The sequence below is a fragment of the Bipolaris sorokiniana genome (assembly GCF_000338995.1).
Source record: "Bipolaris sorokiniana ND90Pr unplaced genomic scaffold COCSAscaffold_6, whole genome shotgun sequence".
NCBI lineage: Eukaryota > Fungi > Ascomycota > Dothideomycetes > Pleosporales > Pleosporaceae > Bipolaris > Bipolaris sorokiniana.
The window spans coordinates 274,657-521,342 of NW_006911900.1; the positions used below are offsets into that span (position 1 = coordinate 274,657).

The 246,686-nt window shown below is 50.6% G+C and overlaps 101 protein-coding genes and 2 non-coding genes across 103 annotated transcripts in view; 57 read left to right on the forward strand and 46 right to left on the reverse strand.

The window, feature by feature from the left end:
- The first annotated feature begins 8,527 nt into the window (after positions 1-8,527).
- On the forward strand, positions 8,528-9,070 carry COCSADRAFT_189750 (uncharacterized protein). Its single transcript, XM_007701097.1, has 2 exons — positions 8,528-8,850; positions 8,907-9,070. Exons 1-2 carry the CDS (start codon positions 8,594-8,596, stop codon positions 9,010-9,012), a joined length of 363 nt encoding a protein of 120 aa, XP_007699287.1. The 5' UTR covers positions 8,528-8,593; the 3' UTR covers positions 9,013-9,070.
- Positions 9,071-9,375: 305 nt separating this feature from the next.
- On the forward strand, positions 9,376-10,523 carry COCSADRAFT_313478 (uncharacterized protein). The gene is made up of 2 exons (XM_007701098.1): positions 9,376-9,608; positions 9,665-10,523. The coding sequence occupies exon 2, from the start codon at positions 9,806-9,808 to the stop codon at positions 10,391-10,393; it is 588 nt and encodes a 195-aa protein (XP_007699288.1). The 5' UTR covers positions 9,376-9,608; positions 9,665-9,805; the 3' UTR covers positions 10,394-10,523.
- An 824-nt stretch (positions 10,524-11,347) lies between these two features.
- On the forward strand, positions 11,348-11,970 carry COCSADRAFT_355845 (uncharacterized protein; the record flags this gene model as incomplete). The annotated part of the gene is made up of 1 exon (XM_007701099.1): positions 11,348-11,970. One exon carries the CDS (start codon positions 11,348-11,350, stop codon positions 11,756-11,758), a length of 411 nt encoding a protein of 136 aa, XP_007699289.1. The 3' UTR covers positions 11,759-11,970.
- A 911-nt stretch (positions 11,971-12,881) lies between these two features.
- Positions 12,882-15,331, reverse strand: COCSADRAFT_36064 (uncharacterized protein). The gene is made up of 3 exons (XM_007700899.1): positions 15,144-15,331; positions 13,189-15,081; positions 12,882-13,118 (listed from the first exon to the last, which is right to left on the reverse strand). The coding sequence occupies exons 1-3, from the start codon at positions 15,289-15,291 to the stop codon at positions 12,931-12,933; spliced, it is 2,229 nt and encodes a 742-aa protein (XP_007699089.1). The 5' UTR covers positions 15,292-15,331; the 3' UTR covers positions 12,882-12,930.
- Positions 15,332-16,489: 1,158 nt separating this feature from the next.
- On the reverse strand, positions 16,490-21,136 carry COCSADRAFT_170534 (uncharacterized protein; the record flags this gene model as incomplete). The annotated part of the gene is made up of 8 exons (XM_007701100.1): positions 16,490-16,900; positions 16,961-18,030; positions 18,773-19,420; positions 19,469-19,581; positions 19,629-19,893; positions 19,944-20,016; positions 20,066-20,863; positions 20,924-21,136. The coding sequence occupies 8 exons, from the start codon at positions 21,134-21,136 to the stop codon at positions 16,490-16,492; spliced, it is 3,591 nt and encodes a 1,196-aa protein (XP_007699290.1).
- Positions 21,137-21,512: 376 nt separating this feature from the next.
- Positions 21,513-26,181, reverse strand: COCSADRAFT_87739 (uncharacterized protein; the record flags this gene model as incomplete). The annotated part of the gene is made up of 5 exons (XM_007701101.1): positions 21,513-22,637; positions 22,693-25,127; positions 25,179-25,689; positions 25,743-25,993; positions 26,097-26,181. 5 exons carry the CDS (start codon positions 26,179-26,181, stop codon positions 21,513-21,515), a joined length of 4,407 nt encoding a protein of 1,468 aa, XP_007699291.1.
- A 2,072-nt stretch (positions 26,182-28,253) lies between these two features.
- Positions 28,254-29,027, forward strand: COCSADRAFT_59999 (uncharacterized protein; the record flags this gene model as incomplete). The annotated part of the gene is made up of 1 exon (XM_007701021.1): positions 28,254-29,027. A coding segment is annotated over one exon (774 nt), but the record flags the coding sequence as incomplete, so codon positions are not given.
- Positions 29,028-29,150: 123 nt separating this feature from the next.
- On the reverse strand, positions 29,151-30,709 carry COCSADRAFT_140764 (uncharacterized protein). Its single transcript, XM_007701102.1, has 3 exons — positions 30,559-30,709; positions 30,231-30,492; positions 29,151-30,175 (listed from the first exon to the last, which is right to left on the reverse strand). Exons 1-3 carry the CDS (start codon positions 30,569-30,571, stop codon positions 29,374-29,376), a joined length of 1,077 nt encoding a protein of 358 aa, XP_007699292.1. The 5' UTR covers positions 30,572-30,709; the 3' UTR covers positions 29,151-29,373.
- Positions 30,710-30,904: 195 nt separating this feature from the next.
- COCSADRAFT_36070 (uncharacterized protein) lies at positions 30,905-32,705 on the forward strand. The gene is made up of 3 exons (XM_007700900.1): positions 30,905-31,322; positions 31,371-31,579; positions 31,628-32,705. The coding sequence occupies exons 1-3, from the start codon at positions 31,176-31,178 to the stop codon at positions 32,625-32,627; spliced, it is 1,356 nt and encodes a 451-aa protein (XP_007699090.1). The 5' UTR covers positions 30,905-31,175; the 3' UTR covers positions 32,628-32,705.
- Positions 32,706-32,846: 141 nt separating this feature from the next.
- On the reverse strand, positions 32,847-36,105 carry COCSADRAFT_180729 (uncharacterized protein). Its single transcript, XM_007701103.1, has 4 exons — positions 35,688-36,105; positions 35,273-35,609; positions 33,799-35,223; positions 32,847-33,743 (listed from the first exon to the last, which is right to left on the reverse strand). The coding sequence occupies exons 1-4, from the start codon at positions 35,847-35,849 to the stop codon at positions 32,956-32,958; spliced, it is 2,712 nt and encodes a 903-aa protein (XP_007699293.1). The 5' UTR covers positions 35,850-36,105; the 3' UTR covers positions 32,847-32,955.
- Positions 36,106-38,864: 2,759 nt separating this feature from the next.
- COCSADRAFT_36075 (uncharacterized protein) lies at positions 38,865-40,140 on the forward strand. Its single transcript, XM_007700901.1, has 3 exons — positions 38,865-39,168; positions 39,259-39,284; positions 39,349-40,140. The coding sequence occupies exons 1-3, from the start codon at positions 38,902-38,904 to the stop codon at positions 39,827-39,829; spliced, it is 774 nt and encodes a 257-aa protein (XP_007699091.1). The 5' UTR covers positions 38,865-38,901; the 3' UTR covers positions 39,830-40,140.
- A 169-nt stretch (positions 40,141-40,309) lies between these two features.
- Positions 40,310-40,818, reverse strand: COCSADRAFT_313577 (uncharacterized protein). The gene has a single exon (XM_007701104.1). It carries the CDS (start codon positions 40,800-40,802, stop codon positions 40,416-40,418), a length of 387 nt encoding a protein of 128 aa, XP_007699294.1. The 5' UTR covers positions 40,803-40,818; the 3' UTR covers positions 40,310-40,415.
- A 302-nt stretch (positions 40,819-41,120) lies between these two features.
- On the forward strand, positions 41,121-41,632 carry COCSADRAFT_313698 (uncharacterized protein). Its single transcript, XM_007701105.1, has one exon. The coding sequence runs from the start codon at positions 41,166-41,168 to the stop codon at positions 41,466-41,468; it is 303 nt and encodes a 100-aa protein (XP_007699295.1). The 5' UTR covers positions 41,121-41,165; the 3' UTR covers positions 41,469-41,632.
- A 355-nt stretch (positions 41,633-41,987) lies between these two features.
- COCSADRAFT_170543 (carbohydrate esterase family 16 protein) lies at positions 41,988-43,107 on the forward strand (the record flags this gene model as incomplete). The annotated part of the gene is made up of 2 exons (XM_007701106.1): positions 41,988-42,179; positions 42,232-43,107. 2 exons carry the CDS (start codon positions 41,988-41,990, stop codon positions 43,105-43,107), a joined length of 1,068 nt encoding a protein of 355 aa, XP_007699296.1.
- Positions 43,108-43,338: 231 nt separating this feature from the next.
- Positions 43,339-45,831, reverse strand: COCSADRAFT_170544 (uncharacterized protein; the record flags this gene model as incomplete). The annotated part of the gene is made up of 2 exons (XM_007701107.1): positions 43,339-43,887; positions 43,945-45,831. 2 exons carry the CDS (start codon positions 45,829-45,831, stop codon positions 43,339-43,341), a joined length of 2,436 nt encoding a protein of 811 aa, XP_007699297.1.
- Positions 45,832-46,075: 244 nt separating this feature from the next.
- COCSADRAFT_189760 (uncharacterized protein) lies at positions 46,076-47,829 on the forward strand. Its single transcript, XM_007701108.1, has 2 exons — positions 46,076-46,487; positions 46,550-47,829. Exons 1-2 carry the CDS (start codon positions 46,182-46,184, stop codon positions 47,594-47,596), a joined length of 1,353 nt encoding a protein of 450 aa, XP_007699298.1. The 5' UTR covers positions 46,076-46,181; the 3' UTR covers positions 47,597-47,829.
- Positions 47,830-48,587: 758 nt separating this feature from the next.
- Positions 48,588-49,996, forward strand: COCSADRAFT_170546 (uncharacterized protein; the record flags this gene model as incomplete). The annotated part of the gene is made up of 2 exons (XM_007701109.1): positions 48,588-48,633; positions 48,687-49,996. The coding sequence occupies 2 exons, from the start codon at positions 48,588-48,590 to the stop codon at positions 49,994-49,996; spliced, it is 1,356 nt and encodes a 451-aa protein (XP_007699299.1).
- A 376-nt stretch (positions 49,997-50,372) lies between these two features.
- COCSADRAFT_140784 (uncharacterized protein) lies at positions 50,373-53,404 on the reverse strand. Its single transcript, XM_007701110.1, has 4 exons — positions 52,905-53,404; positions 52,113-52,849; positions 51,180-52,054; positions 50,373-51,125 (listed from the first exon to the last, which is right to left on the reverse strand). Exons 1-4 carry the CDS (start codon positions 52,989-52,991, stop codon positions 50,869-50,871), a joined length of 1,956 nt encoding a protein of 651 aa, XP_007699300.1. The 5' UTR covers positions 52,992-53,404; the 3' UTR covers positions 50,373-50,868.
- A 117-nt stretch (positions 53,405-53,521) lies between these two features.
- Positions 53,522-55,148, forward strand: COCSADRAFT_36084 (uncharacterized protein). Its single transcript, XM_007700902.1, has one exon. The coding sequence runs from the start codon at positions 53,934-53,936 to the stop codon at positions 54,699-54,701; it is 768 nt and encodes a 255-aa protein (XP_007699092.1). The 5' UTR covers positions 53,522-53,933; the 3' UTR covers positions 54,702-55,148.
- A 1,745-nt stretch (positions 55,149-56,893) lies between these two features.
- COCSADRAFT_89084 (uncharacterized protein) lies at positions 56,894-58,154 on the forward strand (the record flags this gene model as incomplete). Its single annotated transcript, XM_007701111.1, has 6 exons — positions 56,894-57,056; positions 57,106-57,292; positions 57,350-57,494; positions 57,544-57,712; positions 57,764-58,036; positions 58,090-58,154. 6 exons carry the CDS (start codon positions 56,894-56,896, stop codon positions 58,152-58,154), a joined length of 1,002 nt encoding a protein of 333 aa, XP_007699301.1.
- Positions 58,155-58,877: 723 nt separating this feature from the next.
- Positions 58,878-59,900, forward strand: COCSADRAFT_36088 (uncharacterized protein). Its single transcript, XM_007700903.1, has one exon. It carries the CDS (start codon positions 59,109-59,111, stop codon positions 59,817-59,819), a length of 711 nt encoding a protein of 236 aa, XP_007699093.1. The 5' UTR covers positions 58,878-59,108; the 3' UTR covers positions 59,820-59,900.
- A 934-nt stretch (positions 59,901-60,834) lies between these two features.
- COCSADRAFT_36089 (glycoside hydrolase family 47 protein) lies at positions 60,835-63,419 on the reverse strand. The gene has a single exon (XM_007700904.1). The coding sequence runs from the start codon at positions 63,020-63,022 to the stop codon at positions 61,094-61,096; it is 1,929 nt and encodes a 642-aa protein (XP_007699094.1). The 5' UTR covers positions 63,023-63,419; the 3' UTR covers positions 60,835-61,093.
- Positions 63,420-63,615: 196 nt separating this feature from the next.
- COCSADRAFT_36090 (uncharacterized protein) lies at positions 63,616-64,909 on the reverse strand. The gene is made up of 3 exons (XM_007700905.1): positions 64,722-64,909; positions 64,033-64,657; positions 63,616-63,983 (listed from the first exon to the last, which is right to left on the reverse strand). The coding sequence occupies exons 1-3, from the start codon at positions 64,727-64,729 to the stop codon at positions 63,939-63,941; spliced, it is 678 nt and encodes a 225-aa protein (XP_007699095.1). The 5' UTR covers positions 64,730-64,909; the 3' UTR covers positions 63,616-63,938.
- A 109-nt stretch (positions 64,910-65,018) lies between these two features.
- On the forward strand, positions 65,019-66,043 carry COCSADRAFT_313750 (uncharacterized protein). The gene has a single exon (XM_007701112.1). The coding sequence runs from the start codon at positions 65,084-65,086 to the stop codon at positions 65,783-65,785; it is 702 nt and encodes a 233-aa protein (XP_007699302.1). The 5' UTR covers positions 65,019-65,083; the 3' UTR covers positions 65,786-66,043.
- A 258-nt stretch (positions 66,044-66,301) lies between these two features.
- On the reverse strand, positions 66,302-67,330 carry COCSADRAFT_25710 (uncharacterized protein; the record flags this gene model as incomplete). The annotated part of the gene is made up of 3 exons (XM_007700855.1): positions 66,302-66,351; positions 66,402-67,183; positions 67,314-67,330. The coding sequence occupies 3 exons, from the start codon at positions 67,328-67,330 to the stop codon at positions 66,302-66,304; spliced, it is 849 nt and encodes a 282-aa protein (XP_007699045.1).
- A 936-nt stretch (positions 67,331-68,266) lies between these two features.
- COCSADRAFT_140806 (uncharacterized protein) lies at positions 68,267-69,312 on the reverse strand (the record flags this gene model as incomplete). The annotated part of the gene is made up of 3 exons (XM_007701113.1): positions 68,267-68,671; positions 68,745-69,117; positions 69,165-69,312. The coding sequence occupies 3 exons, from the start codon at positions 69,310-69,312 to the stop codon at positions 68,353-68,355; spliced, it is 840 nt and encodes a 279-aa protein (XP_007699303.1). The 3' UTR covers positions 68,267-68,352.
- A 1,778-nt stretch (positions 69,313-71,090) lies between these two features.
- COCSADRAFT_88273 (uncharacterized protein) lies at positions 71,091-74,194 on the reverse strand (the record flags this gene model as incomplete). The annotated part of the gene is made up of 5 exons (XM_007701114.1): positions 71,091-73,417; positions 73,467-73,557; positions 73,656-73,934; positions 73,982-74,074; positions 74,126-74,194. The coding sequence occupies 5 exons, from the start codon at positions 74,192-74,194 to the stop codon at positions 71,091-71,093; spliced, it is 2,859 nt and encodes a 952-aa protein (XP_007699304.1).
- Positions 74,195-75,049: 855 nt separating this feature from the next.
- COCSADRAFT_313785 (uncharacterized protein) lies at positions 75,050-76,215 on the reverse strand. The gene is made up of 2 exons (XM_007701115.1): positions 75,912-76,215; positions 75,050-75,863 (listed from the first exon to the last, which is right to left on the reverse strand). Exons 1-2 carry the CDS (start codon positions 76,003-76,005, stop codon positions 75,211-75,213), a joined length of 747 nt encoding a protein of 248 aa, XP_007699305.1. The 5' UTR covers positions 76,006-76,215; the 3' UTR covers positions 75,050-75,210.
- A 168-nt stretch (positions 76,216-76,383) lies between these two features.
- Positions 76,384-77,828, forward strand: COCSADRAFT_115658 (uncharacterized protein). The gene is made up of 4 exons (XM_007701117.1): positions 76,384-76,608; positions 76,665-76,779; positions 76,837-77,015; positions 77,090-77,828. The coding sequence occupies exons 1-4, from the start codon at positions 76,477-76,479 to the stop codon at positions 77,390-77,392; spliced, it is 729 nt and encodes a 242-aa protein (XP_007699307.1). The 5' UTR covers positions 76,384-76,476; the 3' UTR covers positions 77,393-77,828.
- Positions 77,829-78,131: 303 nt separating this feature from the next.
- On the forward strand, positions 78,132-78,534 carry COCSADRAFT_313827 (uncharacterized protein). Its single transcript, XM_007701118.1, has one exon. It carries the CDS (start codon positions 78,211-78,213, stop codon positions 78,424-78,426), a length of 216 nt encoding a protein of 71 aa, XP_007699308.1. The 5' UTR covers positions 78,132-78,210; the 3' UTR covers positions 78,427-78,534.
- Positions 78,535-78,986: 452 nt separating this feature from the next.
- Positions 78,987-82,883, reverse strand: COCSADRAFT_170559 (uncharacterized protein; the record flags this gene model as incomplete). The annotated part of the gene is made up of 4 exons (XM_007701119.1): positions 78,987-80,325; positions 80,372-81,108; positions 81,224-81,603; positions 81,830-82,883. 4 exons carry the CDS (start codon positions 82,881-82,883, stop codon positions 78,987-78,989), a joined length of 3,510 nt encoding a protein of 1,169 aa, XP_007699309.1.
- A 1,350-nt stretch (positions 82,884-84,233) lies between these two features.
- Positions 84,234-84,844, reverse strand: COCSADRAFT_313868 (uncharacterized protein). The gene has a single exon (XM_007701120.1). The coding sequence runs from the start codon at positions 84,749-84,751 to the stop codon at positions 84,248-84,250; it is 504 nt and encodes a 167-aa protein (XP_007699310.1). The 5' UTR covers positions 84,752-84,844; the 3' UTR covers positions 84,234-84,247.
- Positions 84,845-86,642: 1,798 nt separating this feature from the next.
- On the forward strand, positions 86,643-87,403 carry COCSADRAFT_313875 (uncharacterized protein). The gene has a single exon (XM_007701121.1). The coding sequence runs from the start codon at positions 86,753-86,755 to the stop codon at positions 87,227-87,229; it is 477 nt and encodes a 158-aa protein (XP_007699311.1). The 5' UTR covers positions 86,643-86,752; the 3' UTR covers positions 87,230-87,403.
- Positions 87,404-88,990: 1,587 nt separating this feature from the next.
- Positions 88,991-90,693, forward strand: COCSADRAFT_115665 (uncharacterized protein). Its single transcript, XM_007701122.1, has 2 exons — positions 88,991-89,707; positions 89,773-90,693. The coding sequence occupies exons 1-2, from the start codon at positions 89,090-89,092 to the stop codon at positions 90,436-90,438; spliced, it is 1,284 nt and encodes a 427-aa protein (XP_007699312.1). The 5' UTR covers positions 88,991-89,089; the 3' UTR covers positions 90,439-90,693.
- On the reverse strand, positions 90,668-93,530 carry COCSADRAFT_36104 (uncharacterized protein). Its single transcript, XM_007700906.1, has 4 exons — positions 93,244-93,530; positions 93,162-93,193; positions 93,031-93,105; positions 90,668-92,984 (listed from the first exon to the last, which is right to left on the reverse strand). The coding sequence occupies exons 1-4, from the start codon at positions 93,341-93,343 to the stop codon at positions 90,864-90,866; spliced, it is 2,328 nt and encodes a 775-aa protein (XP_007699096.1). The 5' UTR covers positions 93,344-93,530; the 3' UTR covers positions 90,668-90,863.
- A 402-nt stretch (positions 93,531-93,932) lies between these two features.
- COCSADRAFT_36105 (uncharacterized protein) lies at positions 93,933-95,914 on the reverse strand. The gene is made up of 3 exons (XM_007700907.1): positions 95,363-95,914; positions 94,919-95,313; positions 93,933-94,865 (listed from the first exon to the last, which is right to left on the reverse strand). The coding sequence occupies exons 1-3, from the start codon at positions 95,593-95,595 to the stop codon at positions 94,117-94,119; spliced, it is 1,377 nt and encodes a 458-aa protein (XP_007699097.1). The 5' UTR covers positions 95,596-95,914; the 3' UTR covers positions 93,933-94,116.
- Positions 95,915-96,022: 108 nt separating this feature from the next.
- On the forward strand, positions 96,023-97,683 carry COCSADRAFT_170563 (uncharacterized protein; the record flags this gene model as incomplete). The annotated part of the gene is made up of 3 exons (XM_007701123.1): positions 96,023-96,577; positions 96,668-97,520; positions 97,574-97,683. 3 exons carry the CDS (start codon positions 96,023-96,025, stop codon positions 97,681-97,683), a joined length of 1,518 nt encoding a protein of 505 aa, XP_007699313.1.
- A 666-nt stretch (positions 97,684-98,349) lies between these two features.
- On the forward strand, positions 98,350-98,435 carry COCSADRAFT_t39. The gene has a single exon. It is a non-coding gene; the product is annotated as a tRNA-Tyr (tRNA).
- Positions 98,436-98,751: 316 nt separating this feature from the next.
- On the forward strand, positions 98,752-98,840 carry COCSADRAFT_t40. The gene has a single exon. It is a non-coding gene; the product is annotated as a tRNA-Trp (tRNA).
- Positions 98,807-100,203, reverse strand: COCSADRAFT_115678 (uncharacterized protein). The gene is made up of 3 exons (XM_007701124.1): positions 100,078-100,203; positions 99,199-100,027; positions 98,807-99,144 (listed from the first exon to the last, which is right to left on the reverse strand). The coding sequence occupies exons 1-3, from the start codon at positions 100,111-100,113 to the stop codon at positions 99,041-99,043; spliced, it is 969 nt and encodes a 322-aa protein (XP_007699314.1). The 5' UTR covers positions 100,114-100,203; the 3' UTR covers positions 98,807-99,040.
- Positions 100,204-100,296: 93 nt separating this feature from the next.
- Positions 100,297-102,209, forward strand: COCSADRAFT_140838 (uncharacterized protein). The gene has a single exon (XM_007701125.1). The coding sequence runs from the start codon at positions 100,414-100,416 to the stop codon at positions 102,025-102,027; it is 1,614 nt and encodes a 537-aa protein (XP_007699315.1). The 5' UTR covers positions 100,297-100,413; the 3' UTR covers positions 102,028-102,209.
- Positions 102,210-102,907: 698 nt separating this feature from the next.
- COCSADRAFT_355879 (uncharacterized protein) lies at positions 102,908-103,890 on the forward strand. The gene is made up of 2 exons (XM_007701126.1): positions 102,908-103,495; positions 103,602-103,890. The coding sequence occupies exons 1-2, from the start codon at positions 102,948-102,950 to the stop codon at positions 103,801-103,803; spliced, it is 750 nt and encodes a 249-aa protein (XP_007699316.1). The 5' UTR covers positions 102,908-102,947; the 3' UTR covers positions 103,804-103,890.
- Positions 103,891-103,942: 52 nt separating this feature from the next.
- On the reverse strand, positions 103,943-104,357 carry COCSADRAFT_189780 (uncharacterized protein; the record flags this gene model as incomplete). The annotated part of the gene is made up of 2 exons (XM_007701127.1): positions 103,943-104,174; positions 104,243-104,357. The coding sequence occupies 2 exons, from the start codon at positions 104,355-104,357 to the stop codon at positions 103,978-103,980; spliced, it is 312 nt and encodes a 103-aa protein (XP_007699317.1). The 3' UTR covers positions 103,943-103,977.
- Positions 104,358-106,302: 1,945 nt separating this feature from the next.
- COCSADRAFT_140845 (uncharacterized protein) lies at positions 106,303-108,692 on the forward strand. The gene is made up of 5 exons (XM_007701128.1): positions 106,303-106,741; positions 106,807-107,362; positions 107,416-107,778; positions 107,829-108,031; positions 108,084-108,692. The coding sequence occupies exons 1-5, from the start codon at positions 106,423-106,425 to the stop codon at positions 108,233-108,235; spliced, it is 1,593 nt and encodes a 530-aa protein (XP_007699318.1). The 5' UTR covers positions 106,303-106,422; the 3' UTR covers positions 108,236-108,692.
- A 329-nt stretch (positions 108,693-109,021) lies between these two features.
- Positions 109,022-110,657, forward strand: COCSADRAFT_36111 (uncharacterized protein). Its single transcript, XM_007700908.1, has one exon. It carries the CDS (start codon positions 109,261-109,263, stop codon positions 110,431-110,433), a length of 1,173 nt encoding a protein of 390 aa, XP_007699098.1. The 5' UTR covers positions 109,022-109,260; the 3' UTR covers positions 110,434-110,657.
- Positions 110,658-112,523: 1,866 nt separating this feature from the next.
- On the forward strand, positions 112,524-114,391 carry COCSADRAFT_140849 (uncharacterized protein). Its single transcript, XM_007701129.1, has 3 exons — positions 112,524-112,891; positions 112,961-113,517; positions 113,569-114,391. The coding sequence occupies exons 1-3, from the start codon at positions 112,811-112,813 to the stop codon at positions 114,149-114,151; spliced, it is 1,221 nt and encodes a 406-aa protein (XP_007699319.1). The 5' UTR covers positions 112,524-112,810; the 3' UTR covers positions 114,152-114,391.
- A 512-nt stretch (positions 114,392-114,903) lies between these two features.
- On the forward strand, positions 114,904-116,663 carry COCSADRAFT_189784 (uncharacterized protein; the record flags this gene model as incomplete). The annotated part of the gene is given in 5 exon segments (XM_007701130.1): positions 114,904-115,082; positions 115,261-115,452; positions 115,528-115,978; positions 116,098-116,167; positions 116,187-116,663. 5 exon segments carry the CDS (start codon positions 114,904-114,906, stop codon positions 116,201-116,203), a joined length of 909 nt encoding a protein of 302 aa, XP_007699320.1. The 3' UTR covers positions 116,204-116,663.
- Positions 116,664-116,955: 292 nt separating this feature from the next.
- COCSADRAFT_36113 (uncharacterized protein) lies at positions 116,956-117,508 on the reverse strand. The gene has a single exon (XM_007700909.1). The coding sequence runs from the start codon at positions 117,253-117,255 to the stop codon at positions 117,061-117,063; it is 195 nt and encodes a 64-aa protein (XP_007699099.1). The 5' UTR covers positions 117,256-117,508; the 3' UTR covers positions 116,956-117,060.
- A 2,163-nt stretch (positions 117,509-119,671) lies between these two features.
- COCSADRAFT_159746 (uncharacterized protein) lies at positions 119,672-120,559 on the forward strand (the record flags this gene model as incomplete). The annotated part of the gene is made up of 1 exon (XM_007701131.1): positions 119,672-120,559. One exon carries the CDS (start codon positions 119,672-119,674, stop codon positions 120,557-120,559), a length of 888 nt encoding a protein of 295 aa, XP_007699321.1.
- Positions 120,560-121,353: 794 nt separating this feature from the next.
- On the forward strand, positions 121,354-122,354 carry COCSADRAFT_159747 (uncharacterized protein; the record flags this gene model as incomplete). The annotated part of the gene is made up of 4 exons (XM_007701132.1): positions 121,354-121,572; positions 121,628-121,734; positions 121,799-122,207; positions 122,292-122,354. The coding sequence occupies 4 exons, from the start codon at positions 121,354-121,356 to the stop codon at positions 122,352-122,354; spliced, it is 798 nt and encodes a 265-aa protein (XP_007699322.1).
- An 836-nt stretch (positions 122,355-123,190) lies between these two features.
- COCSADRAFT_36116 (uncharacterized protein) lies at positions 123,191-125,047 on the forward strand. Its single transcript, XM_007700910.1, has 3 exons — positions 123,191-123,600; positions 123,659-124,782; positions 124,832-125,047. The coding sequence occupies exons 1-3, from the start codon at positions 123,425-123,427 to the stop codon at positions 124,921-124,923; spliced, it is 1,392 nt and encodes a 463-aa protein (XP_007699100.1). The 5' UTR covers positions 123,191-123,424; the 3' UTR covers positions 124,924-125,047.
- A 428-nt stretch (positions 125,048-125,475) lies between these two features.
- COCSADRAFT_180762 (glycoside hydrolase family 26 protein) lies at positions 125,476-127,116 on the forward strand (the record flags this gene model as incomplete). Its single annotated transcript, XM_007701133.1, has 2 exons — positions 125,476-125,602; positions 125,666-127,116. 2 exons carry the CDS (start codon positions 125,476-125,478, stop codon positions 126,922-126,924), a joined length of 1,386 nt encoding a protein of 461 aa, XP_007699323.1. The 3' UTR covers positions 126,925-127,116.
- Positions 127,117-127,129: 13 nt separating this feature from the next.
- On the forward strand, positions 127,130-128,146 carry COCSADRAFT_36117 (uncharacterized protein). Its single transcript, XM_007700911.1, has 3 exons — positions 127,130-127,358; positions 127,422-127,624; positions 127,738-128,146. Exons 1-3 carry the CDS (start codon positions 127,259-127,261, stop codon positions 127,921-127,923), a joined length of 489 nt encoding a protein of 162 aa, XP_007699101.1. The 5' UTR covers positions 127,130-127,258; the 3' UTR covers positions 127,924-128,146.
- An 85-nt stretch (positions 128,147-128,231) lies between these two features.
- COCSADRAFT_140865 (uncharacterized protein) lies at positions 128,232-132,014 on the reverse strand. The gene is made up of 4 exons (XM_007701134.1): positions 131,237-132,014; positions 130,707-131,136; positions 129,515-130,657; positions 128,232-129,466 (listed from the first exon to the last, which is right to left on the reverse strand). The coding sequence occupies exons 1-4, from the start codon at positions 131,515-131,517 to the stop codon at positions 128,342-128,344; spliced, it is 2,979 nt and encodes a 992-aa protein (XP_007699324.1). The 5' UTR covers positions 131,518-132,014; the 3' UTR covers positions 128,232-128,341.
- Positions 132,015-132,339: 325 nt separating this feature from the next.
- Positions 132,340-134,280, reverse strand: COCSADRAFT_180765 (uncharacterized protein). Its single transcript, XM_007701135.1, has 2 exons — positions 134,033-134,280; positions 132,340-133,976 (listed from the first exon to the last, which is right to left on the reverse strand). Exons 1-2 carry the CDS (start codon positions 134,204-134,206, stop codon positions 132,570-132,572), a joined length of 1,581 nt encoding a protein of 526 aa, XP_007699325.1. The 5' UTR covers positions 134,207-134,280; the 3' UTR covers positions 132,340-132,569.
- A 175-nt stretch (positions 134,281-134,455) lies between these two features.
- COCSADRAFT_115712 (uncharacterized protein) lies at positions 134,456-135,541 on the reverse strand (the record flags this gene model as incomplete). The annotated part of the gene is made up of 3 exons (XM_007701136.1): positions 134,456-134,943; positions 134,999-135,266; positions 135,341-135,541. The coding sequence occupies 3 exons, from the start codon at positions 135,539-135,541 to the stop codon at positions 134,903-134,905; spliced, it is 510 nt and encodes a 169-aa protein (XP_007699326.1). The 3' UTR covers positions 134,456-134,902.
- Positions 135,542-137,063: 1,522 nt separating this feature from the next.
- On the forward strand, positions 137,064-138,779 carry COCSADRAFT_140871 (uncharacterized protein; the record flags this gene model as incomplete). The annotated part of the gene is made up of 3 exons (XM_007701137.1): positions 137,064-137,479; positions 137,536-138,361; positions 138,409-138,779. 3 exons carry the CDS (start codon positions 137,064-137,066, stop codon positions 138,532-138,534), a joined length of 1,368 nt encoding a protein of 455 aa, XP_007699327.1. The 3' UTR covers positions 138,535-138,779.
- A 1,094-nt stretch (positions 138,780-139,873) lies between these two features.
- On the forward strand, positions 139,874-140,990 carry COCSADRAFT_140875 (glycoside hydrolase family 61 protein; the record flags this gene model as incomplete). The annotated part of the gene is made up of 5 exons (XM_007701138.1): positions 139,874-139,974; positions 140,027-140,114; positions 140,165-140,348; positions 140,405-140,575; positions 140,641-140,990. 5 exons carry the CDS (start codon positions 139,874-139,876, stop codon positions 140,934-140,936), a joined length of 840 nt encoding a protein of 279 aa, XP_007699328.1. The 3' UTR covers positions 140,937-140,990.
- Positions 140,991-141,197: 207 nt separating this feature from the next.
- COCSADRAFT_36122 (uncharacterized protein) lies at positions 141,198-141,664 on the reverse strand. Its single transcript, XM_007700912.1, has 3 exons — positions 141,622-141,664; positions 141,310-141,563; positions 141,198-141,255 (listed from the first exon to the last, which is right to left on the reverse strand). The coding sequence occupies exons 1-2, from the start codon at positions 141,633-141,635 to the stop codon at positions 141,374-141,376; spliced, it is 204 nt and encodes a 67-aa protein (XP_007699102.1). The 5' UTR covers positions 141,636-141,664; the 3' UTR covers positions 141,198-141,255; positions 141,310-141,373.
- A 107-nt stretch (positions 141,665-141,771) lies between these two features.
- On the forward strand, positions 141,772-143,803 carry COCSADRAFT_36123 (glycoside hydrolase family 47 protein). The gene has a single exon (XM_007700913.1). The coding sequence runs from the start codon at positions 141,979-141,981 to the stop codon at positions 143,686-143,688; it is 1,710 nt and encodes a 569-aa protein (XP_007699103.1). The 5' UTR covers positions 141,772-141,978; the 3' UTR covers positions 143,689-143,803.
- Positions 143,804-144,593: 790 nt separating this feature from the next.
- On the reverse strand, positions 144,594-146,662 carry COCSADRAFT_89102 (uncharacterized protein; the record flags this gene model as incomplete). Its single annotated transcript, XM_007701139.1, has 3 exons — positions 144,594-145,240; positions 145,293-146,410; positions 146,463-146,662. The coding sequence occupies 3 exons, from the start codon at positions 146,660-146,662 to the stop codon at positions 144,594-144,596; spliced, it is 1,965 nt and encodes a 654-aa protein (XP_007699329.1).
- Positions 146,663-147,083: 421 nt separating this feature from the next.
- Positions 147,084-148,137, forward strand: COCSADRAFT_115726 (uncharacterized protein). Its single transcript, XM_007701140.1, has 2 exons — positions 147,084-147,686; positions 147,745-148,137. Exons 1-2 carry the CDS (start codon positions 147,168-147,170, stop codon positions 147,874-147,876), a joined length of 651 nt encoding a protein of 216 aa, XP_007699330.1. The 5' UTR covers positions 147,084-147,167; the 3' UTR covers positions 147,877-148,137.
- Positions 148,138-148,479: 342 nt separating this feature from the next.
- COCSADRAFT_36126 (uncharacterized protein) lies at positions 148,480-149,896 on the reverse strand. Its single transcript, XM_007700914.1, has 2 exons — positions 149,355-149,896; positions 148,480-149,248 (listed from the first exon to the last, which is right to left on the reverse strand). Exons 1-2 carry the CDS (start codon positions 149,767-149,769, stop codon positions 148,914-148,916), a joined length of 750 nt encoding a protein of 249 aa, XP_007699104.1. The 5' UTR covers positions 149,770-149,896; the 3' UTR covers positions 148,480-148,913.
- Positions 149,897-150,316: 420 nt separating this feature from the next.
- Positions 150,317-151,283, forward strand: COCSADRAFT_88816 (uncharacterized protein; the record flags this gene model as incomplete). Its single annotated transcript, XM_007701141.1, has 3 exons — positions 150,317-150,557; positions 150,605-150,840; positions 150,888-151,283. 3 exons carry the CDS (start codon positions 150,317-150,319, stop codon positions 151,281-151,283), a joined length of 873 nt encoding a protein of 290 aa, XP_007699331.1.
- Positions 151,284-151,548: 265 nt separating this feature from the next.
- Positions 151,549-152,488, forward strand: COCSADRAFT_36128 (uncharacterized protein). The gene is made up of 3 exons (XM_007700915.1): positions 151,549-151,765; positions 151,916-152,318; positions 152,369-152,488. The coding sequence occupies exon 2, from the start codon at positions 151,960-151,962 to the stop codon at positions 152,275-152,277; it is 318 nt and encodes a 105-aa protein (XP_007699105.1). The 5' UTR covers positions 151,549-151,765; positions 151,916-151,959; the 3' UTR covers positions 152,278-152,318; positions 152,369-152,488.
- A 976-nt stretch (positions 152,489-153,464) lies between these two features.
- Positions 153,465-154,986, forward strand: COCSADRAFT_25742 (uncharacterized protein; the record flags this gene model as incomplete). The annotated part of the gene is made up of 5 exons (XM_007700856.1): positions 153,465-153,665; positions 153,736-153,876; positions 153,897-154,040; positions 154,181-154,323; positions 154,377-154,986. 5 exons carry the CDS (start codon positions 153,465-153,467, stop codon positions 154,984-154,986), a joined length of 1,239 nt encoding a protein of 412 aa, XP_007699046.1.
- Positions 154,987-157,144: 2,158 nt separating this feature from the next.
- Positions 157,145-159,569, forward strand: COCSADRAFT_355889 (uncharacterized protein). Its single transcript, XM_007701142.1, has 7 exons — positions 157,145-157,484; positions 157,535-157,605; positions 157,667-157,690; positions 157,753-157,925; positions 157,974-158,380; positions 158,439-158,774; positions 158,829-159,569. The coding sequence occupies exons 1-7, from the start codon at positions 157,338-157,340 to the stop codon at positions 159,339-159,341; spliced, it is 1,671 nt and encodes a 556-aa protein (XP_007699332.1). The 5' UTR covers positions 157,145-157,337; the 3' UTR covers positions 159,342-159,569.
- Positions 159,570-160,106: 537 nt separating this feature from the next.
- COCSADRAFT_88563 (uncharacterized protein) lies at positions 160,107-161,787 on the reverse strand (the record flags this gene model as incomplete). Its single annotated transcript, XM_007701143.1, has 3 exons — positions 160,107-160,684; positions 160,731-160,812; positions 160,858-161,787. The coding sequence occupies 3 exons, from the start codon at positions 161,785-161,787 to the stop codon at positions 160,107-160,109; spliced, it is 1,590 nt and encodes a 529-aa protein (XP_007699333.1).
- A 652-nt stretch (positions 161,788-162,439) lies between these two features.
- On the reverse strand, positions 162,440-163,529 carry COCSADRAFT_36131 (uncharacterized protein). The gene has a single exon (XM_007700916.1). It carries the CDS (start codon positions 163,432-163,434, stop codon positions 162,886-162,888), a length of 549 nt encoding a protein of 182 aa, XP_007699106.1. The 5' UTR covers positions 163,435-163,529; the 3' UTR covers positions 162,440-162,885.
- A 115-nt stretch (positions 163,530-163,644) lies between these two features.
- COCSADRAFT_314195 (uncharacterized protein) lies at positions 163,645-168,370 on the forward strand. The gene is made up of 4 exons (XM_007701144.1): positions 163,645-164,104; positions 164,161-166,596; positions 166,650-167,398; positions 167,446-168,370. Exons 1-4 carry the CDS (start codon positions 163,855-163,857, stop codon positions 168,103-168,105), a joined length of 4,095 nt encoding a protein of 1,364 aa, XP_007699334.1. The 5' UTR covers positions 163,645-163,854; the 3' UTR covers positions 168,106-168,370.
- A 101-nt stretch (positions 168,371-168,471) lies between these two features.
- On the forward strand, positions 168,472-170,120 carry COCSADRAFT_36133 (uncharacterized protein). The gene is made up of 2 exons (XM_007700917.1): positions 168,472-168,878; positions 168,988-170,120. The coding sequence occupies exons 1-2, from the start codon at positions 168,636-168,638 to the stop codon at positions 169,660-169,662; spliced, it is 918 nt and encodes a 305-aa protein (XP_007699107.1). The 5' UTR covers positions 168,472-168,635; the 3' UTR covers positions 169,663-170,120.
- A 98-nt stretch (positions 170,121-170,218) lies between these two features.
- COCSADRAFT_159769 (uncharacterized protein) lies at positions 170,219-170,618 on the reverse strand (the record flags this gene model as incomplete). The annotated part of the gene is made up of 2 exons (XM_007701145.1): positions 170,219-170,543; positions 170,608-170,618. 2 exons carry the CDS (start codon positions 170,616-170,618, stop codon positions 170,219-170,221), a joined length of 336 nt encoding a protein of 111 aa, XP_007699335.1.
- A 2,536-nt stretch (positions 170,619-173,154) lies between these two features.
- COCSADRAFT_88632 (uncharacterized protein) lies at positions 173,155-174,406 on the forward strand (the record flags this gene model as incomplete). Its single annotated transcript, XM_007701146.1, has 3 exons — positions 173,155-173,400; positions 173,455-173,523; positions 173,573-174,406. 3 exons carry the CDS (start codon positions 173,155-173,157, stop codon positions 174,404-174,406), a joined length of 1,149 nt encoding a protein of 382 aa, XP_007699336.1.
- A 113-nt stretch (positions 174,407-174,519) lies between these two features.
- COCSADRAFT_36140 (uncharacterized protein) lies at positions 174,520-176,136 on the reverse strand. Its single transcript, XM_007700918.1, has 4 exons — positions 176,032-176,136; positions 175,816-175,946; positions 175,119-175,469; positions 174,520-175,062 (listed from the first exon to the last, which is right to left on the reverse strand). The coding sequence occupies exons 2-4, from the start codon at positions 175,892-175,894 to the stop codon at positions 174,968-174,970; spliced, it is 525 nt and encodes a 174-aa protein (XP_007699108.1). The 5' UTR covers positions 175,895-175,946; positions 176,032-176,136; the 3' UTR covers positions 174,520-174,967.
- An 849-nt stretch (positions 176,137-176,985) lies between these two features.
- Positions 176,986-179,333, forward strand: COCSADRAFT_140916 (uncharacterized protein). Its single transcript, XM_007701147.1, has 7 exons — positions 176,986-177,230; positions 177,281-177,503; positions 177,557-177,619; positions 177,670-178,177; positions 178,239-178,341; positions 178,395-178,622; positions 178,680-179,333. The coding sequence occupies exons 1-7, from the start codon at positions 177,026-177,028 to the stop codon at positions 179,045-179,047; spliced, it is 1,698 nt and encodes a 565-aa protein (XP_007699337.1). The 5' UTR covers positions 176,986-177,025; the 3' UTR covers positions 179,048-179,333.
- A 1,022-nt stretch (positions 179,334-180,355) lies between these two features.
- On the reverse strand, positions 180,356-181,490 carry COCSADRAFT_355903 (uncharacterized protein; the record flags this gene model as incomplete). The annotated part of the gene is made up of 3 exons (XM_007701148.1): positions 180,356-181,067; positions 181,112-181,426; positions 181,452-181,490. 3 exons carry the CDS (start codon positions 181,488-181,490, stop codon positions 180,360-180,362), a joined length of 1,062 nt encoding a protein of 353 aa, XP_007699338.1. The 3' UTR covers positions 180,356-180,359.
- Positions 181,491-182,237: 747 nt separating this feature from the next.
- Positions 182,238-183,904, reverse strand: COCSADRAFT_115762 (uncharacterized protein). The gene is made up of 3 exons (XM_007701149.1): positions 183,825-183,904; positions 183,322-183,649; positions 182,238-183,272 (listed from the first exon to the last, which is right to left on the reverse strand). Exons 2-3 carry the CDS (start codon positions 183,569-183,571, stop codon positions 182,314-182,316), a joined length of 1,209 nt encoding a protein of 402 aa, XP_007699339.1. The 5' UTR covers positions 183,572-183,649; positions 183,825-183,904; the 3' UTR covers positions 182,238-182,313.
- A 157-nt stretch (positions 183,905-184,061) lies between these two features.
- Positions 184,062-185,913, forward strand: COCSADRAFT_36143 (uncharacterized protein). The gene is made up of 2 exons (XM_007700919.1): positions 184,062-184,336; positions 184,389-185,913. The coding sequence occupies exons 1-2, from the start codon at positions 184,145-184,147 to the stop codon at positions 185,727-185,729; spliced, it is 1,533 nt and encodes a 510-aa protein (XP_007699109.1). The 5' UTR covers positions 184,062-184,144; the 3' UTR covers positions 185,730-185,913.
- A 2,079-nt stretch (positions 185,914-187,992) lies between these two features.
- On the forward strand, positions 187,993-191,595 carry COCSADRAFT_314350 (uncharacterized protein). Its single transcript, XM_007701150.1, has 2 exons — positions 187,993-188,456; positions 188,569-191,595. The coding sequence occupies exons 1-2, from the start codon at positions 188,129-188,131 to the stop codon at positions 191,460-191,462; spliced, it is 3,222 nt and encodes a 1,073-aa protein (XP_007699340.1). The 5' UTR covers positions 187,993-188,128; the 3' UTR covers positions 191,463-191,595.
- A 576-nt stretch (positions 191,596-192,171) lies between these two features.
- On the forward strand, positions 192,172-197,126 carry COCSADRAFT_25756 (uncharacterized protein; the record flags this gene model as incomplete). The annotated part of the gene is made up of 6 exons (XM_007700857.1): positions 192,172-195,631; positions 195,837-196,048; positions 196,091-196,218; positions 196,556-196,716; positions 196,787-197,023; positions 197,098-197,126. 6 exons carry the CDS (start codon positions 192,172-192,174, stop codon positions 197,124-197,126), a joined length of 4,227 nt encoding a protein of 1,408 aa, XP_007699047.1.
- A 1,813-nt stretch (positions 197,127-198,939) lies between these two features.
- Positions 198,940-199,895, reverse strand: COCSADRAFT_314370 (uncharacterized protein). Its single transcript, XM_007701151.1, has one exon. It carries the CDS (start codon positions 199,593-199,595, stop codon positions 199,038-199,040), a length of 558 nt encoding a protein of 185 aa, XP_007699341.1. The 5' UTR covers positions 199,596-199,895; the 3' UTR covers positions 198,940-199,037.
- A 1,010-nt stretch (positions 199,896-200,905) lies between these two features.
- On the forward strand, positions 200,906-201,812 carry COCSADRAFT_36151 (uncharacterized protein). The gene is made up of 2 exons (XM_007700920.1): positions 200,906-201,048; positions 201,148-201,812. The coding sequence occupies exons 1-2, from the start codon at positions 200,995-200,997 to the stop codon at positions 201,643-201,645; spliced, it is 552 nt and encodes a 183-aa protein (XP_007699110.1). The 5' UTR covers positions 200,906-200,994; the 3' UTR covers positions 201,646-201,812.
- COCSADRAFT_314387 (uncharacterized protein) lies at positions 201,798-203,241 on the forward strand. The gene is made up of 2 exons (XM_007701152.1): positions 201,798-202,375; positions 202,426-203,241. Exons 1-2 carry the CDS (start codon positions 201,949-201,951, stop codon positions 203,118-203,120), a joined length of 1,122 nt encoding a protein of 373 aa, XP_007699342.1. The 5' UTR covers positions 201,798-201,948; the 3' UTR covers positions 203,121-203,241.
- Positions 203,242-203,527: 286 nt separating this feature from the next.
- On the forward strand, positions 203,528-204,883 carry COCSADRAFT_314408 (uncharacterized protein). Its single transcript, XM_007701153.1, has 2 exons — positions 203,528-203,977; positions 204,099-204,883. Exons 1-2 carry the CDS (start codon positions 203,638-203,640, stop codon positions 204,743-204,745), a joined length of 987 nt encoding a protein of 328 aa, XP_007699343.1. The 5' UTR covers positions 203,528-203,637; the 3' UTR covers positions 204,746-204,883.
- Positions 204,884-205,020: 137 nt separating this feature from the next.
- COCSADRAFT_159782 (uncharacterized protein) lies at positions 205,021-206,243 on the reverse strand (the record flags this gene model as incomplete). Its single annotated transcript, XM_007701154.1, has 2 exons — positions 205,021-205,995; positions 206,049-206,243. 2 exons carry the CDS (start codon positions 206,241-206,243, stop codon positions 205,021-205,023), a joined length of 1,170 nt encoding a protein of 389 aa, XP_007699344.1.
- Positions 206,244-206,780: 537 nt separating this feature from the next.
- Positions 206,781-208,278, forward strand: COCSADRAFT_140946 (uncharacterized protein). The gene is made up of 3 exons (XM_007701155.1): positions 206,781-207,005; positions 207,067-207,328; positions 207,386-208,278. Exons 1-3 carry the CDS (start codon positions 206,982-206,984, stop codon positions 207,913-207,915), a joined length of 816 nt encoding a protein of 271 aa, XP_007699345.1. The 5' UTR covers positions 206,781-206,981; the 3' UTR covers positions 207,916-208,278.
- A 1,027-nt stretch (positions 208,279-209,305) lies between these two features.
- Positions 209,306-211,610, forward strand: COCSADRAFT_189818 (uncharacterized protein). The gene is made up of 2 exons (XM_007701156.1): positions 209,306-210,275; positions 210,329-211,610. Exons 1-2 carry the CDS (start codon positions 209,320-209,322, stop codon positions 211,476-211,478), a joined length of 2,106 nt encoding a protein of 701 aa, XP_007699346.1. The 5' UTR covers positions 209,306-209,319; the 3' UTR covers positions 211,479-211,610.
- A 165-nt stretch (positions 211,611-211,775) lies between these two features.
- On the forward strand, positions 211,776-212,384 carry COCSADRAFT_87679 (uncharacterized protein; the record flags this gene model as incomplete). The annotated part of the gene is made up of 2 exons (XM_007701157.1): positions 211,776-211,899; positions 212,005-212,384. The coding sequence occupies 2 exons, from the start codon at positions 211,776-211,778 to the stop codon at positions 212,382-212,384; spliced, it is 504 nt and encodes a 167-aa protein (XP_007699347.1).
- A 411-nt stretch (positions 212,385-212,795) lies between these two features.
- On the reverse strand, positions 212,796-214,259 carry COCSADRAFT_88200 (uncharacterized protein; the record flags this gene model as incomplete). The annotated part of the gene is made up of 1 exon (XM_007701158.1): positions 212,796-214,259. One exon carries the CDS (start codon positions 214,257-214,259, stop codon positions 212,796-212,798), a length of 1,464 nt encoding a protein of 487 aa, XP_007699348.1.
- A 614-nt stretch (positions 214,260-214,873) lies between these two features.
- Positions 214,874-216,284, reverse strand: COCSADRAFT_115799 (uncharacterized protein). Its single transcript, XM_007701159.1, has 5 exons — positions 216,094-216,284; positions 215,936-216,040; positions 215,698-215,875; positions 215,445-215,646; positions 214,874-215,392 (listed from the first exon to the last, which is right to left on the reverse strand). The coding sequence occupies exons 1-5, from the start codon at positions 216,247-216,249 to the stop codon at positions 214,966-214,968; spliced, it is 1,068 nt and encodes a 355-aa protein (XP_007699349.1). The 5' UTR covers positions 216,250-216,284; the 3' UTR covers positions 214,874-214,965.
- Positions 216,285-217,330: 1,046 nt separating this feature from the next.
- On the forward strand, positions 217,331-218,384 carry COCSADRAFT_36156 (uncharacterized protein). Its single transcript, XM_007700921.1, has 3 exons — positions 217,331-217,424; positions 217,484-217,906; positions 217,966-218,384. The coding sequence occupies exons 1-3, from the start codon at positions 217,358-217,360 to the stop codon at positions 218,322-218,324; spliced, it is 849 nt and encodes a 282-aa protein (XP_007699111.1). The 5' UTR covers positions 217,331-217,357; the 3' UTR covers positions 218,325-218,384.
- A 279-nt stretch (positions 218,385-218,663) lies between these two features.
- Positions 218,664-219,889, reverse strand: COCSADRAFT_88470 (uncharacterized protein; the record flags this gene model as incomplete). Its single annotated transcript, XM_007701160.1, has 2 exons — positions 218,664-219,009; positions 219,066-219,889. The coding sequence occupies 2 exons, from the start codon at positions 219,887-219,889 to the stop codon at positions 218,664-218,666; spliced, it is 1,170 nt and encodes a 389-aa protein (XP_007699350.1).
- Positions 219,890-221,429: 1,540 nt separating this feature from the next.
- COCSADRAFT_355913 (uncharacterized protein) lies at positions 221,430-223,597 on the reverse strand (the record flags this gene model as incomplete). The annotated part of the gene is made up of 1 exon (XM_007701161.1): positions 221,430-223,597. One exon carries the CDS (start codon positions 223,595-223,597, stop codon positions 221,573-221,575), a length of 2,025 nt encoding a protein of 674 aa, XP_007699351.1. The 3' UTR covers positions 221,430-221,572.
- Positions 223,598-223,796: 199 nt separating this feature from the next.
- Positions 223,797-227,128, reverse strand: COCSADRAFT_115807 (uncharacterized protein; the record flags this gene model as incomplete). The annotated part of the gene is made up of 4 exons (XM_007701162.1): positions 223,797-224,325; positions 224,825-225,253; positions 225,725-225,828; positions 225,908-227,128. The coding sequence occupies 4 exons, from the start codon at positions 227,126-227,128 to the stop codon at positions 224,025-224,027; spliced, it is 2,055 nt and encodes a 684-aa protein (XP_007699352.1). The 3' UTR covers positions 223,797-224,024.
- Positions 227,129-227,579: 451 nt separating this feature from the next.
- Positions 227,580-229,530, reverse strand: COCSADRAFT_115812 (uncharacterized protein). Its single transcript, XM_007701163.1, has 4 exons — positions 229,340-229,530; positions 229,021-229,291; positions 228,489-228,974; positions 227,580-228,442 (listed from the first exon to the last, which is right to left on the reverse strand). The coding sequence occupies exons 1-4, from the start codon at positions 229,513-229,515 to the stop codon at positions 227,822-227,824; spliced, it is 1,554 nt and encodes a 517-aa protein (XP_007699353.1). The 5' UTR covers positions 229,516-229,530; the 3' UTR covers positions 227,580-227,821.
- Positions 229,531-229,601: 71 nt separating this feature from the next.
- Positions 229,602-230,884, forward strand: COCSADRAFT_314531 (uncharacterized protein). Its single transcript, XM_007701164.1, has one exon. It carries the CDS (start codon positions 229,721-229,723, stop codon positions 230,726-230,728), a length of 1,008 nt encoding a protein of 335 aa, XP_007699354.1. The 5' UTR covers positions 229,602-229,720; the 3' UTR covers positions 230,729-230,884.
- On the reverse strand, positions 230,885-232,744 carry COCSADRAFT_314541 (uncharacterized protein). The gene is made up of 3 exons (XM_007701165.1): positions 232,536-232,744; positions 232,339-232,476; positions 230,885-232,282 (listed from the first exon to the last, which is right to left on the reverse strand). Exons 1-3 carry the CDS (start codon positions 232,603-232,605, stop codon positions 231,042-231,044), a joined length of 1,449 nt encoding a protein of 482 aa, XP_007699355.1. The 5' UTR covers positions 232,606-232,744; the 3' UTR covers positions 230,885-231,041.
- A 625-nt stretch (positions 232,745-233,369) lies between these two features.
- COCSADRAFT_36167 (uncharacterized protein) lies at positions 233,370-235,845 on the reverse strand. Its single transcript, XM_007700922.1, has 3 exons — positions 235,614-235,845; positions 233,655-235,494; positions 233,370-233,602 (listed from the first exon to the last, which is right to left on the reverse strand). The coding sequence occupies exons 1-3, from the start codon at positions 235,694-235,696 to the stop codon at positions 233,561-233,563; spliced, it is 1,965 nt and encodes a 654-aa protein (XP_007699112.1). The 5' UTR covers positions 235,697-235,845; the 3' UTR covers positions 233,370-233,560.
- Positions 235,846-236,054: 209 nt separating this feature from the next.
- On the reverse strand, positions 236,055-236,812 carry COCSADRAFT_36168 (uncharacterized protein). Its single transcript, XM_007700923.1, has one exon. It carries the CDS (start codon positions 236,607-236,609, stop codon positions 236,073-236,075), a length of 537 nt encoding a protein of 178 aa, XP_007699113.1. The 5' UTR covers positions 236,610-236,812; the 3' UTR covers positions 236,055-236,072.
- A 403-nt stretch (positions 236,813-237,215) lies between these two features.
- On the forward strand, positions 237,216-238,854 carry COCSADRAFT_159797 (uncharacterized protein; the record flags this gene model as incomplete). The annotated part of the gene is made up of 5 exons (XM_007701166.1): positions 237,216-237,287; positions 237,339-237,474; positions 237,538-237,721; positions 237,773-238,578; positions 238,637-238,854. 5 exons carry the CDS (start codon positions 237,216-237,218, stop codon positions 238,852-238,854), a joined length of 1,416 nt encoding a protein of 471 aa, XP_007699356.1.
- Positions 238,855-239,070: 216 nt separating this feature from the next.
- On the reverse strand, positions 239,071-241,444 carry COCSADRAFT_314575 (uncharacterized protein). Its single transcript, XM_007701167.1, has 2 exons — positions 241,368-241,444; positions 239,071-241,304 (listed from the first exon to the last, which is right to left on the reverse strand). Exon 2 carries the CDS (start codon positions 241,135-241,137, stop codon positions 239,287-239,289), a length of 1,851 nt encoding a protein of 616 aa, XP_007699357.1. The 5' UTR covers positions 241,138-241,304; positions 241,368-241,444; the 3' UTR covers positions 239,071-239,286.
- An 895-nt stretch (positions 241,445-242,339) lies between these two features.
- On the forward strand, positions 242,340-243,468 carry COCSADRAFT_180807 (uncharacterized protein). The gene is made up of 2 exons (XM_007701168.1): positions 242,340-242,864; positions 242,920-243,468. The coding sequence occupies exons 1-2, from the start codon at positions 242,428-242,430 to the stop codon at positions 243,410-243,412; spliced, it is 930 nt and encodes a 309-aa protein (XP_007699358.1). The 5' UTR covers positions 242,340-242,427; the 3' UTR covers positions 243,413-243,468.
- Positions 243,469-244,823: 1,355 nt separating this feature from the next.
- The window catches only part of COCSADRAFT_36171 (glycoside hydrolase family 3 protein), a 2,698-nt gene continuing 835 nt past the window's right edge, over positions 244,824-246,686 (reverse strand). Inside the window, exon 2 of the mRNA XM_007700924.1 lies at positions 244,824-246,686. This exon is cut by the window's right edge and continues 497 nt beyond it. Within this exon, the coding sequence (XP_007699114.1) occupies positions 244,902-246,686 (1,785 nt within the window). The 3' untranslated portion in view covers positions 244,824-244,901.

The window sequence follows — 246,686 nt, forward strand, 5'->3', positions numbered from 1 at the left end:
ACTATATAAGTTCTGAGAATATAGACACGTAGGAATTAAAAAAATAGTTAAATAACTAGCTAAGGTGTTTGCGATACCACGCTTACAAGCGAAAGTATAGGAAATACTAGGTAACTATTTAGTATATTACTAGAATAAGCTTAAGAGATATAAGCTCTATATCCAATTATAACCTCTATAGCTACTTTCTAGACTATAGATAAGTATAATAATAGGCTTTATAGTAAAGCTCCTAAGATTATTAGATCTAGAATTAGCTTAATTTTATAATATAATCTTAGTAATTCTAGACTAATTAACTAAGATAGCAAAATTTATATCTATAAAAAGAACTATTATAGTAGAGGAATACGAATATAAAGGAACTAGAGTACTAGTATTAGAGTATAGAATACCTAAAAAGTTTATTACTAATAATAATAAACTATTTAAGTCTAAATACTAGAGTATAACTCTAGTAAAGTTAAGTATTAAGAAGAAGCTTTTAATAAGCTTTTACCTAGAAATAGATAGCTAGATAGAATAAAAAAACGAGATATTAGAATAGTACTTGCAAATGTACGCTAATAAAATATAGAATAACTAAGTAGAACTACTACTAATAGCGTAGTTAGCTTACAATAGTATAAAATAAGTAATAACGAAGTATTCGCTATACTACGCTAACTATAAATATAAACTAACTACTTTCTAAGATCTAAAGAATATTAAAAGTATTATAGTAAGAGTAGATAATAACGTAAAGCTTATACGGGAACTATATAAAAAATTAAGTAAGAATATAGCTTAATAGAACCTTATAATATCTAAAGTAGCGAATAAACTAAGAATTAAGAGTCTAACCTTTAAGAAGGTAGATAAAGTTTTTCTATCAAGATAAAACCTAAAAACTAAATAACTATACAAAAAATTAGATAACCTTTAAATATAACTATTTAAAATTCTAAAGAAAATATAGAAAGTAAACTATAAGTTAAAACTCTTATAAGGTATATAAATCTACCTTATCTTTTATAAGAAACTTCTAGAACTAGTACCTCTAAATACTAAGCTAGTAATAGAAATAGAGCTTAAAAATAATAAATACGAGATTAAGGAAATTAAGGACCTATAAAAATTAGTAGTTAGTAGAAGTACTTAGTTAAGTAATAAGAATGGCTTAAAAGCTATGATACTTAGAAATCTAAAGAAAACCTAATAACCTTTAAGCTACTAGTACGTAAGTACTACTAGAAACGTCTAAGGAAACGAGAACTAGATTCTTAAGGAAAAGGTAATAATTAAAAGAAAAGAGGTTAAAAGAATAATTATCCTATAACTAGTCTAAGTTAGTTAAGAATGTAAATAGTAATAGTCTAGTTAATAGAAGGTCTATACTAGGAGTAGAACCCCTTTTAATTTTCTCTTTCGCCGGATCTTAAAATTTAAGAATAGTAAGATCGCGACGAGCGAAGGAACGCTTATAAGATTTTACCTTTAGCAGTTTATAATAAAGTCGCGTAGTAGCTTCTTTAGTACGAGTAACCTTAAGTTCCTTTTACTTACGCTCTTCTTAAACCTTCTCTTACTCTTTCTTAGAAATAAATAAACTATACTTAGCTTTTATAGAAATATAACTAGCGTAACAGCTAGTTATAGTATCTATAAAATAATAAAGGTTCTTCTTCTCGTAGTGAGTATAGTGGTAAGAGGTTATTTTATTTCTCTACTCTATTATATAATTAGTATAAGAATAACGCTTTTTATTTAACTTTTAAACGCGAATACAGGTATAGGAAGACAGGACCTTAGGCATAGTTAGGAAGGCTAGAGCTAGGAAGAAATAGTTATAATAGCCCAGTGTCTACTAACCTTATATATAGCTAGCGTCTTAACACGCAGTATAGAAAAATAATATTCTAGAGTATTAGAATAATAGCTCCAAGAGGGGAGGTAATATTATAAGTAACATAAAGGATTCTCTTGTTAATAAATAATATGATAGCTAAAGGCCTATAGACGTCTACGTTGAAAGGAAATAGGGAATTACAGAGCTTAAGGTTACGTAATATACTATCCCGCTAAGGCTAGCTATCTAGAATATTAGTATAGGAAGGGATAGTAGTACTATTATAACTATCCCGCCTAGATAGAATAGATAAGATAGTAGAATAGAAAGTAATAAGGATATAAGGATCGATAGATTTTATTATTACTCTTATTATAGTTAACTTGAATTATACTTTCTTACTAGTATCTTTACTTAATAAGATTATTATAAGTTAGTCTATTTAATAGATTAGTCTTGTTAAACTCTCCTTAAGTACGCTAACTCTACTATATCGCTAGATAAGCCTTACGGAATACTAACGCAATACTTACCTGCCTTAGTGCGGACTAGAATAGAGAAGTATAGACTCCTACCCCGTGTAATAGTACTCTAATAAAATATTTTGTTTTTTAGCTTTAACTAGCTTTTAGTTAATAATAGAGCTTAGCTTTCTAGATTAAAGTTATAGCCTTAGTTAAGAGCTTTAAATTAAGCTACTACCTATCTTTCTAGGATAGATAATAGTAAAGATATCTTAGTACCTAACTTCATGACCCGTTTGCTAGCCTAAATCTACTCTGCTTTCTATCTACTAGCTATTCTACTACTATATATATTAGCTATACTAGATTCTAGAAGAATCCATCTAGTAGTAGATTACGTATCTATAGACGTTATAGATAGATAAATTATTTCGAGATTAGTAGACTAAAGAATCTAAGTATTATACTGAGTACCTAGATTATATTAGAGATTAGCTAACTAGCTTACATCTCTAACAAAACTAATTCTAAATAATTCTTTTTCTATTTTATTTCATAGGTAGTAATATATTCCACTATCTATTTAAATTAGTTACTCTATAATTATTAAAATATAATATTAGAAACGCGTAGACTAATAGTAATCTTTTCCTAGAGATAGCGAATCTACTTTAAGTAAGATATAAATTCTTTAATAGTACTACTAATGGAATGAGTTTTAAATACTAAGAATAATTCTTCTTTATCTATAAGTAATTAGTACAAAGCTATATAGCTTTCTACTTATCTATTACTTAATATAAAGTATATTTTAAGCAGTATAATTATTTTCCTTATATTTTAAAACAGATTCTCTTCTAAATTATATAGATATTAGAGTTTTAAATATTGTTTAGCGATACTAGTAGTATAGCTCTATACTAGTACTATTTACGCTTACTTACTCTAGTAGTAATCTAAGTTAATTTTAAGCTAATCCACTATTAAAGTGTACTGTTATTAGAAGATAGAATCTACGCTATTACTCACGTTCTTAATAGTAGGCATACGCTCGCTAAGTTTAATACGTAGAGGTTTAAGAGTAGCGGAAATATACCTTAGTAATTAACTAGAAAGTAGTTTAGCTGTTATTAGTAGAGATTTTGTAGTAAGTGTTGGAATAAGGAGGGTGCTACTTATTCTATAGATAGCTTAGAGGTAGAGTCGTCTACTTGTCTAGCGATAGACTCAGAGGTAGCGAATCGACAGGTTCTAGGGTGAAAAGAAAGAAATAATGTTAGGGGAGAGAGATTAAAGAATTAGATTGATCCGATCTTATCTTGTTATTCTGTACTAGTAGTCTGCTCTGTGTAATCTGCTCTTCTTTCTATCTAGTATTCCTATTACTAGTATTTATACTTAGCTAGTAGTAATAGAGTACGTTGTATACACGTAATCTTTATTTATCTCTTATGCTACTAATACACTCGTGATACACTAGTAGTATAATAGTATAGATCGCTAGGGTATAGTAATCTAGTTAATTAATAGATCGATCTTATTAGAGATTAGCTGAGTAGCTTATATCTCTAACACGCCCCTTTAAGCTAGGCAGCTAAGATCTAAGATATATCTATTAGATTTGATTGTGATAGAAAATCTCGAATGTTTTAAAACCTTTTTAAGCTTGTTTTTCTAATAAAGCTAAAGGGTTGGTGTAATAGATATATCTTATTATTCTAATTAATAGATTTCGCTTAATTAAGCTGTTCTGATGGATCTGATTGTTCGGATAGATTCAATATATTAGATGGTTAATTCAGCTAGTCTGATTAATTGATTAGTTGTACTAAGTTATTGATCTCTGTATGGATCTGATTAGTTTAATAGATATCGCTGATTATAGTAAAGATCGCGATCTTTTAAGCGTATTGTCCCTTAGCTAGTATCTTACTAGAATGAGTAATTAGACTATAGTTCTTAGTAAATTAGAATTCTGCTCCTTTTTGAACTGCTTAATAGAGACTTAATAGATTAACTCGAAAGTCTAGTACAAGGAGAACATCTTTCAGCACTACTAATCTACTAGTGCTAGTGAACGTGATTAGTACTTCTGCTTTAGCTATTGCTAGTAGTAGTATTCCTATATTGCCTTATTTGATATAGGTGTTAGATACACTAGTAAGATTCCGGAATAGAGTTCGATCGCAGCAGATATGCGCACTAGCTCTACTATCTAGTATCTACTTGATGGATTTGGTAGATTGGATGGATCTAGTTTTGATGGATTTGTTGGTATTAATATTAGCGATATTTTGGTCTACTGATACAATCGTAGATAGCGCTTCTTCTGATCTGAATGAGCTCTGGTTGGTGCGCTTGGATGGATCTTTTTGCTAATATTGATTAACTAGATGCCTATTTCTTCTGCAGTAGCTGCAGTGCTTCGAGCTTCTGTTAGATTTCTAAGTTGATAAGGACATTTCTATATTCTTGGATTAATGAGATCGATGAGATTAATCGAATCTATGATCGGATCGATGGGATGGATCTGATTGATGGAATGGATTGGATCGATAAGATTCGATATAGCTCCTTTGGATCGAGCTGTTTAAGCTGCTAGAGCTATTCTTAATAGATCTAAGACGTCTAGATTCGTTAATAATCTGGCTGCACATTATTTTAAGATTAATTTCTTTATTTGATCTAAAGTCTTGCGTGATCGCGGTAATAAGATAATTAAATTCTAAACTTAAATTGTTAAGTATCAGCGCAGTAATGAATCGATCGGGCAGTTCGATTTTGCGAGCTTTTAAGCTTAGAGTAAGCCTTAGTAGCTTTTAAAGATAGGTTTCAACGTTATTTTGGCAGCTAGCGAGTGTAGTGTTAATTAGATCTTTGTAGATTAAGAAATCAGAGCTAAACCCTTTCTAAGAGTATAGAGTTTCGAGATTACTCTATAGCTCTACTAGGCTAGTGTACTCCTTCGTCTGAAGTAGTAGTCTATCTTCGAGACTTAGTCTAATCGTAGCTAGCGCCTTCGATTCCTTTTCTTTCAATTTGTTAAACGTATCTGGATATTAATCTAATGTAAGATTAGATAGATCTATATTCATCACATTAGCATAATCTTGCTGAATAAGAATAGATCGAATCCGCAGTGCCCATATGTCAAAATTTGAGCTCCCTTTAAGCTTTGGTACTTTAAAGATACTATTAGCCATTTTAATCTATTATTCTAGATCGGCTAATAAGCTCGTGTGTATGCTAATGCTATCGCAGTTACTATTCTTTCTATAAAGAACTCTAGCTGCTCATTAATATAGATCGATATATTGCAATCAGCTGATCTAGCTTTAGATAAACCTAGTATCTTGAGTTTTTCAGCTTCTTTAGCCGTAGTTATCTCTTAACCCTTATTATTACCCTAGCTCTTGCTAAGAATCTAGCCTAAATAGTACTAGTTCTTATATGAACGCTAAGTCTTTTATAGTAGACTTTGCTAGAACCTTCGAATAAACGCGTAATCTGGGCTTATAATCTATTAGAATAAGAAGGGTGCTACTTATTCTATAGATAGCTTAGAGGTAGAGTCGTCTACTTATCTAGCGATAGACTTAGAGGTAGCGAATTAATAGGTTCTAGAGTGAAAAGAAAAAAATAATGCTAGGGGAGAGAGATTGAAGAATTAGATTAATCTGATCTTATCTTGTTATTCTGCACTAGTAGTCTGCTCTGTGCAATCTACTCTTCTTTCTATCTAGTATTCCTATCACTAGTATTTATACTTAGCTAGTAGCGATAGATTACGTTGTATACACGTAATCTTTATTTATCTCTTACGCTACTAATACACTTATGATACACTAGTAGTATGATAGTATAGATCGCTAGAGTATAGCGATCTAGTTGATTAATAGATCGATCTTATTAGAGATTAGCTGAGTAGCTTATATCTCTAATAGTAAGAACTTCGTTACTCTACAGCTTAGCGTTTTTCTAGGTTAGTTTATATACTTAATTAACTAAGCTAGCTATCTACCTATAAAGATCTCTTATAGTTGTTACTAATATTAAATTCTACTTATCTTTATCTTTATCTTCTTTATATACATAGTAATAAAGGCTCTAGAAATTTGTAAGTTAGTAGCTCACTAGCTTTCTTCTCCAAGATAGTTTAGTTCTATAATTAGACTAATTTCTAGAGTAGTTTTATAGAACTACAAGGTTTTAGCAGGTTAACTGTTAGTAATTACCTCTAAGATTTATAGATTATTTATAGACTCTAAGTCTCTATTATAGTGCACTCTTTATAACTTTTACTAAAGTAATCTATCTTATAAGAACTATAGAAGTTCTAAATCTAAAGTCTTTAGCTAATAGAAGATTAGTAGATTTCTACTTAGATATATATAGGATGTAATAGTAAAAGTCTAGATTAACTCTAGATTTTAGAGAATTAACGTAGTCTTTAACAGATAGCTATAATATTTTTTAATGGTTTTACTTGTAGTAGTAAGAATTCTTATGTAATATAATAGCGTAGATAAGACTATTTAGATTAGTAGTAGTAGTAGTAGTAGTAGTATTACTTAGTAGTATATAAGAGTGGGTATGATATTAAATAAGTCTTAATTTAATTGGACACCGATAGTCCTTATATAAAAGGATACTAAAAGTTTATAGAGCTAGCTATAGAGAGTATCTTCTTATATACTTATCTTAGTTAAATCTAAATCAGATCCGACCTTATAACGAGTAGTTAGTAAAGAGAGCGGCGAATACTACCTCTAATTCAGCTCTAGGATTAGTCTAATACTTTGCAAAGTTGTAACATCGTTACAATTACCCTTGATAGCTACTTTGGAACAACCTTATAATATAGCTAGTTTTCGCTTCTATACCTTTTAGAATCACTACTATGTTATATATTCTATTATTCTATTTTCATAGATTGCGGGGCTGATAAGAAAGTCATAGATAGTAATATTAACAAACTTACGACGTTACTAGACAACCTGCCTCTCGCATTCGCACAAACAGCCACATAGATCTAGTATCTTGCCACGTAATACTTAGTGCAGCAATAGATTAAAAAGCTTCGTTAGAGCGATAGTACAACGACAAGTCCACTGAAACCAGACAACTAGTCCTATATGGAAACATAAGGCAGCCGGCAATGCTATCTATATAACGTAACAAATTTAATTCGATTATATGTATTTAATGCACCAGACAGTTAGAGACAGACCTATGATCACCTATGCGTCTCTTTGACCAGTAGGGCATACAGTCGAGCTTGTACAGAATTTTAGAGACCATTTATCACTTTTGTCTACTGATTTACTTTACCCAGCTTGACTACTCCTCCATGGAAATGTTATACCGTGTTTCTACGACGAAGGTTCCGTCTCAGTTGGCCACAAGCAGCAATATCTGTTTTATAAGAGTATTTTCTTAGACTTGAATCTTTACAGCCTGAGAAGCAATGTTCTTCCAAGTACGGGCTATACTGTACTACGATCAAGGCAACTACAGTAAAGACCGCATAAACGCTGACTCGAAACTATACCAATATCCTGACTCTCCTAGTCGCCCGCGACGATATAAGAAGTGATCATAGGGTGCCAAATGCGCATTCTAGTTCACTGGGCTGGGTTGGAGTAATACACGCTATCAGGATTTTGAGTCTCGTCAGGGGTTTTACTATGGGCTGAATAACCCAGTATGTCGATTGCTTGCATATCCTATCAAGGTGGGATTGAGTTCATTGTTACAACGGAATACGATAGCGATGCATGAATCTCGGGTATTACTTCGTGTTTTGCCAGGTGTTGCTCAATGCATCCATGGGCAAACAAACGGTGTGACTGTTCTTGGTTAGCCTGCTACTGGTTTGGCATTAGTCCCGGTCCCACTACGTATTGATCTGCAATTTGGTGAGCTTAATAGGCTTTGAGTGGAGAGGACATTCGTAAAACTTATTAGTGGGTTTAGAATATGTAACGCTGCAGTGGCAATGCGCTGACATCACTCGAATTCTCCCTAACAAACAGGCCTGGTCATCTCATGTGCACATGGGCCGCCAGCAGCCGGATGTTTCAATGATCGAGTCATTGGTCACGAAGAGCACAGGTCCTCTATCCACCTGTCACTAAAAATATACTATTAGGGCCGACTTGTTATTACCGCAAAGAGTATGTGCACGTCCATACATTTGCGTATATAACCATTGGTGGTGACCTCCAAGCTCATCACCGTACAACAGCTTGTCAAATCTAATCATAACCCTAATTCAATCTACACTCGCTCAAATTACACGATGAAGTTTCTTGCCGCCGCCACGCTCTTCGGCTTTGCTGCCGCTGCCGTTGAGACCGTCACCATCTCCCACTTCCTCTACGTTGGCGTCAATGGCTACCCCCAAATCTCCTTTAAACTCTCTGTTGATGGAGTGAGCTGCGCAGCTGATCACTACACCGTCGATTCACTGGGCAACCCATGCGATAAGCCTGAGTGGACTTTCGACATCCTTGAGGAACAAGGTCGCAAGATTCGCTTGCATCACACTGTTGACGGGTATGTCAAAACACAAGTGTTCAAAATTTGATTAGTAGTTACTAACAGGATATCAGGGTCACTCACACTGGTGATTTCGCTATTGGCCTGAACGGTCCTATCCCTACCGTACTCGAACAGATTGGTACTTCCACCGCCGACCTGGACAGGATCACATCCTAGAAAGTTATGAACTCTCCATATAGTATTATAATGACAATTCATTATCCTTATACCACGCATTTTTTCACAATGTTTTTTGAAGTGAAGCCTTGCCAATGGTAGCTGCCAAAGCGTTCAAAGCCTACAGCTGTTTCTCTGTGTCCTTACGCCCCGTTGGCGGACTATATTGAAGACCTTGCTTCTGCTATTCTAATCGCCGTTCAGATCATGCTAAAGCGCGTTGAGTGTTAGTGACATTGCGAATCCGCGGATTCTATCTAGACTGGCGCTGATTGGTCGGAAGTTTCGTCCGTTGCCGCCAAGCCTAGCAACAGAAGCAAGACTAACAGCTTCTCGGTTTTTTTCGCACGTTGGCTAGACTATTGATCCTGTACTCCCTGATCCACTTCTTAATGAAACCAGAAGCTAATTACTAACCCCGGTAGTTTTCTGGTGATTTCTATTAGCTGTACACAGTTGAGACAGGCGCAATGCCCCCTTTACGGCCACTTCTGCCAGCAGCCAATGGGTATCAGAGGAGCTCACCCATAGCCACGCCTTCAACAAAGCAGAAAGCATCGACAGCATGTCAGAGTTTCCGTAAATTCAAAACAAAGGTCGACCACCCGTCATTAGCTTGCAAGCTATCCGCTTAGAGCTAACAGTATTCTAGTGCGGAGGCAGGACGCCTACCTGCAGTGCTTGTATACGGCGTTCAACAATCTGCCAGTACACTCAGACAGAGACACGTCAGATCAGGCAAAGATATGCTCAACTGCAAAAGCAGGAATAGTCGCACGAGGAGCTTATCGGAATGATTAGTGGTATGCCAGAGCAAGATGTTGCCGAGATTGTCCGTCGTCTAAAAGCGGGTATGGATGCCGCATCAATAGTGAGCTTCGTGAGAGATGGAAATCTGCTCATGCAACTCTTATTGACACCAGAGACTACTCGTCGATATGAGTTCCCCTTGGTGGCTGAGATGCCATACCACCTCTACATTGGAGGCAGCCCGTATCTGGACTCCTTGTACCATAGATCCTTGTTTCCTCGTTCAACTAGTGGTAGCGAGGACTCGAGTCTGGAAACCGAAGTTCATGGTGTCAACAAAATTAACCGGCGTGCAGTAGACGATGACATCCATTATACCGCGTACGAGCTGCCGTACCACACTGCGCAAATGGTTGAGCCGTTGATGGAAAAGGTTACCGCGGCACCGTCGATCAAGGTCATCTCCGATGATCACTTGTTCAAAAGACTCATCTCCTCCTACTTTTGTTACCCTTATCTTTGCTGTCCTTTCGTGCACAAGGATCTATTCTTGGAGGATATGGCTGCGGGCTGGACTACCTTTTGCTCATCATTACTGGTCAATGCTATGCTTGCAAATGCTTGTGTATGAACCACGTACCATACTGAATACAGTACAAAGTTGACTTGAGGTAGCAAAGGTGCTCACTATTCCCGGAAGTTCCAAGGTATGGCTACCGGAGTCTCTAACATATAGATTCGTGGCCGAAGCAAGACAATTGTGGGGTTTGGAATCGTTGCCGAGCAGGAGCAAAGTCCCGACCATATAGGTGGCGCTCATACTTAGCTACAATACGACAAACAACGGCTTAGACGAAATCGGCACGGTATATGCGAGACGGGCTTGTGGAATGAGCCATGATCTGGGACTATTTGGACCCGAAGAGTGGGGAACTGGCACAAAGATGGAGAAAGCTCGTCTTTTTATATCTCGGGCGCTCTATTCTTGGCAGGCCATTTTCGACTATTACTTCTTTCGTCCACCATATCTCATCCAACCCCCGCAAACACCGTTGCCGAACCCGAGACTGCATCCTTACTGGTATGGAGAAGTGTATTTCCAGTATCCTCGAGACCCACGGCCGATTTCATTGTCGATTAGATACAGATTTTATTACGAGACAGCTCTACACAAGATCACAAATGATATAGGGCTACTTACATCTGGAAAGCCCTTAGCGCAGATGCTTACTCTCGATGAGCTTGCTGTGATCAAAGGAAAGCTTGACCAATGGAAGGATTTATTTCCCGAGGCATTCCAGCCAGAGAAAGTTGTCTTGCAATCTCACCTGATGTGATATTACGTGGCTTCGCATTGTTTTCCTTGATCTGATACTGCCCCAGTGCGATGTGGTCATTACCAAGAATCCCACTTACAACCATATAATGGCTATAGCGTTAAATCTGTGTGCAGTGTCCAATATTGGCAGATTGTGAAAGCTGAGTGTGGCAAGATCCAAGGCGGCGGCCCTGTGGCCAGCAAGGAGCCCCCAGTCATTCCTCCACAAAGCCCGCGTCATGCTTGAGACAGCCTCTTGCATATACTATGCACGGCACTGTTTTGAGTCTTACGAACCTTTGGATTGCTTTCGCATTGACAATAATTGGCAACACTTTCATTGACGATCTCAAGGCAGGATCAAACATAGATCCTCGTACTCTAGCAGACTGCCGTTCGCTCCTGATTCTCTCAGCACAAGCTGTAGCCAACCAAAGTCACCACTACCATAATGGTACTCTCCTGGCAGCTCAGCTCCAGAGTGCCATGAGTCCTGAGGACTTGCAGTTGATTTGCACACATGTCAAAGTAGCGGGCATGAGCAGATCGTACCAGTCGCTGGTGGCAGAGCACTGTCAAAGCCATTGGCCCCTACCTGGCAAGGTGGCGATTGATGAAGATCTGGAAAATGTGAAACTGAATACGTTGCTGGACGGTCTTGAAGAAATTCAGCTTTAGCGGTGTGATGAGCGAGAAACTTGATGTGCCAGATGGCGAAGGTATGAAGAGCTTGACCATTGCGTGTGGACATTGAGAGTGAGTGTCTTTAGCTCATGCACTTGATGTTATCTCTTAAAAACGGTTGCGGGAACGCTTTTAGATTTGGAACGGTAAACGTTGTGTACACTGCTGGAGAGGTTGCGTGTAGCTAACGAATACGTGTCTTTGACCCTTTTCGAATATCATTGAATCATTGTGAAACTCAGATCTTATCGCCCTTGTTCGATGTTAGGATAGGGGTGGGGAAATGTCGTATGGGCTTAGTCACATGGTGTCCTTGATAGAAGACTCCGCAGGTCAAAAGAAGAACAAATACGTCATCGCTCAACAAACTGGGGACAAAGCCCTGTTAGGCATGCCATACCAATTGGAGAATGAGAAGCGTAGTACTAACTGGCATAGTAGCTCTTTGATCTATAGGGGTAAACAGGTACATTCCTGATGAAGGTGTTTCGCCTTCTCCATAGGTTGAGCTTAGTAACACTAACCGTAATAACTAGGGATTTCACATTTTGTATGAAATGTATCCTAGTCGCAATACAGGTTAGTAAACAGCGCTAACAGCTTCCTTACCTTGGCTCTGGAACTGGGTTTTCTAGCTCTAGCTACGATTACACGATTGCCATCGTGCATGATATTCAGACCGATTCCGTATCTATTGCATTACAAGTCAATATACCCTTGGCTCCTATGTCCTCCTGAACGCCCTTGATCCGTCTTCGTACGTCTTACGTTGGAGATTTATGTTACTATCAGCATACCATATCAAACATAGCTTTGTGTGGCAAATTGAAGACATAGCTCAACTTAGTTGTACCACTCTCATGCGTAACGCATCAAGTTATTTTTTTTTCGGAATATAATGGTAGCCTACGCCCTAAGTAACCTGCTAGAAACAGAAAAGATGCTAGTTGAAGGGACTACCATAGGAAATGTTCCTACTGATCTTACATCAGGCAATGGTTGTGTCGATTCAACGTAGTTCGACAAGGATCGTATGATAACCAACGGCTTCATCTAGCATTATTTTTCGACCAGTCACAAGAAACCACAATAGAGCTATGAAGATTGGTAAAAAGAGACTTGACGTCGTGAAATCTATTAATGCTATTATGGTGTCCCAAGTTCTTCTAGAACTTTTCCATCAAATTCTTTCTCACAGTCCACATTCTTGCTCGCTTGCCGTATATGTACATGGGAATCGAAAAGAGCATACAGCCAAGTTGAATACCTCCAATGGCCAAGAAGGTGTTCTTGCTCCCGCTAGACTCAAGCCAGTGTGGGAAAAAGAGTGAGAAGATGAAACCGTGCAGAACGTCTGAGCAATACGTTAGTGTCTGTCGAAGATCATGCTGTGTAGAACAGTAGAGTGAATGGCCACAACTTACTCTTTGAAAAGTTGAGGGTGACGAGTGCCTCACCCGCATACATGCGATAACTGTCAACAACAAAAGTAATAGCAGTGGTACTAGCCAGCGAGCATCCGAAGCTGATGACGCCGAAGAAAACGGTTGGTACAATCCACTTGTCCCTCTCTTCGGCGCTCCAGCCAAAGCCCATGAGACCAATGACAGTACTGAGGGCAATGGGAACGGCCATGAGAAGACGGAATTCCGGCTCGTACACACCATCATTCTTGCGGGCCATGAACCGCACAACCAGATCAGAAACCCGACCTGCTACTGCTGTTCCGAGGACGCCGCCAACAAACGGCGAAATGTAGACAAGGCCAACTTGAAGCGGAGTAAAGTGGTACGAAGTATCATGATAGATGTGCGCAACTGATTCGGACAAGACAATCAGCCAGCCGACTGCGAGCGCGTACACGAGCGAGGACCAGAGAACCGCGGGGTAGGCAAAGAGAATGAATGGTCGAATAGCTACACGAAGCCATTTGTCTTTGGCAAGACGGCCGTTCCATGGCTTGAGGGAATCGCGATATGATTTTGGCGGCGCGTCACGATAGTAGTCGGTGTAGTGGATAGAATATTGTTCCGAAATCTGATCGCTATCAGGAGCGGAGTCCGAGGTCACATGTCCATCTTGAGCCCGAAAGTCCTGTTTCTCTGGATCTGCGTGAACAGCTGGAGGAACGTGGCCAAAATAGTCGTGACCTTGTGTCTCTTTGGGAGTAGAATGGATGCTGATTTGGGAATGGGGTGTTGGCGGAGCGCTGGCTTGGCGTATGCTTTCGTCGACTACACTCACATTGTGTGTCTTCTCAGCGGGTTCCGGGTCGGCGAATCCGACATGGACATTCTTGTTTCGCTTGACCGGGTGCTCAGTAGGCGACGCTAGTGGTGATGCCATAGGGGAATGGACCTGCGGTGTCGCCGCCACCGAAGCTGTCTGCGGTCCTTGCGGGGCTTCTGCGGCCTTCTTGTGGTGCAAGTTGGGCAGGTGAAAGTGGCTATGGTGTTTACTAGGGCTCTGGCTACGGGCACGAGTGTGCCTTTTGGGTGGTCTCGGTGCTCTGTCCCAGAAAGTCTCGGGCACAAAGAAAAAGATAAGGAAGAAGCAGAAACCGACAATGATGGACGTAATCCAGAAGACCCACCTCCACCCTAGCGATTGTACAATGACGGCGCTGACGAGTGGAATCAAGTTCTTTCCACCGAGTAGCAGCAAAGTGTATATGCCAAGGCGATAGGCTCGCTCATGGAGGAAGAAGATCTCGGCGATGGTGGCACTAGGCAGACATTCGACAGGAGAGACAGCAAAGCCCTGGACAATACGAGCAACGACTAGCGAGGCATAATTGGGCGACAGGGCACACCAGATGGAAGACAGGGTGAAGAGGATGATGGCGCCCAGATAGACGGGTCTCTTTCCGTACAAGATGGCGGTGGGTGAGGCAACAACGCTGCCCAGACCGAGGCCCAACATGTACAGGCCGGTGGTCAGAGCGACCTGTGGTATCGTCACGTCGTACGTCTCTGCCACATCGTTGAAGCCGGCGGCGAGCAAGGGCGTCATGCCCCCTCCGACCATGCAGTAAAAGCCGAGGGAGAGCAGGGCAAGGTCACGTCGTACTTGGTTCCAGTTGAGAGGGTCGTTTGCCGAGTCCTCGGGCTGGGGCTCAAGGATAAAGCGGCCATCCTTTGTGCGCTTCTTCTCTGGGTGGCGTGAGCGCGAGGAGTGGCGGGAGCCGTGTGAGACTGTGCGGAGGGGTTGCGGCCGTTGTGTGGTAGGCAGTGACGAGGTCGAGGTGCGGGCGTGGGCGTGCTGGAGACCCAGTGGCTCATTACGATTGTGGGCGCGCGAAAGGAGGATGACAGAGCCTATAAAATGAATCGTGTCAGATGGATTCAGGCGGACCGAGAATTGCATAGCAGAGGCATACCAGGCACTTCGTCAGTCTCGGGGTCGCTCAATATGCCCAGATTCCATCTACGCCGCGGAGCATCACTTTCATGTGTGGCCACGGCTGTGGAAGTGGCGCCGTTTTCCTCTACCAGCTGCGTCTTGCGCCAGGGCGTAAAGTTGACCATGGCAGGCCAGGATGCACAGGGAGGAGCAAAGGGAGTCTACAGAGCAAGAAGAAGAAGAAGGACCAAAAAAAAGTAACTGGGCAGGCGGACTATATGCTACGGCCCAAGGTTAGTTTACAGAGCACGCGTCTCACGCGGACCTTTTTCCCCACACGCGCACACACATACACATGGATGCAATTCGATGTCGACCCACGGACGGGCATTGGGCTCCAGGATGGTGGGGAGGCGCGATAAGAACAGGTGACGGGCGTGTGGGGAGTCCATGTCCATGTCAGGGAGGGCAGAACAGGCATGTGATCGGATTGCTGAGAGGAAAAGGCGGGTTGGAGAAGGCTAAGAAGGCTAAGGAATGGGGGTATCGCGGCTGGCGTTGCTGGAGGCGGCACAATGACGCACTACCCAGCCTCATGTGATGCCGGATCCGCTTCCCTCGCGCCTCCTATTGGCTGTGGCTACGCTCACCGTCTACATAGTCAGCAGTCAGCCTCCAGCCTCCCTGGTCTGAGGGTCTGAGGGTCTGAGGGTCCAACCACAACCCTCACGGCTTGCTCGACACGCCTAATAACACGGGCGCGCACCGCCACAGCTTGGGAGCATGACTGCCCTACACTACACTACACTACACTACACAAACCCTCCCTCTGCCATTACTTGCCCGGCTCGCCGGAGCCGCGTTTGATTGTCATCACGTGCTCTTCACCCTTCAAGAGCCTGCGCTGCATCCACCACACGGCTCTACACTACACGTCGTCGTTTTACGCTCCACCTCCCAAGCACAACATATCGTCATATCGCATGCCCAAGCATCAGGCCTCATGTCGGTCTTTTGCAGCGGCACTGCACATGCCCTGCTATTACCGCCAATCTTGGCCTCACCGCGCATCTATCAACCTATGTCCATGACTCGCTCGTGATCGTCCCTCCCCATATTTCCCGTCGTTATGGCAGAGTGCGGGCCACCATCTGGTTCTTGCCAACACACTCCACACATACCTACATGTCCAACTATGTCCTTACATATGCATGTTGATACTACTTACATCCATACATACATAGTACACACACACACACACACACACACATACTACACATACATACACTCAACGGCGACTCATGCATACCCACCACCAACCAAGAAACAAGGCCTCGGCGCATATCTCAACGTCTTGGAATACGACATGGTTCGACTGGCGCTCTACATGCTGTCTTCCCTCCACCGAGACCTCACCTTCTGCCATCCCTCCATCTCTTGCTTGCCGCCCCGCTTCTCCAGCCCCAGCCCTCTGTCCACCCACTCCTGACTACCCATCTCGCTTAACCTAGACAGAGCCCGAGCAAATGCAAACCTCTCCTCGTCCCCGCTGAATATGGACGAGTTCTTGAGCATGTCCATGTTCATGCCCAGGTCGTCCATGAGATTGCGCATTACATCTGAAATTGCTCCTTCATCATCCTTGCCACCTGCACGTGACTTTTGCGATGACGGTGAAGACGAAGATCCAGCTAGCTCTCCCGCCTTCTTGGTTGTTGCTACTGCATCGCTGAGCTCGGCTTCATCAAGGAAGAGGGCTGTCAAGGGCACTGCCGTCGTCATCACCAACTTGGCCTAGCACCTTTTTGTTAGCAACACCTTCTGCCTTCTTCCCACATGGTCGCCCTCACTCACCCTGGACTCGTAGACTGCATCGATGAATGTGATGAATCTTCTAGCCAAATCTCGGCTCCGGTAGTTCATTCCTGGCACCCCCGTAACAATAAACGCTTCATATTGCCGAGTGAGCTCAAGGTAGTCGGCAGCCCCTGTAGCACGCCCGATAATGTCGTCGAAGCTAAACACAGCGCACTTGCCACTGGCCTTGGGTACATAAACCTCCCTGCCCCAAACTTCATGCACAGCAGGGTGTGGCGGGTCATTCTCGAAATCGCCGAGAAATCGGAACCACCGCTCGACGTGGGTTTGTGCCGATGCGTCCAAAGGATGGTGATATACCCCAGACGGCGGACGCGGAATCTTGCGATAATCCGTTGTCGAGTCAAGATTCAGCACGGTAAGCCGGCTCTTGAGGAGATTGATACATGGAATGAACGACTCGCGTTGGATTCCGTTCTTGTACAAGTCGTCGGGGTGCCTATTAGACGTAGTCACAATAACAGTGCCATGTGCCATCAAGCCCTCCATCAGCCGTCGGAGAATCATGGCGTCCGCAACGTCTGTACATTGAAATTCATCAAAGCAAAGCACCGACGACCGCTCGGCTATCCCAGCTGCCACAAACGGTATACCATCAATCTCATTGCCGTGCCTCATCTTCATCTTGTGCAGGTCCCGGTGCACACTTTGCATAAAGTCATGAAAATGGATCCTCGTCTTCCTAGTAATGTTGGGAGGCAGTGTGTCGTAGAACAGATCCATCATCATCGTCTTTCCGCTGCCTACATCCCCAAACATATAAATGCCCTTGGGCAGCGAGTTGGGAATTGGCGGCAGCGACGACGATCCGGCGGGCTTGGACATGGAGAGAAAAGAGAATAGTCCTCCCTTCCTGGGTGGCTGGAGAGAATCAACGGTAGGTTGCTGAACTGGAGGTTGTCTGTAGTTTATCAACATGTTGTGTAAGTCTTGCAGGTTTTTGATAATATTTCGCTGATGTTCATCGTCTCGCAACCGGCCGTACTCGACGCGCGCATCATACTCTGCCAAGGGGCCGTGGTCACTCTCCATGTCTTCGGGTGAGACTGTTAGAATTAGCCCTCGTTCCAAAGCTTGGGACGTTTGCTGCCAATACATTCTTGTGCCGCTGCCGCTGCCGCTGCCGCCTGCGCATGCCATCTACGGCCCGCCGGTGCAAGTAGTGATCCTGGCGGCATGTTCCTTATGTGCGCACCCCTCAAGCATCGTGTACATATCGCCCTACTCGTCCCACCGCCAACATTACCACTACCGCCTGCGAGTCGTCGTCCGACCACAACCCGTCTCGACATCGGACCAGCGCATCGCGAAAGTGTCTTCAGCCCGCGCAGGGCCTCATATGATGTCATTTTGCACATTGGGTACACGCAGAGCCTGATTGCCTGCAGGCAAAGAAAGAAGAGTCCAGAAAAAGAGCGGCCAGTGCGAGTATGCAGTGTCTACACCATGGCACGAAGAAGAGACTGCGCAGAGTGGCATCAACAAGAGCGCAAAGCTGTGGAGCGTTGCACATGTGCGCGCCAACGCCGTTTTGACACGCGCAGGGAGCTTGCTCGGTGCGTCCTCGGCTTTTGGCATTCCGGTGTGTGGCTGAAATGGCCATGTCGGCAGCACTTTAGTAGCCGAGGCCAAGGAACCTACGTAAGAACAAGCCGGTGTAAGGACTACTAGTAGTAAACATGCGCTAGACGGTTGCATCTCTCGCTCTCTCTCTCTCTTCTATGTGGAGTCATTAATATCACAGCTTCATCAAACATACATATCATGCTTCTTCGTCTCCAGCCACACTCTCGTACCTGCCCGCGTTTCCTCCACCACTCCGTTGATACTTCATCTTGGGCACTTCATATAGCCTTGTGTAATCCACCCTCTCGCCACCCAACCTCGCGTACCCGCTCTCTTTGGAACCAAACAATGGGCTCGCATCGCACCAGAAATCCTTGCAATTTGTAGCAATGCCCCTTGAAAAAGGATTGCCTTGTCGTCGCCGGCGTGTTTGCGCCCCCTGACTCCCGTGGAGCGCAATGGTGACAAAAGTGTCAATGCCAAGGAGACGCTTCCATTGATCCAGAATAGACGCTTTAGGCTCGGGACGGCGCGGTACATCGCCAGTATCTTGGCCAGAGCCAAAGCCGTTTGTTGGTGCGTTGCCGCCGCCAGATACCTCTTGACTAGTATCGCCAGTCGTCACAAACGAGTTGATAGCATCGGCAGTCGTGTGGCTATGGAGGTGTCCACGCATGCTTTCGTACGTGGTAAGATTGCGGGCAATCTGCAGAAGCTGGACACACAGTAACATGGTGACCCATGTCAACTGGAAAGCCGCCCATATCGAGAGCACAATTGTGAATGGATCCTTGTTCAAAACCTTGCATAATTCTGGCGAGATGATGACGCACTCTGCAAAGGCTTTGGGTGCTTCGCGAATCTCCAAGTCTGCATACATTAGCGACGTCCCCAACTGCGTAGACAGGGTCCACCTACAAGCAAGCACTAATCTGATGAAAGAAACAATACCCGCTTCCAATGACAGAATATATAGCACAAAGTGCCGATGGTTGTTGTTCGCGACACAATTGTTCACCCATGGACAGTGGCTATGACCATTAGCTCCATCTTACACATGCACAGCACCAGCACTCACTGATCACTCTTTGCAACACAGCGCTCGCATCGCTTGCAATGCTTACTACGCAAAGGTTTTCGCACCATGCAGTTCACGCAGAAATGGCGCTCATCAAATTGTCGAAGCTCCATAAGCTCATCGATAACGGCCTTGGAAGCACTCCTGCTCGCCGACTTGGGCACAAAGCCAGGATCACTAGTCATGGTGAAAAAGTAAAAATACGCAGTCAGGCTGTAAAAGGTCGCGAATAATACGTTTAGGAAGAAGTTGGTTCGTATTGTCCCTTTAACCATTAGCCGGATGAATACTACTTGCGATAACGAGCCAACTTACATGGGAGAACTGTCGTAATCCAACGAAACCCAACCCAGAATAACGTGGCAGCAAAGATACCGGCCAAAAAGGGCTTCCCATTTGTAAGCAACTAATCAAACATGATTTCATATGTGACTTACAGTATGATGTATGCTTCTCATATTCGAGGGTCCCCATTTCAAAAGCTTCTGCGCGCCCCATTGCATACCGTATGAACCAATCAATGCTAGGGGTATGCCAATGAAGGCAGGGTAGTGGCTGACCAAGAACAACGCAACAAAGAGTATGACAGATGGCCAGAAGAAGATGAAGCGATTTAAAAACCACCTTGAATCCTTTACACCGGGCACAGGAAATTGCCTGGGATTCCCATTGCGGTCGAAGCCAGCCTCTGAAAGGGCGCGGTGCCATTGACGAGTTGTGCTCATTTCCTGTGCCGTGACCTCTGGCGTCTTCCCATCATTGTTCTTAGCAAACCGGTCCGCTCCGTACTCGAGCAATTTCTGGATCGATCCTTGGCTGCCCTTTACGAGAGCCCAGTGCAATGCTGTGAAGCCCTGGTCATCTGTCGCATATACGTTTGCGCCCCATCGGAGAAACAGATCGACGCAAGACGGATAGCCTTTGTATGCAGCCCACATCAGAGGTGTATGACTCTGTGAGTCTGGTATATCAACGGGTATGTCTTGGTGGAGAAGCAGGACAATCTGATAGACGTTGCCGTCGAGGGTCGCACTGTGCAAGAGATTGAAGCCTTGGTCGTCGGTGAGAAGCGGGTCGGCGCCGTGGTCGAGAAGGAGGTTGACGACGTAGTAGTTGCAGCGCTTGGCCGCCCATAGGACAGGCGTTGCGACGGCATCGCCGCCCTTTGCGTTGATGGGTGCGCCGGCTTGGATGAGGTAGTGGCAGAGGGCGTAGTGGTTGTTGATGGCGGCCCACTATCAAGCTGTCAGCTCCGACTCTTTTATTTCACCTGCTCTTTAATGTATTATACGCACATGAAGCGGTGTTATGCCCTGCTCGTCCTTGTATGTCGCATCATACTTGCCGCTGTCGAAAAGCTTCTGGATGGCCCCGATTTCGCCCAGGCGCGCCAACTGCATCAGGTCCTCCTCCACTGGCAGCGTCGGCTTCTTGTCCGCTATGTTTTCCAGTTCATGGTCGCCCGTTGTGGTCTGGCCTTTGCCTTCTGATGTCGTTGCTGCAGCCATGGCGGGAATGATGATGGTGGGTTGCGGAGCTCGCGACACCTCCGATGCAACTACAGCGGCGCAAGACAAGGTGGGTGTTGGATTCAAATGGACAGCAGACGAGAGATGGGTACGGCAAAAGTCATCGCATGCTGAAAATAAACAGTATAAGGGCAGAGTCTAAGTTGTGGCACTTTGTAGACGCGGAATATGCGGCACTTTGCGATTCCCGTCTACCGCTTACCAGGCCATCGCATGGGCCACGGCACGCATCCCTGCGCCTGGCAACGCAATTTGTGGCGGTGCCACGCAAGCCTCACCCGGAAGCCGGATGCTGGTCAACTCCAAGCGCTTACCGTGTACTCACCACCACACCACACCTCCTTGTCGCAGCCTACTATGCAAGCATCGCCTGGAACTCACTTCCTTCCCTCAGCATGTCCTCGGCCCTGCCCGCCTTCACCAGTCGCCCATTTCCAAGCACCACGCAGTAGTCTGCCGCCTTGACCGCTTCCAGACGATGCGCAATTGTGATCACCGTACTGCTCCTCATCTCCTCTCTCAACACGCTCTGGATGCGCTGTGCAGTCTCAAAGTCGATGCTCGCCGTCGCCTCATCCATGATCAGAATTGGTGATCTCCTGAGCATCGCCCTGGCCAGCCCCACGAGCTGCCGTTGTCCTTGCGATAGTCCTTTGCCCCCTCCCTCTATGCTTGTGCTCAGCGTCCATGAGTACTGTTCTCCGCCAATCTTCTCCAGTACTGAAACACATGATGCATCAGAATATTCCGACAAGGGATCCAGGTTCTTGCGCATAGTTCCAGAAAAGAGTACAGGCTCCTGCGCTAGAAATGTGACGCGACTGCGGAGTGCCTGCTTTTTTACTGTCGAGATGTCCATACCATCGATGAGGATCCTGCCATTCTCTGCCGCGATAGTAGCCAACAGACTAAGAGCCAGAGTCGATTTGCCAGAGCCAGTGCGTCCAATGACTGCCGTGTTGGATCCTGCGGGAATCTTGAGTGTGATGTTCTGGAGTGCTGGTTCGAGGTTCTCTGCATAACGAATCGTCACGTCCTCGAACTCAATATCACCGCTATATGTCGGCCAGTGTGCAGGCGGCTCGACAACACCAGGTGCTTCCCTCTCAATGTCGAGAAGCTCGACCACACGTTCGACACTAGTGAAGTCCATTTCCAGGTTTCCGTAGATTCTGCACATCCATTCGGTATGAAGCACAAACTTGCCCGCTGTGATCAGCACAAAAGCAGTGAGTCCGGGACTGATGCCAGTGTACACAGCAATGAGCGTCATAATCAGTGTGGAGCTAGCCGACATGACACTGAAGCGTAGAGCTAGCCATGCTTGTAAAGACCAGTAGAAATGGTCATTCTTTTGGAAGTTGTCGACGACTTCAATGACACGAGCTTGGAAGCGATGTTGTGCCTTGAAGGCTCGCACGGTAGTTAGTCCTTCGACAAGGGCGCCAAAGTTGCTCATCAAAGGAGAAAGCGATACCATCTACCTCAGGTTAGCATGTCGAATCTGACTAGTGCTGCTCTACAGTTAGACTTACCTCGAGCCGCCTCAAGCTCTGCGATGTGGGCAAGAAGCGGAAAAAATAATACACAAATCCACAGCAGAGTAGGACACCGAAGGCTAAGAACGCTGGCGTAGAGGACAAAATGATGACAATGCAGCTCATCCAGCCGATAATCTGCCATGCAAATGTTATGAATGCACCGCTCAGATCGCCATCGATGGTATTCATATCGCTTGTTAATCTGTTCATCAATCTTCCTACTGGAGTAACATCATAGAATCGGAAGGTCGCGTGAGCCACACGCTCCAAAGTTTCCCTGAAGATGGTTTTTGCAGCGTGGTATCCAACTCCAAACATGATGAGGTTTGTCCACCAAAAGAGTATAGCAGTTCCAGACACGAACAAGAAGAACGTCCAGAGCCAAGGGTCGACATTCTCAGTTGCGGGTGGCAGAAAATCAAAGATTCCGTGGTGCTCTACATCGTCGTAACTTTCACCCCAGGACTTCATGAACCATGTTTGAGCGACATCGAGAACGCGAAAAGCTGCCATGACGAAAATTGCCACAGACCACCATCGGAGTGTGCCTGCTTTGACGTAGCGCCAGTATACGCTCCACTTGACGCCACCTTTTGCACGATGCTCGTCTTCGATGAACTTGTCTGGAACGGCTGCCGATTGTTCTTCTTCACGCTTCTTTGCGTCCTCCTCGGATTCCGTTTCGGTCGTCTGCGTCCGCTTCAGGGCGTCGATATCTTCAGCCTGGGTAGGTTCGTGAATTGTTGCGCGACCATGTTCCAGTTGAACCCATTGCTTCGCGATACCATGGCAGAGCTCAGTCCGATGTGTAGCCAGAATAGTCGTTCTTCCATTGAGCAATGGCCCGGCCAGCAACTTGGCAACAATGAACTCAGCCGTTTGATGGTCAAGAGCCGACAATGGGTCATCCAGTAACAAAACTTTTGCGTTGCTGTATACTGCCCTGGCCAGTGCTACGCGAGCCTTTTGTCCACCAGATAGCCCAATGCCATTCTCACCAATGTTCGACAGATCGCCGTGCTTCAGCTCCGCCATATCAGGTAAGAGGGCACAAGCTTCCAACGTTTGCTTGTAACGCCCCTCTTCAAATGGATATGAAAAAAGAATGTTGTCACGAATGCTCATGCTCTGAAGCCACGGGGTTTGAGCACAATACGCAACCATCTGGTCAGGGCGTATGAGTTCGCCGTCCGTAGTGTCCAGCTCACCAAGTAATGCTTGCAGTAGCGCAGTTTTCCCTGCGGCTACTTCTCCGTAGATGACAGTCAGTCCAGGAGGAAAGGATAGGGTAATCTCGGAGAGCACATTGTGGTCCACGCCTGGCCAGGAAAATGATGCTTGATGCGTACTGAGCTCAGCGGAGCCCTCAGCTGTCACATGGGTCTCCTCCTTGTTGGGTTCTGCCATAAATTCTTCGATGCGGCCCATCGCAACGTACGCATTGAGAAGGGTCGTTATCAACTGGGGCAAGGCTCGGAGATAGCTTTCCAACTGATTGAACAGCTCAATGGCAGGGAAAATGAGGTCGATGCGCAAATCTTGTCCCGCCAACTTGGTGAAGGCGTAAAAGGCCACAGCAGGGAATAGTCCGGAACCAAACCGTAGGATGAAGGCAAGTGAGGTTACAAAGAAGATGTTAGCGACACGTAAATGCAGCTCCTTTTGACGTGACTCAAGAACACCATCGAGCCATGCATCCTGCCATCCGTACCAACGAAGGTGTCGAATCGACTCGATAAACTGGCTTGTTCGTTGGATCTTCTCGTCTGTTGCTGATCGACGCTTCTTCTCAAAGTGAACTTGTAGGCGAGCAATAACAATGTTTAACAGTTGCGACACACCCAAAGCCAGTACGCCCAGCAGGCATGCCCAGCCCAGCATGCGCCATATGAGTATAATTGCAAAAATCGCGCCAGTGGGTTTGGTGACAATGTCTGAAAACTCCCAGAAGCGCTGCGCTATCTCGTAAGCATCGCTTCGCATCAAATTCAGTATCTTTCCCATCGATGCAGGGTCGTTATTTTCTTTTGGGGCATTTTTGGTGTTTTTCCTGAAAGCCGATCGAATCAAAGCAAGTACGGTGTCCTTCCAATGTTTGAAAGCAGGTTTAGATTGTTCATGGTTTGTGCGAGTTTCACCATTGATCTCTTCGCGTACTTCGCCAATGCTGTCGCCGTTAGTCTGTCCAACTTTCACCTCTTGTTTGGCGCCCAAGATCTTGCGATTCAGGGTCTTCTCATAAAGCATTGTAATGAGTTCGCCTCTGCATCTCTCATATGCGCGCCTTTGGTACCACAAGTTGAAGACGTTAAGTTGCGCAGAGGTCAAGCGCAATGCTAAAATTATGCAAGCATACGTAATTGTTGCGCGATTGTGATGATGTGCCATGGAGGCAAGGAGGCGCTGAAGGAAGACGGGCGTGAGGAGAGCTTCTATTGTTAGGTTGAGGTTACAAAGCCAAGACGAGGTCCAAGACTTACTCGCACATAAGCGCACTACGTTCAAGAATGTGGTGCGCAGCAGGTCCATGCCATTTGCAACAAAGACCTTCCTCGTTACTGACCCTTCGAGCGCCCCGAATGCATCATGCAATCGTGCGTGTTTAAATTCCCAGCCGAGGTCCCATATATCACTGTCTTCCATTTGTCGAGTTTTACCCTTTTTTATCAACGGCTCCATCCATGATACAGTCATATATTGCCAAGGGGTCAAATTATCTTCCGGAGTGCGTAATTTGATAGTTGGTGTGTCATGGACGGCACTAATATCATATCTAGGCAACATTGGGTCGCGCAACGGCATGTTGAGGATAATGATGATTGCCAAGAACGCTGCTGCAGGTGGAACGGCCAACGGAAGATCGCTTGCCAGAAAAGTTTGCCTATGAGATAACATGATAATTTGCTCCAACATGAGTCCTGTAAAGAGCATTAACAATGATAAAGACGCAGTCCTCGGCTGCTTGACTAGAATTATGGCGATTGCGACGGCCTAGGCAACTTGTTAGCCATGGATGCATCAAGAAAATTTGGACTTGTGCGTACCCAAGCGATTGCTGGATACATGGCCACCGGCTGGTGCCAAGGAAAAAATATGTAAACAGTTTGAAATGTAAGACCGATTAATGCTATGACGAGAAGCCAGATGGTCGCGCTCAAAGGCCGCTGAGGCGACGCGGCTTCAAACTCGTCTTCTTTCTCCTGGGTCTCTTGTATCAGGGGTTTCGTCCATCTTGGCCAGTACGGACTTGCCACCCTTAGAGAATATCTCAACAAGACCAAGGCCGCAAGTATGGCTGGTATGGTTGCAACATAAGGCAACGCGCATGGTGTAAACCTAGCAGTTTTTAGGTCCTGATCAGGTCAGTATATGTCGACAAAGTGGTAGCTTCTGGGTACTAACCCAGAGGCGATGGCAATGTGAAATTGGCGGTATGTCTGAAAAGAATGATTGGTGGGATATTGGAGTCTGGGACGACGCCATGTTGTTTGTTGCCACCTCAAACAAGCATCCAACAGCAACTATTTAGACAAGACTTCCTTCCACCTGATGCCCAAGCTGCAATCGATTAGTTGGACAATTGCGGGCATGTAGATGAAGATGAAGATTCAGACGGGTTTGCTAGGCGTCAGGGAAAAGAGCTTGCATGAGTGAGAAGGGTGTCGGTGAGGACGTTGAACAGTAGTCCCGAAAGGTACGCGGGCCGGACTGGGGGCTGGCTAGCGTACCCCACAAGCCTAACACCGTAGTCTCTTACACTACACCTTTCAAGCAGGAACCTTTGCTTTTCTATACATCGCACACCGTGATATTGCATTGCAACTGCTCTGTCTACTAGTATCGTGCTTTGCTTTTCATATACCGCTACGTGCTGCGCAGCCGTGTCTATCTCGGCAGCCCAACGAAGTATACAATTAGGACCTTGGAAGGACTACTACTACGTCATCTATTTCCTCAATTATTCCCGTACTACCAGCCTATCACAAGATTTTTTCTGCCAATGGACGGAATTAAAACCGAAGAGATATGCTCAGGGAGACCAACTCTTGAACCTAATATCTTATCGCACCGGCTTCGTATCGGCTGAGTGTTATTATCAACATCATTATCATCATCATCGTTATTAGTATTTCCCTATTATCGGCGTTTCTCTAAACAACGAGTGCAGGAGGAATTACACCCATGGCCACCCGCAATCTGAGCCGGCAACAGCTTGCCGTTCTCATGGCAGTCTAGCTCGTCAATCTGTCAAGCATAGGTACATATTTAGCCAAGAAGCGAAATCTCTTGGATCCGTCAAACTTCACCGGATACCCAGACTCATGTCCCCGCCGCCAGCCTTGCATCATTTTCTCCCCAGGCCGACGGCCGGTCTTCTATCGTCCGATATTCTTGCCTACTTTATGCAAGTTGAATGCTATGTGATACTTGAACTGTCGCGAAAGCAATCTGCCTGCCTATATAGGCAGTAAGTACTACTAGTCTCTCTACGTTACCGGGACTCCCAGCCACAGCCACATCATCTTCCATATGGAATCAAACATATTCAAGAAGCGCGAGTGCTGCACAACTAAGGGGCGATCTGCAGGCGCGCGAGTGTTCCCCCGCTACCATCCAATCATCTCAGTGTCAGTACTCGAAGCCTTTCCCACCTGGGCCACAGCGCTAATCCTGGGGGCTGAAGCCATGAGCCTTGCATTTACGGAATCCTTCAGCCGAATCCAACCAGCGGGTTCAGCCGCTGCATCTCTACTTCTTTGACTATCACGTTTGAGTGCGAAAACATCGTTCGCCCTGGGTGTGGGTAAAAGCTGCAATGAGCATACGCAGCGGATATGTCATCAACTCGTCTACCTCTCACCATAGCTTCGGTCTGCCTACATTTGCTCTTCTGGTATTACTAACATGATAACTTACTCTCTCGTGCCCAGCTTCATTGGTGTCCAATGGCATTCGTGAAAATCTGACAAGGGTTTTCTCTAAAGGATGCACAGTCAGACCTACGAAACAAGCCCCAGCACTGCCACATGTCTGCCAATGTGTTCCATGTGTCTGGAAGGAAGCGCTCCTTCAATCCTTCGCAGTCGCTAAAATTAGGCTGACAGCATTACTTAAACTAGGAATTCAGGTGCAGCAGATCCAGCAGAAACATAGAGTTCAATTGCTGTTCTTCAATCAATATTCACACATCCTCTACCACCATGGTCTTCGGCGAACTTTCACCATCCCCTTCGTGTGCTGTGCGAAAGTCAGGCCAACCATCAGCCGCAGAAATTCAACGCAGGGTGTCTACAACTCGTACCTCGAAGCGCCGCACATCTGCAAACTCAGAGAACGGACCACAGATAGCACCAGATCAATCGCCCACTCGTCCATCTAGATCTGTCAATTCATATCAGACCCCATCAACTGCAGCCTTGAAACGACCTCAAGATGCATTACCTGACGTCTTCGACGCCACCATACCACAGAAACGTACTTGCACTTCAAATACAAAGACTGCACATCCTTCTGGACGGCGAGCTGATAGTGAAGAAATTTATTCCCAATCCAAGACACCGGAGACTGCAAGAATCACACACGATAAACTATGCAGTCGTATTAGGACCAAGCTGAGCGAACACGATCGAAAAAAAGGCTTCATATACGTTTTCCGGGATGAAAATCGTAAAGAGGATGTCTGGAAAATCGGCGTCACCGAGCGCGTGTACAATGAACGAATGGAAGAACACATTAACTGTTGCAAGCTTAAACCAGTCGTCGCCCACGTGTCGGCCCAAGTGATTCAAAACTGCAATCTCTTGGAAAGGCTCATACATCGCGATTTGTGTTATGAGGTGAGGTATCGCTCCTGTCCCAACAAAACAAAGGGACATAACGAGTGGTTTGCAGTCTCAAAAGATATGGCGGTCGAGACTGCGAAGAAGTGGGAGCGTTTTATACACGAGGGAAAGCCGTATGATTCGCAAGGGAATCTCAACGTCGTGTGGAGTTATGTGCTGGAGCAACGGTCCCCAGCGGCTCTTGACGTACACAACATGTCTCATGATGCTCGACACGAGCAATGGGCTGCTATCCTTGCACCCCCAACGTACAGCGACTACTTCCATGCCTACTTAGCATATGCACGTTCTGAGCTTAAAGCCACCTACGATTGGGTGTACATGTTCTTCTGGCAATTGTCGACAATACTGTATAGCTTGCATACGCTCGCGTTGTGTAAGAATCGCCCAGCGTTTTATGCGCTTGTCTTTGTGCTTGGATGCGCTGTGTTGCCGAACTTTCGGCTTCAGTCCACTGAGAAACAAAAGGTTAGCTCGCCCAAGAAAAAGGCGTGAGGAATTTATATCGTTGTTTTCTTTTCAGATGTATAGTATTTGGTTCATCACTTTACTCGGCAATTCAAAATAGACATTTCGTTTCACCATATACGAATCTTGCATGAGAAATAAGCAATCATCTTCTTAATCATATATTCTCTCTTCCTTCGTGACCTCTATAGCCTTGCAGGGTGACATCATAATTGTGAGACAATACTACAACCCGAAAAACAGTGCAAAAATTGCTCAATATCTCAACAAAATACTGATTCTCGAGTGTACAATCAGGTATCCAGTATTCATGCTAGAACAAAAAACAACAAGATCAGATATGAATGCAGACAAAAATCAACGCTTAAAGCTTAGGCTTGGATACAATCAACGAGTTTCCGTCCTGGAGCGCCTTGACGGCATCAGTGACAAGCTCGTCAACAATCTCCTTGGCGGTCTTCTTCTCATTGACAACGGCAGCAACCTTGCCCATGAGGAAGGGTCGGGCATTATCCATAGTCTCATCATCGACATCGTCGCCCATCTTCTCGAGGTCGTGCTCGACGGGTATTATGCCCTTGCTGGTGAGCTCCTTGATTTCTTGTTGCCTGTTCTCTTCCCAGTTGTTGACGTATGGGTTGTTGCGGATACGGAGGGGTCGTCCGGTGAAGATGATTGTGCGGATGTTGTCGTCCCAGCCAGCGGTGCGGACGGCTTCCTGGTGAACCTTTGGCGCACCAGCCTCCTCGCAGAGGATGAAGCGTGTTCCAACCCACACACCGGTCGCACCAAAGGCGAGCATGGCAGCAAGTGATTGACCGCTGTAGATACCACCAGCAGCTACGACTTGGACCTGCTCGCCGGTCAAAGGCGACTTGTGGCCCTCAACCATCTTGACTGCGGCTGGGATGAAGACAGATGTGGGGACATCACCAGTGTGGCCTCCACCCTCGCCTCCCTGCGCGCAAATGATGTCAACACCGATATCCAGGCACTTTTGAATGTGCTTGGGGTGTCCGATCATGTTCATGTATAGAACGCCCGCCTTGTGCAGCTTGTCGACGACGGCCTTGGGTGGCACGCCAACGGCGGAGACGAAGAGTTTGGCGCCGGACTCGATGATGACATCGATGAGCTCGCCCAACTTGCCCTTTGTGTAGTCGTAGCTATCCCTGGTCAGTTTATTGTGTCTCAAAGGTGGGCCCTGTGGCTAGGACATACTTGGTCTTGCGGGCGTTGCCTCCCACCTGGGGAAGAAGCAGGTCAATACCGAAGGGAGCATTCTTGTCGGTCAGGTATCCCTTGAGCTCAGCGATCTGCTCACGGAGCATATCTGGTGTGTATCCGAGACCACCGATAACACCAAGACCTCCGGCATTGGTGACGGCAGCAGCAAGCCTGGGTCCAGCAGCCACGTTCATTCCGGCAAGAATGACAGGATGCTGGATCTTCAGCAGGTCGGTGAGTTTAGTGCGGATTTGCTCTGTCCTGTGTTAGCCATGGGCGCATGTGAAATAGGACTGTGCCATTGGGGGCGATAGCGACATACGTGGTGCGGCCATGGTTGCGGTGAAGTAAGGAAGTATCTATAGCTGGAAGAAGGGCGAGACAGAACAGGATATTTTAGCAGATGGCGACGCAGATGAAAGCGACGAGGAGTTAGCTGGGATCTTATGGGGTGATGAGAAGAGGAGTTGAATCCTTCCCAGCTCGTCTCTCACAAGACCGAGCCGTGAGCCGAGGCACAGCGCAAGTGTCACGCGGAGAAGGCTAGCCACATCCGGAGCTAGCGCTGTCTGGGGAAGGCCGGGACTAGCAGCGCCCGCATGGTGTCGTCACGCTGATTTGTGATCGACTCCGTCTTGGATAACCATGTTGTCTAACACTCTGCGCATACCGGCGCCGAGGGTCATATCCGAAGGCTTCATTCACCGTATATTACAGCCATGTCCAGCCTACAGCCGACATGTATCGGGTCAGGCCGTGGAAAATTTTCCGCCATGGCAGAGTAAACGCCAGGCCCTCGTATCTGCATGCCATGCGCCCAGCCGGGGCCTTTGGCATCAGTTTCGAGAGTCGCAGAAATTTGCTCGACAAAACATATCGAGTTTGCAAAATGACCAACATGCTAAGAAGCGACATGCCTTCATCGCTCTGGGGAGCAACATGGGCGATAGAATAGCCATGATTGAGCAGGCATGCAAAGAGATGGAGTCGGGCGAAAAAATACGCATCATACGGACGAGCAACCTATGGGAAAGCAAAGCCATGTACGTTCTGGATCAAGACAATTTCGTCAACAGCGCCTGCGAGGTATGCCCTCCGTATTTTTGTACCGTAACATTGCACTAAACCAGGTAGATAGAGACCTCACTTTCGCCTATCGAGCTGCTAGATGAACTGCAAGCTGTTGAGAATAGAATGGGCCGTGTCAAGGTCATTGACAAGGGTCCTCGGAACATTGACCTGGACATTTTATTATACGGCGAGACTGAATTCTCTAACGAGAGGCTTCAGATTCCCCATGCCCTAATGTTCGAGAGGGAATTTGTCTTGCGGCCGTTGAGCGAGTAGGCTATCTGTCACTTGTGCTGATGACCTCAGCTAACTATTATTAGGCTCATACCAGAAAATAGCCAAGTCAATTTCCCATATCGGGAATCCATTCAGCAGCGTCTAGCGAAACTGCCAAAGTCCGAAGTGCCACTGGTGCCAATAGTGCCGCTCGCATCAGATTTCTCTCCAATATCGTCCGCCAAAACCGAGCAAAAAACACGCATAATGTCCATTCTCAACGTCACACCAGATTCTTTCTCCGACGGTGGTCTGAACTACAACAACAGCCAAGAAACATTGACCAAAACAATCAAATCACAAATTGCAAGCGGAGCAACCATCATCGACGTAGGCGGCCAATCCACCCGACCAGGCGCAATTCAAGTCTCCGCAGAAGAAGAACTATCGCGAGTCCTCCCTGCCATAAAACTCATTCGCTCAATCCCAGAAGCCAAAGACGTAGCCATCAGCATCGACACATACCGTGCACGCGTCGCTGAAGAAGCCATCAAAGCCGGCGCCAACATGATCAACGACGTCAGCGCAGGCACAATGGACACAGAAATGCTAGCTACAATGGGTAAACTGGGCTGTACCGTCTGCCTAATGCACATGCGCGGAACACCAGAAACCATGAACTCTCGCGAGATGACAAGCTACCCCGACGGCATTGTCGAAACCGTTGGCCGCGAATTGCTGCAACGCGTTCGGGCAGCCGAAGAAGCGGGCGTCAGACGATGGCGCATGATCCTCGATCCAGGTATTGGATTCGCAAAGACGCAAGAACAGAATCTTGAATTGCTGCGTAAGCAGCATCAACTGAGCAAGTATCCTGGTTTGGAGGGTATGCCCTGGCTAGTGGGAACAAGCCGAAAGGCTTTCATTGGACGTATCACGGGTGTCGAGGACGCTCGACAACGTGTGTGGGGCACGGCTGTGGCTGTCTCGGCGGCCGTACAAGGAGGTGCTGAGATCCTTAGAGTACACGATGTGAAGGAGATGGCGCAAGTTGCTAAGATGGCGGATGCGTTGTGGAGAAGAGGAGATTTTTCTTCAGACTAATCTGTTTTGTAAACTTGAACATGATTTGATATAAGTAAAAGTGTAAATTTATCTGCAATACGAGTTCCAATACTTCCCAACTCAATCTTATGACTGAAAAACGACCATGGGGAATCGACTTGAGCATCCATTGAACTTACCGCAATCTTTTGAAAGTATAGCAGATATCATCACATAACGTAAAAATTAGACTGAAAAACCACCGAGCACTTGTTAAGTAAGGACTAACAAACTTGATTGAAAACGTTAAATGCTATAAAACTACATATTCAAACATGGGCTACTTTGAGCAGAAATTAAAGTCTTCGTCAACCCGCAATTTCTTTTTTTACAACTTGCTCGCTCCACCCATCAGCTCGGCACCAGCACCGCTGATGGCCAGCTTGCCAGTCTCCTTGACCTTGGTCTGGAACAAGACGGTGTTGCCAACCTTCCACATCTCGGTAATGAGGGTCTGACCAGGCAGCACAACACCGGCAAAGCGTACCTTGATGTTCTTGAAAGGTCCGTACGTTTGCAGAATGTGCTTACCCGAGACACCAAAGCTGCACAGGCCGTGCAGAATGGGTGTGGGGAAACCGCCGGCTTTGCTGAACACAGGGTCAATGTGGAGAGGGTTCAAGTCGCCAGAGAGACGGTAGATAGCAGCCTGTTCGTCGGTCGTGCGCTCTTCAACAACGGCATCAGGGGCACGCTTGGGAGGCTGATGAACCTTGGTTGCGGCGCCGCGATCAGTACCCTTCTTAGGGCCACCGAAGTTACCGGAGCCACGGATGAAGACAGTGCTCTCGTTGTAGAAGATCTCCTCTCCGGTCTTTGCGTCCTTGGTCACGCTGCCATATACAACTAGTCCAGCGGCACCCTTGTCAACAACCTCGACCAGCTTGGGGATAGCAATGAGGTTGGCTTCCGTTGGGATGGGGAACTTGCGGATCTCGAGGTACTGCTCTCCGTGGAGAAGCATGCGGGGATCGAAGTTGGGAACGATCTCATCGAATGTGAAGGGAGCTTCTGCGTTGAAAGGAGGAACGACACCAAAGGTAGGGATAACCTGGAAGTTCTCGTCGCCCTCGTACACGAATGGAAGATCGGTACGCTTGGCACCAACGCCGAGGTCTGTTGTCACTGGTCAGATTGTATATTTCATAGCATTCAAGTGCAAGAAACTTACTGTAAAGAATCACGTCGCGCTCAGTGTAGTTGAAGGGGGTACCCTCAGACTTGGCAGCCAAAGCCTTCTTCTGAGCCTCGAGGATCTCCTCGTTGCTCTTGGCAGACTTCTTCTCCTTCTTGCCCTTGGAAGTGTTCTCGATGTTTGCCATGATGGACTTGAGTCCACTGGCGTTGTCGAAGGGGTGGTCAGCGCGACCGTCATCAAAGTTGGTGATGCGCGACCATTGAGCGAGGACAGCCTCGGGAGTGAGCTTAACATCAACTGGGAAGCCATGGCCACCGCTGCGTTGCCATCTAGTAGCCGCGAACCAGCCAGAGCCCATCTCGTACAAGCCACCGGTTGGCTCAGGAGCCTTGTCAGAGACGAGGAGAACGACCAGAGGAGCGTTGTAGTCGGGCTTGAGGGCCTGAACAACTTCCTCTGGCATAATGGTTCGGGTCATCTGGGTTCCCGCGTTGGGGGCAACGGTGTTGACAAAGATGTTGTTCTTCTTGCCCTCAAGAGCAAGAGACTTGGAGAAACCAAGAATACCGCACTTGGCCGAGGCGTAGTTTGCCTGGCCAAAGTTGCCGTAGATACCGCTGGTGGAGGTAGTGTTGAGGATGCGGCCATATTTTTGCTTGAGCATGTAAGGCCAGGCAGCCTTGGTGCATGCATAGGTGCCGAACAGATGCACCTTGTGAATGACGTCCCACTGCTCATCAGTCATGTTTGCGAAAGCCTTGTCCCGAAGGATTCCTGCATTGTTGATCAGAATGTCAATGCGACCGTACTTCTCAATGGCAGTCTTAATGACAGCCTCGCCATCCTGAACATCGGCCTTGTTGCCGACAGCCTCTCCACCAAGCTTCTGGATCTCTTGAACAGTGGTGTCGGGGTTAACAAGATCATTGACCACAACCTTAGCGCCACGCTTGGCGAGTTGCAGACAGTAGATGCGGCCGAGACCAGCACCTCCACCAGTGACCAAAGCGACCTTGCCCTTGAAGTCAAGCGGCTCGCCTTTGGGGTTGGGGGGAAGTTGGTTCGCCTTCTCCAGCAGCTCAAGAGCATCTGCGGGGCCCTGAGGGTGCTCAGGCTTGGAAAAGTCCACAACGTCCTTCCACTTGGTAGCGAGAGCCTCGGGTGTGAGCGTGTCGTCAGCCTTGAGCAGAGCGCCGGTTGCCCGCTCCCAACGAAGCTTAGCAACGTGTCCAGCTCCAGCCTCAAAGATGGAGCCTGTCTCGGTGGACGACTTGTGTGTAAGGACTGCGACAATGGGGACAACCCACTCGGGCTTCATCTTCTCGAGAACATCCGGGGGCATGACAGTCTCGGTCATTCGGCTGGCGGCAATTGGGGCAACAACATTGCAGAGAATATTGTATTTCAGGCCCTCCTTTGCGAGTGTCTCGGTGAAGCCAACAAGGGCGAGTTTGGCAGCTGCGCGAGTTAGCACTCCATCTTGGTCTTGGCTTGAATTCCAGCTTACCAGAGTAGTTCGTCTGTCCAAAGGATCCAAACAAACCAGCAGCCGACGCGGTGCTGATGAGTCGTCCGTACTTTTGTTTCCTGAAGTAGGGCCATGCGGCACGTGCGCACTTGTATGCTCCGTAGACGTGGACTTTGTAGATGAGATCCCAGTCGGCCTGCTTCATGTTCTTGAAGCTGATATCGCGGAGAATGCCAGCATTGTTGATGAGAACATCGATACGACCAAAGGCATCAATGGCCGTCTTGATAATCGCCTCTCCGTTCTCTACTGAGTCGTAGTTGGCAACAGCTTTGCCGCCTGCGCTGCGGATTTGCTCGACGACCTTGTCTGCGGCCTATCGTGTTCGCGTCAGCCACGGATACATTATATCTTCATGTGTCTGAAGCTGTTTCCGGTTAAAGAAAAAACATACCGCTGAGCCCTGGCCCTCGCCCTTGAAGCTGCTGCCGAGGTCGTTGACCACGACATTGGCGCCGCGGCTGCCATAGAAGATGGCATACTCACGACCCAATCCACCACCAGCACCTGTTACAACGACCGTCTGGCCGTCGTATCGCAGCTCTTGTGCAGTCATGATGTGTGTATATATGCGAGTCTTGTGAAAGAGATGGCTCTTTGCTCGCGTCTGAAGCTGTGTCGCGACTGTGCAAAGCTCAGATAGATGCAGCAAGCAAGGAAGGAAGGTGCCACAAGTCAAGTGGGAATCAGCAAAGATCCCAGGATATCAAATGGGAAAACAGGAAAGCTGAAGATGAGAGGAAAGGATGTCAGAAGTTATGGTGGCTGTCAATGTGAAGTCGTTCGTACGGCCATGTCTCATGAAAGCAGCCGAGCTGCTGGCGATGACGAGTTACCTCGGTCCCGACGGCAGTTGGTCATGTGTGGAGAATTGCGAACCGTGCGCCCTCGCACTTTCACATGTCCTTGCACCGCATTATCTGATGTTATGCTACTGCTGATGAACTCCGGGGTATCATATGACAGTCGCCAAAGCCACATTCCATCTTGTCCGGGGTCTCCATACATGGCTCCTCCCAACCATGCATAGCCCCGGATCTCGGAGCCCCTGGCCAGAACGGCACGTGATGGCGCGCAAGTTGATTACATACTATCTTGTCACGTCAAATGCCCTTGGGAAAGTAGCATGGGAATGGGATATGACCGATCGAAACACGCAAAAGCTGCATCTATGCATTCTGGATGTAATAATTCCAAGCTCTTCATCGTACCATTACTAAGATATACCTCCTTCAAAGTCGAACCCAAAAGATTATCAAAGCCTAATACTACTGTTGCGGTCGGGAATTTGTTGAGAAGTTTCCGCGTATATGAAAAGTCTATATGTAGTCGTACAGTATCGTAAAGGCTGTGGCATATATACTTATACCTCCCCTGGAACCTGTTGGGCAGGTGGAAGCGTCATCTGCTTAGCGCCCATCTCCATTCTGGACGAAAGTCACATCGTACAGCCTCTTCATCTACCCATCAAGACTCCGGGGGATACAAACACTAATCAATTGTGAAGTAGCATCAACTCTAAGCAGCCAAGTGCATGGAGTGATACTCGAGCAGAATCCCTTTAGTCTGCTTCACATCCAAATAGTGCCGAACAAGATACCGAGCCGTACGTACTCTTACCGACACCGCTTCTCACTCCTGGAACGCAAATTTTTATTCTATCGCCAATATAGCCCGGCCGTCTTGTGGCATCCATCACCCAACTCGGTTGAGCTTGGCCTCCCCTTCTAGAACCCTCCTCTTAAGCTTCGAGTATTTTCATGTTCCCTGCTCTCTAAATCGCAATGTATACGCACTCTAGCGTAGACAGGACAAGGCGCAGTGGATGGTATCCATGTACCTGCAACACTAGTGAAGCTTGTGAGGAGTCGTGCTGAGCGCGGTTATCATCGTCTCGGACCGAGAATCGCGCATAGAGCACATTCACGATAGGGCTGTGTGCACGGCAGATGCAGGACGCAGAGTGCAAGGACCTGTTCAATGTAGGGCTTCCGCGTGGCTGGAGTGGAACTAGGATTGAGCACGGACAACACGGCTAGTTCGCAAGTCCAGCGAGTCGTTAAAAGCCTCTTCTGTTACCGTCCTTTGACCTGTAACCGTATTCGTATTCCTTTCTGTTCGCTTCGTGACTACTGCATACACGTGGTATCCCCAGAAAAATGCCTCATGCTCTGTACTACAGTGTGCCTGTTTAGCGGGACAGAAGCTATACATATACATGTGAACAGTGACTCCCATTGACCAATGTAAAGGTTTGGCATCCGGAACGCAACATTGCTCATCAGATCCAGTCGGTTCACTTCATGCGCACAAGAAAAGTTCCGTGACTAGCTAGCCATTTAGAATTACTTGCTTTGCCTTACAGGGTCCGGAGAGAATGCGCCCTAAACTTTCCAGTGGTATGTGCATCAGCCTGTCATCAGGCTAAAAAGGACTGTCCATCCAAGGGTCAGCTGAGTGCATGTCCGGAGTTGATACAGGAAGGGATTTGCGCAGCATCGTGCGTGCCACCCTGGACAAATCATTCAAATGAGCATTGTACTTACTGAAAGACTGTTGGAAGTAATTGCCGTTGGGTTCTTAGTGACATACTAATGTGACGATGTTGGTTTGGGAGGCCTGTCCCGAGGCCATGTCAACGGTGTCATTGTCGACAAGACTGTCAGCGGGCGGGGCTATCCGCCCGCCTGATGCATGCACCACGTGCTAGTCATTGACCAAAGAACATGCGTTAGCGTGGGGGTTCTCTTTGTTCTCATACAAAGAATGGTGAAAAGGAGGTGTGATGGCTACCGGCTTCCAGCCTTGTCATGAGTCGATGCCATGATGATCTGATGTTACAGAGCCTCGCAAGCAGGGTGATCTTTAAAGGCCGTAGCGGCTCTGCCCCCTTCTCAGGCCGTTTCTGCACACGAGCGCCAAACACCCGTCTGTCCGGCAATGCAGCTTGCCGAAGACAGGGATGGCTCCCAACGATGGTGTAATGTCATCATGCAACTGTTGATTAGGTCTAACTCACGTCGATTCCTTGAAAGCGCAGCCTGTGCTCTTGCGGGACTCGGCCTCATTTTTCATCATCCACCGACGGCATGTTGTAGGGAATTACATGCGGCAGAATAGGGAATGAGCCTGTGAACCGAGTCCTTATTCTCATGCCATGCTAGCCGTTATTGCTGCTAATATGGCGGTCCTTGAGAGGTCTGTACTTCGCCAGAGCTTGGCGATCCTTGTCCTGTACGATGATGAACTAGCTTCTTGGGAGTAGGTACAGCGCCTAGGTCCTCGATGTCGGGGGTGCTCAGGTTCCCGTGTCCGTAACCTACAGCTTATGGCCACCTGGTCAGCATCCCCTAGTGACGTTGGCAGTCGCCACGATAGCGGGTAATTTTGCGCCTGTGCCGAGTCTATTGCCAACTCATAGCATTGTGCAGATCAAAGAGGTGGAGTGTCCATCTGGTCGGTTCATCATCGACACAAGCATTAGGTTCCTTCTGTCGCTTACTTGCATCTTGTTCAACATTGCCTTGTCGCCTCGGTAGAGTGTACTGCAGTCGACTTTGGAGCACACGAGCTGTTCGAGCCATAAAATCCGTCCAACGAACATACCAATGAGTGACGATACAGAAAGAGTAAGCGTCCACGGCCGGATTTTTCAGAAGATATCGCTAGACGAGAAAATCTATTTCGCCCCGGTGGCCATCGACGACCGCGAGGAGAGCAGACTGACTGCCCAACATGATCTCATGTCCAGGCTCTTGGGGAACAGGTTGTTTTCCAACCGGATACCAGTAACAGAACCTCAGTCGATACTGGAATGCGGTTATGGGGGAGGTGATTGGGCCGTCCAGTGTGCGGATGAATTTGAGGACTGCGAGGTGTGTGCTCCGACATGCTGACCATGTTGACGAAGATGGGTTGATTCAAGTAATGCCCGTCACCTGGCCAGCAGGTATTGACTACTACAGGTTACCGCTATTGATATATTTCCCATGTGAGTGAATCGGACGTAGGGGATGTTGGCCATGACAAGTCTAAGCTAATTTTCCTTTCTCCAGGCAGGTTTCAGACCAACCCGAGAATTTAGAACTGATCGGCCACAATCTTAACGATCCACTCCGCGACCCCGACATTTTCAAAGCAAATCAATATGACTTGATCCACTCCCGATTTGTATTTCCGGGGATAAAAACGGAGAGATGGCCTAGGTACATCAGAGACGTGAAGCTGCTGCTACGACCAGGAGGATGGGTCCAAGTCATGGAGTATCTCCCCATCATCCAGTCTCATAACGGGCGTCTCACAGAGGATTCTGCAGTCAGGAGGTGGTGGCAGTCGTACCAGGCTGCAATGACGAGGATGGATAGAGATCCAAGGATAGGTCGTCGCTTGTCTCAACTGCTTGTTGAAAACAGATACCGCGACGTAGCAGTCGATATCTTGCAGCTCCACATCGGTGGCTGGCCGGCAGGTAGGATCGTCTCTTTTAATCTGCCACGGTCTCGTGGATGCCACCGCCATGGGCGAGCCATGGTGTAGAAGCAGTGTTGTACCAGCGTGAGGAGATGTTGACATTTTGAACAGACCCAGCCAAGGCCAATATGGGAGAAGAGGCTATCGATGTAGGTTATGGCGCTTGATAACAGTAAGAAGGTCCAAGGTACTGACTATGGCCATCTGGGTGCAGGTAATTGGCGATCTCCTTGAGTCGATTGGACTTTGGCCATTCACTGCAGAGCTTGGTTGGACGGCTGCACAGTTTGACCATCTCATGGGAGAAGTTCGCGAAGAGCTTGAGAATGTTGAGTTGAAGCTATACATGGAAATGTATGTAGCGGCGCAAGATTGAGAGACACAAAGCAGCTGACTGTATTCTAGATTTGTCGGACGAGGACGGAAGAGTACTGGTTAATGGAGTGTAGGACTCTTATACAGCGAAGACTGTTCTGTTGCAAAGCGCGTCTTGTGTCAGCAGTGATGTTGGAGCCTGAGTCTTGTGTGGGGACGGAATCGTGTGGTCGCGATAGGATTACGCGCAGGGTTGTAGCATTCATTATAGCTGTCGTCAAACTAGTTTGGGTTGTTTGCTCGTTGTAGTTTGTACGTGACAAGTCAATATACCCGTCTATATGTAAGCGTGGAAAGAGCCGGCAAGGGTTGGAGCAACGCGTGTTGTTTTATGAAGTATCGATACATGAGAGGTGAGGCTACTGCTGGCAACGGTGCCATAATGGCGGCTTTGTAGATAGACAATGGACCGATAGGTGGTCTTGGGTTGCAGCAAAGACGCACAAGGAAAACGATGGAGAAAGGCGAAAGACAAAGGGGCGAAGGAAGTAGAGGAGAGGATAGGAAAGGACGAACATTGTGAGTCGAGGACAAGGAAGGAATGGTGAGCAGTAGAGGCAACAGCACTAACTCTCTTCCTGCCACCACTGCCACCACTAGTCCTACGGCCACCACCTACGTCAAGCAAGCAAGCAAGCAAGACGCGTCTTCCCCTTGACAGCATGGGCGCAATCGGTCACGCCTCTGTTCATCTTCGGGGTCCGGGGGCTGATTGGCATTGCTGGCATTTCACAAGCCTCTGGCCCCGACAGCTTGGTAGCGAAAAACCGTCCGATGGGGCCCTCTCCTGGTTGATCCTTCACGCTCTCGCTTTTGCACTCACCCGCCCGGGTGTCATGGCTACCGCTAATTTTTTTAATATTTATTTTTTACTTGGAGGCAGCGCTGACCCTGATTGCCTTGTTACACGCATGGCCTTTTGCTGCCGACGACGTGCTCGCGCCTTGGGAGCAAGCAGTGTGGCGCCTATCATCCATTACACCCCCATCGCCTATCGACGTTGAACTCTCTCCATGGCCGTGCGCACATGCACTGCATCGGGGAAGCGGGTGCGATAGACAAACCCTCGTCGAACAAAACCAAGACCGTTGTCGTGCCATGGATTCGGCCCGCCATGACCATCCAGGCGCCATCTACACAGTATTGTCGGCAGAGGCGCTCTGTGTATGTATGTATGTATGTATGTATGTATGTATGTATGTATGTATGTATGTGTACATTATGCGCTGGATTATTATGTACACATGTACTCTGTATATACACATGTTACTTACATACGACCATGTGCAGTCCCGCAGCACTCGACGCCCATATCCTCGGCTGGCAGTAGCTTGACGACAGGTCTCCAAGCGTCATTCAGGACTGTTACTGTATGGTTATGACCGTTATGGCCGTGCTCCATTGTCGCCAATGTTAATGACGACATCATTCCAATCACCCACACGACCTTGACGCCAAAGACGCACCGCCTCCATCCCACTACGGCAATACACACTCGCCTTGAATTCTTCCGAGCGCCGGCCTCAATTTCCTCAGGCCACCACCATCTTTTGATCAGCAAGCCCACGGAGAGCACACTATTTAGCCGGCTGCCACCTTAATTACATCTACAAAGCGTATAGCGCCCTCGACCCGCCTTCTTGCTGCCGAACTCGGTATGCGCAGATTCAATTCCCCGCACTCCATCTTGCTTCTCCAATATTGTCGATGAAGCCCGTGTATCGACAGGGAAAATGCCTTAGTGCTCCGCATATGTACATGGACGATGCCGTCTCCGGATGCTTGACGGTATAAGTACCCGTCAACATGCCCGTGGGGCCGTTACCAACTCCACAAAACTCCCGTCGTCATGTTAACTGAGTGGCTTGTTCGCGCTCTCTTCGTAAACTTGGCTGTTGCCAGCAAAACTAAACCTGCCCCCTCCAATGCAAGGTTCACCACGCTGGTTACCTTTGGCGACAGTTATACAGATGAAAATCGCTTAGGTTACTTCATCAACAACAATGGCTCCGCTCCGCCAGTGGGTTGGCAGCAGCCAGTGGTATGTTGGCCCACCTATAGACATTGTCATCCATCCTAAACATACAATGCAGGGCTTGAAAACAGCATCTGGAGGACGGTCCTGGGCTCGATTGGCCAGTGACTACTCTGGCGCGAAGCTCTACAACTATGCTGTCTCTGGGGCTGTATGCTCCAACCAAGTATCTCCAAGGCCCCTCGCCGCCATCAATGCGCCTTTCCCTGACATTGATGGCTATGAATTACCCGCTTTCATCGCTGACTCCAAATACGTTAATCCGAACGGCACCAAATTCTTCACTGGCAAAGCCTCGGACACTGCCTATGCCATCTGGATTGGGACCAATGATCTCGGCAATGGCGCCTTTTTAACCGATAAACAATTGCCCGGCAAGACTGTCATTGACTACGTGGACTGCATTTACGACCAGATTACTCGTCTTTACAATAACGGCGCCCGCTACATTGTTCTCTTGAACCTGGCGCCCCTTGAATTGCTGCCACAATACCAGCTCCCCGAGAAAGGTGGCTTGCAATCGACGCAATTCTTCAACGATGCCCCCGGAAAGAATCTGACTGCGCTCCATGGCCGTATGAAAAACACGGTTGCCGCGTTGAATAGGCTGTTCAAGTACCGTACGCCCTACCAGTTCGATCACACGGAGCTGTGGGACGGCGCCACGGTAGTGAATTTCGACGTCAACGCTCTGATGCAGGAAATTTACTATCACCCAAGCGAATATCTCAATGGCACTGCGCCTCCCAACGTAGAGGGTGCGGCGCATCTGTGCAACGACCAGGGAAGCAACTGCACCACAGCTAGTAGTCTGGATAGCTTCATGTGGTATGATCCGCTGCATCCAGGTGAGCAGACCAGCCGCGTCATAGCCAGAGAATTTCTCAATGTACTCGGCGGCGAGAGCAAGTATGCTACTTATTGGGGGGAGTGACGAGTGATGGGCTGGATAACCGGCAAACAGGGATTGATTTAGAAGAATGAATATTTGCAAATGTCTACAACGCCATCCAACAATGCTAAGGCTAATGCTATTGCCAAATGATGTACGCTATACGCCAAAAAACGATGCAATCTGCGTTAAAGAAAAGAAGAAAAAAAACTGCCCTGCCTAAAAGCAGAAGTTGAATCCTCAAACACGTCCATGACAACACAACATCCACGCTCAAATACTGCGACACCACCTCTCCAGCCCCTTATCTCCACCCCTAATCCCCTTGAGCACCTCGCCCACCTCCTCAAGCGCAACATCGCATCTCACCATACCAAAAGAGCCCACCTGACCCTGAACAACCGGCATACACAAGCCCAGCTCCACCAGGCCCTCCCACTCGCGCCTCGCTACATCTTTACCCCATACTTTGCTCGCCCCGCTACTGCTACTAAGTCCGCCCGCTGCTGATTGAATACGCGCTCGCGAAGCCAGAGTAACATATTCATCGTACGCCATGTTGAAATTGCACGTGTCCGAGTCATGAATAATGTCTAGTCGGGCCGCAGCGATAAGCAGAGAGAGTGCGAGTGTTGACAGGGAGGGCACGAGAGATAGCTTTGAGTCTGGAGCGCTGAGTAGATAGCCGGGCTGGAAGGGGGTTTCCGGGTTGAGTGTTGCGGTGGGTAGAAGGAAGGACGTTAGGACTTGAGGGACTGATTTTGTAAGGTAAAAGGAAGGTGCGAGATGTTGGGTTAGGAAGGAGGGGGTTGAGAAGAGTTTCTGTGGGGTGGGTGTTAGTGACGTGAGATAGAGATGGTTGCGAAAGGAAGGACTTACGGAGATGTTGGCATTCCATTCGCTGACCATGTCTTGCTTTGCATCGCCTTTTTGTCCTTTACTTGGTGTGCCCTTGGCTCCGCCTCCCAGAATTCCTCGCTCCTTGACGCTCAATTGTTCGGGCTCCAATGTCAAGCAAGCTTTGCACATGGTCTGGAAAGCAGTAAATGACGTCGCTAGCTTGAGATGCACATATCGATGGCTGAATCGACTCTTGACGCGCTTCTCCAGTGTATTAGTTACGTCGATGCGCGTTGTCAGCCCCAAAACGGCGATGGGAGCTTTCCGCGATTGTGCGATGTCAAAGAGATTGTACAGCAGTGTCTGACGAGGGTGATGGGCAAAGAGGTCAAACTCGTCCATGATGAAGATGACTGCTTTGGCTACTTGATCTGAATCTTCACCTGTCTGTTCCGACGGATGTGAGAGCAGAGCGAGCAGGGTGGCTAGTGTGTCAGCGTAGTTCTTACCAGGCCCACTGCCATCTTCTTCGATATCCATCTCCTTGCCCAGCTGGCGCCATATTTCTCGGAGCGCAATCTTGTCATCGGTGTGTACAAATCCGTTTAGTCGAACAACATGATAGTGTCCGCCATTGTCTTTGGAAACTTCGGACAGCACCTTGTTTACCAGCGCCGTCTTCCCACTACCCCGAGCGCCAATGATGAGCATAGAGTTACCCTCGCCAGCAGTGACTGTGTGTTCGACAACTTGGTGTACCGATTTGTATTCTTCGTCCAAGCCAATCAAAGGTGAGGGGCGCTTGCCTGTGATTCGTTCCATAACAATGGTCTTGATCAAATCTAACTCGTGACCTGGCGCGAGGTTACTGTATATGAGAGGTAGAGCAGAACCTGTCTTTTGCGCCGAAGTTGGCTTATTGAACGGACTGGGTTCGGTAGGGTCCAAAACACTACCCAAGGCACTGTTGCCATCCACATCCAAATCGTCGTCATCATTGTGTGCATCAGCCTGCCCTTCGACATCTGACCATCGCTCTTCGCCATTGTTTGCGATGTGATCGGTGTGGTTCAGGCGCCGTGTTGTGCTCGCAGGTAGTCGTTTGTTTCTTGTCAGGGAGGTGCCTACAAAATCTCCCTCGCTCGCTTCTGTACTGGTCGCTTTAGTTGTAAGTTTGCGCCGTCTAGGAGCTGTTGCTGGAGCAGTGATTTCGTCTACACCAGACGTCTTTGGTACCGCCTTCTTTCGTGTACTCGTCGCCGCCTTTCGAGCAAGAGGCGGCTTCGGAGGCGTGATAGCCTTGTTGAAGTCCTGCAGCTCGTCCTCTTCACCCTCTTCTTCTTCTTCTTCGGGAATAGGGCTTGGTTCCTTCTTCTTCCTGGGGGCTTTTGCTCGAGGGACTGCTGGCTTGCGCGCAGTCTTTGCGCTAGGTTTTGCAGCCGCCGGGCGTGTCGCCAAAGGAACAACATTGATTGTATCTCCATTCGCAGCGTTCCGGGCTGCCACCTCTGCGTTGGTAGGTCGACCCCTCCTACGTTTGGGTGCAGTGGCTGGCTGTGATTTGTCTGGAACATGCGCAGCGCTTGCCACATTTCCCTGTGGCGCTGCCTGTGGTGGTTGACGGTTCGCTTTGGATGGTACTTCTATATCGAATGCGCCTTCAAAATCGTCGTAAACGTCCACGTTTTTCGTTGTCGCCGGCTTCGCAGCTGTGCCATTTGTTGCGCTCTTTAACGTCCTCCCTTTGGCTGCCCTGACAGGTTTCTTATCAACCTTTGATGATTTGCCACCGTCTGGATTGCTGAGAGGTGGCTTGGCCAGCCTGCCAGTAGGTTTCCTTGTCGATGGCTTTCTCAATGCGGTCGACTCGGTGGGCTTGGGGGCATCGAGCTTTCTTCGTTTCGTTGATCGTGGAGAGTCGTCCATGACGGTAAACTATATGTCTTTGAATACTTGAAGTGCGTGTCGATTGGATATTCGTTATAGGGTATGCGCCATAGCAGTGGTGGTGGTGAATGAAAGGGATCCGCCTAGCAACCAGATGCCAAAGTTGTTGCTGGTCCAGGCGCGTCCCTCTCCAGGCGCGTCGTCGCGCTGTCACCCCTGCATTATGCCAAGACCCCACCTCGGCTTGTACATTGTGCATGCAGCACGCCCTACAGTTGACTTCCCCACTACCGCTATCATTACTACTAGCCTCAACATAGCTTGCGAAAAGCACTTAGATATTAGATAGCCATGTCCCCCATCCCTCTCTTCCCACAACCATATGCATAATGGCTTCAACCCAGAGTGCCCAGTCTGACCTAACATCGTCCCGACACAATCTCGCTCCACCAACACTGGACGGCATTGAACTATTTCAGCACAATGAGAATGACGCTCCCCACAACGAGGCAGCATTTTCTCTGCCACCTACCGATGGAGGCAAGGATGCCTGGCTCTGTCTGTTCGGCTGTTTCATGCTTGAGGCAATGATCTGGGGGTTTCCCTCCTGCTATGGTGTGTTCCAAGAATACTATGCAACCAGTGATGAGTTTGCTGGACAGAGAAACATTGCAGTTGTGGGCGCTTGCGCAATGGTATTCCTCACAGCCCCCCCCCCCCCTCCCCCAGATAGATTCAAGCCTAAATTATATCTCAGGGCATCATGTACATGGACATCATGTTGTGGTTCGCTGTGCTCAAATACTTCCCCAGATTCCGCCGCTATGCGACTCCGGCTGGTCTGGTCGTCGTCTGTCTTGCACTTGGCCTTGGGTCCCTGTCGACGACTGTCACCCACCTTATTGTCACTCAGGGAATTCTGTACGCACTGGGCGGTGGTTTAGCATGGACTCCCATTCTCTTCAACATTGAAGAGTGGTGGGTTCGTCGTCGAGGATTCGCATACGGGGCGACTATGGCTGGTCTCGGATTGAGCGGTGCCATTCTTCCCTTAATCTTGGAATGGCTCCTGCAGTCTTATGGCTTCCGAACAACCCTCAGGGTCTGCGCCCTCAGTTTTGTCGCTCTGAATTTCCCAATCATCTTCTTCTTCAAGCCGCGCCTCCCGCTGTCCCAAACTTCGCAGTCCAGAAGCTTCGACTTGTCTTTCTGGACCTGCTCAAATTATCTCATCCTGCAGTCTGGCAATGTCATCCAAAGCCTTGGTTTCTTCCTTCCTGCAATATACCTTCCCACCTTTGCTCGCTCCATTGGCGCAAGCACTGTTCAAGGCACTGTCACCATCATACTTGTCAACGCAGCAGCATTTGTTGGGTCTCTATGTATGGGCTTGGCCACTGACAAATACCACGTGACCAACTGTCTGCTGGTCTCTGCACTCGGCTCAGCTGTCGGCAGTTTCTTAATCTGGGGTTTCTCCACATCATTAGCACCCCTGTACATCTTTTGCGTCATCTACGGGGCGTTTGCTGGATGCCAGTCGAGTGCCTGGAGTGCCATTGTTGCCGATACACAAAAGAAAAGAAGGGGTGCAGACTCTGGCTTCGTATGGGCCTGTCTCTCCGCTGGAAAAGGTGTTGGCAACCTATGCAGCGGCCCGCTATCGGAAGCGTTGTTACATGCTGGCAATTGGAGTGCAGGCTTTGCTTATGGTAGCGGTTATGGCGCATTGATTGCTTTTACTGGAGTGACAGCACTTTTGAGCGGATGGGGGTATGCGGCCAGGCGAATTGGATGGATTTGAAATAATTGTCTGGAGTTCAACATTGCGCATTGTGCATTATGGTGCCGAGGCTTGTGTGCGATTTGCAATGTTGTATCACACTCATTAAGAATTGCGCGAGGATGTAGAGTAGAAGACGAGAGAATCGTTCGATAGAGAATCCAAGAAGGCGTTTGTCACAGAAGGTACATGGTGGTTAGGTGGTTGCGCCAATGAACTTCGTTACAGGTTGGTCTTGGCAAGGAATATACGCGTACGCATGAAACAGACCCACCGACGTCCTTCATGCGCGATCGGGCTTCCCGCATCTCGCAAACAAGCATGTCACTTTTCTTAGCAACCCCAAGCACCTACCGACAATCTATCTGTGGCCGGGGAAAGTCCCCTGTGCCCTATGCGTGCTGCGCAAGGGCCGCCGATGTTCCAAATGCCGCTTCATCTTTCGACCGACAGCCGCGTCTCATTGGCACACGACCTGAAACCCCGGGTGCGATCAGCGGTCGCATCAAACAAACATTCTGTCCGAATCAGTTGGCAAGGCTGGGCTCCCAGCGAGTCCGCATGAGGCACCCTAGTTGCTAAGCCGCGCCTACGCAATGTCTAGATTGATCTCGTCAACATCTTACAGATGACAGTGGAGGTTTCACGACAAACACCATAGACCAAACGACAGGCATTACACGGCTAGTTTTGTTTCCAGGACCTTTAGATGAATAGTATGTCGATCGTTTCCGTGAGCACGTCATAGTTATCAAGTATATATATCTTGGAAATTGGCCTCATGGTTTGAAGGCCACCAACAAGTCAACAGTTGCCAGTCACACACATTCTCTTTGAGAAGGTTCTCTTTACACCTTTCTCTCTTCCTTCTTTGTTATCCATTCTTTCGATATCCTAGCGATATTCGTACATTCACTTCGGCTGTGCCACTTTGTCCCTGTTACCCGTCACTTTCATCGCTCAATCACTTTTCAACGTTTCTACGCAGCTCGCCTAAACGACTACCGCAATCATGAGGTCTGCTGTCATTCTCGCCCTTTCGGGATCATCCCTTGCTCGTAAAGTGCCCTTTTAATCAATTTTACCTTAAACATTGACTAACATTGCCAAGTGCCCTTTGGCGGTACCATGAACGCCATGTTTGGTGCTAAGGAGGCCCGTGAGGCTCCTGCACCAGAGAACATGCCCAACTTCCCAGGTGCTGGTCTCCCAGCTCCTACTGGAACTGGAGTACCTGCTTTCCCTATGCCCACTGGAGGTTTCCCCGGTGGTTCCCCAGGAGGCCAGCCTGGAGGTCAACCAGGTGGTGGCTTCCCCGGCTTCCCTGGAGGCCAACCAGGAGGTCAGCCCGGAGGTCAGCCTGGTGGGGGTTTCCCTGGAGGCCAGCCTGGTGGTGGCTTTCCCGGTTTCCCTGGAGGCAAGCCTGGTGGTGGCTTCCCCGGTTTTCCTGGAGGCCAGCCCGGTGGTCAGCCCGGAGGCAAGCCTGGTGGTGGCTTCCCTGGTTTCCCTGGCTTCCAAGGAGGCAAGCCCCCAACCGTAAAGAGGCTCGCAGTCAACTACGGCCTCGCTCCCCACCTACACAAGAGGGGAGAGGCCGCTACTCCTTCTCTTCCAGAATTCCAACTTCTTTCCAAGGATGGCAGTGCTGCTCCAGCTGCAAGCGCACCGGCTACAGGTTCTCCTGCTGAAGGTGGCTCTCCATATGGCGATGAGCCCGCTGGAGGTGCCCCAACTGAGGGTGCCCCAGAATCCGGTGCTCCTACTGAAGGTGCTCCAACTGAGGGTACCCCCACTGAGGGCGCCCCTGAGGCTGGTGCTCCCGGTGCCGGTGCTCCTACTGAGGGTGCCCCAGAATATGGCGCTCCCGGTGCCGGTGCTCCCACTGAGGGTGCCCCAGAATCTGGCGCTCCTACCGAGGGTGCCCCAGAATCTGGCGCTCCTACCGAGGGCGCTCCCGGATCTGGCGCTCCTACTGAGGGCGCTCCTGAATCTGGTGCTCCTACTGAGGGTGCCCCAGAATCTGGCGCTCCTACCGAGGGAGCTCCTGAATCTGGTGCTCCAGAATACGGTGCTCCAGGTGCTGGTGCTCCCGGAGCCGGTGCCCCAGGCGCCCCCGGTGCAGGAACTCCCCCATTCCCTCTCCCCACCGGTGCCCTTCCTCCTTTCCCCATGCCCACTGGCGCTCTTCCCTCCTTCCCCATGCCCACCGGCGGTTTCCCCGGCGGCCCAGCCGGACCAGGTGGTAACGCTCCCTACCCCGGTGCTCCCAGCGGTCCCGGAGGCGAGGGCGAGGACGGCAAGCCTGGTCCCGGTGGATTTTTCGAGTGGCTCAGCGGTCTCTTGGGTAAGGGCAAGGGCGAGGGTGCTGGTCAAGGCCAGGGTGAGGGAAAAGGCGATGGCGAGTCCAAGGGCGACTATTAAGTGGCTTGGGCTAAATGATTATCCATGGGCATATGGACTTCATCTGACGGATGAGTGAAAGAGTGATTGTCTAGATGACACGGGAACTTTTTTGACATATACATTTCTCTTCTTGTATCACACCTTTTTGGCAACTTATATACACGCTCCTTATTGAGAATGAAAGACGTTTTCTTGCACTACGATTGGAATATAGAAGAGTGATGTTTGGATTGTTAACTTGAATTTGGGATATGAAGATTATTACTCTTCCCTTGGAATATACAGATTATCACATCACCGAACCACTGTGCAGCTATCATTGCAAAGAACTCTATATTTGTATGCTTAGCCTATCACAGCACCGCAAGACCAGTATACATTGTGATATCTATACCACCTGTACACCATATGTATTTGTATATATCTACTACAAAAATGGCAGTTAAAAGAGCGAAGTGAAAAGGTTGACCGCCGCCGTTGAGGGGAGCGAAGTCGGGTATCTCAGAAAGCCATTTCTCCGTCTTTTGTATCCTGCGCTATGCTTTTGAACTCTTTTTACAAGGTTCCTGCACCTTGTTCTTTCGTGATGGTCGTCGGGTTGAAGAGACGCCTTCCAAATGCTTGTGCGTGTATATGTATATAGCGAACACGGCATTTATTTTAACAATCAAAAATATGAATAAAGAAAACAGGGCCTAGGATACGCTAAAAGAAACCTCCAAGTTTGCGCTTGTTGAAGCGCAAGAGAACTGTGCGAAATAAAAGGCCGCGATGTGTTGTTGAACACAGATAATTCAGCCGAAGTATTTCCCAGGGAACGCCGAGAATGATAATTAGTCTTGCTGGGTTGAGTGCAGTAAGATCATTAGACATGATTTTTCCATGTCGTATTAGTTAGAGACAGCCAAGCTCTTCATGCCATTGGTAACCTCGATCGCTGCTGCTTTGGCAACATCTATGAGGCTTGGGCTCTCTTCCTTGTGGGTGCCATTGGTTCCATTGACGCCTTTGGCTCCGTTTACAGTTTCGCTGCCATTTGCATTAGGAAGATCGGCAGATGGTGTGTGCAGCGGCTTGTCCATGTCCTTGACCTCTAGACCATTGAAGATTGGGAAGATGCCACGGGTAGCATGGAAGTCATTGTGCACTAGGATACAAGTTAGTGAAGAGTTCGATCGATTCAAGCGGAGTTGAAACTTACCAATGTTGAGAAGGTACCAAGTGTCTATGACGTCCTGAATGACGTAGCGTGATGGGCTGACACCTGCGTGACAGTTTGCCCACTGTTGGCCGAGTCGGTAGAACTCGTCCTTCCAGGCTAAAAAGCTGACTGTTTCGACAATCGTTGGCTGTACAATCTCCTTGCCTGGGAAGACACCCCACGTGACAGCGTTGGGTCCTTCGTTGGGGGCGTTCGTCTTCAAATCGCCGTTCTTGTTCACAGCATAGTAGGTGAATTCTGGGTCACGCTCGAGACGGGTAATGATCTCGGCGATGTGCTCGGGTGAGACAAAGACCTCGAGGTAGGACTTTTGGTAAACATAACCGTTGCGTGGACCCCAACCAAAGACGGGATCAGACGATTTGACGCCGTTGACAGCAGGCTGGGAGTTGATGGTGAGGAAACCACGTCTGTTCAAGTCGATGAGATCGTCTCGAATAGATGACGCCTCCGCGGTAATGGGCTGTTCACTCCATGGCAACGACTCTACTTTGCCCTCCATATAGCGTACAAATAGATTAGAGAGATCCCTGATGGTCAATGGCGTGCCCCATAGCTTGATGTTTTGCTCGTTGGTGCCCTTGAGACCAATACCATATGAATCCAACTCGCCGAAAGCAGGTGATCGCGAATCTCCCCAACGGCCGTTAGGAAACTCGTCCCAGTCCTGAGTGCGTGCAATATAGGACCGTTGTCGGTTGCGCCAGAATATGGGTCGTACATTCTCTTCGCGTCGGTTGAGGGCCAAGGAGGGTCGCCATGGCAGAGGCTTCTCGAGTGGTGATTCCACATCTGGCAAAAGCTCAAGCTCCTCGAGAACCATGCGCGTGGCTTGGGCAAGGTTCATCGTGTAGCTGGGGTGAGTCAGTATAAGTAGTGTAGACATGGCCATATAGTAACAGTAAGACGTACAAGTGCAAATGGGTAATGCCGGCGTCAATCAGTCTCCGGCACATGTCGGCTACCAATGTCTTGCCAACTTCACGCACTTCAACGTCGTCGTTCTTGACAGGCTCCAGAGCCTTTGTCCAGTCATCGGGAATGTGGCATTTTGTCCATTGGGCTCTTCGTAGAAAGGCGGCGTGAGTGTGGATGGGCATGATGCCTGGAATAATGGGAACGTCGATGCCCTTGGCGCGGACCTTTCGTACCCACTCGAGGAAGAGGTCTGTGTCGTAGAACATTTGCGTTACAATAAAGGAGCCTCCAGCATCGACCTTTTCCTTCAAGTGGTCAATGAGCTCATCGACATCGTCGTTGTCATCGCTGCCTTCCGAGTATCCTGCAACGCCGATATCGAAGTGGTTTCCGTACTTTTCCTTGATGTAGACAACTAAATCCTTTGCGTAACGGAATCCGCCAGCCGTTGCCTCCCACTTTTCTCGTTCACGGGGCGGGTCGCCTCTCAAGGCCAGAATATTTGTGCAGCCGGCTTGGTATGCTTCTCGGAGGGCCTCATCGAGCTTGGACTTTTCCATGTCGGTGCAGGTGAGGTGCATGCAGGTCTCGAGACCGTAGACGGACTGTGCGACCTTGACCATTTCGCAGGTCAATTTGGAGTGACGGCCGCCGGCGCCCCAGGTGAGGTCGATGAACTGAGGGCCGAAGCTGTGCATGCGGTCCATGCGGTCATAGAGGTTTTGAACACCCTTGGAGGTAAAGTCAACGCAGTTACTTTTTGGGGACCCTGGGGATATGGAGTACCTGTGCGGTCTTCGGGGGAAAGAACTCGAAGGAGAAGGTCGGCTTCCCTTCGCGCTTCGCCTGAGCGAGTTTCTGTGAGATGTGCATGGTGGGCAAGGGTCAGAGGAAAGAAGGAAGGATGGAATGAAGGAAGAAAAAGAAGAAGGAGAGGAGAGGAGCAGAGATCCCGTGGGTACACAATAGGAACAGGATGCACCCCGCGATGGTCTCACTGCGGCGTGTACAAGGATGTATGCGTTCGGTCGGTGTCGAAACTCCGACGGAGCTTATCCAAAGTATCGTTTGCGGGCCCAGCGATCAGCGAGTGTCCGCGACATGTACGACAGCTGGTTGAGAGAGCTGTCTTTGTGGCAGGTAGTAGTCTGTGTCAATCCGTCTGTCAGTGGTTCAGGTCAGGACTACAACGTGTCAACGAGGCGGTGATGTGCAGTTTTCTCTAGCTCGCAGGTGATTGGAACAAGGTTAGCGCAAGGGCGTGTAGTGAGTCCGGAGGTGACATCGGAGCGCTGGCAAGCGAGGCCCATCTTCGGCCACATAATACCTCAGCCCGTGTGCCATGCGGTGAAGAGCCCGCCATGGCCGGCGAGACAGCAGCGCCGCGCGGAGACTGAGTGCATGTGTATGTGTATGTGTGTAGCAGAGAGTAGTGTACTTATATGTATACGGACGAGATGTGGCATCCATGTGGTGGTAGTGCTGTCTGGGGGTGTCGGCAGTGCTGTTGCCCCACACTCCAGCTGTGAAATCACCCGCCGTCCCACATCTTCCACCCACGATGCCATGACTGCCCTCTCCCGGGGTTTCCTAATGCGGTAGCCCCGGACCGCCATCATTGTTGCGCAATCTAGTCTACATACACTACTACATATGTAGTACTGCTACCATGTATACCCTCTGTACATATGTAGGATGCCGTCGTGTCCACTCGCAGTATAATGACAAACCAGCTTTTTCATCCTTGGCTGCTCGTCCACCCCTCCTGACATCTCCCTCTCCATCTCCCCAGACACCCGCATACCCACCACCGTCATGCCTCCCATTGCTCGGCCCCGCCGCATTGTCGGCGTCTCGCTGAAAATGTACTTCGACCTGCCCAGCACCCTCTCCTACATCCGTGGTGTCCTGCAACTCGACGGCGATGCCTGGAATGCCCGCATCGATCTCTTTGTCATCCCCGACTTTGTCTCCTTGACCGAATCAGCCCGCATCCTCGAGTCGTCGTCCATCATCCTCGGCGCTCAAGACACCTTCTGGGAGGACAAGGGCGCCTACACAGGAGAAGTCAGCCCGCTTGTCTTGAGACAGGCGGGTGCGAGAATTGTCGAGATTGGCCATGCCGAGCGGAGAGCCCTCTTTGGTGAAAACGACGAGATGGTTGCGAAAAAGGCTGGGGCTGTTGCGAGAAACGGCCTCATCCCGCTCGTGTGCATCGGCGAGAAGACGCATCATGGTGTCGCTTCAGCTGCCGTCGGAGCTGCTATAGATGAATGCACGCCCCAGGTCAAATCGATCCTGGCTGCCGTGCCCGACGACACCGAGGTTATTCTGGCTTATGAGCCCGTGTGGGCCATAGGCGCAAAGGAGCCTGCAGACCCTGACCACGTAGTCATGGTGACAAAAGCGCTGAGATCGCTAGCTGCTGGCCGCAAAGGTCTAACAAGAATCGTCTATGGCGGCAGTGCCGGTCCAGGAACTTTTGCAAAGATTGCCGACGGCGTAGACGGCTTGTTCTTAGGCCGCTTCGCACATGACCTCCACAATCTCAAGAAAGTCATAGAAGAAGTCGGCGGTGCTTAATGCGTTTCCATATCCCAAGAATGCGACATGCTGCAGTTTCAGACTGGGATAGGACGCCGGTGGAGTGACTGAGAGAGAGAGATTACTTGACATCCAGTGACTGCCCACTCGCGCATCACCTGCTCTTTATTGCAGTACATGACTAGATCGTGCTGCGCTCTCATCGCCCTATGCTAGGTTACTTCTGCCAGACTATAAGGCCGAATGGTATGTTTGACGTCCCTGCTTCACTACTATCGGTTCGCCATGTCTTGCCCATCTGTTAGAAATGATATCGAATCTATTTGACCTATGCAACAGTGCAACAGCGTGCCTGATATTCCAAGACTTATCCAGCATGCATGCGTACGGCTAGATCTGTATACGTCTTTGAGTTCTCGGCCTGGGCATAATCACCCCAGCTTTTATCCATGGAGTGCAGTCCGATGGCCTTCAAGTCACAACCATTACGAATTGCAGCCCGGTCACCCGCAATTCGGATATGCGGAACATGCAGCCTCGGTCACAGTTGGCTGTTATGGGGTGACGAATAAGCTTTGCCTCTCTGTCTCGATCATCCGATAAGCCGGGTACACCTGTCAGCCTTGAACGTCTAACCACGTCCATCTAGACAACATAGCCCCTAGTACCCTAACCGACGATTCCGCGACACTCTGAAAACAGCACCGTTCAAATGACGAGTCCACTCCGCTCAGTTGCACTCGCTCCTCGGAGGCTCATTTCCAGGTCACCGCTTGTCCTGTCATGGTTTGCCAAATCAAGTTAGACTGCTTTCAATCCGGAAAGCATCTATCACTTTCGTTGATCCTTTCCGAGGGCTTTTCGGACGAGCGCAACCTACTCGCCATGTGTTCTAGTTGTGGGAGTGCGTCACGCCAGCATGGCTCGATGCTGCTCACCCCTCAGTAGTTCAGTGCGGGGGTGAAGTCTTCGATCAATTTGCACCAAACACCGACTCTCCCTTACAAGCCTGATCCACCCATCGTGGCATCTCGCCGGTCCATACCGGGATGCTCTGGGCCTTGAGAACCATCATTCGGCCCGGCGTTCAGCGTCGGAGTAACATGGATTGTCTCGACACAGAATTGATTGTGCGATTGGCTTGTTCTGAGCCAAACCAAAACAACACAGGCGACTTATGTTGCGCCCTCAACTACCACTAGAAAAAGTCGTATGAGGGGTCTTCGGCACACAAACTGAGGCATTGCAATGAGAAAATAAGGCTGGCAACCATACGTCCGGGTTTAGCGTTTTTAGCACGTTTCCCCGCAAACCCAACCCGTTACCGCCGGTCCGACGATCGTTTGGCTCCCCAATCGAGCTTCCGCACCCACCCCCAGCTTTCACCTGCCGTTTCTCCGCTCGACTCCTTGAGATCGACCATATGGACTAGAGTCATTGGTCTTCTAACGGCCATTGCCTATTAGGCCATGTACGTGTCATGATCCCTGATGCGTGCCATTGTCATTGTCACTTGTTCGAGCAGTATGATCATCGAGCTTTAGGCAGTACAGAGTGAATGGAACTATGCAAGTTTACAAGGTGTCCCATGAAAAAAGATGGGCGAGATACTGTGTATTGTAATTGTGGTACCAGCATACACGCCAGACTGGTATAAGTACAAGCAGAAGATACTTTGGGAGGAGGCTGGGTGTTTACAAAGTGGCTACTCCTTCCACCCCGCTCCCGTTCCTAGGGTCGTTTTGTCATGGAAGCCACGTTCCCGACTACGAAACACCTCCTCATGACCTGAACGAATCAAGGTCTGGATCCATAGCCGGCCCTAACCTGGTCATGTCTGCCTTCCCGCCAATTCGATTCCCTGTGCCATGTTCAGGGCGGAGCCGCAACGGCTGGTCATCGTATTCATGCTGGATTGGGGCATCTGTACGCCGCCTTTTGCATATTTGGTGTTGATCACTTGCTTTCGTCCGCAGCCACGCTTGTTCGCAATTGACATCTGTGCTCCGGGTTTCCCGAACATTTATGCCCCTTGCTTGCTTTATCGATTGTTGTGCCCACCTATATTAGCTCTCTCCTCCCCAGTCTCCTAGCTTCCCATGTCCAATTACGATATTTCTGCAGATACCACTGCCTCCCCTACCTCCCCTACCCGCGGCCATTACGACGAGCACTTGATCCTCAATCCCGATTCTACAAGAAGCGCACCCTTCGATAACTACACAGACCGTATGGATCCAGATCACCAGCAAAAGTACTCATCAAACGACGCTCATCTGAGCCCAACTCGAGACGTAGAGACGCTGTCGGCTGGATCAACTGCAAGGAATGAGTCAACAGCAAGAACCATGGATGTCAACCATGGTTTGGAAAAGGACTTTTCACAGCCCAACGGTGAGGCCCCAGAATAACGCTGGTAACAGCTACAGGCTGACAATACTAGGATATAGCAACAGTTTTCCCGGGCACCTCAACCTCGATGCTTCAGTTGATTCCAATACCGCGCTTCATCATATCCGGACGGCAGGCAGTATTTCCATCTCGCCAGAACTGTTCGAGAAGCTCTACCTCTCGCCCCCAAATAAAGTAAAAGGCGAATTGAGAAAGACTTTTGGTAACCCTACACCAGTGTATGCTCTCTCTCTCTTTTTTTTATATTTTTTGTGAACAGCTGCTAATGCTAACAGCGCTATCATTGGATTCTTGCTGTCTCTATTTCCACTCAGTATGACTCTTATGGGGTGGCGAGGCGCTGGAGGTAGTGGTGCAGCGAACATTGGGTGGTATTATTTTTGTGGGGGTCTTCTAATGGTTCTTGGTGGGATTGGCGAAGTATGCATGGTCTTCTCGGTCCATCAAAGATAACACTGACTGTCAACAGTGGATTCTAGGCAATACCTTTCCATTCGTCGTATTCTGTTCTTTTGGGGGTTTTTGGCTAGGCTTCGGTGCTACACTCCAACCTTTTTACAACGCATACGGAGCATACGCCAACCCCTCTGTCCAAGGCAGCACAGGTCTGGAGTCTGTCGGCTTTAATGCCGGTATTGGTATGTCATGTGCAACATGAAATGCGTATGTTCTTCTGACTTTTTTCATAGGATACTTCCAAATCGCCATGGGCATGATGTGCCTCGTCTTTCTCATCTGCTCCATCCGTACAAACCTGGTCTTCTTCATGATCTTCTTTACTTTGGTACCAGCATTCGGTTTTCTAGCAGGTAGCTATTTCCAGGCTGCCAATGGCAGGGCGTCTCTTGCTAAGAAGCTGGCCGAGGCTGGTGGTGCATTCGCCTTTGTTGCTTGCTTATTTGGATGGTACATATTCGCTGCTATCATGCTGGCCAGTGTTGACTTTCCCTTTAATCTTCCCAGTAAGTCGCTGACTGCGTGAATAAATGCCTCTGTACTTGCTAAATCAATACAGTTGTGGACCTGTCTAGTGTAGTCAAGGGGGCGAGCCAGAAACGCAAAGTCGATCACGTCGAGTGAACACATAGCAGTCAACAAGTCATCGAAATGGGGCGAGGTGTGTTCGAAATGGTTGACGTGCTGGTCGCCAAGGGGTTGGTCGTGGGACGGCAAGTAGATGAAACTCATGCTATTCGCATCACGCGACCAAAGGTGAGATTGCGAAATGCCGCACATATAGCCAAAAGGCAGTTTGCCGATGTCCATAGCTCGCGTAATGTTCATATAATCACATACGCCGATGGGAGATATAGTTCTGATGGATCATAGCCCGACGCTCGTCTGAAATGTAACCCTAGGGTTCCTTGTCCAGTTGCTGGGCGGACACTACTGTGGAAACACATCGGTTGTATGAGCATCACGTTTTGCTGGCAGCACCAGGAGCACGAACTCCTACAGCTGACAGGTGGTCTGAGACAAATTATTTGAGAGGGCATAATATCTCAGTCTGCTTTCCGGACGGTGCTGCGTCGCGCATTAACATTTGTGTAACAGGAGTGACATGTCTGACACTGGGAAATGATTTGCGGGTCTGCTGGCCCGGACCGTTCAAGCAAACCGGTGGTTCGTGCGTCTATACCAGTACTTATATGTATACAACACACGAACAGTTGATGATAGTTAGCCAAAAGAAAGAAAAATCCATCCATGTTCACTGATATCTCGACGTCATTTAAAATGATTTACCCGGTGGAAGTAGACAGCATGCAGCAGCACACGCGCCACGACATTGCCCCCACAACACAGCCGCGGAGACAAACGAGTACTTCATCAAGTAGATCCTCACAATCGCCCAATTTCTCCCGCCCATATCTGCAACAGCCAGTAACAAGGAAGCCGGTTCCAAGATCAACTGGCGCTCTTCCCCTTGCAAACGCAGCACCAATATCACATCAAACCATCATCGTAACACAAAAACCACATATCAGCAAAGGCCACCAACCCGTTCGCACAAAAACACGACGACGACCAAAAATGGGAACCTACTTTTTAACAGGCGCCAACCGCGGCATTGGCCTTGAGTTTGTACGCCAACTCGCCGCCAACCCCTCCAACACCATCATCGCAGGCGTCCGCTCCAAATCCATCGACCTATCCGACCTCCATTCCTTGAATTCAAACAACAACGTCCACATTGTCGAATGTGACGTCAGCTCCCTCGAATCCCTCTCCGGCATCGAATTCCGCGTCGCCGAGATCCTGAGTAAAAAAAGCTGCAACCTCGACTTCCTCTTCAACGTCGCCGGCATAAATGCTACCAGCAGCGACACGAGCCTTACATTTGACCCAAAAAGTATGGCCGAGCACATGCAAACCAACGTGCTTGGTCCCGCAAAAATCGTTCAGAGCCTGCGCAAGTACCTCGCTCGTGGCGCCACTGTGCTGAACATGTCGTCTGGACTCGGTAGTCTGGCTGTTGCTTCGGAGATTACAAAGTGCTGCACGTACAGTATGTCCAAGGCTGCGCTGAATATGTTGACGGTGCATCAGAGTAAGGATCTCAAGGGGAATGGCGTCAAGGTTGTTTGTATGGATCCGGGGTGGGTTAAGACGAGGATGGGAGGTGAAGGGGCGGTGCTCGAAGTGCAGGATAGTGTGAGGAATATGCTGGATATTGTGGCGAGGCTAAAGGAGGCGGATAGTGGAAAGTTTTATAGACAGGATGGGGAGATCGTGCCTTGGTAAGGCGGTAACCATTTGGAAATATATATATATATCACTTTTATGATCTATGTAAGTTGGAAACGATGCATTGTGAGAATGTGGGACTGAGGATCGTTCAGACGTTGGGATCCTTGTGCATATCTCTGGGGTCAAAGACATTTTTGGACCTCTTGGTGTTTTTTCTGTTTCTTACGCCCTTTTTTTCGGTGAAACCACTATACCCCAGTTTTGGTGTTGACGGCCCGAATAGTGTGCGATGAAACTAAAGGTCAATAAAGACAATGGCTATAAATGGCTATAAATGGCTGGAATTTGGTTTTAGAATAAGTCTCCTATCCTATCAAGCTGCTACATGGATCGAGGTAACGTAGCAAATCCCTCTATTTCATAGCTCCCTGTATCTCAAAGTTCCTTTCTTCGACTCGAATCACCATCTCGCCCAATTTCAATTCGAAAAAGAAGGGCATTCCACCCTCAAGCCTAATCCATGCACCTGACGAGCCATCGACTAATGGATACAAAGCCCCTCGAATTCCACCTTGGATAACCTGACTTCTCCTTGCACTAACAAAGTCTCACTTCCCTCAATCTGATTTCCCATCTCCCAATACTACAATCTCTCTCCCCCTCCTCTGCAACCTCTCCACCCTAACCCTAACCTCGCTCTACAGCACATCCCTATCCGTGTGTCTTCCCAGAAGCCTCGCCTTCGCAAAGCGCCTAACCTATTTGCAATACTCCACGCACGTATCCTACATCACCGAGGCATATGCAATCATGATATCCACCCACCTCTGACCCCCACTTAAACCTCGATATATCATGTGAAACCATCTAGCACACCCTTTTCTCCTGCACCACATGACCTCGACCTCACAAAATCTCCCCAAAGTAAAGAACTGGTCAACACTTTATGGGATGGCCATGCTACACTTCCTTTTGCGTTGAATACCTTCGCAACCATCTTGAGATGAAGATTAGGAGAAAAAAGAAGCTCACAAGTCTTGAATCACACACACCAGATGTAACAATTACACTAAGACTTGTATAATCAGAACGATGATGGAACAAAAACAATATAGTATACTGCGATACCCATCTATCCAATTCAAGACCCTTACTCCAGAAAAATGCAACGCTAAGACCCTACACAGCCACCAGCGACCAAAGAACCCTCTCAACGAACAGGATTTAGTCCTCTTGTTTCATCCAAAAAAAGGGGAGGAATGTTACGCAAAACACACTACTCAACCAACTCTCTATCCGCACCCGCTCTAGCTCCCCATCCCAACTCTCTACACAGCCTTCGGCCGCCTGAAAGGATGCGCCTCAGTATTAAACACCCACTCATCAAGACTAATCATATCCGGGGTACTAAACACGAGATAAAAATACTTGAGCGTCTCGGCCGTCCAGAACGATTCCATCTTATTTTCGATGTTCTTTTCACGCGCACCCGACTGCCCTGCTGCACCAGACGCGGTAGTAGTAGTAGGGGTAATAGTGGGAGCATCCTGCGGTGCAGCAAACGTAACGTCGCGGACCTGACCGTACCCATATGTTGTTTCGGTGGCAGCAACGATGCTGCTGAACATTTCCCATGCGCTATCGAGGTAGTGCCGGTCACCCGTGATGCGGTACATGATGAAGACGGACTCGATTGCCTCGGGGCGGAGGAGATACCGGCGATCGCGGATGTTAGTGAATGCAGTAGGAATACTGTATTTTTCGACGGCGGCATCGAAATCGTCAATGTACTTGTTGCCGTAGTGGGTGAGAACGCCTTCGGCCCAGGTGGTGCGGTTCCAGGGGCAGGATGTGCGCGATTCACAAGGGACCATGTCGAAGGTTTCGGGCATGATGCCGGTTTGGGTGGCGGCATAGCTGTATACGCAGCCCTTTGTAAGTTTTGCGCCGAGGTCGACGTGTTCTTTGATTGCGAAGATGCGGCCTGCTAGGCCGAACATACCACCAATGAAGCATGTTAGGTGCTGCATGGTTGGGTTTAGAGTGATTTGATCGCTATAAGCAGACACATCGCCGCAGAGTAGCAAGTCCTCGCCATGGTCCTTGTCAGGTACCATTGGCCTGAAGAGCATGTACTCATCAATCTTCTTTGCAGAGTCGCGGTACAGCTTCTCGTACACGGGCTCCACACCACCGAGCAGCGCATGCATCTTGGGAAAGTACTCGTACGTGCTATCTGCCAGCGCGCCAATAGAAAAGGAGCCTGACAAGGTGAAATCCTCACGCGCGACATTGACCATAGTCGGCCAAAGCCCCGGTATCTTTGTAGAATTCTGAACACGGTCCATAAGCAGAGTGACTCTGGCTACAGCATCATAATACTTTGGCTCAGACGTGATCTGTGCAAGGCGCGTAAACTCCATGGTCAACGAGCCAAGGCAGGCAAAACAAATATTAGTCTCGGCATCAAAGGTATCTCGGTCGACCTTCTTGGCCTTTTCCACACTCATCCAACCCAACGGCGTGTTGTTCGTAGTGTCAAAGGCCCGGTATAGCATTTCTCCAAGTTGAATTGCTTTCTTAAGCAAGATTGGCTTGCCGCTCATGTCGTATGCGCTCAGTAAACCCCCTAGATATCGAATTGTCGTTTCAAAGACGCTGACACTCGTGAGGTTCGTCCTGCCGAAGTCGATTGCCGCAACTGCCTCTACAGCCTCGTCAAACTCTTCTCGAAGGCCCATGATCCACAGGGTATCGAGTGAATCGACCAAGGTAGCGCCCCAGCCGCCAAATGATTCTTCGCCTTCTGCCGTGACAGGCTTGAGCTCATCCTGCGCCCAAGCGTATGCCCTGTAGCTCTCCCATGTACGCTTAAAGACATTCCGTACTGCAATTCTTTGCGACTCCCTCTGATTTCTCTGTGCACGCGTTTCGGGAAAGTATTCAACCTGGATGTGCGGGAGTTTGCGGGGTTTGCTGGTTGGCAGCGGGATGTAGGACGAAATGCGGTTTACAAAAGGGGCTTTGCGCCAATCGTACGACTGCTGCGATTCGAGGCTGGCGAGACTGGGTCCTTGGTGCATGTACGCTTCGTGGTCTTCAAAAGGAACGGCCAACGGGTCGATGGGTTCCCCGAAGAACCTGTAACATACGCCGAACAGGACAGCTGCACCGAGCGCGTAGAGCAGGAATCGTTTGTGTTGCCGGGACATGGGCTGTTGGTATGGTACCCCGCGGGGCACTTTGATCCTACGCATGGTGAGATGGGTGGTGGAAACTATAGTCGCTCATTGAGTGAACGATTTAAAGGAGATTGGAACGACCAAGTAAGCAGCCACCACCGACCGTGTACTGCCTACAAGGCTGGACTAGGACAATTGCACCGTGCCAGAGTGTCAAGTAAGTAACAGAGCAACAAGAGGTGCTTAGTGCAAAGGTGCTGACCCGGGGGCGTTGTAATATACGAAATATAGTGGAGATGGACTCGGCACTTTAGGACACCTCTCAGGTGAGAGACAACGTAGGGAACGTGACCCATATGCCAAGGCAACATGGATTGCCGACCAAACCGAAGCTATACGATGAGGTCGTTCCGGTAGCCGTAGCGTTAGTAGAATTCACCATGGCGCGTGGCGCTGGAAATATACAATGGTGCGTACAGGCGACTGTGTACTTGACTGCAGTGCATGGGTTCAGTTGCAGGGGCTTACGCTAAAGGCGGCCCCTCTCCCCTGCGCATTGGCTCCAACGCGAGCCACACCACTCACGCAGCGAATGGTCAGTAAGTATAATGACAGCCAGTAAAGTGCCCTTCTTCCCCTGCTAGAACGACAAAATATGCACAATGCAGTCCAATTGATCAAATGTCATTAATTTGCTCCATCATTTCGTCTTACATACAATACACAGCCAGTCGCCCAAAGACCCAGAAGCCCAACACCATGCCTTTTTTCTCTAAACCTCATGCGGTCTTCATCCAGGAACGCCAGCTATTGTACAGTGGGCAGCGGAGGTTGCCCGTAGAGTGGTGAGGGATACGTCAAGATCGACAGTATAGATGCAAAAAGTGTCGAACATAGAAAAGACAAGAACATCATTGCGACGAATACTCCGAAAACTCGGAACGCCTACGATGGCGGGGACATTGTAGCTCAAGACACAACTGTTCTTGGTTTACTCGGATTTTTGATCAGGCTCGAAAAAGACCTTGCGTGTTATCTGAGTCACCATTAGTAACTTTCCTAGCTTCAATGGCCGTCCAACTTACCGCCCAGGATCCTGCTACAGTGGCGCAAATACCCGAACTAATGGCCATTTGCCTTGTCCCTCTTGTGCTCTTGAAAATGGCACCGCTTAAGGCGCCGGCGACTATGCTGTTGCTCATCTCGTGCTTTCCCCTGTAGTAACCAATGGTGCTGTTTATTCCATTGTACACCATGGCAATCACACCTGCACTGTTTCCCAGAAATGGCCCTCTCCGCGTTATCGCATTGAGCACACCGTTGAGCCGCAACCGTGGTGGCATGCTGGGTGGGTTCTTCTGGAGTCCCTCAGCAAGTCCCCATGCGCCACCAATTGTCAGCGCCGTCAGGTACGAAACTCCGGTGCCATAACATAAGTCGTCTGACCAGCCACGCGAGGGCAGGGCCGATTGCGAGCCAGGAAGATCGGATGGGAGTTGGTCTTCGAGTGAGAGGTATTCGAGAGTCTGTTGATTGAGCCCCGCAAGAGGGTGCAATTGTGTGGGGTCGAGAATGAACTCGGAGGGGTTCTGGATGGCGGTGCTGGGGTCGAATGGTGTGGGCTGGAAAGTATCTTCTTTTACAAAGTCGTTATTTGGTGGCGGTTGTGGTGTGGCCTCCTTGGCCTTGCGTCCTGTTAATGCATCCCAGCTGGCATTGGTGTCAGCATTTTTGGAACTGAGGATTCATTGCGAATCACAAAGAAAGCACATACATAGCCATATTGAAGATGTCGTGCTGTGCCTGTATAAAGAAAAGATAAGAGGCTGCGCCGGATCGCTACCAAGACCCCCAGACCCACGAAATATGGGGATAGAAGAAATCAGAGCAAGGAAAAGCGTGGGATGGCGCAGGGCAGAGAGGCGCAGGGCAATGAGGCGTGTGCTGGGGCGTCGGCGGTGATGTCGCGAAAACTTCTGGCGAGCAACATTGAACAGTGACGAACGACACTGTGCACGGACCTTTCTCGAAGGGTCTCTGCTTCCGAGCTCGGAAAGAAATCATGGAAAACGCCCACCACCCTCGGAACACACACTCACCCATACCCATTCCACAGCCCAGAAGCAACAATTCGCCATGGAGCTCCCAGAATTCAAGCAGAACTTCCTCAAGGACTGTGTGTCGGCGGGCGCGCTAAAGTTTGGCACCTTCACCCTCAAATCCAAGCGCATATCGCCCTACTTCTTCAATGCGGGGCTATTCCACAGAGCCGACTTGCTGCGCTCAATATCCTCAGCTTACGCCCACACACTCAAGGCGCACGGCGAGGCTGATGCCTCTTTCCAATGGGACATCCTCTTCGGACCTGCATACAAGGGCATTCCCCTCGCAGCGGCATCAGTTGATAAACTCGCCGATCTAGATCTCGCCAAGTACGGACAGAAGAGCTATAGCTTCAACCGTAAAGAAGCAAAGGATCACGGCGAGGGCGGCAACATTGTTGGTGCCAGCCTCAAGGGAAAGAAGATTGTTATCGTCGACGACGTCATCACCGCTGGTACTGCGATCCGAGAGGCTATCGACATTATCAAGAGAGAGGGCGGAGAATTGGTTGGAATCATTGTTGCTTTTGATAGGCAAGAAAAGACACCTACTGCCACGGACGATGACGGCAAGCCTGGGCCAAGTGCAATTGGCGAGGTAAGGAAGCAGTACGGCATCCCGGTGCTTGCTATCCTAACACTGGATGATGTGGTCGAGTATTTGAGGAGTTTGGGCGGAGAGGAGGACCTGAAAAGGCTAGATGAGTACAGAGCCAAATACAGGGCTAGCGACTAAGACGAGGGTGGGTTTCTTGGAGATAAATTATGATACCACGACTACTCAGATCATGCGGACATGGCAGAGCAAGCACAAGAAGATTTATTGGCTTGAATATCACCTGCTTTGCATACAATGCCATGTCCACAAAAGGTTTTTTTCAAGGTGTTTGACTGCTTGTTCTCTCCCCTTCAGTTTCTACTCCCCTGCTCACTTTGAAAAATATCTTGCTCTTCATCACACAGCCAGAGGATTGCACAATACATAACATGATGCATAAGCCATTCGGCAGTCGATATTGTAGAGGCATTCGTCATCTCTTCATGCCAGGACTCAAGCTGAAAATCGGTAGCATAATGTCGAGTCGTACAGACTAACGTAAAACGCCCATCGTTTTGATAGGCAAAAGGAACATCTACCTCACGCAAGCTCATAGAAGATACCCATCACCAACTCTAAGGACCCGCCTCTCAGGCCGTAGTCCCAGTTCCCGAACGCCAAATTACATAGCATCTGGTAATCATCGCCAATCACTTAAGCCTTCTTAGCAAACTCGACACGAAGGATAAGATGGCCGAAACCGACTGTAGCTTGTTAGTGTGTTCCCAGCATACAATGCTATACCAAAACTTACATCCATCCATCTTCTCGCACGCCTTTGCAGCATCTGATCGGTCTGCATAGCTGACAAAGGCGAAACCCTTGGCGCGACCAGTTTCCCTGTCCTTGGCCAAGAAGACCCTGGTAACATGTCCGTATCTTGAGAACATGTCGCGCAAATCTTGCTCCTCGGCAAACTCGGAAACGTTGGTGACACGGAGGGTGGCGCTGTCGTCACGATCAAACTTGCCGCCCATCTTCTCGCCAGCACCACCACGTCCACGCAGATGTGGTGGCACATATCCTCCAGATCCAGCACCAAGACCGCCTGACGCGCCAACGCCGGGCGCATCGTCGGGCATATCTGCAGGTGCAACATCGCCCTCGGGAGCCATGGTATCCTTGAACGGACATTTTGTGGTGAAATGGTCGCCCTGGCAAATACGACACTTGATCTTTGCGTTCTTGAGTTCGGCCTTCTTCTTCGCCTCATCGCCCTTGTCCTCGGTGCTTGCTTTCCAGTTCGATACTGGCCGGAAAACGATGTTCTCAGCCACGGAGACGGTATCTGTTTGTGGGCCGGGTGGCTTGCCCTTTTCTTGACCAAACTTGGCCCATTGCTTTCGTTCGGCGACACGTGGGTTTACGACTTGCTTGACGACGGTCTTCTTGATGCGGCGGGTGGTCTTGATCTTCTTGCCATCCTCAATACGGTAGGAGATGACTGTTTCGGTTCCATCCTTGTTCTTGATGACTTGGTTGGGTGGGAGCGAGGTGGGGGACTCCTCGTCGTCTTCTTCCGCCCAGTCGGTGCGGCTACATGGCAATCGTCAGCATATAGACTTTTATCGACGGTCGGTTGAGGCGAAATAGGTGACGATTTGGCGCACCAGAGAATCCAGGACAGTGGGATGCACATGAACGCACAGGGCGCAGATAGACTCACCCTGCAGGTCGTGACATGTCAGCGGCTATGTATGTGCTGTTCTGTGTAGGCGTCGGTCCTGTGTGAAGTCGGGGTTGTTGTCAGATACAGCACGGTAAGAAGTGGCGGCCAGTGGGGCAATTCAATGTGTGCGCTGCGCCGCCAAGATTTCGCGCTAATAGCACCTGTCAGTCACCCTTTCAAGGTTGCCGTCTACGTCTGACTTGGCCCTAATACTGCAAGCGCTCTGACTTGAGCTCCAGTAGTATGGATAGGCCAGGAGTACTGCCTGACATATACATCGGGTCGGACGGATTTATGATTGAGGACACTGGTCGTAGTATGCATCCAAATGCACACCCGCGATTCTTGAGGCCCATCAATTTGCTCTTATATGCGATTGCGAGATACTGACCCTTTGTCTACACCTTTGAATACCTAGTAGTGCCTTACGAAAATATTTGTTAGTGCCATTAATACATGATCATTTTCTTCGTCTTTACCGTCTCTATACGGCGTGCGAAAGGGGTGTAGATGTTGTTTTCCGTCCGTGCGGCTGTTCTAAGCTGAGTTTGGAATATCGACAGTATCACGTGAGCTCGCTGGAAAAAACATATCGCCTACATCCCTAGTAGTTATGTCTTTTTTTGCACATTTATTTTATATTTATTCTCACTATTTTGGTACATACGACCACCGGAAATTGAGAACTAGCCATCCCGTCCGATCTGGCATATATAAGCAGTTTACCGGCGGATTAGTAGTCAGGTGGGTGACCACTGGCGAATCCCCGCTGTCGTATGTTTTTTGTTTGGCAACTTTTTATCTTTTGCCCAAGTTACACAAGTCACATGGGCAGGTTCTTAATATGCAAGTACACTGTTAGTCCAAATTGCGCAAATCACCAGTTGTGGTTCTCTCACGGTAATCAAAACATGTCATTTGTGTGCTGCTAACAAAGGAAGTGATGAGCTATAGGTAACCTCATCCCATTTCACGAATTCGTTCCTTTTGAACCCTCAAAACTGAATCAAATAATAGATGGCTTGCATCGCCATCTTTAGCCTTCGGAACCTAGATTCCACTGCACTCTGCCGCGCCCAGGAACTGCCAACTGGCCGACAGGAACCGGCTTGGGATGCTGAATAACATCGCTGTTCGTCCTGGCAATCGTCTGTGCCATCGGCTTGGGTGTACTAGTGGGGAATGATGTCTCGCTGCCACCCCTGGGGAGCCTCGGTTTCTGAATATGGTGAGGCGAGCTAGGTGCATTAAAGTCATTGACAAACGGAAGTTGGGAAGGCACTGGGAGTGGATGTTGTAGTTGTTGCGGTAGCTGCGTAGATTGCGGTGAGCCATGAGCGTGATCAGGAAACACACTATGGCTTGTAAGTATCCTGATACCAGGTACAAAATAAGGAAAATATCAAAGCAGATCAGGGATAATCTTACTCTTGTGGTTGAGCACTTCCCCTCCGACTTGTCTGCACACTGCTGGTCATGCTGCCACTTCCCGTTCCACCTACTGTGCTGCCGCACGCACTACCATACATCGCTGCATGCTGTGACTGTGGGGTAGCAGGAAGCCACCCATTGCTTGTGATGCCCTCGAAATCCATAAGGCGTTGAAGCAAGTCTTCGGTGATGACAAGCAAATGTTCCAAAGCAGCAAGACGTGAGGTTTCCTTTGCAGAACAGCAATGAATATATGATTTACTGGATGGATTGTGTTCGACGATGCACGCTCCAACTCTTCTTGAGGAAGTCGGAGCGAAGCTTATCACGTCTAAGTATCGATTCGGTCCATAGATCGCGCGCGCGTTCGCTACGACAAGTCAGTATTCTGTCACCAGCATTGAACAACATACGTACCGAGTACTCTTGTCCGGATGCTTTCCAGGGCATACTCCGAGTCCTTGTCCTCTATGCGATGCAATATTTGGCTCGCTGTCCGCTCCAATGCTAGACTGTCGTAACTGCTGCTTTTGCCGTGCTTCATGTCCTTGAACGCCTCGATCATCTGAACTAGTACGTTCCAATATCAGTACCCGGCGAAGGTTTGACTTTCTGGATCTGTTGGACTGTTCAGATCTCGAAGATGCCACGGATTCAGAAGTATTTGTACGTCCAAGCGGCCCAAACTTTTCAAAGGATGCTAGTTCTTTTGCAAAGTTCTTCCACGAAGAAGTTCTTGAGAGCTCCTTCTCAGAGTTTGTACGACTTATGTTTGGTGAGCTTCCAGCTGACCTCGAGCCGTCGAGTTGTCGCGAACTCCTGCGCCGCTGGAGGCGCAGTTGATTCAAACGCTCTTCGTAATCTGCAGCTTCCTTTAGGCGTTGCTCCTTTCTGAGAATGTAAATATCTTGCAAAGAACCGTGTCTAGTGAGACGATGGGGGTGCTTGGGATGCCAGGGATTGAGCCGTGGTCCCAATGCAACTCTTTCAGCAAGTGTCGGTGGTGGCGTAGGCTGAGAATGCCTCCTAATACGGGTGGAGTGCTGTGACGTTCCCGATATGCTCGAGCTCAGTGACCTTGGTTTAGGATTGGAGCCCACAGAATTAGCCCTGATTCGGCCAGGCCTCGCGTATGATGGATCCAGGATGTCCGCTTCCTCGATGATTTCAAGTAAAAAGCTTCGCCGGTATTCTTCTTGCCAGTACTGTGCAGGTAGCCCTTGTATACAACAAGTAAAAGGAAACGTTGTGACGACTGCAAAATGTACCTATGACTGTATTAGCAATCTGATAATAAACATCCTCGATTTTTGAATCTTTGATCTGGACCAGGAAGACACACTCAACGCAAAGGTGGCCGCAGAGCGAATGAAGCTCACATCAAAGTATGGCGTTGTGTTGTGATGAGCCGAAACAGTCCCAGACAAATACCAGATGGCGGACCCGTAGCTTTGGTAGTTGAAGTATTGTATTGGTGAGAGTTACCAAGGGATGAATGTATAAGATGAGGAAGAAGTTGTATGAGGAAATGTAGCAAAACAATGGTGGCGTCGACAGTGCTCAAGTAGGACGTTGTTGAGCTGCCATCTAGTAGTATAGATGAGCAGCGAGCGATGAGGTGAGGGAGGAGGGGAGAGAAGGTTGAGCATGATGCAATATCTTTTGTTATGGTAGCGGCAAGAAGTGTCGATTGGCAGCTACCGCCCGAAGAGATTGCACCAAGCAGCAACAACAGTTGGTGTAAACGGTAGTGACGAAAACAAGTTTCCACAACAGCAGGCATATTGTGGTCTATCCATCACTTACATTTTCTGGTTGCGCTATTGCATGACTTCTGTATCATCTTAGCTGCACATTGACGCACATCCAGAAGATCGGATGTCGGTACGTATCTGGTGCTTTGGGAATGGTGCAGTATTAACATGCTCGCTACCACCATCTCTGCAAAGTACACATCACATGACGAAAGTTCATTCCAACATCACTTCATGTATGCCTCCTGTTGTTACAGTCGAACATGGTCATGAAAACAAATAAATCCAAGGCTATCTTAGCAGCTGTAACGACAAACCCCACTTGACTTCATCAATGGTATCCTTTCCTTCCATGCAAATGCCAACACACAAACGCTTCAAGTACAATTATGCTCTTTTGATATTTACTCCATCCCACACCAGATATATTGCATCCGTATTGTCTCAATAGTAAACCTACCTACATAAGCGCTATGGACGTGTTCGACTTGGCTCTGACCTGATGGAGCGTCTCGACGATCACTTTACTTAGGAGCATGCGCTCAACCGATGCTTTCAAATAGTACAGCAACGGTTCAGTGCCCAGCCGCTAACCAGAAAATCTAAACCGCGAAGCCTCCAGCCTGCCGAGGCCCTCTCGGGGGGCCACGTTTCTTCGACGATAGCTAGTCGTAAAGTCCTGTAGAATCGTCCTAATCATCCTAACATCGCCTGTCTGGATGCGTTGGCGAATGTTGTTGAGGAAGCGCTCACTCTCTTGAGGTGTGATGCTCCCCTGTGGTAACATAGCCACGGTGCTCGCAACCCACTGTGCAACCTGTTCAGGCATGAGCTCGAACAAGTCGAGAAGCACACCAGACGAGTCTGCAAAACAGCCCTCGGGGAAGCTGTACATCATGCCCGTCATGATACGCTGGACAAGTTGGACGCCAGCACCCACAACAAGATGCTTAACGCGGTCCCGTATTTGTTCTGGAACCTCGTGACGCGTGTTGTCAAAGGTAGACGACGGCGATGAGTTGCGACCATAACCGAGGAAGTCGCGCAGGAAGTGCAGCACTGCAATGATGGGATCCTCTTTGAGCAGTGTGAGAGAGCTGCATGCTGCAAGAAGTATCGTTTCCATGAGCGGGGACATGATAGACTCGGACGGGAAGTAGAGTGCCATATCGGCTGCGAGACGGAAGTAGTCCTCAATGAGATCAGGGAGTTCTTCTGGTGGCAGATCACTAAGTATCCTTAGGAAAGTCTTCGCTTGCTGCTCATAGAACTGGTATACATCGTTTGCCAGACCTGCATCGACAGTCTCCACACCTTGCGAGAACTCGCGCACTATCGATGCCGTGGCCCAGAGGAAGCATCCCTGTCTTGATTTATCGAAGCCTTCAATCAGTTTTGTAGCAAGAGCCGGTAGGAGTGGTCGCATTGCCGTCTGGTAAGAAAGTACCATGTATCGCCAGCACCTGCATACACGCTCGAGGATCGGTATGCTTGTGTGGAAATGGCCGATCATGTTTGCAAGAGTGGGGAAAATCTGTTCGCAGTATTTGACGGCCGGATGCTCTTGACCGGGTGGTATCTCTGGCCTCACCATTTCAAAGAATATCGTGAGGAGGTTGATCTTGTCTGCAATGAGTTTCTGGTCTGGCTCGTCCTTTGCTTGTTGTGCAAGCTCGATCAGGTGCGCCATGACAGGGTCGAGATATAGCTTGAGTGTTGCTAGAAGCTGATCGTTGGGAACTTTGGCAACAACAGAGGCGACACCTTCCGTAATCTCTTCTTGACTGCTAATGGGTAGCTTGTTCAAGTTCTTTGCGTAAAACTGCTGCAGCGGGCCAACATAGTGAACTAACAAACTCGCGCAATCGTTGCAAAAGAACTTGAATGACAGCGCAGCAGCTCGGATGACATCCTTGGTTGAATGGTCAAAAGCCGCCATGATGTAGTCCAATTGCATCTGTAGCGTATCAGGGTGCTGAGCCGTCCACTCAGTGTACCTCCCTAGAGCCATCACAGCTTGGAATCGCAACTTGTTGTGGTCGGGTATGCCTGCGATGAGTGGAATCAGTCGTGGAAGCATGATGTTCTCATCTGAAGGCACCATGCGGCCCATGGCTCTGACCGCGAACAAAGGCGCTTCCAGTTTCTGCCACTCTGGCACACTGTTCGGTCCAGCCTGAGCGCCGTATGTTTGGACCCATTGCTGAATGAGGTCATAAGGTTTTTGAAGGCATTCCACAACACCCATAACCTCACAACAATCCTTCAGAACATCGCCCATCTGGTGTCGAAACTCGCGGAACTTTTCTTCTTGTTCGCGATCGCCCTCGAACAAGTCTTTGTCATCACCACTCCCACCTTCCGGCTTCGGGAATTGAAGGTGGTTTATCATAATGTCGACGAGCTTGGAGTAAATGTCTAGGCATTGGTTGCGGGCTTCGGCGTATTTCTCCAGTGTCAGGTATTGCTTGAGATCGTACCAGAACTTGAAGGTATGGGAGATGGCATCCCTTTCCTTGTCTAGCGCGGCTATGGCAAGTATTGCTTCGACCAATGCACGGAAATCGGTTGGTAGACGCGCGATGAGGATGACCCAAGACTCTCCAGCTTCGGCAAATATCCTTGCAATGCCCTTGAACTTTTCAGCATCCTCCTCTTGTGCCGCCTCGGCGAGCTTCGTTTGGAGGTTGATGACTTGGGGATAGAGGATCATTATGGAACTGAGAGTCTCATCGACATCTCTCGTCTCTGCAAGGAGGGCGCTCAGGCATTCTACCGCTGCTTCAAAAGGATCTTCATGCGAGAGGCCGTCAAAGATGATCTTGAGCAAGGGAGAGTTGATGATAGCGTCCAATGGGATTTCGCGTATCCAGGAAGTGATGCAGTGGAGTAGTTGGGGGTTTTGTGCGGCCGCGGCTATAAACTGTCAGTGGGAGTGGGCTGGAATCCGGGAAAATTAACGTACGTGAAGAGGTTCCGTATCGTACGAGGAGTTCCAGGGCTTGCTGGGCGTTGTCTTCAATCAACTCGGCCGTCCTCATAGTCAACTCGTGTTCCTGACCACCACACATTAGACTACAACTCTGCTAGCATGTGTCGGCGCCGCGGGGAATTGCCGTAGGCTGCAAATGGGGCGCGGCTCGCTCGGACGTACTGTGAGTGCGATCTTACGTCCATGTGTGACTTCTTCGGGGAGAACGCGGAGAAAGTCGAGGACGCAAGGTAAGGTTGCAGGGTCGGAGCCGAGTGAGTTTACGATATCTTTGAGGACATCCTTCCACTCGGTCATCTGTATTGCGAGATTTGCCAGACACACGCATAGCTGCAAGCGTATGGGCTTTGGTCCAGCATGGAAAATGGCCAAGTTTCGCATGATAGAAGCTCGCAGCTCGGCAAGTTGAGCGCGGGGCACTTGGTGCAAGTCATAGACAATCTACCGGCTGTTAGGAGGGCGCTTTGATAAGCAAAACACTAGCTTACCTTGCCCTTGAGCGTTGTAGCAGCGAAAAGCTTAGCTGCTGCATCTGCAGAGTTGGACTCGAGCATAGCTAGTGTGGTTGTCCATGCCTCTTCCTGCGCGCCAGTCAGCCACCTGTGCCCCTACAACGACACATTCGTACATACCGACTTCTGAAATTGCTCCAGAAACTGATGTGCCTGCTCTTTCTGTGCGCGATCCGCCGACGATGCCATGGTGTTGTGTGCCGCTAACACCGGGTCGAACACCTGCTGTCCGTTGGCAGCCATGGTGAGGGTGATTGAGGGGGGTGGTGATGGTGATGGTGGGGGAACGGATGCGGATACTGCTCTGAAAGAGGCGGCGGGGTTGAGTTATATTGCGCGCATGCACTGGCTTTGTGACGGAGGCCGGCAGACAGAAAGTGCAGGCGGCGAGGATGCGGCGAGGGTGGTTGTGGTGGTTGCCAGCGTGGTGGGGTGGTGAGTTTGCTCGGGCATGGGCAGTTGCGTTTGGTCGCGCATAGGCAGTCAAAGATCCCCACGTTAGCGCCAAGAGCCGTGACCGCTCGCTCCCTCGCGCCAGAAATGTTGCTTCGACTACACTTCATCTCCACCAGCTACCGCCCACCCTACAACCAGGCGCCGACTCTAGAAACGCCAAACCCCTGATACCAGCAACGCGAATTACAACATGACTGGACGTGGAGGTCGGTATGTCCCGTCATTGGGCGAAAACCATAGCTAACGTGTATAGGCCGCGGTGGAGGAAAAGGTATGACAGCTACCACATGCTTGCGCAGCAGCACCAACTGACGAACGCACAGTCCTCCTTCCTCCCATCAACTTCATCTTCAAGCTTCTGCAATCACGGGCGACCATATCAGTCTGGTTATACGAGAACCTGGGCATGCGCATCGAGGGAAAACTGAGGGTACCACAGCCGCTTGCTATCTACGCCCAAACAGCTAACGTCTGAGTAGGGCTTCGACGAGTTCATGAACCTGGTCATTGACGACGCTATTGAAGTCACGCTTGCGAAGAAGGACGCACCCGAGGAGAGGCGCAAGGTCGGCCAGATTCTGTTGAAAGGAGACAACATTTCCCTGATCCAGCAACTTCAATAAGCGCCAGTAACGGACACGTTTCTCCTGCGGTTGTAGGATCGTACACATGAGAGAGCGCATGCATTGCAGGACTGTGGGAGGGAGCGGACAGGCACGGTTTTGTTTACCAAACTTGATGGGAGAAGCTCAAGCCCCTGCGCGACGGAGCTCACCAGCGCCGGTGATTAAGGCGTCGAGGTGGAAATCGGAAGAGTCCATGGGAACCGACTCATTTGGCGGAAGGAGCTGCTCGGTCAAGGCAAGACCAACTTTGACGTGGTCAGTTAGCCCTCCACATACAGAATACCAGTAGTTCTTACCGCGAAAAGGCATGCGCGATTCGTGGTGACAGCGGGTCAAGAAGAAGTCATAGAAGCCCTTGCCGTGGCCAAGGCGGCCGAACTGCGCGTCAAAAGCCATGCCGGGCATGACGATCAGATCAAGGCCGTCTTTGATGCCATTAGTCTTGCCGTTTGTGACACCAGTACCGCCAAAGCAATTGGCACGTGATGAAATGGACTCTGTGCTTGGAGTTGGAATGCCCCATTTGTCGGGTTTGAGCGAGTCAAAGTCAGTCATCGAGTGCAGCTCGAGCATGTCCATGATGGACTTTGGTTGGCCTTGGTCGGGCGTGTCCAGAGTGTACGTGTATGGAATGAAGACCTTCTTGCCATTTCCAAGGGCATTGCGCACAATGTCGGATGTGGAGATTTCTCCTCCCGGCATGGATAGATAGACACTGATTCTACGGGCCGCCTGGTACTCGGGCATGGCTAGTAGAGTGGCAGTGGCATTGGCCGCTGGATGGCGTCAGAAGAGCGACATGCAGCCATCGTATCGTGACGTACTTTGCGAAGCAGCGGCCGCATCAGGCAGCTGGCTGAGAATAGTCCGTATCTTTTTTCGCAACTCCTTCTTGACTGCTGCCAGTGACCCCGCCATGGCGTATGTACCTAGTGCCCGTTTAATAGCAAAGGTCACGGCGTTTCAGAATCAGAGCCGTTGCGCGACGGCCAAGTCGAGGCTGGGGCGATCGCAACTCCCGAGCAGCAATGGGCGGCTAAAGCAGTGCCGGGCTCGGTGAATAGCAAGTGTGCTGTTGGACGAGCACAGTTTGGTAACAATAATATTGGAGAGAACGGTCCAAATGCGGGTGCGGGCAATGGTGGTCGGCCTTGCCCACGGCACGCCGATGATCTGCAAGTAGCCGCGTTATCCTTGTCCATTCGTCCCAAGCAAAGGAGGCGGCGACGCACTCAACATGCGCAACTCACCACACTCCTCCCTCCCCTCGACACCCACCCACCATCCTCCGTGACCACACACATACATACCCACACCCGCACGCTCGCTTTCTCTCGCCTTTTCCAGGTCGCCCACATTCGTTCAGACACACACAACACACTCGCAACCATGGTTTCGAGATTAGCAGCCCTGCTCCTTTCTGGAGTCGCAATGCTGCACGCGCAGGCCCAGACGGCCGTCGGGGCAGCGGACCTCGTAGGCACGTGGACAAGCAAGTCAAACTCAACCATGACTGGTCCTGTATGGCTTCCGTATTGCGATATCGACGGGAAGATCGAGGCTAATTGCTGACACAGGGCTTCTACAACCCCGTCGAGGAGAAATTCACCGAGCCGAAGCACACGGGCATCAGCTACTCCTTCACAGCTGACGGATTCTACGAGGAGGCTTATTATCGCGCAATCGCAAATCGTACGTAACCCCGCAATCGCGCGCGCATCGCGACCAGCGTATTAACAACATCGACAGCCCAGGATCCCAGCTGCCCCAAAGGCATAATCCAATGGCAGCACGGCAGCTACGAGAAGCTCAGCAACGGCTCCCTTATCCTCAATCCCATCAAAGTCGACGGCCGGCAGCTGCTCTCTGATCCATGCCGATACAAATACGCTACCTACACTCGCTACAACACTAGTGAATTGTTTGATGTACGTATTCTCCATGATTAATTGTCACTCCTGTCTTTACGCCTATCGCGCATCAATTGCTGACATGCACATAGCGCTATGAGTACGTTGCGTCAGACGCTTACGCCAAGATACCGCGCATCACTCTCTACAAAGCCGACGGCGCTCCCATGATGCCCATGTACCTCGCCATGGCCCAGCCCCAAATGCTGCCAACCACCACCCTCAATCCTCTCGTTACCCAGACCGCCGCACCAAAGAACTCGAAGCGAGGCGAGCTCCCCTTGAATCACGAAATCATCTACAAGAGGACACCTGGCGCTGCGAGGTCAGAACAGTGGTGGTGGTTTGGTGTCTTCATGACTGCTAGTGGAAGTCTGCTCTACTACTTCTTCTAAGCGATCAGCTGTGGTCTTGGTCGAAACTGTACGATACGAATGCGTGAAATGGAAAACTGGGCGCACGCTTTTTGGGGGTTGCTAGCATCATGATGGAGTTTTTTTTGTCACTGGCGAGCTGGTTTTTAAGCACTTATACTGCGCTGGACGGGGTGATTAATTACGATCGTTGGTTTTGGTTTGATGATTAAGCTGCAAGCACTTGTAGAATGAGGCGTTTTTGGCGGCATATATTTTCTCAAATACCAAATGTTGTCTTTGCGAAAGAAATCGAGTTCGTAAGGAAGAGTCTGCGTGAGCGAAATACGTGAATAATGCATGAGCCGGATTCTAGGACACCGTCATCTTATCACCCTATGATATGCGACATGCTCCCATCCTTTTCCAACCCGCCTCTGACTTTGCTTTCCCTATCTTATGTATTGTAGAGACTTAGATCAAGCAAAAAGGTTCACTTCAACCCCATCAATTTACAAAGCAACACGCCACTCATCTCATCACGTCCAGTCCCAGCCCAACCACCGCAACAACAAATTCAGAACACGTGAAACTTCGTTTCTCTTCCGACGGGGCCGATGCCCACGGACCGCATTGCTACACCTACTTCCTCATCTCATATCCAAGAGCGAGAAAAACAAAGCAAATGCAAAGAGAGCGTAAACGCATTGCAAGATTCTAATCGGTTCACTTCTTCAGTATAGAATTAAGCTAGTACCATCTTAACACTAGATATGCATCCCAAATTGCAAATAGCCATACAAGCTTCGTACGCTACGTAGAATATACCGACGATTATCGGGACTTCAAGCCTAGATTGCATGATTGTTTTTTCTTTGCCTATTGCAACTTTTGCTTATTCGTCTTATTTCCTGGGTCTCGGGTCGGTGCTTCGCTCGTGTGAACAAAGGTCTTGGGTAGTGAGCATGGATATTGCTGGTTCTGTTCTACTCTATTTTGCTTTTGATAGTGGCTGGGTGGATGGGTCGGGGGTGGGAAACGGATGCCGAGGTGAGAGTGCAGTGCAACAAGGGTAGATGAAGCGAATACCGGCTAGGATCCGGTTGGGTGGGTTGATAGTTTGTTGGGATGATATTCTTTTTTTGTTCAGTTCGATTGTCGGTGTGATGGGGATAGTGGGAGAAGATCGGGTGAAAGAAAGGTTGTGTGTAGCGAGCGTGTAGAGACAAGTCGGTTGTCATGTCATAACTTTGGAAGTATGAAAAGAGACTTCTTGAGTGTTCATGCACGGTTATGCAAGAGAACAATATGGAGGGGAGTATGCAGTATTGGCCCAACTTGGCGCTGATCGCCGTTGCTGTTGTTGTTGCTCTTAGAGTCGTGATCGTCATGGAAATTCCAACGCTCGTGCTGCATGCAGTGATCGACTGCATGACAGACTGCAGTAGTGGCGATGTCGTTATATGTGGGTATACACGCTTCTCTTGCATTCGCTCTGATCTCTTCTTTCTAGCGCTGTCGCGTCGTGACTTGCAAACTCGCTGTATCTTTTCCTCCATCGAGGAGGTTCTTCCTTCCCTCCCGTACCATGGCTGATGATTTGTCCGAATCGCAGTATTTCCAGTTCCATCCCTTCTCATATTCCAACCTTCTCCAATCCTACTCTCAGATCCTCCTCTGTACTCAACACATTCATTGCCCAAGGAGGCAGCTTGCTCTTGAACACAAACCTCGTCTCTTTTTGCGAATCATCCCTTACCCATTTCCTCCTCTCGTCACTGTTAGGACCATCCGGGCCACGCGGATTGGTATACTCTGGATCCTCAACGTATCCCTCTTCCTCCTTAAACCTCATGGTTCGCTTTGTCCTCCTCACATAGGGCGGCCCCCTCTTCATCTTCGCCTGTTGCTCCCATACCGACTCGCATCCCTTAGCAATCATGCCCGCACTAGCCCAGCCTATCCTTCGCTCAATTTCCAACAGACGCGTGATGAGCCACTCCCGTTGATGGGGTTCCTTGAAGGTGACACCGGCGAAGAACATGGACATGGTTGCCTCTGTGAATATAGCACCAAGGAAGGGAGAAAGGTCCTCAGAGATGGGAATCTGGAATCCGGCTGTGATACGGCCGATGAGAGTACAGTATGGTGCAGTAGCAGCTGCGCACACTCCTGCTGCCATTTGCGCTGCTGGAGGCATGCCAGGGTGGGAACGTAAAAGGATGATCTTAGCCAGGTAGAGAAGCGTCCACAAGATGGATATGTCATAACTTCGATGGGAAATGGCTTTCCCAAAAGGCGTCATGTTACTCTGCGCGTGTTGTCTTTCTCCCGGAGGCGGTGGGTAGATATCCTCCGGCAAAGGAGCAAAACCTTCTGTATTCTGAAAAACTTGCTCAACTGCCGTATGTGCCTCGCAAATACTTTCCCATTCCGCGACTGCATTGGCGTAGGCAGCAGACAGGTCATCATACTTTGGTTGAGGCACGTCGAGTGTTTGCTTTGGACGCTTAAAGTTTGGATTCTCGTAACCGGAAATCTGTGGTGCTAAGGTTGGGGCTGGGGCCATTCCATAGAAGCTGGGCATGCCTGAAGGAGGTGGACCTGCTTGAGAGGGTGGGCCTTGAGAAGGTGGACCTTGAGAGGGGCCAGACGGGCCAAAGCCTAAAGGGGGTGGCCCTTTCCATCCTGGCGGTGGGCCTTGCATAGGATTCGATCGACCGCCTGGATGATCACCCGGAGGACCAGCTGGGGGACCACCTGGAGGACCCATGCTACCAAAACCAGGAATGCCAGGTCGAGGTCGCCAGCCACCATCTGCTTCGACTTGTCGAACCTTTCGTGCTCTGTCTTTAACAGTGAAGTCTGCAACGCGGCCTAGAAGGAGTAGAAGATGATCGTGACTGCCGTATAGAGCATCGAGTCGGCCGAGCGGGGATCTTGGAGGGCAATCAGACCATTTATGATACGGGTGACTGTGGCTGATTAGCTGCAACTCTGAAAATCATCAAGACCACCCACATGAGAGCACTTCCGCTTACGATGCTCTGGAAAACATCATGTCTAGCAAACGACCAAAACAGATCTTGGAGAGTTGCATAGGTGTTTAGATCCAGTCCACCGGCAATACTTGGCTTCGTGTCATATCTTGCCCCATAGTCCTCGAAAACCATGCCAAAGTCGTCGTAGTTGACTTCGTTTCCAACAATGGTGCTCACCAGATTTTGATCTGGCATCAGTGAGCTTTCTTTCAATTTCAGGTCGAATTGTCTTTGGTCGATAAGCATCGCTGGGTTTTGATAGGGGAATTGGCGCTCCATTGCAGTTTGTACAGCCTGCATTCGTCGTGCCTCGCGAGTAAGGGAGCGGAAGTCGAGCTCAGTAATGAGTTGCTGAGCGCCGACAACATGCGTGCCCCATTTAACGTGTTCTGCCGTCCATACCTCATACCAAGCCAGAAGTAAGGAGTTGGCCAGCGTGAGCATGGAGAGACGTTTTGTCGGGTGTGAGAGCGAACGAACAAGGCGTTTGAGCGAGTATGCGTAATGTTTGTAGGATGGTGTAACTGAAGCTCCTTGCAATCGTGCAATGTGCAGACTGGCAAGTGCCAGCATTGCATGTAACAGGCCTTGGTGGTTCAAAGCCTTCAATGGGAGTTTGTAAGTCCATAGTCCTTGCTGAGATGGCGGCGTTGCGCCTTCGAATATCAAAGTCGGGTCTCTTGGGTTTCGTTCGAAAATCGATAGTGTTGGTGCTGTCTGCCAAGCTGGTCAGCTACTTGCTCGTACCTGTCTCGAAGTGCGTATATATGAAGGAGAGTGTATATTTCCCAGTGTAAAGAGTACGTAGCCCAAAAATTTGCATTTCACTTACCACATGAATGAAATGTGCAAACACTCGAGCTGTCTTTGGGTTGCGTAAGGGACTTGCCGCATATTCAGGTTTGTAGTGTGACAGAAGGCCATCGTATAAAAAGGCATCGTAGCGTCGAATGCCTAGCTCGTTGGAGTTCTCCAAATGTATACGCCGGATAGCGCTAAATTCCTGGCTCGTGAGCAGTGCATTCTCGTCCTCCCCAGTCTCTGCATCAACCATATCTTCGTCTGAATGAACGTCCCAGTAATCGTCATCCTCATATTCTACTGCCGCCTCGTCAAGCACTTGTGTAGGGCTAGCATGATCTTCGCCACCGAATCCGCTGAGAAGCAGTTGTGGATGGGATACTGGGGGCTTTGGTACGTGTGTAACCTCTTCTGCTCATCACAGTCAGCCATCTCGCTCGTTCCCATATCGATGACATCGTTGGTTGTTAGGACACGATATTAATTCCAATATGAATTGGAGGATTTAGAAAGCATGCACCACATTTATTAAGTGATGCTGCACCGGTACTGAGACACGGAGAAGGAGAAGAAGAGAAAAAAAGGATAATAATAATCATTGGGGTATAAGAAGTATATAACTAGACACGAGACATACCGAGAACAGGCTGTGGCATATGCTTTACATCCTGATTCATATCATAAGGCAACGGAACGGTAGAGTAATTTGGATAGCTAAAGTCAGTATGTGAAATCGCCGGCTGAAAATTATAATCTTCAGCTTGCGACGAATGGAGAGGAACGTGAGGAAGATTGTTAAATCGCTGAAAGCCCGGCCTTGCCTCCGCGTTTTGAGCAAACTGATCGCTCTGTGGCGAAACACTAGATTGCTGTTGGTAAGCATTGTCAGGGTCTTGCAGGCTATCTGATCGATATGTGTGTGAATACACCTGCTGGCCAGAAAGAGGCCGAGGGCCCACTGGCTTCAATTCGTGATCACTGTTATATGGAACAGAGACGGGTGGATATGAAGAGCCGGAATTGTACGGTAATGGTTGTTGAGAGCTTGTGTTGGGCCTCTGGCTAAGCTGCTCTGACGGGCTTATGTGCACAGGAGATTGCTGGGGAAAGTATGATACGGTCGATGGATGGGCGTGTGCTTGGTGGTGGGGAGATATGAGCGGTTGTTGGTGAGGTGGTGAGTGTAGAGGTGGTTGATAAGTCTGCTCGTGGGTATAGTTGAGATTGCCGCCAACAAACGGTTGTGGCGGCGGTGGAGGCCCAGCACCTGGCTGTGGGTCGACATGTTGGAAGTCGAAGTTGCCAATGGGTCGTGGCTGGATCGAGGTGAGGGTTGTTTCTGGTATGGGGGCACTTGGCTCTGGTCCTCGATATGGTTGGTTGCGTGTGCCTGGTAGCATCGAAGTGTGATATTGTATGGTGCTGACTACCCCTGGGTGATTTGGCCAGTCTCCCATGGGTGGCTTGAAGATGACTCTTTGGTTGTATCCTTCGCACTGGCGTTTGGACTTAATGCAGTTTGCGCAGGTAGGTCTCTCTTCACCACATTTTATGCGTCGTTTTCTACAGGTGAGGCAGCCAGTCTTCGTCCTCTTTCTCATCTTAGGGTTTGGTGCAGACCCAGAATTCCCAGCTGGTGGGACTTCGTCTGCACCTCCTGAGGATGAAGCTGCAGCCTGAGCACTCGCCATTTCTTCAAGAGATGGAGAGATTGGGCAGGATAGAGTAGATGCTGGAGTGGGTTTAGTAGGGTGAAGATATAGTCAAGATAAGGTGTAGGGCGGGATGGATGGCATACCTCGGGACTGCTTGGATCTGGGGGCCAGCAGCAGGAAATGGCGAAATGTTGTTGGTTCGTTTGGGAGGCGGGTAAGGGCGAAGCCGGAGAAGGTCGACTTGGCAAAAAAGCCAAACTGCTAAGTGGAAGTTTCGAGTGAGGTACCAACGACCAGGCAGCCAAACTTGTCAATTGGCTGATGGGGTAGCAGAAGTATGGTCTTGTTGTTGGAGATCAAGGCCTCGTATAAGAAACCGAAGCAGATAAACAGGGTCGGTCTTTGAGGCCGACGGGAACCATGTGGAGTCAGGGCTCTAGAGTTAGTTATAACGATAGCGGGAAGCACGCACCAGGTACCAGAGGCCGCTGGTCAAGTTGAAAAAAAAAAGGGAGTCAGCGGCACTTATTGCCGCTGTTCTTAGGGACGGGAGGCTGTAAGTCGATGGTGGCGCGCCCACGATGGCCACATCAGGCGTTAAGAAACCAGACAGAGTATGGATAGTCTAGAACTAGAAATGGGACTATACTTTTCCTGGGAGGGAGGGGGTGTGGGAGAGGATAAGGGACATGGGGGGTGCGTGTTGATTCGGGGTGAGCAATGGGCGTCTGGCGCAGAAAGAACTGGTGTGGACACGGACTTTGGGATGTCTAGAAAGGAAGGGCAAAAAGGCATGTTTCGATTCGGCAGCGGTGGTGCGATGTGTCTTCGGAAGAGGTGGAACTAGACCGGGGGTTAAGGGAAGGCTTGCGCTATGACTGTGGAGAGGGCCGCCCGCAGAAATGGAGATGAAGATGGGGGGCGGGCTTGTGGAGGGATCAACGGATCTGAGGCCGGGTAGGCTAGGGAGAGGGGTACATGCTATACTACCTACAGTACTCTGGAGTAAGATGGCATCAGTCCAAAGGGGGATTGGCAGACGGCGTGCCTGGGTTTGATTCAAGGGCGATGCATGCAGAGTCAAAGGTTGTTTGGCAACGAGCGTTGTGGGCGACGGACAAGGGCGAGGAACCGCAAGTGAATTGAAGCTAACCTCGTCCATGCTTTGCCGAGGATGTTCACACTCACATGGCCAGCAGCAACTTTTTGTCCACCCTCTCTGGCTCTCTTGCTTTCCCCACACCCAAGCGACGGCAGTATTATTACCAGTACTACCGCGGCCTCCGCCGCCATCGTTATTATCGTCGTTATCATCGGCATTGCTATTGCTGTTCTTCTTGATGTTGTCACCCTTCTCACCATGGCCATCATGACCACCACCACCACCACCACCACCACCGTCATCTGTGGCGTCCAAGGTTTTGCTCGTGCGGCAATCCGTGGCGGGCTGCAGGGAAGAGGAGGCATGGCACACGGAACTTGACGAAAACCTGCCTTGCTTCTGTCTCGACATGGCCAAGTCTGTTGGTGCTGCGCTGCGCTGCGCTGCGCTGTGCTGTGCTGACAAGGCACAAAAGACAATATGTGCGGCTATCGGTCACGTACATGGGCTTTCTGGTTAGAGTTTGCGCCTGCGTTTGGGCACTGGACATGTCTGGTCGACGGCGGCAGCTGAAGACGACTTGCCCATGGAGTACTCGCCCAGTCAGCATCAAGACAGCGAAGTCAATTGCCACCACTCTCTGCTGCTGCTGCTGCTCGATGCTCGACCGGGCCCTGTTGGCTTTGATACCTGGCTCGGCTGCTAGGGGGAACTTGGGTGCAGGGGTATGGCGTGGATCGACTGATGGCGTCAACCAGCCTACTGGACTCTTATGGAACGTGAACTCTCTCCAGTATCCCATGTCCAGACCACGCTATTAGTCTCTAGGCCTTGCCGTCATGTCTGCTGCAAGTCCTGACAAGGTCCAAGGTAGCTGAGCTTGTCCGCCCTTACCAGGCTCTGCAATTATACGACTCTCTGTACGCTTTTCAACTGCTCATGTGCTCTGTATGTATGGGCATTACCTGTGTGGGTCCGTCACCTGTGTGCTAGCTACGCTCGACACCAGCTCTCCAGCTCTTCTTCATACGCACGCAGCGCACGCTGCAACGACTCAAGCCACGCTCGTAGATAGCGCGCCTGAGCGACTTCGGACTTCCGGCTCTGGTTGGTCCGTCACGGAAAGCAGCCATTGCCAGTGCCCTGGTGGGGCCGTCAACTGGCCTCCTTTTCGTCTTGGCCGCTCAGCTCCGTTCGTACTCGACAGTGCGAATACGGTCACCAAACAACTACCAATCCATCACCAGCCTCACCCATGGGCGCTAATGCAAGACGCTGCGTCTTCACACCACTTTGTCCCTAGTTCTGCGTCTGCACCACTAACCCGAGTCAGCCACAAAGACAATTCTGCCTTGATTTCCCTTTCCACAATCAATGCCAGAAGGGAAAAGGTGCTAGCCGCCGTTGACTGATAGGGCAATATATTGGCCCGCTCGGCGCAACTGTGCATCGTATCAGCTCAATAGTCACTCGAATAGGTGACCGGTTTGACGGCAGCGGGTCGACTTCCCGTCTCCGATGAGCGCTCTCTACTTACAAGAGCTATCCTTGGAACGCAATCAGTGCCCTAGAGTGACGTCTTTTAGGCCCTCCACCACAAACAGGGGTTGGAGCGGCCTTAGCTTTAGGCAAGCTTCCGAACCCGAGATCCTGCACTTGACAATCTAGCTGCAAAAGCAGTCCAGTTTCCAAGTCGTCGGGAGACTCCTCCGACCCTGAAAAACATTTGTCGGGCGCTACCGAATGACGAGCCTGCGAGAGACCAGCCGAAAAACCCCCCTCTCCCACCCTTCGCAAGCTATACCCAGCGCCATGAAGTCCATCTCTGACCTACCACCACCCAGCATTCAAAGCAGCGATACTGACCCACTCATGTCGCGTGCTAATTATGCAAGGGTGCAAAGTTTGTTCATCCCTTGGCTTCCACGAGGCATGCACTGGGCGCGCGGCGAGCGACGGATCCAAGCAGAGAGCCCTGTCCCCCTAAGCGGCAAACACTAGCCATTGAACCCTGGATTTTGGAGCCTACCCTACTGCGTGCTTTGGTACCCTATCCGACTTTCGCGTAGTACTCTGAACGGCTGGGTGACGGACAAGACCCGCATTTACTTGAGCCTTTCCGTAAGGTATTGCGAAGAGCATGTGACCTGGATAGGCTCTCCTATCATCGCAGAGCAGTGTCACCCGTGGCTTTGGATTGGTGCAATCCCCACCGTTCCTTACAGGCCACTATCCCTGTTGGCGTATGTGTCTTGGACACTATGCGATGGCAACGGGAAAGATACATGACTTCAAAATTACCATCCTCGTGAACTGCTTTTTTTCGACTGGCTCATGTTTCAGACGTCCCCCGTCTCACTAGTATAAGCGACCAATGTCGTTGGGTTTTGAAGACGCTTGCTGTATGTATGCGCCCGGACTTTTTCCAAAAGTCCCTCGAAAAGTTCGCCTCCATGCACATACATTGGTCTCTTACTGCAGGGACAAGGCAGGTTTGCCAAATTCCCTGTGCAGGACCTGTCTGCCATGCTGTCATGTCCCATTTGGAGGTGGCTCAACTCAACGAATCTATTTGGGGCCATACTATCGTCGCAGGCTAGATACTAGGGCAGGTTGCATATCTCTATTGGTTACATCTGGGACCCGAGACGTCACAACAGTATCATGAGTGTTGCAGTTCGATCAAGTCTTCTCTTTGGTTCTGTGTGCATACGACAGGATCCAACCAAGCTTCGAGCAGAGCTAACGCTGACCCAACAGACGCCGCTACTAGACGCCACAAGTCTGCGCCATAGTCTCACTCATGTCCGTCACAGGCGAGTGGCGTTCCAACTGGCCACTACAGAGCAATTCTGTCCGTTCCAACACCCAAGGAATCCTCATCCCAAGATTCTGGCACTCGGAATCCTGCCGCGGGGACGGGGACGGGGATGGAAACGGGGCGTACCCGCAAGACGCTTCATTGTCTTACTTATCGGCTACCCATGTCGAGAATCCTGGTAGATTTCAAGCACGTTATTACAACGACACTTCATCTGCTTACACCGAAATCAACTTTTCGACTTCAATTGCGCCGATACACCAGTGCCTTGCATTTCATCCTTGCGATATATCAAGTTCAAATGACTTTCATTTGCTTTTGGACGTTATTCCATGCTACGTCCACCATGTTTACTGGCTCATCCTCATTTCCATGTCACCATTTTCTTCGCATATGACCATGGGAAATTGCCCCATATCTGAGATAGCCCAAACAGTCAGTCCTCCGGTGGATGAATAGTCGGGTAGGTGATCACTGTCGAACCTCAGCTCCCATATGTATCCTTTTTTGTTGATATTTGATTTTTTGGGGACACGGTATCAAGACTAAATGTCAAAAAAATCCGAAGGTTCTCATTTATTGTCTGTGGTATGCCATCCTTTTTCTTCGGAGACTAACAAACCGACCCTTTATTATTTGCATTGTTCAGCTGCGCGATTAACATGACCGATCTTTGAAATAATCAAGTAAGACTTCATATCAGTTCAGGTGGTGCACCTTGCTGCAATCAGGATTTTGTTTTCAACACTCTCGATCTCAATGAAGGGTGTGTAAGAGTTCCGACGTGGAATGTGACTGTAGCGGGTTCAAGATCACTGTTGCAGTCTCGTTGCTACTGGAAAAAAAGAAAATTTGTAAATGTTTGTTTTTTCTCGTCCCTCAATTGCAATGGCCCCCCTTTTTTCTCCAGTGCGTCTTTTACCTGCCTCATCTATCTAAACTAACAGAACCTTCTTCTCAGACGCAGACAGATTCTTCATCTCAACGTTCTACTCTTATCCCAAGATCCCGCATCATAAGCGAGCTGACATCTCAGACATGAATGATATTCTAAATATACACAAACTTCTATGCAGATTTTGTCGAGCTAAAGGACGCTATTTTGGGGAAAATCCAGTACACGCAGTGAACATTGTTTCGGAAACCATAACACAGCAGAAAACAGACATTAGCGTCTCAGAAAGAACTTTAATTTCAGGATACTTGCAGCCGCGAAGTACTGGACAGTCACGTCTTGCTTGACACGCGCGAGCATAATAATCCTGCAGCAAGGTCGATCACTAAAGTAGTAATCAGACCTATGTGCTGTGTGGCATGTTGAAAGGGCGTCTTAGGACCCAGATGTGTAGAGCGCACTGGATCTGTAATATAAGATGGCTGGGATATAATAACCGGTACCTATCCATGTTTGCATATGGGCTATACCTATGTTTACCACATCTGTAGCTAAGGAAATGTGAATATTTCTTGTCTATGTTTTCAAATATTATCTTTCTTCAGTGCTAGAGCGACTTGTACCTGACTAGAGCTGGCTACAGATAGGCATCTTACGTCCCTGATGCTTCAGTACCTCCCATTTCTCTATTGCTTCTTACCTAGCGCTATAACTATCCCCGGGATATAGGAAACATATGGAATACATTGTTATTTGTATGAGAGATGGATTCGAGATATTTTCAGATACAGGCAGGAGGAAAGGTAGGCACTAGTTTACATCTCACTTTTGCAACAAAGCAGAATATGCAAAGACTAGATTGCTCACAAAATTTGCTCGCGCAATGAGTTTGTATTTTTTCTATCGGCAAAGATCATCTGTGCATTATTAGGATAGTATCCAAGTTCTTATCCCATACACTCGGGCCCCAAAGTATTTTCACTCTTCACAGTCGTCCCATAGCTCAAGACACTGCATGATAGCTATTTTGGGTATTCCAGAGTATATTCAGCAAGATCCTTGAACAAGCAGGCAATGAAATCTTGCCTGCAGGTGAGCTGTAAAACGAACTAGGCATACAGAGTACAAAATTGACGAGACTCTGTTGCAACTATAGGCCTAGAAAGGCAATTTATGAAAACATCAAATATTTATCTCGGTAAATAAGTTGATAATCGAACATAGAGGGTGCAAGGACGATCAATTGGTGATAGCAGAAACCCGAGGCACGTCCCCAATCGGAGAAACCCCGGCTTCGTCCCCAAAAGTCCCCCGTCGCATTGTCGCGAAACAGCTCGAACCAACAGCTACAGAGACTCCCGCTCCCAACATCTTCGACGACAATTTCCTCTCTCCACGCGCCCGACGCGCCAAACAACGCAAACATGGCCGCCGCTGAAGCCGAAGTCGCAGACGCGCTCTACAACCTACGACTCAGCATCAAAGCCAACGCAACACCCATCCTCACCACAAGCGCAACGCCCACACCCGCAGATACCGTCACCGATCTCTCACAGGCAACACACATCTCGTTCAATTTCGATTCGGGCCAACACCGTAACTTTGCTCTCAACACACCCACGCGATTCGCGCCCGATGGCAAGCCTGTTGACCTGCGCAGCTGCTACTTTGCATGGCTCAACAAGGACGCTTCTGTCACGGATTACTTTGCCGCCGTCCAGACGCTGAACGAGGAGCTGCCAAGTGGCGCGGGAGGCAGTGTGCAAAATCTGACGTTTGCGCAGAAGATTGAACTGATTGCCTGGCTGAGTGGAGAGACGGAGAGCAGTGACAGTATTGCTGCTGTAGATGGGGGTGCCCTGAGTGCCGCGGCGGGTGACGCTGCTGCCATTGCGGGTGGGAAGGGAGTTCCAGTTGATGGTGGCAAAGGCATCAAAGTAGGAAGTGCAGGAGGCATGATGGATGCGCGATTACTACAGATTTACGATGGAGAGAGGAAAATGGGAGATCACAACAGCGTGTTGAGAGGCACCAAGAACGTCGTACGTATACCATATACTGAGCGAAAAGAACCACGAATGAATACAATGCTAACATGCACCCCCAGGACTTCTCCCCCTACCGCAAAATCGCCGCAACCTTCCTGCGCGCACGCCCCTCGGACCCCAAAGTCCCCGCCCCCCAACCCGCCCTTGTCGCAAACCTCCAAAAGCGACCTCAGCGCCGCCTCCAACCCATCATCCTTCTCTCCCCCTCCGCCTCCTCCCTACTCCGCACTTCAAATGTAAAAACCTTCCTCTCCGACGGCGTCTTCGTACCCCCCAACACAACCGACTCGTCTTCCACCTCCGCCAGCGCAAACATGATCCAAATCCAGCGTCTCCTCCCCTCGATATCCTCGCAGCCCCTAACATTCATCTGCGTCGACAGCACCGCATCCTTCAAGCCTACGTACTGGAGTCGTGTCGTCGGCATCTTTACCACGGGCCAACTCTGGCAGTTCAAGTCGTACAAGTACACGCAGCCTGCGGAGCTGTTTGCTAATTACCCGGGTATTTATGTTGGGTGGAGTTCGGAGGAGCCGCCGGAGACGGTCAAGCAGCTGGGTCGTGGTGTGCTGCCTGTGGCTGTGGATAAGTGGACAGGGAGCGAGAAGGGAAGGTGGAGGGATAGAGAGGTTGTGGAGAGGATTTGGGGTAGGATTGAGGATGGGATGCGTAAGGGTGGGTGGACGAGGGACGGTCCTGGATTGGCTGGGCCGCAGACACGGTAGAGATCGGGTGTTGGGAATTCGTTAGTATGTACATGCATACGGTATATGTGTGTATGGGTGGTCGTGGGATATCCGTCTTCTCTTTCTTCATATGGGTGTTTTGGGCGTTGTAAAATGATGCGTGGAATAGCATAGTGTGATATGCTTTCTAAAAGAAATTCCAGTCAAGAGGTGATTAATCTGAGAAAAAGATTGCATGTCACTGCCAAACATTTGAAGAGAACTTGAATGTCAGAACTTTGGTATATTTGTTTCATTTCACGTCATTAATTAGCTTCATAACATGACTATCCGAAGCCCAGAGCAGGAAACGTCGTACTCCTCACTAACACATGGGAACAAAAAAACCGACCCTGCCCAAACAGAAAATAAAACAAGTCCAAAGACGAAACCACTTTTGTTGACCCAATATCACTTCGTCACATCTACCACTCAAGCGGCTCCTTGAGCTCCTCGCCCCTGTTGGTCTTGGGCACAGGCTGCGCCTGAATCTTGACTGGTCCCCTACCATGTCTCTTCAGGTAGCCACTGCCGTCCAGCCACGGCCATACTGCAGTGCGCTTCTGCTCGTGCTTCTCAATCTTGTCAACACTCGCCATGGTAAGGCCAATGTCGTCCAGACCGTTAACAAGGCAGTGTTTCCTGAACTCCTCGACGTCGAATTTCGCTAGCTCGGTACCATCGACAGAGCGAATGACTTGGTTGGGGAGATCGACTTCAATCTCCTTGCCGGCACTCGCCTCGTCGGCGATACGCTGGATGGTAGCTACATCTTCAATGCGGACGGGAAGCATGCCGTTCTTGAACGTGTTGTTGAAGAAGATGTCGCCGAACGAAGGGGCAATAATGCACTTGATACCAAAGTCAAGCAGAGCCCAGGGGGCGTGTTCTCGACTTGATCCACAGCCAAAGTTGGGTCCAGTGCAGACCAGGATCTTAGCATTACGGTAGGGCTCCTTGTTCAGGACGAAGTCTGGGTTTTCCTTGTCACCACCTGCTTCGTAGCGCCAGGCGTGGAAGAGTGCGCTGCCAAGACCAGAGCGCTTGATGGTCTTGAGGAATTGCTTAGGGATAATTGCATCGGTGTCAATATTTGCAATGTCCATGGGCGCTGCATATCCGCGGAGGGTTTCAAATTTGGGCATGCCGGCGGGGGCGTTTTCTGTGCTGGGCGTGTTGGAAGCAGTGTGCTGAGCTCCTGAGCTGGGCTGGTCCATGAGTTTATCAAACTCCTCATCGCTACTTGGGGCCTCTACATGAGCGTCGAGTTCAATCTTGGGCGAGCCCTTGGCTGCTGTTGAGGTTTCTGGGGCGATCTTTCGTACATCAGCCAGGTTTCCTACGATGGCAGCGGCGGCAGCCATGGCGGGCGACATTAGGTGAGTTCGGCCACCAGCACCTTGTCGACCCTCGAAGTTACGATTTGATGTTGACGCACATCTTTCACCGGGAGAAAGAATATCAGGGTTCATGCCGAGACACATTGAGCATCCAGCCTCTCTCCATTCAAATCCGGCATCAGTGAAGATCTTATCTAGGCCTTCGGCTTCCGCCTGCTTCTTGACAAGACCAGATCCAGGCACGACCATGGCGCGCTTGATGTTTGAGGCGACCTTCTTGCCTTCTACAATCCGTGCAGCAGATCGCAAATCCTCAATACGAGCGTTGGTGCAAGATCCGATGAATATTTTGTCCAACGAAATCTCTTGCATGGGGGTACCAGCGGTCAAGCCCATGTATTTCAGGGCACGCACGCACGCCGCCTTCTTGACTTCATCCTGGAAATCGTCGGGACCAGGCACAACTCCAGTAATGGGGACGACATCCTGAGGAGAGGTACCCCAGGAAACTGTTGGGGCAATGTCCTTTGCGTCGATCAAGACCTCGATGTCGTACTTGGCACCCTCGTCTGACTTCAGGCCGAGCCAGTAGCTGCATGCCTTTTTCCATTCTGGGCTGTCGACCTTTGGTGCCAATGGCCTTCCCTTAAGGTAATCAATGGTGGTCTGGTCGGGTGCGATCATGCCAGCTCTTGCACCTCCTTCAATGGACATGTTGCACATGGACATGCGCGCCTCCATGCTCAAACCGCGAATAGCCGAACCACAGAATTCGATGACGGCACCAGTTCCTCCAGCTGTGCCAATCTTACCAATGACATGCAGAATGATGTCCTTACTACCAACGCCAGGGCCCAGCTCGCCATCAACTTGGACCTTCATGTTTTTGCTCCGCTGGGTAATGATGGTCTGTGTCGCCAGAACGTGCTCGACTTCGCTCGTACCGATACCAAAGGCGAGGGCACCGAAAGCGCCATGTGTAGATGTGTGGCTGTCACCACATACGACTGTTGTTCCGGGAAGCGTGAAGCCTTGTTCTGGTCCGATGATGTGGACAATACCCTGCCTCTTGTCGTCGAGGCCGAAATATGTGAGATCGAACGCCTTGACGTTTTCTTCAAGAGTCATGCATTGTAACCGGGAATCGGCCTCGTCGATGAACTTCTCCGTTGTGGTGAGGTTTTTTCGTGACGCAGTAGGAATGTTCTGCTCATGTTAGCAAGCGGATAGATTATGAGGATCCATGTCGTACGTGGTCTACTGTTGCAAGAGTGCAGTCCGGTCTTCGTACTTTGCGGCCGGCATTTCGGAGCCCTTCAAAAGCTTGCTGTAGGCGGTTGGTAAGTTTTAGAGAGAATTGTACAGATTCCGGGGTTTGCCTACTGGTGATGTCACTTCGTGGACAAGATGTCTGTCTGCAAATTTGTTAGTGGAAATAATTTGAAATGCATGGGACAACGCGTACCAATGTAGAGCAGAATTGTGCCATCCTCCTTCTCATCAACGATATGGTCCTCAAAGACCTTGTCGTACAAGGTCTGCGGTTGTTTCACAGCAGACGGCATATTGGAGATATAAAATGTAGGTCGTACAAGAAGGTAAACTTGGGATTAGAGAACCGGGAACTGAGAGGGTGAAGAGAGTGAGATGTGAGATGACAGACAGATCTTAAAGGGCAGATATCGGCTTAAAAGACGCGCATGTGGAACTCAAACCGATGGATGGCGAACAGGGCACAAAAAGAAGCTGGCCGATGTTCGGAGTTGCGGTGGGAGGGGCACCGCCACCAATCACATGGCGAATGATGACTGCGCGCTCTAATGTCCACTGCCGGCCGGGCTGCGGTATTTTGCGGATGGCCAGGGTATTCCGGAGCGGACGATGGATAACGGCGCGGTACTATACCATAAGTACAGTACATGTGGAAAGGTAACCTTGCAACGCATCTCCAATGGTGTGGTAAGAGCCAATCAAGGTACAGAGCATATCCGAGTCGGTGACGAAGCTCAAGCGCTGCCAGCCGGTGCTGTCACTGCCCCGCATTCTGGCTGCCCCGCCGTGAGGCCTTGGCAGGCGACTTGCACAGTCAGCCTCTATTTCCATACTCCGATTCGCCACCTCGACATGTAAGAGCAACGGATACTCGACCGCGTACAATATGGGTCATAGTAAGACCATGCTGCCACCATATTCCGGGGCGACAGGTATTACGCCGTAGATTGCTGTTACAGCACACGCTGATGCTCGGTATTATACATCAAAGTCTAAATATCAACCACCAATGGACGCCGTTATACCACGCAAGCCAAAGTTCCCGAAATCCGCCATCCCAAACCTTCTACAAGTTATCAGCAGTGAAGATAAGCAATGCCATCCGATGCCGAACAAACAGGCCCAAGATGCCAATGGCGAACTGGAATACCAGCAAACCCATGGCCAGCCGATCCTCCCGCATCGGCCCAAACCACACCAGCCATAAATTGATTAGCGTCCAGTTACTTGACGAAACCACCTGCCCTTCTGCATTGACTTCAACATCCAACATCCGAAGCCGGTGTAGCACCTTGAGACTCTCCGCTATCGGTTTTCGCAGCGGTTTGGTGAATTCAACGCGCGAGGGCTCCAGCAGTCCAGTCCGTGCATTGAAACGGGGAAGCCGATGTCGGGGGCACGGAATGACATGGAAGATTTGAGGTGCCGAGTAGACAAAGTTGAATGCTTGTGGTACAAGGAGCAATATCAGCGTCTTGCTGAAGTGCCCGAGAATTGCAACAACGGCGAACACCATGCCTGCAAAGTAGCAGTACGTGTCGCCCACAAACACTTTTGCCGGATACCAGTTATGCATCAACAGCGCAACAGAGACTCCAATAAAGGGAAGCAGTAGGTACAGGGAGAAAAGATGCGAGTCTGTTGCCGGGTGGGGGTAGGGCGCAAAGGGCGAAAGATAAAGCATGTCGTTGATAACAATCAGAACTGCAATGACCACCGACTGAGCCACTTCGATGCCGTTGATGCCTGCCAAAATGTTGATGCTGTTGGAAGAGAAGATGGACATGAGTGCCATGTAGACATAGTACAACCATCCTGTGCTAGGTTAGTATCCAGATGGTACACTGAGTTTCAGACAAAAGGCATACCGAGATCGAACAACTCGCCCAGGTAAGGCCTGAGCGGAACAGGGACAACCATTTGCGTGACGCCAAAATCGACAAAGTACACCACAAGCATGGGAATGACTGCAAAAGCTGGGATGAGCACCTTGTGGCGCCATCTTATGTCGAACAAGTCATCGCCAACACCAAGCAGCACAATAGTCTGAAGTGAGAGAATGGCTGATAGATACGATGCAAGCTTGTTGTGAGGAAACCTGTGCAGAAGTCTGCCCGTCTCGATTAATTCCAGTTCCTTGATGATATCTCTGTTGCCGCCCCCTGAGGTTGCGACCACAATGTCCTTGTAGAATGGCCATGGGATGAAAAAGATAATAATGAAGAGATACACCATTGCGCATACTGCTCCCATCATCTCCGGTCTGTTAACGTTAGCAAGATGCGGTGGTCAGGGGAAGGCTTGGCACCTACATCTCAGTCTGCTTCAACTTACAGAGATCCTTTCCTTTGAAGCCACGCTTCATGAAGGCATCCCCAAGCCATCGTATTAATGCATAGCAGGATACGAACGCCAATCCGCTGAATGCTATCGACGCTACAAGCGGCTCACCGTCACCGTGAAGTGTGTTTGCCAACACACCAGCGCATGCGACTGACAGAGACAACAGTGAAAGTGATTCTGCCCATGACAATACACTCGTCATCGTGACCGTAATGTGAATCAAAAGTCGAGGTGACGGCGGATCTTGGCACGTGAGTTGCAGTCCACCGTTTGCTCTCGCGACAATATCAACAGCAGACGTGTGCCCTTGACTCAACACCGTCAAATCGACACCTCTCCGCACTTTCGAACCTCGCGGTTTTAACCTCAATCCGGACTTGCGTAGAGAGCTGAAAGGGTGTTGAGACTGACAAAGAAACACAGAATAGGCCTTCAACCCGCAACGACCGATCACAGCTTAGCCTGCAGGGTGAGCGAGCAGCAACCAAAGAAAAAAAGCAATTTGCGTAGAGTAGCGAACGTGGTGTATTGGTGAGCAGAACTTCTTGCAAGGTGTTGTTTTGCCATGGTCCGGCTTCTTCCTGCTCTACTAACCCGAAACGTTAGACCCACGAACATTGGCACCCATCATGACCAGCAACAACCAGGCAGGCCGCTCTGCAAGGCCCGACCCGTTCCTGGACGACCTCAATGCCGTGAGCCAACATCTTGCAACCCCGGGTTTTCTTCGACGGTTGACTACGTCCCAACTGCCTTCCGCAGCGGTTAGCGAGTCGTCCTCGCTCAGCCCCACCCGAGAAGAAGCACGGTTGCCTCACCCCCCATCCAATCTCAACCTCGCCGTCTCGTTCGAGGATGAGATTGAGCACGTGGACTTGATCGCTCCGTTGATTCAAGAGCCTTGTGCCGACGGCAGCCCAGGCCACATTGATCAGCAAGTCGTTCATCACCTCGAAACTGCCTTTGTGGCTGCGCGTCGCGCCTATCAGACCATGGCGGCTGAACGTAGCTTCCAGACCTTCTCGCATGGCCACCAAGACCTCGTGCTTGCCGTCGACTTCAACTACTTTGGTACGCGCATGGCCACAGCGAGTTCCGACCATCGCCTCAAGGTCTGGGACAAGAAGGACGATTCGTGGACCTTGGTTGAGAGCTGGAAGGCTCATGATGCCGAGATAGTTGATGTGAGTGATCTTATCGTCAGCCGCAAGCCTCGTTTAACTTGTCTGCATGTAATTTGCCACCTTCATAACTTGTGGCTAATCCAATGCTAGGTCAAGTGGAACGGCCCCTTCATGGGTGAGGTTATCGGCAGCATCGGAGAGGATGGCCGCTGCAAACTTTGGCAAGAGGATGTCACTGAGGTTGCCTTGTCTGGCAATCGCTTCAAGTTGCTATACAATCTGGCTTCGCTGACCAATGCTCCCTTCATGTCTTTAGATTTCAAGAACATCATGCAGGAGACATGGCTTGCGCTCATCACCCGTGACGGCTACCTCACCGTGTACGAGCCTCAGGATCAGAGCAACCTCCACGAGTGGACCATCTTGGCCGAGCGCTGGGTTTCTGAGAACAACCCTCCTGAGCGCCAAGAAGAGGTGGGCTTCAAGGTCGTTTTCCACAAGGAGAAGCTCCCATGCTGGACCGCTATCACTGCAGGCCTCGATCGCAAGTCACTGTCCCTCGCCGTTGCCGCTATGAAAGACGTCCTGATCTTCCGTACTGATAAGGCTAAGCGATTCTTCCAAGTTGCAAAGCTCACTGGCGCGCGTCAAGTCATTCGTGATTTGGCTTGGGCAAACGGCTCCATGCGCGGTTATGACATCTTGGCTACGGCTAGTAAAGATGGTGCTATCCGCATCTACGAGCTCACTACAACTACTGCAGACAAGGCCCACGCATCCGGAACTTCCTCGTCGGTTGTCGCGCCATCTGTATCGTCCCGCGCAGGTCTCAAGCACAGTGCGCAGTCTGGCATAGGAGCTGGGCTGGCTGGTGCTTCCAAGGCGCCGGCCATGTCTCTCGAGAACGAACAGAACCCTGGTCGCATCACTCAGGAAGTTGCCTTGAAGGATGAACTCACTGGACACCATGGATCTGTCTGGCGTGTCGCTTTCTCTCAGATGGGTATGTGTTTATAAGATCTATAACTTGATGACAGCGCTAACAAATATCCTTAGGTGATCTCCTCGTGACTACCGGCGATGATGCCAGCATCCGTACCTGGAAGCAGGCAGCCAATGGTCACTGGATGGAGTACGCTCAGATCGAGACTGCCCAGGATAACTAACTGATCGTGCTAAGCTCGGTCTTTACAAACATTTCACACGCCACGTCGATGTTACAAGGCTTGGGTTAGGGCATTTCAACGGCGTTTACGGTATTGACGGGTTAGACACATCGATCGGGTGCAACTCCTACTCCTTGTTGCAGAGGGTGACTCCTCAAATCACGACATTTGGCAATGGGGTCTCAGGGAAAGTGCTCCTTCGGAGGGGTACTTGCATTTTCTTTGGGAGACTTCAGGGATTGAGCATCAATGGACAGTGCAATGGGCTATGTACAACTGCCTCTTTTGCAGTGCTTCCGCTCATAGAGATGGGCCTGCTACGACTGCTGCCGCTTTTTCTTCTTCTCGATTTTCCAAATACCCCACGGCTATGATGCCATTCATGGTGGGAACTGCGACTGCTTACAGGATTTTCTTGTACCTTACATGGACATGATGAATTGAACGATAACTAGACTTGACGGCATGCTGGGTGGTATTTATACCGTGTGAGTTCTCCAAGCTTGATTCGGTGTTCTACTATTGGTTCATGAGATGTCAGCTCTGCATCGCACAACTCAGGCATCCAGCCCTGATGCTCACATGCTCCTCAGCAATGTACCAAACTATATTAATTATCCTAAATTAAAATTTCCTATCGAATCACAAGCCCAGTTATCTGGATTCCTCCGCTTGGTGTAGTTGGTTTATCACGTTCGACTGTAATTGCAATTGTAATCGAAAGGTCCCTAGTTCGATTCTGGGAGCGGAGAACAGCTACAATTCTTTTTGTTAATTCCAAGTATTCGTGTCGCTTAGGATATCATATTTTTGCTAGCTCCAAGAGCCCTGCATATGTGTCTGCCGACACGTGGGGACAGGTGGGGCGGAAGAAATGCATGCAGAGAGGATTTGTGCTAGAGACGTAGTCGGAGTAGCGTAAATGAAAACCGCAAAGTCGAGACGTGGCCTTTGGGACATCCAGTTCACGTTGATTTTTTGCATGTTTACTCAGAGCTTCTATTCTTTGAAGCCGAGGTTTTGTAAAGGATATATATTTTACAATTTGCAATACCTTTCATCCAATCAGGCTTCGTGGCGCAATGGTAGCGCGTCAGATTCCAGCATCTACCACTGGAGCTTCCTGAAGGTTAGGCGTTCAAATCGCCTCGAGGTCACATACCTGGTTCAATTCTTTTTGGCAATCGAGCAGAGTAAGCCTTTTTTTTGCACTTCTATGCGGGTCTTGCAGATACGCTATGCGGCTCCGAGGTTTGGTTATTCGGTTGTCGTGAGGGGTTGCTCCACCCTCAGCCGAGAATCTGGACCACTTTTTTGATTGAGTTAATCTCTTTTTCATTCGTTGTGTTTGTTGGTACTATCCAAATGAACCGAAAACAACCGCCTTGCCAGATGAATTATCCTCCTGCAGCATTGACTTCTCAAGCATTAACAAGAGATGCGACGTGCGAATGAGAAGTTCTGCATGCTGTCAGCAGTTGGATCAATGTTGTAAAAAGCCATCATACTACTTACCATCAAATTCAATCTCGTAAGTAACAGGCATATCTTCATCCTCATCTGCACTGATGAGGATGGGTAAGTTCTTGCGGAGCTTTCTCTCACGCGCATGGAAGCGTATACCGCTGTCCTTCCTTGGGCTCACCCACAAGATGCTTGGATCTTCGAGATTTGCCTTTTCTTCAACGATTTCTCTTACCACTCCCTTGCCCTTACCCACTTCTTCGACAGCCTCATTCGACGCTATTCGGTTGTCTGCAATGCATCTTGCTGAGACGTCTTTCAACCACTCTCTCCACACCCTAAGTACGCCCTCCTCAACCTCAACAAAGTTTGTGAAAAGGTTGCGCGATCCCATCTTAACAAGGTTCGTTTGTGCAATCAATTGCGTGAACAGCTCATGTGCTTCCAAACTCAGCATCTGCTTGACTGATTCGCCGTCATATGGATCCTGTACTGTCCCTGGAAAGGTGCGACTGCCAGGGACGTCTCCCGGCCGTGGCTTTACCCTTCTCCCACTAGCCTCTAGATCACGTCTGTGTGGTCGGTAACGAGAGTACATTCTATACATCTCGCCCAGTCTGCCTACATTTTTCTCGCTTGGATCAATGTCATGATATAGTTTCAAGCCATCAGTGCCTCGATATGTGCAAAAGTAAGGCGGCTCGGTAAGTTTCGCAGACGGGTGGAAGCATTCGAGGAGTACGGAGTGTGAGTTCAGTTCTGCAGCTGCGACAAGGCGATTATGCAAAATGCGTAAGATGAGCGAGTATATACGGCGCGAAATGGTAGTCAAAGGCAGAAGGTCTAGTGTTGGCATCGGTGCGAAAAGGTGAAGGAGTAGCTGTAATGGTTAGTTGGAATGAGATGAGATGGCCTTGTGAGATGCCATACCTCGTTGGGGAGCCTGTAGAGATAACACTTCTCCATTGCTACAAGTAAGACAAAAATACAGATTCGTTAGATCTAGATATATTCACTTGCAGAGGTGTAGATGTCAAGAATCAGCAACGGGAACTTGACAGCCACTGCAGTGCACCGAGTCCGGAGATAAGATATCGTCATTACTCCAGAAAGTGGGGCTTAACCACAACAGGCTAGACTATACCTGCGACGCGCTTTCCCGTTCGAAGTCGGACTCTCACCCTTCCACACCCAGTTGAAGACGCGGTAATCAAATCACTCTGCACTTTGATACGGCAAGTAAAAATTGCTGACCTGTCATCCATTATGCAAGGCTTTGTCAAAGACCGGCAAAACACCAACAGCCCGCATAACGCTCTAGCCAGTGCCCAACACGTACCCAAGACTGACCGGCAAGCTGTTGGTGCTAATGCAAGGGTACCAATCAAGAATGGACTCCCTTCCCAGCGACGTACGCCAGTATCTGGAGCTCTGGGACGTGGGTCTGCCAATGCTCAGAACAGCTCAGCTGTCCTGCAGAACCCTCGACGCGTTCATTCGGCGCAAGGTCACACTCAAAAACGTGATCCCTACGATACTGATGCAGAAAGCCTAGACACTACTATCGACCAATCTGTTGTTCAAGTAGAGGGCGGCTCACAGAATGAGCAAGTCTTTGACCTTGGTGTGAGTGGCGATGTCGGAGAAAGCAATCTAGGCTCCGAAGAACCAGAGCATCTTTACGAAGAGGAAAACCAAGGCATTACCCAAGATGATGAGGATTTTATTGAGCAGCAAGGACTCGGTCATATAGAACAAAGTCAAAAGATTGCGTTCCTACGGCAAGCAGGACGAACGGGTCTGCCAGACATCGAGGGCGATTCATACCCAACTACCACTAACGGTGAGCCTTCTGAATTGGATGGTATCCAGGAGCCGCCTTCCGATTATCGTTATGAAGGTCGTCAAAGCTCTCCATTCCGTCAGCACTTCAACATCAAGCATGAGCCTGGACAGCCAAATGTGCTGCAGTCGACACACCGCCAACAGAAACTGCATATGCCAGTCCCGAGGCAGAGCCTCCATAAGCCTTCGCAGCTGTTTGAGCAGTCTGCACAACTCCGCGATCAGACACGCGCCAATGCGCCCACTGTGCAACAACCTAGGCAAAGCTTTCAGCAGCATCGTGTCGTACCTCAGTCCGGCCAACCACCCGCTCACAATCAGCCTAATGCAAGCATTACTGCTGCTGGTTTTCCCATGTTTGCAAATCCTTACCAGAATACCCATATTGAAGCCAATAATCAGCAATATGTCCATCGTCAACAACATGGTCCTTCCCATGTCCAGTTCCAGTTCGAACCCGTAAAGCCAATGGAGCCACCTGCATCCATAGAGTACCCCTTTTCAGCGCAAGCGATACCCAAACAAACAATCTACCAACCGCCAGTCGAACAAGTTGCGATTGAGGAGCCTCAGACCATCCAAATCGAAGATTACGACCCTGAGACGCTCTTCAACATGAAGTATGAAAGCCTCAAGAATGAAAGCTTCGATACCGACCCACGTGCGAAACCTGCTGTTCTCACTGAGGAAGATGCCCAGAAACCTCTACCCGAGCGTCTCGTGCTGGTACAGAAGAATCTCACCCCAGACAAGCAAGCCAATTTCTTTTCCTCGCTCTCTACTAGTGAATGGGAGGATGCTGGAGATTGGTTTCTTGATCAGTTTCAGAGCATCATTCAGCGTACGAAGCAAGCGAGGCAGAAAAAGCGTAAGCTTGCGCAAGAGTTTGAAGAAGAAGTCGAGAAGCGACATAGGCATGTGGCGAAGAAGCAACAGCAGGTCGAACAGGCTATGGAGAAGATGAAGGCTCAGGGTGAGAGTCTGGTACCTAGGAGTCCGAGGCCTTCGAAGAGCCCTAGACCCAGGAGGAACTAAGAGATGGAATCTCGTTCGTGGAGGTTCTCGCGCTACAATTAATGTCACATTATGTCATGTTAGGGAGGTCTGCGAGGTGTCACACCAAAGGTTTCTGCTCTTTCTTTCATGTGCTATATACCCATATACTTCAACATCAGCATTTGTAGTATATATCAATACCACCAAAATTCACATTGGCTATAGACCGTTCCTGTGCCGCACCAAGAGAGATAGGTGGAAGCAATGCATTAGCGACATTGATCCACATTGCGCTTAGCGTGGATAACTTCGACACGCCCTGAGGCTACACGACGTTCGCGACATGCGAAAGCGCATACGTCATCAGCCATCACCAACTTGAACTTCACATTCAACACCCCTATGTTGCGTGGTCGTAGTTGGGTTTTTAGTCATATTGGGCCCAGGCCAATTATTTTGCTATTATTTAGGAACAAGACGAATAAGAAGCGGCAGATCCCAGGTGGGAAAATGATGGGGTCTAGTGCGACAATAAGATGTGCTTACGGATGCCGGATGTATGGAAGACGCGGATACTAGGCAGCAAGTCAGGCGCATCATGTGGAAAAAAACACCTCCGGATATTGGATCCACTGCCCGCAAGAGCACTGCCTCGCCCGGAGCATGACGGAAGCTGGGCATTGTCAGCAGTGATTTGACACTTGAAATATATAGAAGTACATACATTCCAACCAACATGCCATGTTTGTATTTTTTGAAATAGTGATTGTTTTCTGCCCTTAACACGGCTTTCTCTCTAGCTTCTGCACCGGAATATTCTCTGTATCCGCATATCCGTATATCCCGAACCCGTATATCGTACAAGATATACATACCAACACCAACACGATTTGAATAACAATAACAACAAAAAAGACATCCCCACTAGCCCTCTAGTAATTCCACTCCCTTCCAAAACCATGCCTTTCGAAGCCGCCCAGAAACTCTCCTCGCACCATCTAATCCCTCAATCCACTGACGTATCCTTAAACCCCCCAGAATCCTACTTCTTCATTACCGATTTCTTGATAATATCATGTGGGATATTGTATACGCTCTGCTACATCTTCTACACCATTCGCACATACAGCGACGGCTTCCTAGCCGGCACCGTGCAATTCCTCAGCGCAACAATGGCGTACGAAATCTACTACGCGTATGTGTGCACCACCACAACGTTCCAGCGCGCGTGCTTCTTCGTGTGGTTCTTATTCGACATTACGTTTGTGTCGGTGGCGCTGGCGTATGCGTATAAGTCTGGGGAGAGGGCGCGGACGATTGTCAAGTTGCTGTGGCAGACGCCGGCGTGGATGGTTTTTCTGTGGTGGGTGGGGGGATTGTGGCCGGATGAGAGGGAGCAGAAAACTGCGTTTTTTACGGGGTTGTATCTTGAGTTGCCGATTGGGTGGGGGCAGATTTTGTATTTGGCGACGAGGGGGGATACGAAGGGGCAGTCGTTGGAGATTTGGTATGTTTGAATGTTTTTATTTTGACTAGAAGTGGGATTTTTCTTTCTTTCTGTCTATCCCTTCTTTTGAACTCGAAGAGACGTGAGGTGAGGCTAATGAGACTAGGGTTACGAGATATCTTGGGTGCATCACAGCGTTTTTGGTTTTCATATGGCGCTACGTTAATGTGCCTGAGAATTGGGCGTATGTGGGAAACTGGTGGAGTATTGGCGGTATGATTGTCACTTTACTGCCAGAGACAGTGTACCCATTCTTTTACGTCTGGGCACACCACAAAGAGAGGGAGAAGAAGGAAAAGACTGCATGAGGCACAAGACAAGGTATGTCGAAATGAAATCGAAATTTTCTAAGATGTATAAAGTTGTAGTCACTACAAAGTACCGTTCATGAATATGCAGACAATGCTTGCTTTTGTCTGAGAAACCACAGAGAAGTACAAGAAATCCCCCAGACGCTACATTTCACTCAAAAAATTGAGCATCTAAGCACAGTAGTCGGGCTTGCCAGCTCCGCCATCAACGCAGTTGCCGCAGGGGGTGCGTCCATTAGCCCAAACGAGTGTATTGCCCTGTCCCGCACACTTGAAGAGGGACTTGTCGATCTGGTCGACAGCGGGGTACTGGCCATTGTTCCACGAGTCTTGCAGGACCTTGCCCTGGATTTCAGAGTTGGACCAGCCTGTGGTTGCGTTAGGAAGTCTGCAGCAGGAGAAGTGGTGGATGTGGGGAAATGGGAGGGAGACGTACCGCGCCACTTAAGAGTCGAGCCGCAGTAGAGCTGGTGGGTCTTGCAGTCACCGGCAGATACGGTGATGGCGAGCTGAGTGAGAGCAAGGGTGATGAGGGTGTTGAAAGCGACCATGGTGGCGGTTGAGTTGCGTATTAGGCGGTGATGTAGGGCTTTGGTGAGTGAATTATTGAAGAATGTGTTTGAAGACTGATTGATAGCAGGCTGCTGTGATCAATTCTACGTTGATATTTCTATGCTTTTATATTGTTTAAGTCGCCGAATCCCTCATACAACTTTCACTCCACTTTCAAATCGCCGACTTCCTCGTACGGTTGTCACAGTGTCCAATCCTAGAGGATTCAATCTAGCTCAGTTCAGCTCAGTTCAGCTAAGTTCAGCTAAGTTACCAAGGCTGTCACTGTTCACATGTCTACGAGACGTAAATGAGATGAAGCGGTCTGGTACATCTGTTCAGCTTGCAAATATCAAAGGAGTGGAGAAGTTGAAGCGGCTGTTATGGTCACAGTAGTTTACCCGTCAGCATGCTGCGAATCAGACTGCTGGAATTTTGACACTCAGACTCATCACACCACCAAAGTATTCCGGCTTGGCATTCGTTTTCCACCTGAAGAGATCCTTGGCATGTTATTATACCGCTGCCTAAGGAAGCATACAATATAACCGTTGATCCACAAGCCCTGCATATAGCGCCAAGATTGTCAACAGGGGATGCTTTGTGGTCGGCGTTACTTACGCGCTGCAGGGAACAACGGAGATTTTGGTACGTAACGGCTCAGGTGCGGCTGAACGGTCCTTCCATCTTAGGAACCAACACTGTTGGCAGCGGATACTACCTCGTAACGGCTATTCTGCTTCGCCATGGCATAGAGTGCTCGGTTTGCTTGGTAGAGAGGAGTGATCCTATTTGGCTGTTTCGCAGGTTCTCCAGGTATAAAGATCAAGACAGCTTCGTGATGAAGGTATCACAACAACTTTCCTCGATCCACGGACGCGATATCAGGCAATCTCTTTCGTTCTCATCTTCTCGAAGCATATCATACCTATTTACGCCAGTCAGTTCGGCAATCTCAACACCATGCGTTCGACTACTCTGATCACCACTGTACTTTCGCTCTTGACAGCGACCAGTGCTGCCCTTCCTGCTGAGCAAGCAGAGGGCTTGACGGCTCGTGCCACATGCAGCACAAAAGCTGATTGCTCTGGTGGAAAAGTGTGCATGGGTAAGTTGGCTTGGTTGGATAAAAAGAACATTCGCTAACACTGTCCGCACTAGTTGTTGGTTGTCATGGACAGATTGTAGGGTCGACCTGCGAGACAGCCAGTTACTGCAGCAGCTTCCGTGCACCTACATGCGGTGCGACTTGCAAGTAGAGTAAAAAGAGGGTTCAGGGTTGGCTTAGAAGTAGACATATTATGTATAGCGGCCGCGTTTCCTTGGACGAATCAGATCTCATTTATCCCATGCCGCTGAAGTCCCACGAGACGATTTGATAGGTCCATGTGAACATGATCTTGAGATTAACAACATGAGTAATCACGATAAAGTTGTGCAAGTAACCAATCCCCTTGCACCGGCATACTCGGCACTTTTCCGTTGTGCCGTAGCTTCACATCACGACATATCGGGACGCCCATAACGGGCGATCGGCACACAAGCTTTTCAGCCACAAGTGTAGCCGCAGCGACAAGTCCGCGGCGCCACGACAACGAACTGGGCCGACATCATCATATTCCCTGTTTTTTTTGTGTTCAGCGGTATTTCGCAAGTTTGCGTTGTGGTAGAAATACTTCAGAGTGCATGCATATGCGCGCGTTGGGCGAGGAGATGAACCAAGGGCCAGTCCATGGAGATTAGGGTTTGGCAGCAGAGAAACTTGCAAGCAGGTTGCATCTAGGCCGCCGATAGCGTCTTTCACAAGATGGCAGCCACAGCACGACACGCCTGCAAAGCCGTGCACCCAGCCATGGCGCCCATGACATGCAATGCCGATCTTCAGCCACACCAATAGCACCGTCGCACCCAAGATGAATGGTATTTAGCTCCTAATGACGCCGGCGGCACATCATCTCGTCTGGCTGGTCCAATCTCTTGTTTACTGCTACACCTCTCTTCTGATCGCCCTGCGCCCATCGTCGCGACTTGTTTGCTTCATCAGGGCCGTCATCACCTGTCGAAATGACTTCCCAGGGTCAAGCTGCCGACTACTATGCAGGCGGCGCACCGCCCCAGCAGCCTCAGGGCGCATACTACCAGGGTCAGCCCTACGGACAGCAGCCTCCCCAGTACAATCAGGGCTATGCGCCGCCTCAAGGACCACCTCCAATGCAGCAGAACAACGGATATCAGCAGAATGGCTATGGCAACGAAAAGCAGAGCTTTGAGCAGACATTCAAGCTCGACAAGCCAAAGTACAATGATTGGTGGGCGGGTCTGCTCTTCATCGCCGTCTTTCTGGGTTATGTTGCTGTGAGCGCAATTTCCATTCGAGGATACGGTCAGTGTTCCATCCATCAGTTTGCGATTCGACATGTCAAGGAGAATACTGATGGCCAAATGCAGCGCGAACCAACAGCGGAGGCATCTACGGCAACGATACTAACAACTTTGCGCTCAATTCCAACACGATTATCCTTTTCGCATTCGTTCTCGGCATGGCTACCGTCTTCAGTTACGCGTACATCTGGGCGGCGCGCAAGTTCACCAAGCAGTTTATCTGGATCACTGGGATCCTCAACATTGTATTTGGCTTCGTGACGGCCATTTACATGCTTTCCAGGCGGTACTGGTCTGGAGGTATTGTCTTTCTGATCTTCAGCATCTTCTACGTCTTCTGCTTCATCAGCTGGATTCCTAGGATCCCGTTCAGTGTGCTCATGTTGCAGACTGTGATTGATGTGTCGAAGAAGTACGGACATACCTACCTTGTCTCGTTGGGCGGCGGTATTTTTGCTGCGGCACTGGGCGCATGGTACTCGGTTACGCTGGTTTCAATTTATGTCCAGTATACACCAAACGGAGCAAATTCCAATTGTAGGAATGGCGTTGGCGATTGCGGCAATGGCAAGGTTATCGGCCTGCTCGTCTTTGTCACATTTGCCATGTACTGGATCTCGGAGTAAGTGGTCATAGTCCAAGCGCGGACGGATTCATTTGCTAACAGCAGAATAGATGGCTGAAGAACACTATCCACGTCACCATTTCCGGTGTATATGGCTCGTGGTTTTTTGCGCCCAATGCTATGCCTCGAGGTGCAACTCGGGGTGCGTTCAAGCGCGCCATGACATACAGTTTCGGCAGCATCAGTCTTGGAAGCTTGCTTGTGGCCATTATCCAGTTCCTGCGACAGATTTGCTCCGCTGCTCAACGTAACGCATCCGGCGAGGGAAATCTGGTCGGGACAATCCTGTTCTGCATACTCGGCTGCGTCATCTCCCTTCTGGAGTGGGCGGTTGAGTTCTTGAACAGATATGCGTTCAGCTACATCGCACTCTACGGAAAGAGCTATATTGCGGCTGCGAAGGATACGTGGAAGTAAGTGCTGAGAAGACGATAAATTTGGGGTAGCAAGCTGACTTTCTCAGGATGATCAAGGATCGCGGTATCGACGCGCTCGTCAACGAGTGCTTGATCGGACCTGTGCTTTCCATGGGCGCCACCTTCATCGCATACGCATGTGCACTGCTGGCCTACCTGTACCTCATCTTCACCTCTCCTGCGTACAACGCGGATGGAGGCTACACGCCGGTTGTGGTGGCTTTTGCTTTCCTGATCGGGCTGCAAATCTGTAAGTTTGATGGTAGAGTGGTGAGTGATGGACGCCTACTAACTATCAGCAGGCAAAATCTTCACGACGCCGTTGAGCAGCGGTATCGACACGATTTTTGTTGCCATGGCGTGGGACCCCGATGTCCTCATGCGCGAGCACCCGGACCTCTACCACCGCATGGTAGCTGTGTACCCACAGGTCCAGCAGGCCATCCACGCCTAGGGTCGAGCTATGCACCGAGCCGGGGCTTTTGGTCAGCATCTGGAGCCCAACTAGATATAATAATGTTTGACATCACGCGATATCCGCAGTCATCGATCACGATCATTTGTTGCGCAGTTTTTCACGATGGTCGTTGCCCATGGCGGGGCACCCCTGGAGGAAAAGGCTGACCAATTGGGCTTAGCGCAAACTACCGGCGGGAGAAGGAAGCGATTGCTCCACTCGGGGCCTAGTTCGTCGATGACGTATGACGTCTTCGTGCTTGATGCGCCCACCCACCAGACGATGCCATCGAGCCGGAGTGTGTATGTAGTCCTGTTGAGCATCACACGACGGGGCACTGCGTCCACGGCCGAGAAGGTGTTCCTGGCCCTCGAGGGCTGTATTGAGGCTCGAGTGAGACTTTTTATGTAGCATGTACATGACTGAGGTATTAATCTAATGTCGTTTTCGCCCGTCCATGGAGCCCCTCACCCACGCCCGACGCGTTCATGTGTGTGTGTGTGTGTGCGTGTCCAAGCCTCGCGCGTTCGTGCCTACCGTCATAAGCCACATTGGCGACCCAATCGGGTGCCCACAAACATCGTCACCGCCTTGCGGGGGTCTCTGGCTACCCTCCCAACACATAAGTAAACACGTACTCGTTGGCCGGTGACGCTCTCTCGCCCACGCAATACTGCACGCTGAAGCAAGCACCTGCAACGCCGCCCAGCCGCCGACTCGTCTGGCCAGGTAAGTCCTGCTCTCACTGCATCTGCACGAGCTGCCTGCCTTCACTGCATTGCTCCAAGCCCCGCCTTGGCTCCTGCTACACCTACAAATACCCCACCAAACGCGCTCTCCTGCTCTGCTCAACATCCAAAACAAAACCCCTCTCCCCTCTCCCCCTCCAGTTCCCCCACCCCACCTCGTCTTTCTCCTTCTCTTCACCACACCTTGCTTTCAGTCTGAACAGACCAAGTTAACGCTTGCCTCCAGCAACACAACCCAAAATTCCACCTGCCCCTCAATCACACACCTCCATCATGTCCTACGAGAAGAAGGCAGTCCACTTTGGCGGTGGCAACATCGGTCGTGGCTTCGTCGCCGAGTTCCTTCACAACTCGGGCTTCGAGGTCGTCTTCGTCGATGTCATGGACTCCATCATCGAATCCCTCCAAAAGACCCCCTCATACACTGTCACTGAGATTGGCGATGATGGCGAGCGCAAGTTCACCATTGACCACTACCGTGCCATCAACTCCAAGCACGAGATGGATAAGGTCATTGACGAGATTGCTTCTGCCGATGTCGTTACCTGCGCTGTCGGCCCCAACATCCTCAAGTTTGTTGCTGAGCCCGTTGCCAAGGCTATCGAGAAGCGCACTCTTGATTACCCCCTTGCCGTCATCGCTTGCGAGAACGCAATCAACGCTACAACCACATGGAGGGGCTTCATCGAAGGCAAGCTGAGCGATGAGACCAAGAAGAACATCGATAGCAAGGCCCGCTTCGCCAACTCGGCTATTGACCGAATTGTCCCACAGCAGCCCGAGAACTCTGGCCTCAATGTTGTCATTGAGAAGTTCCACGAGTGGTGTGTCGAGCAGAAGCCATTCGAGAACGGTGGCAAGAAGCCAGATGTTAAGGGCATCCACTACGTCGACAACCTCGAGCCCTACATTGAGCGCAAGCTCTTCACTGTCAACACTTCACACGCCACTGCCGCCTACTACGGACACCAGAACAAGATCAGCTACATCCACGAGGTTCTCCACGACAAGAAGCTTCACGACATTGTTCGCGACGCTGTTAGGGAGACTGCTCACTTGATCATCAACAAGCACGGCGTCAGCGCCTCGGAGCAAGACGATTATGTTGAGAAGATCATCAAGCGCATCTCCAACCCTGTCCTCAAGGACAACGTAGAGCGTGTCGGCCGTGCTCCTCTGCGCAAGCTCTCCCGCAAGGAGCGATTCATCGGTCCCGCTGCTCAGCTGGCCGAGAGGGGTGACAAGGTTGATGCTCTACTTGGCGCCGTCGAGCAGGCCTACCGCTTCCAGAACGTCGAGGGTGACGAGGAGTCTGTCGAGCTCGCCAAGATTCTCAAGGAGAACTCAGCCGAAGAGGCTGTCACCAAGGTCAACGGTATCGAGAAGGACCACCCCCTATTTGACCGTCTTGTCGCCATTGTCAAGAAGGTGCAGAGTAGCAGCTGAATAACCGCCGGTAAACTCTAGGGAGTTGCCTCTGTGGCAAACAAAAAAGAGATAAGACAACAAGGACCACGAAGGTTCATATATGGTGGGGAGGATCAACGATGCCTTCAGCAATGGCTTCATTTGGCACAGTTTCGACCAAAAATATGACATTGACGGGGATAAATGTCTTACATAATGAGAGTATGATATGAATAATGAAATATACCCATTACCTATACCCACCTGTGTCTTGTTGTTCGAATTCATCATGGTCTTGTTGTCACCTGTCATTGCTTTGAGCACCTACCATCTTGATGCATGTCAGTACAATGTCAACACACCCACTCTGCATTTCCCTCTGAGACATTGGGCTGACCTTGACTGTAGCCTGGAGCGATATCTTCTCTTGCAAGTAGGTAGTACGTAGGGCTGATAAACACGACGTCCATGATCGGCAGTTAGTGTCAGCGTAGCCAGGATATACCCGGTTAATTTTGTAGAAACCTCGTATTCAAAAGCGGAAACTCTGCCACGAGGCCGAGTACCGGTAAGACTGCTATTCTATCCAGGTAGTTATATGTACGCCTTATTACTGTCAAAAGTGCTGCCTAGTAGGCTTGGACTTGGTATCGTGACACGTCGTATATGTGTAGCTGGTAATTCAAGTGGAGAGATTGCTGGGAGACACATCTCCACAATATTTCGATGGCGTATTTGTAATGTTTATGCTTGGAACGAAGACAGACAAACTTATTAGGTTTGACGTTGACAATAGTTCATGTACCTCAAACTCCTTACTAGTAAGTAGCTTAATGGGCACGCAAACCCAATCACAAGCTATGCATCAAATGGTTTTCTTATTTCTCCTATGCTCATTGGCAAAACTACCAACTAATTCAATAGAAACTGCCGTACAAAGTCTAGTTATCGCGATCGGCGTTTCTTGAAGTGAGATGGGGAAGGTTTCCACCCAGACACAACATGTTGGGAGAGCGCGGAGCTTCGTAGTGCTTGTGTCCATTATGCTTTTAATTGGCTAGTAAGTACGCCAAGAAAAAGATATATGAGATATACGTAACCACAAGTGGAGGCTGTGTCCATACATATGCACAGAAATGCGGACGATATTGCACGGGCCCCGAGTATGCCGATGAGGGGACACCGAGTATACACAATTCACATCAGGCGCCCATCGCGATTCGCATGATGGATATGTGGGATCGCAGTCCATGTCGAAACGACTGGAAAGGCTTGGTCGCAAGGCTGAAACGCAGTGGTAGCGGGCTCGGTCGGCGGGAGAATGGCGGGAGAATTGAGTTGGCTCGTTGTACTGGCACTAGGCCTGAACTGGTCCGCCAAGCGCCGTATTCTTATTACAGCCCCTCTGGCGGAACCAAGCAATTCCCATTAGCATTTTTTTAGATATGCTGCACCAACACACTACCTCAGGGGCACTTTGGTGGCGGTGCGACAGCCACAGGCATCCTGGCGACATACCACTCAACATCTGACCATAGCAGTAGCTTCAGCCTGATATAGTTTATTATGCAAGCAGGATTCATGGCAGTGCTGCCAAGTACTTGGGCGCTACACCGATATGCACTTTTGAACATGGCTTGTCACAAGACCTGGCGCTAGCCCTCCCGACATGGAGACGTTTTAGACGATCAAATCTTCTCCGATGCACTCCCCTTCCCCTTTTCGCCCTGGACCCATGGATATCGACCAGGTTCCAATCGTCCGTTGACGTCAGCTCACTGTACACCTGGTCTTCCCCAAGCAGTCTTGGCAGTTCTGCAAAGCCAGCGCCAGCAAACCCTTGCGGTTAGTCATATGAAGGGCTTCAACATAAGCACGCGACACTGCCAGGCTGAGGATGACAGCAGTATTGTGGCGGCAAATCGGACTAACAAAGGAGATGTGTGTGGCCTGACTGCAGCTGGTAGTCCATCGACTCGTCGTCCACGACCAAGTCCCCGCCCATGCACGCGTGAAAAAAGGTGGAGCCTCTGGTCCACAATACGTCGCTCGCGTATGCGTATTGCTAGACCAGGGAGTCAGGCCTCCTTTGCTCGGCATCCGGCGGACTTGCACGCGACCCGTTGGCGGCACCGAGTAAGTAAAGCATCCTGCTTGCTATTCTTGACATGTCCGCTTGATCTAAACTATATGCTTCTTGTTTTTTTCCCACTCTACTCCTTTCCCTTTGTTGAGTCAACAGACCCTCAACTTGACCGTCATCCGAGACACGACTGTTCCAGGGGGATACTAGAGTGTCGTCTGCCCACCGTTTTCTTGTTTGCATCAGCCTTTCCATCATAGCTTTCATGAGATAGCATTCCGGCCGCATCATCTACAGTACCACTGTGCCAAACTCGGGTACAACCAATACAAAATGGCAAACTCTACACTACCAGATGATGGCCAATGGAACAGCAAACCAGCCTGGAAGCTGCCAGGATGGTGCGAACCAGTCGTACGTCCCCGAATCACACAGCAGAGTCTGCATGCGAAGTGCGGTGTACTAACATGGCTATGTATCTAGATGGTCGCCAGCATTCTCTTCTTCGCCATGTTCATTACGCGGAAACGAAACTACAAAATATTTGCTGCACCCTCGAGTAGAAACGGCTACCTCGATGACGCACCAAACGATTCGATGGATCACCTTCTCCAACAGTCAGACAGCGACAGCGACTTCGACGACGTCTATGCAACCAAGAACCCAAGTGCACCCAAGGTCCGGAGTATTGGCTGCTGGAAGGTTACTACACCCAACACTTCGCGCTTCCGCAACAACATACACAGTCGCATACTGCAGCGCTTCCCGTTTTTGATCGAGATGTTTTACTGGGTCATCAACTATGCCTTCTACCGCATGACGGCAATTGCATCGGCTAAGCTTTTTGCTGGACGAGGCATCTGGGACGTTTCGCAAGAACACGGAATTTCAGTTTTGGAGGCAGAGCAATTTGGCTTTCTAAGCTTCTTGTTCCCGCTCCGGGAGCGCGACGTTCAACAGTGGTTTATGCATGGACACCAAGATGCGCTTACTGTGCTGAACAAGTGCTATGCGCTGATTCACATCCCCGGCACTGTGGGGTAAGGAACATGTTTGGGAAGTTTTACTAGAGTAACACTGACATTTGGCAGCTTCATCTGCTGGTATTACTACGTCGCCCCCTCATTCGATACCTTTGCTATCGCTCGCCGGACGCTCACGCTCACGAACTTCTGCGCCTTCATGACCTTTGTTATATTCCCGTGCATGCCTCCGCGATTACTGCCTGCTGAGTACGGCTTCCTTGATACTGTCCGCCACGACGATGCACAGAGTGTGTGGATGAGTGGCAAGTTTGTCAACCAGCTTGCTGCGATGCCTTCGATGCATTTTGGATATGCATTCTGCATCGGCATGACGCTCATCTACCATTCCGGCCTGTTCCGCCGCACCTTGGAGCCAGGCGAGGTTCGCAAAAACGCATTCTGGAAGATCTTCTACCTCATCCTTGGCATTGGATATCCTTCATTCATCCTCACCGTTATTGTCGCTACCGCCAACCACTACTTTATGGATGCGCTCGTAGCCACGTGCTTCGTGTTCTTTTCCTTCTTCTGCAACAAGGTCTTTTACGTCTTCATTCCCCTCGAGGACCTTTTGCTGTACGTTATCCGAGCAGACAAGCCAGTACCCACCACCGGTGATCGCTACCGCGAAAACAGCGGTCGTTTGTAGGTAGTGGAAATTTGATAGCGTTTCGCAAGCCTTCATTTCGCTTCTACATTAGCTATATAGCGCCATTTGTCGGTACATATGTACGCAATCTTCTTTTGCATTTCACGGAGCACGGAATCACGGCTGGAGTTTGAATGACAACCCCAAAATACCTACTTTTTCGATTATTAGATATACACAAGTCACCAGGGTGGAAACACATAGCTATTTGAGATCATAATAGTATATATGAACTGAGTTGTTTCTGCCAGTGTCTTGATCATGTGCTCAAATCAGACAAATTTTGACGGCTTCACAGTCGTGCATGTACATAGAGATATGGTTGTCGATAACGTACCACTGAGGGGTGATGAGTAGCGCGAGCTGAGCTTGTTCCTGCGTTAGCGTGTAAGCAACGCGTTGGAGCTTCCCTGGCATTCCCAGCATCACGCCTAACCACTCTCTCTTAGCCAGCCACCTCGCAACCACGCACCCGCCCTCCACACTGTGAGCTGGATTAGAATCGCTACTTTGTTTCAATTACTGTAGCGTAATTTTGCTTTTACGGGAAATGTTTTTCTAAAAAGTAAAAGAGCAGCACTGCAGTCCATCTCTCACTTGGTGGTTCTGCGCTGACATACGGGAAGATCTTTCACAAGCTAATTTGCATCTGAACTTTGTCGCGCACCTCCACTTGCTTTCCTTTTATCTATATCGCGTGACACATATTTTCGCGCTGTCCGAGCATCATAAATACAGAGGACACATTTGCCATGGCGGATGTTGAGCAACAGGCGCCTGTTGAGGGCACACCAGTCGAGGATGTAGAGATGGAAGGCGCAGCTGATGCTGGCGCTGGCGCGGACGAAGGTGCTGGCGAAGAGACGGCTTTGGCTGATATTGAACTTGAAGCGCCTAAGCTGGTTTCATTCTCAGAGAAAGTCATACCGGGGTAAGATGTAGGTGTTGCAGACTGGCACGCTGGGTGAGGCGTTGGGTGCAAGAGCGCCTGAGACACAATGAGATGCGCGCCTACATTTTCTCACAGCTTGCTTAGGGGGGGCCAAAAATAAACATATGGGGGAGCAAACGAGAGAATAAAAAGGACATGCATCTAACGCGCTCACCAGCCTGATCAAGAGTCCAATCGTAGAAGTCGTTGCTGGATTCGGAGAGACCTGCACCACATACTCAGCACACGAGGCTGTTCTTCTCAAGTCGCCCGAGTTTGGCAAACATGTCGAAAAGTTTGCGCCAGGGGGTGATAAAATAGCACCCACAACAGTGGCAACATGGCTTGTACAATGTTCAGCTGACACCACGTTAGCCGCGCCAAATTGTCTTTTCAGACTGTGACATAGACGCCATGGGCTCCATAATCGAGTACCTCTACACAGGCGAATACTTCCCCAAAAAGTCGTCTTCAGCACGCGACGCCTCCCTCGAAAAGGACCCGCGCCAACCAGAAATCGACCACGAGGGCGTCGGCCTCCTGTTCCACGCCCGCAACTCTCCGAGCTAAAACCCCTCGCACACTCCAAAATCCACCGCGCCGCCTCCACCGCTAAAGGCGAACTCGCATACGCCCGTTACGTGTACAAGGAATCCGACCCGGAAGACACTACTATCCGCAAGCCCGTCGCTGCCTTCTGGGCTACGCGCAGCTACAGCCTACGACACGACGCAGAGCCAGAGTTCAAGGCAATATGTCTCGAATTCCCCCAGTTCCCGTACGATGTGCTGCAGCTGGTGCTTGATCAGCGGGAGAAGAAGAGGGGCAGGGATGATACGCCTGCGCGGAGTAGTGGGCCGAGCGTTATACCGGGCAGTACGAGGAAGAAGGCGAGGGTTAGTCAGGTGTAAAAGTTAAGTTGGGGGGGGGGGGGGGTGCTGGGGAAATATGATGATTGAATTTATTTCATTGTTGGGCTTTTTTCTTTTGGAGTCTTTCTCTCTCAATCTTTTAGATTTTTGACAATGTTTTTTTAGAGGAGAAGGAGGATTCATATTGCATTGTTAGGTTGAAAGTATATATGTGTACGTACGTATGGGGTAGGGGCATTTGGATACTGAGTGAGGCGTATATATGCCATGCCAATATAACTAGTTACCTTTCTCTGGCCGACGTCAGCCATACTATCCATCTTTTTTTTTTGCATAAAAAGTTTACTTCGGTAGTTGTTGCGGCACTTTTTTTTCCAGTCTAACCCTCGGTCGAAGTAGTTTCTGGCATGTGAACATGTGATGTTGATGTTTTTGTCCTGGGGTGAAAAACTACGTGTAACATGTGCAACAAAACAGCCAAGACGAAAATGGCGGAGTTTTGCTTAATTCGTGTGTGTGGGGGAAAGAAAAGAAGATGCATGCTGCTGCAGAGAAAGAACTGGTGGGGACGTGTGGAAGTCGCCTTTTGAATTTTGATCACGTACGTATGTATGAAGGTGGGTATTATGTATGCAAGTCCAAGTAGCCTTGCTGTAGCGTGGAAATCTATGCTGCTTTTATCTTTGTTGCATATCGAGACGAGCAAAAGAAAAGGGAGAAAAATAGTGTTTCTTCTATGAGTCAGGAAGGGAATTGAGCAAGTCAAACAAGGTTTTCTTCAGTTGCATCACTGGCTTGTGATAATAGGTCGAGCGGACGACAGAAAGGACAGGGAACAGGCATTGATACCATACAGACCAGTCGGAGCCACATTACCATTGTAGGCATAGTAGAATGGAGAAGCTACTCGGAGTTATTTCGACAAAATCAATACGTACTTAGCTCATGTATATATCTATGTAGGTAGGCACGAACAACAGTGACACATATATTCGTCGTATACGAGCACCCCCAGTCACGCCGTCGGTCTCAAGGGCGGTCAACAAGTTTGTGTTTTTTTGTGTGCTAAAGGACTCGGGAGACTTTTGTGTTTTGCAGTGAGGACCTTAGGCCAGGACTACTGCATGGAATCTTGCTTTGGAGCCAAGCCAGTCATGTACGGTGACGTTTTTTGCGGGAAACTGGGGGGATGCAGGGACGGTGGGAGTGGTTGGGGTGTGTTGCAGATGGGACAGATGGCGCAATGTAGGGCGCTGGAGAGTGTTCTTGTTGGGCCGCCAGTGAGTGATTGCAGGTTGCATTGGTTCGTTGGATTTGCTTGGGTCGTGGCTGGGACTGAGTGCCTGTTGGATGAGAGATGGGGAAAGGGAAGAGGTGGGTGAGCAGTGTGCTGGCTAGTTAGTAGCTGGATGAGTTTGGTTGGTTGGCTGATAGCGAATGCCGGCCTTTGTGTAGCGGACATGCACGCTCCGCTGTACCGTACGTTGGGTTTGCCGGCGAGATTACCACTGTGCTACTACTGTAGCAGAAGGGCAAATCTGACGGGCCCAAGGCATATTCAACGGTCCAGCGGGACTATAATGGGCATGGACCCAAAGACATGCAGAACAAACAAACGGCTGGGATCCGTTCGATTCGACTCCCGTGACCAGTGACCTGTGGCCTGGGACAAAGGCCGGGCGGTCGGGCGTCGATCGACCATGGTGTCAGCGATGGCAGCGGAGAATGGGGGGTGTTGACATGTGTCAATCACTTCCGCGTCTGGCAGCGTGAGGGCGGACGCGGACCGGCTGTGGGCGAGTGCAAGCCGCCACCTGGGCCGGGCAGTCTGCGCGAACACGTGGAGGTGCATGTGCTCGGCATGTCCATGATTTGCGTGTGCATCGATCCGCTGCAACGTAAGCGATGCGAGGGCTCGTGAAACCACCGCCCGGCTCCGCGACGCAGCCAGATGGGGAGGTTGATGTGCAGTGCGGGCGTGGAGGAGGGTGTGGAGTGAGTGGTGGGTGTGGATGTGGGCGAGAGAGGGTGTGTTGCCTGCACAGTGGGCGTGGTGCATAATCCTAATCCGACAGAGGCTGCATTCGCTAGGGCCATTCCCCGCGCTGGCACCTTGTGCAGAGCGAGCGTGAGAGTATGTGGTATGTTAGTCAGTGAGTAGATACATGTGCATGTATGGGTGCATGTACTCTACTGTACGGGAGGTGGTCACGATGGCAGATGTCGAGGGGCGCCAGAGGGAGGGGGGCGGCGGGGAGGCAAAAGACGGGGCAAACGACTTAATGGGCGAGCCGAGAACACTGCCGCGGCCGCCGTGTGAGTGCATGTACATAGTAGAGTGCGTACTCTATTTACATATGTACACATATGCGTGCGTACATTACATAGAAGCAGCCATGTAGTGTGTACATAGATCCATAGTACTAGTACATCCACAGCACTAACATGGGCCGCCCTGCCCTCCCTTTCTCCGACTCGTCTCTGCTTACAATATTGCCAAAAGGCTTCTTTGCTTCTTCTACCGCCTTACTGGACCCTGCAGCTCGTCTGCAACCCCCCGCAGCCCGCACTGCCCTGGCCTGCCCTGGCCTGGCCTGCCCAATATCCAGCACCGCTTCCTCCAAGCAAGCCCATGGTCCGGAACGCGCTCCGCAATCCTTTTCCCCTCGTCGCCCTCTTCCCCCCCCCCCCCCAGAGCTAAAGGCCGCATGCATGTGCTCATCCCGTTGCTTCTTGCTTAACAAGGCAGCCAACCGCCAATCACGCCCGCCACGACCCAGACGCTGCTTCTCTCTGCTTTTTTTCCTCTCTGCTGCTCTCCTGTCCCTCATGTCCCTCTTCTGCCTATACTGACTGTCCACGGCCCGGTGGGCCAGCGCTTTGGCCCTTTTTGCTCTTCACGAGACCCGCTCCTGGGCCCTGTGGCCCACCTTTGACGCCCACTAGCCCTCCACGTACCTTTGCGCCCCGACCCACACGCTGCTTGCCTCCTACTCTACCCTCCGTGCCTCAAGCCTCCCTAATGACTTGCGCCCGCTCTACCAGCAGCTAAGCCAGCTAGCACACAGTTGCCCTTCCATGGCCTCCCTGCCTGCCATATAGCCCCGGCCCTCGGAAGGACGCGTCGTCTGGCTACAGGTCCGACCATCTTGTTTAAGACAAGTTCACTTCCTCCTAGCGTCACTTGACCTACAAACCACGCTCTGCCCCGAGCTATCGTCTATCGTGTCTTTCAGAATCTTCATATCACCACAACTCTGCCGCTCAGACATATCCCCTGACCATCTCTGCTCCTCCTCCTCTTATTGTCTACCCACGCCCACCCTTCCAACTCTACCACCGCCTCTGTCAAATCAATCCTCTCTACCAGTCCTCAGTCTCAATTGCAACCTGCATACCCAGCCCAAAAAGGGCAAGAAAAAATAAGTCATAGCAAAAAACTCGGTTCATATCTCTCTTCACCACATCCCGCTGTAAGTCCGAGCAACGCCCATGACTCTCCACCCAACGCATGCTGATTCCATGCAGGCATTTCACATAATCACTTGGCCCTCTCTCTCGACACACTTTCCGTCTGTGTGGTAAATCGGTAGACTTCGGCGCCACGTCATAAATCCACACGTCCAAATGATCCAAGTCTGCTACCCTACCCCTCCTCTCAAGACCGTGCATCCGAGGCGACTCGTCCTCGCACCGGTCATACAAAATCAAACAACAATGAATCCTCCAACAGCACCAAACCCAGCTGGAGACGCGGGTGTTCTCCCAGAGTTCAACAGCCTCAGCCTCCAGGACGCACCATCACCACCAGTGAACGATGACGAGCTCGACGTTCTCAGCATGTCACGCGAGACGGCCATGAAGTTGATTGCACGCTCCATCATCGCCATAGCAAACGCCGCCGGTGACGTGCCAGCCACGCCACCGCTGTCGCGACCGGCAACACCAGGCGGTCGGGAGACGCAGGTCATTCGACAGCACCGAAGAACCTCTTCTAGACCCGCCACGCCTATACCCGCCGAAAAGGAAAGCCACCAGCCTACGGAACTAGCTCCGCCAGAAGCGAGCCACGACGAGCCCGTCACCATTCACGACATCGGAGCCGGAGCGCAGCCCGAGGCGGTGCAACGGGCCAACATGGCGAGGAAATTCTTCTCCAAGACGGTGCCAAAGGTGGGCGTGGAAGAGTACATGAATCGCATCCAGAAATTTTGCCCGTTATCGACTGCAGTCTGGCTAGCGGCTGGGTCCTACATGCTGCGCCTGTGCGTTATCGATAGGAGCGTCCCACTGACTTATCGCACCATGCACCGGCTTATCTTGGCCTGTGCACTGGTGGCGATGAAGGCGCTCGAGGATCACCGATGGCCTCAGAAGCGCTTTGCGGCTGTAGGCGGCGTCGACGAGGCAGCCCTCAGCCGCCTGGAGCTGTGTGTCGAGTTCTTACTGTCGTTTGACGTCCAGATCTTCACTCCAGAGAAGCTCCGGGAATTGACACTGCAGCTACAAAAGGCGGGTCAGGCGGCCACGATGACGTGCCGGCTGCCAACAACTTTTAACCTTCGATTGGGTACCCCCAAGATGCGTAATGCGCAGGTAGCGTGAGTGTTGGTTACAAGAGAGATAGAGATAGAGAGAGAGAGACAGAGAGAGAGACAGAGATGTGTATGCAGAGACTGAGCGGACGCAAGATGAAGCGTCATTCTCCTTGTTGTTTCGAGTTTTCAGGATATCCCCCACCTTGAGCATGAAATCGGCGTTTGGGTAATAGCAAAACAGAGGCATCGAGATCGAGCCTAGGCAAGCGGGTCATTGTGTACTATAGACACCAAATAGGTGCATAGGAAGAAATGTTGAAATTCGTTGGCGCGCAAACGCACGAGCCCACTTTTTGACGGTTGTTTGTGGAGACCCGAATGATGTACTCTAGATTCAGGTACCGTTCCAGTTCCAGAGTGAGGACTGCCGGTGCCAAGGCTGTGCGGGAAGTCTATCAATCGCGGCTTACGCAAGATTGGAATGCCAATAGTCATCGATGCTGGCGCCGTTGATCAGCAAGCTCCACCTTGCGGCTTCGACTAGGCACCGCTATCAGACAACTACACAAGAACATGGCATTTTTTTGCGGTGCGTTGTGTCGTGTTGAGGCTACGCAATGACATGCGTGCGCATCCCTGTTACGGGCAGGTTTTAGCTTGCGCGGCAACGACGATCGTGTGCCCCTGGGGCGCCACAGTCTCGTTGAACGAGTCCGGACTTGCTGCACACTTCACGCTCTGGGTACTAACAAATACCCGCCTCGTCCACGCCTCCACCTCCACCGCTGCGGTACACAGAGTCGCAAGTTCGCCTCGGCCACTCGCTCCATTGTCGCTCCCCCGTCGCACACTACGCCCACCATGGCACGGATACTCGTTCCCTTCGCTGCAGTCGTCGCCACCTTATCTCCTCTCGTACACGCTGGCATCAAGTTCACTGCCCCCGCGCCTGGTTCTACGGTTGTCGCTGGCTCTGCCATTACTGTACAATGGCAGGAAACCGACGCGGGGCCCAAACTTGCGGACCTGAAGGCTTACCAGTTGCAGCTGGTAGTTGGAGGTAACAAGGGCGAGGAACAAGTAAGCTGAGCTTGGGGCAACGAGCATAGCGGTCGTATGCTGACAGCTCTACTAGATGATCGTGACTACCATTACCCCGAGCGGCTTATTCTCGGCGGGTAACGCAGCTTCAGGAAGAGTAGAAGCAGCTGTATCAGAGGATCTCAAGGATGCCAATGCATAGTACGTGCACCGCCCCAGATTCCTCAACCCTTGCTCTAGCACAAGACTAATGCCGGCATCGCAGCTTCGTCAAGATGATTGCAACTGGCAAGACTGGCGACGGCCAGTACGTCGTCTACTCTGATCGCTTTTCCTTCTCCGGCATGACTGGCAAGAACATCCTCAACCCGACTGTGAAAAAGGCCGCCACCGCCGTCACTGGTACAGCTGGACCGGCAAGTGAAAACACTTTGACCGATAAAGACCCGGCGACTGCTGGTGATCTATATGCTGTCGAATACACAATGCAGACCGACATCACTCGTTATGCGCCCATGCAGCCTGTACCTGGCACCAAGGTTACTGCAACCAACACCAAGCCACTGTACCCTACCAGCAGTGTGAGGATTGCCAAAACCAAGCTGCCGACTCCTAGCCAGGTGATGACACTCACGGCCACACAGACATTTTCTACCAAGATGAGGGCGAATACGGTATGTTATTCGAATGGTTGGCAACGAGCACACGCAGTCTTTTGTGCTTAGCCCAATTGGGAATATTTGCTAACTGTTCTATAGGTTGCCCCGGCGCCTCATGCCACCGACGACATGGCCAAGTTCCTCAGGCGTTGGCAAGACTAGATGGCCTTTTGTTTGTTGAAAGATATCAGTCCTCCAGCTTGATGGCTGGCCGCAACCGAACCATTGTTTCTAGCATCGACATTTGCACATCGCCGTAGAGCAGACTAGTGCGGGGTGTTGTGGCCGTGGACCTATAACCCATAGAATAACCATGTCGTGCCATTGTTCGCTTGGCTGCAACGCCTGCAGGATCGTTTTGTTTCACTGCATCTTTATACCTGAACGATAAAAGGAATACCCGATTTTGGGCAATGCCATGGCACGGCGTAGGTGTTTGGAGCTTGCTTGTTTTTCTTGATGGCTAGGCTAGGGGTTGTTGGCACGTTGTAATAAAGTTTAAGAAATTTATAGACATGATTACGTAGTTTCACGCGCACTAGCGGATGCATCAAACGACAATGTTATAATATTGTTTTTACCAAACACAGCTTTCTATGACTCCCATCATTATCGCAGTAACCAGTTGCTAGGTGGAATCACACCTTCCTCATCTATAAAAGCTCGTGAATCGCATAACCGCGACTACCCGTCTCTTGGTCCGACGGAATACCCGGATTAAAACAGCTCCTATCGAAACAAAGCTACCATCTGCAATCAGCAGTATTCACCGCGACGTAGTTTAACAAATATAAGTTTGGTTGTTCGTATCTGTTTGGCGTATGACATATTAAAGTAATTTTCGTAGAGAAGAACACATCATTCTATCATACTAGTGTACAGTTAGATCTCATCAACATTACGCTGTTTTGGTGGGTGTGGTTTTTATCCGAGTATTTCGTCGGACTAAGAGCCGCGCCTGCTAGACTCGAGTCTCACCACCCCACCCACCCCACCTTCCTAACCCGAGCTATCTTTTGCACCTAATCAACTGACGAGGCAGCTCCTACAGGTCACGCCCCCTTTCCCTTCTTATGTACAACATCTTACCCCAAATCAGTCGCTCCCTTCGACACACCCTGCGTACTACCGCTGCACGAACTTCGCAACGACGATTAGCGAGTTCCGCAACTGCAACACCGTGCTTATACAGTCTATCTACAGAGAGTGACAGTTGGATCAACGTGACCAAAATGGCCGTTGCTGAGAACTACGACGAGGTCCTCAAGGGCAAGTACCCAGCTAAAGAGCATGCGAAAAAGGTCAAGGAGTGGTTGGTGAGCAAAGGCGGGGATAAGAATGGAACGATTTATCTGGAGGCTCAGAAGCAGAAGTTGAATGAGGACAACGATGGAGAAGCGCCATTCCGGTACGGATAACAAGACGAACCATGTGTGAGGGACCTATGCTGATCACTCCGCCTCTAGACAGCGACGCTACTTTTTCTATCTCAGTGGTTGCGAGCTTCCAGACTCGTACCTCAAATACGAGATGGCCACTGAGAAGCTGACACTTTACGTACCTCCTGTACACCCGGATGAGGTCATCTGGTCAGGTCTGCCAATGAGCCCAGAGGAAGCAAAGGCGAAATACGATATTGACGAGTGCTTCACCACCGACGAGCTAAATTCGCACCTTGCCAGCACATCCGAGTCATCACAATCAACAATTTATGCCATCCCAGAGCAGGTATCGGACCACGTTACCTTCATCGCGTTCAAGGAAAAGGAGTTTACCCAACTCAAAACGGCCATTGAGTACTGCCGAGTTATCAAGACGGACTACGAGGTTGCGCTTATCCGCAAGGCAAATGTCATTTCTACTGCAGCTCACGTAGCCGTCATGAAGGCCGCTTCCAAGGCGCAAAATGAATGCGAGCTCGAAGCAGTTTTCCTCAAGGCCTGCGTTGAGCGCAACGCAAAGAACCAGGCCTATCACTCCATTGTCGCTGCAGGGGAGCACGCAGCCACACTGCATTATGTCCATAATGCTGCGCCAATTACAAACCAGAACCTTTTGCTGCTGGATGCTGGATGCGAGCTCGACTGCTATGCGTCAGATATCACACGCACATTCCCTATCAAAGGCACATTCACAGCAGAATCTCTGGCCATCTACAAGATTGTTCTTGACATGCAGCTGCAATGTATCAGTGCACTCAAGTCTGGCGTCGTGTGGGACCATGTCCACGAACTTGCTCACAAGATTGCTATCAAGGGGCTCTTGGATCTCGGTATCTTGAAGGGAGATGCAGAAGAGCTATTCAAAAAGAGAATCAGTGTAGCGTTTTTCCCACACGGCTTGGGCCACTACCTCGGAATGGACACTCATGATACTGGCGGCAACGCAAACTATGCAGACAAGGATGTCATGTTTCGATATCTCCGGACACGAGGGGCGCTACCAGAGCGCAGCGTAATTACTGTTGAGCCCGGAATCTACTTTTGCAAGTTCATCATTGAGCCATATCTCAAGGACGAAGAGAAGAAGAAGTATATCGATGAAAGTGTGTTGGATAAGTACTGGGCGGTGGGAGGAGTCCGGATTGAAGGCAAGTGATGGTGGTTTAAACGAAATTCTGCGGAGCTAACATGATTTAGATAATGTTCTCATTACGAAGGACGGGGTGGACAATCTGACGCCGACACCCAAGGATGTTGATGACATAACCCAGCTGGTCAAGTCTGCATAGGTTGTGAAATACGTTTATGGCGAGGCAAAGCCATGTCTAGCGCATATAGACATGAATTTATCATTTCCGATGAACGAGTATAAAGACCTTCTACGCATGGTATAGTGTTACTACCCTACAGCAAGGCACGGGCAATATTTCCCAATCACATGGACTAGCAGTATCCTCCATCCGAGATGCTCGTCTGTATTTCCTTTACGGGCCCGGAGTGTGGTGGTCCGTTTTGCATTGATTGGTGGGCATGACATCCTTGCCCTTTTCGCCTAGTTCATTTAGCGATATTGCCATAGTCACGTTAAGTGTGGGAACCCCCCGTTTTTGGCCTCTGTCTAGGTCTCTTGTGGAGAGGTTTCAAAGGTGGCATCATGTATGCCAACCCTATCAAATTAAACTAGTATCGAGGCACGGAATGGAAAGTGTCCGGGCTAAAGGGCTTGATCAAGAGGTTGCATGTGTAACGAGAGTGATGGATGGGATATATAAATGAAGAGCTGGGGTGAGTGTGTGGTAGGTACGCAGTGATCAGGTGCCTTGTTTTTTTTTAGAGAAAAGATGTTTGGGCCACTTCTTGCTGCTGCGGCTCTCTTTGCGCTGGCTGTAGGTCAGAAGGTTACTCTTCAGGCGGAGGATGCTACGCTCTCTGGTACCACGGTTGGCTCTTCAGTTGCTGGCTTCACAGGTAAATCAGTTTTCACTGTCTGAAACTTACTTGTGCAATTCCACTAAATCAGTGTTTATCTAGGAACCGGATACGTAGAAGGCTTCTCGGACGCCACGGATAAAGTTACGTTTAACATCACCAGCCAAACCGGGGGTCTGCACGACCTCGAGTTGATCTACAACGGACCCTATGGCGACAAGTTCACCAACGTTGTCTTTAACAACGCAGGCGGCAGCCAAGTCAGTCTTCCCGCGACCACGAAATGGACAACTGTACCGGCCGGTCAGGTGCTGCTCAAAGCAGGCATAAACACAGTTGAGATCCAGAGCAACTGGGGCTGGTACCTCATCGACGCCATCACCCTTACGCCCACTGCCCAGCGACCTCCTCACAACATCACTACAACCCCTGTAAACCCCAAAGCAAATGCCAACGCCAAAGCGCTCCTCAAATATCTCGTCAGCATCTACGGCAAAAAGATACTCTCAGGCCAACAAGACCAAGCATCTTTTGACTGGGTAACCACCAACGTCGGCAAGACACCCGCCATCCTCGGCCTCGACCTAATGGACTACACCGACTCGCGCACTTCCCGCGGCGCCTCCTCAAAAGACATTGACCACGCCCTCGCCTTCGCCAAAAAGGGCGGCATCGTAACCTTTGTCTGGCACTGGGGTGCACCCACAGGCCTCTACGACACAACCGAGCAACCATGGTGGTCCGGCTTCTACACGCGCGCCACAGACTTTGACATCTCCACCGCCCTAGCCGACACCAAGAACGCGAATTACACGCTGCTAATGCACGACATCGACACCGTCGCCGCTCAGCTCAAGAAACTCCAAAGCGCAGGCATCCCCGTCCTCTTCCGACCGCTGCACGAAGCCGAAGGCGCATGGTTCTGGTGGGGCGCCAAAGGCGCCGCGCCAGCAAAGAAACTGTATCGGATTCTATACGAGCGCCTGACCAACGTGCACAAGCTGCACAATCTCATCTGGGTCTGGAACTCGGTTGCCGCCGACTGGTACCCGGGCGATGATGTCGTCGATATCGTGTCTGCGGATACGTATGCGCAGGGCGACCACGGACCGCAGTCTGCAACGTACAATGCGCTTTTGAAGCTGGGCACGCGGCAGAAGATTGTGGCGGCGACAGAAGTCGGGAGTGTCATGGAGCCCGCGGATTTGCAGGCGTATCGCGCGGATTGGGCGTGGTTTGTGGTTTGGGGGGGAGAGTATATTAGTGGTGGGGCGTGGAATAGTGTCGAGTTGTTGAAGAGGGTGTATAGTGATGCGTATGTTTTGACGTTGGATGAGATTCAGGGGTGGAGGAAGAAGTAAGGTAGAGTAAATGTTTTTTTGGGGGATTTATATATGTATGTAGGTTGGTTGGTTGGTTGGTTGGTGGTGGAGGTTGTGGTTGGAGATGTGGGATGAGAGAGGCTAGGCTAGATGAGGAAGGAAATCTATGTGTTAGCCTAGGGCTGTGCTTTGTGCTTGCCCGCTTGTACTAGGCACACAAGTAAGCGGGGCTATGTGTTTGTGTGAATGATTCATACATAAGCATCTACCTCAACTATTCTTCTCTCTTTCTTGGAAAGTTGTACTTTTTTTTCTTCTCAATTCAACCTCTTTTCTTTTTTGATACATACTTGAGTACTAGGATAATATCGCAATGTCGGAAGCTCAGCGCCCCAAAGTTGGTGTCGGCGTCATCATCCACGACGAGGCTGGCAACATCATCATGGGCGAGCGCGCAGGCAGCCACGGCGCGGGTACGTTGCTCGATTCTCTTCTTTACCTCCTCCTGTCTATCTCTGGTTGAAACTTTCCCAAAGGCACATTCCAATGTCCTGGCGGCCACCTCGAATACTCTGAATCCTTTGCCGAAACCGCAGCCCGCGAGGTCCTCGAAGAAACCGGTCTCGAAGTCGGCAACATCAAGTTTCTAACCGCCACAAACGACGTGTTTGGTGAGAGCAAACACTATGTTACTATTTTTGTCACGTGTACGATTACGGGAGAGGATAAGGTGGCAAAGGTACTATTCCCTCCTTCTTCCTTCTTCCCCCTCCCCTTTCTTTTTCTATGCATTTTCCAACGATGTGCTTCTCCGGGGATTTAATAGCTGGCTGATGATTGTGACATGATAAGCCGATGGAACCACACAAATGCGCAGCATGGGAGTGGGTACCGTGGAGCCAGATGTGGGCTTGGGCTGGTGAGCAAGCAGCGGCTGAGAAGGAAGGCAGGGAGGTGAAGAGGAAAATGTTTTTGCCGCTTGTGAATCTTTGGAGAGAGTATCCGGAGTTGGAGTTTGCGTTGAGTGGGAAGAGGTAAAGGGAAGAATGAGGGATGCTAGAGGTTCCTTGCTTTGCTTGATGGCCCATGTAGTAGGGTATGTGATTCTCTTGGGCTGAAAAAAAAGCTAGACTTGCTAGGGGTTGCTTTCCACCAAGCAAGTTGAAACAAACTGACTTTTGGTGGATCTGGTCTCTACGATTGTGGGGGCATGATGAGATAGCAAGTCATGTAAACTTGTATAACAATGCCTAAAAAAAAACAAAATGTCTAGCCTGCACTCAACAAAAGTTCCACTCATGTCTTAAATGATCATCACAAAACAGAAGTCAAGAAGTAAAAGAAATACATCCAATTACGATGCTAACTCCATCTACGAAACTACCTCCTATTCACTAAACTAACATAAATTCACCCTTGCATCCCCTTCCTTTCCCCACGCATCTTTCTACTACCCTCACTTCCAACCGCTCAACCCTGCCCAAGGATCGTGCGCTCCACCCGCACCTTGATTCTGCCCTCCCTGCCTCTGCGGATGAGTGTAACCCCCTGTTCCACTTGGGTATCCAGGCTGAGAAAAATGGCTGTAGTCTTGCTGATGGCTTGGTGGGGGCCCAGGTGGTGGGGGAGGAGGAACGTAACCTTGCGGCAGGTTAGGTGGCTGTGGCGTACCACTCCACTGTTGCTGCTGCTGTGGAGGCTGACCCCAAGGCTGGTGTTGTTGATGCTGAGCCGGCGGTGGAGAAAAGAATTGCTGATGCGCAGGGGGAGAAACGGGGTTGTATTGGTTGTGTACTGCAGGGTTATAGCCTGAAGAGGACTGCGACGGCTGTGATTGATGGGCGTATTGTTGCTGGTAGCTCTCTCGTCGTGGAGGAGCTTGGTTGTAGCCTTGCTGTGGCGACATGTACTGCTGGGTTGGGGCTGTGGTAGCGGGGTAACGGGGCGTGACAGGTGGTGAGGCTGCAGGATTATACGCTGCGTGACTAGCCCCTGAGGTTGATGGGTAACTAGGAGTTGATGACAGTGGTGGCGGTATGCTCTTCTTTCGGCCTGAGCCCTGTGATACAGGTGAACCAGAAGGTTCCATCGACATCCTTTCCATGAGTTCCTTCATTCGTTGCTGTTCCTGGTCTGCGCCTTGCGCCTTGTTCCGCTCCTCTATCTTCGAGAGAAGCTGTCCGCCTTCCCCTCTTCGGTTATTAACAAAAGTTTCGACATTCTTCGACAGACTCGAGACAGTATCCTTCATCTCTGAGTAAAAGCTTTGGGCACGTGACAAGCCAGCAACAAGATCATTGAAGCTCTGGTACACTCTCCGGTACTTGGTCATGACCATATTCCGTTGTCTCGAAAAGGCCTCATATTTGCTCTGCTCAGATCGTACGCGTTTGTCTTTTAGCAGGTCTGAGTATGTACGTGTGAGTTCCTTGAGAAGGGACGCTTGTTTGTGATTCGCCTGCAAGATGCGGTTTTGGTGTGGCCGGAACTTTTCAAGCTCAGCTTTGAACAACTGCGCCTCTTGGTTTGCAATTGCTTTCTTGTTGAGTATGAGAACATTGGAGATGTCGTCAGAGTGAACCTATCCGGTTAGTAAAGTGCACCTCAAAACTTGAGTTGGCATGCCTACCTTGTCTTTGAGGTCCTTCAGTATCTGCATCCTCTCCTTCTTGACAAGATTCAGCTTCCGCAGGATATCCTCAACAGCGCCAATCTGGTCTGTAACTGAAGGACCCTCATCAATGTCCTCATCAATCAGACTGCCTTCAGTTGGCCTGGGGCTTTTTCCCTTGGTTGCACCAGCCTTGACCATGGCTCTCGAGTATAGCACATCCGCTTCATCAGTCTCACCGGCTGATCGCATTTCGTCAAAGTCGGCTTCATATTGGCGGAACGTGCTATAGAGCTGAGCATCACTGCTGCTTGCCTCTTCAACCGCTCCACGATAATTCCTGATGTCGCTCCGCAATGTCGAAGTTAAGCGTGAACTAGGTTGCTGCGTCCATTCTGCTCCGTACTTTGATCTCATCTTCTCGCAAACGCTTTCTTCCATGTCCAACTGTTTCATACTCGACTCCAGTGAGTTGATAATCTCAGATTTGTCGCGATCCAGTTGCTCAAAAGCCGCTCCAAACGATTGGTGTCCGGCAAGCTCCTCGCACCACATTCTGAAATCATTGTCGACCATCATATCCTGATCCATACCCCCTCTTATGACATTGAGACTATCAGGCAGCTTCAGGTAATCCAGACCAGCAGCCATCTCGTCGTTGGCTACTTCGACTCGTTCGCTCTCCGCGCGGATAAGTTTGGCTTTCTCTTCGTCGTATAGACTAGCTGACTCAGTCACAGCTAGAGGCACAATCTTCTGGAAAATGTCTGGTCCGATGATTCTCTGGATGTCTTGGCCCTGGTATAGCTCGCTGACGGGTATCGCTTTCGCCGCAGGCATCTTCGACACTGGCGTAAGCGATGCCTCATTTGGAATACCCTGGTGGTAGATGAAGTCGTTGTCTTTTGAAAACTCGGCCAGTTTCTCCTGTACATTCGCTAAATGCTTTTTAGTCATCTCCGATAGTATGCTACCCGTATCTGAGGCGAGATTTGAATTGGCAGGTGCATTGTTAGGAAAACTGCCTGCCGCTCGAGTCGCGTCTTTGGCGCTTGCCTCAGCGACCTGAAGTCTACAGATTGCGACACCGTGTGAGTTTGCGTCATCGTCTGCCAGGGCTTGATAGTACTGGGCCAAAGAAGCCATATGGTGTGATTTGATCTGTTGAACAGTTAGTCTTGACCTTCAAGTATGGCTGTGATGCTCCTACCTGGCAAACCAATAGCCAAACCTTCTCAAACACAGCATTGGTGACATTCTCCTGTGCGCCTTCTGTAGCCTGTGTATACAAAAATGCAGCCTGGCTCGCCAATTTCGCGAGCAAGCCAACCTTCTTTCCATCTGCAATCTGCTTCTCTAGAAACACCTCTTGCGCCTGCGCTAGCATGATGGCAATCAGCGTCTTGACAGTCTCCCGGCTAAGATCAGTCGAGGGTGCGTGGAGGAAGTTCTCGTTGATGTATGTGAACATGCCGGCGGATGCCTGGAAGGAGTGATACGCAGTCTTGAGCCCCACATCCTCATGTCTGTTCTGGTGGGCGGCGTGACAGGATAGGACGGCTGAGATGTTGAAGATGATGCTGGCCTTTTCGTATGCGAGCGAGTATTGCGAGGTCGGCTTGTGTGTAAAAGCATCGAACCTGTCGTCTGTCAGTGGTGGCTGTCCTACATCTGCCTAATTTGTGTCCGCCTTCCATGTATACTACTCATGTATCTGCAGCAACACTTCCACAAACGTACCACGTAAAGCTAATCTTGATGTGGTTCTCATCCACTGGGAATCTCAAATCGAGCAGTTCCAGCTGTCCGTAGTAGCGATAGAGCAGATCCCTCCCCGCTGCACTGTCCTTTCCGGCGCCTCTCATGTCCTGGCGCAGGCGATTCAACGTGGCGCATTCTTCCGAGTAACGTTCTGGGTCGTCGCCGTACGTGGCTCGTATGTACTGTTTCAGTGGAGCTATCCAATCAATCTCGTTGGTCTGCTTGAGCGGGACCGAAATCATAGGTATTTGGGTCGTCATGATGGGCAATATATGCGCAGTGTCAGGCGCTGCTGGGCGCGTCTTCAGAAGAGGTATTGTCGCAGAAGTGGGCTGGTCGTGTCCCTCGGGCAGCGATCAGCGATCAGCGATGACGGTGACGGGCGACAGGCAACGAGCGACAGGCGACAATGCGGGAAGTGGGTTCTGGTAGGCCTTGGACAGGACGCTAGGACAATGGCTCCAGCACCGTATGCGCAATGTTCGTGGGCCAATGTCGCGGGTGTTCTTGGAGTCGTAGCCAGGCAATCACGCAGCAAATGGAGTGGCGGACATGGGGGCATGCAGCACAGCGAACGATGATGCGTTGTTGGTCGGAGCGGGCTGTTCACCGAGGCACAGCTTGGTCAAGCCGCATAGGGCACGTATGCGAGCGATTGCGTTGCGGCACGGTCAAAGCTTATATGGTCGCGGTGTTGCAGTAGCTAATGCAGTGCCGTTGGTGAGCTCCGGAGGTGTCGACGACATACGGCGAAGCAGGAGCACGAGGACGAGGTAGCCGTTGGTGGGGGCCCTGCCAGGCACATGCATATAAGCAACACCAGACCCGCGCCCTCGCCAGCCCGTATCCGCCTATCACCAAGCACGCACACTACCAAGATCAGACCGCTATCCGTATGTAATGCTCTCCTCTTGTCACACCGTCGTGAGAATCTAGCGAGCCCAAGTGGGTGATCCCATGTCTGCCGCTTGCGCCCGCCCAATGACATTCATAAGAGGCCGCATCGCTACGCGCCCGCGATATTGGCTGTGCAAGACTAGCGAACCTTCACTTCAGGAAACACTTGATGAGGATAAGATACAGCCAGGGATGAGTCAATCTTCTTCTCATGTCAATCATAACGGGCGTTATATTATACAAGCCTTGAGTCGAGAGGCTGGATACAAATACTTCTATACACCATGTCCAAAGTAGCTTCTCATGCGCCGTCCAATGCTACCCAGTATTTTGCTGCGAGTGCGCTTCCCGTGGCGCCTAGACTCGCCGTGTGCGCCGGCCCATTCATACAATTCTCTGCACCATCAACCTATGCTCAGCCTGACCCCTTCTTCTTCTCGTCTTCTTCTGCCTGCCGTCGTTCTTCGGGGCTAAGGTGCTTATGTTGCCCGGTCAGATTGTGCCATGCATTCTTGAGGAACCCCTCGTTTTCATGTCCGGTTTGAGTCGTGTTGCCTGCCTCATCCTTCATCTTACCAGGGTTGATGACCCGCTGTGCGTTCTTATCTCCCATCTCATCCGCAAGCATCTCGAGAATAGTTCGCTGGTTGACGCTGAGATACTTGGGCATGTTGACTTTGAATTCTACACGCAAGTCACCCTTACCGCCACGTCGTCCAGATAGCACCTTCATGCCCATGCCAGGAAGAGTAATGCGGTCTCCCGTGCCGGAGCCAGTTGGCACCTTGACCTTGACTTCGCCATCCAGGGTAGGAACCTTGATTTCACCTCCCAACACAGCAGTAGTCAGGGGGATAGTCGCCGTGTGGAGGATGTCGGAGCCGTTCCGCTTGAACTTGGAGTCGGTAGCCACGCGAATGAGGATGTAGAGATCTCCCTTTTGACCACGAACTTGGCCAGAAGACATGGCTTGTCCGGTAAGTGGCGCATCTCCCTCGCCGTTGACGCGTAGGCGCATGCCATCTTCGACACCACCAGGAATGTCAATGGTGATGGTTTTTCTCTCCTTGACGGCTCCATCGCCACCGCAAGTGCTGCACGACGAGCCTCGGGGGATTGCGAATCCTGAACCGCCGCACGACGAGCAGGTTGCGCTCATGTGGAAGCCGCCCATACTTGTCACTCTCTGTCCAGTACCTCCACAGCTCTTACACTCTGCTCGTTTTGCTCCCTGCTTCAGCCCACTGCCACTACACGTCCCACACTCGACCAGTGGTGTAATGTGAATATCTTTCTTAACGCCCTTGGCTGCATCCAAGAATGAAATATTTGTTTGCACTTCGATATTGTCGCCCACCAGAATCTCTTCTTCAAAAGGATTCCTCCGTCCACCCGCCCTTCCTCTTCGACCACCAGTGAATGCTCCGAATAAGTCCTCAAAATTGATGTCTTGGAACGGACCCTGTGCGCCACCACCAAAACCTCCAAAACCGCCAAAGCCCCCACCAAACGGATTGCCACCAGGCCCCCCAGGCCCAGCACCGGCACTGGCGCCAGGATTGAAGCCACCGTTGGTATCGAAAGCGCCTGCGCCGTACGTATCAAAAGCCTTCTTCTTCTCGGCGTCGGAAAGGACTTCGTATGCGGATTGCGCGGCAGCAAACTTCTCTTTTGCGCCAGCGTCCTTGTTCGTATCAGGGTGGTATTTTTTGGCCAGTCCATAATATGCTTTCTTGATGTCGGCTGCCGACGCATCTCTACTGACTCCAAGTGTCTTGTATGGGTCGGCCATAGCGAATGATGGAGGGGAAGCATGGAAGAACTGCGCAGAGCATTAGCATACATATCTCGTCATAGGCATGAGGGGAATAATCGTACTCGTATTGACTGTGTGCTATTCTGAGGCTGTCTTTGTGCTATTGAGGGTCTCCGCGATTGTGCTCTTGTCGCTTGAGTCGCTATGCATCGCCGCTGGCACTTGGTAAGGGACCTTGAGCCAGCGATGCGTACGGGAGCCACTGCTTTGAGTGGCATTGGGCCTATGAAACTCATCTTGGAAGATGTCGGGAATTGATCAAATGAGGGTGGTGATGCCAATCTACAATATCCTTTGCGACCCAGGCGGTAATGTCTTACCCGACAGTTGATAACTTTTTGCGGGCACGGGCCGGTGACGCACCGCCATTGGCCGCCCTCGGTAAAGAGCGCGTCGAATCTTCGAGAGTATGCCACGACGCGATCTCGGCCTGAGGCTTAACTGAACAGTTGGATAATAGAGAATAGCTTAAATTGTAATTAGATGGTCGATGCGCTACTGCAAGCCTGCATCTCTGCGCAAAAGAGGTCTTTACTGCTGCCACTACCACCATGTATGCACTCAGGCTGCACATGGAGAGCACACCACGTCCAGACCTCAGCGACCCGCTATATACAGGCACCATCCAGCGCAGAACCGAACCTTGACAATATCCAAATGCTCGTTATCCACAATGCTCGTATCTATACATATCGGATTGCGCTGTATATGTGCAAGCCTGTACCGTAATCGTCCACAGCCCCGGTACAGCCCGCAATGCGTAACACCTCTTTCCCTAGTCATAAGATGCCCGGTATTCCAAACGCCTATTGAATGCTCATATCCCATAAAATGTGTATAAAGATCGGAGGCGACCGCGCGCCAAAGAGGGGGTATCGTCGAAAGAAAAAAAAGGCAAAAATGCAGTACTATGCGTGTGCGGAGTGGCCCAGTCATTTCCTGTAAGGGGCGAATCGTACTCTAAATTCTTTGTCTAGAAAGGTTCGATTAGCAAGGCTGTTGTGGAGGAGCTGCGCCAGCAGCCGTACCTTGGTGTTTTGACTTGTACAGCCAGTCGACAATCACGTCACTCTCGGTGACGGCCTGCGAATTGAAGCTCTTCTTGACTGCCAGCCCCAACTGGTCCTTGTGTACGCGGCGCTTCGACTTGGGCCGCGCCATAGTCGGGGACATTGTTCCGATCCCTTGGTTCAAAACGACGTGGCTGAGGGGGTTCTTGAAGCTCGACGGGCAGTCGAGGCGATGGGCTCGTCGGTAGCCGTGGAGCACAGACGAATCCTGGGCTGACCATTTGATCTGTCCGCGGCGGGCGCATGTTAGCAAATCCACGGGCTGCCAGGCGACGGGACGGGGAGAGAGGCGCGACGAACATTGCCTGAGGAGCTGAGGTCGACCGAGGTGTTACCACTGTTGGTAGACGCATTGTCTACTTCCTTGAGACCGCTGCCGTTCATGACGCTGGTCGCGCCGTTGCGACGACCGCCGCGAGAGTTTGAGGCCTGGAGCGTGTGCAGTTTGTCCTTGAGCGACGGGTGGACGTCGTCGGGGTTGTGAGTGCGTTTTGGCGGCATGGTGCAGGGCCAATGGATGGCTGCAGCGAGATACAGACACGCTGGGGCTGGTGAAGAGCGTACGAGGAGTCGTCGAGGAGTCGCGATGTCTGGTCATGCGCTGTCCTAGTACGGGCGGCCAGCGAGAGGAGAACAAAATGACGGCAAAGGGTCCAAGCGTAGTAAATGACGTTGGCGCGCCTCGGTCAGGGTCCGCCCTCGCATTTGCATTTGTCCCCTTGCCCTCCTTCTTCCCCTGCATTAGGCCTCCGTCACCCAAATTCCATAGAGGTAGAGAGAGAATGTGTGTGCGAGCATGCTGGCAGTGGACGGCCGTTACTCGCCCTCTGCTTTTGCCTTGCCCAGCTTTGGCTCTTATGTAGAAGGCGCTGCATGGCTTCGTCGTCGCGTAAGTCGCGCGTCGCTCCTCGGCTTTCCCCTCACCATCCATCCCGGCCCCTCGCCTGAGACCAATAGTGCACCCCGAAGTGGAAGCACTGCCGATGTCGCTGACACGGTCTGCATGGCATTGGCCTCCTTCGCCATGCCATTTGGAAAGCAAAAAACGTCCTGTCTGCTCGAACATGGCATGGGCCAGCCATCTCGGCCCTTTGCCGCTCGCATGTCCTTCAAAAGTGGAGACCCGTAAGCTCGCGTGCAAGTGTTCCCCTGGCGCTCAGCATCTGGCCGTGTAGCCTCCCCGTACTACACAAATCGTCCGTGTGTCTGTTGTTTGGATGCGCATACTGGCCCGAGAAAGACGACTGCCTTGCGTAGCGCGTGGGCGCAGAGATTGATGAAGAGGCTGATAAGCGAGTGCCACAACGATAAAAAGGAAGAGCAGATGCTAGTTGCAGTCGGAATCCTCTCGGGACCCAAGCAAGTACCCGCAGCTGGGCTTAGCGCAAGTCGGGGTTCAGTAGAGATGGGTGAGCACCGGAACGAGTAATAGTCGAGTGATAACCTGTCCAAGGTGATTGGACGTCAGTCAAACCAGCCGCATCATGGACGAGCTGGTTCCGCCACCAAAAGACACTGTTCCGGCCACATGCGTGGATAGTAAACGGACTTTTGACATCTTTTCTGAATCCCACCACGTAGTGTTATCTTGTCTATGCGTAGTCCATCTTGCCTAGTCACCTGAGTCCACAATTCACATGTATGCACTCTATTAGACTCATTTCACTTCACTCACTTCAAGCAACATGAACAATCACCGTTTCACCGCCGCTTCTCTCACCTTTCGTCTATACAAGCAGCCTCCACCATCTCCTCAACACCACACTTCTCTGTTGTCTCATTCAACAGTCTTCGGTCTACTAAGGCCTCTACCAGGATAATTCTGATTGGAAGCATTGATCATTGGCTCGCAGTAGTTTCCCAAGGCCTCTCACCTCTTGGTCCGCTTCAAGCTGATATTCGTGGTAGTGTCTGCTTGACTTCCAAGCGTCATAACCGCAAGAGACCTCATCAATTCCCCGGTACTATATCCAAACCCAACATATCGCTTCCCTTACAGTACTCTTCGCGCTCCATCAAAACAATGGGTAAACACCTTGATCCTGCAGCCAGTAAGTTCTCGCCGTCCGCTTCTCGGCAGAACAACGCGGCCCTTCAGGCAAGCAGTACTTCTTCATATCTCGACGCCCGTGTCCTGAACCTTGAAGAGAGGCACGCAGGCTTACAGGAGGATGTCATTGGTCTCAAAGAACTCTGTCACGCCCTCTCCTCCACCGTCGACAGGCTGAACAAACGTGACTTGCCAGTACACGCTGGTCCGTTCCGAACTGCCAGCGACATTGAAGCATCACTTCAAAACGCTAAATGCTTTGGCATAGAGTTGGAAAGGCTTAAAGAAGAGGCTCATGGATCGGTGAACAACAGTTCCGACAGTACAGCCAAGAAGTCGACTCCTCCCCATTTGCGTAGGAACAGAGTTGAGTCTAGCATTGGTGACAGGTGAGCCTTGTATGCCCTGATATTCATCGAGCTGCCGAAAGCTGATCGTCCCGCAGTCCAAAACAGAGTCAAGCTGTTATTGCACTTATCGATTCACAAGCTAAGCAGCAGCTGGTACCGGCGCCGACTCCTCGTCCTTCCCCCAAGATCACCGTCCGAGGCGAATCAGAGTCGTGGAAGCCTCACCATATCACCACCTTGGCCCCATTAGCAGGCAACATCCCATGCGCAGATGTCACATTCCATCCGGACTTCCTTGCAAACCATCTGGGTGGCATTCCTTGGTCACCAGGCCTACGGTTTGTTAAAGGCAAAGGCCCTTGCATACTCAAGAACCGTACGTATTACCAGCTCGACCTGGAAAATGAGCCATATCTCCCTCAAGCACCTGGCATGCACGGTGCCAAACTCACAGCATTCTTCAACAAGGCTCCCGAAGAAGAGTTTGGCGGCCTTTTCGACGCTGACTCCAACTCGTACGAGAATGTACCTATGTTCGTCCTTGTCAACAAGCGTTACGTGTACTATGGCAATTACTCGCAGACCCGCTGGTCCGACAAGTTAGATCATGAAACTATGGCGACTAAGGTTCCTGAGCGTGTCAAGAACTTCTGGGCCGAAGAGCTCGCTTCGCCGACAAGGGAAGAATGGGTTACTGAGGAACTTAAGAAGCATTTCTTCCGCAGGCCTGAGTATAGCGGCCGTATTTTTGCTGCCCCAGACAAAGAGACTACTGTCAACTCTGCCGAAGATGCAAAGCTCACAGAGAAAATGGTTAGAGACGTGCGCAAGTATGTCGACGAGCTTCGCCAGTGGGATCGTGAAGCCAGTATGAAGACGGCCATGATTAAGAAGCAGTCCATTCTTGACGCATTCAATGCGGTAAGTGATTTGACAGCACCGAAAGAGATGCTGCTAACTCCGTGCAGTCTGACATGGACGAGACGCCTGCACTTCGTCTCTGGTGGGAGTACCTCGAGTGCGTCGACTGGAAGAAGGACTTCTATGACCTCTTGGTAACTCTTCAGAAGCGCGAGGGACAGAAGTACGCCTAAGTAGCCATCACATTGCGTGCTAAGGTTGTTCGAGAGGTGTACATCTGTCAAAGTGGAATTGGTTTTAGTTCTTTGGCTGGAGGGGATCGTTGATGAAATATGGCGTTAAAGTAGGATATTCACTTCTCGCATGTGAGCATGAAGCAGCATGGGTGATACCCAGGTCCAGAACGGAGGCGAGGTGAGAATCTTCTCCATTCTTCTTGAGCAATGGTCTGAGTATCTTTGATTTGGACATCCTTGGGCTGTCTGGCATCCCGAGTTCATCAAAATGAAGTAATAATAATTCGGGGTGGCCAATCAATTCCAGCACAATCGTCTCTCTTCCTTTCGGCATAGCCCTTTTGAGTAGCAATCTCAAGTGCAGAAATTTCACATAGACTCATGCCCGGGCAGCACCTTATTTAGCTCGGTGTCCTTTCCTCCTGTCCTGAAATTGCAGCGGCGCCGCCCCACCTAATCAACACTACATACACACAGTCTATCTATGCGTCGGTCGATTCACACCTCACGCAATTTTCTCCGAACAGGCATTACTGCACAGCGCTATAGAACAGTATATGTCGTTGGGGCAGATGACGTAGCGCATTGCCTCGACTCATGAGTAACTTTGAGAGTGGGTATCGCCGCCATCCTGGGATTGATATGATACGGCGTTAACAAAGACTTTAAAGGTTCATCTGAACTTTCATTGTTTATCCCCAGTCGAATCTCCAGCATTATGCAATACCTGTTCGGAAAGACTTTTCTCAACTCCAGTGTCTGTTGTCGTTGTCATTGGGCCACTGACAGTACTACTAGCCGTGAAACACCGAAGCTTTGATCGTAATACTTCAAAGCGGAACAAGCATTCAGAAACCCCAATCAGAAAGATTTTATTGTAGAATAGCCCACGTGTCAAATCTATTACGCACCCAAGTGACGAGCCACATCCTGCCGCTTTCCCCGCAACTTTGAACTTCCGGTTGTTAACACCCCTGCACTATTCATTTATGTCACTACGAAAATTTCGTCTTATTCGCCATACTTGCCAAACCATAGAGTTTATCTTATATTAGTATCGGATGGGGTTTTAGTTAATACTCCGACTACACTGGCTCTCTATAGGTCCCGATCTCGCCAGGCTCTACATAAGCAAAATATGGGACTCGACAACCGGGTTGGGTGTTGTTTCATCGCTGGGGATGTTACGATATACAGCCCGAGTGCGCGTGACATTGATCGAATATGCGAAGACTCAGGAGAGATATAAATTGATCGCATTCTTGGCTCTCTTTCTCTCCACTAAAGTACGGTCTTGGGTTACACTAGACATCCACCTTGGCAATCTATATCCAACATGAAAGCTTCTGTATTTCTCACAACAGCTACGCTATCCGTGACTGCACTTGCGCATGGAGGTATTGATAAGTACATTACTGGTGATAAGGTATATCAAGGGTACGCATCTTCTTACGTATTGAATACTTCGATGAGGGCTAAGAGCATTCAGTTGGGAACCATACAACGACCCAACCGGACAAAAGAGTATACAGAGACAGTACTCATCCTACGATCCCCTGTTCATCAAGGATCTAACAGTAAGACTTCAGCACAACACGAGGCACTGATATTCTAACCCGCCCCCTAGACTGTAAACATACGATGCAACAACAAGGGACTATTAGGCACCGGTGTGACAGGCACCATTGCCGCAGGCACCAAACTGATAACCCACTGGAAGCAATGGACTCATAGGCCAGCCACGTTTATGGTCTACATGGCCAAGTGCCCCGGCTCATGCGATAGCTGGGACGGCTCAGGCAAAGTCTGGTGTATGAACGAACAACCCATCCTACCAAACCACCCACATCATTAACCTCAACCCCAGTCAAGATCTTCGAGCAAGGTCTCATATCCGGGACCGAAAACGCCGGTGTCTGGGCCGGCGACGCCATCTTCGAAACTCTCAACGCAGCCATCACCATCCCCAATGTTCTAGCTGGCGAGTACATGTTCAGACACGAACTCACTGCCCTGCACCAGGCAAACAATCCTCAATGTACTTTTCCCTCACCGCCCTCATACTCCAATACACGATTTAGCTAAACTAACGCCCCTACCCAGTCTACCCAGAATGCGCCCAATTCACCGTTACGGGCTCCGGTACCGCATCGCCTCCTGCATCATTCTTGGTGTCGTTCCCTGGCGCGTATACGGGGACGGAACCCGGCCTTGCGTTTAATATTGACTCGGAGGATGCGAAGAAGGCGACGAAGTATCCTTTGCCCGGGCCGCAGCTGTGGGATGGTACTAGTAGTGGTAATGCGACGATGCCTGGATCGCCGGTACCCTCGACGGCGGCTATGAAGCAGCGTGGTGCTGGTACTTCGGGGCGGCTGCGCCGGTATGGGAGATGTTAAGATATACTAGGTTCGGTAGTTGTGTGAGTGGTTGATGTGCGTGGATGATGCTGGTTGTTACAGTCAGTGTGAACGAGATTGAGCTTGGGTGGATATTGAATATTCATGAATGGAAAGCTGTTCGAATTCGATTTCCAATCTACCCCTCTCCTTTTTCCATCTTCTTATGATTCAGTCGCTGGGTATTCGATAACGAAGCTATCTTCCACTTAAGCACATACGTAAATATAGTTACACATCCCCTACCCTCTTGATGCATACTTCAAAAGTACTTCACCCCGCATGTCCAAGCACAGAAACTGAAAATGGTGAATCGATTCTGAAAATCGTCAGACTTGATTTTTCTCGTATGCATGAATCATGTCAAAAATACCCACTGTTTCGCCCATGTGAATGTATGTAGATTTTTCATGTTGCTCAAAAGATGTTGAAGGTAATCACGTGCTTCGCTTCTCCACAGCAGATATCTTTGGCAGAGCTTCCTTCAATTGCTCCTTGTCTTTTTCAGTAGGGGTATAGCCGAGTTTTTCTTCAGCCACATCGGAAATGTAGAGGCCAACACCCGCATACGCCATGACTCCCACACCGATGATCATGCGTGTCTTGGGTGGTATGTTCTTGAACCACCTGAATCATGGTCAGTAAGTCAAAATTCTTGTGACTACTCAGACAGGATATTTCGTACTGCCAAACGGCCATGTTGGGTGTTGTGAAGTTGCTATTGTCGTGATGCTCCAGGCTCGGTAGTATGACGACGCACAACGACGCACAACGACTCGCAATGCCAAGGCCAGGCCAAGTACCAGCAGCACGCACCATCTCACACCACAACCTCGACAACTTTCATGGTCCAACTGGTCTCTCACAGTCCTGTTGTTCCCTCCAGCTTGACGCAATTGGCAGACCATGGCATGTCCGCGTTGAAACACTAACGTCGACTGCCGCATCTCCGCACCCGTCCCGGAAGACAGATGTGCGCGCTATTACCACCCGCTTCTTGAGGCCCCCGCCAGCACTATACGGCTTCTAATCCTCTCCAATCATGCCCGGCTTCCGCCGCTGGGGCAAATCCAAGTTTGAACGCAATCCCGAGTCGTCGTTCAAGCTCCTCGCCGCCATCATCGTCATCACCCTCTACCTACTCTTTAAGGAGTTTCAGAACCCAACCTTTCGCGGACAGGGTGCGACGCAGGCTGGCGCACAAATACAATATGCCGACTGGAACGGCACTGGCAAAGCGGACGAGGCGCGGGCCAAGAGTGTGCGCGATGCCATGAAATATACCTTCTGGAAGTACAAGGAGCGCGCTTGGGGTCACGACGATATCTTGCCTGTGTCAGGGCGCAGTGCTTCGTCCAGAAATGGCTGGGGCGCCTTCATCGTAGACTCAGCAAGCACACTGGCTCTCATGGGCTTGTGGGATGAGCTAGCACACTCGTTGGAGCATGTGGTAGCTATCAACTTTACCCACGCAGAGGACCTTGTCGACCCCTTCGAGACCACGATACGCTACTTGGGCGGGCTGCTGTCCATTGTGGATCTATATGATGTCGGGCTGATTCCTGAGGATGTACTAACCGGAGAGGCGCGCGATCTCATACTCGAGCAGGCAGTTATTCTGGCAGGCAAGCTAGCGCCAGCATACGACACCCCTACAGGCTTGCCGTGGCCCCGTGTAGACTTTACGACAGAAGAAGGCGAGCCACATCCTTCTTTCATACTACATGATGACCCCGCACAGCGTGAATTTGAGCACCCTGCAATTGGACCTGCACGAATCGGCTCTTCAGTCCTGGAAAACCGCGTCCTGACAAGGCTGACTGGCGATGATATCTACGTCTTGAATTCTACAAAAGCATGGGCACCTCTAGTGTGGTCCAATTGGAGGACACCATGGCCAGGAATGGTAGATGCCCCTGTCGATATCATGACAGGAGAGCCTGTCCGCCGTCAAAGACACTGGGATGGTGGTCACGATTCCTACTACGAGTACCTGGTCAAAATGACAATCTTGGCGCCTCCCTCAGACCCCCATCTCCCAAAGTACAAAGAACGCTTCGTGAGGGCCGCCTACTCTCTCCGTAGACACTTGGCCTCCCGCTCTGCACCCGCACCCGGACACCTCATGCAGCACCTGTACATCGGCCGCCAAGACGACGAGCAATTCGAGAACCAGCAAGGCCACCTTGCCTGCTTCGCCCCTGGTACCATTCTCCTTGCCTCAAAATTCTACACCGAAAAACCCCTCCGCACTTTCGCTCTCGCACTCCTCGAGGGCTGCCACCACACATACACCTCGACCCCCACTAAAATCGGCCCAGAAACTTGGTCCTGGACCCCAAAATTCAGCTATGACAACCCGCTATTCGCTCCGGAAACCCCGCGTCAAAAGAAAGAAGCGTCTACAACTGGCATTTGGTCCCGCGACCCAGCGTACAAGGGTCGTCCCGAGTACGTCGAAAGCATCTTCTACGCCTGGCGTATCACCGGCGAGCAACGCTACCGCGACTGGGCTTGGGAGGCCTTCTCCGCATTCGAAAAACATTGCAAGGCGCCATTTGGATATGCACAGTTAGCAGATGTTTATGATACTACTTCGAAAGATGAGAGCAGATGGGTTGATGTTCAGGAGAGCTTTTGGGCCGCGGAGACGCTCAAGTATCTCTGGCTTACATTTTCGGATGTCGAGGTCGCGAGTCTGGATAGTTGGGTGTTTAGTACTGAGGGGCATCCTTTTCGGATGATTCGCTGAGTGTGGGGTGTGGGGTATGATGTGGGGTAGTATTGTGATTAGAAACTCCAAAAAAAGAAGAAGAATGGAGGAAAGGCCATTGTATTTTAGGTGTAAGGGCGCAATGATACCCGGCATTTGTGTAGTTTTAGTTGAAACGAAGAAAATTAAGATGATTAAGAGCTTTTTCCTTCTAGAGACCTTTGAAACTTTTGTTCTTCTTTCATCCAACGGACTTTCATTTCAGTAATTATCCTTTCTCTCCTTCCAAGTTCTCTATACATCAATCGACTATTGCCCCCCCTCCCTCCCTCCCACGCTATACATCCATTACTTCAACATCATCACAATCCACACCACACCAAAACACTTTCATTCATCACACCTCCACATTTCACCCATTCCAAAGAAGAAACATGATAGACGTAGCGTAGCTTCCAAACAAAAAATCAATAATCAAACCGAACTTTCAAAATACGTAGTGTTGGTATTCTCTGCATAAGAAAAAAAAAGGAGGTCAAACAAAGCAACGATTGTTCAACCAAAAAAGAAAAAAAAGGATGATGCTGGGTATATAAATGAGTAAATCATGGAGAGATAGAGAGAGAGCGCGATGAAAAGAACTAAGTAGTAGGTATTGTTTGGCAGACAGGAGGACAAAAATAGGAATCAGGTGGACATGTCGTTATGGAACCAGAACACGCTGGGGAAAGGGGAAGGGGCGGGGGCCTAACTTTCTACCCGTTTGCCCTCTCATACCGCCGCCCCCCTTTTTTTCGCGGAAAAAATAAATAAACGCGGTTATGAGACCGTTTTTGGTGCGGAGGAGACTTGATTGGAAAAGAAACATGTAGATGAGGGTTGATGAGGAGATGTACGAATGAGCATGAAGGACGTGGTGTAGTCTACGTAAGGAAACTGCCTTTTCAAACCGTGCCGAGTAAGAATTTCCAGTGGAAGTCATTACTCGTCACGTCGAACGAGGGGTTTACATCGCGGAGACTAGGCAGCTTCTCTGCACCATTTGTGATACCGCCATTGATCTTCGGGAGGGCGAGGTTGTGCAGTAGCGATACTGTGCGGCCTGAGCCTGTCGAGAGCTCAAACGTGGTGCCGTTAGGACTCCTTCTGCCGGGTGCGTCGTGCAGAGCCAGACGCATAATCGAAGTGATGCGGCGGAATCGCTCAAATGCGTCTTCTCGGTTGTTTGAGGTATCTCGTGGGCGCGGCATGAGCGAGGAGAGCTGGTCGCGGTAGTGATCGAATGTTCGTGCTAGTTGGAGCTCGCTGGGGTCCCAGCCGGGGATGGGCGATGCGTAGAGGGCGAGTTTGCTCAAGCTGGTAATGGTGTTTACGAGGTTGAGCCAGTCGATTAATGAGATGGATTCGAATTGGTTCGAGGAGAGTTTGGTGGTGTTGTCGAGGAATTGCTCGAGGGATCGCACGTACGTCACACGCAGCGACAGCTGGAACCCTGAGGCCCAAGGCGTACAGTCTCTGTCTACGAGATCGACAGAAGCGGCGATTCTGTAAAGATGTATGCGGGCTGCAAGCTGTAGCCATTGCAAGGTTGCTGGTGTGCTGTTAGTGTTGCTTCAATCAGGTTGTATATATTCAATGCTCACCAAAGTCATTCGCTTGTAGTTTGGAGGAAAGGCGAATGTTCTCCCACTTCTCATTCAAACGATTGACTTGTGTGCGAACAACTACTGCTTGCTCTGACTGACTGCGAAATGTCTCCTCCACATCTTCCATATACTGACAGACGTCCATCAAGATAGGGAGAACTGTGTCTGTCTTGTTTTCCCATGAAGAAGCTAGTTCAGAAGCGTAATTTCGGACAGTTGTCGTGTGAGACATGGATCGTGCCTTCAGAGGCTGCATCAACCCTATATTGGAGGATAGATAGTAACACCCCAGGTAAGCTCGTTTTGCTTCTTTGTCTCTGGGGTCATCCTTATGCAGAGGACTTCTTGCAGCTCTTGATATGTTGTCCAAACCCAGGTCATGTGCTATGCCCAGGCACAGCTGAAGAAGCAAGGTGATTGAAACGGCCTGAGCGTCCATGTAGTGTTGGTGCCAAGCTATAAAAACCAACAGTCCCTGGAGCAAATCCAAACTCTTTTCGCCTTTCATGATTTTGGTCATGACTACCTTTCGAAATTCTTGGCTAAGTGTGTGCCGAAGCTGTGGTGAATCGTATGATGCGGCTGTTAATACAGCAAACAACAGCATTGGGCGATTGTGGAACAGATCCTGGCAACGGCAGTCCCTCGGTACAATCACAAATGGAAAGTAGTCGACCATGCCACGGTAGGTATCGAGCAGCATTTGCATGTGTACCAAGCTGATGGACCTGATGAGGGGATCTAATCGGCCAAGACATGACAGAGTTTCGTTAAAAGATTCCCAAAATGGCAATGAATTTTCAGGTTGAGATCCTGGGCTTGGGAGAAGGGCAGTACTGGGCGCAGATGAAAGAGGCACTGTTGGAGCAATTGCTTGTTTTGCCGTTGGGGCTTGTTGCGGCGGGTCTAGGACTGCCAGTTGGGAGGGAATAGTGACTACCGAGGGTAAACTGGTTTGAGCCGGAGACGGCGCCATGGTCGCAACAATGGCAGACAGTTTGTCCAGCTTCTTGTCAAAGTCGCGTAGTTTACTGGGAGTCTGGCCATCAGTGCGCGCCTTTGCAGGCCGCCTGCGGGCGACATGCTCTACGCACTCTACTCTAGCCTTCTGGCACCTGGGGCACGTGTCATTGGATGTGGAGTAACAACAGCGACGAGTCAACATACCTCTGGCAAATACTCGGAGTGTCCGAGGGCACACAGCGAACCTTATGTTTTCGACATCTTTCGCAGGCAAAGGCGTTGCCTATTCTACCCTCCCGAACGTCCATGATGGGAGCGAGGCTGGCAGATTTGGGAGAGGGAGAGCCATCGGTCTCCGGTTGCGCCCTCGCGGAGGTCGCGCTGGTGTGGGGAAGTCCGATCATATGCCAAGTCCGGGGTCGAGGTTGCTGTGAGGAATAAAGGGCTCCAGGCGCGCGTATTGGATGGTGCCAGAAATCAACACTGCGCTGACAGGCCGGTTGGCGACACGGTAGGCCATTGCATCGAGACGCGAGAGCTTTGAAATGCGTGCAGCCGCGGGTTTGCCCATGTGGCAGTGCGAAATCGTCGAGATACCTCGGGTAGTATGGGCGTCGGCGCATCAATGGCCCGCGCTGCCGGCGGCTACATACTCCCGACTCCAGCAAAGCCGCTCAAACGCCTCCCGACTGGTCCGAACTTCCGTCCAATCCATGCCGGGGGGTGGTCAACATTGCGTCCTTATAACGTGAGCCATGTCTGGCGCAGACAAAAAGGTGACGACGCTGGTCGTCAGTCCCCTGGATAGAGACAGACGGCTCGTCTCCTAGACGCGACGCTACCACGATAGTTTCTGCCCTCTCCAGCCGGCTTTGATCATGACTAACCTACTAACCACACGACAACGACATGGCATCCCAAGCCCCACGCGGCCATGCGAGCGGCTTTGCAGGAACGATCGGATGGGGCAACAGACCGGCCCTTCTGCTTGTCGACGTCTGCAATGCTTACTGGAGTGAGGATAGCCCGCTCGACACCCGATCAAACCCTGCTTCTGCGGCTGTGCCCGCATCTATCGCAAAACTCGTCCATGCCGCCCGCCAGGGAAAAGTACCATTGATATGGACCCGCGTTGAGTACATGGAGCCTGACATGGCGGACGCGGGGCTGTTTGCCTGCAAGGTCCCGTTGCTGCATGTTTTCCAGCGGGGCAAGGAGACGGGCCTGGAGAGTTGGGTTCCGGGCCTGGAGCCTACTGCAGGGGAAGTCATCGTATCCAAACGCTACCCGTCAGCCTTCTTCGGAACTGACCTCTCTACACGACTCCAAATCTCCCATGTGGATACTCTGGTCATCTGCGGTGTCAGTACAAGTGGTTGTGTGCGTGCAACTACTCTGGACGCAATGTGCCTAGGATTCCGACCAATGGTGTGCACTAATATGGCAATGCTTGGGCTTGTGGAGACGTCGCTAACCATGTTACCAGGTTGTTGGCGAGGCCTGTGGTGATAGATCACCTGCTGTCCACAATGCAAATATCATGGACATGGGCGCCAAGATGGCAGATGTGGTTTCCGAGAAAGAGGCGATTGAGAAGCTCAAAGCTGGGTGGTTGTAAATTCATTCAGCTGAGCTCGACCCGTCTGTCGTCTTGTCGCTTTCTACTCTCTCGTCTTGGACGTTTATTTTAGGTTGAGAGATTGGGCTTTTGGGCTGGTTTTTTGTGTCGCACCATCTTCCACGGCGGGGCCAAGTCAGCATTTAGCATGTTTAGAGAAATAGAGCAAAATCTCAAAGGTACAAGATGAAGCGCAGCCCAACCAGCTCACCAGACGCAGTGGCCTGACATGGAGGAGGGAACCAGGCATGCCCGATGACCTGCACTTTCCTGATTCTCGCTGCCTGCTTCACATTGGCAGCTACGTGTACTTACTCTACCCGCCAGATTGGATCGTACGTAAGTTCAATTGACTCACGCCACCCTATACTGTGCCGACAAACTCCGCTACCAACACTCGCAAATACCAAGCGACGGGTTGTCATTCACAGTACACCACCACATGTTTGCCTTGACTTCCTTGGTATGAATAAGCGTGCCCTGCCAGTCCCGGCACCATGCTACACTCCCTTTCCTGGTGCTGAGCCGATACCCGACTGTGTATGGGAGTGTTGCAGATGCCGTAGGAGATGGCACACAAAAGAGATGGGCCATGTATGTATCGGATGCAGCCATACATACTCAGTCGACTGTTGTCATCTTGCGCAGTAGTAATGTCAGCCTTGTGGTAGTAGTCAAAGGCGACAGAGATTATGTAAGACTACTATCTAACTATTACCTATCGTCAGCGGTACTTGACCGCGAGAGCTTTCTCCTCATGAATTCGACTAACGACAAGGCAGACCCCAATAACGACTTACTCCACTCTCAAATATTGGTCCGAGTTTCCTTTCCTTCTACTGACAGCCCTCTGATCATGCTCATTTCTAGACTCCTTTGCCATATCCACTTTGTGTGCGACGTCATCTGCATGCTCCTTGCAGGTTTCGGCCATGATCTTCCCATCAGCCATGGCAAATACTCGATCTTTCCTGACATCATTTGCCTGTCATTTATCTGGCCTGACCATATCAAGACCAAAAAATCATGTGCGGCCCTCAAGCTCGCATACCTAGCGTCCACGGCATCTGCACCTCACCCCGACTACCTTGTCGAGAAGACTTTGTCGGTCTCCACATAGCGAAAATTGGTGCAGGAGTCAGCTCATGGGCGCTCTTTCTCCATTCATCGCTTGCATTTGGTTTATCGGTGTCGAAGGCAATTTTCAGCAACGACTGAAAACCAAACTTTTCGTATAGCGGCTTGCCCATGGCCGACGCTTCCATCCAGCATTCCACATCGAGTTCGTCGGCACGCACGACTCCCACATCCATAAGCAGGCAACCGATACCACGGAGTCGATGAGCAGGATCCACTGCCATCCAGTTGAGTGCTATTCGCCAGTGTTAGCGACTGGAAGAAAACAACTCCAATTATTTTTCAATACTGTCGATCCCTGGAATAGCGCGTTTGAAGAAAGAAACTTATGCTCCACTCACCACAATGGGGCCGTGCCATCCAGCTCGCGCGGGGCTTGTACACCTGATTCAGTATCGATTCGCAGAAACGCCGCTGTTCACCTTCGGGCCACCACGGTGCCTTCAAATCTGGTGCTCCTGCTGCGTAAGGATTTGTTGTCGAAATCACCCATTGTGCGCAGCCCACAGCTTTGTTTGTGACGGTATCGAATGCGTAGAACCAATGGATTGACCGATCGGCCTGGTGTTGTTCCCAGAAGCGTTGTTTCGATTCGTTGATGGCAGCCTCGCGATGAGCAGCCGTATAGCCAAGGACAGGAAATACAAGTTGAATAAAAGGTTCGTAAGGTGTGTAGTTTGCAGCCCAAATAACTTCCAAGATGCTATCCAACTCTTGCTTTGTTTTGGCCTCGCGGACAAAGTATCTTTGGCCCATGGTTGCACTTTAGTGATCAGATGAGGCTGTGGCGATATCGGACAGGTAAAGTAGTTGTCGAATACGCTACCTTGCCGCCATGGCGCATGGACAGCGGAACCGGAGATATAGCACATTCCAAGTATTGGACATCGTAGATTGCCGTGTTAGGGTGAAGACGCCCAACAAGGAAGGTACCGTTGACACTATTAGCGTCTTGGCGCGCCGGGCAAGTCACACCCTTTACACTAGCACACTTTGCCCGATAACCCCTCGCTTGGTATCACTATCATGGCCTGAAGATGCTTACGACCTTCCTCGATCGTACAGCGCCGGAAGACCGCCTGCTCGGCGATGTAACCGTCCACCGAGACAGATGGCGTTGCAATTCATCCACGACCCGACTGTCGGAGCGCAACAGCTAAAGGGTTGTTTTCGCCCGATAGTAGTCGTGACGTACGCCTGTACTACTGGTAACCTGGACACGTACTGCACAGCCGGCAGGATTTCTGTCTTATGAGGCCGCGTAGGTTTGGCGCTTCATGTCCATCATATGAACCACCCCAAGATGGAAGGATCTCCAGCATACCAGCCAGTATGTCGCGACGAAGAAGGTGATGGCTTGCCGGAACTAGAAGCAAAAGAGAGCATTTCATGGGACTCCAACAGTACCGAGATCATTCCGACCAATACGCGCAGCTTTGTTGCATACTTGTCGCTTTTGCTACTCTCACTTTCAGCCAACATCTTGTTGGTTATGGACAACGCCAGACTGCGCATCTTACACTCTCCTACCAAGAGCGAGTACAGTAGGTACTGGGCATGAAATATTTGATGTGTGCTCACAGTCCTAAAGGCGGACTGACCCTCAATACCAACGTGCCCTATCACGCCATGACCAGGTACTGGCACCCTAATGCAAGCGACAGCGACATGGAGGCAGCGTGGGATGCCATCGATACAAACGCCATGGCAGTGGCACTTGACGACAAATTTGTAGAGCGTCTCAGTCTGCCCCCCTCCACTCCATTTCCATGGGACACCGAACGTAGTGTATACTATGTCAGAGGTATACACGACCTACATTGCCTAGTGAGTTTAGCATCCCTCTGCAAATCCTCAAAAACTGACTTTACCAGAAACTTGTTCGTAAAGCTATAGTCTCGAAACATAAGGGCAGCGAACAACCCTTCAATCTGCTACACATCTACCACTGCCTAGATATGCTACGCCAAGACATCATGTGTGCAGCTGATGATACACCAATGCCAGCGCCATTATCCCATCAAGCAGGCGATGGTCAGGACCGAAGATGCCGCGACTGGAACGAATTAATCGCATGGGCAAGGCGTCCTGACCAGCACGCCTGTTACGAGTTTGACGACTATCGCGAGGCTACTAATACGCTTGAGAACTTTGCGTTTTGCCCGCCTTCATCTCCGTATCGAGATGTTCAGCGGGCTTACTTCGAATATCACGGACACAAGGACCCATACGAGTACAACGAGAATGCAGAAGACGTAATCGTATTCTGAGCTTGCGAGTGACCCGCTCAAGAAGACGCGAATCGCTTATGGCTTTTGTTATTGGTTCTTAAATTCATACTAAAAGTTAGGTTTTTCCACGCTACGAACGAAAACACTCGCCTTTCAGCTCTCTACAAGTTCCGATGAGCATGCGACGCGATATCGATGTAGGATGCACAGCATAGTGGTTATTAGCCACTAGCATCTTTGGACCATGAATCGGAAGATATGTACTGTAAAGTCGCTTGACCACGAAAAGAACGAGGCAGACACCCTTATCAGTATCGTCATTCCCTGTCATCACAATCGACCGAGGTGTGGGCTCATCCTATTATTGTGATCGATGTTCGGAGGATTTGGGGGCGAGCGCAGTGCTACTGTGATTCCGAGGCCTACGGTTTTTGAGAACGGCTGAGGACAATGCACGTCTAATATGTTGGGAAGACTACGACTACATACGAAAAGTGACGGTCCCGACATGACGAGCTGAGGTACGTAGCGGCCAACACATATATCTTAACGCATAAAACTTCAATATGTACTCTTTCACGCATTGCAGCCTCACTCTACAATCTTTCATCGTATGAGTAAAGCGATATCCTGTAAGCCCGCGCCATGCTGACATACTGACCTTTGGACAGAACGTGAAAATTTGAGGAAGCACGCACAATCCAAGCTACCCACCATGTACGCCGCCGCCGCCCTAATTTCGCTCCTTGCCTTTGCGACGAGCATCTCTGCAGCTCCTATACCCACGCAAGCGGTAGCTCGAGCTGTGCTTGATATCAGTGAAGTCGCCCGAAATCCGGCACCTATCGATAACAGAGTTCATTGGAAAGACGGAAAACCTTCGCTTGATGACACTGAGAATGTCTCATGGGAGGACCTTAAAAAACTTAAAGAGCTCATACACCGTTTATCGGGGGAAAGTGAAGTCTCAAATACTGGCACCATTGGGGAAGTCGAGACTTCTATGAAAGACCATTTCAAGTTTCATTCATGATGCTTGATTCACATGGGCAACATTGCGGAAAGAATTTCAAGGTATATAATCTTGTTTCTCATTGTATGGCGTATTTGCTAATTGATTCCAGTATTTTTTCCACGCGCCGCACATCAAGTAGCTTGCATCCAGGACATAAGCCACAAGCACAATATGCTGTAAAACATGCTCCTTAATCACCGAGTTAAGAGAAGAGAAACAGTTGTATCTGAGAGCTACGTCAGTCACTTTGTCCCGTTATGCATCCTTCGCTATTTGACAAGCAGAGCGTATCTACCTTGACAGTGTTCCATGCTATTCTTCATGTCGGAGTTTGTGAGCAGCCATCTAGTGTGGAGCGCCACCGCTGCAGCAGTGACCGGATCTCGACCTAGCATATCAATGGATCACCGCAGCAGATGTGTGCTGGCACATGTATCACAATGTCAGCGCCTGGCCGTCTTACTCAACTTCCCGGTAACAGCTGCCGTGATACAATGCCGAGAACGATGTGCTAGTACAGGGTTACACAACGATCAACAAGCTTAAAAGCAGGCCACCAAGCCTGTCAAAGCTGGCAAGCCCAATAACACGATAAGGCTGCCCATACTAGCGACTGGGGTATAATCTGATTTGCTAACCCAATCTGACTCACCTGTTTGTGTGACCAGATGACACAAGCTAACATACAAATGGGTATTTCGGTCGGCGATCGACACAGTGCCCCATTCGTTCATATCACTCTATCGCCTTGTAACGCCTGTGCAACGCGATACAACTGCGTCTCTACATCTAGGATGTGTACACACTTGTAGCTTTTCTAGCAATCTTCTGTCTTTCTTGTTTCGCCACTACAGGTGTCTTGTATTGTGGACAGACAGCGGATAACTACTTTGTGCGATATGCTGGCTATCGGCTTTCCAATCGCGCGTTGTCGCCCATTTGGCGGCTCGCAGCCTTACTTTGTTTGCGCGCCTGTGTCGCTCCAAGATGAGTGGGTAGACGCATTAAGGCGTTTGATATCCACATACACTTGTCGTTGGTATGTGTTAACTGTTACTGGTTGACTGACGTCTCAACTGTCTCAACTGAGACTGCCACAGTGCTAGCCACAGTTGAGTAGTCGTTCGTCATCGCTATCGCTTGTCCCCTGATATTGCAAGATTCCGGTGTCTCACACTCTTAACAAGGACGGGGAGAGCGCAAGAATGGCAGTACTGCCTTTTATTTCTTCCTGTCGCCCCATCCCGCGACGGCCGGGAAGCAGCGCGGATGTCGGACCGTTCGTCAATGTCGTTACCTGGACCTTGCTAATTACTTCCGCACTTGCAGTTCTAACTAGACTGGTTACGAAACGTGCTCTCCAGAGGAGGATCGATGTTGACGATGCTTTTGTCATGCTGGCTCTGGTACGCTGTCACCGATGCATCTTCTCGTTTGTTGACCTTGCTCATAGTACTGATAATGTATGTAAACTAGGCCTTAAGCATAGCATCAGGTGGGGCAGTCAGTCTCCAAACACATAATGGTCTTGGGAGAGACATGTCGCTACTCACCCAGAGTCAGCTAGTGGTATATCAAAAAGTAAGGCTTGCCGTCAGATTAAATGTTGGATCGATGGTATGATAACTGTGGTTTAGGCCGAATATGCAAACAATCTTCTCTATATCGCGACTTTGGGATTAGCGAAGTTGTCTATCATCTCGCTGCTCATAATTCTCACGGCCTCAAAACCCCACCGCAACCTCGGTCTAGCGCTGGCTAGCTTCATTGGACTCTGGACGGTATTCTCAATATGCCTTGCAGCTTTCCAGTGCGGAACCACTGAGCCATGGCGCTTCTTAGGGAACGAAGAGATGTGTTTCAATATTGTATTTTCGAGGCTCTCTATCATATCATCTTTTAATTTCTGACAAGTCAACAGGTCTCCTTTTGGCGTTCCGTGGGTGCGATCAATATCCTCACTGACCTGGCACTTATCACTTTTCCAGTGCATGTCGTTATGACACTGCAAATGAGTATGAGTAAGAAGATAACTATTCTCACCTTTTTTGGTGCACGGTCACTGTATGTTTGATAGATCTTATTATATGGTAAATTTCTTAGCTTACACATCCTAGAGACATCGTTGCGACTGCTGTCCAGATGGTCTATCTCGACGGCTTCACCTCGCCCAATCCAACCAAGGCACTCTGGAAATGGACACTCCTCGCTCAGATTATTGAGTGCATCACCATCATTACATCATGCGTACCCTACATACGACCCCTCCTTGAGTCGGTTCCATCAGGTTTGTATGCGAGTGACAATCTACGCCGTCGAGGCACATCGTCTGAGCATGGCGTCTCCCGCAGTAAAAATAGCTCCTATCAGCTATGTAGTATCGCCTCTAGAGTTGGTACTGGGATCACAGGGTCAAGTAGGAAGAGTCTCTATACTGAAAACACTGGAATCAAACGCTTCTTGCCGATGCTCGCACAAGACAAAACCACGCATACAAACTCTGCTTCAGAAATACCTGGAGATCCGAGGCGCTTGGATGGCGCGACCGATGTTGAAATTACAGCTGTACATCATAGACATGGAGATGATAGGAGGTGGGAGACTGCGAGCACGGGAAGTCACTCTAAGATCGTGAAGACGACGGTTGTTAGCGCTGAGTGGGAAGAGGCAGGAGTCAAGGGGTACGATGGGTCGAGTGACGAGATTGAAGTTATACATGGAGGCTAGCTTGGAGTATCATGCATGATATTTTTTATTTCACTAATCTATAGAGATGACATGGGGAAATTCCGAAAGTCCAACATTTCAAGAAAGATGCAACGCACTTCTATAATATCGTCTGGAAGTAGAGACTCACAATCTCTACCACCAAAGTCTGATAATTCTCAGCCACCCAAATCCCAGATATGTAAGCGTCATGTCCACAATCTCAACTTCCAATCGATTGAATCGCTTCATCAATTTCACCATATGTTTTTTGTGGACCCTCACCCCTATTCCGATGCCAAAGCTCAACCAGATTCCCGGCAGTTCCAGTGCAACACGACCTATCTCTCTCAGCTACCCTCGTCAATCGAGCGTAACACCACCACCCTAACCCCTTCAACCATCCTTCTCTCCCCTCTCCATACTCACCCAATTAAACCCAACCCCCAACACCCTCATCCCCATGCACTATCCCAACACTATCTATCCACCTCCCTCCCACCTCCCCCATCTCCGCACTAACTCCCAGTCAACCCCCCATCGCACACAACAAAACAAACCCCACAAGCCGAGTCCCACTCTCGCTGCGTACCCCAATGTAACGGCCGTGACACACACGGCAGTACGTTGTCTGTTCTACGGCACGTATGGCGGCACAAACCAGGCGACTGCGTTTCACGCAGGTTTCCGTGTGGAAAGTAGTGGAACTGTGTGGTTAGTATAGGTAGGCCGGATGGGTAACCGGGGTGGGTGAGACATTTGGTTTGGGGGAAGGGGGGAGGGAGGGAAGGAGGGAGGAAGGATGGGGGATGTGAGACGTGCAGGGAGGCGGCGAATTAGGTGGGTGAGTGTGGTGCTTGTATGTGGAACAGGCGGTATCAGTTGATAGTGGGTTGGGCATGGTTTCTGTGTGCGAGGGTTGTATGAGGGAGGCTTTTCTACGTGGGGAATGGGGTGCCTATGGGTGGGTGGGGAGTGGCGTTTAACAGGATCTGGGTTCCCTTCATGCTGAGCTATCGAGATGCTTAGTTGGAAATCTTGATTCATGTTTGTGCTACTTTGAGGTTTGTGGAGGGTTCCGAGTGCTTGAATGACACTGGTATTACGGTCGACGTTTGTTATGCTACTAGTAGCTGTAACTAGTGAGTATATGCCTCTTAGCTTAACCAGACCACGATGATGTATCGTGGGTGAGGTTGCAGTTGCACGACGAGTAGGATATGTTTCTCACCTCTAGAACATCATGTAGTATAGTAGTAGTCAAGAAAACCATGCTAAGCATATGCCACCTCTCCCAAGATACCCCTGCACAGTCCGTAGTAGAACCCGGCCCTTCCCTCCTCCCAGCTGCAACCCCCCATACCAGCCCTAACCCTCTCAAAAAACGACCAAACTACACATCGTTTCTTCTTCCTACGCCGGAACAAAAAAATTCCTCGGCCCATTACTCAAATAGGAACCCCACAATGCACACCACCGCATTCCGCATCCACCCCCCAGCACCAACCCCACCCACCATCGTATTCCGCACATTTGCTTCCCCCAGCCAACCAATCACATCCCCTGTAGCCCCCAAAAGCGTCAGCAGGGGGGGTGTTTCTGCAGTGTAATATGTCGAGTACCCGCCGTCACTGCAACCAGCCTCTGTATGGTACGGTACGAACGGAGACCATTACGTTTGCGCGGCTTTAACGCAAACACTCTCACACACTCATATGTTACGTACTCCATTTTACCTCTTTCTTTTATTCACTTTCGCCCTTATTCCCCTTTCTATTAAAGGATTTTTTTGTGGTGTAGTAAATTAGGTAGTTTGCAAAGAGAAGTTATCTGCAGAGCCGGTGACTGACGGGGACCGATAGAGCTGCGTGCGTGTGTGCGTGTATGGGTGTATGTACGTGGGTGTGTCATTTTTTTACTTCCCAGCTTTTCGCGCTCTCTTTTCAGCCGTTTAGCCCATCCCCCGACACGCGCTGCAACGAGCATATGGGCGCTGCTTGCTGCGGTTTAGTGGCTGGTTTTGCGAGAGAGCGAGGACGTGGATTGAGATTGGGCTGCATTTGGGGGATATAGTTTGGCTTTGTGTGACGAATCCGTGGTTCTTTTTCTTTTAGGACTAGTAGGGGCGAATTCTTAGAGTGTGAGTTTTGGCGGTCTCTTTTCTTCTGGGACGGTCTGGGTGCGGGTTGGGTGTGAGTGGGAGTTGAACTTCTATACTTTCACTTAACGTTTGGTGTGCAGATTTTAGTGGGGTTATACGGTACCTACGTGCGAACTTTGCTTTGTTAACTTCTTTTCTGGTCTATCTTTCGTCTATCTCTTGTCGGCTGCTGCGGATCGTTTGCCCTGGTCTATCGCGGCTTCCTGGCGCCATGGAGAAGCAGATCCATCTTCAGAATTTCGACGATGAGGGTGTGCTAAGGCCGAGAGAGAGACACCTGGTGTCGGGATCTAAGGGCCAGGAGTTCGATCGCGATAGGTATGAGTTGGCGAGAGTGGGAAAAGAGCAGGTGTTGAAGGTAAATGGCCTACTAAGCATTTGTGCATATTCCGATCTAACTCATGACAGCGTCGCTTTGGATTGGTATCAATGACCGGTCTATCATGCGGCTTGATGTGTACTTGGGAGACGCTGCTCGTGTAAGCTTATGTGAAATCGAATATGAAAAAGATATCTTTATGCTGACGCCAGCTGCTGTAGTGTTTTCTCAATAGGGTTCAACAAGTAAGTAAGACACCTTGGTTACGCATTGCATACTTGACGGCGAACTGATTGTTGTGGTTTAGCGGCGGACCTGCCGGTCTTATATACGGCTTCATCCTCATCTGGCTCGGTAACTTCTCTGTCTTTATCTGCATTGGGGAGCTGGCTAGTGCGGTACCCACGGCTGGAGGTCAATACCATTGGGTGTCGCTGCTGGCACCAAGGTCAAGCAACAAGTTCTTCAGCTATGTGACAGGTAAGCTCGGTTCCTGGAACATTTCCAGCAAACTTCTAACTCTTGTAGGCTGGCTCACGGTAATTGGATGGATTGCAGCTCTAACTTCCGTATGCTACTTTGTTGCCGACCTCATCCTACAACTCGTCAGTTTGAACGACGTCAATGGGACTTATGCGCGAGAAGGGTGGCACGGCACGCTCCTCCTATGGGCTCTCCTGCTCCTTTGCGTTTTCATCAACGTATTCATCAGCGGTGCGCTACCCACCATCGAAGTTCTTGTGCTGATCGTACATATCCTTGGTTTCTTCGGCATCCTCATCCCGCTGGTTTACCTCACGCCAGCACACAACTCGGCCAAAGATATTTTCTCGAAATTCCACAATGATGGCGCGTGGAGCACCCACACGTTGGCGTTCTTCGTCGGTCTACAAGGTAATGCCTTGGCTTTTGTCGGAACAGACTCTGTCGTTCACGTAAGTATAGTGAGACCTAACATCCCAACACTTCCCATGTTGATAACGGCAAAAATAGATGTCTGAAGAAGTCAAAAACGCAAGCACCGAAGTCCCCCGCTCCATGCTCCTCAGTCTCGCTATAAACGGCACCCTAGCCCTAGGCATGCTCTTCGCCGTCCTCTTCAGCGCCGATGACATCCCGCACCTACTCCAAGACCAAGACGCCCAAACCGCTCCCTTCCTCCGCATATTTCAACATGCCGTCGGCTCAAAAGCCGGCGCCACAGTCATGGTTTCTATTATCGTGCTGCTCGAATTCTGCAGCGCAATGGGCTGTCTAGCCGCCGCATCACGCATGACATGGTCTTTTGCACGCGACCGCGGCTTGCCCTTTTCGCGAGCCTTAAGCATGGTACGTCGTCGTTGCCCCTTCTCAGCATAAAATGTAAACTCACAAAAAAAACAGATTGACAAACGCAGCACCATCCCCGTCATCTCCATCCTCATCGTAACCCTCTTCGCCGCCCTCCTCGCCCTCATCAACATCGGCAGCAGCATCGCCTTCAACGGCACAATCTCACTCGTCCTCGAAGGCTTCTACCTCTCCTACTTACTCGCCGTCGCGCTACTCCTCTGGCGGCGTCTCCGCGGCGATCTCGACGACGGCCCTGGCGCAGCGATGCAAGCCGACGCGGAGACGCAAACACAAACAGAAGTGCAAGAAAAGAGGTTATCCTGGGGCCCCTGGCGCCTCCGCGGTGCACTGGGCGTAGCGAACAATGCTATAGCGATTGTGTATCTTTGCCTCATTATTTTCTTCAGCTTCTGGCCTACGCAGGTGAATCCGGATTTGCAGAGTATGAACTGGGCGGGGGTCGTGACGGGGGGTGTGGCGGCGTTTAGTGTACTGTATTATGTGCTGCTTGCGAAGAAGTCGTATACGGGGCCGGTGGTTGAGGTTGATCCGCGGGCGTTGTGAGTAGGTAGGGTGGTTGTTGTTGTGGTGACTGGAGAGATATACTGTAAGATTGGGTATGATTCATCACTATGATTGAGGCATATATTGCCGGCTGAAAATAGGGGAACTTATGTTTTTGGAGATTTTCGTATAGTCATGGTATGCTTGTTTCACAAAATGGGCAGGATAGATACATTATTGTCTTCATTTGGTGTGTTAGCAATGTACAAAATGGCATGTGAATCTCACAACCTTACTTCATTAATATTGTTCGCTTGGCCCTCGTAGAACAATGCATTTAGTGGGTCAATCATGTAGCAAATCGTTATAATTAATCATCGATGTTCATGATATTCGTTAAAAGTTCTCTTTAATCGTACACAAATTTCGTCTTTGGCTATCTCTGGACATGTCGGAGACATCTGTTATGAGCATCACCTTTATCGTGTACGCCATTCGGATCAACCGAGTAAGAAAAAGAAGAAAAGAAACCCCGTGGTATATACAAAGGAGAAAGGAAGAGAATCTCTCAACATCTAGCCGTAAATCGTGAAAAATATCATAGCCCATCATTACTCCAGAAAGCTCCAAAAGGGTTGTCCGAGTTCGTCGGGATATCATTAAAAAGGCGTGTCTCCAGCTCCAGCGTGGGTGGGAGAAAGCGAGTGTCGAACTACGCAGCTCAAGAAAGTGCGCCCATAGCAAGGGCCACGATCTTAGGGTTGGGCCGATCCTTTCTGATGACAACTATAACCGTGGAAAAATACATATCAACGAAGTGGTTCTTTAATGGGCCGAGCGAACAAGGGCTAACCTACCCTTTCGGTCTCTGTCGACACGCATGACTTCCCTCTTAGGAGCGCGCTCAACGAATTCGTACTCGCGGTCACCTTCGCGCTCATACTTGAGCATACGGCGTTCTTCCTCAAGCGAGCGGATTTCTTCGCGAATCTCGCGCTCGGTTCGGCGATCGTCGCGGCGGACGATTTGGCGGCCTTCAGGGAGGAAGGCGGTGGCTGGGCCGTGGATAGAAGCTGAGCGGTCGATCTCTACGTAACGCTCGTGCTCGTGGATTGATGGAGATGGAGCACGCTCTGATGGTGCGTAGACGGTTGGAGCATGGTGAGATGGGGGCGGCTGGGCGTAGATGACTTGTGGGGGAGGTTGGGCATACACGACCTGAGGAGGTGGAGGCGGTGCGTGTACGGACGGTGGTGGAGGAGGCATTTCAACCACAGGTGGTGGTGGGGGCGGCGCAACGGATGCTGGCCGTGCAACTGATGGTGCGACTGATGCTGGCGGCGCAACAGATGCCGGTGGTGGATGTTCTTCCACGTTCTCCTCGTAAACATACGTGATTTTCTCTGTAGATTGTTAGACGAGGCCTTGAGATGGGTATGAGATTCGTACCTTCTTTGTAAGATTCACTGATCTTGATGATTTCGTCAATGTGCTCCTTCTCAAGCGCCCGAGTGACGATGATAAAGTCGTCCTATGAAAGTCAGGAACAGTTCAAACATAAAAATGAATAACGCACCTCTTCTTCATACGGATATCCGAGATCAATAACGGCTTGCTTCTTGACCAGACGCTTAGGGAGTCTTGTCTTGCCCTTCTTGCCCCAGGTTGCTCGGGAAGGCTGGATTTCTTCGAAGCTGGAAATCGAAGAGCTACGTGTCGATCTTGCGGCAGTGCTCTTGCTTCGTCGTACTCTGCTCTTCTCGCGGTGAACTTCGACTTCGCGGTAGTCCTCCCGTTCCCGACCCCTTGAGCTGCGGTCGTCGAACCTGATTTCCTCAAAATCGTCCTCATCATGGAAGCGGCGGGGAGGTGACCTGCGACGCTCTCGGATGGGCAGTGGGATGGGAACATTGGCCGGTGGGCGGTATTCGTGGGTCTCATATCTCTCGATTCTCTCGACATCGCCATATCGAGGCACGGGACGGCGATCGAAAGTGTCTAGGGACGATTGACGACGGATATACTGCGGGCGGGAGGGCTTAGGTGGGCGGGCAACATGGCGCCGTTCGTTGATGTCAATATCAATGTCGATGTCCCTGTCAATGACCGACCTGCGGCGGTAGGGTGCGAGAGCCTGGTTGGCGATTTCGGACGGCGTGGGCTCATGGAACAAGTCGGCTGGGGCACGACGCGGCGGAGGGCGGTCGTAGCGGTCGTCTTCGTGGAAACGCTCTCTTTCTAGGACAGCCGGGCCACGGCGGGCGCGATCTTCATGGATGTCGACATCACGATGGCCTCCAGGGTAGCGGTCGTGCTCTTGGTAGCGATAGTGTTCGTAATCATCGGGGCGACCACGAACACTGCCGCTGCTACCACCACCACCACCACCACCACCGCCGCCGCCGCGTCGCATACGCTCAAATCTGTCGCGGTCCCATCTTTCACCACCACGAGGTGGCTCCTCAAAGCGATCCAAGTTGCCAGTCGAGGAGCGATAGACAGACATGGTTGAGGGGAATTGTGTGGCTTGTTGGTCTGCGGGCGATGACGTTGTGGGAGAGGGAATGGTGCGGGGCTATCGTCTTTAGATGTATGTGTGTGTGTCCCAGGTCAAGGGTCGGCTACACGTAACGAGAGTGTGTACTCGAGAGCCAAGTCAACGACGCAAAGGATGGGAGGGGGAAAAGAGAAGTGGATTAGCAGGATTATAAAGGAGTTAGGCACTAGATGGTCTGGACAGCGAAGGTGAGGGAGGGTGTGGGTGCGGCCGGCTATGGATGCAGGATTCGCGACAGGCTTCGTCATCGGCGCCCGCCCATGTAGGCCTTTCTGTTGCGTTCTGGCCTGGTCGCTGGACCGTGCCATGGGTGGATGCCATGTCCCCCTGGAGACTTTTTAGTCCCTTATTTGTCACTGCGTTACTCGTCGTGCAGTTTCATGGGAGCTGCACAAGACTTGGGCGCTATCGTTGGGCATGTCGGCTGTGCTGCGGGCATGGCTGCATTGGCTGCCGCATCATGAGGTCAAACAGAGACAGGAACCGCGTCCTTTCACTCCAGAGGCATGGGTCATGTCAGGCTATCCTTACAGGCAGGCCGTGAATATGCTCAGCATTGGATGGCAGCCATGTTGGCCGGATGAGCAACGAGGTTGTTGGCTGTCAGTGACGTCATACTGACCACCAACCTTGGAAGATTGGCCGGGCATGCACGTGAGCCGCGGCGCAGTCATCCGCCTACCCAGTACTAGCCCCCTCTCAGCCACAACCCCAATGGAATATCTATCGTCGGCTCACGGCGGCGGCTAGACGGCGAACAGCCATCTGTCAGAACTGTCTGTCAGAACTGCCTGTCGCCACTGCCCCGTCCCCACAGCTCACACACGGATACTACCGAACCCAACTACCATGGGGCATCAATACATGCAGCATTCGGACAAACGTTGCTGTCCAAGACACATCCTCAGCATATGGAAACCCAGTCGAGTCTCGGCCTGCCCCGTTTCACCATGAAGAGCCGTGTCTGCAATCTATGTCGTTTCATACACATACAGTACTCGTACAAGTCGTCCGGCCGTTTTGTTCGTAATAGCATCGTCACCTGACTTATTTTGCCCCCACAGCCTCCTGTATCTTCTTCGTCACGTACTCGACATCAAGTGGCCGGCCCTTGACCGCTCCCATGATCTTGCCCATGACACTGCCAAAGTTCCTCTTGCCCTCCTCCAGCCCCTCCACCACGCTCTTCACCAGCGAGTCAACTTCGCTCTCGCTGACAGTGGGAATCTCGTCGGCATACGCCTTGAGGATGTCCAAGTTTTGCTGCTCCTTTTCGACCAGATCCTCCCTTTTGGCATTCCGGAATTCTTCAATGGATGCTGAACTAGCCTTGATCTGCTTCTGGACCAATGAGTAGAGGGCGCCGTCAGTGGTGATGGGCTTGGCCGTCTTGGAGGCATTGATGATCTCGGCCTGCAGTCCACGGATCGTGTTCAACGCAGGCTTGTTCTTGGACCGCATGGCGATTTTGAGATCCGTCTGTAGGCGAGGGAGCACAATGTTCTCCGGCGTCGAAGTAGACGCATAGCGGATGCATGTAATGCGAGCAGGAGCAAAGAGCTGCCTCTGCAACAGTGTAGTACGGAAGAGCGACATGGCCGGTGGATGTAGTTTTGAACAAGGCCAGTGACTGTATCAAACAGCGTCGTCGGTTGGACAATGCAATGGCCGACGGGGACCAAAAAAGTTTGGGGGGACAAAAAACGCGCTCAGACGCGAGCGACCCAACTAGTCCGACTACTGATCCTGGTCTTTTGCCAAGCACAACCTTTTGTTGTCGCTCGTCACTTTTGCAGCTTGTACCCGAGACCCAGCGTCGCGAACCGCTCCAATCCTCTTGCTTAATCTTCTTCTTTGCGCGTCTCCTTGCCATTTTAGCCCTCTCAGTAATAGCGCGCAGCTAATGTGCACGTCGTATTCTCGGCGCGTTCCCCCAACCTCCACCTGAAGCTCGCCCTTCCCCGAGCCGCGACCAGCGCAGCGTAGCCTTTTAACACGACACAAACACTGCCCATCATGGCTTTTCAAATGGCACCTGCGACGCCGCAGCGACCTACTCCCGGCGCTTTTGTCAACACGCCGGCTCCAAACCGACCTGGCTTTGCACAGAGAGGCTCCATGTCGCAACCACAGTCGCAGCAACAGCAGCAACAGCAAGTGCTGCCTGCACCCCCAGCAGAAAGTCCCATCGATCGCGCATCGCGGACTATAAACAGCATGCTGGATAGAGACAGCAGATTCCCTGCCCTCGAGGCATACATTGGACGTGAGTAGTTGGCAGCAGCAGAACAGGCTTGTCGAGATGCTAATGAAATGGTCCAGAGGGCATCTCTGGTGAATATGAGATACCGAGTGGTCCGGCATGGGCGCCCTTTCAAAAACTGCGGTCATATAAGCTCCCCGAGGCCGTCTTCGAGCAGGTGGACCATACGCAAATGTCGACAAGCATGGGCCTGTTCGCTGAGATCAACCACGCCTGGGTTGTAGTTGACAACCAGGTCTACCTTTGGGACTACACGCACCCGAACCCCGAGCTCGTTGGTTTTGAAGAGCAACCCAGCAATATTACCTGTGTGAAGCTGGTCAAGCCGCGTGCCGGTGTCTTCGTGCCCTCCATCGAATACCTCCTTGTCGTCGCAACCGTATCGGACATTTTTCTGATTGCTGTAGAGTGTCAACGGGGGTCTGAGGGAGTGCATGGCATCACAATGTACCGGACAGGATTGTCGACGTCAGTCAGGAAGATCAATGTGACTGCAATCGCTGGCTCAGACACGACAGGGCGCATCTTCTTTGGTGATGGACAGACCGAGGACGTATACGAGCTCAACTACCAACAAGAGGACAAGTGGTTCTCCAGTAAATGCAGCAAGACCAACCATGTTACCACCTCTATCGGCCTACCGGCATTGCCATTCTATGGGACGACGCGACAAGCTGGTATCCAGCAGATGGCCATTGACGACACCCGGAACGTTCTCTACACGCTCTCCACCAACGGAACCATCAAGGTCTACTACATGCGCGCTCCAAACGTTTTGGAGAGCGCATTGACTCGAACACGCACACAGATTGAGACCATGTGTGGCCACATTGTACGACCGACGGGCGTGCTGGACAAGATGCAGATTGTCAGTCTGAGTCCCATTTCTAGCACAGAGGCAGACAATCTCTCTCTAATGGCAATCACATCGTCAGGCTGTAGATTGTATCTGAGCACAACGTCTGGAGGACAATGGAGCGCAAACAACACAAGTGCGCCAAGTAGCATGCAATTACGGCACATTCGGTTCCCGCCAAACGACGGCCAGCCCTCGGCCCAGAGCAATTCGACCCAAGTACAGCCATACCAAGGAGGCACAACAGTCGGTTTTGAATCAAGGTGGCTGAGAGAAACTAAACTTGGAATTAGATACCCTCCTGGTGCCTTCTTCTCTTTCGTCCTTAGGTCGCCAAACGACCCGAACCATCACATGTTTGTTTCCGCGCCCCATTCTGGACTATTGGGTCAAAGGGAAAGCTCAGAACCTCCGCGATACACCGAAACTGGCCTGTTCACAGAACTCGTAGGAAGAGTACAAGACATCGGCCTGGTATCTGAACCATTCTCGGCAAGGAACGAACCTCTCGGCTTTGGCAACGAGCTCGCTACCCAGTTTGACAAGCCGCTGTGCGAATACGCCATCATCACATCGAACGGTATCGAAACTGTTCGACGCAGAAGACTAGTGGATATTTTTGCTTCCATTGTAAAGAGTGGAGGCCCAGAGGGCGCTGAAGCTGATATTCGTAAGCTCGCAAAGCAATATGGTCTAGCCGAAACTTCAGCTACAGCTTTGGCTGTTGCTTGCGGTCAAGGGTCAGATGTTGGACCAGATTCAAGGATCGCCAAAGTCACGGATCCCGAAGTGCTTGATTTTGCTCGTAGGGTGTTCATCGAGTTTGGCGGCAAGGCGCATCTCACTGAGAGTGCGACTGTAGAAGGCCTGAGCGTAGAGAACGTCCGCGCGTCACCACGACACGATGGTATTGCAATGTACGTTGCGCGCATTGTTCGATCGATCTGGAACACTCCCATCATCACCGAGACCGCCACTCCAACTGGACCGGCTCTTACCTCGACTCACAAGATCACCAAGTTGCAGGAGGTACAGCGTTGTTTGGCTCAACTTCAGGAATTCTTGGAATCGAACAAGTCATTCATCGAAGGATTGGCTGGCCCAGAGGCTTTGGGACGTGCAACATCGCGGCAAGAAGAGGTCGAGCTTCAGGGCGAGAACAGAGCGCTCACTAGCCTGTTGCAAATGGTTAACAACATTGTCGAGGGCATCTCTTTTGTTCTCGTGCTCTTCGAGGAGCGTTTGGAGGATATTCTGGCCCTACTAGCAGACCCCCAGCTTCAAGCAAGAGTTCGTCAACTCACTTTCCAGGGCCTCTTCTCCATCAAAGAGGGCAGGGAGATTGCCAGGGAGTTGGTCAAGGCTATTGTCAACCGTAACATTGCTAAAGGTTCAAATGTTGAGTCAGTTGCTGAGGCCCTCAGGAGGAAGTGTGGCAGCTTCTGTAGTTCAGATGATGTGGTCATCTTCAAGGCTCAAGAGAGCTTGAAGAAGGCAGCTGACATGGGTGCAAATGCTGAGCGTGGACGTATTCTGCTCAATGATAGCTTGAGGTTGTTCGAACAAGTGGCAAAGAGCCTGAGCTATGAGAACTTGGCCGCCACTGTTGATCAGTACATCCAGCTTGAGTTCTATGCTGGTAAGCTGACTAGACTTGTACATTTTCGAATTGTTCTAACACACACGATTTAGGTGCCATCAGACTTGCCCTCAAAGTTGCTCAAGAGTGGGACCGAGGTAACAAAGCCTTGTCTTGGGTACGGGACTCCCGTGATCACGTCGGCGATGCGAGCGACCCACGACGTCACTTTTATGAACAGCGCGCTTCTTGTTACACCCTCGTTTGCAACGTGATCGAGGCTGTCGATCATGCCTTTAATACCCAAGGGCCTGTACCTGATGGTGTTATTTCACAGGTTACTCGTCGCAAACACGAAGCGTACGAGCAAATCAACAACTCGGACGACGAAGTCTTCCAAAACTATCTGTACGACTGGTACATGCAAAACGGATGGGCCGAGCGATTGCTGGAGATCAACTCTCCATTCGTAGTCGACTATTTGCGCCAAAGCTCTGACACGAACCTAGCTCACGCGGATCTGCTGTGGCGCTACTACGCTCATTACAACGACTACCTAAGTGCGGCAGAGACACAGTTCCAGCTTGCGAAGAGCACCTTACCCTTGACGCTAGAAAAGAGGATAGAATACCTGTCGCGGGCCAAGGCGAATGCTTCGACGCGTATGACTGGCTTTTCGGAAACAGGAGTACGCAACCGCCAGACCAGGCAAGAATTGCTGCGAAACATCAGCGATCATCTTGACATTGCCAATATCCAAGACGATGTGTTGCAGCGTATCAAGGGCGACGAGCGACTTGTTGGAAAGCGGAGGGAAGACGTCATTGAGCATCTCAATGGCCAAATCCATCCTCTCGATGAGGTGAGTTTTTTTGGTATATGTAAGACGCGTTTGCTGACATGCCCTAGCTCTACCACGATTACGCCGACCAAGCAGGTTACTACGATATCTGCCTCCTCATTTACCATGCTGCCGATTACCGTAGCGTACCGGACATTCGCTCAACGTGGACCAACCTGATTGACCAAACCCACCGGAACGCTGTTGCCGACCGCCAGGCCGCGCCTTGGGAGATTGTCTCACTGAAAGTCCAGGATCTTGGCCACCGCACCAACCTCAACGACAACGTGTTCCCTGTGAATATTGTTTTGCAGCTAGTCCTGCAGTATGACTTGGAGTTCTATGTCCATGACGCCAACGCGCCCAACGCTCAGAACTTGGCGCTGAATGCTAACCTTACGTGGCCAATTGACGTTTTCCTCAAGTTGAACGCGCCGTTCGAGAGCCTGGTCGCTACGCTTGAGGCACTATGGTATGCGCAGGAACCGCCATTCGCAGGCCGTAACCGCAAGTTACTCGTCAAGTGGATCATTTACCTCATCGAGCAATGGGCCACCGTCAGCCGGCGAACAGGCGCGCTATTTAGTGGACCTGAGAACGCAATTGGATTGGCTGATGTTATGCGCATCATCCTGGGCAGCGATGTTCTCGGACGAGATATGGATGATCAGGCATGGATTCAGAGGGCCCGCGATGTCAACGCTATTGTCGAGGAAGCTGCTCGCTAAATGTCTATATGGCGGAGGGAATGCAATTGGCAAGTTGCAAAGATATACGGGAACGATGATTGTATATTTGTGTTTTTTTGTGTTACCATTCTTGCAGCGCGAGGCGTTGAATAGGTGTATCATCAGTATAGGGAGGGGACACTGGCGTCAAAAGCATGAGTGTGGTTACAGCAAGATTTTTCTCAGGAAATAAAGAAGAGGCCGACAGAATCACAATCCAAGCTAACTCATTTTTTGTCTGAATCAAAGATATCGTAATTGGAAGGAATGATGGTGGTTTGAAGTCGGGAATGCCAGAGATGATAATGTGAGCGCATCGGACATAAGTAGCTCGCTCCACCCTAATCCCCGCCAAAGCCACTTTCCCCGAACATCATCACCATCCTCTACAACACACAATAACAACACTCGTTACAACAGCTCTCCTCGGCTCTAACCTCACCCACACACAATGTGAACCCCACATCCATCCATCCCGAACATATCACCACGACCAAACCCCACCTCCCGCCGCAACTCCCCCGGAAACAATGCCCATCTGCATATCCTGCCGCACCCCCGTCCGCACCCTCTACACCACCTACTCCAAAGCCGACGACCGAGCCCTCGGAAAGGGCGTCCGCCTAACACAATGCCCGCATTGCAAGAAATTCGCCGACAAATACGTTGAGCACGACTTTGTCGTTTTGTTCATTGATCTCGTGCTGATCAAGGCGGAGGTGTACCGGCATTTGCTGTTTAATCGGTTGGAGAGGGGGGATGATAGGTTTGATGTATTTCCCCCTTCCTTGTTACCCACATATCTACATATACATATAAACACCTGGATTATCAATGGTGATTGCGAGTCTTAAAGTATATGCTGATACAGAGTGTTCATAGCGTTCCATCCTCCGCCTCGGCATCCTCCTCCTCCTCTTCGACGTCTACCTTACATGGGCGCGCATCGAGAAGATCCCCCTTCCAGCCGATTCGCTGCTGCTATCCCCTTTTACAGCACCGCCGAATGCTTCGGCGCTGGGGTCCCCGCATGGCGGCGTGACGAATGCAATGGTGCTCCAGGCGTATCCGCTGGGACTGCAGTATCTGTTTTTTCTGGGCCTGGTCACGCTGTCGACGCTGGCGTTTCACTTGCCGATTCGCCTACTGTGCGCATATAATCCTGCTGGTTTGCCTGGTGTGCTGAGGAGGCTGTGGCAGAGGTGTATTGCGTATTTTCCGAACCCGACGCCGCTGTCAACAGCGCTGCTGGTATCGTCTTGTACGAAGCTTTTTCCTATACTGCTTATTGTGTGGGAATATGATTTGCCTAGTTCGGCGACGGCGGTGAGTTGGGCGGTTATTGTGAATAATATTGCGGCGCTGGAGATTTTGATGGATTGTGGGTATTTTAGAGCGGGGATACTGGTGGGTGTTGGGGCAGGTATGAGAATGCTTGTGGGATGGTCAATACTGCGGGCGGCTGGGCTGGGGACAGGATGGGAAGGGTATTTGAGTGAATGGACGGTAGCTAGCACGCTGTGGGGGTGGGCAAGCAATGCGATTAGTTCGTCTTGACAAAAAGGTCACAAGCTGGAAACGCATGTGTCGGTGGATTTTCAAGCAATGGTATGATACCCCGTTTGATACTCGTACACGCCTAAAAGCAAAGAAGAAGGTGTTCCGTAATGCGCCAAACCAAATGTGCAAACGCGCGCGAGATTCCACATGTTCAGCATCAACCGTGTAGGTCGAGCTCCTTTCGGTACAATTCCTCGGCATAAAGCTCGTTCTTGTATAACGCAGCCTCTCAGCATATGTTGATACTCCTTATTGCCCGCTCCAGCTTATCTTGAGCCACGGTATTCCCCCATACGTATGATTGCACACATATTACCCTTTAGCGTCCCCCGTTTAACTCCGGTCGCAGGTCGTTTCGTACGGGCGAAATGAGTGGATGAAGCTGTGCAAGGAAAGTAATAGCCCACATGATGTACATGGCAGCCGCAGAAAGTACAAGAGTAGATCGCCAAACCCTGTTCGCAGCCAAGTCAGCCAAAAGTATCCTTTTCCCCATCTGCCTCCGCCCCGTTGCCGTCACCGATGCTCCTGTTGCTGTACTAGCTTCTCGCTCTCAAGTCGACTTCTCATCAGCAGCAGCAGCAGCAGCAGTATACGCAGCGCATGTCTCGCCATCATATGCAAAGTGTACGCGCTTCGTCCCCGGTGTACCGCCGTGCAGCTTCCTATCATTATCGTCTTGGTCGTCGACGGCAGCAGCAGCACCGAGATGCTGCGACGAGACTTTGGTGCGCAAACAGGGCTTGGATGGCGTCGAGACCGTCTTTGACGAGGGGATGGTGCGGTAAACGTACGTCTGGTTTTCGCCCTTTGGCGCTAGAACCCAGGCTGCGGCGCAGAAGATAACGACAACGATGAGGCCGATAATGGGGGCCCAGCTGCTTGCATTAGTTTTTTCCTGTTCTTGCTTAAATAGGATGGGTCTGGATGGGTGGTATATACCCGTTCGCCATTGTTGGATGTGTTTGGTTGCGGTTTGGTTGGGGATGCGCGTGGGTTGCCTGTTCCTTGTAGGGAGGTGATGCGATGGGTTATCGACGCGAAACAGTACGAGTTTAGGTCGTTAGAAAGCTGCGTGCGGCGACGAGCTGGCGACGGGGCTGATGGCTTCGGTGTGGAGTCGTACGTGAGCTTGGGGAGCTACGATGACGCCGACCTTCAAGCATCGGAAGTGCTTGGCGCACTAGCCCTATCCGTGCATGTGCATGTGGTGGTTGTATCCTGTCTTGTCACTTGCTAAACAAACAACTTTGGTTATGTTCGCACTCCACTACTCAATATCGGAACCGTACGGGTGTTTGGTAGACATGTTGTTCGTCTAAGATGTAGGCAACATCCGGTCATTTCAGCACCATAGGGTGTTCAACGGAAGCACTATGGTTGGCCGACAGTCCCATTGCTTCATTCTACACTTAGAGTGAGGCCCGGGACACCATTATTGCGGAGAGATTTTCTGTAGATCGTGTAACCATCTGTTGTAGATCAATTTTGGTTCACGCAGGAAACTTGCACCTACCACATCCCTAGCAAATGGTCTGCAATTCTTCTCCAATCATGATTGAGCTGCTGAGATTTGCTTCAGTTTCACACACCCTTGGCGTAGATAAGGCAATTTCATTTGAACACGGCATGCGTTCTCTCATCATGTTTCTTTGGTTGCCCCAAAATCAGTCCTCTGCCTACATAGGCAAAGATCGAACTGATCCTCCTGTGTCGCCTCATTTCGCTTAGCGCTTCCGTGCCTTGCATGACCAATGTGTAGTGTACATACACTTATGTATCATCAGCCACGTATGTGAGTGGGTCTCAAGTTTTAGTTATTCGTTACCTCTCACCCCCATTTACTCTCTATATTCGCATGTTTTGTTATTCCTTAACCCTCGCTCCCCCGACCAGCTTATCTCCAGAGATGACACAACGAGGCGGTGTAGCAACGGCAGATGCATGCAACCTGCAGAATTCGCACCTAAGACATGTGCTACACACTGCATTGTCATCCGACTCCTTCAGATCCCCCAAAGGGCGTAAATTTCAACTTATGGAAAATGCTACAAGTTATCGGGAATTGCCCAGTGGGTAAGAAAACCGGCCGGACTATTTCGTCTGACACGACATCTCACAAAACTTGTGGAGAAGGTGAACAGCTAATGAATCACCGTGTTGGCAACTAAAGCTCCAGACTTTTTGGCTTGCCTTAGTGGAAACTTAGACTGAGCCACATTGTGCATAACACATAGCGATCGTTACCTTTCCCTTGATCTTACAATCATCCAATGAATTCCCCGGGCAAAATTACAGCGCGGTTTGTTGCAGGGATCGAGGATTTCCCGTTTAGCAGAAGGACCAAACAGCCATATCGTGTTTGAAACTGGATGGTGCTACAACATCGCTTACTAGATATAAATACTACCAACACTCTCACTCGGAGCTTACAGGTATTAATGTATTCTCACTTGGGCAAATTTCTCACATATGAGCTTCCTTTGCAGCCGGTCCGTCCCCCGAACGTTGGGTATGCTGCATCTAGGAAGTTCGGGTTACTTTACACTGCATAAGTTCTCTATTCAGTAACCTGTACACCAACTTGGCAACAGTGCTTGCCCTTGGCAGTAACACGTATGCTACCCATAAATTCCAGCTTCTGCAGAATGAAGCAAATCTGCAGCTTTGTTTTGGCGTTCTTAGCTCTTGTGTGACCGGAATAAATCTGTGGTTACCCCAATATGGCGAAGTGATCAGCAAGCCCTCAAAATATTGATCTACCTACAGTTTAGCCATCTCCACTCAGATTTGGAAATTGCTGAGAAGAGACGGCCTTGTAAAACGCTTCTGAATATGGCCATATGCCAAAGGAAGGCCACCATTGTTTCAGAATACGTGGGGCTTACTGACGTGTCCTGATTATTCCTCGGAAGACCATAGTAGGGCTCAGCCCACTTACCAGCTCACTGGGTTAATTCCCTCACCGTGTACATCTTGGGATGCAATCGTCATAGGACAGATAGGGCTATCTAGCCTATTCAGCACTGGGTTGTTTTCTTCGTTGAGGAATAGCCTACGTAAGACCAACCACAACGCGAATTTCCAATATTTAATTGGGAACTGTAGGCCACGTCCTCTGCGGTGTCAAATCTCCACCTACTGCTTACAAACATTGAAATACCAACTCCGAACAGTCTACGCCTTTCTTCTCGTCACCACTCTCTAAACCAAGGGTTGTTGAATCCATTCCTCGGTTTCATGGATGAAGACATAGTTCTCATTGAGAGTGGTCCGTCAATGAGTTTAATTTCATCAATTATCAAGGGCAATCCGACTGATTCGCAGGGTCCCGAAGCAAAACCTCACCGAGAGCCTGCGTGGGATCCTCGTTCTCCCGCCGCCAGATCGACCTGCTTCGACAACTGTGGACATGAGAATTGCGAGCCACCTCGCAGAGCTCCGAGTCCAGCTTCAACAGACAGCTCCATGAGGGTACACCCTTCAGGCATGAAAGGCGGGTGGCATAGCTCAGAAGTGAAGCGGGACGATCAATTTGTAGACCACTGGGTGAAAAAAGCAAACAAAGAGCTAGCTAGTACCGATCCAAACCCAGAGCCTCCCCTCACAAGAGAACACAATGGTACCGAGCAAAACGGTTTAGGTCGTACAGAAAGCCGCAGAATACCAGAACGTGGTGGGAAACGTATAAGCCCAGTTCAATACCAGGCTATACAACCACCTCCTCCTCCGCCCGTAAGTTGACGATGTCTTTGATGAATCACATGAACCTAGCTAAATACTCTATAGTCAGCACCACCTAGTAGCATGCAGGCTATGACCTTCCATACCTCTTTCAATCCATATTCCCAACCATCGGTATGTTCCTGTATTGCGTTTGCCATCTCCAATTTCTAACTACTTGAAGCCTCCCCCTCCGCCTCCACCTCCTCCTCCTCCTCCTCCTCCTCCTCCTCCACCGCCACCGCCACCTCCAGCATCATTCGACCACCTCCCCTTCCTCCCAGAATGGGAAGTTAACACAGCCCACCAATTCATCCCCGCACGCTCCCTCGGCGTACCCACCAACGACATCTCCAGCCACATAGTCCGCATCGTGCCTTTCCGACGCAACGTCTTCCTAATGCGTCACCAAGCCTATGCTGCCGACTACCAAGAATACGAGTGGCTCTTCCGCCATGCAGACACAGGCATCTGGTACGAGAAGCCCAGCAAGTCGTCTTCCTCCAAGCACCACCCCAAGCGTGACGACGAGCCCTTTTCAACACCCCAGGACAAGGTCCTTGCTGTGCCCAACGCAAAGCCTTTGAGTCTTGAACTACCCAAGGTATGGGCCTCTGCTGCTCTTACTACCTTACTCGACGACGTCAGTCGCGGGACCGATGCCGCTAGCTCCAGCGGCTCCCAGTACCAAAGTACTAGTCTCGCGCAGTCTGATAGTATGCCACTCGTCTACTGCCTAGTCATCAGCACCTTTGACGCCGACCACACCTTTCCGCCACAAGTGCATTACAAAGGTCGCCATATCTACAAGCTGATCAAGTGCGGGAGCCGCGAAGCTGCGGTTCTCGAGGCGTTTTATGCGGCGGGTGTGCATGGCTGGAATGTCCTGTTCACGTGCGTTATGCGGCTTGGGGAGGAGTTTGAGGATAAGGCTGGGAAGGCGATGAAGGTGAGGTTGGCGCAGTTGGCGAGGGGGGAGAGTGAGGGGGAGAAGGAGGGTGTTAGCTTGTTTTACTAACTTGCGTGAATGAAGAAAAGAAAAAGAAAGAATATTATAAAAAAAACAGTGGGTCGGGGGCTAGGTATTATCTGGTCTGAGTATTTCTCTTGTTTTTTTTTACGAATTTCTTTTCTGGATTCTGGGTTACGTCTTACTGTTTCTATCTTTTGTTATTAAAACGGCGTTTCGTGTGTTATGGCGTTTAGGGTTGGATTATACGTTGCAAGGTTCTCGTATTGGTGTTAGAGTTGAAGATGACATTGCGTTCTCTGGAATGCTTGTGTGGAACACGGCGTAGGGACAATGTCAGATTGTAAAATGTACCGAAATGTCGTTAATTTCTTGAACAGTGATTTGTTGTGTATACTCTTCTTTTCCATATTAGGTGTCGCAGTTTTATCCACTTGCAAGCCACAAGGCTTGACGTGTGTAGTCATTTCCTAGCATCAATACCGAGTTATTCCAATATCTCTTGCAAGACAAGATAAGTAACTTAGAGCCTAAGCATGCTCGTAAGTACCCCGCCGTATGCTTCGTACAATGCATACGTATCCTTGACACAATATATGACTATAAAGCTCACAGCTTCTTCTTAGTCACAGGCTCCAACCCCTTGTGCTGTCTCGCAATCATCTGATCCAACCTCGCATAGCAATCCAGCATCATGAAAATACCTATATCTTATCAGCATCACCATCCCCACCACCCCTGCCACGCGCCTCAGACTTACCAGCAACCAAGTACCCGCCATACATACCGCCCAACCCCTGCAGCCCCCTCTGCGCAGGAGTCAACTCCTCCCAGCTCAGCATCTCGGAAACGCACACCAGCGTTGTTATACTCGTTTCGAGCGCAAAAACCAGCAGCACCAGAGGTACACGCGGGTCATTGCGCAGCAAAGCGGGAATAGCCCAGAGCGTGACGGGGAGATGGTAGATTAGCTCGAGGAAAGTGACGACGGAGAACCAGGTTGGAGTGGCGTAGAAGAAGCGATCACCGTAAGTGGCGACGTACCATTCGCGGACAGTGGTCATCCACGTGGGTTTGATGGAGAGGGGGTAGAAGCCTGTTAGATCGAATGCTGGGTTAGGGTTAGCGGGGTGGTAGCCGGGGGATGATTTGCAAGGAGGTGCATAATGATGATGATTGTGGATGATTTCCTCGGAACAGTGGGGGTTGAGGGGTTGAAAGGGGGGGGGGAGTGTGGCCTTTGCCTTGGGATTGTTTTGCGGTTGTGTAACGTGGGAGGTTTATGCTAGCATGTTGATGGCAGGGCTGAACAGACCACGCGGTGTGTAGTCGGCGGATGTTTGATTTTGAGAACAGTGAGACGAGAAAAATGTACTTTTTCTACTAGTGTCACGGGGTGATGCTGGTAGGAGATCCCAATGGGCATCTGAAGAGAGATGAAATGAATCATGACTTACCCAGCATGACCGGCAGATGTATGACGAAAAAGACCAGGTACCCAAGGTCCTTCTTCCTCTGAAAAATAGTAACAGCCATGATTCTTCAAGATGCCGGTACTTTGGGTGGCTACTCGGTGTTGGTGTGGGTGCTGGTATTGCTTGGTGTAAGTTGTGGAAGGTACGACGCGTCAGGAAGGAGAAACGCGTGGGGTGCGCAAGGGTCTGCCGACATACTTTTTCCCCGTGGGCCCCCGTTTCTCCATCATCCACCCACGTTGCATCTGCATCAACTATATTAAAATCATTTCTGGCGTAAGCGGAACATTCCCTGGGATTTTTGATTTCCTCTGCTGCAATTTCCAACGCCGTACCGCTGACTCGGAAGTGCACCGGCACAATTTTAAATGTCCTTGCCTTTTTCACGACACTAGGAGATGGATGGGTCGGGTCGTATTGCTCCACGGAATTCAAGATGAGCAAAAGGCTAGAAGCACGTTCGCATGTCGTCTCCGAGGCCCGACAGCTGTGTGGCATGACTGCGAGTGGCAAGTATTGTTGGGTCTAGTTGTTGCTCACATGAATATGTCCTTTTAGCCATTGCTAGGCGTTCGGCCTCCCACCTCCAACAACAGACAACACCTAGGCAACGCCATGATTGGAAACCCATGGCGCGCGCCTGTCAGAAAGCGGGCCGTGGATTGGATCTGCCATGAGGACCGTTGCACGCCGTCCTCAAAGCTTATTCTGCTCGGCCCAGGATGCTCGGAGTGGCAGCCATTTAGCCTAATTTGCGTCTGGAAGAGGCACTGGCGCTGATCCGAGCGTACGACACCGACATAGGTGGACGGGCATTGCGGGGACCGCGGAGGATTACATTGTTGCTAGTGTCCAATTGTTGGCCTTGCTGCCCTCGTCTGACTGCTTGCAAAGCTGCAGCCGAAGAGGCGTTTAGCCTTGGTATGCTTAAAGGGCTAAAGTGCATCTACCGGTCATGGCCTCCCGCCGATCTGGGAATAATTGTGGCACCAATATGCTCCATGCTGCAATGATCCTATCACCGGGGTGCTGGATGATATGTGATGTGGGCAGGCCACCTTCTCCGCATCCTACATAAGATGGCGCCTGCACCGCATGTTGGCAAGATTTCCGATGACCTGGGGTAATCTCAGCCATCCTCTCCTCAGCCCTCTCCCAAACACCACCCGCATTTCCAGTACCAACTATCGCTATGGCTGGTGGAGGTGCTCCTTCAGCCGGCTTTGATGTCGCGCTGCAAAGGCGTCAAGCCCTCATGGGCAAGAGTGGTCCGGCGGCTCTTGTCAAGAATGGAAAGGTCTTCCTGATTGCTATGTTTGCCTGTCTCGGTGGTGTGCTTTACGGATACAACCAGGGCATGTTCAGTGGCATTTTGCAAATGCCTTCGTTTGGAAAGCGTATGTAGTTACCATTCGGTTCTATGTATACTCGCACTGACACGCAATAGAAACCGACGGTTATACTGACAACGCCACCAAAAAGGGATGGTTGACTGCCATCTTGGAACTTGGTGCTTGGTTTGGTGCCATCATGTCCGGATTCATCGCTGAGGCTGCCTCGCGAAAGTACGGCATCTTGATCGCCACTGTTGTATTCATTATCGGTGTTGTCATTCAGATTACTGCCATCGCCGGCGGACACGAGGAAATTCTCGCTGGTCGCTTCATCACGTTAGTCTGCATAAACCCTATAGCCTTGAACATTTGCACTGACAAAATCACAGTGGTGTAGGTGTCGGTGCTCTCTCCACCATCGTTCCCATGTACAACAGTGAATGCGCGCCTCCGTAAGTACATTCCACGCAAACCATAAAAACAGCATACTTACTCGATACAGTGAGGTCCGTGGTGCTCTCGTCGCGCTCCAGCAACTTGCCATCACATTCGGTATTATGGTCAGTTTCTGGATCAACTACGGAACAAACTACATTGGTGGCACCACTCTCGAGACTCAGTCAAACGCAGCATGGCTCGTCCCTATCTGCCTCCAACTCGTCCCAGCGTTCGTTCTCCTCATCGGAATGATCTGGATGCCTTTTTCCCCACGTTGGTTGATGCACCACGACCGTGAAGAAGAGGCCCGCAACAACCTCGCATCTCTCCGCAACCTGCCAATTGACCACGAGCTCATTGAGCTTGAATTCCTCGAAATCAAGGCACAGTCTCTGTTTGAGAAGCGCACTGTTGCCGAGTCTTTCCCTCACCTCCAGGAGCAGACTACTCTGAACATCTTCAAGCTCCAGTTTGTGGCCATTGCCTCGCTGTTCAAGACCAAGGCCATGTTCAAGAGAGTCGTCGTTGCCACCGTCACTATGTTCTTCCAGCAGTGGACTGGTATCAACGCTGTACGTATTGATTCTACGGAATTCGTCTGTGTGACTTTGGCTAATTTCGATTCGATAATAGGTTCTCTACTATGCTCCTGTCATTTTCGAGCAGATTGGATTGGTAGGCAACACCACGTCCCTCCTCGCTACTGGTGTGGTTGGAATCGTCATGTTCATTGCCAGTAAGTTTCCTTTTCGATCGCATGAGGAAATCACAGCACTAATACGATCAAAGCAATTCCGGCTGTCTTGTACATTGATCAACTTGGTCGCAAGCCTGTTCTGGCTGTTGGTGCTCTAGGCATGGCCTTCTCCCATTTCGTCATCGCCGTCATTCTCGCTAAGAACATCAACGATTTCGAGAACCACAGGGCTGCCGGATGGGCTGCAGTCGTCATGGTCTGGCTGTTTGTCATCCATTTCGGATACTCCTGGGGTCCTTGTGCATGGATTCTGATTGCCGGTAAGTCATCTTGCGTCTGAAATGATTTTGCACACCAAAACTAATTGATCTCTGCAGAAATCTGGCCTCTGTCCACTCGTCCATATGGTACCGCGCTCGGTGGCTCTTCTAACTGGATGAACAACTTCATCATCGGTCAAATCACTCCCGATCTCCTCAAGAGCATCACATACGGAACTTATATCCTGTTCGGACTCGTCACTACGCTCGGAGCAGCTTTCATCTGGTTCCTCGTCCCCGAGACCAAGCGTCTCACACTTGAGGAGATGGATACCATTTTCGGCAGCGAGGGAACCGCACTCAAGGACCAGGAGCGAATGGCCGAGATCAACCGCGAGCTCGGTCTCACTGCTCTGTCTGGAGACGGCTCCTCGGGCGTCGAGCACGAAACAAAGGTTGTCAGCACCGAGAAGGAAGCCGTATAAATATTTGTATGGTGGCATCGGTCTATTATTCCACTCGCTGAAATGATGAAATCCTCAACGACAACGAACAACGTTTTTAGTTGGGGTGGACATGAGAAATGGATATATCATCATGTCTTTTAGGAAATTATTGGGGTTTTTTCCCAGCTACTATCAATCTTTTTAATCACTATACTATGAAACTCACCTTTGTTGTTTGCTAATATGTATGAACTTGGGAAAACGGGGACATGGTGAGTTTTATACGTAATAAAGTAACACATTCATCATTGGTACTATATCCTAGGCTCCCAACCTCTGCCTGTATGGCTTTCCCCCTCACTACGAATGGGATTCACGCGGCAACAGAACTAACAAAATATATTACGAGTCAAATTGCTTGTCTTATCTTTTTTTTTGGGGGGGGGGGAGGGGAATCCCGTTCAAGCATTTCCCTTTCCCCCCCTCCCTTTGTAATCATTTAGCAGATGCCAAATGTGTATTTGTTGGCTTTGGAGAAATTCTTCCTCCAATCAACAAAGGGGATGGCGCGGGATGCGAATCGGGCCGATGGCGGTTTGCGGGAACTGCGTGCCGTTTGAATGTATAGTAGTAGTAGTAGTAGTCCACCCCCGCGGACAAAGAAAAAAATATAGGTAGTTAGTGTATACTCCAAAATGGGGATGGATGTATGCTTTTACATACAGTCAGCAGTAACCGTTCACCCACGCCTTTCTAGAATTATATTTTTTTTGCAAAAATAAAAATAATTTTTTTTAATATAAGTTTAGTGTATTGGGAGGATAGTGCGCGTTAGAAAAAAGGTAGCAATTAAAATATGGTGGTGGTGGTGGTGGTGGTGGTGGTGGTGTTATATAGCTTCAAAGCTACTGACTTTCTGAAGTGTTATTGATTTTAGTTAGGTGGTGGGGCCTACTATGTGGAGTACCACCTATGTTTTTGTCCGTCGGGGTGACAGTTAAACTAGCTGTGCTCAATAGGCTTGCTATAGTAAATAACAACGTGCAGCAAAGAATAATGGTTATTATCTATGTCCGTGGCTTTTTTTTTCGGCAAAGTCGTGCTAGGGCTTTTTGTCCACCTACGGCTAGATGCTGGAGTTGGATTGTAGGGCTCACCTGAATCTTAAGGGAGAGCTAACGAGGTTTGCACGGTTGTATTTTTGGCTAAGAACACTATTGCCCTTCTCTTCTGTTGAGAGGCGTTCGTATCCCCAAGCATGCACTAGCTTGTGCATTACATAGGCCTGCTGCTCACCTTTTCACTGTACGAGCGAGTACTTCTTCAGCTCCTCAAGCCAGTCTTCGATCTTTTACTTGGTTACTGGCTGCTTCGGCGAGACCAGGCGCTTCCAGCTTACGCCAGTCTCATCTGTTTGTTTCACACCACCCTGCTCAGTCTCGGGACAGAATAGCTCAACATACATGTCGTCGAAACTCAGGAATGATAGTATTGTCATCAGAACCGACGCCTCGGGACACTGGTTGTAAACGGCAGCGTACGACGTCTCACACGTCTTCAGCACGCTGTCTTTGCACTGGTGCACCAGGCTCTCTGACTTACGTTTAAGCAGCTCCTGTTGTCGCAGCCGGTACTCGTGTAGGTACTCCTTGATGTTGCTCTGCAGCCGCGGCGTTGACCCCACGTATGTGGTAGCAAGCGTGACAGCCAGTGCCAGGCACCCAAGCTTTTTAACGATACGCATAACCTCATTTCTATCAGTTGCATCAACATGCGGTGTGCAAGCATATTTCTGAAATAGCTCAACTGACTGCCTTGCTTCCATCTCGCCCACCTCCACCCCCTCTGAATGCGTCATACATTTCGCCCTGCTTCTGCGAGCTGTGATGACGACGTCGAGATATGCTGCGCTGGGGATAAAGTGCTTGATGTCGATGTAGCCGTCTGCCTCTGCGTCCTCAATTGTATTGGCGCCGTCAAACACCATCAGCCACCGCCCTTGCTGACCCGCGAACCAGCTCTTCACTCCAGTCACGGGATTGTCGTCTCCGAACTTTCCCTAGCAGATGTGTGCAGCACAAACAGCGTCTGGTACAGGCGTACAAAGTCGCCCTCTAGCGACTCCTTGCGCCCGGCCTCAATCCAGAACGTCGCATCGTACTCCACGTGATGCTTATACATGTAGCCTAGCACCAGTTGCGTCTTGCCTGCCCCATCTAGTCCCCACACCACAAGCGTCTTAGTGCTGTTGTCTGTAGCAGCGCGGGTGAGTTGCGCGTGTATCTGGTCGTGCAGGCTGCTTCGTGGAACGAACGCCTTGGCGGGCTCGAAAGCAGCATGCGCGAAATGGCCCTCGAAATCAGGTCGAGTCACCGCTGAGGAGCCTTCGCGATGTAAGCATGGAATTTCTGCGAGGTGCTAGTAGCGTTGGAGCGCGACTTACTGATAAAGCGAGTGCCGAGAAAGTTGCCCTGGAAGACATTTCCTCTACCCTTAACGTAAGTAGCACCAGCACACTACTCGCCTCAAAGGATCACACAGAATGGCTCCGAGTATCGAGGCGCTATTACAGTCTCCGGCGGAACAGTGTTTCAAGGGAACTGTGTTTCAAGGGAACTGTGTTGGACTTGGTCCAGGTATGCTGGGCAGCCCAAGGTAACTTGTTAGCTTCTATAAATCATCAAAGTATTACAACAATACTACTCGTGTCTGAACAATAGCAACTCAAGTACAAGTAGTTTACCGTAAATAGGTGTGCATGTAATAATCGATAGCAGGGCCACAACGGTTGTATTTATATCCTTGATAAGTATTCATGAGACAGTTTTGAGCATCTTTAAGATATCATTGATAGTATGTAGCAAGGTTGTTTTTAGCATACAAAACTAACAAATCAAGCATTTATTCCTTTAACCGGGATCCCTGTATCGTCCCGTCGTATGTGCCAACTCGCAGTACGAGTCAAACTGCTTGTCTATCTCTCAAGCATTCCACTTCCCGTCCCTTTTGCATGTAAGATAATCATTTAGCAGAAGTGGTTTGTTGTTGGGTTTGAGGAATTCTTCCTCCAATCACGTACTATCGCGCAGGATGCAAATCGGGCCGATGGAGGGCGGGAGGGCGTTCCGTTTGTTGGACTGTATATAGTAGTTTGCGGGACGAAAGGGTACAGAGTTTCCGTTGTGAGTAAGCAAAATGACATTGCATACAATCACACATACTGAGAATAGGCAATGCAAGTTGAATATGAAGACATATATCAAACAAAAATTTTCCTTTTCAACATTTCGTGTGAACTCTCTCGTTCACAACCCCAACACTTGTCTCAAACTCTCCCCAAACCCCTCCTGCTCCACGCCCCTCCCAATAAGCACCAACTTCCCCTCTGCACTCCCCTCCGCAGCATCAATCTCCAACTCATTAGTATCGTAGATACTCCTCACACCCTGCGTCAGGAGCACTTTACCCCCCTCAACAGGCGCCCGTCCCTTCAACCTGTGAATCTCAAACGGTTTATGCGGGACATCGTTGGGTAGCGTCTCCTCCCACAGCAGCGTACGCAGAAAGAAATCGTACTTGTCTACTTGCTCACGAGATAAAGCGGGGAACGTGATTGTCGAAGTAGCGATGGATTGATCGAGATGAGAGTGGCCTTTTGATGCAAAAGTTAGATCTGCCTCTGTAACTTGATCGTAAGCGTGGAGGTCAAGAACGAGGCCCTGGAGGTCTGGAATCTGGCTTTTTGTTGTTGTTTTGATGCGGGCTAGGCCGTTTATTGAGCGGACGCGATCGGTTACTTGGGAGAGTTCATCGGGGGTGACAAGGTCGGTTTTGTTGATTATGACGACGTCGGCGTGGCTGATTTGGAGGTGGGCGGTTGTGAGTAAGGGGCCGTGGTGATCATCGTGGTGGGCGTTCTTTTGCGACTGGAGTTTTTCTTCGTCATCGCCGAGGCCTTCGTCGAGGCTTTTGAGCACGTTTTTGGCGTCGACGAGGGTGACGATGCCGTCGAGGTAGATGCTGCTGCCGAGACCGTCGTCGAGCCAGAACATAGGAGCGATGTTACCCGGATCTGCGAGACCGGTGGTTTCGAGCAGGATGTAGTCGAAGAGGCCGGATTGCTCCATTAGGTTTTCGATTGCGGCGACGCCGATGTCTTTGACGGAGCAGCATATACAGCCATTTGCTAGGGGAACAAAGGGGGCTGGTTGGGCGGATGTGGAGTTTGCATCAGAAACAGTGAGTTGCTTCTCAATGTCGATTGCTATCCTCGTGTTAGTCGAAAGTTCGAGTGATGAAGAGGGAATACGTACAGTCACCAAACTCATTAAGGATGACAGCAATTTTCTTTCCATGTTCCTCGGTCAGGATGTAGTTGAGTAAAGTCGTTTTGCCAGCGCCGAGATATCCAGTGACTATGGTGATGGGAACTTTCTTCTGTGGTGCATTGTCTGAGCTGCCCACCAGGTTCGGAACTTCATCATCTTGGTCATTCAAGACTTTGGTGGGGTTTTCTGGTTCAATGAGACTCGGCACCTCGTCGTCCGATGCATCGGCACTCATGGTGACTCAGGCAATAGTGGGTAGAAAATAGGGATTGAGGAGTTGAGTAAGCCGTTGGAAGATTATGAGTATATGTACCTGTGACAGGTTAGAAAAATCTTCCGTATGTTCAATTACCAGAATTGTACATGTTAGAGTACATGTAAAAACACCAAAGCACAGGCGCATTGACCCAAGGTGAGAGATAGGTCATGTGAGCGCAAGGAATTTGCAAATGGTAGAAACAGCATAGCATGGCACGACTGGTACTTACGAAGCTGTGTCTTGCAAATAAGTAATCCTCCAAATGTCTCCGTAAAGACAAAGGACTCGGAGAATGCACCCTAGACTGTGTGCAAGCCGATAGACCGAGCAATGACGTCGTGCGGAGGGGAGCAAAATGTGGCCCGCAAAGACTCTAGCGCGGTCGCGTACTGGGGCAGCATCCCTGCACATGTGCCCTGCGTCGGCAGCCAGCTCCAGATAGACCGAAAGTCAACAACACGCTACACCCCACTCCAAGGTCTTAACTGCGTCGATTGTGAGGCTATTTTTACAAACGCCCGCTCCTCAATTGCTCTCAACAGTATCGTCATGACGTCGCCCGCTTCACCCCGTCTTCCCAGCCCGCCACCTATCCCTGAAGACCAGCTGTCGCCGATTGCAGCCTCATCAGACCAGCAGACGCCCTTCAGCAACCTCGACCATGCCGCTGAGCGAAGGATACGGCCAGGTACCAAGGCGGCAGACATGGCAGAGGGCCCTCCGCTTGTAGAACTTGCAGAGGTGGGCATGGCCGCTTGCAAGATGCAAAGGCGCATGGCTAACATTGGGCCAGATTGATTCGGCGTTCCAGCTCACGGAGCACCTCAAGGCGCTGCACAACTTCCTCACGCACCCGATAGGAGCAAACGGCACCGTGCCCGTAGATCGAGAAATGGCCCTCAAGATTGCACATGCGCCGGAGAACGTGGACAGGACGCTATGGCTCTACGAGCTGTGCCGCTTCCTTATACAAAAGGTCAACTCGATTATAACCGCCCTTTTCGCAGATAGCCCGCCATGCTCGTCGTTGACATGCCCGGAGATGCGTGCGTCGGAATGGCAGTATCTGTGCGCGGTTCACGACCCACCAAAGTCATGTTGCGCCATTGACTACTGCTGTCACACGCTCGACTGGGCGGCCAATACCCTCACATCGCCAAAGCACTTTCCATCACGCCTTGCACTAGGGACAGATCAGTCGACGCAGCACTCACAGACACGGCAGCTCACCAACATTTTCAGGCGTGTGTATAGGATATTTGCACACGCATGGTATTCTCACCGGGATGTTTTCTGGCACGTCGAGGGACGCACGGGGCTATACATTTTTTACAAGACAGTCTGCGATGTGTATGGCTTGGTGCCAGAGGACAACTACACTATACCCCCAGAGGCAGAGGGTATTGATCTCAACTCAGAGACCAAACCAACAGCGCCGCCTCTAATTTTGAAGCGTGAGCCTTCGGACTCGGGATCCCAAATCTCTGACAACACGCTGGCTGGGGCTATGTCTGACCACTCACTTTCAACTGCTGGCACTACAAAGCGACATAGGCATTCGCCATCGGTAGGTGCGACAATTGTGCACACCGTGGTAGAAGAGAATGAAGAGGAAGAGGAGCAACCAGACCTCAACCTCAACGCCCGGCCTGTGACGCAAATCTTTGAGCCCGCAACACCAGAGGAAGGCGGAGAGGGAGATGACGACGATGAAGATGAAGAAGAGGACGATGATGAAGAGGGCGAAGACAGTGACGGAGATATCACCACGATTGAAGACGGTGACGAGGAGGGCGACGAATCCGGTGCTAAGAGTGCCAAGACGGGAGCATCAGAGAGCAAAAATGATGACAGAGAGGAAACAGTGAGCACTGGGAATGAAAAGGCCGGGGATCCTGCACCTGCAGATGATAATGAGGCTTCGGGCGAGAGCGCCACAGAGGCAGCCAAGAGTGACGGGACTGAGGCCTCGAGCGAGGCAACTGCGGGGAAGGAAGGTCAAGCAGAGTCTACAGCCACTGGCAATGACGACGACAAGGCCACTACTTCGAAGGCAAGGGAGACTGGAGAGGCTGGTGGTGCTGCAAAGGCGAGCGACAAGGAGGACGAGGCCAAGTCGCAAGCGGCGGAGTAGGAACTTGTCGACGGTGAAGTGGAGTGACTAGAGTGAAGCGGCTATCACCATACCATGTATTATTTTGTTTTTCTTTTAGCGAAAAAAAGTAGTAAGACACGACGACTTGGCGGGGTCGATCCGAGGGGCCTGTCGTGGATCTAGTGTAAATGTATGATGTATAATGTTGTATACACACACACACACACAAGTACGTACAGACATTGGTCACACGTGCTATGTGTGGTCTTGTGAAGGCGGGTTGACGTCAGACAGTCGTGTGCTCAAGTGCAAGCTCACGATGGGAGGGCTGATGTGAGGAGAAGACGAAGAAGCTGGCGTATCGATTTGCATGTGTACGCAACTGTGCTCTGGCAAGTCGACCCGACGCGCTTGTTAGGTTGGCGACGGCGCAAATAGCGTCCGCGGGGCGAAGAGAGCTTATCGCTAGCGCGTGCCGTGGAAATGGAAAAGACGGCAACTACATGAACATAGTTGATGAAGTTGTATAGCCAAGGGATCATGAGTAAGAATAGGAGCCGGTGGGACGGGGGACATTACAGGAGGACGAGAGGATGCAGCCCATGAAACGCGGAGGATTGCGAAAAGTAATGCGTGCAAATCTGTCGGGAGCTGCAAACGGTGACGCGAACTTTGACTAGCCGTTGGGGGGAAAGGGTTGTTGTTTTCTTCTTTCTTTGCAGTTGCGCTCTTCTGATGTCAGATGCATATGTATGCATGCATGCATACATGCGTGCACAGTGAGTGGTATTGCAAGTTGATTGGCGCGACCAAACTTTTTCTTTTCTTTTCAAGAGAGTCAAGTTTCCTCGTCTGGTAGGCAATAACTTTGGACTGGCAAGCGCAGGCAGCACCGAATGCGGCGAGAGAAGCGGAATGGACAGCGGCCGAGATTCCGGGCGGCGCACATGCAGGTGGTGGTGGAGTGACGACCGGGCCGCGCCTTATTGGCAGGTGCGCCTGGCCCGCGCGCGGCACTAGCTAGTTGGGTAAACTGCTGGCCAATGGGAGTGTGCAAGAGCGGGAGGCGCTGGATGATGAGATGTGGAAATTAGTATTGGTCGGGCTTTCTCGAGAGTCTTTGCGAGCCAGCGGGCGAGTACGAGTGAGTAAGTGAGAGAGTGAGTGAATTAGTGAGAATGTGTGTTACTCCTGCTCCTGGTACTTCTTGCTACAACAGCCGAGGGATTTAATGTAAACAGACGAGATTTGATTATCTGAAATGCACGACGCGATTCATGGCATTGGTGTATGTAGTAGCTATGGACATTTGCATTTACACGGAATAGTAGCAGTAGCACCAGCACCTCGGAGAAAGCGTTCGTTCAGTGCAGCCCCCACGCGCCGCCGCCAATCCCGCGTAAGAGCGAGGGCCCGTCGCCTTTCTCCACATTGTCCTACTGCAGGGTGTTTGATATTAGAGCCTCTTTGTCCCAGTTGTGCCGGCGGCCCTGTCGCGGTCCATGCTAGGTGCAGTGTAGTGTAGTCTAGTCTAGTACATAGATACCATCTAAACTATCTTACACAGACCTTCCATCGGTTGATTGCGCGAGCGAGTGGTGGTGGTGGTGGTGGTGGTCATGTCCAGGGGCCGGGAGGGGGGGGCCCTGCATCTACCCCTCACCTCTTCAGCCAGGCGTGCACCCCAATTCGAGATATTATCCACTGCCACGGCACATGGTCTTCTTATCGCGGCTACTGCGCAATCACTTGGTCAAGTCGCCTGAGCCTGAGCCTGAGCGTCCGTCTCTCGGCAGCCTGAGCAGCGGCAGCCCAGCAGCTTACATACTGCTCCCGTCATTCCCATTGCCCATCCCATCCTCTCCTACCCGCGCCCGTCTGCTCCCACACGACCTGCGCACTTGCTTTTCCCCACGCTCCAGGGTGCACACTTTGTCCAACCCCCCGCACACAACCCACTCGACGCCTCGAGAGAGTGCCCGTCCCTGCAAGTCATTGCCCAGACTGTCGGTGATTTACGAGACGCTCTCGCCCGCCCGCCCCTCCAGGCGGCTCCCCGTAGTCCTACACACCCATACTACTACCCACGCACGCACGCACGCACGCGCGCGCACACACACACTTGCCACACAACCACCACTACTACCACCCTTGATTAGTACCTGAATCTACTCGACACCCCTCTTGTTCATTTCTCTACAACTCTCCCCCAAGAAAAATACCCTCGATTTTCCCGTGCATCTGCATTCCACGCAGCGTGATTTCCAAAAGCAGCATGCTCGCCCACCACCCAGCGCCTCTTGACTAACATCAACATCCATTGTTTGCCAACAACCCGACACGCGAGTCGTCCCGCCACCGGCCCGCCCAACCACGCGCACAGCCTGCCAAAGCCCGCGACACAAGACCTTGACCCTGATTCTCTCCCCCCGCTGGCTATGACGGCGCAAATCCTCCACATGCATCCTGCGCACGCGTCGGATTTGGGAAAGATCCAGACGCATTTTGGAGACAAAATGGACAGCGCTGTTGGTGCTGCCAGCGAGCCCCCGACCCCCGCATCGCCCGACAGCGGCGAAGCCCGCGGCCGTCGACGCGACAGGGACGACGATGGCGACACGGGCGATGGCGACGGCGACGGTCATGGCTCCTCGAGAAAGAGGCGGCGCAGCAGAAAGGGCCTCGACAAGAAGTTTGAGTGCCCCCACGAGGGCTGTGGCAAGAGCTACTCCCGCGCAGAGCATCTGTACCGCCACCAACTGAACCGTGAGTTGCATCATTTATCATTATGTTCTGGCAGAGTTTCGACCGACAGCACATTGAGTATCTATGGAAACATTATTGCTTGAAGCAGCCATGATGCTAATGCTGTGCGCAGACAATCCAAAGCAAATATACCACTGCGATTTCCCCGATTGCCATCGCTCCTTTGTCCGACAAGACCTCTGCGCGCGCCACAAGGAAAGGCACACGGCCCGGGGTTCCCAATTGCTGCGCAAAGACACTTTCAACATGCACAACCTGAATCCCATCGTGACTGCCGCACTGGGAGGAAAGAGCGCACCGCCTCCCAAAGCGCTGAGCATGAAGAGCCAAGGACCACATGGCCTGCAATCTCCAGCTTCTGCATCTTCCAACGGAGGACCTGGCGCGCAAATGTCACCGCCAAACTTCCATTCGCCAACCCCAACCACAGCAACGCATAGCAGGCAAGACTCGCTGCAAAGGACAGGAAGCGATGATGCCTACAGAGGCAGCTCGGAGGCCAAGCCTTATGATATGCAGGCTCAGAATTCAGGGAACTTTGCACCCCCACCCCGTCCGGCCGCATTGGGTAATTACGGGGGAGTCCGGACGCCTCTCCACAACTCCCCACATGTGGGTAATGGCAGCTTCACACGGCCCGAGCTACGCGCGCAGACGTCAAACGTGAGTTCATACAGCTCAACGTCACCCTATAGTTCGACCGTCACTCCATCGCCATATACCCCCTCGGGCTCGTCGACCAACTACCAAAACAGCGCAAGTGCGTATCAATCAGTGCAAAATTTCCCTGCGTTCTCCTCCTTACCACCACCAGAATACCCACAATCCACTGGCACCCCGGCGACTCGAGAACATGAAAACCAATACTACAATGGCACGTCCGCACAGACTCCCGTCAATGGCGTCGACTCTTCAGCTCAGATAGACAACCGCATGCAGGGTGTATCGGACGCCATGATGGATCAGAACCCTGCATACTCCATACCAATGTTTGGCAGCGCTGGATACAGCCGATCACCATTCGCCATGGCCGACGACTTTGCTGCCTGGCTGTTCAACGACAACCAGTTCAACCCAAGAGGTGGATCGCCCATGGACTACCCCGGCGGAGTCAGCTCTACAGGGGGCGCGTCAAGCCAGATTGGTCTTCAAGCTCCGTACTTCAACTATGACCCCTCGGTGGCTGGCTATCTGAACAACCCTGCACCGCCTTCCCACCCCATGGCTGTTCACAGCATTTTGGACACAACCCTTCCAGAATCTGCCCTGTCAGAAGAGAAGCGCAAAGATCTCATTGACTTGATTCATCTCCGTTTCAACGAGACTGACCATGCACCGGTCAAGAAGCAAAAAGAGGATATTATGGATGGCGACAAGGACGATAGCCGTCACGTCCTGAGTCTTCACATGATGCAGACGTACATTAGCTCGTACTGGGTTCACTTCCACCCGCAGCTGCCGATACTGCACAAGCCAACCTTTAACGCGAGCACTTGCCCCGACCTGTTGCTGCTCGCTATCATGTGTCTTGGAGCATCTTGTCTGGAGAAGACATATGGCCGAGAAACCACACAAGCCTGTGCTGAGCTGGCCAACTTCCTCGCCTGGCACTTGCGCTGGGAGATGTTTATGGATGCCGATTTCCGCCCACCCGCCAAACTTTGGATCTTCCAGGGGCTGCTCTTGCTCGAGAGTTTTGAAAAGATGTACTCGACGCGCCCACTACACGAACGAGCACATATTCACCATGCAACGACATTGACGCTGATGAGGCGAGGAAGCTCGTTGATTGGTCGTTCGGCCATGGACTCACCTCCCAGCGTCAAGGACGGCAAAAGCAATGGAATCGCAAACACGCCAGACGAATGGTGGAACCACTGGATCACGAACGAGGCTACTCGGAGAGCTGCCTTTGCAGCCTTCGTCATGGACAGCATCCATGCCACCATGTTTGGTCATAGCGCTGTCATGGTCGCCCACGAGATGCGTCTTCCTTTGCCCTGTGACGAAGCCTTGTGGTCTGCGACGAGCAGTTCCGAAGTGGGTCGGGTTGAGCAGACTCTAACATCAAACGGGATCAAGCCGATGTCGTTCCTTGACGGTCTTAAGAAGACACTCAATGGACAGTCGGTCCGCACAAACTCGTTTGGGCGCACCATCCTCATGGCTGGCCTGCTGAGTGTATCATGGCACATGAACCAGCGAGATTTGCAGGTCAGCTCTCTCGGTGTGACTACAGCGTTGGGTGGGCGTGATAAATGGCGAGGTTCCCTCACTCGGGCTTTCGACTTCTGGAAGCAGGACTTCGACAACTCACTTAATCGATCGGACGAGTCATCTTCCTCCAACTCCCACAACCATTCTCGGGGTATCGACGACGATATCGTCTTCGAGTCCCGCACTGTCCTTCATCACCTGGCGCACATGGCAATGCACGTGGACATTGTCGATTGCCAAATCTACGCCGGAGCACCCAGACTGCTCGGCAGGTCAATAACGTCACAAGACTACAATGGCGCTCAACGCCGGATGAAGGATGTATGGGCCCCCACCGCCCGAGCCCGGGACGCCACCTTCTATGCTCTGCGCTTCTTGTCCAGCGTCATGGTTGCTGGGGATCATAGTCTGAATCCCAGCACCCCGGCAACTGCTGGCATTTCTTACTCTGCACGCGACGATTACCTCCTCAACCGACCGTGGGTGCTATACTTTGCCACATTAATTGTGTGGTCGTACGGATTCGCACTTGACGGGCCAGTCAAGGAACCTTATCAGCTCCCTACTTATGACGACAAGGTCAGAGACATGGTGTTGTATCTCAACCGTGTTGGTGGAGTCAGGTCGCCAGAGGACTTGAGCAAGGTCACAAACCGCAATGCCTGCTTGGGGTTGCTCATCATCATGAGGGACATGTTCAAGAAGACAAGATGGGAGTTGCTCCACGAGGCAAGCAATTTGCTGAACAAGTGCATTGAGATGCTCATTCCAGGGGCAACCGTGGTATAAGCACACGTATGGACGATGATATTATTCTTTTGCTTCTCAATGCCGCAACATTGGATCTGGCCAGCAAATCTATGGGGTCAGGTATTATGTTTATCACGAGGTTATGGTATGGTATGTATATGCTATTTAAGGTCTGTCTTTTCTGTTGTACTTGCATTCTAGCGAAGGAGTGTTGTTTTATATGGTCTTTTTAATCTTCGTTTTCAAGGCAGCACATGACTATTTGGAAGATGGAATGTGGGAGGGATACTGCTGAGCTACTTGCTTTATACCCCGGGCTGGTGTGTGCTCATGCGGCATGAGAATAAATCTTTACTTTTCACTGTATATGCAGTATTTGAATTTGGGCTGTGTTTGAATTGAAGTGATGTGATGAAGGGAATGTATGTGCCAATCCCTGTTATTACTGTGTTTGCCATGTTCTGCTGGTGTATGGGAGTTAACCGCTTGGAGTCTCTGCACGTGAGAGCGCGGCAACGCGTCGGACAGGGCTTTCGCGTCTTCAAATGTACGTCGCCACAGCCACTGAGACCGTGAAAGTACGATATCTGACACGTCCCATACCATCTACAAACAAGCAAGCAAATGCTCGAGAAGAATATTTCGTGTGCGTAGCAAAAGCACTGCCCTTGCGCTATTGCGTCATCGATTCTTGGGCATGGTTTTGATCAGTGCTGTTAGCTAGCCAGAACACAACAATGCGACAACTATGACTCGAATGAAGGCTGCCACTGTTTCGGATCAGAGATTAAGGAAGGGGAAACGGAAAACCTGCGAGGATGACGAGACCCAGACCACGACTACGACAAGCGTCCCTACGAAGACACACGACGGAGGGAAGAAGCCGCGGCGAGCCCCAAAGAAAGCTGGCGCTGATAAACCGCCCCTCGTGCGCCATGGATCGTCCACACTTGTCGAAACCTCAATACCATGGCCAGGGCACTTTACAAAACTTGCTCAAGTGCATCGCGCGGTAAACCTAGTGTATACTTTTCTATGCACACGCAAACATCTAGCGACGACGCTGGACAATCTTAAGAGCACAGTCGAGGGCAACATACAACGCGAGCTGTTGGTTGAGGATGTGGCTCAAATCACGGCATTGATCCCAAAGGCAATCAACTTTGCATACGTGGATGAGGCAATGCTCCAGATCAATCTGATGGGCTCAGAAGACAACATGCACGGGAGGCGCACAACTGACTTTGCCATACTCGGGCCTGAACCAGAAAAAGGCGAGCAAAAGGAGGTGTTGCTCTTTGAGTTCATCGATGGCGATCTCAGGCGTCAGGTTCAGCATAAGAAGACTGGAGAGCCGACCAATGCCACGACAAAGTTGCGCAATGAAGAACTTAAGATGCCGGTGTTTAGCCAGAAGCAGATGATGAATTTGATTGAGAAGAGGAACGCCAAGTTTACGTCGGCAATCAATGCCTTCTTGAACCAATGCGCTGAAGATGGTGTCGATGCTGTAGAAAAGATCAAGGAGGCTTCACAAGCTTTCATTCCGATGCCGTCTGAGAGTAGGGCGTCGACCCCGGGTCCAGAGAGGTCGCTGCTACCGTCTTCGATACCTGCAGAACGCAAATCCATTCCGGATATCCTCAACGAGATCAAGACGCTTGAATGGTACACTGGTCAAATTGTACCAGACGGTCATCGAGTTTTCGATCCTCAGGAACCCGTGTATGGAGATCTCAACTTTGCCATGTCACAAAACCTCGTCAATGCCCTCTACAATACGAAGAATATCACCCAGTTGTACGCACACCAGGCCGAAGCTATCAACAATCTCTATGATGGCCACAATGTGATTGTGTCTACCTCGACAAGCTCTGGAAAATCGCTCATCTACCAGATACCCGTTCTACATCAGCTAGAACAAGAGCCGGATACCAGGGCTATGTACATCTTTCCCACCAAGGCACTAGCTCAGGACCAGAGGAAGAGCATGAAGGAGCTTCTGCGGTTCATGCCTGGGTTTGAAGATGTTCTGGTTGAGACATTTGATGGCGACACGCCAATGGGTGACCGCAACTATATCCGCGACGAGGCGCGCATCATCTTCACGAACCCTGACATGCTGCACATTACTATTCTACCGCAAGAGGATTCCTGGCGTACCTTTTTGCAGAACTTGCGGTTTGTGGTGGTTGACGAATTGCATGTGTACAATGGACTATTCGGCGCACACATGGCTTTCATCATGCGGCGTCTACGAAGGGTATGTGCGGCAGTGGGAAACCGTCATGTCAAGTTTATTTCCTGCTCTGCTACCGTTGCAAATCCCGAGGAACACATGAAGACTATTTTTGGGGTTGAACAAGTCAGACTGACAGACTTTGATGGATCGCCGTCTGGTCGTAAGGAGTTTCTTTGCTGGAACACGCCGTTCAAGGACCCTGGCGATCCTACGTCGGGACGTGGTGATTGTATGGCTGAGACTGCAAAGCTTTTTTGCCAACTTATGCTTAGAGGTGTACGGACTATTGCGTTTTGTCGCATACGAAAACAATGCGAGGCGCTGATGGTGGCTGTGAAGACGGAGTTGACGAACTTGGAAAGGCCAGAAGTTATCCCTCGCGTCATGTCATATCGAGGTGGATACACACCGCAAGACAGGCGGGAGATTGAGCGAGAAATGTTTGATGGCAAACTCTGTGGTGTTGTGGCTACTAGTGCGCTCGAGCTTGGTGTGGATATTGGATCTTTGGACGCAGTCATCACAGTTGGCTTTCCCTACACCATTGCCAATCTCCGACAACAGAGTGGACGTGCTGGCCGAAGAAACAAGGATTCTTTGTCTGTTCTGGTCGGGGATTCCTTCCCTACGGACCAGTACTACATGTCGAACCCAGACGAGATTTTCACAAAGCCAAACTGTGCGCTCCAGGTGGACCTGGAGAATATGCTTGTGGTTGAAGGTCATATTCAGTGTGCTGCTTACGAGATGCCGATCAATGTGGAGACTGATATGGAGTATTTTGGGTCTCTGCTTCCCAAGATTGCTCGCGAGCGCATGCGTCTCGACAAGGAGGGCTTTTACCACGTCAATGAACGGTTCCTCCCACAGCCGTCTCGCACAGTAGCTATCCGGGATACAGAAGAAGATCATTTTGCTATCATCGACACTACAAATGGCAAGAACACTGTGCTTGAAGAGCTAGAAGCCAGTCGTGCCTTTTTCACGCTCTACGACGGCGGTATTTTCTTGCATCAGGGCAACACATATCTGGTCAAGGAGTTCTCCCCGGAGCGGATGCTGGCAAAGGTCGAGTACGTAAAGGTAGACTGGACGACTCAACAGCGTGATTACATGGACATTGATCCTGTTGAGACAGAAGCCATTCGCCGCATCCCAGGCTCACGATCAAAAGCCTTTTACGGCCCGATCAAGATCAAGCAGGTTGTGTATGGCTTTTTCAAGATCGACAAGCGCCGGCGGATATTAGACGCGGTGCAAGTCGACAACCCGCCCATTATCCTCTTCAGCAAGGGTATGTGGCTCGACGTGCCGAAGTCTGCCATGGATATTCTAAAGTCCCGGCGGCTCAACATTGCAGCCGGCATCCATGCTGCTGAGCACGCGGTCTTATGTCTGATGCCTAACTTTGTCATTTCGATGCCGGGAGACGTCCGGACGGAATGCAAAGTGCCTGAGAAGGAGTTTCTGCAAAAGGAATCGACGAGGAAGCGGCCGGCTCGGCTGACTTTTTACGATGCAAAGGGGGGTGCGAGTGGCTCTGGAATTAGCACAAAGGCTTTTGAGTTTATTGATACGTTGCTGCAGCAGGCGTGTCAGAGACTGACGAGTTGTCACTGTTTGCAAGGATGCAACGAGTGCTGTAATGACGATGCGTGCAAACAGGCGAATCAGGTCATGTCAAAGGCTGGGGCCATGGTCATCATCATGTGTCTGTTGGGCAGGGAAAAACAAATTGATATTGACAGCCTCCCATGGGGAGAAGAGGACATTGAGCAGGGCTTTGATACGGTGGTGGAGGCTGTGGGTGTGAGGATGGCTGAAGGCAAGGTTAGGGATGGTGGGACGCTGCCTGGCGAGGGAGACGATGAGAAGATGGTGAGAGCAAAACTAGTGGATGGAGTGTGGATCAAAGAGGAGGAAGAGGAAGAGGATCATTTTAGTAGGAGTATACACATGTATCGAGGTGAGAGGACGTTTATTGGTGTGCATAGATAAATAGAGGGTTTGTATGGCACTTGGCTGTAGTGTACAACCAAGGATGAATACGATGTAAACATCAATATGCCACAGCGCCTAACAATGCCATGTCGTCAGCGATGCAGCGCTTATACTTGGTTGACAGCCAGTGATGTGTAGCCGTAGATAGTCGTACACCGCTGGTTGCTGAGACGACGACGCTTCCGCCCTTGGCAGACATTATTTTGCGCTCGTCGCACCATACGGCCCACGCTCAGGCTACATCAACAGGCGCCCCTTCAACACCAACTCGAAAGCCTCACACCGCCCTATCCACTCCAGATTTTGGACTTCCTTTCTGAACACCTACCGAGCACCTTTGCACCACCCACACTCCCTACGAACAAACTACATCTACACAATGGTATGTAACAGACATTTTGTATCTGGCGTATCCCCGGAAAAGAGACGGTGGCATGTACACAGGCACACAAGGCCTGCCCCGCACCCGCACCGCCGCCCCCGTCTGTACCCCTTTGCACCCCGCAAGGGCGAGCAAACCCGCCGCGCAAATGGTGTGTTGAACGCCAAGCAGTGAGTGCCGGAGATGGAACGACGCTGCCCGTTCAAACGGAATACAGCGGGTGTAGCAAGGGCAAAACAAGGCGACGAGAAACGAGCAAACGATTACTTTTTTGCCTCACCTGGCTACATCAAAATGCCTCTCCGCGGCTTAAACGTTACAAGCACAACAAACTCCAACTCCGACAACCGAACTCGTTGCCTTGTTTCCCTTTACCACACACAACAAACATCCGTCTCTCTCCGTCTCCGGCACTCCAACTACCGTTCTCTTTTCACACCCACGGAAAAAGACCGACCTCGACTAGAGATTTCGTTGCGGCACATTTAAAGGAACAATGGATAACAGTAACCAGGCCTCCACCAACTACCGCGAAGCCTTCCAGCTCTTCGACAAGCGCGGCAACGGCCGCGTCGACCGCGGCGCGCTGGGCGACTTGCTTCGTGCCTGCGGCCAGAACCCCACGCTGGCCGAGATTGCCGATTTGGAGCGTGGTCTTGGAGCTGACTGTACGTTCTTCCTTTCACCCACCTTCACCCGATCTTCCATGTTCCGTTTGGCTAACTGAACAACCAACAGTCGACTTCGACACTTTCTCCAAGATACTCAACCGCCCCGGCGGCTTCCGTGAGCCCTTTGACATTGAAGAATACATCCGCGGGTTTCAGGTGTTCGACAAGGATCGCAGCGGGTTTGTCGGCAAGGGTCAAATCAAGTATATCCTGACAAACTTGGGCGAGAAGATGAGTGAGGAGGAGGTGGATGAGTTGTTCAAGAGTACGATTGACGCGAGTAATAACGAGGTGGATTACAGGGGTGAGTTTTGTTCTATTCTACCCTTTGAAGGGTGTGTGTGTGTGTGTGTGTGGAAGGCTAACGTGTGTGATCAGAATTCGTCAAGACGATTGCGGAGAACTAAGATGTCTAAGTCGAGTCGATGTCGAAGTCTTTTTGTGGAGTTTCCCGCAGTTAGATGAGACGGGGACTTTTTTTGTGTGAACGCGAGCAATGTCTGAAACGGGTCATGGTTTCTTTTCCTCTGGGTTTTTTTATGGCATGATGGGGCGTTGGAAGACAAATGAACGTACTACTTAACTATTACGACTATGATGGGGTAGTATCATATGCTTCTTCTTCTTCTTCTTCTTCTTTGTTTTGATATCAGCACTTCGATAGGGGGTTGCGAATCTTGGCGGGGAAATGGAACGAAATTTGTCAAGTTTGCTTCTTTTTTTTTCTTTCATTGTGCATGCGTGATGTTGTGGCTTTTTACCTTTATCTATGTTTAATAGTGTGGCGTTAACTGCGTCCATGCATGCAACTTATCCATCTATACTTGCATAAACCTAATTCACAAACTATACATAGTTAACTACCGTAACTATTACTGTACCTTTTTTCTTCTTTTTTCCTTTAGATAGCGGCCTATCCATGTATCACACATCCATGTATCACACATCACATACACTTTCCACCACTAACTACTTATTAGAGTCTGGAAGTTTCAACAAAGCCAAGAAATGTACCGTAAATGACGATCAAACAATAAGGCTAGATTAAGGTTTTAAATTCGCTAGGTAAGTAGGTAAGTAGGTATCATGCCAAGCACAAGAAAGAGTTAGATTGCCCATTGTGAATTTAGAGTTTTTTTCTTTCCTTCTTTCTTTCGGAACGGAATGATTTCGGGATTTTTTTCTTTTCTTTTCTTTTCTTTTTTTTACAAGACGAGTTTTGTTGGATATGGTTTATTTGGAGGAATGGAATGGTTGGGGTTGGGGTTGGGGGGGGGGGAAGAAAGGGAGGTAGAGCATGCAGAGTTTCCATCTTCCCCTCCCCCCTCCCCCGAATGCACGCATGCACGTGTATGTGAGAGTGTAGGTCATGTGTGTGTGTGTGTGTGTGTGTGTGTGTGTGGTGAATAAAGTTTTGAAGAGGTCACTTGGAATTTTAGATTTCCAGTCTTTTTCTTTTTTTTTACAGAGAAAGAGAGGAAAGAAACGGTCCGCCGCATGCGCGAGATTATGCTTTGTTTCATCGCTTAGACTACTTGTATTATGCATCCAAGTATATAGCAAAGAAGACGGATCACTGTTGCATTGGGATATCTAGTTTTCAAAGAGGCAAAGGAACAAGGGATGAGATCTGGAGCTCCCGCACCGCACGCAGCGGTGGGTGTATATCATGTACCTGAAATTGCTAGACTACTTGTAATGTATCTAATCTTGTGGGGTATCTGTCGCAAAGCGCTCTCAACGCTCGCTTGGTACATGTGTGTATCTCCCGACTTGTCTGTCTGTGGAAAGGAGAGAGAGAGAGAGAGAGAGAGAAAATGCTACCGTATCCATATCGTGACAAGAAAAAAAGGAAAAGGAAGATGACGAGGACATGACAAGAGGAAAGGACAATTCTTTCATGGCTATAGAGATAAGAGAGAAGTCATGACGAGATGAGAAAAAAGGAGGAAAAAGAAAAGAGGATGAGAAGAAAGGGAACGCCTGTTTGCCCGTGCGCCAGCCTGGATGCGGAGTTGGTTGAGATAGCTTTAGGTAGAATGGGGTGTGGGCGGGCGGAAAGCGGGGGAAAGTCCGATTGCGGAAGGGCCCCTTCCAACCCCTTACCCCATCCTGCGCCGTAAGCGTGGGGAGGAAGGAGGAGGCTGGCGTTCTCTTTTTTTGTTCCTTTTCGTTGCTATGCACACATTGTATATAATGTGTGGCCATGTTTTCGCCTCTGCATGCAGAGCAAGCGAGATAACACCATCCCCGAGGCGGCAAGCTGAGAATAGATGGATAGATAGAGCAGAAAAAGTCGTCGATGATCTTGGTCAGCCTCAGACTTTTACTTCTGTAACGTTGACGGTGCTGCCCATGGGATTTGACGAAGATGCAGAGGCGGAAGCCATCTTGTTCGCAACCATGTCGCTAGTCTTGACGAAGCCACCCGGGAGCAAGAAGACATAATCATCTCGCCTTCCGGTGCGATCGACGGAGAATTGCTGCCAGTCGAGTTGGTAACCGACGACGAGGTCGCAGCGGCCGCAGCGCTGGAGATAGCGCTTTTCGAAGCCTGAGTCGCTGGTGATGATCTCGGCTTGGCGCTCTTGGCGAGTGGACAGCAGGAGGCCATAGTGGTCGTGCGTGGTGGCGGAGTTATCCGTAGAGTTCTTGCGTGCGACGGGGACTGGGGGAGGTAGGGGCATGATGTGTGCGGCATCGTGGCTGTGGCGGCGTGTAGGCAGTGAGGGCAGGGGTGTGGTTGTTGCGAGGAGGAGATGACTGCACAGGCAGTGGTAGGTGTAGACTGTGTTTGAGGCCTGGAGGGAGATTTTCTCATCTGGGCTGGGAGAAGGCATGGCAAAGTATGCGCGGGAGGTGGTGGCGATATCCATTGTGGTGGTTGTGGTTGTGTGTGGTGAGGGTGTGATATATAGTCGTCTGCTCGGGGTCCGATCAACGGAATCCGTAGAGTGATGGTGGGACACTTGTTTGTATGGGCGGGTGTTTATGTATGCGAATCAAGTCGAATCAAGTGAGAGTGACTTGAATGGGGTAACAGTGTAGAGTGTCTAGTGATGACCAGAGTAATCGGAGGTCCGACCACGGTTCTTATACTCTGCGCTTAGTCGTTGTGTGTGTGTGAAAGCGGACCCTGATCCTAGTCTTTTCGCTGAGGCTTACGAGACAAGGGCAGGGAGTGGAACTGTGGGGATGCAATGGGTGCACGGGCGGGCAAGTTGATCGACGGCGGACACAACTTGAGGGTGCCAAGTCAATCAAAGGACGGAGTGGGATAGTCCGTGCAGGCGAGGCGGGCGGACGAGGTCGAGTGGGATGGACAATGTGGTGTGTGATGATTTGTTTGGGAGGCCGCGTCGAGCGTGAATGGTCGGAGCTCGGTGCTTCAGCCAAGCTCGCTGATGAGACCCTTTTGGGCGCGTCGGCGGGTGGAGCACGATAGATGGCGTCTGGCAACTAGAGGCGGGCGAGGAGTCACAGGCTCCACTTGCGCAACGGGTGGTGATAAGAGCAGAGCAGAGCAGAGCAGTAGTAGCACGGTGACAGAGTCCAAACAAGGCTTGGTTGGTTGGAGGTGGTGCAAATAACGGGCGGGTACATAGAGGAGGACATGGATTTATAGCATGGCAACAGCGTGCTGTCGTGAGCCCGGCCTGCACCGCACAGCGCGGCGTGGGCAACAGCGGCGGGCGTCGGCGGCGGCGTCATTACGAATGGTGGTGGGTGGGTGGATGGATGGTGGGCGAAAAAAAAGACCGGACGGCGGGCACCCCAAAGCGACGATGTCTCCCCACGGTTGTTTGTTGGCGTGGAATTGGCTGTGCGAATGGATTTGCAGCAGACCACCACGCGCTGGTCGTGTCTGGCTCCCGGCAGCGCCGCTCGTCCCCCCTGCCAATCTGCTACTCCCATGCCATGTGATGGTGAGAAAGCGACTAGGGGCCAAGTAAGTCTGGTGCTCTGCTCTGCTCGCCTCGCCTCGCCTCGCCTCGAAATCACCGGCCAGCGCCTCCCTCCACGTAGGCCTATGTCCGTCTGCATCTGTCCATATCACGGTGGGTACTCTACTGCTATTGCAGTACAATTATTACGGCGGACCGACATGGGCCAAGGCCTGGGAAACTTCCGTCCGTTTCACGACGCTGACGCGCGCCGCCCGGCCGTGTTCCGAGCTTGATACTGTCGCTGTCTTGGGCTGGCCTGCTTGGTCTTGGATGCACATGCTTGCGACGCTTTCGTGTCGACACTGTCCACAAAGTCCACAGAGCCAGAATGCCGCTGACCAGCCAGCTCATCACCTTTGGCTCCTTTGTCGTCACCACCCAGGTCCGCTTGCCCGCCTGCCCGCCTGCCCTCTGCTTCGTTCTGTTGAGCGCTGCAACTTACAAGCACCCAGCCAGTCAGGCAACTGACCGGATCCCCTAGGTCTTCCACCTAACCCGTCTGTCCTTTGCTATAGTCAATCTCAAGCCCCTCCTGCCCGGTCATGTCCTCGTCTCGCCCCGTCGCGTCGTGCCCCGCTTCAACGACCTGTCTGCTGCAGAGGTCCATGACCTGTTTCTGGCTGTCCAGCGCGTTTCGCGCATGGTAGAGCGTGTCTTCGCCGCCTCGTCGCTTAATATTGCCATCCAAGATGGTGTAGATGCAGGCCAGAGTGTGCCTCATGTCCACGTCCACATCATCCCCCGCAAGAAGGCCGACCTCGACCACAAGGGCGGCACCGATGCCATCTACGCCATGCTCGACAGCGACGACGCCAACGTAGGCAAGCAGCTGGAACGCAAGGCCCGCTTCCCCGCCGTCGATAACGACAGCCGCAAGCCCAGGTCCGACGACGAAATGCAAAAAGAGGCCGAGTGGCTGGCCCAGGAAATGGCCAAGGATGAGCCTCCTTCTGCTGCTGCTGCTACTGCTGCTGTCTGAGCCACCACGTCCCCCATTCACTCACTCACTCACTCACTGCCTCCAAAACTGCCGCTTCTATCTTTACCTGCTAGAAAATCAAATACAATCATGTTTGCTGCAACACTATCGCCCCTTCCAAACAGCGGGGTCCACTGCTGCCTGGAGTCGTGGACCATGGTTGGCCCTCTTGCACCCTTACCCACACTTCCCCATTCATCTCAAACCCAACAGCTGTAAAATCCCCCTTGCTGAAGTGTTCCGTACTTGACCTCGCAAACATCTCTGACGTGCAACACGCCCTCGTGTTCGGCTTGCGTGGATATGCTCAGAGCAAACATTGACCCTGGCTCCTCTGACAGCTCGGAGTTTCTTTACGCAAGATGCAACTACTTCCAAAGCGCTGTTCTCGATCACGATATGGATAGAGGCAAAGTGCATGTCACACAAGGAGCGCTTGATCAAACGCCACAGTCCCCGATAGGCTTCAGTTTGCTCGCTCTGCCAGCAGAACTGCGATACCAAATCTATTCGTTTGTATTGCCAACCAATCTAACCATCGAGTTCAAGACTATTTGGCAAAAGGGCAAGCCTCTGTTTGTCGCCTATGATCTGGGACAGTATGGAGAGGATGCAGTCCCAATTGGTGGAGCGACTTCTTGTTTGGATACAGGCATCCGTCCCGCGTACCACCTCGCCGTCGAAACGCAACTATTCCGAGTAAGCAAGTTTGTCTCAAACGAGTCACGGTGTAAGTAAGCCCCGACAATGCACGTGCCCTGCCCAGCTAAACAGTTACAGCCGTCCTCTATGGCATGAACACGTACAAATTCACCATTCATGGAAGGGCCATATGGCCCAAGTCGCTGAGGAGCCCATACGTCTTTGGATCTCTTGGCCACCCTCTCCGACTCCCACTGCTACGCGACTTGCGTCGCATCCACATCGACGTTGTTGCTGACGTTGATAGCCACTGGGCAGTCAAGCGCCAACGAGCACGCCTAGAATACCTGGTCGAAATCCTCAAGGAGCATGCTGACGACCAAAACAAAGGGTCCTTGTTGCAGCATCTCAGGGTCGACTTTCGGCTCGCCCAGGTTCCTGACCCAAGGCTTCTTCCACTTTCTCAGTCGACCGGATATTCGTATTTGCAATTTCTTCGGCCTCCGAAGAGCCTGGAAAAGTACATGTTCGGCCTAGAGAGTCTGGCATTGCTTCGTGGTATCAAAGACGTGCAAGTCAACGGGCTCCCTGATTGGTACGCAAAGTGCATGCAGCTTTGTATACAAGGCAAAGGCGGCCAAGTGCAAGAGACTGACTGGCCACAGCTTCAAGTGAAGCGCAGCCGGGGTAGGGGTAAGTTGGATAGTCGCAAGACGACGACGCATTGGGTCACATTGCGCAAGTGGCATCAGCCTATGCTGAATTGGAAGGAGTTTGCTGAGCGCAATGATATTACCCTTCCAGACGATATCGACAGGTTCTGGGCTGAATAGTAGGACTGGGCAGATGGCTGCAGGCCCCCTTCCCCGCATAGTGGCCCTGAATGACATGTGACAGAGAGCTGGGATAGGCCCTTGACAGAAATAGCATATCCGCCGTGTTTGAGAGAGCCGCACCTTGACTTACAATCACTGCTACACGTGCACCGTGACCATGACTCTGACTCTGACTCTGTCGACATGTCTGCCGTCACACTCATGTGGTCGCCGTCGTAGCTTATTGACGACAGGCTCCGCCCCACGTTCGCTAATTGATTGGCTCCCGAGCATGACGCGAACATCCATGACATGCCCGACCGACCGGACTCCCTATCGCGCCGCCGCACTTATCGCCATCTGTCCCCCAGACACATCCTCCCAACAGCTTGGTGATAGAAGCTTGGTTACTGTCTCCCTTGTTTCGTCATCTTGTACTCCCGGCTCTCCAGCTATCCGTCTTCTCTAGGCACTGCCCTTCACCTCTTGCTCCCCCGCCTCCCCCCCTTTCAATAGCACTATCAACGCCACCATAATGGCTATCGGCGATGTCCCCTCTAGCCCCCAGCAGGCCACGGCGCCGCCTCAACCCATCGACATTGATGCCTGGACTGAGCAAGCAACCGTTGCCCTGGGCTCTGTAGCCATTTCCGTCCCTGGAGATGCGCCTCAGACTGCCTCGGTTACGCTTGCCATTCCGCTCGATGAGCACGATGCGCCCGCGGCTGCTGCACACCCTGTAGGTGCTTCAGCAGCCGCAAAAGAAGGCGGATACTATCATCGCAAGGAGCCGCTTCGCCGCGACAGCATGAAGCGGCGCGAGGCCCTGCTAAAGGGGAAAGAGGGCTCCAGGCGCAGGCAGAGATGGGAGAATGGTACGTCTCCCACCCTTTCTCTTAGATACTCGCTTTTGCACATAGCACCACTACTCCTCCCATGAATCCCTGAAACAATCACCATTCTCACAACAATAAAAATTGATCCGTGACCCATCAGATCGTCTCCTGAACAACCCCCACGCCGAACCCCCGCTTCCCAGAGACTGGGAAGTCCACCCAACCTACACCCCAAAACATGTCCCTTACTACCTCGCCCCGCTCTGGGACCAAGGCCTAAACCGCCAATCCACCGACCGCCGCTCCGCCGCCCTCGCCCAAAAAGCCTCTCAGAAAACCATCGTTACAAACCCGTCTGCTCCAGGTATCGTCCCCAAGGAACTCCGCGACAAACTCAAGCGCTCCCGCGGCGCTAAGGGGCTTCTGATGGATCTCGAGGGTCAAGTCAGGGGTTTCGTGGCGGAGTGGCATGAGAAGGAGCGGGAAGCCGCGCAGTTGGGTGTCCCGACTGACCCCGACAGTGAGGACGATGAGATTGTTTTTGTGGGGCGGAATGGGCATATGAATGATGTTTCTCCCTCTTCGTCGGCGGTGCTTCCCGCCAAGAAGGAGCTTATGCTTTTTGATACCCCCGAGGAAGATGTTGGGGGGTGTTTTGGAAGGTGGCTAGTGCATCATATTGGGGTTTATTATGGGTTGAGGACTTGGAGTGTTACGGTGGGGAATCCGGCGAGGAGGGAGGCGTATATTGGGGTCAAGAAGGGGGTGGAGGGGGGGTTGCCTAGGCCGTTGTATGGATTGGTGTAGGTGTCATGTGCATGGTGAGTAGAAAGGGTGTATATATGGTTCCAGTGGATTAGTAGGCATGTTTTGTACATGGTAGAAGCGCATATTCCACTCTTTGTTCGGTTCAAGACTACACAGTAAGTATTGTAAAGACTTGGAAGACATCATACACTTGTTCATTTCCTCATATCACCCCAAACACGCTAGTCGTAAAAGAAAAAGGGCGGGGGGGATCCATATAGTAGTATTCAAACTTGGGCCTTATATACCTCAAACCCAACCTCTTTTTATCTTACTCAAAACGACGCAAACGCCAACTCATACGCGAGCGCAAGCGTCATCCTCGCATGCTGCAACATATGATCAAAGCTAAGATACTCAATCTTATCCTCCGTCGTATGAATCTTATTATCACTATACTTGAAATCCGACTCAATCACAAACGCAGAGGGGTACCCGGCTTTTGACGCACTGGCGTGATCCGAGCAGGCATACCCACACTTTGTCAGCACATACGGGATACTGCAGTAGGTGGTAATAATCTTCTTGATAAACTCGGTGAGGCCCGGGTCGACAAAATCCGTGATGACGCCCACAGACTCCGGTTCGCCTGCGTCGAGCGTCTTTTGCACGTAGCCAGTCATGTCTTGTTGCAGCATAGCTTTGACGTTGCGGTCTGCGCGCTCGTAGGATTGGAAGATTGCTTGAGAGCCCAGCAGGCCGCCTTCCTCGGCCGAGTACCAGTGGAATTCTACCGTGTTTTCTGCTTCGCCGGCTAGGATTTCGGGGGATTGCAGGAGCACGCGGAGGGCCTCGAGGATGGTGACGGTGCCGCTACCGTCGTCGTCGGCGCCGGGCGCGGCGAGGAAGGCGGGGAAGTACAGGTTTATGCTGTCTTGGTGGGCGCCGATGACGATGGTCTTGTCGCTTTTGCCAGGGATCGTGGCGATGATGGAGGATTGGCCCCAGGGGTGGGGGAACGGTTTTACGGTTGCGTTGACGGCGCCGGCATCAACAAGGGTTTTGTTGACTTGACTTAGGAGCCAGGCTGAGCTTTCGGCCCCGTAGTGCGACTTGTAGTAGCGCGTGTGGAATGAGGTGAAGGTCTCCAGGTGGGCGCGCATGTTTTCCTTCTTTAGCTCCTTGAGGAGTGGATCGATGGCCTTTTTGTGGATGGGCTTCTCTGGGAACTTGACGCTCTCGGCGGAGACCTTGCGGTTCAGCGTGCCGAGCTCCTTGTTGTGCGTGATGTCGAAGAAGTTGATGTTTTGCTGCGGTATAGTTAGTGCCTAATTTATCTACAGTGTCATATGAGATGACATACTTTGCGCAACTCCCACTTTTCGTTTTCAGTCACCCATCGCGTCTCGCCAGGTGAGAGCTCGATGAGATACTCATCTGGCTCGGTGATAGTGACCTGCTGCTGGTCCTGGAGCACAGCTTGGTGGTCTTGAGGCGACGAAACAGCTGCCGCGAGAGCAGCAGTGTAGAGCGGTAGCAATAGAGTTGTTGACTTCATGGTTGTTGGGTATATGGTTCGGAAGGACGGTGAAGGTTGTATGTTGTAAGGCGACTGGTTGACGCGGTGATACGGAGATAACGGCCAAGCCGCCCCAATGACGCGCCATCAGCTGTTTGGCGCTAGTGCAAGTCTAGCAGGAGGTCGCTGGTGAGTAGATTCTTGGGAAAGTCAAGTTGAGAATATGTTTTGTTGGTCATATTGGATCTACACAATGATTCGTATAGGTTCCTCTATAACTATTTTTGTATCTCCCCTCTTGTGTCGATGACCATGTTCTGATGATTGGATGGTTGAACTAGAAAAAGTGGTTCTTGTCAATACACGAGAGTCGGGCGTTCAGCCTAGCTACTACTACTCAGGGTAATAATATGTACGGTCGAATATTATATCCACAGTGTTATCCATATTAGATGTGGTACTACCGTATACATACATACAAAGTTTCGCTAACCGTCTACAACCCATGTCCAAATGTCGTCATCATATCACTTGTCAGAATAGGCACCCAGATACCTTCATCTATCCATTACCAATCACCTATCAACTTGTGCGTGCTGTCTCTTTGATTTATTGAATACAGGTAGTGATAGCTCCGATTCTCGCTTTTTTAGCCTAAATCCGGCACCGAGGTCACGTTCATCTTTGCATGGAAAGGACATTTCCCCACACCACGGGAAAGCATCAGATTACGAAGATCATTAAACCACTGCATACTGCTACTAGTTTGAGATCACCATGACGGAATTTTCTATTGTTCTTGTTAGTAGCAACATTGACACGCAACAAAACAACATGTGCTAATCTTCGGCTTTACTTGAAGGTTACTGGCGGAAACACCGGCATTGGTTATGAGACCGTCAAAGCATTGTATGCTTCGTCAAAACCCTACAAAGTCTTGATGGGCAGTCGCTCTTTGGAAAAAGCCAAGGATGCAATCTCCAAGCTCAAGACCGAGGTTCCGGAATCGAAATCTGAAGTTGAGGCAATTCAGCTCGATATTGAGGATGACGAGTCCATTGAGAAAGCGTTCGAGGAGGTCAAGAGCAAGTATGGTCGTCTTGACACTCTAGTAAACAATGCAGGTATGTCATAACTTGTCTGGATGTGATAGGACTAGACTCGTTTATTCAGATGGACAGGTGCATCCTTTGACAACGATCTGCGCAAAGATTCCAGTCCCAAAAGTATCCGCGCGGTCTGGGACAAAGCCTATTCGCTCAATGTCACCTCGACTCAAGTCGTGACGCATACCTTTGCGCCCCTCCTGATTGCTTCGTCTGACCCCAGGTTACTCTTTGTAACCTCTAGTTTGACCTCTTTAAAAACTTGCTCTAATAGCATTGACTCCAAGCTCGTCGATGCAGGCAAAGCAAAAGGCTGGCCCAAGCCTCAAAACCCGACTCCAACAGCCTACAGAGCCAGCAAAACAGCGTTGAACATGCTAATGTTGAGCTGGGTGATAATGCTTCAAGCAGATGGCGTAAAGGTGTTCGGTATCAGTCCAGGGTTCTTGGCTACGGGGTTGGGAGGATTGGGGCCTGACCTCTTGAAGAAGTTCGGTGCAGGGGATCCAAGCGTTGGTGGCGAACTCATCAGGGATGTTGTTGAGGGGAAGCGAGACGAGCATGCTGGCAAGGTTATCAACAAAGATGGTGTGCAGCCGTGGTAAGTGCGTTGTATCGGGTCGTGGGGGAGGTTGGGATGACAACTCTCTCTCAGAGAACAAGACTCAACCGGATTCAATCACACTGCATACAGTCGTTCAGTCTGTACCAATGTGTAGAATGTGGTACCTCTTGTATCTGCACTATCCTTACATTCTTTTGGCTCATCATGTCTTCTTGGGGTGCGAATTGCTTATTATCTAGTAAGCACTTGTACTGCACAATGCGGTCATATCAAACATCTCCAATCTAGACCATTGTGTGCTACGTTGGGGGCAGCCGCATTCGCCTCGTCTCGCTTGTTCAGGTCGAAATCGGTAATCTTTGGCTACAGCTTGCTTGATAATAGAGAGGTGATATCTGCAGAGAAAAGGCTCTGGATAGTCAAGATATACATATTATGCAGAAGCTACTCTAGCCCTGTCTGTCTCTGTAATCACATCCACAGCAACAGTGACAAGCCTTGTAGATGCCCTCATATTCATCGGTACATCAGCTGCAATTAAAATGTGTTGCATAAGAAGAGATAAAGGAAGAAACCAGAAAAAAAACAGTGGAAAACGGCTTCCGTTGCCATGACCCACAGCGGGCCAGCTACCTGATTCTCGAAAATCCAATGGCGCCATAGGTTGGCCGTTAGTAGTGGAGCAAGACTAGTGAGCCGTTTGGACAATTCAGCCCTGTATTGGACCAACCCTCAAATTCTTTCCAACCTAAAAAGCCTCTACCTTCTCATTCCAGTGATTTGTACCCATATTGCCCAGACTTGCGTGCAATTCGAGGATCTGGGCTACAAAACACCTTGAGGATGGACAGGCCTTGTTGCAATCGACGCATCATCGGGGCCGTAAGCTAACTATTCACATACATATAGGAAGAATCAAAGTAACAGGTCTTGCTAATACTGAGATGGAGTTTTTCTTTGGAAACTGAACTTGGGCCCTTTTCGGATTGGGTCTAAAGTTCAAAGTTCCAAGTTTCGCGGCTCAATGAAATTTGGCCCCCACCCAGCCATCTTAACCGGACATCTGGCCCCCAAAACACGGCTGGCAGATGGGCAACTTGCAGTAGTACTACACAGCATTGACATTAGTTCCCTGTCGGCCAAGTACCTATCAGGCTTCACATATAACTGTACAATGTATGATGAGCTCTGCAGACTAGGCTCCGGCCCCTGCCTCAGCTTTGTACGATACCGAGGTGCATGACTTTGCACCAATGAGAGGACTCCCAAGAGGTAGGATTGGGAAAGTGCTTATGAGGATTAATCGAGCCGGGGAGTACGATATCGTCCTATCTTTCGGCGGTTACAAAAGCGACCGTTGGCAGACTTTATTCCAGTCTAACAAAATAAATACAACAAATCCCAAAGAGCGGGCTCACACATTGAGACGGGGCCTCCTTCTGCCATGTCATCAGAAGACAAGTCGATCTATCTCGGACTCTGGACCAATTGGTCTCACGGGTCGGTAGTAGGTCTAACCTACACAACCACACTAGACAATGGCGGCTTGTTCATCGCTTTTCTCGCCCTTTTCGTCGCGTTTACCGGTACCTGTTTCTGGAGCATCATCTCCTTCACCGTCCACCAAATCCTGAGTCGATCCTCTCCTCAGAATGCCATCTACCACCAACAACAAGCTATTCTTCGCAGCTCCGACACCAGCTCTGCCGCATTATGGAGGTTGATAAGGCTGTCATGGGCCTGGCGTAAGATATCGTGCGCCGCCTCCTTGAAAGCAACATCAATACCGCTAGTTGCGAGTCTAGCTACCTTTACTGCATTTACTGCAGCTGGTATCTTCTCTTCACGCGTTGCCTCATCTAGAGGCAGTGAAGTCCTAGTTCTTGGGGACAATTGCGCTACTGTGAACGGTTCTCTCATAACAAGGGAAAATGTTGCCCTGACCCAATACTACATTGCCAGTCGGATCAGATCGAGCCTCAATTACAAAGCAAACTGCTATTCAGGGTCAGATTCGACAGAGCTCTGCCGCACATTCGTTCGAAACAGCCTTCCCATTACAGTCACACGTAGCGACTCGTGTCCTTTTGCAGGAAAAGATACCATTTGTCGCACAGAGAACGGGGCCATTCGCATCGACTCTGGACTTTTGAACAGCCATCACGATCTAGGCATCAATGCGCCGCCTTCATCTCGGTTCCTCTACCGCACTGTCAACGAGTGTGCCCCTATACGCGGCAAGGGCTACGCACGGTTTAACACAACAAGTGTGCCAAACACCATGCAGCTCTTATATGGAAGTGACCCAAGAGTATGTCCAAAAACAGAAAATTGTACTATGACATTTGGTTATGGAGTGCGAGTGGGTAGTACCCTATCACGCAACCAATACACAGTCACGTGTGTGCTCCTCCCCCATTACATATGTACCAATCACTGACTTCAAATGGTAGGACTGCTACTAAATGGCAGGTGAACGAAGAATTCTCGTATCTTAATGAATGGGAGCCAATACCTGAGCTGGAGGTGCCCAACGCAGACATCAGTGTCCTTTTCTTGGAAATCAACGATGTTTTTTTCTCCAGTCCGGTGGATGATCCTTGGTACAACGCACAAGCAGGACCTCGCAGCGGATCCACATCCTTGGGCAATACGACTTTCTACTATAGCGACCAGCCGGCAAGGACTCTCGCGTGCGCTCAGCAGTATCAATTTTGTAATCCCTCTCTTCCCAAAAACATCAGCTGTACGCCACTGATGGGGATATTTGAAGCTACTAGACTGGCTGAAACAACCCTTTTCACAGATCCAAAAGCTAGTAACACCTTCCGTTGGTCCTCGCTGGCGATCAAGTATATGGCAAATGGTTTTAATGAGCTCATCACCGTATTGCGAGGTGGGGCCCTTCTCGCAAGCGACACCCTCTCTGGAGTTGGACAATTTGCTCTACCTGACAACCAGTGGGAACTTGAATTAGAGCATTGGTTCAAAACCACCCTTGCCGATCTTCAACGAGCAATGCTCGACCAGGCCACCGGACCAGCAGACAAAAGGGCGGCTTCGTTTCATTCTGGACCTACAACCGCAGAGGCACGCGCTGTCTGCCAGAACCAGAAGATTTTATCCGACTCCTACACCTCTTTCAACGTACTCGGTATAATACTCATCTTCTCTATTGGCGGTCTCATCGTGCTCATCTCGGCTTTTCTACCATCAGCGACTGCGCACTTGCAGAAAAAGCGAAACCCCTTCGCCAGCCTGGAATGGGTCTCAAACGACACATTGCAGCTCCAGCGGCTAGCACACGAGGCCGTCGGTGCAGGAGAGTGGAAGGGCGCATGCGACGATTATCCACGTACGCGAAAGAACGATCTCTTGGCCGTCCTCGATGTAGCCGACCGAAAGCATCCCGTGCTCAGAGTAGCACCGAGGGCAGCCGACACCATGGAGACAATAGTCGAAGAACAACATTACGGTGTGCAGAAAGAGGACGATAGCATGAGGACACGAACATACGACTCGGCACAGACTTCTCTCCTCAACGTTGAGATCCCACGCACGTCTTTGCAGCTTTCACGGCGGTTTACAGGCGATGTATGTTAGTAGTAGTCCGGCTTGGGTAGACTAGTCCAGACTCTCCCAGCAGATGGGGAAATACAATACGAGCAAAACTCCGAGTCGTAACGAAATAATAAAAAATGTATATTAGAGCAATAACAACGCCGTACTAGTCGCATAGCACGCCAATCGCGCTAGATAATTACGTGACATGTGCCTCGGCTGATGCGATCTAGTATTCCGATAAGCCATACAAACATATTTACATACATTTACCCTTTACCTTCACTTACACATTCCTCATTCAATCACCCTCAATTGAAAAAAGTAAACCTTTCCCAAATGCCAACAACACGAGGCCAACAGCACGCCGCAGACATGGAAGCAGCGCTAAAACTCTTCTTCTCATCGCCTCGCTTCGCCGTCGCAGGCGCATCATCTGATCCGCACAAGTACGGCCATAAAAGTACGCCCCTACATAACAAAACCCTCCACATCCCTAACCCCCTCCAACACTTTCTTTCGCTCTAGTGCATGTGTAGCTAGATAATACCTAACACCCCCACTTCAGTATTCGCATGGTACCTCCGCCACTCCCTCCCCGCTGTCCCCCTCAACCCGCGCTCTCCCACCGTGAAAATCCTAGACCAAGACCACACCACCGTTGCCTCTCCAACCGCGCTCACTGATCCCCCTGCATCTGACTATTCGCTCTCCGTCATCACGCCGCCGAGCGTCACCAAGAAGCTACTGAAGGAAGCGAAAGAGGCTGGGATCCCCGCGGTGTGGTTGCAGCCGGGAAGTTTCGATGATGAGGTTTTGAAGTATGCGAGAAGCAATTTCAAGGCGGCAATTGCGGGAGAGGGAGGCTGGGGGAGCGAGGGGTGGTGTGTGTTGGTGGATGGGGAGGAGGGGATGAGACTTGCGGGACGGGAGGGGTCGAGGCTTTGAGGGTCGTGTGGTTGATTGGGCCAGGAAGGGATTTTTATTGGAATAGGTAGATGGCCGCAAGACTCTCAAATCATATTGTGAAATTTGATTGCAGAAGGCGGTTTTGGTACCTTGATGTTGTGATTTGCATAAAAGTGCGGAATGTTGGTTGAATTGCGATCTGAATTGAAGCCGCTCTAATCTGGAGAAGAGTAGGAAAAGTGCGAGATATTGTTGTTTGAAGCGGTGTTTGAGAGCAAAATTCCTTAGACCACCTCTGCTTCTCCAACGGTATATGGAAGTTGTCGAATTTTGACACAGTGAGAGAATATCACTGTATAGTAGGGCATCAAGAGTTGTCCAGAATGAAATACATTCAATCATAACTCATTGCTATCTAGGCCAAAACAATATCCGAACCGGCAAATTTAGTTACAAATCCTTGGCAACAGCCTCCAAAGACTCCTTGAAAATCTTACATGCGTCCGTCAATTCGCCCTCACTGATAGTAAGGGGCGGGATGAACCTCAGTACATCGAATATTGAAGTGCTGAGAAGAAGCATATTACGCTTCACACACTCCTGAACGACCTTTGGTGCTATCTGTGGCTGACTTTGTGCGTGTGTTGATGCAGTGTTTGAAGACTCGGATTGGAGAGCTGGGTTCGCAAACTGTACACCGACCATGAGACCAGAACCGCGAATATCCTCGATCAATTTTCCTGCCTTGGTTCCAGACGCCTTCAAGTCATGGAAGAAGGAGAATATCTGTTTCGAGCGCGCGGCAACATTGTCAAGAATCTTCTCTTCATGGAACGCTTTTATGGTTGCTGTTGCCGCAGCACATGCGACGGGGTTACCAGCATATGTTCCACCCATTGATCCAGGCTTTTGCAGGTCCATAAGCTTCTTACTGCTTGCAATTCCGGACAATGGGAAACCGTTGGCGATACCCTTGGCGAAGATGAGGATGTCTGGTCGTACTCCAGAGTCTTGGACGAACCACATATTTCCTGTGCGGCCCATGCCAGACTGAACTTCATCGGCAATGAGGAGGATGCCGTGCTCATCGCAAATCTGCCTTAGACCGTGCATGAATTCTGGGGGCGCAGGAACGTAACCGCCCTCTCCCAGTACGGGCTCTAGGATGATAGCAGCAGTGTCCGAGGGCGAAGTTTGCTGCTGTAGGGTGAGCCTCATTTGTAGCAGTGCCTGCTTAATGAGTTCTTCTTTTGGTGTATCTGCAGAGACACCAAACTGGCTGTAGTATGGGAATGCTGATGCAAACACACCGCCCATCAACGGCCCGTGACCCTCGCCGTAGATGGTTTTGGAGCGTGTCATTGAAGCAGTGGCGTTTGTTCGGCCATGGTACGATCCTTGCATAACGATGATGTTGGGCTTCTTGGTTGCAGCGCGTGCCAGTTTGACAGCTGCTTCAACTGCCTCAGCTCCAGAGTTCCAGAGAAAGACGGTATCGAGAGACTGGTGCGGGAGAATTGGAATGAGCTCTTTGATGAGCGCAATTTGTGCGGCGCTGAACCCAATGTTGACTTGTGCGTGGGTGATTTTGTTGCATTGTGCAGCTGCGGCCGCACTGACTTTGGGATGACAATGACCGAGGTTTACAACGCCAATGCCGGCAGTCATATCGAGGAGCTTGACACCCTTGTCTGTCGTGATGTATGTGCCTTTTCCATCTTCAAAAACGTGCTTGGTGAGACGGCCAATGCCTCTCGCAATGTGCTGCTCTCCGAAAGCCGCTGTATCCATATCGGAGGATGCTGGGTGTGTTGTAGAAAATAAGCGGAGAGGTGTTCGAATAGGTTTCGCAACGACTGGCAGAAGGTTACGAGGAGCTGACAAGCAAACTCTGGAAACGACGGCGGCCTTCATTATGTAGTCTTGTGGAGAAACACTAAATGAGTCTGCCTTGAATCAATGTTCTTGATAGAGGGGTCGGCTGGACACGGTTTGACGTAAGGTAAGCCAGGATCTTCCTCCGTACGTGTGGCGCTAGACGCCCTACACGCGCTCATGTGATCGCTTAAACTCTCCATATTCGTCAAAGCACTCGCAGAAGCTTCTTCGCTAACTCGTTCAAAAATTTGCAGGAGGCCGTCTTGCCAACAACTCAAATATGTGTCTTTCATTCGTTTGATCAAAAGCCAAAGCATGGGCCGTGATGTACAGCGATAGATTTCGGTGTTACGTAACATAGAGACGCCGCCGGCGATTAAGGCGCATATGTGTATGCTGCAACACATGGCAGCTTGATAGGTCATCTTAGTCTTATAATATGCCCACACCTTTGAGTAGATACACGAAATCTCAAAGTGGTAAATAACGGGAGTTGGCGGCCTTTGCCTTGTCAAGGACTTCTCATAGCCGTGGACTGTCGGCCTCGGGTAACCTGCCATCAAAGATGACTGCAGCCCTTGCCACTCTGGCTGATGCATGCCACATAGCTGCGGGATAATGACTCCCGTCTGACTACTAGCAATACCAGTGTGAGATATACGAGTGTCCTGCTGCTCGCTCGCAGGTAGAACCCATGGTCCCATAGTTCTTCTTCTCCACTTGTGATCGGCTATACATAATTCTAGTGGTTCCCGCTCCATGGCATCACTGGATTTGATTTAGGTCCAGTGACAGTTGATGTGACAGAAAACTTGGTTTCCTTGATGATATTCTTCTGACTGTCTCCATCGCTGTTGTCGCATTCGTCGTTGTCGCCAAGCGTCTGAAAGTTATCCATGGGAATCCCGCGCGAACGTGATGGTGGTTGCAGGTGGTGAGACCCTGATGGATATGCCCTTCCCGACGTAGCACCGGGAGTATTCGAGCCTACGCTTACTCGGATGCGAAGGGAAAGGAGAGGGCGAAGCGCGGGGAGAGATCCGGCAATAAGGCCGATTCCTTCTTCAGTAAGGGACCAGAAGCCAATCTTTCCAGTGCTGAACATGAATTCACCAGGATCGCTGTAGAGGGTGAGGTACTTGAGCCTGACGATTGTGGCTGTCGAGGCACTAAGCACAGTTAGATAGGGATATGTAACTGGAGATTGTGCAAGGGCCTTACAAAGAAGCAAGTGCGAGCATTACTACGACCGAAGCCTTCACCCTGGTTTTCATCTGTACATTCCATAGCAGAATTGCTGGTAAGATTGAGAGACTAAAGTCTGCCGCAATCTCAATAGCTGAGTAGAACAAACTGACGTTCGTGTTGAGTTGGAGATTGCATACACCATTGGATTCTCCCCACAACGTGTTGATAGGATGGCCTGGTTGGATCAGTCAAACTTCTTCGTCGACCCAAATCCCCATTTACTCACAGATGTTTGCAATGCCGATACAAAACACAAGCGCAGCAACGATACAGGCGCCAATGAGAACCCATAGTCCCCATTTGATGAAGTCTCGGGTAGCAGCGATACGTAGCAGCGCTACCGCAACACTGACCTTGATGAACATGGCACTGACGCAGTAGAAATACTCAGCAATGTAGAAGAGCTACATTTAGTTAGCCACAAGGTTATCTTGTTGTCATTGCCGGATGCCTCGGATACTCACCTTTATTCCTATTGCCATGGTCGCGGGAGGCAAATCGCGAGAGAATTGCCCAGACCCGTAAAAGCAGCATACTATACAAAGGGCGGCAGTGACTGTGAAAAGAAGCTGAAACGTCAGTAAGCAAGAGTTCGTACTGAAAGTTGGTTCTATAGACTTACAATACCAAGCAACATCAGATAATCGTCCATACCCCATGCTTTCCTCCATATCCTAACTCCAGCACGCAAGAAGAAAGTGACCCAGGTCAACGCCAACAATACAATAGCACAATAGAGAAGTGCCACACCATCACCTGCCACCGGAACGGTCGCCATGACTGCAACTTGACGTAAATGAGCGTGAGAGAGGCAGAGGACCGACAGAACCAAAGAAAAAGCGGATACAAAGGAGTATGGAGCAGCTCCCCAGGAAATGTATTAACAAAGACAAACGGTTTGGCTCCGGTAATATGGTACGTAAGAGTCGTTTTGATTCCATCTTGCCCCTGTCTCGACGCGAGTATTTGGCCAGACAAACATGCATTTCAAAATCGCTTCCAGGCCTGAGACGTTACTACGCTAAGCTGTGAAAATCTTTCCTAAAGTGAACCTCACTACTCTCAATATGATACTCAACTCCGGCAACTACGGCAGGACCCATAGGTGTCGGGCCGGCTGGATGGTAGCACAACGGCGTGATCTCGACTACTGAGTCGCGTAAATTTAATGCCGTATGCAACAAATCCTTCTACGCCACCATGATTGGCTCTTCGTATGTATGCAGCTTTCCCCCTGAGGAGCTTGACCATGGCTTGTCTAATACGTCTGGGATTTTTCAGCATTTGCAATGCCATTGTTTGGGACGTCGGCGTGCAGATCCTATGCAAGTCGCTCAATCGGGCCATGAGCATTTACTTGCGCAGTTCCCACGCGGGCTCGGCGGTTCTGGCTCCGGAAGTACAGTTCCACCCAGGTTACACTCACCACCACACCTGGGGTGCACCAAGAGAGACCCCTCGCAGTAACCCAGAATAACGCTTTGAGACTTCAGGATAAGAGTGCACTGTCATTACAAACGGTGCGGGAGCAGGCAGGCGACACCATGGCGATGTAAAAACTGTGAACTCAATAGGCTAGCCTATGATTCACAGCACATGGCAAGCGGGTCGCCTCCTGCTCTGCCGTGTTAAACTGGGTCTCCGACGGCGCCACCATCCCAATTTGGACCTCTTCCTTGAAATTCTCCTACTGGTCTGTCAACTATGTTTGAGAAAACGTTTCTGGCCTCAGGGTGGCAGCAGCTTTCCTTTGCCTGCGCTTGTGCTACCCAAATCTGTCTGCTCGTGCATATACGGTATGGCCCGAGTTGGTTGCATATCTTTCCTTGGATCTCCCGTTGTCTATGTTCACATCCGCTCACCTGCATCAAACACAATTATCCACAATGGCTTCCTTTGAAATCAATGACTCCGACCTCACCGGCTTTCAGGGCAAAGTCGCCATCATAACGGGTAACTAACGCTCCACCCAATCACACAGCTTGAAGCCAGGCAACTAACCTCTTCGCCAGGTGGGTCTTCTGGCATTGGTCTGGCAACAGTCGAGCTGCTGGTGTCTCTAGGCGCCCTAGTTGTGAGCGGCGACATTCAGCCACCACCGGTGTCAAACGCCAACTGCCACTTTGTTCAAATCGACGTCAGAAACTGGGCAGACTTGACCAAGCTTTTCAAGGCTGCCAAGGAGAAGCATGGCAAAATCGACTTTGTTTTTGCCAATGCCGGAATTGGCCCGCGCGCAAACTACCTGGCTCTCGAGGTCGACGAAAATGGCGATCCAATTGAGCCCAATCAAGACACAATAGACATCAACCTGGACAGTGTTGTCAAGACTGTCACAATCGCTGCGCACTACCTCAAGACTCAACCGGAAGGTGGATCCATTGTCATCATGGGGTCCAGCACGGGACTGCACCCAGTTCGCGCAGTCGACTATTGTAAGCCACATCCAACTCGCCGATCCTGTCCAGATCAACCTACTGACGGCATTCTGCAGCTACGGCCAAAGCCGGTGTTCTAGGTTTCGGCAGGAGTTTTGCGCGCCTAGTCGAAGTAGCTGATCTACCTATTCGCGTTAACACTCTTGCCCCTTCATGGACGGCAACCCAAGTCTTGCCTGATTTGAAAAACCTACTCGCTGCCGTCTCCCATGACTGCCAGACACCTGACGTAGTAGCTCGTGCAGTTGCTTACTTGATGGCTGATAAGTCGAGGCACGGCGAGCTTATTTTCGCTAGCAACGGCAAATACACTGAGATCCAGAACACTATTCTTGCGCCAGCGTATGAAGCCATCAAGGGTGATGATCTCAGTGATGACGCTGTCTTGGCCAAGGTCATGGCTCTTGCTGGTTAGAAACGCATATCATGTCCCTTTTTCCGATTCGCTTAGTTTACTACTCTTGAAGATACCAAATTAAATAAATAACTAACTTCGTCTGCAATCATGATTCAGTGCGACGCCCCGTTGTCGAAACTTAATCTCATTGTTTACCACTCTAGCTGCTAGTGCCTACATCCCACGTGCGGAGAAGAAAAAGCAATAGTTATACCCCACAGATAAATGGAGATGGTAGATAGCAGAAACAATGCAGATCAATTCACTGCACCAACGCGGGCAACGCCAAGGGATTGTTCTACGGAGCATAGCCCTTGTATAAACGTTCTATTCTAATAGTCAAATAAGAGGATATTGTTAAATACCCTCTTTTCTAGTTACGCTAGATACCGGCATATTCTGCAGATGCCAGTTCTCACCTGTTTGTTGCAACTTTATACAAGTGCCACGCGCCTCCAACTCTACTTGGTCTAAACTGTGCATACGATTCGACGAATTTGTAGCCTCTAGTAAGACGAGTGGCGAAGACTTCCACAGTGGTGTATCAGCTTTGCTCGATGTAACGATGGTGGAAAAGAGGAAAAGCGTTATGGTAAGGTATATCGCGAGTGGGGGCGACATCCAGTAAAAAGTGACGTCGAAGAATTGCTCTTTGGTCCACTCGATGCCTTGGTGGGGAACTGCGTTTTTCCCGGTACGAAGGCTGGTTCGCCATATCAGTACAGAACAGATGGGAATAAGGACTCTGGTGTAGCTTACGTATTGCTCATCGAGATGGCAATGTTGTTCATCCTTCGTTCGAAGCCTCCTTTTACAGTCGATCCGTTACAGTACGCTGGGCTGTCGCCGAGGACGTCTGTAACAATATTAGGGGCAAGTTGACCGGTAAAGCTATAGTTGGCCTCGTTGGGATATATAGCGGCTGCACCGGTGAGTGATTTTGCCATCAGGTATTCCCATTCGGTGATGTCCGTATCGCCCACGCAATATTCCTCATTGTCCTGGCCCGTAACGCAGTACCGGTATTGGCTATCATTCGAAACTCCTGGCTTTATTTGCCAGTCTAGGTCGATCTGCGTGTCAATGACCTTGGTCTGCATCGTCAAGTTATAGGTAGAATTCAGTGTTTGAAGACATAAAATCAAGCTGCCTTGGAAACCTTTCCAGTTAGCCGCATCGTCCCTCTGACCTACCCAATCTGCTCTTGGGTTGCCGTTGTGATCACAAGGAGGATAGTAGGCAACATATGTGGTTGAGATGTTCCGTAGGGGTGCATAATTCTCTGCACGGGCATCCGGATCCTGCGTATCAATCTGTGTGTTCATCCAGAATGTTTCAGATATGTTAACGCCCGTTTGATCCCGGCTCCAGGACTCTGGACCGACATAATACATACGTGAACCATCTGGAGAATAAGGCCCAGGCTCATCCATGGCTCCGTCTGCGGAAATGTCTTCAACAAAAGAGCATACTGCAAGCGTTTGATACGGTTCCCAGGTGCAGACTTCGGCTTGGCAGGATCCTATGACATCCGAAGGGCTTGAAACGTCATCAAGTATACCCGCAAGTATGCCTTTAGACATGTGTGGATGATCTGAATACCATGAGCTTAACGAGAGAAGTAAGTTACGGCACACTAACACATAATAGAAATTCGAGATTGAGAATCCAGGTCGTATTCCACAAAACTTGCATTGGTGGCGTCATTGACGTATTGTACCGAACGGCCTATGATGGCACTTGTAGGCGAGGAGATACCATTGGTGCTCCTTACTTCAATCGTAACCGATTGCTGAGCAAACGGCGAAAAGCCAAGTAGTAAAATAGTCGCGATTGCTCCGACGGACACTAGATGTCTTACGTCGTGAGCTTCTCAGGAATTCCGTTGCAGGCAGGCGGAGGAATACTTACGGACGAGTGCTCAAAAGTAACATGAGACTGCCTCGGGGCCCGCGAGAAGCCTCTTCGAATCTACTGATATCGAGAGTCGAACGCTCATTACGCAGATACGACCATTTAAGTTGACCGATGCAGGCTGATACCGAAACAAGCAACGCGGACTGTGCGACCTGTGAAAGAGCGGCGATAGTAGTAGCCAAGCTGAAACCAACTGGCCAATTCTTGACCGGCTTATCTCTGTAAAGAATGAGCAGCGTGATAATTGCGCCGAGCGCTGTCGTCCCTAGCAGCCATGTGGCAAGCTCCCACTTCCAGGATCGTAATGAAGTCCATAATGGTCTTGATGGGCGAGGCTGGTGCTCATCATCTTCCATAGGAGTGGAAATTCGTGACGTCAGCTCTCCATGGACTGGCGAATACCCCATTGCTCAGTAGGCTGAAAAGAGCATAAGACAGGATAAACCTGATAGATGGGCGAGACCGTCAAATATGTACTCAAGTAGTTAACAGAGCCAATCAAAACCGTGGTGGCTGTGACTATTATCTAGCGTCCTCGGGGCGCAGCCAATATATGCATATCAGCCGCATTCATGACTTAGCAGCCTGGCGAATCGAACGATTGTATTGCCTCCATCTGGTTGCACCCGCGGGTTCATCAAACTGAACATTAGCCCAGCCCAACGAGCGAGGCACTTCGCTTGTTACTAGCGTACTATGGCAAGCACGTCGCGCTGGCAGCTGGCAACGTAGGCAACGCGTACTGGTCGAAGAACAAAAATATATAGCAGTTCCCTGTGAAGCTAGATCAGCTTATAGACAATGTCATGTTCGAGCCGCGACAACGGTCTTAAAGGAAAGCTAGAGTGAATACTGACCCGGACAGCGCAGACTGAGAACATAGAAGGGTGCATACACAGAACTGGTTGACACTAGCCAGACACTAGCCAGACACTGCGCACGGCCACCTACTAACTAACGTACCACGTGCGTGCCTTTCTGTGTAGCTGAAATTTTGGTGGGCCAGAATGAACCAAAGAGAGCAGGTGTTTCGGCACAATGCTGTCTTTGATTGGCGGATTCCCGCTCACCGGGTTTTGCGCCACATAGAAAGAGATGTTATTTAAAATAGGTGCTTAAAAGCAGTCCACAGGCACGGTCTTAAACTCTCTTAGTACGCTATCGTCGTGCGTCAGGGCTATTCCTCGTTTCCGAAGTCAGTATAGCGTTGAATTTATTATAGTCAAAGATGTAGATATGTTTACTGATACCTATTCTCTAATCCTCTTTCCAAATCCTGTAGTATCCCTAGATCCAAACATTACCTCGTAATCAGCTCTACCACTCTAGTATTCAACACGCTCCATAATCTACTTCTTAGCCTTCTTCCCAACACTACCCCCTACATCCCCACCCTGATCCTCATTCCCATCCCCACTCGCCTCCTCAATCCCCCTCTTCACCCCCTGCGTACTCGGTATATTCTCCATGTCAAAAAGCTCATACCTGTCCTTCATCCTCCATGCAATAATGCCAGGCAGCAAATTATCGTACTTATCCTTCCTAGTAAACACTTCTCGATCATTTATCCAAATCTTCCTCAACCGCTCAGGCTGCTCTTTTTCGAATTCTACGCCTGACAGCATTTGCAAAATTGCGCGAACGGAAATACCATCTTCGGTGGCTTTGCTACCGAGGTGGTAGGCGTTGATGCGTTCGATGTTTGCGTGGCGCCATAGAAAGAGGATTTCCGAGGGGACTTCGGATGTTGAGGCGAAGTCAAGGGGCGCGGTGGTTATACCTTCTGGGTATTGGAGTATTGAGATGCGGGTAGGGCGGGCAGGGGCAGGGGTTGGGGTGGTTCTAGGAGCGGGTTCAAGGGCGGCTTTAGTCGAGTTGTTGAATTCGATTACTTTGGCGGCTTCTTTCTGGATTTCGAAGGCGCGGAGGTAGGCGCCGTCTTTTGTTGGTATGTCAATGTAGTTCTCGAGTTGAGAGCGGATTTCGTCACGGAGATGCTTTTTAGATACTGGGTCTGCGGCGGGGGTTTTGGGGTCAAAGAAGTTGTCGTCAAGGATGTCTTCTTCGTCTGTTTCGATGAGGTTGATGATGCGTGCTTCTTCTGATTCGTCGTCAGCGATGCCTCCTCCCTCGTTCCCGTCTCCCCTATCGCTGTTATTGCCGTCACCACCTCCACTAGGACTCCTTCCTCCTCTATTTCCTCCTACATTTCCTCCTCTTCTACCACCACCACCACTACTACTACCCCCACTCCTTCGCCCCCGTCTCCTCCTCCTCTTCCCGCCCCCAAACTTATAGTCATCAAAATCAACCTTATCCCTCATCCCCTCCCACTCCCTCCACCTCGCCGCCACCAGCGTACCAAGAACCTTAGGCCTCAAAATCCCATACACCTCCTTCGACATCTTTAACGGCAGCTCCTCCTCCCCACGCAACTTCTCACTCTTCTCCTGAATAATCTCCTGCATGTACACCCTCGTTTTCAACGAATCAAACGCCATACCCTCGCAATTCCTCTTCCAATTCCCCACTTTGAACACATTATCGAAATCCACAAGGCGCCCCTTATTACTCAGTACGTACTCCAGAAACGCGATGAGATACGGTCCGCAACTTGCACCGCCATCGCTCTTGAACGCATTATGCTCTGATTGATTAGGAACGTATTTGACAGTTTTGGTATGGAAGGCTCCATCTTCGAGTCCTAAGACGCGCTCGACACCGCGGACCATGGTTGCAGCTACTGCACCCGGTACAAGCATATGATTGATTTTCATTCTACCAGGCTTATTCTCGCTGGGCACAAGACTAAGCTTGCCATCTACCCAGCGCGCAGTCTTCTTGCGCTTGTCAATGATAAGGAGACCGCAGTGACCACCGTTTGCCATCATATCCTTGGATACCGCATCGTTTCCTCTACTTCCGTTCTTGTCCTGTGCCTGACCCATCGCTCTGGATAACTCCATGAACTCTTCTTTTTGCAAAGTTCCATTGTCGACAGGTATAATAATCCATCTATGCTTTCTATCCCGCACGGATTTCAGTGGGTCGCCGTCATGATCCTCGTCAAACACGTACTCGGCATCGTGGCCACCGATGTCGTATAATATGCCGCCCTGGTACATTGGTAAGATGTATACATCGTTGCGGTGGTACTTGAGGGTTAGCAAGGCGAGGACGGTGTCGATACTGCTGGATTCGAGCCAGTGGGCGGGATCGTCGGAGTTAGTGGTCGTGATGTTGAGGTACTCGCGGACTTCGATTCTGCGGTCGAAGTTGTTGTAGCTGAATTTGAGAAGGGGTTCTTTGAGCCAGTTGCGGATGTGGTCGGTGTCTGTTTGGGTGGTGGGGGTGTCTTGAGTAATTTCGGCCATTTTTGTTGGATATTAGGGAGGAGGTCAGTTCGAGTCAAATGGGACTTGATAAGATAGTAATCAGTATGAGGGAGGAATTTTTTTTGGTTTACTCGAGAAAAATACCTCAAAGAAATGGATAAAGGGGCTTTTGTTCCTTTGTTGGAGATCAAGATGCACTTTCATGTTGGATTTGTTACATTGGAATTCTTTATCAAGGGTCTCGACACTGTAACTTGGTTGGAAAAAGTGTAACGACTAAATTTGAGAGTTGAGCGTCTTGTTCAGTCTCGTTGACACTTGACCATGTGATGTGACAAGTGACGCTCTTAATCATAACCCAATAACCCAATATCAAGATCAAAACGTAACCCCATCTCAACGCCTCGACCTACTGTAACCAGCTCTTCTCTTCTTCAGACCACATCTATGACCCCGTCCCCTCGTCCTAAGTTACCACATTCCGAGGATCCGTAAAAGGATTCATAGTCTCCTCTTTCCGCTCCGCCGGCTTACGACCCCTCGCATCCACCGCACTCTGTTGACAAGGAAGTCGGGAGCTAACTGAGAAAGCAGCAGGAGCCGGTACACTAGGAGCATTCGACGCAGAATATTGTCCAGCAGCAGCAGCATTTCCACTCGCAGTAGGTCTTCTCGAAGGAGCAAGATTCTGCAGTCCAATCGGGCGCTGTCGATCAAGTTGATTCATGCGCGCAGCAAAAAGCGCCATGAAAAAATATCCAATCATCCTGTCAAACCGTCAGCCCTTTTGTCTCCCCCCTCCCAACAAAACAAAATAAAGTAAAAAAAACAAACTTACGTGCAAGCCCCCATAACCCCAACCACCGCCCCACTAACCACAATACTCTTCGCCCACCACCCCCAACTCTCCAACGCGCGCATCACCCCATCATCCTTCCAGCAAGTCCCATACCCCTGGTTCACCTCACCCCCCGGCAACGTATCCAGCAAATACATCCCGAGCACATTAACCAGAAAATGCACCCCCAGCAGCACCGCAAGCCCCATGGCACACCGGTTCGTCACATGCGCAACGACAACATGGAGTCGAAGATAACAAGCCAGGATAGCAAGCAGGAAAACCGGGTTGAGAATGAGTGCCGCGATGACCGCGCTGTTTTCCACCGATTAGCCTTGTCTTCTCTCTCCCTCTCTTCCTCACCTGGAGCGCCCGGAAATACCAAATGCATAAAGAGGCAAATAGAAAATGGAGATAAAACTCACAACTTCCCCCCCTCCCCGCCCGGCATCCCCAAACTCAACCACATAGCCCCCTCCCACCCCTCCCTCCCTTCCAACCGATCCAAATTCACAAATGTAACCGGCAACTTCCTCGTCTTGACCACAAAGCTAAACGTATCCACCGAATCCCCAGGTTGAGGGCCTGGAGCCGTCTCGTCAACGTCCCAGCACTCGACTTCAAGGCGCATGGAGAGCAGTTTGTGGGCGAGGGCGGCGCAGAGACCGAGTTGGATGCAGGCGAGCAGGGTGGCGAGGGAGAGGAGTTTGATGGTGGTTGGGCGCGTGGGGCCCGGCCAGGAGGGCGAGGTGGCGGTAGTGAGGAAGGAGGTGCAGGTGCGGAGGGCGTGGATGGGGGTTCTGCGGGCCATATTTTTTTTAAGAAGAAGAAGAAGAAGATAGGGATTGATGGTGTTACTCGATGGAAAGTATTGAAGTGCGGGAATGGAGGTAGGAGGAATTGAGGGGGGATATGTGTTTGAGTGAAGAAGATGGATAGGGAACAAGTTACAATTACATTTCCCCCGCCTTTGGATGTGGTGGTAGTGGTGGGATGGGTACCATGGGCGTTGTATCGTCAACATCGTGAATGTTGGGGTAAAGGGTCTACATGTTCGAGCATCTGATTCGACTGCCCTCAATGTTGGTCAACGCAACCAGCGGAAAGAGAGCCAACAGGGCTGAATGACAACATGACACATGATTGAATTAGCAAAGAGGAACATATAATTAAGGGGGGGGAGGTATCAACTTGAATTTCAACTACATAAAAACATTGGGCTCGGGTGTGTGGGGGGTTGCATGTTTAGACACTAGGGAGGGAAACAAAGAGGCTCATAACATTGAAAACGAGATTTGATCGTAACCAAGAAGGCATGCCATGTTCACATGCGGCTGCGATAGGGTCGAGGAACAGGTGGCTGGAACAGCCTATCCGGCAAGCGGTTCCCATACTGATCGAAGCGGTAGTCCTCCTTTTGTTCAATCCACATCTGCCGCATGTCAGCCTCGAGCTGACATCTACAGCTTGCTACCATAGCGGGGAGCGTAGCCAGCCTTGTAACCACTCACCTCGCGTTCGGCGTACTTCCTGTCCAACGGCACTGGTTGCGGATTTAGTATTTCTTCGTCGCCAAAGCCTGGATCTCCTTTGAACCTACGGGCGTAGTGGGCTGCGCCAATAGGCTGAGGGGCACCGTATTCGGCATACTGTGCTCCATAGGGGCCGTACTGACCTGGGCGTTGATTGCGGGCGTTGCTTTGGTGCCAAGTTTCGCGCTCAGGAAGACGTTCCTCAAAGGCTTCGGCGGGACGGCCTAGGGGCTCCGGGTACAGGCGGTTCTGCTGGTACGTCTCGCGCGTCTCAATGGGATACTGGGAGCGGTAATGGTCCTGCTGCTCGAAGCGCTCATCGTAGTGGGACTCGTAGCGGGGGTCACGGCCGTGTTGTTCCCAGTGGGCATCGTGGTGGTGAGGAGGAGGAGGAGGAGCACGGCCGCGGTCATCGTAGTGCTGGGGGCCACGCTCGCGTTCATCGACATAGACCTCACGGTGTTCCTGGTAGTGGGCAGGCGGCTGGTGGTCGCGCTCAACCCAGACATCGCGATGTTCCTCAACACGCCTGGGAGCACCGGCATCGCGTTCAATGTAGATGTCCCGGTCAATGTGCGTCGTGTGGGTAGAGTGGTGGGCATGAGCGGGAGCGGGAGCAGGAGCATGAGCGGGAGCAGGAGGCGGAGGAGGAGGAGCCTCTTGATGAATCTCAATGTCGATGTGCGTCTCCTCCTTCTTCTCCTTGTCCTTCTTGGAATGCTTGGGCTTGTGGGGCTCCTCAATAGGCTCCAGAGTGGTCAAGTAGCCGAGGACCTCGCGGAGACTGTTGTGGGCAATTGCGAGTTCCTTTTCTCTGTTCTCAAGCTTTTCCTTCTCGCTGAGCAGCCAGTAAACACGGTGCCTCATGCCGACGCGGCGGCCATCCTCAATGTCGCCAGCGACGCGTTCAGTATGGGGCGCAATGTTCTCGAGGGCGCCGCGCACATCGCGCATGCAGCCGTAGACCCATTTGGATTTTTCGTGGTTGGCCTCGAGGATGTCGTGGATTTCGCGGACCGAGAGCAGACGGCGCACCTCTTCGAGATCAGAGCGGACGCGACCGATGATGCGCACGTAGACGGCGTTGGATGGACCGACATCACGCACCCGCTTGGCCTTTGTGAGGAACTCGGCGAGCTTGTAGGCGCCTCCGAGAGCGGTGGCAGCCGCGCCGAGGGTGACGAGGTCTCCTTTGACCATGGTGAACAGCAGGACAGGGCGAGGAAGCTACCGGGTTGGTGAAGTGAGAGATCAATTGAGTGAAGGAGTGCCTGCGTCTCTGCGGGTACCTAGCGCCAGCATGCCGCGCAGGTTCAACCGGCAGCAAGAAGTGGGGATGGGCGCTTTGGTGCGTGTGTGGTAGTGGTGGTGGTGGTGGAAGTTGGGGGAGTGTCAGTTCAGCTCAGCTCAGGGCAGGGCAGGGCAGGCCAGCTCTGACAGGGGCCGAGTGCTGGAGCTTTGGGGGGCTGGGGTTCTAGTCCGCTTAAGGCCATAGCCGCCTGCACCTCATCACCCAGAGCGACCAGCCCGAGGTCTAACCACCAGCCTTGCAACTGTTGTCCAACCCCACCGAACCGCTCGCCCTCCATCTTCTGCCCCCGGCGGTGCCACTGCGATCGTCTGCGGCCAGCACGCGCTCCGGGCTGCATGGGCTCGGTAATTGACGCGTTCAAGCCGGTGATTTGGCGTGGCTGTGGTGGTGGACGACGTGGTTGCGGTGGCCGTTGTTATACGAGCGTCTGTTGTTGTTGTTATTATTGTTGACACATCCTCCACCTCCTCGTCCTGGCTGGCTGATACACGCTTGGATCATCCCCGTTGCACCTGTCCTGTCAGCTCCACACCCTGGCAATGACAACACAACACTACCCAACGCCAAAACCTTGATTTCTGCTATCTGCCGTACTTTGCAACAAATGCCCGAACCTTGGCGTCGCTCAGGCTTAGCTCGTTGCCTTCTGCCTCTAGTAGCTCCCGGTCCTTGTCCTCGAGCTCCGCCTCCATCTTCTTCACCTGTGCGTCTACTTTGCCATTAGTCAGCCTGATCGTCCCGAACGGCGCGTGCTTGTAGAGAGCGGCCATGATGACATCCATGTCCCCATCGGCTTTGCTCGACCGCTCCGCCAGCTTCTCGTGCGTGCCCGTTGCCGACGATTCATAGTGTTCCTGCAGCTTCTTGCCGCGTTCCATCTGAGCCTGCATCAGCGAGTCCTGCAGGCTCTCAATCTTATCGTGGTTGAACGAGATGCCGGCGTGTCGAAGCGCATCTTGCAGCGCTACCGGCAGATCGAGTGCATTGTTGGGCCTAAGCTTGACCATGGGCGTGAAGGCTGCCACGGACGATTTGGCTCGTTTGTGTGCAGGTGTCGGTGCAGGTGCCACATCCATGTCGGGCATGCGCTTTGCAGCTGCGGCTTGTACATGTGCCAGTGCTTGCTGGAATTCGTCGTCTTCTTTTGTCTTTGCAGCGACGGTATCCAGCCGCCTGCCCATGTATTCAAGCGTGCACAAGACCTGCCAACGTTAGTGACTCCCAATCACTGCCCAAAATGGCACTTACGTAGTTGAGCCATGCACTTCGCGCTTGCCCCATATCCCTGTCCTTGCGTTCCTTGACATCCGCCATTGGCTTGCGAATCTCATGCTCAACAACCATTGTCGCGACAGAAGCAATTTCTGAATGCAGTTCCTCCAGTTCTGCTTGCAAAACTGCTTTTCTTTCCTTGAGCTCGGCCTCTGGTTCATCAGAAGTCCCGTTTTGCCCACCTCCAGTGGCGTGGGTCAGGTATATGGTGTCTACGCGCGCCTTGATTTCAGCAGTACGAAAGGAAATAATGGCCTTGCACCACTGCTCAACCGAATTTTCGTCTTCGCTGGCCTCTGGCTCCGTCATGATCTGGGATACTAGTCCAGGCAGTTTGCTCAGGATTTGGTCGTCGGACGCAAATCGTTCCGAGAGGTAGCTCTTCAGCGTAGACTTGTCGGCCTCGCTCTCCCGCTGTGCATCCGCCAACTGCTCAGTAATTGATGTAGCAACATCATCCACCTATACTGATCAGTACCGGGCCATTTCTCCTCAAATGGCAGCTTACAGAAACATCGAGCCTTGCCTTCTCTTGACCCTCCTTCCGCTTTCTTTCGTTCCGCGCATGTTCAACATCCAGATTAGGCTTGTCAAGCGCCTTCAGCTTCATCAACGCATCCTTTTGTGCCTCAAGCACCTTGCACTGTGCTTCAATTGCACTAGTCGAGCTCTGCAAAGATTCAATAGCTGAGGCAATTTCGTGGTCCAGGATGGGTCTTGAGGGTCCACCCTCACCCTCATACTGATGCAACAGTCCCTTTTTCTTTAACGTCTGGTACCTGGACTTCGAATCAGTAAATACCGCTTACATCGATTGTCACACCTACAGCTCCAACTCCTCCCTTGTCAGTAAAGTGTCTTGATGCAGGTATTCCTCGATCCATGCTGCGGCTTTGTGATTTGTATCCGCATCTTCGAAGCTCAGGAGGATTTTGTCCAAATCAACCTTTAGACCTCTTTCCTCTACTACGTTCAGTAGGTGGTGAGCGGCTTGCTCCTCCATGGCTCTAGGTTGTGTAGTGCTGGTCGTTGTGTGACAAGATGCGAAAGCAGTTAGGCCGGCTACGTTCGATACAGCCGACGGAAGTGACCAATTGCGCAGTCGCGTTTTCGAGATTTCGACGCGCTCAATGACCGCATTCTAAATGTGCTAAAGAGCCATTTCCAAACAACTCATACCAAACCCACCTACTCCACTTCTAGTCACAATGACTGCCACAACCATTGACCCAGAAACAAGTCCCCAAACTCAAAAACCCCCTCCACCACCCAGCAACCCCGCGCACGAAGAGCACCAATACCTCTCCCTCATCCGCGACATTCTCCAAAATGGCGAGCACCGTCCCGACCGCACCGGCACCGGCACCTACGCCATCCCCTTCCCCGCCCAAATGAAATTCGCCCTCTCGCACCCCTCCGCCGACCCCACCCAACCACCCCAACTCATCCTACCCCTCCTCACCACCAAGCGTGTCTTTCTCCGCGCCGTCATCGGCGAGCTCCTCTGGTTCATATCCGGCAGTACACACAGCAAGCCCTTATCAGACGCCGGCATCAAAATCTGGGACGGCAACGGCAGCCGCGCCTACCTCGACAGCGTCGGCCTCTCGCACTACGAAGAAGGCGAACTGGGCCCTGTCTACGGCTTCCAATGGCGCCATTTCGGCGCTGAATACAAAGGTCACGCACACGACTATACTGGCGAAGGCGTTGACCAGCTCGCTGAGATAATCGACAAGCTAAAGAACAAACCGTACGACCGGAGAATCATCCTGTCCGCCTGGAACCCCGCTGATATCAAGAAAATGGCCTTACCGCCTTGCCACATGTTTGCCCAGTTTTACGTTAGTTTTCCGGGGCACAAGCAAGGCGAGGAGCGGCCGAGGGGCGTGCTACATTCGCTGCTGTACCAGCGCTCTTGCGATATGGGACTCGGTGTCCCGTTTAATATCGCGTCGTATGCGTTGCTGACGCATATGCTGGCGCATGTGTGCGATTTGACACCGGGAACTTTTACGCATACGATGGGGGATGCGCATGTGTATCTTGATCATGTGGATGCGCTCAAGGTGCAGGTTGAGCGGGAGCCCAGAGAGTTTCCTGAACTGAGGATTAAGAGGGAGATAGGCGGGAGTATAGATGGGTGGTTGGAAAGTGAGTTTGAGGTTGTGGGGTATAAGCCGCATGCGAGTCTTGCTATGAAGATGAGTGTGTGAGCGGATTTCGGTTCTGAGTACTTTGAAGAGGAAAGATGGGTAACTATTAGATGATATAGATATGAATCATGCAATTGACGTTAATTTTCCTTTCGCTTTTCTCTTCTTTTCCCCCTCAAAGAATTTATCCGCTTCAGTCTTACAAAATGCATACACACACACGTACACGTATATATATATGTATAAACAATAGCCAAACGCTTTCAAATGCCAGTCACAAATCATCAAGGTATCATATCCTCCCTCTCCCCCCCCTTCTCCCCAGAAAAAAATCCCTAAGACTATTACACGAAACGTAAAAACCGGCCCCGATTTAACTCGGCAACTCTTGCGGCTCCCCCACATTATGCGCATACTTGATACTCCCGGGTAACTCATTCGTCTGCCCCGGCGTATACATTTCCGCCCTGCTCCCTTGGGCCCCTCCATCATGCCGATAATAGCTCTGGTCCGCATCATGCACAGGCACCGATCCGTAACCCGCTGTCTGCGCATCTTTCTCCACCGCACCCTCTTTGCTAGCTTTACGCTTGCGCCACCAGAACACTGCGAAGATAAGGGCGGCGAGAATGGCGATGCCGCCGACGACGGGACCGGCGATCCATGCTTTGCTGCTGCTTCCGCCGCTGGAAGAGGGGGAGTTGGGGGAGTTAGGAGAAGAGGGGTTTGAAGGGGAGGAAGAGGGGATGTCGCTGTCGGATAGGACGGCGTAGCTGGAGGTGGAGAGGTCGGAGATTATGCTCGAGGTGTTTTGCAGGTAGCAGTTGTTGTATCCGCTGTCGAGGGTGGATGAGAATAAGACGGCTTTACATCCTTTGTCGCTTGCAGCGCAAGCATCCATGCAAGCCGTCATGTTGTGCGTGTGGAGGTTCGTGATGTTGCGTCCTGGATTCGTTTTGCCGCAGTGAATATCAAAACGCGGTTTGTCACCGACAGTGGCTTGGTATGTATTTTGCTCCGGGCACTTCTTATCTGGGATGTCGAATTCGACGATTTCGGCGGCGTGGATAACGCCTTGTTTTGCCGTGGGACTGATGAATTTGGGCGAATTGCCATATTTGGGCTTGCAATTTGCGTAGCCGGCGGTGAGATCTGGGTTCCAGGATACGGCGCGGCAGAGGGGGTGTAGACCGGTGCAGATTTTGACGCATTCTTCGAGGGTTTCGGTGTGGTAGAAGGCACGGTAGTTCGGGTCGAAACAGTCGAACTCTTCGAAACAGCGCGGTGGCTCGTCGATTACTTTGCCGCAGTGTGTTGTGTATGTTATGCCCTCAACGCCCGAGAGAGGCTTGTCCGACAAGTCTGCATTTGGGCACTTGGTATCAAAACCTTTCAACTGGTTCCTGTCTATAAGGAGGCCGGTTATTGCTTCTGGTGCGGGTGTAAGGGCTTCGGTGGAGACATTGCTCGTTTTCAGCCAGCAGTGATTGCCGGGTAAAGTCCAGGTGATACCGTAACACGCATCGCCTGAGAAGCGCGAGCAGTGTTCCATACATTCATCCCAAGTCGCAGTGTAAAACCAGACTCCTGCCCCGGTTGTTTCTCTAACCGCATCTACCGTCTGTCAGCCAAAGACCCTGTCGAAAGGCATGATACATTCTGGTGCTCACCGCTCAAGGGAGCATTCTGCTGGCAGTATAGTTTGAATGCGAGTCCATTCTTCGTTGTGTACTGTTCTTCGCAGTTTTCAATAGTGTCTTGCCGTATTGCGAGGTCGCGGGTGAGAAGGGTATCTGCCTGCGTGGAAGCTGCTAGCGCGTCAGTATACGAATTATTTGCCTAAACATTCAACAACAATCCAACGTACGTGTAGGAGTCGCAATGACGGCGCTTGCGCATACGAGCGCCAGCAAGCTCTGTCTCGCCAGGATCAACATGCCGTAAAGATCAGACTTCTTGTGGCGTCCTCGACGACGACAACGACAGTACCGAGAGGTTGAGATAGCGAAATCGCAAACCACGCGCAATTGCGAGCTTGGAGACAGTCCGGAAGATAGTTTTACAGGCACTGCACCAAGAGGAGGGCAGTGCTGCCTCGTCCAAGCAGCACGATAATAGCCAGGCCCGTTAGGCGTCCATTGGTGGGTACAACGCCCATAACGGCCCCCAAAACAGAGCCGCCGTCGTCCCGACACTGCCCCCAAATTTACATTGCAAATAACATGCCCTTACTCATGCGCAGCCGTCTCAGCCAATACATTGCGCAGGGTGTTGGGTCTTCCGGTCTGGTGCTGTTGAGTTCGCAACCTGCATCGCCCTATTGCATCCTCGTCGTCCCTGAGCTTGTACGCATTGGCTACGGCTTGTTCCGAGATGCTATCATTCGTTTCCCTCCTCCAGGCCTTCCATAGCTTTGTCTGGTTTTTCTCAAGATTTGCACTGTTAGACACGAAAATGAACAGGGTTTTGCGGTGTGCATATCCTGTCCGTTCTAGGGAGATTGGTGTGGTGCTGCCAAGACACGCTGGCAGGCGGAGCAATGGTATCCTTGTCGTCCACCTCAACTGCGACTCGGAATAGAGCTACACGGTAGCTGTGATCCGATCACTCTCCCCGTCGCCTTATTCCCGTGTTAAGCATGTTGGAAAGTTACATGATGGGGCTTCAACTACAGAAACGATCAAATCACGTGCATACGGGCAACCACGACAACTTTTAGGCGCTCTCGCCATAGCTGGTGTACACAAATACTCTGAGTTGACAACAAAGGGTTGGATTACCACGCTGCTTTTGCAGACAACGACTTGGTATCTAATGCATCCTGAACGCCCGCCATTATTTTTCCCAGCCTGCAAACCAATAATGCAACAACGCGGAACATTACAAGTCTGCTTATCGGTGGCTGGTCTTTCCAATACCACGCTTGCCGGCAGTCTAGATTGTTGTTAGTAGATGCTTTTGTACTCCCAGATAAATCACAACTTACCAGGTGCTTGATCAGAGAACCTGTCTGGTGCCTGTCAGCCTCACCCTGTCTGGCCATCCTGTTCATCTTCTTCTGCGACAACTTGGCCAGCTTCTCCGCCTTTGAAGCAGCCTCAGCATCCGTAACACCGTCGTTCCTTCTGTTGGTACTCTGACTGCGACCACGGCTCTTCGCACGCTCAAGGGCCGACTTGGGTGTATCAATATCCATGGCATCGCCGGGAGCCTCTGATCGTGAACGAGCCAAGCTGCGTCCTCGTGCTTCTGCTTGAGCCTGTGCACGCTCGACAACCTTTGTAGTGTCGTATCCAAGGCTCTCGAGGTGCGATTCCATTTGCGACATTTGCTTCGCTTTCTTTGTCCTGGGAATAATAGCTCTATTCTTCAAACTCTTGCGCATCTTGGCTTCGTTCCTGATGAGTTGCCTCTTCTCGCGGATCAGCTCTGCCTTGTACCGGAAGTCTGCCTCCTCTGCGTCTTCAAGATCGTCGTCCGACTCGTAGAAACCCTCCTCCTCCAACTTTTCTTCTTCAGCCTCAAGCGCGGCAAGCTTAGCCTCAATGTCAGGGTCAATGAAGTCGTAGACGTTCTGGCCCTTGAACACCTCTGGAATACGGTCGTGTTTCCATTCATCATCCTCAAGAAGATAGTTCTTGCGAAGATCAATGTTGTACACACCAGCTCCGCCATTCTCCTCTTCCAGATCACGTTCAAGGATTGGTCTATCAGGATCATCCTTGTCGTACTTCTTCTTGTTCAGTGCTGCTTCTGGAATAAAGGTCTCACGGGTCACGCCACCCAATGGTTGAGCAACGTGGATTCGGCGCAACAGCTCACCAAGACGGCCAGACGGCTCACCAGCGCTGTTGGTTCCAGCCTTGAGCTTCTCTGCGTTACGAGCAGCAATCAAACGATCGCAGACTGCGTTTCGCACAGCCATGACACCCTCGGTAGTACTACAAGAAAGCTCCAGCATCTCTACCTCGCCAGACTTGAGCATGCCCTGTAGTTGAGCCTGTGTTTCAGCATCAAGCTGGTCGGGACGCATGAGATCGATCTTGTTGATTACAATGGAGATGAGCTTGTTCGCGAACAGAGGCTTGATGTTGTTAAAGAGGGCGATCTGCGAAGCAACCGAGTAACCACACTGCTCACTGAGATCCATAAAGTAGAGAATGTGAGCGCGAAGATGGGCAATGGCGCAAATGGACTGATGTTCGATAGTGTTCATCTCCTCAAGCGCATGGTCCAGAATACCAGGAGTGTCAACCGCCTGGAAGCGAAGCATCTTGTAATCGAAATGACCGACATACAAGCTCTTGGTGGTGAAAGCATATGGCTGAACCTCAACATCGGCCCTGGAAATGGACTTCAAGAAGGACGACTTGCCGACGTTGGGGAATCCGGAAATGACAAGTGTGCGGGTGTTGGGGTCGATCGAGGGAAGACGACCCAAATGCTGCCTAACTTGCTCGAGGTAGACAAGAGGATCCTTCAATCGCTTACAGATTGTAGCCATACGACCAAGCGCAGCCCGCTTGAGCTGCTTGCACTGGAAGAGAGACTGGCCATATTTGAGAAGACGCACATAGTCACGCGCAACCGTCTCAATCAGTGACTTTGCAGTCGAGAGCTGACCAAGAGCAATACGGAAGTGGTCTGCATCGTAGAGGGTGTTCAAGAGGTCGCGGTGGAACGGGTGGATGTCCTGCAGGCGCGGGAATGCGTCGATGGTGGTGGTGAGGCGCTCGACGAATGTCTCGGATGTGAATTTAACCTTTCGCGTGTAGAAGGCTCGAATTCTGCTAATCTTGAAACCCGCACGGATCTGGGTGGGCAGTCTAAGAAATTTTTCGTCAGCTGTCTGCTCTCGGGTGTAGTATGTAGCTGGCGTCTTGAAAGCGCAAATCTCGGCGCATGGGTGTGGTTTGCGCAGATGCAGATAAGATGGGTTGCCTACCTCCTCTGGGTCCTGGACAGCACAATGTCCAGGAACTCCTGGCTCGTAGGCACGGCGGGGATGTCCTTCCACTGGGTCTTCATTTTTGCGACTGCGGGTTTGTTGGGGTTGTGGACGCGGTCTGCGCTTCGAGAGGGAAGGGCTGGCAAAAAGTTCGAGGCGCTACCTATCGATACCAAAAAATATTCCCCCCCGCCAAGCGGCAGTTCGCCTCATGTGCGCTAGTGCCGCATTTAGACGCCCACCAACCATTGCAGCCCTAGGGACCCTGATTGTCATGCTGAATATCCAAGAACCTGACACAGTTGTACAGTACAGTACAGTCAAACTTGACCTACCTTATCATTGTTTAGTCCAGGACCTGAAAGTGAGCATCTACAGGGTTCTTCCCATTGATGGTCAGAACATCTTGAGGACATGCACTCATTACCTCAACTATATTCCGCAACGCCTCTAAAACTACATAGTTGCCTGGCTTCGTCTTTGGCTCTTCAGAGCCTCTTTCTCTTCAGCAGGCAGGGATGACGAGGTAGAAAGAGAGTGCAAAGTGTCCCAGAAGTTGTCTGTGCAGCTTTCGTGGTATCCATTGACACCCAGCTCACTGTACCGCCACCTATCGCACGCCGCAATCAAAGTATCATGCACACCAGGGCTTTTGTCCTCGACCAGTTTTACCATTGGCGCCCTTTTCTGACTAACCATCACATCGCCTAATTCAGGCGTAACTTTTAGCAACGTTGCGCGGCAGTAGCACATGGACATGTATTCGGGCGCACTAGCAGCGGCATTAGCCGCAGGCGAGTCGGTGGTTGCGTTTGGATAGAGTGCTGCTTCGACCTTGGAAGAGGCGGTCATGAGGGCTGAAGAGGGGAGCGCGAGTGCCCATGTGTCGACTACTTGGTTTCCGTGGGTATTTGTTATCTTAGTCTTCTTGCCAGCTTTGACTACTGTTGCTGCTCTACGGCGGGCGGGGATGGTCTGGATTGGAAGAGACATAACAGATACTTGACTTGTCGTTTCCGAACTCGATTGATCTTGGACAAGGACTTTGGGAAGTTAGGTGGGAGTAGGGGACCATGGAATGCCAATGCCTGAGATATATGTTCACGTCTGCCCCACTTGTGTTGCCATGTCGTATGCTGTGGGACAGGAAGATGGGAAGATAGGTTGTGGTGCTGCAATCCTGCACTGAATATATCAGTTCAAGATAGGCGGATTTGTCACAGCCTCAGGCAAGATTGACTATTATGCGTATTAATACCATTTTACGGGAAGAGCGCGTATCCAGCAGAAGTACACTATGAGGTCACTATCGGAGGTGCGACAACGCGTCCAGTGTGTTGTTCAGCGCAGAGGTGAATCCAGTATACATAGCGGACAAATGGTCTTCCAAAAGCAGTATTGCTGGGGTTTGCGGTGTGTTGAACAAGGTGTAGTAGGTCGTCGCTTGAAAGGTACCCAAATCATCACGTGTCAGGGACGTGGCCTGGGACATCCTTCGAACGGCCACCCTAGCATTCCCGAGCGCCGCAACCCAATTTATCCCCACCACAGCTCGACTCCTTTACCGCCAACCTAAATCGTTTCTGCCCAGTATTCACCATGGCCGCCCTCGCGACTAAAACACAGTCGCAAAACATTTTTACAAAATTGAAGTCAAAGCCCGCCAACAAAGTACGTATTCACACTAGTCAGCGCTTCCAACGACTCCTAATGCATGTCTAGATATGCTTCGACTGCGGCGCAAAGAACCCAACATGGAGCTCTGTGCCCTTTGGCATTTACCTCTGTCTCGACTGCTCGTCTAACCACCGTAACATGGGTGTCCATATCTCTTTCGTCCGTTCCACCAACCTCGATAGTACGTCTTCCCCTGGGCCCTGCGGGCGCTTGAAGCAAGGGGATATATATTGATCAAGGACAGTCTGGCAATGGGATCAACTGCGAATCATGAAGGTCGGCGGCAACGAGAGCGCGACCAAGTATTTTCAATCGCACGGGGGTTCCGCTGCGCTCGCGAGCAAAGACCACAAAGCCAAATACACTAGCAATGCCGCCAACAAGTACAAGGAGGAGCTGGCTCGGCGCTGCGTTGCAGATGCCAAATTGTAAGTCTATATCGAATTGTGCAGCGGCATAAACTGACCGTCTTGTGCCAGGTATCCTAACGAAGTTGTAATCACCGATGTCGTCGAGCCCGGTAGCGACGGAACCAATACCCCAGCCGGTGAAGACGATGACTTCTTTTCCTCTTGGGATAAGCCGACAATCAAGCGTCCATCAAACCCACCCTCGCGTACCGGTACACCTAAGGCTGCATCACCTTTCCTCAAGCCTGGTGCCAACGGCACGGATCGCCCGAAATCACCCCTTGCTGGCAGCTCCGAAACTACTACGCCGGCAGCAAAGCCTGCGGCAGTACGAAAGACCGCCGGAGGCGCTGCACCAAAGAAGAACATTCTGGGTGCAAAGAAGAAGGGTCTTGGTGCGAAGAAGGTGGTCGCTGCTGATGGCGGACTCGACTTTGAAGAGGCGGAGCGAAAGGCTCGTGAAGAGGCAGAGCGCATCGAGAAGTTGGGCTACGATCCTGACGCTGAGGCTGCAGAGGTCGCTGCAGCCACCAAGTCTAAGGGCTCTGAAGCATCCATCATCGCACCTACTCCCGTATCACCACCGCGTGGCGGCTTCGGCTCGACCTCCAAGCCTGAGCGCTCAAGTCAGGATATGGAACGGCTGGGTATGGGCGTTCAGCGTCTAGGATTTGGGCAAGTAGGCGCTGCAAAGAAGCCTGCTGCCCAGAAGAAGATGGGAGGTTTCGGCAGCGTAAGCAAGCCTGCTCAAGGTGACGATGAGAAGTATGCACGGGAGAAGTTTGGTACACAGAAGGGTATCTCAAGTGACGAGTTCTTTGGCCGCAATGCGTACGATCCTTCAGCCACTGCACAAGCGAAGGAGAGGTTACAAGGTAAGTGTGGCTTTGCAAGATTGAATATTGGGGTTCTGTTTTCTAACTCATCCTGCAGGCTTCGAAGGCGCGAGCGCGATTTCATCCAACGCATACTTTGGCCGCCCTGAGGACGATGCTGGAGAGGAGGACTATGGTGATCTGGAGACTGCCGCCAAGGACTTTGTCCGCAAGTTTGGTCTGACCGCTGGTGATGACCTCGAAAACCTGACCAACATGCTCGGCGAAGGTGCGACGAGGTTGCAAGGAGCTGTCCGGAACTACCTCAACTCGTAGAATAGGCGTTGAAAAGGTTTGATCGGAGCGTTCTCAGTGGGTGTTCGAGGAGTCAGGTGGACACATTCGATACCATACAGATCACGCACGTTGTATGGCAGCAGCAACATAGTCTCGGCGCATGGTGTATAAGAAGATGGGTTCTGAGAGAGGCGAAAACTATGAGTTGGCGGGGTTTACTTGGATTCACCTGTGTACGTATTGATCTTTTCCGCGCTGAAGACGATATGGGGGGTTTGGTCCAAGCGGTGTTCTGGGAGTACACATAAAGTAACGTTGGAAATCTTGATTGGAAATCTGAGTAATCTTGACCATTCCCTTTTCTCATTGACAAAAAAACATAATGCAAAAAAGCAGACCGTATCACTGTGTATCCTTGACTCCACAGCTCCAGCTAAAATACTCTGAAGAAAATGAAATACAGTCAATCAATTAATCATCCCTATCCCCCCAGACATCCGCCTCCTCCCTAGCCACAGCATCCAAATCAATAAAAACTCCCTTCCCACTTTCCTTCCCTGCACCTCCATCTTCCTCATCACTACTACTCTCACGCTCCTGTCTCGCCTCCTCCCGACTCATAGAACCCCACCCCGCATCTTCATCTTCGTCGTCGTCTTTCGCGAAACCAGGGGATACTGGGACGTAATCATCCATCAAGTTACTCGGCAGACCGGCTGGCACGGGGCGTTTGGAAGAGGAGGAGGGTGGGGAGGGTGTTAGGGGCATCATTGCCATTTCTGGGGGCTGAGATAGGTGGGGTTCTTTAGGGCTACTGGGTGGTGGTGTTGAAGCGCGGGGTTGATGGTGGGCTGGGGAATCGGGGTGTGGGATGTTGGACATTTCGGGTTGGGGGTCTTTGCCGCGCTTGGATGATGGGCGGTGTCCTTGTCGTGAGCTGGATTGGATGGCGGGTTGTGTGTCGATGCTTTGGGTCGCGGGGAGTTTGGCGTGGTGCTCCTGTTGATGTTGCTGGGAGAAGGGGAAGATGGAGAAGAGGCTGGAGCTGAGGCTGTGGCGGTTCGGTACGTTGGGTCTTTGTTCCTTTTTGAGTTCTTCTTGTCGTGGGTTTGGTGCTGTTGGGGGAGGTGCGGAGACGGAATGTGAGTGTGAAGGAACTCTTCGGATGGCTGCAGGGCTAGGGAGTTTGGTTATGGTAGTCTCGGGTAAGGATGCTTCGCACATCTCACAGGCGTAGAGGCTGGGATCGTTGAGGAACGTGCAGCGTGGGCATTGCTTCTTGAGCTCTGGTATTGATGGGCGTGGTGGCTCCGGGTTCTGTCCTGCTTGCTGTGGTCGAGGTGGTTGAGGCGGTGCTGCTGGCTCAGATTCGGTAGGCATCTGGTACCCTGGACTATATGTCTGTCTGGCTCTCGAATTGGATGGCGCTGTATCTCGTCTCTTGTTCCTGGAAGAAGCATCTCCACTTGCTACAGGGCCTGGGCTGGGATCAATAGAGACTACGACCTGCACATCTCTCTGTGTCCCACACTTCATGCACTGACACTGCCGCGTCACAGTCTTCGTATATGTATCGGTAGCCTCAGAAGGCGCGTTGAATCTGATTTCGAACTTACTGGGCTCTCCGAAACCTGCAGCACCCTGATCCTGCCTCTGCCAGTTCTTCGCATTTGAGTAGCCTGCTCCTTTTGCGACGATGGGGATAATTGGATCCACATTTCCGAATACCAAGTGATCTACAAATGGCAGAAGCATCAGGGTTCCGCTACTTTTGATGTGGCGATCGACTTCTTCGCGCACTTTGAAATCGTCCAACGAGTGCAGAACCCGGAAATACTTGTTGAACATGTCGCCATACCATTGTCGAACCTGGACACCCTGTTGCAGTAACTCTTTTGCAATAGTTCGCGGCGCAGGGCTGGGCCAAAGTGCATCAATCAAATGTTTCTCTTTCAAGGCCTTGCGGACCATCAAATCCAGCCTGGCACATTCGTACAGTTTCTTCTCCAGTCTTTCATGCAATTCATACTTGGCGAACCTAATCACCAAGCCTCTCACGAATCCAGCATCGAGATTCCATTTTCGTGTGAAGTAGTCCAGTGACTCTAGATCTTTCTGCGCCTGTGCGTTGGCAGGCCGGACCCTGAGTGGGGCGAGCTCATGGCCCATGGATATCCATCGGTCGGGTTGGTGCGGGAGGGCGGTTGCTGTAGACCAGAAAGATCGGATCGGATAGTATTCAGCTTTGAAATAATTGTAGATAAAGTCTAGAAAATCTGACTCTGTAAGCGGCAATGCTGCGTAGCCGGGAGGAAAGTCCATTGTAGAGGTTGACAATCCAGCTGGTGGCGAGAGCTCGAGTGGGTGTGGCGGGTATCGAGGTCACGAGTTTGGAGCTTCCAGCACTGTAGCTTGAGAAGCGCTTTGTGACGGCAATAAATTTAATTCAGAATATTGGCATGAGTGTGTACGGGGTCCCGGTTGCAGTACTGGCGGACCACACTATGTGAGTAATGTTGCTGCCTGGGTAGAACAGAGAAGGAAACACGTACAGTAGCCACACAAGTTAAGAACAGTGACGGTGCTGATTTACAGCTGCGCCACAGCATGTGACGATGTTATATGCGCTAGACGTGCTGCAGAAAGCTTTGGTGCACATCATGCTCTTGTGATGGGTTTCCTAGGACGTACGTCATCACTGTGGCGGTGGCGGTGCCTGGCCCTTCTTCCGCACCAAGCGCGCCTGGTTCTCGAAGCTCGACAGCTTTCACAGTCAGTCGAGGCTTAGACGTTTAACATTGCAATAGTAGCTTTCTCATACGGAAGTTTTGTGAGTGAATTATTTAATGGCGTGCTGGGTGCTCATTGTGTGTACGTAGAAATATAGGATAGGTATAGACAGGGCTCATCATATCTAAACATTCGTTACGAACGGGAGATAGCCCTACATTTAACCTTCATTTAATCAATTAGAGTGCTGAGAAGCTGTGATAGGGTCATCATTACTTGTGAAGCGTATGGGATTGCGCCACTGGACATTTTGGCCAAGGAATTAAACGCCCATGTTGGTAGAGTCAAAGACGAGATTGAAAAAAACACAGTTTCCAGACCCCATCAAATGGGATAAAATCCCGCTTCCGTTCAATACTAACTCTATGCGAAGGTGGTAGCATGGTGGCTTGACGAAGATATGCGCAAGGGGAACTGGGATTAAGGGGCCAGGAAGGGATAGCTGAATCGGGACTTATCACACAGATAGGTGTTCTCGATGAGCCTATCATGATCTCTCCTCAGATCAAAAGCCTTGAATTTCGGCTATTGATCTCGTCTATTCCTGAGATACAAGCGTTCGCCGGAAATGTCCCGCCATTCCGCAACGTGGAGAATGCAGGAATCAGACCACAAGATCTCGGCAACCCCACGCCGCATTGCTGCAAGTAAGTCGGTATCCGCAGATCTTCCACAGACGTAAAAATGACGGGTATAGTTCTCAATGGGGCTGGTAGCGGTAAACCATCGTCCTTAAACTTGGCTTGGTCCATCAGTTCGGTTATACAATTCTTTGGCCGTCCCTAATACCAACCTCAACCGCTGTCTCGGAGCTCGTGCAGTATGGCGTCTTTGGAAACATCATCTAAAGCTTCGTCTAAAGGCCATATCAAAATTCTACCTAAAGAGTCACAGAAAAGGTCAACGAGGTCAACAGAAGGTTTACAAATTGCAGAACCTGAACCATACCCTGAAGCTGTCAATCAATATTCCCCGAACCGCGATACCAAACTACCACAGCTACAAGACCAATCAGGCCCCGATGAAGTATCGATACATACCCGACCATCTCAAGAGCGCGTATCCTTCCATCCCGGACCATACAGTGATCAAGCTAGGTATGGACCTACTATCGAAGTTCCGCCAGATATGGTCAAGAAATTCTTTGCTCACCGCCGACGCAAGCTTTGGTTCATTGTTTTCTTCACACTACTTATAGTTGGCATCCTTATTGGCTCCAGTATAGGAGGTGCACTATATGTGCAAGACAAAGCCGAACAGTACGTTTGTTCTACTTTCTGCTTGACTTGTATCTTACTGCCTAATTTCTACTAGATCCACCCCTGGAAGAGAAGCTACCACTGATGTAGCAGATGAAGGTCCAACAACAAGCTCCACACTCACACCAGCGGAACCTTCTACTCGAATCCAACCCTCGGGTGCGGCATACGTTGCGCGACCATTTGGCACCATCCAATCGATCAACACAACATGTCCATCCACCCTACTCATATCCAGTCAACTCGAAGGCAAGAATTCGGAAATTAGTGGCCGCTACACCTACAGCTGCCTCGACAATACCAACATACTAGACAAACCCGACCTCATGGCTTTTACTGCATACACTCTTGAGCAATGCGTCGACGCCTGTAGCCAGTACAGCGCTATGAGCAACAAGAATGAAACATGCAAGGCGGTTGTAATCAACTCACAGTTTCGCGAAAAATACGAGACGGGATATGGGTCGAATTGCTGGCTGAAGGGTTCGGCGGATAATGCTAGTACTGGGAAATCGGGATACACGGCGGCAGTCTTACGTGAGGGGTGAATTAATAAACACATCACCCTAAGGAGATAGATTTGGTACTGTATACTTCTTGATGGTTGATCATATGTCACTAGAAAATCATTTGTCCGTCCAACCAGTTTGTCGTCGTGAAGTAACATTGAACTTATTTCGAACCATCGTCTCTTGATCATTGCTGCTTGCGCATTTGAACATGGCAAAATATATCTCTGTTGCTGCAGATGCAACTATCTAGCCTTTTGTTATCTGACGCAAAGCCTATTCCCTACTGCACTCTATGATTTTTGTCACCCGCGAACAGTAAATAAGATTTAACGGACGCTCTAGTAGTCTTGAATTTACTTTATCTTGTACATGTTGTCAAAAAAATGAAGAAAGGGTGTGAATACGATCAATCAATATTCAGCTATAGCTCACGGCAGTGTTGCAAATGCACCCCAGAACAAAATGGACGTATGATATGCCGATAAGAAGACTTCAAGTATATTCGACTCCACTGAGAAACAACGCTAGCAGTGACTAAAAAGAGCAAAAAGAGAATTTCCGACACCGGGAATCGAACCTAAAGGCGAATTAGAATGAGTGTTAGGATTAACTCGTGGTGATTGAACTTACCCGGGCCTTGCCGGCACTGAACAGTGAGCTGACTCTGCAATGAGAGCGGCAAATCCTAGCCACTAGACCATATCGGATATTGATGGAAGTCTGGATCTTTAAATATAATATATCATGATTGATATGGGTGATATAGCAAAAGAATGAAAGCACTAATGGAGTCAAAATTTTGCTATTAGAGCTACCAATGGTAGAATTTTCGGGAATTTTTGACTATGGAGTGGGCTACAACAAGCCACTGACGCCCTATCCTAGACTAACCCCACTTTCGGAAAATTTTGAACAACGAACCTTTGATACAGTACTGCGTCCAGCCGTGGAAAGACTACGATCATCATTTGAGTTGTAATTATGTAGCCTGAAGGTTATCTGTTCAATTTTGGGGTTTGCTCTACAGTGCTGCTCGTATAGTATTATATCCTGCAAGTCCAAGATGTTACTTGAGGGCCCTTGGCAAAGTTTTGGTAATACACCTTTTGTACTAGCATGGGTAGCAAACAGTTTTGTTTTGTGGCTGCGATTTCTTCTTTTTTGATCCGATAGAAAACCGGGGTTATTGGTTCTATTCAGTCTACTGAAGAACATACATGTTGTGCAAAACACCTGCAACACCGATATTAACTCTGTGAACACATTGCCCGTTCTTGTTCATCTTCTCTTTAGTAGACATGTTCCTTCTCCAATTTTACAAATGTCGAGGTACTTGGCATATTCTAGAAGATTTAATCAATTCACCAAACATCATATTCAAAGCATCATTTACACAATGTTTCATCACAGATCTTATCGGCATCACAGCAATCGAAAACAATCAAAATGACTCTTCAAATAATAGAAATTAATAATCTATTCATATACTCATAATGACATGAACCCCATTTCCCAGGCTACTCCTCTAATGTCCAACAACAGTAAAGCTATCATGAACCTTCAAGTCACGGCTGCTGAGGCCAACCCAGATGTTGAACTCGCCCTCGGGAATAACCCACTGCTGGCTAACAACATCCCAGTAGCTCAGATCCCTGCGCATAAGCTCAAAGCTGACGCTCTGGGTCTCACCCTCCTCAAGGTACACCTTCTCGAAGCCGCGGAGCTGACGCACAGGAGTGCCAGCAGGGGCGGAAGAAGGTAGGCCGACGTACAGCTGGGGCACAGCAGCGCCGGCGACGTCGCCGGTGTTGGCGACGGAGACGGTGACGTTGTAGATGCACTCCCAGAGAGCGGGGTTGCCACCGGGCTGGATGGGAAGGTCCTCGGGCTTGGAGGTGATGGCATCCTTGACAGGAGCAGATTTGATGTCGGAGATGGAGAAGGTGGTGTAGGAGAGACCAAAGCCAAATTCGTAGTGGACGGAGATGTTGTGCATGTCGAAGTGGCGGTAGTCAATCTCGAGCTTCTCATCGAACCAGCTCTGCCAGTCGTTGAAGCCGTCGGTTTGGATCTCGGTGGTGGGGGGCGCATTCCAGTCGTCACCGTTCTTAGCGATAGTGTAGGGGAGGTGGCCAGAGGGGTTGTAGTCGCCGTAGAGGATGTCGACGAGGGAGTTGCCGGATTCTTCACCGGGGAAGTGAGCGGCCAGGATGGCGGTGACGTTGGGGTGGTCAGACCATGGTAGGGTGTTGATGCCGGAGGAGTGGGTAACGACGACGGTGTTGTTGCAGAAAGATGCAACAGACTCGACAACTTTGTCGCCGTTCCAGTCAGATCCAAGGTGATAGCGGTCATCACCCTCCTCGGCCCAGGTCTTGAGCATGACAATGCAGACATCTGGTACATCGCGTGGGATGACGAGGGTGCTGACATTGTTGTTGATGATGTGGGTGTTGTTCAGGAAGTACTGAACAATGCCACGGTCTTCCCTAACACGCTGCTGGATAGCGGTGAGGGGCGTGATCACGTAGGTGTTCTGGCCGGTACCAGAGCCACCACCAGCAAAGATGGCGCCGTACTCGTAGTTTTGCTGGTTAAGGACAGAGCTACGAGCAAGCTCACTGGCGCCGTTACCGAAGACTGCAACGTTGCGGGGTGCCTTGAGAGGCAGGGTACGGTCCACGTTCTTCAACAGGACAGTGCCAGCGGCACCGTGTCGACGGATCAGCTCGGCGTGGTTGCCACGAACATCACGGCTCTTCTCGCCAGTAAGGTTGAACTCGCGGGTCCAGCTTTTTCGTGGAGAGAAAGTGTTGAGATCAGCAGAGGAAGGGTCAACGGAGGGGAAGTCGTTGTCCTGGCCGAGCTGGAAGTAGGGAGTCATGATACGGAGGACCATGTCGTCGATGCGGGACTCGTTGACAGTGCCGTTGTTAACAGCAAGAGTGATGTTGCCGCCAAAGTAAGATGGGACACCAAAGTTCAAACCGTAAGCACCAAGTCCACCAGGCATGTTCATGTCAAGACCAGCCTCGATAGAAGCAACACCCGAGTGGGTCGCACCCCAGTCGGACATGACGTATCCTTGGAAGCCCAACTCACCCTTGAGCAGACCGTTCTGTGAAGCAGAGTTTTGGCATCCGTAAGATCCATTGATTCTCTGGTACGAGCACATGATGCTAGCAGCGCGGGCCTTGATAGCGTTGGCGAACGGCCACATGTAGAGCTCGTGCATGGTGCGGTCATCAATGTTGGATGAGATAGCAGCTTGCGCTTGTTCGGTGTTGTCGTCCTTGCGGTAGGTAGGGTT

What these genes read in the sequence shown, in the direction of transcription:
- COCSADRAFT_189750 (XM_007701097.1), top strand. Translation starts at nt 8,594, where the DNA reads ATGAAGTTTCTTGCCGCCGCCACGCTCTTCGGCTTTGCTGCCGCTGCC. An exon ending in TTGCATCACACTGTTGACGG is followed by an intron (nt 8,851 to 8,906) that starts GTATGTCAAAAC and finishes ACAGGATATCAG; the next exon opens with GGTCACTCACACTGGTGATT.
- COCSADRAFT_313478 (XM_007701098.1), top strand. Translation starts at nt 9,806, where the DNA reads ATGATTAGTGGTATGCCAGAGCAAGATGTTGCCGAGATTGTCCGTCGT.
- COCSADRAFT_36064 (XM_007700899.1), bottom strand. Translation starts at nt 15,291, where the DNA reads ATGGTCAACTTTACGCCCTGGCGCAAGACGCAGCTGGTAGAGGAAAAC. An exon ending in CGAGACTGACGAAGTGCCTG is followed by an intron (nt 15,082 to 15,143) that starts GTATGCCTCTGC and finishes TTCATTTTATAG; the next exon opens with GCTCTGTCATCCTCCTTTCG. An exon ending in CACCCTCAACTTTTCAAAGA is followed by an intron (nt 13,119 to 13,188) that starts GTAAGTTGTGGC and finishes CGTATTGCTCAG; the next exon opens with ACGTTCTGCACGGTTTCATC.
- COCSADRAFT_140764 (XM_007701102.1), bottom strand. An exon ending in GGCAACGCCCGCAAGACCAA is followed by an intron (nt 30,176 to 30,230) that starts GTATGTCCTAGC and finishes GACCAGGGATAG; the next exon opens with CTACGACTACACAAAGGGCA.
- COCSADRAFT_36070 (XM_007700900.1), top strand. Translation starts at nt 31,176, where the DNA reads ATGGGCGATAGAATAGCCATGATTGAGCAGGCATGCAAAGAGATGGAG. An exon ending in TCGTCAACAGCGCCTGCGAG is followed by an intron (nt 31,323 to 31,370) that starts GTATGCCCTCCG and finishes TAAACCAGGTAG; the next exon opens with ATAGAGACCTCACTTTCGCC. An exon ending in GTCTTGCGGCCGTTGAGCGA is followed by an intron (nt 31,580 to 31,627) that starts GTAGGCTATCTG and finishes AACTATTATTAG; the next exon opens with GCTCATACCAGAAAATAGCC.
- COCSADRAFT_180729 (XM_007701103.1), bottom strand. Translation starts at nt 35,849, where the DNA reads ATGACTGCACAAGAGCTGCGATACGACGGCCAGACGGTCGTTGTAACA. An exon ending in GCGAGGGCCAGGGCTCAGCG is followed by an intron (nt 35,610 to 35,687) that starts GTATGTTTTTTC and finishes CGAACACGATAG; the next exon opens with GCCGCAGACAAGGTCGTCGA. An exon ending in TGGACAGACGAACTACTCTG is followed by an intron (nt 35,224 to 35,272) that starts GTAAGCTGGAAT and finishes TAACTCGCGCAG; the next exon opens with CTGCCAAACTCGCCCTTGTT.
- COCSADRAFT_36075 (XM_007700901.1), top strand. Translation starts at nt 38,902, where the DNA reads ATGAGTGACGATACAGAAAGAGTAAGCGTCCACGGCCGGATTTTTCAG. An exon ending in ATGAATTTGAGGACTGCGAG is followed by an intron (nt 39,169 to 39,258) that starts GTGTGTGCTCCG and finishes TGACTACTACAG; the next exon opens with GTTACCGCTATTGATATATT. An exon ending in GCTATTGATATATTTCCCAT is followed by an intron (nt 39,285 to 39,348) that starts GTGAGTGAATCG and finishes TCCTTTCTCCAG; the next exon opens with GCAGGTTTCAGACCAACCCG.
- COCSADRAFT_313577 (XM_007701104.1), bottom strand. Translation starts at nt 40,802, where the DNA reads ATGCTGTCAAGGGGAAGACGCGTCTTGCTTGCTTGCTTGCTTGACGTA.
- COCSADRAFT_313698 (XM_007701105.1), top strand. Translation starts at nt 41,166, where the DNA reads ATGCACTGCATCGGGGAAGCGGGTGCGATAGACAAACCCTCGTCGAAC.
- COCSADRAFT_189760 (XM_007701108.1), top strand. Translation starts at nt 46,182, where the DNA reads ATGGCTTCAACCCAGAGTGCCCAGTCTGACCTAACATCGTCCCGACAC. An exon ending in TTGTGGGCGCTTGCGCAATG is followed by an intron (nt 46,488 to 46,549) that starts GTATTCCTCACA and finishes ATTATATCTCAG; the next exon opens with GGCATCATGTACATGGACAT.
- COCSADRAFT_140784 (XM_007701110.1), bottom strand. Translation starts at nt 52,991, where the DNA reads ATGCACATCTCACAGAAACTCGCTCAGGCGAAGCGCGAAGGGAAGCCG. An exon ending in TTCCCCCGAAGACCGCACAG is followed by an intron (nt 52,850 to 52,904) that starts GTACTCCATATC and finishes TTTACCTCCAAG; the next exon opens with GGTGTTCAAAACCTCTATGA. An exon ending in GGCATTACCCATTTGCACTT is followed by an intron (nt 52,055 to 52,112) that starts GTACGTCTTACT and finishes GACTCACCCCAG; the next exon opens with CTACACGATGAACCTTGCCC.
- COCSADRAFT_36084 (XM_007700902.1), top strand. Translation starts at nt 53,934, where the DNA reads ATGCCTCCCATTGCTCGGCCCCGCCGCATTGTCGGCGTCTCGCTGAAA.
- COCSADRAFT_36088 (XM_007700903.1), top strand. Translation starts at nt 59,109, where the DNA reads ATGGGAACCTACTTTTTAACAGGCGCCAACCGCGGCATTGGCCTTGAG.
- COCSADRAFT_36089 (XM_007700904.1), bottom strand. Translation starts at nt 63,022, where the DNA reads ATGCGTAGGATCAAAGTGCCCCGCGGGGTACCATACCAACAGCCCATG.
- COCSADRAFT_36090 (XM_007700905.1), bottom strand. An exon ending in CTGTAGCAGGATCCTGGGCG is followed by an intron (nt 63,984 to 64,032) that starts GTAAGTTGGACG and finishes ATGGTGACTCAG; the next exon opens with ATAACACGCAAGGTCTTTTT.
- COCSADRAFT_313750 (XM_007701112.1), top strand. Translation starts at nt 65,084, where the DNA reads ATGGAGCTCCCAGAATTCAAGCAGAACTTCCTCAAGGACTGTGTGTCG.
- COCSADRAFT_313785 (XM_007701115.1), bottom strand. Translation starts at nt 76,005, where the DNA reads ATGGCGGGGTCACTGGCAGCAGTCAAGAAGGAGTTGCGAAAAAAGATA. An exon ending in TGCGGCCGCTGCTTCGCAAA is followed by an intron (nt 75,864 to 75,911) that starts GTACGTCACGAT and finishes GACGCCATCCAG; the next exon opens with CGGCCAATGCCACTGCCACT.
- COCSADRAFT_115658 (XM_007701117.1), top strand. Translation starts at nt 76,477, where the DNA reads ATGGTTTCGAGATTAGCAGCCCTGCTCCTTTCTGGAGTCGCAATGCTG. An exon ending in ACTCAACCATGACTGGTCCT is followed by an intron (nt 76,609 to 76,664) that starts GTATGGCTTCCG and finishes TTGCTGACACAG; the next exon opens with GGCTTCTACAACCCCGTCGA. An exon ending in ACACTAGTGAATTGTTTGAT is followed by an intron (nt 77,016 to 77,089) that starts GTACGTATTCTC and finishes ACATGCACATAG; the next exon opens with CGCTATGAGTACGTTGCGTC.
- COCSADRAFT_313827 (XM_007701118.1), top strand. Translation starts at nt 78,211, where the DNA reads ATGATTGTTTTTTCTTTGCCTATTGCAACTTTTGCTTATTCGTCTTAT.
- COCSADRAFT_313868 (XM_007701120.1), bottom strand. Translation starts at nt 84,751, where the DNA reads ATGGGATACTGGAGAGAGTTCACGTTCCATAAGAGTCCAGTAGGCTGG.
- COCSADRAFT_313875 (XM_007701121.1), top strand. Translation starts at nt 86,753, where the DNA reads ATGTCCGTCACAGGCGAGTGGCGTTCCAACTGGCCACTACAGAGCAAT.
- COCSADRAFT_115665 (XM_007701122.1), top strand. Translation starts at nt 89,090, where the DNA reads ATGGCCGCCGCTGAAGCCGAAGTCGCAGACGCGCTCTACAACCTACGA. An exon ending in TGAGAGGCACCAAGAACGTC is followed by an intron (nt 89,708 to 89,772) that starts GTACGTATACCA and finishes ATGCACCCCCAG; the next exon opens with GACTTCTCCCCCTACCGCAA.
- COCSADRAFT_36104 (XM_007700906.1), bottom strand. Translation starts at nt 93,343, where the DNA reads ATGCCGTCTGCTGTGAAACAACCGCAGACCTTGTACGACAAGGTCTTT. An exon ending in TCCACGAAGTGACATCACCA is followed by an intron (nt 93,106 to 93,161) that starts GTAGGCAAACCC and finishes AACCGCCTACAG; the next exon opens with CAAGCTTTTGAAGGGCTCCG. An exon ending in CTCTTGCAACAGTAGACCAC is followed by an intron (nt 92,985 to 93,030) that starts GTACGACATGGA and finishes TAACATGAGCAG; the next exon opens with AACATTCCTACTGCGTCACG.
- COCSADRAFT_36105 (XM_007700907.1), bottom strand. Translation starts at nt 95,595, where the DNA reads ATGACGAGTGTATTGTCATGGGCAGAATCACTTTCACTGTTGTCTCTG. An exon ending in AAGTTGAAGCAGACTGAGAT is followed by an intron (nt 95,314 to 95,362) that starts GTAGGTGCCAAG and finishes TAACGTTAACAG; the next exon opens with ACCGGAGATGATGGGAGCAG. An exon ending in GGGCGAGTTGTTCGATCTCG is followed by an intron (nt 94,866 to 94,918) that starts GTATGCCTTTTG and finishes AACCTAGCACAG; the next exon opens with GATGGTTGTACTATGTCTAC.
- COCSADRAFT_115678 (XM_007701124.1), bottom strand. Translation starts at nt 100,113, where the DNA reads ATGGAGAAGTGTTATCTCTACAGGCTCCCCAACGAG. An exon ending in TCTACAGGCTCCCCAACGAG is followed by an intron (nt 100,028 to 100,077) that starts GTATGGCATCTC and finishes TAACCATTACAG; the next exon opens with CTACTCCTTCACCTTTTCGC. An exon ending in TTACGAGATTGAATTTGATG is followed by an intron (nt 99,145 to 99,198) that starts GTAAGTAGTATG and finishes GACAGCATGCAG; the next exon opens with AACTTCTCATTCGCACGTCG.
- COCSADRAFT_140838 (XM_007701125.1), top strand. Translation starts at nt 100,414, where the DNA reads ATGCAAGGCTTTGTCAAAGACCGGCAAAACACCAACAGCCCGCATAAC.
- COCSADRAFT_355879 (XM_007701126.1), top strand. Translation starts at nt 102,948, where the DNA reads ATGCCTTTCGAAGCCGCCCAGAAACTCTCCTCGCACCATCTAATCCCT. An exon ending in GGGCAGTCGTTGGAGATTTG is followed by an intron (nt 103,496 to 103,601) that starts GTATGTTTGAAT and finishes TAATGAGACTAG; the next exon opens with GGTTACGAGATATCTTGGGT.
- COCSADRAFT_140845 (XM_007701128.1), top strand. Translation starts at nt 106,423, where the DNA reads ATGACTTCCCAGGGTCAAGCTGCCGACTACTATGCAGGCGGCGCACCG. An exon ending in AATTTCCATTCGAGGATACG is followed by an intron (nt 106,742 to 106,806) that starts GTCAGTGTTCCA and finishes GGCCAAATGCAG; the next exon opens with CGCGAACCAACAGCGGAGGC. An exon ending in GCCATGTACTGGATCTCGGA is followed by an intron (nt 107,363 to 107,415) that starts GTAAGTGGTCAT and finishes ACAGCAGAATAG; the next exon opens with ATGGCTGAAGAACACTATCC.
- COCSADRAFT_36111 (XM_007700908.1), top strand. Translation starts at nt 109,261, where the DNA reads ATGTCCTACGAGAAGAAGGCAGTCCACTTTGGCGGTGGCAACATCGGT.
- COCSADRAFT_140849 (XM_007701129.1), top strand. Translation starts at nt 112,811, where the DNA reads ATGGCAAACTCTACACTACCAGATGATGGCCAATGGAACAGCAAACCA. An exon ending in CAGGATGGTGCGAACCAGTC is followed by an intron (nt 112,892 to 112,960) that starts GTACGTCCCCGA and finishes CTATGTATCTAG; the next exon opens with ATGGTCGCCAGCATTCTCTT. An exon ending in CACATCCCCGGCACTGTGGG is followed by an intron (nt 113,518 to 113,568) that starts GTAAGGAACATG and finishes GACATTTGGCAG; the next exon opens with CTTCATCTGCTGGTATTACT.
- COCSADRAFT_36113 (XM_007700909.1), bottom strand. Translation starts at nt 117,255, where the DNA reads ATGCAACCTGCAATCACTCACTGGCGGCCCAACAAGAACACTCTCCAG.
- COCSADRAFT_36116 (XM_007700910.1), top strand. Translation starts at nt 123,425, where the DNA reads ATGGCCGTTGCTGAGAACTACGACGAGGTCCTCAAGGGCAAGTACCCA. An exon ending in GATGGAGAAGCGCCATTCCG is followed by an intron (nt 123,601 to 123,658) that starts GTACGGATAACA and finishes CTCCGCCTCTAG; the next exon opens with ACAGCGACGCTACTTTTTCT. An exon ending in GGGAGGAGTCCGGATTGAAG is followed by an intron (nt 124,783 to 124,831) that starts GCAAGTGATGGT and finishes AACATGATTTAG; the next exon opens with ATAATGTTCTCATTACGAAG.
- COCSADRAFT_36117 (XM_007700911.1), top strand. Translation starts at nt 127,259, where the DNA reads ATGTCGGAAGCTCAGCGCCCCAAAGTTGGTGTCGGCGTCATCATCCAC. An exon ending in CGCAGGCAGCCACGGCGCGG is followed by an intron (nt 127,359 to 127,421) that starts GTACGTTGCTCG and finishes ACTTTCCCAAAG; the next exon opens with GCACATTCCAATGTCCTGGC. An exon ending in GAGAGGATAAGGTGGCAAAG is followed by an intron (nt 127,625 to 127,737) that starts GTACTATTCCCT and finishes TGACATGATAAG; the next exon opens with CCGATGGAACCACACAAATG.
- COCSADRAFT_140865 (XM_007701134.1), bottom strand. Translation starts at nt 131,517, where the DNA reads ATGACGACCCAAATACCTATGATTTCGGTCCCGCTCAAGCAGACCAAC. An exon ending in ATCAAGATTAGCTTTACGTG is followed by an intron (nt 131,137 to 131,236) that starts GTACGTTTGTGG and finishes GACAGACGACAG; the next exon opens with GTTCGATGCTTTTACACACA. An exon ending in TTTGGCTATTGGTTTGCCAG is followed by an intron (nt 130,658 to 130,706) that starts GTAGGAGCATCA and finishes ACTGTTCAACAG; the next exon opens with ATCAAATCACACCATATGGC.
- COCSADRAFT_180765 (XM_007701135.1), bottom strand. Translation starts at nt 134,206, where the DNA reads ATGAGTTTCATAGGCCCAATGCCACTCAAAGCAGTGGCTCCCGTACGC. An exon ending in ATAGCACACAGTCAATACGA is followed by an intron (nt 133,977 to 134,032) that starts GTACGATTATTC and finishes TGCTCTGCGCAG; the next exon opens with TTCTTCCATGCTTCCCCTCC.
- COCSADRAFT_36123 (XM_007700913.1), top strand. Translation starts at nt 141,979, where the DNA reads ATGCCCGGCTTCCGCCGCTGGGGCAAATCCAAGTTTGAACGCAATCCC.
- COCSADRAFT_115726 (XM_007701140.1), top strand. Translation starts at nt 147,168, where the DNA reads ATGGCATCCCAAGCCCCACGCGGCCATGCGAGCGGCTTTGCAGGAACG. An exon ending in GCCTAGGATTCCGACCAATG is followed by an intron (nt 147,687 to 147,744) that starts GTGTGCACTAAT and finishes CCATGTTACCAG; the next exon opens with GTTGTTGGCGAGGCCTGTGG.
- COCSADRAFT_36126 (XM_007700914.1), bottom strand. Translation starts at nt 149,769, where the DNA reads ATGGGCCAAAGATACTTTGTCCGCGAGGCCAAAACAAAGCAAGAGTTG. An exon ending in GATGGCACGGCCCCATTGTG is followed by an intron (nt 149,249 to 149,354) that starts GTGAGTGGAGCA and finishes ACTGGCGAATAG; the next exon opens with CACTCAACTGGATGGCAGTG.
- COCSADRAFT_36128 (XM_007700915.1), top strand. Translation starts at nt 151,960, where the DNA reads ATGTACGCCGCCGCCGCCCTAATTTCGCTCCTTGCCTTTGCGACGAGC.
- COCSADRAFT_355889 (XM_007701142.1), top strand. Translation starts at nt 157,338, where the DNA reads ATGGAGAAGCAGATCCATCTTCAGAATTTCGACGATGAGGGTGTGCTA. An exon ending in ACTTGGGAGACGCTGCTCGT is followed by an intron (nt 157,606 to 157,666) that starts GTAAGCTTATGT and finishes CAGCTGCTGTAG; the next exon opens with TGTTTTCTCAATAGGGTTCA. An exon ending in GAACAGACTCTGTCGTTCAC is followed by an intron (nt 158,381 to 158,438) that starts GTAAGTATAGTG and finishes CGGCAAAAATAG; the next exon opens with ATGTCTGAAGAAGTCAAAAA.
- COCSADRAFT_36131 (XM_007700916.1), bottom strand. Translation starts at nt 163,434, where the DNA reads ATGTCGCTCTTCCGTACTACACTGTTGCAGAGGCAGCTCTTTGCTCCT.
- COCSADRAFT_314195 (XM_007701144.1), top strand. Translation starts at nt 163,855, where the DNA reads ATGGCTTTTCAAATGGCACCTGCGACGCCGCAGCGACCTACTCCCGGC. An exon ending in CCAGCTTGAGTTCTATGCTG is followed by an intron (nt 166,597 to 166,649) that starts GTAAGCTGACTA and finishes CACACGATTTAG; the next exon opens with GTGCCATCAGACTTGCCCTC. An exon ending in AAATCCATCCTCTCGATGAG is followed by an intron (nt 167,399 to 167,445) that starts GTGAGTTTTTTT and finishes GACATGCCCTAG; the next exon opens with CTCTACCACGATTACGCCGA.
- COCSADRAFT_36133 (XM_007700917.1), top strand. Translation starts at nt 168,636, where the DNA reads ATGCCCATCTGCATATCCTGCCGCACCCCCGTCCGCACCCTCTACACC. An exon ending in GGGGGGATGATAGGTTTGAT is followed by an intron (nt 168,879 to 168,987) that starts GTATTTCCCCCT and finishes GAGTGTTCATAG; the next exon opens with CGTTCCATCCTCCGCCTCGG.
- COCSADRAFT_36140 (XM_007700918.1), bottom strand. Translation starts at nt 175,894, where the DNA reads ATGGCTGTTACTATTTTTCAGAGGAAGAAGGACCTTGGGTACCTGGTC. An exon ending in ACATCTGCCGGTCATGCTGG is followed by an intron (nt 175,470 to 175,815) that starts GTAAGTCATGAT and finishes ACCCTAACCCAG; the next exon opens with CATTCGATCTAACAGGCTTC. An exon ending in TGGCGGGTACTTGGTTGCTG is followed by an intron (nt 175,063 to 175,118) that starts GTAAGTCTGAGG and finishes GATAAGATATAG; the next exon opens with GTATTTTCATGATGCTGGAT.
- COCSADRAFT_140916 (XM_007701147.1), top strand. Translation starts at nt 177,026, where the DNA reads ATGGCTGGTGGAGGTGCTCCTTCAGCCGGCTTTGATGTCGCGCTGCAA. An exon ending in AGTGGACTGGTATCAACGCT is followed by an intron (nt 178,178 to 178,238) that starts GTACGTATTGAT and finishes ATTCGATAATAG; the next exon opens with GTTCTCTACTATGCTCCTGT. An exon ending in AATCGTCATGTTCATTGCCA is followed by an intron (nt 178,342 to 178,394) that starts GTAAGTTTCCTT and finishes ATACGATCAAAG; the next exon opens with CAATTCCGGCTGTCTTGTAC.
- COCSADRAFT_115762 (XM_007701149.1), bottom strand. Translation starts at nt 183,571, where the DNA reads ATGAGTGCCGATGCATCGGACGACGAGGTGCCGAGTCTCATTGAACCA. An exon ending in CCTTAATGAGTTTGGTGACT is followed by an intron (nt 183,273 to 183,321) that starts GTACGTATTCCC and finishes ACACGAGGATAG; the next exon opens with CAATCGACATTGAGAAGCAA.
- COCSADRAFT_36143 (XM_007700919.1), top strand. Translation starts at nt 184,145, where the DNA reads ATGACGTCGCCCGCTTCACCCCGTCTTCCCAGCCCGCCACCTATCCCT. An exon ending in CGCTTGTAGAACTTGCAGAG is followed by an intron (nt 184,337 to 184,388) that starts GTGGGCATGGCC and finishes ACATTGGGCCAG; the next exon opens with ATTGATTCGGCGTTCCAGCT.
- COCSADRAFT_314350 (XM_007701150.1), top strand. Translation starts at nt 188,129, where the DNA reads ATGACGGCGCAAATCCTCCACATGCATCCTGCGCACGCGTCGGATTTG. An exon ending in GTACCGCCACCAACTGAACC is followed by an intron (nt 188,457 to 188,568) that starts GTGAGTTGCATC and finishes TGCTGTGCGCAG; the next exon opens with ACAATCCAAAGCAAATATAC.
- COCSADRAFT_314370 (XM_007701151.1), bottom strand. Translation starts at nt 199,595, where the DNA reads ATGGATATCGCCACCACCTCCCGCGCATACTTTGCCATGCCTTCTCCC.
- COCSADRAFT_36151 (XM_007700920.1), top strand. Translation starts at nt 200,995, where the DNA reads ATGCCGCTGACCAGCCAGCTCATCACCTTTGGCTCCTTTGTCGTCACC. An exon ending in CCTTTGTCGTCACCACCCAG is followed by an intron (nt 201,049 to 201,147) that starts GTCCGCTTGCCC and finishes CGGATCCCCTAG; the next exon opens with GTCTTCCACCTAACCCGTCT.
- COCSADRAFT_314387 (XM_007701152.1), top strand. Translation starts at nt 201,949, where the DNA reads ATGCTCAGAGCAAACATTGACCCTGGCTCCTCTGACAGCTCGGAGTTT. An exon ending in TGTCTCAAACGAGTCACGGT is followed by an intron (nt 202,376 to 202,425) that starts GTAAGTAAGCCC and finishes AAACAGTTACAG; the next exon opens with CCGTCCTCTATGGCATGAAC.
- COCSADRAFT_314408 (XM_007701153.1), top strand. Translation starts at nt 203,638, where the DNA reads ATGGCTATCGGCGATGTCCCCTCTAGCCCCCAGCAGGCCACGGCGCCG. An exon ending in CAGGCAGAGATGGGAGAATG is followed by an intron (nt 203,978 to 204,098) that starts GTACGTCTCCCA and finishes GTGACCCATCAG; the next exon opens with ATCGTCTCCTGAACAACCCC.
- COCSADRAFT_140946 (XM_007701155.1), top strand. Translation starts at nt 206,982, where the DNA reads ATGACGGAATTTTCTATTGTTCTT. An exon ending in CGGAATTTTCTATTGTTCTT is followed by an intron (nt 207,006 to 207,066) that starts GTTAGTAGCAAC and finishes CTTTACTTGAAG; the next exon opens with GTTACTGGCGGAAACACCGG. An exon ending in CACTCTAGTAAACAATGCAG is followed by an intron (nt 207,329 to 207,385) that starts GTATGTCATAAC and finishes TCAGATGGACAG; the next exon opens with GTGCATCCTTTGACAACGAT.
- COCSADRAFT_189818 (XM_007701156.1), top strand. Translation starts at nt 209,320, where the DNA reads ATGTCATCAGAAGACAAGTCGATCTATCTCGGACTCTGGACCAATTGG. An exon ending in CGCAACCAATACACAGTCAC is followed by an intron (nt 210,276 to 210,328) that starts GTGTGTGCTCCT and finishes TTCAAATGGTAG; the next exon opens with GACTGCTACTAAATGGCAGG.
- COCSADRAFT_115799 (XM_007701159.1), bottom strand. Translation starts at nt 216,249, where the DNA reads ATGGCGACCGTTCCGGTGGCAGGTGATGGTGTGGCACTTCTCTATTGT. An exon ending in ATCTGATGTTGCTTGGTATT is followed by an intron (nt 216,041 to 216,093) that starts GTAAGTCTATAG and finishes CTGACGTTTCAG; the next exon opens with CTTCTTTTCACAGTCACTGC. An exon ending in CCATGGCAATAGGAATAAAG is followed by an intron (nt 215,876 to 215,935) that starts GTGAGTATCCGA and finishes AACTAAATGTAG; the next exon opens with CTCTTCTACATTGCTGAGTA.
- COCSADRAFT_36156 (XM_007700921.1), top strand. Translation starts at nt 217,358, where the DNA reads ATGGCTTCCTTTGAAATCAATGACTCCGACCTCACCGGCTTTCAGGGC. An exon ending in CAAAGTCGCCATCATAACGG is followed by an intron (nt 217,425 to 217,483) that starts GTAACTAACGCT and finishes CCTCTTCGCCAG; the next exon opens with GTGGGTCTTCTGGCATTGGT. An exon ending in AGTTCGCGCAGTCGACTATT is followed by an intron (nt 217,907 to 217,965) that starts GTAAGCCACATC and finishes GGCATTCTGCAG; the next exon opens with CTACGGCCAAAGCCGGTGTT.
- COCSADRAFT_115812 (XM_007701163.1), bottom strand. Translation starts at nt 229,515, where the DNA reads ATGGAGGAGCAAGCCGCTCACCACCTACTGAACGTAGTAGAGGAAAGA. An exon ending in AGGCAAGGCTCGATGTTTCT is followed by an intron (nt 228,975 to 229,020) that starts GTAAGCTGCCAT and finishes TGATCAGTATAG; the next exon opens with GTGGATGATGTTGCTACATC. An exon ending in GAAGTGCATGGCTCAACTAC is followed by an intron (nt 228,443 to 228,488) that starts GTAAGTGCCATT and finishes TAACGTTGGCAG; the next exon opens with GTCTTGTGCACGCTTGAATA.
- COCSADRAFT_314531 (XM_007701164.1), top strand. Translation starts at nt 229,721, where the DNA reads ATGACTGCCACAACCATTGACCCAGAAACAAGTCCCCAAACTCAAAAA.
- COCSADRAFT_314541 (XM_007701165.1), bottom strand. Translation starts at nt 232,605, where the DNA reads ATGTTGATCCTGGCGAGACAGAGCTTGCTGGCGCTCGTATGCGCAAGC. An exon ending in CGTCATTGCGACTCCTACAC is followed by an intron (nt 232,477 to 232,535) that starts GTACGTTGGATT and finishes ACGCGCTAGCAG; the next exon opens with CTTCCACGCAGGCAGATACC. An exon ending in GCAGAATGCTCCCTTGAGCG is followed by an intron (nt 232,283 to 232,338) that starts GTGAGCACCAGA and finishes GACAGACGGTAG; the next exon opens with ATGCGGTTAGAGAAACAACC.
- COCSADRAFT_36167 (XM_007700922.1), bottom strand. Translation starts at nt 235,696, where the DNA reads ATGAAGACCCAGTGGAAGGACATCCCCGCCGTGCCTACGAGCCAGGAG. An exon ending in CTGTCCAGGACCCAGAGGAG is followed by an intron (nt 235,495 to 235,613) that starts GTAGGCAACCCA and finishes AAAATTTCTTAG; the next exon opens with ACTGCCCACCCAGATCCGTG. An exon ending in GTTCTCTGATCAAGCACCTG is followed by an intron (nt 233,603 to 233,654) that starts GTAAGTTGTGAT and finishes ACAACAATCTAG; the next exon opens with ACTGCCGGCAAGCGTGGTAT.
- COCSADRAFT_36168 (XM_007700923.1), bottom strand. Translation starts at nt 236,609, where the DNA reads ATGTCTCTTCCAATCCAGACCATCCCCGCCCGCCGTAGAGCAGCAACA.
- COCSADRAFT_314575 (XM_007701167.1), bottom strand. Translation starts at nt 241,137, where the DNA reads ATGGACTTTCCTCCCGGCTACGCAGCATTGCCGCTTACAGAGTCAGAT.
- COCSADRAFT_180807 (XM_007701168.1), top strand. Translation starts at nt 242,428, where the DNA reads ATGGCGTCTTTGGAAACATCATCTAAAGCTTCGTCTAAAGGCCATATC. An exon ending in GTGCAAGACAAAGCCGAACA is followed by an intron (nt 242,865 to 242,919) that starts GTACGTTTGTTC and finishes AATTTCTACTAG; the next exon opens with ATCCACCCCTGGAAGAGAAG.